Source organism: Dipodomys spectabilis, unplaced genomic scaffold, assembly GCF_019054845.1.
Source record: "Dipodomys spectabilis isolate Male_0828 unplaced genomic scaffold, ASM1905484v1 ptg000365l, whole genome shotgun sequence".
In the NCBI taxonomy this organism is placed as follows: domain Eukaryota; kingdom Metazoa; phylum Chordata; class Mammalia; order Rodentia; family Heteromyidae; genus Dipodomys; species Dipodomys spectabilis.
The window spans coordinates 32324-319759 of NW_024871042.1; the positions used below are offsets into that span (position 1 = coordinate 32324).

Consider the following 287436-nt stretch of genomic DNA (forward strand, 5'->3'; position numbering starts at 1 on the left):
TCCAGTAGAGCAGAGACTCAGCAGTGCCCCCAGGGAAGCACATTTTGGCTTATGGAACACGGCCCTATTAGCCCTCATTTCTCAGGTACTTGTTTTTGGCTCTAAACAACCAGGCTGAATTGCATTCTGCTTCCAAATTCAAAAGCCAAAGAGATTCAGCAAAGCATGCCTAGACCAAAGGACAAATGAATAAACAAACAAAAAAAAGCATCGACGTTCTTTCTCTGCATTTCTTCTTGCCGGCCCAGTTCCATTGCTTGTGGGCAGCTGGATGGGGCCCGGCAGTATGATTCCTGCTTTCCTTGGTAGCAAAGTTCTCCTCATTTAAAGATGGCCCACACACCTCATGAGACGTGGGACTCAATTTCAGGCATTTGAGAATCACACTTTACCTCTTTACTGGTCCACAATGCTTTCTTTCAACTGTAATCCCAATTTCCAAACATCTGCTCTGGGCTCCCAACAGATGCTTGTAAGGCTCTCAACCAATGGAATCCCTTCCTGCAGAATGCAGATGGGGAAGGATTCTCAAGCCTGTCTGACAGCCCCATTTCCAAGCTCTCCCATTGGTACGTCCTGCCCACCTTGCCTCTACACACTTCTACATTCTCTCCTTACACTCAATTGATACATTGTATGACACCAACAAGAATCCCATACTAAATCTGAGAAGTGTGACTTAGAGAAAGCCAGGGAGTGACTTTGGTCCTGCCTTTGAGGCTCTGGCGATCAGATCCTGGGATGATCTGACATTTAGAGTATCTGTGACATACACACATGCACATACGCACGCACTCATGCACACACACTCTCTTTCTCTCTTACACACACATCCTTCTACCAAGATTGAACTTTTTCAATACATTTAAGATCAGACTTTTCAGATCCTGGTAAAAGGGGGAAATTAATTTAATGAAACGAAGGTGAAGGGAAGAGAAAGGCAGATTGAAAGGAGAAACGAGGAATCTTCATAGAAAGAGAGAGAGACAGAGATCTATAATCAGCTTTGAAACCAGCATTTGCAAAAAAAAAAAAAAAAAGAAGTATCTACACCCAGATTATTTTGGAATAATCTCTTTAAGATCTCCTAGCTAGACTTGGTAATATTCAATTTCCTGTGTGAGGGTTGAGCCGCCTGACACCCAATTCTTCAGCATCCTTTGCCTTCTTCCTGACCTCAGAACCTTGTATTCATATCCCAGATGGCCTTTTGACCTCTATCATGAGTGCACTCTGCAAACAGTTCACTCTACAACCAGTTCCTTCAAGTAGATGGAATGCTTGATGGTGGTACTCTGCCCAGATATTGGCCCGATGGCCTCCAAGAGTTATTTTTCTTGGGGCAAAGATTCTGATGAGTTCTACTTCCATGCACTGTGCTGAGCTCTTCCTTATGCAGGTAAGCACATTTTGTTTGACCACCCTCATCTACTTCTAGCCCACTTCCCCAACTCACACATGCTTACACTTGCATGGCTAGAAACATTAACCTGCCCTGATTCTACCTGAAAATGAGTGAATGTCCATTCTTTCTTTCTCTCATTCTTTCTTTCATTCTTTCTCTTCTTCTTTCCTTTCTTTTCCTTTTTCTTTCTTTCCCTTTTTCCTTCCTTTCTCTCTCTCCTTCCTTCCTTTTTCTTTCTTCCTTTCTCTCTTCTTCTTTCTTCCTTCTGTCCTTCCTTCCTCTCTCTTTTCTTTCTCTCTCTTTCTTATTTTATGTCAGCACTAGGGCTTGAACTCAGAGTCTCATGATATTGCCTAGCTTTCTAATCCCACCTGGCAGTCTACTACTTGAGCCATATCTCCACTTCTTTATTTTTTTTCTAGTTAATTAGAAATAAGAGTCTCTCAGTTTTGTGCAGGCTTTGAACTGTGATCCTCCTGTCTCAGCCTTCTGAGTAGCTAGGATTATAGGCATGCACCATCAGCACCCAACTTTTCTTTTTTAATTATAAAAGAATGGAGCCAAATTATAGAGAACAAAGAGCTAAAAAAGCAATCATTCCCAGTCCGCCCACTCTTGCCCAGTTATTTTTATTTCTCTTTCACCCTTATTTGCATGCATACTGATATGTTTAAAAGTAGCAGAAATTAGAACGTAGGGAATTTTGTTGGCTGACATTTTTCTTTACCACAGCTGTGCTTTCTGACCCATAAGGTATTCTGGTGCTGCAGTCCACTAATGTCTGGGAAGGGTTACATGGGAACAGAAGGTGCCAGCCAGGGAGCAAGATGATGACGCAGCAACTCCGTGGGGAGCCTAAGTATCCCCAGCTAATACAGGCAGCCAGGAAAATTCAGGTGTCTCCCAGAGCTGAATAATCTTACATGTGTCCAATGCTACCCAGAGTCAGGGCTCGGGCTCTGCTCCCTGGCAGGTATTTATTTTACCGAGGTGGAGGCCGGTCTTAAGTGATGTAAGGCCGGTGCCTCACAGAACAGAGTCAGCAGTGTCTCTGGAGGATGGGCACTGGCACTGGGTTCAGAGCAGACAGAACACTGGGGGCTTGTCCGTTGAGCCAACTCCATGCTGATGATGGGGGCTTCCCCAAACCCAGTGGGCTTTCCTCGGCCAGCTTGAGGTTTCAGAAGGGCTACAGGATGTTGAGAAGCACCCAGGGGACTGATCTCCACTGCTGTCACAGCTTCCTCTCTGGCAGTTTCTTCCTGTGAAAACACGCAGCTCCCCCTACCAAACCATAAAACAAACGCATGAAGACAGGATTGTTTGGACAACACCCTGGCTAAGAGAAAGCTTGGAGGTGGCTTGAGGGCTCTTGCCCATTTGACAGGAGCTTTGCTTCCAAACACAAATATTAACCTTGGCAATCTGGCTGTCTCCTGCTTCATGACTTAGACCGTGCTTTTTGGGGTCATGTTTAAGTTGGGGAAGAAAGAGGTGGAGAAAAATACAAAGATACAAAGTCTCCTGGAACAAAGCGAGCTTTTGATCGCTGGACAGCACTGAACTAGTACTAGTGTTTCAAAATAACACTGGTTAAAGCCTATGTTTCTTTGAATCTCTTGGGTGGAAGGGATTGTGTAGGTAAATCCCAGCAAACTTTCCTCCTGGGATCCTCAAGCTAGCAATATGAAAATGAAAATATGAATACCTAGTAGGACCCTGGTTTCCCATGTCTGTAATCCTAGCTACTCAAGAGGTTGAGATCTGAGGATTGTGACACAAAGCCAGCCCAGGAAAACACATCCTAGAGACCCTTATCTGTAATTAACAAGCAATATGCCAGAAATGAAGTGTGGCTTAATTGGTGGAGTACAGCTTTGGGCAAAAACGATCAACAGAGAGCATGAGGCTCTGAGCTCTAGCCCCAATACTGGCAAACAAAGAAAAAGAGAGAGAGAAGGAAGGAAGGAAGGAAGGAAGGGGGAGGGAGGAAGAAGAGGAAGGGAATGTGGGAGGGAAGGGGAGACAGGGAGGGAAAGAGAGAAACAAAAGGAGAAAAGCAAAGAAAAAAAAACAAAGTTGACAACTCTATTCTTGGCAAGACTCATCAAAGCTCTCAAGTAGCCACTAAACCCCATGATTCAAGACTGAAGGCCTCAGGAATCAGCTTCAGAGAGCTGGAAGATCTTTTCTGCCCCCCAGCCTTCCCCTGATGAGCCCCCATCCAAGGAGCATCCAGAAGAAGACACAAGTCCTGTCCACAGCATAACATCAGTGGTAATGCCCTTCCAGAATTCTGGGAGCTAAGTACATATGGGGATGGATGCAGGGGACCTCAGAGTCTCGGATGCTCAGGGCAGCAAAATTCACATCAGCACTGAGCTTTTGAAACTGGGAGCCCTGGACTTCAACAGTCATCTGTGTTTAGACAAGCCAGAGGTAAAAAACATAAAGTAAAAGTGTGGTACATCTGTTAAGTCACTCCTCTGTGAGTTCTGCCATGGTTATCTTGCTTTCTCAAGCTCCAGCTAGGTGAGGCTCCTTGACAAAGCAGCCTTTCAATACACACCATGTGAACCAACCACTCATCTTCCGGTAACTCACCTGTAGACAGTCATCAGGGCTACCTGTCGCAAATAAATAAACAAGCAAATTAAATTATACTTTCAATAATCTACTGTGAAAAGTATCGAGGTGATGACTAAAAAAAAGGGTTACAGAATATGCAGCATAATATAAAACTCTGCACCTTATGATATAGCATCCACATGAAATAGTCATGTGTTTTGATGGGGTTGATTCACAGAAAAGAGTTCCTTGTGGGGGGGAGGCCCTTCATGCCCACCCCCTTCCACAACTCATGAAATGGGCTTCTTCCAGCTCTTTGACACTCTGAGTGACAGTGAGGAAGAAATGCCCACTGATAAAACCAACCCTCCAACCTATATAGAGTGGTCTATCTTAGCTGGTCATGTTGGAACACCAATAGATAGGAATTATTCTCCTTCAAAACCTAAGACAGAATTTCCCCCTTGCCCAACCTCTCAGACCCATTCCTGCAAGGCCATAACCTCTTTCCCTGCCAAGGGTACAACCGCGCCTCTCCTGTTTCCAGCTTCTTAGATTGCCTGAGGTGAGGGAAACTAGCCAGGCTCCACCTGAGCCCAGTTGCTCAACCTGAGCAGTTAGCAAAGTTGCTAAATTGTATCTCCTTTGCCTTGAACTTTCCTGCGTCATCTAACCTCCTGAAGGAATGAAATGAAGTTAGAATTCAATCAACAAACCCTTCCTTAAATGCAGAGTTAATACAGGTGTGTTTCTGAGAGCCCTTTGCTCCACCTCATCCCAGGAAACATTTGTCAATGTCTGGAGTTATTTTTGGTTGTCCCCACAGAAGCGGGGAGTGAGGAGAAAGTTATTCCTGGCATTGGGTGGGAAGGAACAAGAGATGTTGGTAAATATGTACCCTACAATGCAAAGAGAGAGCCTCTACAGCAAAGATTTATCCAAGTCAAAACGTTTGGAGTAAATGACAATGTTGAAAGTTCCTGGTCATTGGGATATGTACTCAAGTATTAACAATCATTCATTTTCTACATGCTGTATCTCAAATTTTCCTACACGATCTGGACATGGAATTCTTAACAAGAAAAACAATAAAGGTTACTTTACATTTTAAGATGAAATAGGTGTAGCCTGACAAAAGTTAAAATGTAGCCAAATGTTATTGAACATTTATTGAGGAAGAAAATAATAAATGTTTTTTTATCTTCAGCTCCCAGAGAGACTGGATTTGGTAGAGTTCACTTACAGATGATTATTAGAAAAAGAAGCTTAGATCTGAGCACCAGTGGCTCATACATATAATTATAACTACTCGGGGGCTGAGATCTGAGGATTAGCAGGTCAAGCCAGCAGCCTGGGCAGGAAAGTTAATGAGACTCACCTTCAATTAACAAGCAAAAAACATCAACAATAAAAAAAAGCCAGAAGTGGAGTTGTTGATAAAGTGAAAAAACAGGAAAGAAGGAAGGAAGGGAAGGAAGGAAGGAAGGAAGGAAGGAAGGAAGGAAGGAAGGAAGGAAGGAAGGAAGGAAGGAAGGAAGGAAGGAAGGAAAGAGGGAGGGAACGAGGAGGGGGAGGGAGGGAGGGATGGAGGGAAGGAGGAAAGCTTATTAAGGCAAACTACTCCCTGGGATATAGTAGATTAAATGGGTGTGTGTGTGTGTGTGTGTGTGTGTGTGTGTGTGGTGTGCATGATCAAATGACATGAATTCTTACCTACAGACACTGCTATGGGGTAGTATAGTTCATGCCAGGGTGCATCTAGCTCTGGCTCCATAGATTTATTGTGGCTGGCCAGTCCTTACTAAAAGACACCCTTTGTCTTCAAAACTTCTGGACATGGCCCTTAACTTTTATTTTTGTCTCTGGGCACCTATGTTGTTTCATGTTTTGTTGTCAGATTGATGACATACAGCATGTGTGAAGTGAGCCAGTCCCTAGAGGAATATTTCCATCAGTTTCCTACTTATGCCTTCAGCCAGTTCTGGAGCCATAGCAGATCAAGTGCATCCTATGACAGCCAGCAGCTCTGACGTGCAAACCCCCTGTGTCCTGTTACCCCCCGTGTGTTGGTATTTTTGACAGTCCTCAATTAGAGCTGTATAGTTAACTTCAGCCTGTCATTTGTGTGGGCTAAGCTGTTTGGAAAATCCTTGAGGGATCCGCTGGAGGTGGGAGGACCAGGTTCCAATAAACAAATGATGGAACCTCAATGTCTGGAGGACACAAGCTGTGGTTTGGTTGCTGAGCCTTACGAGGGGCCAGAGAATGTCAGGCCTCCTCCTCCTTGGCTCCATGGGCTGTCACCTTGCCAGGATTGATGCTCTTTATTCTGCTCCTAGAAGACCCCCCAGGAGGGACTTTGAATGACAAGGGCCTTGGGATCTAGTTCCATTTTTATCAAGTAACTATCTGGAATGATTTACTTAGGGAAACTTATTCCCTGTCCTCTCTTCTCCTTCTCTTCCCTCTATTCTCTCTACCTTTGATGGACAGGAGGTTATAAATTGTTGAGAATATCTAGCAACATGATATTAAAATAGTTAATACTTCATAAGAATTGAGCTGTCAAAGTCTGTCACAAGACCATGGGAGGCTTTTGATAGGCAAGTCCTTGGAGGAGTAGGGGCATGTGAGGGAAAGCGTGATGATAATTTAAAAGGAGTTTGAATCAGAAAGATAGAAATGAAAAAAGAAAGGAACTGGAATATACAGCTTTGATTCACAAGACTGGAAACTTTGACCTGATTTTTTTTTTTTCAGGGCCCTTGAACTCTGGACCTGAGTGATGTCCTTGAGCTTTTTTTGTTTTTGTGTTTGTTTTTGTTTTGTTTTGCTCAAGGCCACCGCTCTACCACTGAGCCACAGCTCCACTTCTGGCTTTTTTGAGTATTTATTGGAGATAAGAGTCTCATGGAGTTTACTGCACAGGCTGGCTTCGAACCACATTCCTCAGATGTCAGCCTCCTGAGTAGCTAGGCATGAGCCTCCAGTACCCAGCTTCTCAGTTGATTTTTACCAACCAAATTCTGATAGTTGAAAAAAGCTTTGGTTCATGTTGAAATAACATGATTGTCTACATAAATAAAGAGAACAAAAATCAAGCTATAGACAGGGAGACTTACCTGTAAATCATGTATCTGGTAAATATAAAGAACTCTGAAAAAGCTCAATAGTTAGCAAGCAACCATTAGGTTATTTTATTCTTTAAAATAGGTGAAATATTAGAACAGGGATTTCACAAAGATATAAAGGTGACAACAAATAAGCAAGGTGCCAGTGGCTCACGCCTGTAATCCTAGCTTCTCAGGAGGCTGAGATCTGAGAATCACCATTCAAAGCCAACCTGGGCAGCAAAGTCCATAAGACTCTTATCTCCAATTAATCATGAAATAAGAATGGATTCCTATGAAAAAAGGGGCATCAGGTAGTAAAAATGCATAAAAATTTTAAAGGATATCCTATTTATTTGTTCCATTTTTCCCTCTTGGTTCTATTTCTAATTATTGATTATACAAACAACTTACAATTCCATAAGTCAGGTTGTAGGTAAGATGTACTTTGATCAATCTCACCCCTCCCATCATTCACTTCCATTTTCCCCTTCATCTAAAAGAAAATTATTTATTTTTAATCAGTAAAGATTTTGGGAAAACGAAGTAGATGAATCCTCTTGGAAAATAGAACAAATAGACTGAGGTGGTTTTTTTTTTTCCTTGAAAGGGTGATGACAGTCTTAGAGAAACCATATTGGAGTTTCAAGATCCAATCAATAGTTCTGCCAAAGATTGAAAGGAGAAGGAAAGAAATAAATTAAAGAAACAATAAAATAAAAATTCTGTAATTGGAGTGTAATCAAAATGGAAAACATCTACCAGGTGACAATCACTCTGATGCTCACTGACATGAAGAGAAGATTCTAAGAACGACCCAAAGGAGGGAGAAATGTCACAGGACTAGAAAGGGAATTTGTCACATGGCCCCTATGTTGAAAATGAACTATACAACTTGTAGTGGGGCCAGGAAGGAAAAACTGGGAGAGAATGGGGGAAGGGATGACACTGTTCAAAAAGAAATGTGCTCATTACCTGACTTACATAACTAACCCCTCTGTATAACACCTTTATGATAGCAATAAAAAACTTAATTAAAAAAAAGAAATGGGATTTGTAATGGACCAGCCATAATAACATGTGCTCAAGAACAACGAAGCAATTGAGTTATAAATAACTGTGAGGGAGAGAAGACATTTTCATTCCTTAAACTGAAAAATAATGGCCTCACGTGTGCTCTTTCTTAGGAAACTGCTCTAACACACTATCTGCAACAGCAGAAAATAAGCAGAGAAAGTAGAAGACATGAGAACCCAGGAAGGCAAGTCAGCGGTAGAAAAAGTTTAGGACAGTCCTAAAAATTGTATTGAAATAGAAGGAGACAAGCGTTGGCATAGAAAAAGAAAATGGAACAAATAAATGATCTGGTATGTTTGACTTTGGGGAAGACCTGATGAAAAATTTATGGTAAAGTAAGAGACTCTACAACTGAAAAACAACAAGAATATAAAACACAGCACAAAACTTAATCACATACACACACACACACAAAACTTAATCACATTTTTCTGTTTGATTCTGATGTAAATCATGTTTACCAATCATAATATGCATAGTAATAGTCCACTTAGATGAAAATTGTGATGGAAATAGGGGACAGAAAAAGGGGAAGAGATGTATTATGTCCTTATCTAACACAGAGTAGTCAACCCACAGGGTCTAAACTGGATAAGTTCAGAAAGAAGATAGATAAGCAAATGTAGAAAAAATATGAAAAACCGTTGAATCAGATGAAAAATGAGTGTTTGGCCATGAGGCTTGAAGGTAGGAAGAGTTAAGGTCCCTGGTACTTTAGGGGCATTTATTTCCGTTTTAAATTATGGCTAGATATTTTATTTTTAAAAAATAGAAAAGATAAGAAAGAGGAAAGTTAGTTAAAAGACACAGAGAAATTATGGTTGTTGGGCTATAGGTCAGAGAGCAAAGACTTGGTTGCTAAGGGGAGTCATAAATTGTGGCACAACCATCTTTCTAAAGGCTCCTCTACGCAGGCTACCCCAGACGATATGACGATATTACGCAAGGGAAGAGCAGGAAAACCATGCCCAAGCTCCACCCTCCCTTTTGGGAAATTCTTGGCTCCGTGCACAATACTGAGTCTTTGTTCTGTAGTGTTTGCAGGACTGTACCCTTTTTGGAGGTGAGATGTTTATTTTCCATGGCTCCAAAGTTTCCTACATCCCTACCAACCGTACAAAACGGCTCCGAGGAACAGCACGCACCTCAGCAGGCTTCCTCCAGCACTGCTGTTGAGACGCTTGGACCACTAATTAACGTGTAACATGATGGCCAGGGTTGGCCTTGGGTTGCTTTACCTACTGGCTCTGTCTTCCATCTCAGTCAGGTAAAGGGTTCACAATGAGGCTGGGAATCTGGTTGGTGAGGAAAATGTCAACTTAAGTTGGCTGCACATAACTGCCTCTGTGATTCTTTCTACGCTCCTTTCTCCTGAGTCCTCAATCCTGTTTATTTTGGTCAAGGATATTCCCCCTGAGCCCAGAGTCCTGTGGGGAATCTCAGTATTGGCAGCAAATGTGCACAGCTTGCTTGTAACTCAACCCCTACTGCCCCCTAATGGTCAGAGCTCCTTAGTCTTCTATGATACTAACATTCTGTGGGATTTCCCTTATTCATTATCAGTGGATTTAGGGCAAGAGAGTAAAGGTTTTGTCTAGTCAAAGAATCCCAATCAAATACTGAAGTAAGAGAACAACAACAAAAAAAAACAATAGAGACATATCACAATTTCATATCCTGCCAGGCACGATGGTGATGCATGACTGTAATTCCAGCACGTAGCGGTAAATCAAGAGTTCAGGGCTAGCCTGAGCGATACAGTGAGACCTTAACTCATACCAACCAACCAACCAACCAAAAAAAAATTCAGTGCTTATTTCGAGAATATTTGGCAAAGCTGTTACTATTTTATGTAAGCATTTTTATGTTATAAGCTCAGGAGATGATAACACAGCAGCAGATATCCTGGGCATATCTACAGTGTTCTCAGATTTAACAATGAACAATACGAACAGTTGTTGCAAAGCACAGTCAACTTCATTCAGTGTGCAAAGGTCAGAGAAGTAACCTGCCTTAACACACTGAGGGTTAGGAACTGGGTTTAGGGATTAAGGAGTTGCCTGCAGTTTAGTAACTATGAGAGATACACATATCAACATAACTGCACTGTTCGTTCTAGAAAGTTCTTACTCAGTCAATAGTCTCCATGTTTCTCCAGGAGTCCCCTGAAAACTCTATCCCCTCAAGCAACAGACTACTCACATAGTCCCCTGCATCAGGTAAGCAGCTGTTTCCCAGGTTACAGCTTCCTGCTTTTGAAACATGACATGCTCTAGAACTCTCCCTTTTTTATGGCCTTCACCGAAGATATTACATCATGAAATTTGCCCACTTGGACCCCCCCCACACCCAAAAGCCTGCCTTATACCATTCAAGATGGAGCCAAAACTCTCTGCATCTACCTTTGATCTCTTCTTTCTAAGAGACTAAGAGTCAAAGCAGTTTTCTTTCTTACAACCATAAGTACTAAGCTCAACGTTAATGGACCAATAAAATACTGCCTTGGTCTTTTTGGGAGAGTTGGCAATTGACAAATACACTGGTTTTCACTCTTTCTTGTGGATATCTTCAATTGGGTTGGCAGTCTTAGTCTCTTGTTCCCAGTTCTTTCATTTCTTTGTGCATGCACTGGAATGTTTTGGAATTGTGTATGACCCAGGGGATGGGTCTTGGTTCTTCATTCCATGAAGTGAGACACTAATCAATTCATCATACAAATACAAATGACTACAAATGGTGCTCAGACTTAGAAAAGAAGGATGTATAGTGGATGTATAGTGGAATACTGAATTTGCCTACCTGAGAAATCTTCAAAGGATTGAGCCATTAGGGTTAAGACAGGAAAAATCAGATAGGAGTGGATGGAGAATAGGAATCTCAGTACAAAGGCCTCTGTGGTAGGAACAAGGCTGGGGTAAGGAAATAACAGACCATTGTAAGGAGACTAGTTACAGGCTTTGGAGAGAATACGTCTCCAAGTTCCTAATTCCACATTTTAAAGATGATTTGCAAAAAAAAAAAAAAAAAAGAATACCTTAATTTAAAAAAAATACCATTTGCCTGGAGTCCATGTAAAACTATCTTTTCTTTGTAACAACAAAATGTAGTGGGAAGGCAGCCATAGTGGTACACACTGATCACTCTTAAGCACTCAGGAGGCAGAAACAGGGGTATCACAAGCTGGAGCTCAACCTGGGCTACACAGTAAGTTCAATTCAATGGGAGGCATTTCAGGCTGGTGATGGAGTGATGAATTATAATTATGTTTTAAGCAACTCAATAGTTGTGACATTTTTCAATGTAAGTCTATGATCAAGTAAGTATGTCTGCAAAACCAAACGTCTGTTACCAGGTAGCTTCTCTGTAAGAGATTTATGGACAAATGTCTCAAGTTCTTGTCTAATAATAGTAATAATAATAATAGTCCATGGTAATTAGAATTTATGATCTAGGCCAGGTGAGAAAAATACTAACCTATGTTTCCCTAGAATTCCTTGAATATAATTAATCATAGTCAAACACTGAACCAAAGTTTCCATATTCTTTAGGTACCAATTATACTTAGAACTTCCTATGGTATCAACTTCCTGAAAGATGTGTTAGGTAGATCTGAGTACCTATATTGTCAAGAGGAGGTGAGGCTATATGTACATAGTTGTCTCAGTTACCACATTGGGTCTCTAACTTCATGGATTTATATTCTAATATAGAAGACAGAAAAATAAGCAGGCAAATAAAAATAACAATACCAGAGAGTTGTGAATGCTATAATGACAAATGTGAAATGAAATGCAACAGAGGAGTTGGAATGTGTGTGAATTTTAGTTTGATATGTCATCAAAAACTGCACTGAGGTGGTGATGAGTGGGCATAGACATGGATGAGTGAGAGACGATGGCAGCGTCAGGCTAGAGAAATGGAATAAAAAGTGAAACAAAACCCAAAAGCAGGAACAAGCTTGGAATGTAAAGGGAGCATAGGAAAGGTCACTGTGGCTAGTTTAGAACCAATGAGAGAAAGGGATGAGTTTGGGGAAGTGGTGGGCATGGTCAAAACATCTGATTGCGAGCCCTAGGAAGGTACTAGCAGAGGGGAGCTGTAAAGATTTATAGCTCTCAAAGACCTTTATTCCTGTGGCAATGACCACCCTAGGATTAGGAAGAGAACAATGTGCTAAAATTGCAAGGCATTGATAGGTATGCTGAGAAAATACTAGGACTCAAGATAAATGTGTGGAAAGTAAAGGAGAGAACTCTAAGACAATATCTACCTGTTTTTACGCATCCTGGACAAGTGAAATAGCGAATTTTGTCAAAGAGCAGCCTGGGGATAGAGAATAGGGAGATTAAAAACCTAAGGGTTTGGGCTGGGAAGGTGGCTCAGTGGTAGAGTGCTTGCCTTGCATGCATGAGGCCCTGGGTTCGATTCCTTAGCACCACATAAGCAGAAAAGGCTGGAAGTGGTGCTGTGGCTCAAGTGGTAAAGCACTAGCCTTGAACTGAAGAGCTGAGGGATAGCACCCAGGCCCAGAGTTCAGGCCCCATGGCCAGAAAAAAAAATCTAAGGGTTCTCCTTGGAACATACTAATTTGAATTTGCATTATTGGGTATTTTAGTGGAGATAGCAAGTAGGTAATTTGGAATTTGAGTGATGTTCTGGTTGGAGATTAGGGAGACATGTTATGTAAAGCCACCATTTTTTGATAAAATCATCTACGGAAACAAGAAGGCTGACAACCAAGTCTTGAGACCACCAATGTTCAGAGTTCAAGGGGGAGAAATCCTCTGATTTCTGGATCATACTATAAAAAGAAGTAAATCCAGAAGCACAAGATGTCTGAGAATCCAAGTACTTTAAGTCTTACTATGACTTATTTATGTACTTCTATGGCCTCCCTGTAAACACTCATTTACTTCAGCCCAACAACTCATCACTCCTAGAACTACTGAAAAGATACATAATATGATTAAGTCTATGGGCCATAGCTCAACTTCCTTCCAGCCACCTATGTGGTTAATTTTTCCCGTCTGCCTAGGGAAAAACCTGGCAAAAACAAATCCCCTTCAAACGGGATTTGTTCTCTGGCCTTACAATATAAAACGTACCAGCATGTGTTTAATAGACATATTCTCCAGACAAAAGATGGAGAGGATTTTCCCTTAATTAGCTATACATACAAATCTAATTGGGATCAAGGAATAAAAACTCGGGCAGTGCATAAATTGGCCTTAGGAGCAGAAGTACCAAATGTTACCATCACCCAGCTCTTGCTAAGTCTAATCACTTAGTACCATTGAAAGACTCCTTTTATGGGGGCTTCCCCACAATCAATGAACTCATTTTATGTAAATATTTAGCCAGGCAATAAACTAGACAGCATATATTATTCAACATCAGCCTCAAAAGACCCTCCCGATTTATATACACAGCATTTTGGTAGAGCAATATATTTTACATGCATGACATGGTCAGCGATAAATATACCAGGGTAGGTCAAACCCTATTTGGTTCTCTGCTTTTAACTGTCCTGGGCGTTGTGTGTTTCTTTAATCACTTGGATGATTTAGATAAACAACATGTATTAGTCTTTGGAAGTATAACATGCCTTGAACTTTTTCCAGATATTCGTTGCCATTCATCATCGTAATAGTTGCTCTCCCTTGGCTATCATTAAGATTAGAAACGTCCTTGAACCATTTAATGATATTCCAGAAGACTGGACAGACTTTTCATGCCTTGATGAATTGCAATCACTCAGCTCAGACCAATGAAATTGGATATCCTTTAATGTGCCTCATGACTTTAAGGAGTTCGGGGAAAGCAGTACTCCAGCACCAACATGGCTTCATGGAATAATCATCCATTTGGGGGAAGATGCCTGGCTTATGTAACAGTTGATTAATGACTTAATATCCAATCTAATAGCTAACAGCAATGGATATCATTTCATTGTTCATATGTCAAAATAAGGCTTCATCTACAAATGTCCACTTACTAAAGATTTCATTAGGATTCTTAAACGAGGTATGAAATTATTTTTAAGCCTAAGTTGGAATGCAAAAGAATAAAATTCCTCCCAGAATATTGAGGTATAGATGATCAACTGATGAGAAGAAAAACAAGAAAACAAAATCAAAAACAAGGTTGTGCTGTAACTAGTTTTCTCTTTTATGGGGCCATGCACCGCCAAATGGTGACCATGGAAACTATGTGACCCTCATTTGTCTGTGTGACAGAAGCAGGCACACATAGCATTGCTTGTATCCCCAATCAATATGTATTTCTATTCCATAGATCCTAAAGCCACTGACAGTGCCCTGGTTTAGAGATAACTGATGATATTAGCATATTTAAATGATCCTTAAGTTCGTCCTCAAATTGTGATCTGAGACTAGAGTTAAGAATAATGCTTAGGTGGGAAAAACTGGGAGAGTGTCAGGGAAGGAGTGGCAACATTGTCCAAAAAGAAATGTACTCTTTATCTGACTTAGGTAACTGGAAATCCTCTGTACATCATCTTTTTTTTTATTGTGAAAATACTGTACAGAGGAGTTACAATTACATGGGCAAGATAACCAGTACATTTCTTATCAAGCATTGTAGCCTTCTCCTTTGTTTCCCCTTCCTATCCCTTCCCATCCTCCCCTCCTGTACATCATCTTTATAGTAACAATTTAAAAAAGTTTTTTAAAAAAGAATAAAGCTTAGCATATGTAGAGAAAGTATGGTGCTTAGAATCACGACTATATTAAAGTTCTATCTCTATCACTTGGTATTTTAAGCAAATTCCTTATGGAAACATCAGTTAGTTCCTTAACTGATCAATTTTTTTTATTGAATCTTACAATGTGCCAGGTGGTATTCTTGAGATATTTGCAAAACAAAAACCCACTATTCTATTCCACTGTAGACCATGTCTAATATAACAAGGTTCCTTCTTTCCACAATTGCTGTATGGGACAGTTGAGATACCAGTGCTTTTGGGGAATTTAAGCTCTAGCCCCTAGGAGGTGGGCATTGAAGGCCCAGGGGAATGTCACTCTGGCATGCAACAGACAGAACAGTCTCCTGCAGGCTGGGAGACACTCTCAGAGACCTACTATATTGGTGAGCTAATGATCCTTAGAAATGGGCAAGAGTACACAGAAAGTAGAAGGACTGAGGGCTATGGACACGGACTGTCAGTGAATGACACGCACATGCAAAGAAGGAACTCATGGCTATCCACATTCAATCAGTTACATGGTATCTTCTTGTCTCCCGGTCCACCAGGCCCAATAGTTACCAACTATATATCTTCTCATGAAACCTACAATGTATTTGTCAACCAAGTTTGGGTCTCTAGATAATTACACAGTTTAAAAACTAATGAGTTCACAGTTGGGACAGAAGAAACAGATTAGCCTCCTTGAGTAAGAGAGAATTCTCAGGCTACCAATAGATTTCACCTGTGCTGCGGGCTTTCCTGAGTCCCAAGTCAGTTCTTTTCCTCTAGAGACCCTGACTAACACAATATGTTACTCCGGATACAGATTTATATCTGTCACTTAATTTTTAGGTTTTCCATGCCTCATATCTTATTTTTTTATCTAGTCCTCTACTACTCTGTTTTGCCTTGAATATTTCTAGCACAACATTTAAATTATTTTTTAATGATTTTTAATTTTTTAAATATTTTACAAATAAAATATTTTAATACTTTATTTTTTATTATCATCTTAATTGTTGCTCTAGGACTTAGCATATCCCTTTCAGGTGGTCAAAATTTATTTCAGATTGAGAGTAACAAGAGATGTCACTATCTAGAAATAAGAGATGTTATTCCTATGCTCTTCCGTTTCTCTCCCTTTCTTTACTATAAGGCCATACATATAGCATTTATAGTTGCTGAAAACTTAACAACATCATTGTATAGTATAATTTTGTCTATTGACAGTGATATATATAAATATGAAAGATATAAGTCTATATAGATAAATCTACATATCTTTGTGCGAGATAGATGATAGATAGATAGATAGATAGATAGATAGATAGATAGATAGATAATCTTTTTGGATTATATTGCCTTCATACCTTATTTTACTTCTTTAACCATGGTTTCTTTTAATTCTTTGAATTGGTTCATAATGGATATTTTAAAGTGTTATATCTAGCACCTGGTCCCTCTAGGAGGCATTTTTCTATTACTTTTTTTTTCTTTCTGTGAATGGGTCACATCCTGTATCTTTTGCTGCCTTGTAATTTTGTCAAAAACTAGACATTTCAAGTGTTAAACTGCAGCAACTCTGGCTACTATCTCCCCCTTCTCTTTCTGGGGCTTTTTACTATGATTTGCTTGCTTATTTGCTTTGTAAATTGGGCGGGCTGTGTTAGTGACATCTATTTCTTCATAGTGTAAAGCCTTTGATGTGACTCTCTCACAGGATTCAGACTTGGCACTCATCTTAGAGTTAGAGTTCTTTTGGGAGAGATTTCATTATCTTTTCCCTAAACTATGTTTTAAGCTGTCCACCCTTTGGTTTTATATCCAGAAATTAGGCTTTGCTAATTATCATTAGTGCTTTATTATTTTGGACAATGCCCTGGGAAATGAATTGCTAAGGAGTATCACAGTAGAATTGGGCTGGTGTAGTTTTTAATTCCATTTCTAAGGCTTGTTCTGTTCTAAAAGGACTGTTTTTAAATATCTTTTTTCTGGTTGTCTCTGGAGAACACTCTAGCCTGTCTGTGGTTTAGCCTGTTGATCTTAATTAAGAGATGCTCTTTTTTTTTTTTTTTTTTGTAGATAGTGGTGGTTCTTGTTTTCAAGAATAATTTTAGAGTTAAACTTCTCCACATAGTTTCAAATTAAATTTCTTTCCTTTATCACGGGCTACATATCAGCAAACTAAGCCATGACTCTGAATGCAGGGCAGGGCAGTAGCCTCTGGTCTCTTTTCTTGCCTTTCTCATAATGGAACATCTGACCTCTTGTGAACTGAAGGTAGGTGTAAATTGGGACCCAGTTTTCTTGACCTGTCTCACCTGGGTACAATCTCTCATCTATGAGTATGAAATGAGTCGAGGAAAGTAATCTCCAACCTCTCAGATGCATGAGTGAATAAGTTAGCCTCTTCAACTGAGAGCTGAAGCCAGAAGCCTGCACCTCTTGTTGAGGTATAATTGAGAGCATAGAGGAAAAGGAGCCACATTTTCTTGGCCATACCTACCCAAAGCAAATCTATAAAACTGAGTGGAAAGATGGGGCCCATAGTCTAGCTGGGTTTTTTTGTCTGTGTTTGTGGTAATTCCAAGAAGTGCTGTCTTAGTTCCTGTGCTTTACATTTTACATTGCAAGCGTATGTCAACATTGTTCTTCAAAAATGTCTTGGCTACTTTTGTTCCTCAGTATTTCCATAGCTATTTTAGAATTTTAGAACTGATTGAGTTTTACAAAGATACTAGCATATATTAGGATTTCAACTGCAATGAATCAAAACTACTAAATTGAGAATTAGCATCTTTATAACTTTGAGTCTTCTGTTCTTTGGAACACCATATATATCTTTCATCTACTTAAGTTTCTTCAATTTCTCTTTGTAACTCGATAGCATTCTTGAACATCTTTCATTAAATTCCTAAGTATTTGATGATTTTAATGCTATTGTAGACAAACTGTCATGTAGAAAATGGGTGAGAGTAGAAATGGTAAATAGATTTTCTCTTGTGTGCCAGTAGTCATCAACTTGCATTGGCTGTCCATACATTGGTGAAACAATATTGTGAAACAAATCTTGGCTTTGTAGGAAATCTCCATATCTGATTGTTGAAGCCTTTCCTCAACTCAAGCATAGTCAAGGAGGTACCAGTGTTGTAGACCAGCTATTCTGTGTGTTTGTATGTGTGTGTGTGTGTGAGAGAGAGAGAGAGAGAGAGAGAGACAGACAGACAGACAGACAGACAGACAGACAGACAGACAGACAGACAGACAGTCAGACAGACAGGCAGACAGAGACAGAGAGACAGGGAGGGAGAGGATACTAGGGCTTGAACTCAGGGTCTGGGTGTTGTCCCTAAATTTGTTTGTTCAAGGCTAGCATTCTACCACTCAAGCCAAAGCTGCCCTTCCTGCTTTTGGGGGGCGGGGGGCTTAACTGGAGGTAAGAGTCTCGTGGACTTTCTGGCTTCAAATCACCATGCTCAGATCTCAGCCTCCTGAGTAGCAAGCAGCAGCGAGACCATTTTTTAAATTTTTTATTGTGATTAAGCGATTACATAAATTTCACAATTTTATAATATTGTGAGATAGTGATAGTTAAATTGTCATTATCGTGGTCTGTAAAGTTTGTGAATTCTATGAGCTTTGACAATACAGCTATTTCTTCCACATTGGGTGATATGTACATTTCTTTCCTTGTGCTTAGTGTCAGCTGTTCCCTCTTTCCCTCTCATTCCCTCCCTCCCATAACTGCCCTTGAGTTGCTTAGTTCGTTTTCATCAGTCTCTAGGGCAGCTGATGGGTCCCTCTGTTGTATGTTTTCCCTGGTTCCCTCTGTTTCTGTGTCCTCCTCCTAATTTCCCTCAGATGTGCACATACATTCCATATATATGGTCAGCAGCATGGGGTCATTTAGTAATGATACAACCAGATGAGTGGAAGTCCTTTGTTTCTTGAGTCCTGTTTACTTTGTCATATCTCCTTACATTTTGTATTTAACATCCATGTATCAGGGAGGACCATGTACCATTTATCTCTTTGCTCTTGGCTTACCTCACTCAAAATGTTTTTCTAGTTTGATCCACTTCCCTGTGAATGCCATTATGTTGTCCTTTCTAATGGCTGCATAATATTCCATTGGATACAGGTACCACATTTTTTGATCCATTCATCTGTAGTGGGGCATCTGGGTTGTTTCCATATCTTGGCTATTGTGAACCATGCTGCAATGAACTTGGAGGTGCATATGTCCTTGTATCCTGGTTCCTGTTGCTCAGGGTAGATGCTTAGGAGGGGTATGGCTGGGTCGTAGGGAAGGTCTATATTTAGCCTTCTGAAGTACCTCTAGACTGTTTTCCAAAGTGGTTATATTAGTGTACATTCCCACCAGCAGTGCAGTAGGGTTCCTCTTTCTCCACATCCCCTCCAGCATTTGTCGTTGGCTGAATTTAGGATGCAGGTCATTCTGACTGGGGTAAGGTGGTAACTCAGGGTTGTTTTTATTTGTATTTCCTTTATACCCAGGGATGGTGAACACTTCCTCATGTGTTTCTTTGCCATTTTTACCTCTTCTTCTGAGAAGTCTCTCTTTAGTTTGTTAGATTTGGGAGGGATTAGTTTCTTGAGTTACCTGTATATACTGGATATTAGGCCCTTGTCTGATATATTGCTGGTAAATATATATTTTTTCTGAATAGTTGGCTGTCTCTCTAGTTTGGTTGCTATGTCATTAGCTGTGCAGAGATTGTGACCCTGGGACTCTGTTCAGGAAGTTCCTGCCTGTGTCTATAAGTTCAAGTGTCTCTCCTACTCTGTCCTGCAGTAGTTTCAGAGATTCAGGTTTGATGTTAAGGTCTTTAATTCATTTGAGTTGATGTTGGTGCATGGTGACAGGCTGGGGTCCACTTTTAGTTTTCTGCAGTGGCCTCCCAGTTTTCCCAGCACCATAGTTAAAGAGGCTGTTGTTTCTTCCCCTGTATGTCTTTGGCTCCTTTGTCAAATATCAGCTGACTGTAAGTGTGTGGTTTTATTTCTGGATCTTCTAATCTATTCCATTGGTCTTTGGGTCTGTTTTTGTGCCATTACCAAGCTAGCTGTCTTGGTTATTATGGCTATATAGTAGAATTTGAAGTCCGGCATCGTGATCCCTCCCATGTTTTTGTTGCCTAGAATTTTTTTGGCTATTGTAAGGACCAAACTATTCTTAAGTAGGCATTAATGTAGCTACAAAAGGAAAACCCAATGGGTAGAAAAGGAAGGCAATTTTAAAGCACATACATGCAAGACTTTGTTAAGCTGAATTATGTTTTAAAGTGTAATGCAGCATATTTCTTATCTTTTCAAGGATTCAAGCAAAAACTGGATGGCCATCCCAGTAAATCCACAATTAAGGACTGATGTATAAGATGCATGGTTGATTTAGTAAAACTTAACAAGTATAAAGTCCTATGAACCAATTTCTTAATTCTATGAAAGAAAGAGGGGACATGAAATTCATTATTTTACAAAACCTATTAATAGGACTATACAGTGCAGGGGAGGGTTGTGTGCTATTAAAACTCTGCTAATATCAGGATATTTTAGAGCATTTCACATCCCCTCTCCAACATTTTTTAAAATACAATATATCAGTCAGGTGCTGGTGGCTCACACTTGTAAGACTAGTTACTCAAGAGGCTGAGATTTGAGGCTGAGGATTGTGGTTCAAAGCCAGTCCAGGTAGGAAAATCTTTGAGACTCTTACTTCCAATTGACAACTAGAAAACTGGAAGTGGTTCTATGGCTCTAAATGGTCATATGCTAGCCTTGAGCAAAAGAACTCAGGGACAGTGCCCAGGCTCTGAGTTCGAGTCTCACAATTGACAAAAAAAGGAAAAAGTCAAATGATCTTCATTGTTCTCTCTAGCTTTGTAGACCACCACCAAGAGCAGCAAAAGAATTGCAAGGAGAATGCCAAGCCCAGTTGAGAAACCGTGAGCAAGAAAATGTAGTTTATGTCACTAAGGTTGCAGTGACTTTTTATTCAGCTATAGATAGTGAAGGAGAGGGCCTTTCAGAAAGTTTTAGCCTGAGCATCCAAAATGAGTTATTAACCAAATAGAAGGACTTCATTAACAAGTTTTCGGAAAGCACTTGAAATCTTAGTAACTTGGACATGGAAAAAAAAGCCCCACACTTATTTTTCTCAATAAGTCCTTTATCTCGTAAGCCTTTTGGACTAAGAAAGACCATTTTGGAAGCAACTCTTTGGATGATCAACATACTAACGATAGCAGAGGTTAAAAGGAATAATTTCATTTCTTTTCTTTCCAGCTCTGCAGCTCTGTTGACCATTAGAGGAATCCCTTCCCATAGATCAAGGCAGGGAAACCCCAGCCTGATTTTCTGGCTCTTCACCATGTGGTTTCAAAGATTGGGCAACTGTGCCATGTCAAGGAGAAACCACTGAGTTCCCATTCCCCCTTGCTTTCCACAGCTGGTCACAGTGAACCACCTTGGGCTTGGCTGATTCTCTTCTGAATGCCAAATGTGCCGCTTTGGAGGGAAGCCCTGGCCAGCTGTAGATTTAATCCTTCCTGTGGCCATGTACTTTATAGAAAGAGCAGTGTGTGGGAAAAGAAATATAACTTGGTCAATTTGGCCACCATATGGTCTCTGATCAGATATCTCGGTTAGTACCTTGTGGACTTGAACCCAAATTAAGTGTTGGAGAAAAGCAGTGTGTTCCTTAAGCATTCTTAAGAGCCTAGAACAAATATTAATGGATTAATTTTACATTGCCAACCTTCACTTGGGCTGTTGATGAGAGTCCATTACATTTACCCATTCATACTTCCCTCTCCTCATTAATGGGCTCCTAGGAAAGGTTTAGAATGGAATGGAAGCAAAACAAAACTAACTGTATATTTGGGGTCATTCTTTCTGGGCTCAACCTTCTCTTGAACCAATGTTCCTGGGAGGGAGGAGTAGTTTCCACCCATATTACCTTTGGAGGGTCTCTTTCTCAGAACTAACCAACACAGCTTTTTGTCATTGTATCAATCCAGGGGCGTGAATCTAGGGCCTGGGAACTGTCCCTGAGTTGTTTTTGCTTAAGGCTAGCACTCTTAAGCTCTATCTCTTGAACTATACTTCTACTTCCAGTTTTTTGATGGTTAATTGGAGGTAAGAGTGTCACAGATTTTTCTGCCTGGGCTAGCTAGCTTGTTACTTAGGTCTCAGCTTTCTGAATAGCTAGGATTATACACATCAGCTCCTGGAACCCAGCTACAACTTTTTTTTTGGTCAGTCGTGGGCCTGAACTCTGGGCCTGGGTCCCTCAGCTCTTCAGCTCAAGGCTAGCGCTCTACCACTTGAGCCACAGTGTCACTTCCAGCCTTTTCTGCTTAGGTATTGCTAAGGAATCGAGCCCAGGGCCTCATACATGTGAGGCATGCACTCTACTACTGAGCCACCTTCCCAGCCACCTTCCCATCTACAACTTTTATTTACCTATGTTTTGAAGCAGTCTCACTATGAAGCTGGGCTGGTGCTGAATTGAACCATTCTCTTGCCTCTGCCTCCTGAGTTCCAGGAATACAGGCATGTGTCACCATGCTTGTCTACACTGTAATCTTAAGTGGGACAAGAATGAGATTCACAGCACAAAATACTCACAGATGTGAGTGTTCCTAGAATTTATGTCAGGATAAATTCTATGTGCTTAACTATATATATATATATATGAAAAATCTTGGAAGAGGTAGGCCTTACCTATAATTCTGGGTATTTAGGAAGTAGAGAATAGGAGGACCATGTTTTGCATCCTGCCTGGGCAAAAATTTATTCAGATCCCATCTTAACATGAAGGAGGTGGTGATATACATCTGTAATTCTATCTACATAGAAAGCATTATTCTTGCCAGGCACTGATGGCTCACACCTGTAACCTACCTACTCAAGAGGCTAAGATCTAAGGATCATGGTTTGAAGCCAGCCCAAGAAAGGAGGAAGAGGAGGAGGGAGGAAAAGAAGGTAAAGGAGGAAGAGTAGGAGGAGGAGGCATTATTTAGGAATATTATATTCCAAGTCCAGACCAGGCAAAAAGCACGAGACCCTATCTGAAAAATACCTAAAATCAAGACTGGTGTGTGTAACTCAGGTGGTATAGCACCTGCCTAGCAAGCAAGCATAAGACTCCAAATTCAAAACCTAGCCCTGTCAAAAAAAAAATCAAACAACAAACCAACTTTAGCATAAAATTATGCTAAGGACATCCAGGCCTGAAAGAGAGGGCATTCTAGAAATGGCCTGGTGAACATGGGAAACACTCATAGCATGGTACCCTAGCAACCAGTTTTGGTCTATTGAAAATTCTTAAAATATCAATATGCCTTTGGATAAATTCTTCCAACTGCTGTGAACGCAACTTAAGTTCATTTCCTCTTAAGACACCCAACAGTATGTGAAGTCCTTGTACTGCTCCCTTCATTGCTCATTTATCCACTACCTCCTCAGAAGTGTGCCCTGAGCCCACCAGTCTGGTCCCTGTTACCTGACTTAGTGGCATACTTCTCATACTTAAGTGGCACATCCAGAGGTTGCTTCTGAGAAGTGACTTTCTAGTACCTGTAGCCTGCTGTGCAAAGGGCCAGGGCAGCATTTCATACTTCCTGAAGTCATCAGGCAGAAGAGGAGATATTAATGATCCCTCGGCTGTTGAAAGAGTAAGGTCCAAGGGCAAGGACCCTGGTCTGCCAAGCTGGCTTTTACCCACAGTGGCTAAGCCCACACTACAGTACTTGCTGTACACACTTGAAAGCCCAGAAAGTACACAGTGACAGCATCCCTCAGTACTATCATACATTTCTACAAAATCTTTCAGATAAAAAGAGTCTGAATTGTACAAGAAGGCAGTGAATGAAATACTGTGTGAACATATAGATATGGACGCTTATCTAACTACGGGTTAGATAATCCCACAATTTCTGTGCTAAAAACACATAGAGAATTTATGCACAAAAGAGTCTGCAGATGAGGAAGGGCCCGTATGGATAGACATGCTGAAGGTAGAGAGTCTTGGCACAGGTGGCAAAGTGAGGTGGACAAAGCCTCAGGCAGGTCACTATGGTCCTCAGACATCACAGGTCCTTCAGGTATCTAGAGGAAACCTCATGCCCTGGCTCCTCACCAAGCCCCGGAGTTACCTCACTTCAAAGCAAGGTCACAGAGATGGTTTGGAGTCCAGACCTGGCTGAAGTCTACTCAAGAGACTCAAATATCCAAGGCTCAGCCCTTACGAAGAAATTGACTGTAGTTATACAAAGAATAAGAATGTAGTTGTATCTTCCTATACAGCTTCAGAGTCCAGGTGATAACTAGTCTGGGGAGAGAATATTTTCTGGTCTTTTTTTCTACCTTGTCTACTTTTGTATCAAATGAAGTAGATTTTATATTGTTATTGCCTCCTGGTTCCAGTATCTGATCCTTAAGGCCTAATCAGGTAATGCCGGAATTTATACTATATGTACATTACATTCTTGTTTCTATGATTCTGTATTTTCCTCCTGCCTTCACAATATCCCCTAATGTTCTGAAGTATTTTAACATTATACTCTATTTTTAAAGTATTAAAATTAGAAAATAGAGTCTTAACTGTTTTTAGAGGAGTGGTCCTCTTTAATATTATACTGACCAGTTCTTAAAAACTCTTCTTAAAAGGAGTCTTTAACAAGCTCAAAGTTTTAAATATGAGTGGGATAAAATCAAAAGGAGATGAAAGAAATGGCATTCCTGGTAGAACAGGTCAGATGATTTTCAGACTCTAAAGTGTCCTGATAGTTTTATATGATCCAGTCCAGTCCCTACATTCCCCCCCCCCCCCCCCCCGCCCAAATCCTGACAACAGGTAACAAAGCGATTGAAGCCAAAGACTCCCCACCAGCCAGCCCATCTCTTAGTAAGTTCTCAGCCTCATTAAGAATGAGAAACAGATACCACGGCACCAACCTGTCTACGAGAACACAGCGAGACAAATGTAATTGCCTGTAGGAGGAATATAAATCAGCAACTCTCAAATCATTCATATTTACACTCACTCCATTTTGGTTGTCTTTCCTTTATAATTTAGCCATACATCCATGTCAAGTGTATAATTTCATCTGGGGCTTTATCAGTCACCGCCCAGAGCCCTGATTATATGGTGCAGGGAAACTTCCTCCCCCTGAGCAAGTCTATCTTTAGTATCTTCTTGATAACCACTTCTTACATAAGAAATCAAAAGGAAAGTCTTGGTTTTCTTATGTGGCTCCAGAATTCCTAAATATAACATTTAGAAGCAATTTATCAACTGAAACCATTGAGCTTTCAGCTGCCACTAAAACATTTCAAAGCTCAGTGTTCCTGTTCCTTCCCTTTATTATTTCTATCAAATTGCAATGGAAATTTTAGGGATTTCCATATCGAGAATTCCATCGTGTGACAATTACAACTTGGATCCTGCTAGTGTCTACCATAGCTTCACATAGATAAGACAGCAAGATGTATAGCGCAAAGATTTTTGTAAGTACAGACTTTTTCAAAGAAAATAAAACACAAGTCTCCAATCTAGGGCTCAAAGATAATTTATTACTCTGAGAAGAGGAGTCACACACTATACCCAGTAATATGCTTCTTTTATTTTTTGTGCATTTATCTTAAAAATATATTTAAACAAGAAACAAAGATAATATGAATTTGACATAAACTTTGCTTTCTTATTTACAGTATTTCATTGTAAATAACATTCCATTATACACAAATTAAGGACTGTGCATTACCGTATGTTCTCTTTACACATTCTTTCATAATATAGTCCACATAGCTCAAAGCTATACAATATTTAAGCTTAGAAAAGCTGAGGAAAGTACAAACTTTATCAATAAGACTATTATTTTAAAAAGTTCTCACCTTAATTCTCTGCTAGATTGTTTCACTGAAACCATTCTTTGTTAAAGAAAAATGCCCCATTGAGGGATGGGAACATAGTTTAAGTCAACACAGGGTCCATTTAAACTGGCTGACAAATAAAAACACTTTATTACTTATTACTGCTATTAAATGGAGCACTAGCACTGTCAAGTCATTTAAACACATAGCTTTACTCTTCAATTTAGACACAATATCAATGACAGTCGGTACCTCTTTATAAAATACTTAAAAAAAATTCCTGTGACTTTAGTTTTACTTGTAAACAGTTAAAGCACACGTTGCTGTAAAGATGATTTGATCATTCCCAGTCTTAGGTTACACAATGAGGAGATTTTCTTCTTTGTTAAGGGAGAAGCAAGCACACACTATGGACACACATATACACGCACTCGCATCCCCCACCCCCATTTTTGCTCACCTGTCTAAAGCCCAAGTGTCACTAGGCGCTAACTATAGCAGCTCTTGTGTCCCGAGCAACACACAAGGTTGTGACTGGAATTATAAACAAAGAAGATAAAACATCCAACTTCAGTTAAAAACCCCAAAGGCTCGGGTTGTGAAACAGCTGTCAGACACTTCACTGTCAGCCTGAGGGGTCAGTTCACTGGGCTCTCCAGGCGGCAAACCCCACCTTCAATTGCAACCGACTGTCCGGCCACTGCGCCAGGAGGGAGTCTTGAAATGTGAGTCTGCAGAGAAGGAGAAAGGAGAGTGTCACAGCTGCCAGCAGTATCCTCCTCATGTGATAAAGGTGGAGCAAACCCTGGAGAAACAGGGCTATTTTGCTCCTGCATGTCCACAGTCCAGGATAATAGTAACTTTGAGATACCAAAAGATCTAGCTTAAGCTGCTCGGGGAAGATTCACTGAGCTGAACACAGCAGCAGCCCCTAGAGATGTGGAAGTGACCAAGAGAACCAAGACTGGCCACGCACCTCACACCTTTCAGTTATCTCCACAACACTACCGGTTTCCTAAAATCAAAGCGCTTATAAATCTTTGTCCTGTATGTGCTCAAAGCAAATGAATACTTAACTCATGTTAGTACCCAATTAATTCCTTACAGGACTGATCTAACTTACAAAAATGTAGGTAATTTAATACCCTATCGTAAATGAGGAAATGAGATAAACTAAAAATAAGAACTTACACAATAAGTAAAGACAGGAATGAGGCTAACACATATAGTGTGCATCCAGCAGACTATAGTGTCTTATTTTCCATGTGGACAAGATCAGGTAGGTTGTTCATGTGGTAAATAGAATCACAGCCACACCATTTCTCAGGTGAAAAGACCTCCTTACTGGCACTGAGGCCAGGAAGTTATTCCTATGGGTCTTCACAAAGAGGGTGCTGAATATGGTGGGTTAGTAAAGATGTCCAGTTTACAAGAAATGGTATAGGTCTGAGCATTACAATGTTGCTCACAGGAGGCCAAGGTTGGAGGCCCAACTGGAAAACAGTAGATGCTGTTTCACAGGGTCACAACATCCACCAGGAACTCTTTTTGTTTTCTATTTGTTTATTTGTTTGTTTGTTTGATCTGGCTTAATCTAAGGGTAGATAAATGTCAGAAGCTTCTAAGAACAGAGGGACTGCCTGGCCACTAGCTAATCCTCTCTAATCTGTTTCTCTAAACAAGTTTTTTGTTGTTGTTGTTTTTAAAGGACTGTACCCTAATGAGTTCAAATTCACAGTGTGAGATTGTTAGCTGCAGCTGGAGATTTGGCTACACAGATAGTGACTAAAGTATGTCCTCTGGGACATACTGTTTATGTACACAAAGAATCTCAACTGTTCTGGTTTGTATGACCAATTGTTTTGATGAATCAGGCAAACTAGTTTGTAATAGTAGATTCTTCTTGGATCTTTGCAAAGTATAGACTAACTAAAATTTCCATTATCCAGTGTAGTATGCTGTTACGCTAGAGATGGAGCTTTAGACTTCTCAGATGTAGATTGCTCCACAATGGTAGAATCTTATGGCCTTATAGCACTAGTTTTTTGTTTGTTTATTTTTGTTTTGTTTTTTCCTAAGCCACACATATCCTTGAGGTTAACCTTCCTGAAGAACTATAACTTGTAAACCAAATTGGCTATTCAAAGTTCAGATAATATCTCAAAACAAACAAGCAAACAAATACAATAAACAACTAAATGCAGTTAGCCTTAGGAATTCCTCAGTGACAATGTTAAAGGAAAAAAAAAAAAGAAATCTTGCTAGTACTTAGTATCTAATATAAATAGTAGCTGAGCTTTCCTATCATCCACCCACTTAATTTTGATAATGGTCTTGGGACTTGAACTCAGGACCTGGGTACTATCCCTGAGATTTTGTGCTCATGGCTAGCACTCTAACACTTGAGACATAGCTCCACTTCCAGCTTTTTGGTGGTTAACTGAAAATTAGAGTCTCACAGACTTTCTGCCCGGGCTCTCTTTAAATCACAATCCTCAGATCTTAGTCACATGAGTAGCTAGGATTATAGGCATGAGCCACTGGTACCCAGGCATTTAAAAATCTTTTAAGACAACCTTAGTGATATGTCTTCTGTAGTATTTAGGAGGACTACAAATATACAGCTTAATTTTGAAAGTCCAGAGCCTTTATTCAGTGGTTATATTTTAATCTTCTGTCTCTGCATGCCATCAGACTTCCACTTTTAGGAGATGTGCTTGTGTTCCTCCATAAAAGTCAAGGGAAGACTTTTTTAACTCATTATCCTACTTTGGTGGCCCCAGGAAAACAAATCTAGACAGACACATTCCAAAATTATCTCAGAAATAATTTGTTTACTAGTTTCACAATTCTGAGGGTTTGGTTCAAGAAAATTTGAAGCAAGATACTGCAGACATTTACAAATAGAACAAATGACAGGGGGAAAACATGTGGCAGTGGAGAGACTTATAAAACAGCATTTCAAAACAGAATGGAGGTGGCTCATCCACTAGTGGCTAAACACATGCCTGACCACCCAACGCTTTATGTCCAATTCTAAAGTTAATCCACACAGGCATCACCATGGTTGAGCATAGCCTACAGAACCAAAATGCCAGGGGTTCTTGGCTATTGTTTCTTCTGCCTGGAAAACCAGCTACAGTACACTTCCTAGCCTCCTTTGAAGCTAGGTATGGTCATATGACTGAAATTGGCTCAGTGGACTAAGGTGAAAAATACCATTTACCAGATAGATCTATGAAATCCTTCCTGTGCTTTCTGGTTATCTTGAGATGGGAAGAGTGTAGGACCCATGTCACCACTGTTACAATAGCCCTTTGCCAAAGAAAGCTCTCAATTTTGCATCCTATGTGAACTAGAAACTACATTTATATTGTATTTGAGCAATTATTGGTGGTTTTGCTTGTCATAGCAGCTGCTATTATCTTTAGCAATACTGGTTCAACTCAGGCCTCTGCACTTACTAGCTGTGTGAACACTGCTGGATAACTAACTTACCAGGCTCCCACGTCTATGGGTAAAGCAGTAGCACTAACCGTAAGACTGCAAAGAAAGTATGTCTCAATACATTTCTGTTTAAGCAAATTCAGAGCCACACTCCAAAACACTATGCAGTATAATCTCTATTACCGATTCTTGTATATCTCAGAAATGGGAAACTGTATTTTAGAAGTTTGTTGGCATGCAAATGTAGAATCAGATATTTTAATAAAAACTTAGCTACATGCCAAAAGGTAAGGTCAAAGATGACAGACAAAACTTTTAGGTCAGTATTTCTGATGCTGCTGTTTTGAGATTCTTTGTTTTTTTTGCGGGGGGGGGGGGGGGGGAAGGGTCCGTCCGGTGGTGGGCCTGAACTCTGGGCCTGGGCGCTGTCCCTCAGCTCTTCAGCTCAAGGCTAGCACTCTACCACTTGAGCCACAGCGCCACTTCCGGCTTTTTTTCCCCTGCTTATGTGGTGCTGAGGAATCGAACCCAGGGCCTCATGCATGCAAGGCAAGTGCTCTACCACTGAGCCACCTTCCCAGCCCGATGTTGCTGTTTTGCTACTGACAAAATCACTAGTAATTATTGAGTATTTGCTGTTCAGGGCCTTGTGTATACCAACTTGATTTGATTTCAAGACTCAATAATAACACACTTGGGTGATACAGAGAAACCAAAGCAGCAGAGGGCCGACAAATTGCCTTCTAATAGAAGAATGTTGAGGGAAGCAAAATAGTCATACATAAATAGAAAATCATTTACAGATCTGAAAACACAGATTTTTTTCGGGGGGGGGGGGGGAGGAGGAGACACATTTTAAATCATACTTGAGAAACCTCAAAGTGATGCAGAGTTAAAGCTGACAAACGCCCCCTAAGTTCCAAACTTCATTAATTGTTTGGACCTTAAATACCTCTTACTCCCCCCCTGTGCCCGCGTGCCCCCTACCATTCTAACAGGAGAGTGCACGCTCCTGTCAAAGCCACTGCCGAGCTGTGCTCACTGCAAACAGTTCTTCCGTTCTAACCTCAATGTTCCTCCCTTACTTTTCTCTTCCACGTCTTTACTCAGAAGCTACCTTCTCGGGAAGGGTATTCTGGCTGCCCACCTGAATGTCACTACCACCAGCCTTTCTGTATCACCTCTTCCTATACTCCTCAGCACGATTTCATCATCCGTCTACTTTGCTAAAGTATTTCATGCATTGTCTTTCTACCCTGCTGAACACAGGCTCTGTGACACAGGGCAGAGTTTGGTTCTGCTTGTTCATGAGTTTCTGTTCAACACTTTAAAGATAACTTGTTTGTAGCAGGAGCTCAATATGTATTTTTTTAACTGAATGGAGGGCACAACATGGCATGAAGAGAAAACTGAAAATTAGACATTTGCTAATTTTTCTCAATTTTATTGTTTTTATTACAGCTTGCAACTTTGCTATAAATTTTAAGAGGTTTGTATAAATTAAACAATAAATATGATATTGAAGTTGTGGACCTTAACTCTCAACATATTTTCCAAACCACTTACAAAACACAGAGAAAGCATTATCTCCCACTATCTACCCACATATGGTACATAAGTATACTCCAATAAATGCATTATCTTCTTCCAGAAAAAGACCACTGGAAGCATTGGCAATCTAAATAATAGTCATGCTGAGACTGTATTCATGGTGGATATCTTGTGCTGTACTGTATTAAAGAAATTTTGGCAAATTCAGCATTAGGAGAAATACAGGGGGAAAAAACAAACCTAGAGCAAGCTTGTCTGCCTGAGCAATTTCCCTCTGGAAAGCAGGAGTCTAGCCTAACAAGAAAAGAGAATGTTAAGCCCTATTTGTGGGTTATCATGTATTTTTTAAGAGACAGATGTACCTCGTCTCTACTATTTTCTCCTCTTCTTAATTTTGCTGTATTTTAATTTGCTAAATCCTAAATGAGTTAGTTTTCTTCATAAACTGACAACTGCATATAAACTTTCTAAATACAATGTGGAATGGGCATGTTTTATAGAATAAACACCAATTCAAGTCTGGGTTAAGCTTTCATTCTCTATTTATCACTGTGTCTCTTGAGCAATGTGAATTTGATTATGAGATCACACTACTGTCCAATACACCTTACATTCTTAGGTGATGAATTCTTATCTGAGGTGGTAATAGTGACTCTCAACATTGTTTTCCTGGCACAAATATGATAGACCTTGAGCAAGCAATTCCAGAGAGAAGGTCTGGCTAGCTTTTACTAGCATGTTTCTACTATGGGCTTTCTGTCTCTCTTTGTCTCTCTGTCTCTGTCCCTGTCTTTCTCTCTCTCAATGAACTGATTCACAGACACTGCCACCCGGCTCCATTTCCCAGAAGTTTTTGCCCATTGCTTTCAAGAGCTGCCTTTCAAGGAGACACAACTTATGAATATAAATATATTCTGAGCATTCTTTGTGTGTGGCATTAAACCTTGGAACGTAGTTAACTACTCTAAAAATAGTTTAGTCTTCAGACCTCATCCTGAAAGCAGATGTACTCTACTAGCTGACAACTTCATATGTATCTTCTTAATATGGATTTGAATAATGTATTTTATAGAATAAACATGTACTAGCTATAGTCCAGAAGATGGGTGATCACTTCTTTAGTCTATGTGATACTGAGAAGTGAAAAGTGAAGACTGGGAGAAAGCATTCCTACAGTACCCTCTTTTCACATCCTCAGATACAGGCTTCACTTTCATATACATTATATGAGTATTTACTTCTATTACATTATTGTCTCAAATTGAAAGTAATAACTAAGTCAGCAATCTGAAAACAATCTCCAAGTGCAACCTAACAAATCAGAAATATCAACCAAATGAGAAATTAATGCCATATGTTAGTAATGTTACTGTATATTAGTTCTACCTCGCTTTCCATATTTAAAGTGAATATGCCATGAAAGTTTCACAGGCAAATAGGGACAAAACACAAAGACGACATTATGATGCATTTCATTGTTACACTGAAACAGAACGACATAAGGGCAAAACGCTCTATTGTTCTCACATATAAATATCATGTCCAAAGAACCTTAAAATATGATTAAAATGCTGTCTGATGAGAACAGCATGTTGTTCCAGTCTCATGGCCACTTTGGTTTTTTCTTTCACCCTGCCTACTGACACCAGAGTTCAGTTACAAACAACATCAGACAAGAGTCCTCTCCTATTTTTAGCTCAAAAACCCCATGAGAGAACCCACATGAATGTGGTAAACCCTATAGTAACTATTACCCCGCCCCCAAAACCACTCTCATGGAGAATGGTTATGAATATTTCCCTTTGCTAAAGGTGATAAAAAGCTTTCTGCCATTTTGTAAATATTTACCCTGCATATATTCTGGGGGCAAGAGAAGAATGAAACACACATGGATCTTGCCCTGAGGCAATTATCACTTTGTAGGATACAGCGCCTAGTTCTCCTTGCAAAATCTTAATAAACTAAAAGTTCCTATATTTTCATCATCTTTTAGTTCCAATAATGCTTTTCCATGATGAAATCTCCTCAAAAATATCCTGCCAGGTAGAAAGTTATATACTATACCTACTTTGGAGGTTTTAAAAAAACAAGACCTAGAATGGTTATGTGGTTTGCTTATGGTCAGAGAGGAAGTGGAAAAACTGAGACGTGAATGAACACGTCTGGACTCTAATTTTAGGGCGCTCTTTACTCCCACAAAGCCCTGCCCTGAAGATGGATTCTAAATCTAGCTGTGTTCAGAGAAACACCTTTCACTATAGCAGGCTTCTGGAGAAGCAGATCTTTGGAGGACAACAGGGCTGCTTAGAAAAGCCACTGCCACAAAATTTAACAGCCAATTCTTCATGACTCTGAGACGAAGAGCCGGGTTTGTACCTCTACTTTGCTGCTAAACGACTGAATAGTCTCAGAACTGCATAGTCACTAAATCTCTTGGTGTCAACATTCTTACAAGTAATAATAAAGAAAACGGACTCAATTTTCAGAATCCTTTCTGGTTCTGACTTAACTCTAATTTTACATTAGAATGTCCCTGTACATGTTGTTTAAATAATTAAAAAATACCACATGTCTACATTTTTCTAGAATCCAGGTTTTAGATTTTTGTTGTTTTTGTCATGGGGCCTGATCTCTGGGCCTGGGCACTGTCCCTCAGCTCTTCAGCTCAAGGTTAACACTCTACCATTTGAGCTACAGTGCCACTCCTGGCTTTTTCTGCTTATGTAGTGCTGAGGAATTGAACCGAGGGCCTCATGCATGCAAGGTAAGTACTCTACCACTGGACTACCTTCCCAGCCCCAGGTTTTAGTTTTTCTATTAGCTCTTCTAGGAATTAGTTATAATTGGTCTCACCTTCTTAGATTCAACCTAAACCTTAAGAATGGTGTGCTAAAGGCAATCTGAGGCTCACCTACCAAGGCCCACTATTTCGGAGCCCAGGAGGCTGATTATTCCAGCTTTTGCTGGGGCCCTGTTCTTCCATCTCTACAGGAACAAAGCTTGTACCCTGATCTACCTTTTGGTATCTTAGGCAGGCAAAAGAAAAGTCAATAGGAATATTACACAAGCTATATGGAAATACAGAGCTGAAAATATATTGATAATGGTGTGTACTAAGATTGTGGAAACTCTTTATGCTGATCTTTAAAATATTATTTAAACCAGGAAACCTGGCTTATACCTGTAACCCTAATGATTTGGGAAGTAGAGACTGGTAGGATCACTATTGATAGATGTCATAATCAACCAATAAAAGTTAGGTGTGATGGTGCATAGTTGTTATTCTACCTATATAGGAGCATAAATAGGAGAATTATGGTCCAGGTTGGCCAATACTAAACCAAGACCTTATTCAAAAAATAAAGCAAAACTGGTTGCCAGTGGCTCATGACTGTAATCCTAGCTAATCAGAAGGCTGAGATCTGAGGGTTAAAGTTCAAAGCCAGCTGTGCAGAAAAATCCATGTGACTCTCAAAAGCCACATGTGGAGGTATGACTAAAAAAAAAAAGCCAGATGTGGAGGTATGACTCAAATGGCAGAAAAGCAAGCTTTCAGTGGAAAAGCAAAATAATACCAGCACACATGCGCTTACACACACACACACACACACACACACGGAGCAAAAGGGGCTAAGGAAACACAAAGCCCTGAGTTCAACACCTCTCCCCAAATACTTTAAGAGGAACAATGTTTTGAACTATGGAATTAAAAACGAATATGTCATTCCATGTATTAATTGTGCAAAAAAATCATATTATGCAATGTTAATAGTAGTTAATGTGGAATTCACTTAGGATTAAAACTAGACTACTCTTCTCCCCACCCTCAACCTTTTCCTAAATTTTCCTAATTATGTGGCAGAGTGGACTTAGTGTTTAACATAGCATCATAATCATAATTTCTTTTTTAAATGTTTATTGTAAAAATACTGAACAAAGGGGTTACAGTTACTCATAATTAATTTCTTAGTCTAATTTCTTTTCTTACTTTGCTACTGCTCTAGATCCATCTGGAGGGTGTGACTGTGTTCCTACTAAGAAAACAACGAGCATGGAAGTAAAATGTCCACACAGGACTCGGCAATGTCATCAGAGGAAGGTCACGCCTTGTGGGTTTCTGTATCCCATACTCACCCGGTTCTCCTGCAGCTCTCCGGCCACAACTTTTCAGTCCTTTGTTGGTTCCTTCTCATCTCCCTAATTTATAAGCATCATAGTTTCCAGTCTCTTTTATTCTGTTTGTACCCAATCCCTTTTTAATCTTATCCATGGTTTTGAGCCTTTAAGCTTTGAAATTTCTAAATAAACACCTCTAGTACAGTTACCCTCAACAACTAAGTAGGTAAGAAGTTTTGAGTTCTGGAGTTAAGATTTTATGATCTAAATCTTAGCAGTGTTAGGATAGCTGAGGCCTCAAATAAGTGACTTGGGATTCCAGACATTTTTTCAGGGGGTGGAGGGAGCGCTAAGAGGACCCTGTAGGTGGAGGTTCATTCAGTTGGACTCAATTCCTGTATAACTTCCTGCTGGGGGTTTCCCTTCAGGTCTGTAGGGGAGGCTCTGGGATATTGTTTCGTTGGTAAAAATAGTAGCTTCCTTTCCTATTAGTAGAGAACCTTGTATAGAGGTCTCAACACCCTGATGATTTGTAGTAGGTGAAAATTCAAAATGTCTGATAAAAGAGTTTCACTATAGCTTGAAAAGGGCATCTTGTAATTTGAAAAGAAATGAAAGGCTAATGTTTAATAACTATCATAAAAAATGAAACTTTGTAATGGACTATTTCCTGAGAATCTCAGTTGATATGTCAGTGAAGAATTTGGGAGGCATAGAAACAAAAAACACCAACATACTCTTTGAAGAAAGTTCTTGTCAAAAATCATCTGTTTCCTCACTTTTTGTTTTGTTTTGTTTTACTGAAACAGGGTCTCACTATGGAGACTAAACGGGTCTGCAACTCCTGATCTTCCTGTCTCAGCCTACTGAGAGCTGGGGTTATAGGCATTTGCCACCACACATATACTTATTTTTTTTTCTCAGTCCTGGGGCTGGAGCTCTGGGCCTGGGCCCTGTCCCTGAGCTTCTTTTTGCTTGAGTCTAGCATTCTACCACTTGAGCCACAGTGCCACTTCTGGCTTTTTCTGTTTATGTGGTACTGAGGAATCGAACCCAGGGTTTCATGCATGCCAGGCAAGCACTCTATCACTAAGCCACATTCCCAGTCCCAACTTCTTATTGTCTCCAATACCAAAGAACTGTTAGGGAAATGAGTTGTACGCGCAGTTCTTCTACTGAGTGTTGGAGGGTGTTCTGTGTGTGGGGAAGAGTGGGTTAAAGCATGGACAATGACCTTGTGGAAGTGCTGTCTAATTCTCTTCTTTAGTCCTCTCTTTTGAGAACTAATCAGGCATAGGAGCACACAAAGATTCAGACATCTGTGATCAAGAAATCTATACAACCCTGTTTAAGCCAGTTTATTCCCAAATGTCAAGAAATGCCTTCCTTTAATATCAACTGCAACTGGATATCTGACCCCCCCGCAAAAAATGTACAAAGACTTCCTGTTATTAGAATCCAAAACTAAACTTTGGTTTTCTTTGCTCGTTTTTCCTTACCCATCCAACCACCAAATGTTGGATTGTCCTAGAATTTAATAAGCTGTAGAAAAAATCTGAGAAGTGGTTTTTTTAAGGCATAAAGTTTTTTTTATTGCACTGGAAAATCGGATAAAATGTAACTCTGTAGCCCTATCTCCTCCAATTACCATTCCATTTTCTACTGCGATATATAGCAAAGTTCTTTGAAAAAGTTGCCTATATAGTTACCTCAGTTTCTTCATTTCCATTCTCTCTTTAAGCCTCTGACAGTTGGGTTTCCCTTAACTAATACCCATCTTACAGCGATGAGCAATGCCTTCCAAAGCAAAATCCTATGGTTCACAATCAGACTGAATTTCAAGAGGCTCTGCACAACTTCTGATATATTTGTTCACCCTTCTTGAAACACTTTTTTCCTTTGGTATTTAGAAATATTACATCTCCTTGGCCTCTTCTCTAATTTCTAAGAAGTCATGTTTATGACTTCTTAATCCTTTTGGCTGGTTCTCCAGTGGAAAATTATGTGAATTTTTCTTTGCTTCTGCTTATCTTCACTCCTGACTACCAAATACACACCTCCTGCCTCGAGGCAGGAGATGTATGTATTCTCTCCAGATACATACATCTAACTACCTATTGGACATGCTTATTTGATAGCTAGCAAGGTATTACAGAAATAATGTGTTTGAAGCCAGTATTTTTCTACTTCCCCTTGAGCCTTCCTTCTCGTCAATCAAGTAAATGGTAACTCTACTCTTTGGTTTAGGTGGAAATTGTAGGCACAATTATCTTTTCTACTTCCCCATATATCTCTCATTTTTCAGCAGATCCCATTGGTTTTGTCTTACAACACGGAAGCCAACCACTTCTCATGATCTGTGTGATGTGTAATCCACGTTATTATTATAAACCAAGTGATATAATACAAGATATTATTATCACTCTCCAAAGTGATGATGACCTACCCTACCTCATTCCTGTCAGCTGCGGGAAGAGACTTCACATTTAAGTCAGACCCTATGACTCCTTAGGCTTCCATGTCAAAGGAAAGGTGAAAACCTGACAAAGCTCTGGGTTACATAGCCTTGCTCTTACTGCTTAACTCTGACTGACTAAAACCAGCTTCCTCATTCTCCCTCCAAGACCAGCTAAATGGTCTTTGTACTTCCAGCTCCCTATGCCTAGAATATTCATACTTCACTTCTAGAAGTTTCACAAGACTTTTCTTTTTTATTTTATTTTATTTTTTTTAAATTTTATTTTATTTTATTTGAGAACGTACTGTACAGAGGGGTCACAATTACATGGGCAGGACAATGCATACATTTCCTACCAAGCATTGCAGCCTCCTCCTTTGTTCACCCTTCACCTCCCTTCCCAGCCTCCCCCTCTCCCCCCCACCCAATCATACCCTCCGTCCCTCCCCCCCACGCCGACATTGTAAAGCTGGTTTTGACATGACATTTTGTACTTCTCATTGTTGCAACAGGTCCACCTGAATCCTTAAATGACTTGTCTGTCCCCATCTCCTCCACATGTTATACTGACATCAAATATAGTGAAAGCGGGGGTTACACTGTGGGGGAGGGACATACAAAGCAACAAAGAAATAATCTTATAAATGCGTTAGAAACATATGCATGAAAGAAACAAAAACATTAAAATACATATTTGAGGGTTCGTTTTCCTAACATCACATTCTCTGACTTTTTCCGCTTCACTCATACCTATACTAGATATTGCAAATAAGGGAAACCATGGGATCTATGTTTCTTTGGGCCTGGCTTACTTCACTTAATATAATTTTTTCCAAGCCTTTCCATTTCCTAACAAATGGGGAAATGTCATTCTTTCTGATGGAGGCATAGAATTCCATTGTGTATATATACCACATTTTCTTGATCCATTCATCTACTGAGGGGCATCTGGGTTGGTTCCATGTCTTAGCTATGGTAAATAATGCTGCAATAAACATAGTTGTGCTGGTAGCTTTAGTGTGGTCTTTTTTGTAAACATTAGGGTAAATGCCCAAAAGTGGGATTGCTGGGTCATAGGGGAGTTCTATGTGAAGTCTTTTGAGGAACCTCCATACTGCTTTCCAAAGTGGTTGAACAAGTTTACATTCCCACCAACAATGAAGTAAGGTTCCTTTCTGTCCACATCCCCTCCAGCATCTGTTGTTGTTAGAGTTCTTGATTTTTGCTGTTCTAACTGGAGTGAGGTGATATCTCTATGTTGTTTTGATTTGCATTTCTTTTATGGCTAGGGATGTTGAACATTTCTTCATGTGTCTATTGGCCATCCTTCTTTCTTCTTCAGAGAAGCTTCTCTTTAAGTCTTTCGCCCACTTACTTATTGGGCAGTTGTTTCTTTGAGGATTTGTTGTTGGGTGGTTTAATTTTTTGAGTTCCAAGTATATTTTAGATATGAGACCCTTGTCCGTTGTATGGCTAGTAAAGATCTTCTCCCAATCCGTGGGCTTTCTATTGATCTTGCTAGCTATGTCATTTGCCCTGCAGAAGCTCTGCAACCTTATGCAATCCCATTTGTCCAACCTTTCTTTGATTTGTTGTGTTTCCAGGTCTCTATTCAGAAAATTTCGGCCTGAGCCAAGGAGACCTAGGGTTTCTCCTATTCCATCCTGTAATGTTTTCAGAGTGTCTGCTTTGAGTTCAAGGTCTTTGATCCATTTGGAGTTGATTCTGGTGCAGGGTGATATATAAGGATCTAGCTTTAGTTTTCTACATGTAGTTAACCAGTTTTGCCAGCACCATTTAATGAAGAGGCTGTCTGTCTTCCATTCTATTGTTTTAGCTCCCTTATCGAAGATTAGATGGCTATAGGTCTGTAGGTTCATTTCTGGGTTTTCAATTCTATTCCATTGGTCCTGAGGTCTGTTCTTATGCCAATACCAAGCTGTTTTGATTACTATGGCTTTATAATAGATTTTGAAATTTGGTATTGATATTCCTCCAGCAGTGTTCTTTCCGTTGAGGAGTGTTTTTGCTATTCGGGGTCTTTTATTGTTCCATATGAATTTTTGGATTGCCTCTTCTATTTCCTTGAAGAATGAGGGTGGAATTTTGACAGGTATTGCGTTGAATTTGTAGATAGCCTTGGGAAGTATTGCCATTTTCATGATGTTAATCTTTCCAATCCAGGAGCATGGGAGGTTTTGCCATTTTTTAAGTTCTGTGTTGATTTCCTTTTTCAAGATTTTAAAGTTTTCATCATAGAGGACCTTCACTTCTTTAGTTAAGTTAATTCCTAGGTATTTTATTTTTTGTAGGGCTATTACAAATGGAGTTGCTTTCCTAATTTCAGCCACACTTTTCTCATTGTTGGCATACAGAAAAGCCATTGATTTTTGGGGGTTAATTTTATAACCTGCTACTTTGCCAAAGTTTTGAATCAGCTTGAGTAATTTGGGAGTGAAGTCTATGGGATTCTTTAAATACAAGATCATGTCATCTGCAAAGAGGGAGAGTTTTATTTCTTCTTTCCCTATTTGGATCCCCTTTATGTCTGCATCTTGTCTTATTGCTGTAGCTAGGCATTCTAATACTAGATTGAAGAGAAGTGGAGAGAGTGGGCATCCTTGTCTTGTTCCTGAGTTAAGAGGAAATGGCTTTAGTTTTTCACCATTGAGTATAATGCTGGCTGTAGGTTTGTCATATACATCCTTTATTGTATTGAGGAATGTTCCATGGATTCCTAATTTTTCCAAAACCTTCATCATAAAGGGGTGTTGGATCTTGTCGAATGCTTTTTCTGCGTCTATTGAGATAACCATGTGGTTCTTATTCTTGCTCCTGTTGATGTGATGAATAATATTAATTGATTTGCGTATATTGAACCAGCTTTGCATCCCTGAAATGAATCCTGTTTGATCGTGGTGTATGATTTTTTGGATGAATTGTTGAAGTCGGTTGGCCAAAATTTTGTTGAGAAGTTTTGCATCAATGTTCATCAAAGAAATGGGTCTATAGTTCTCTTTCTTTGATGAGTCCCTGCCTGGTTTTGGGATGAGGGTTATGATGGCTTCATAGAATGTGTTCGGTAGTGAGCTTTCTCTTTCAATTTCATTGAAGAGTTGGAGGAGAATTGGTGTGAGCTCTGCTTTGAAGGCCTTGTAAAATTCCGCTGTAAAACCATCTGGTCCTGGACTTTTCTTAGCTGGGAGGTCTCCTATTGCTGTTTCTATTTCAATGCTTGATATGGGCCTGTTAAGATAGTTTAACTCATCTTGGTTTAGTTTTGGCATGTCAATATTTGCTAGGAAGAGGTCCATTTCTGTCAAGTTCTCAAACTTATTAGCATAAAGTTTTGAGAAGTATTCCCTTATAATGTTCTGAATCTTGGTTGTTTCCGTGGTGATGTTTCCATTCTCATCTCTGAGTTTATTAATTTGGGTGTGTTCTCTTCTTTTTCTGATAAGATTTGCTAAGGGTCTGTCAATTTTGTTAAGTTTTTCGAAGAACCAACTCTTTGTTTTGTTGATTCTTTCTATAGTTTTTTTGGATTCGAATTCATTTAATTCTGATTTAATTATGATTATTTCTTTCCGTCTACTGGATTGGGGTTTATCTTGCTGCTCTTTTTCAAGGAGGTTTAGATGTGTCATTAAATTGTTAGTTTCAGATCTCTCCAATTTGTTGATGTAGGAGCTCAGAGCTATAAACTTGCCTCTGAGTACTGCCTTTGCTGTGTCCCAGAGGAGCTGGTATTTTGTGTGTTCATTTTTGTTGAGTAGCATGAACATTTGAATTTCCTTTCTAATCTCTTCCATGACCCACTCATGATTCAGCAGTGTGTTGTTCAGCCTCCATGTGATACCGGACTTTCTTTGGTGGCTTTTGGTGTTGAGTTCTAATTTTATTCCCTTGTGGTCAGAGAGAATGCAAGGTATAACTTCAATGTTTCTGAATTTAGACAAGTTTGCTTTGTGGCCTAAAATGTGGTCTATTTTAGAAAACGTTCCATGTGCTGCTGAGAAACCGTGTATTCTGATGCTGCTGGGTGAAATGTTCGGTAGATGTCTGTTAAGTCTAGTTGATCTATGCAGCTGTTTAGATCTGCGGTTTCTCTTGATTTTTTGCCGAGTTGATCTATCTAGTGGGGAGAGTGGTGTGTTAAAATCCCCAACAATTAATGTCTTTGGATCTATATGGGATTTGAGGGAAAGTAGTGTTTCTTTGATAAATTTGGGTGCTCCATTGTTTGGCGAATAGATATTTAGAATTGTTAATATCCTCCTGAAGGAGAGATCCTTTAATTAGTATGTAGCGACCTTCTTTATCTCTTCTCACGAATTTTAATTTGACGTCTATTTTATCTGATATTAGGATTGCAACTCCCGCCTGTTTATGGGGGCCGTTTGCTTGGTAGATTTTGTTCCAGCCTTTAACATTGAAAATGTGTTTGTTTTTACGGGCAAGCTGTGACTCCTGCAGGCAGCAGATAGAAGGGTCCTGTTTTTTAATCCAACTAGACAGTCTATGTCACTTAATTGGAGAGTTCAGTCCGTTAACATTAAGAGATAGGACTGAGAGGTATTTGGGAGTTCCTGCCATGTTATCTACCTTCCTGGGGGCTGCGAAAACTGGGTTCTTCCTATGGTTCTTGGATTCTCAGTTTGGGTGCAGTTTCTTGGCCTTTGTTGCGGTCTTGTTGGTTTTCTATGTGTAGGACATCTTTAAGAATCTTTTGTAGGGCTGGTTTGGTGGAGATGTATTGTTTCAATTTTTCTTTGCTATGGAAGGTTTTTATTTGGCCTTCAGTTATGAAGGAGAGTTTAGCTGGGTACAGTATTCTTGGTTGATAGTTGTTTGTTTTTAGGGCATGGCATACATCATTCCAGGCTCTTCTTGCTTTGATTGTCTCTGCTGAGAAATCTGAGGTGATTCTAATTGGTTTCCCTTTATAGGTGATTACCCTTTTCTCCTTAACAGCTTTAAGGATCTTTTCCTTGTTCTGAGTTGATCCTGTGTAGATTATAATGTGGTGGTGGGATGTCCTATTCTGGTCTGGTCTATTTGGGGTTCTAAAGGCTTCTTGTATCTGGACAGGCCTATCTTTTTGCATGTTTGGGAAGTTCTCTGCTAGGATCCTGTCAAACAAATTTCCTAGACCATTAACTTCTGTTTCTAGGTGCTCCTCTACACCCATTATCCTTAGATTAGGCCTTCTGATGGTGTCTTCCAGGTGTTGGATAGATCTATCATATTTCTTGGACTTGTCTTGGATGGTTGTATGTTCTTTCTCTATAATATCTAGGCTGTCTTCAATCCCTGAGATTCGATCTTCTGCATGGTCTAACCTGCTGTCAAGACTCTCTACTTTGTTTTTTATCTCTTTCCCTTCTAGTTGGTCAGCTTTGATGGCTTCAAGTTCTTTGTTGAAGCTCTGTTTTAGGTCTTGTATGAATTTCTTTACTTCCTTAATTTGGTGTTCAGTGTTTGTTCTCAAATCACTTAGTTGATTGGTTATAGTTTCTTTGGGCTCCCATTCCTTCTGTTGGGTTCCATTCAGCATTCCCTTTGTGGTCTCCCTGACTTCCTTCAGCTCTTTGTTAATGGATTCCATGAATGCCTTTAGTGATCTTTGTGTGTTCTCTACCTGATCTCTCAATTCCTGTATTACTCTTTGATTAGCTTCCTCCCGTTTGTGGGATTCCTGCAGGTGTCTTGAGTGTTCTCAGCCTGCTCACGCCATTCCTCCCATTCTCTTTGAGTATTCTCAAGTTGTTCACGCAAATCCTGTATCAGTTTTTGAGTAGCTTCCTCACGCTTATGATATTCCTGTATAAACTTCTGGGATGCCTCCTCTCTCTCCCTATCACGCTCATACAGAGTCCTTTGTACGTTGTCAAACTTCTCATTTATCATGTTTGCCAGCAGTGTTTGTAGAGCTATTTGGGAACTCTCCTCTGGATTATTTATTATCTGTTCTAACCCCTGATTATCAAGATTGGGAATTGAGATACCCGAATTTGCCATTTTTCTTGTGTTTTTCTGGCTTACTCTGCCCATTTGAGATGAAGATAGCACCAGTTTTGTGCTAGAACACTATCTTAAGGCAACCATCAACCAAAGTTTGCATTTGTACAGTCAATAGTCTACAGATACAATCTAGTTCAACAGATACATCTATTCGACATCAAACAACTATATGTTAAAGGACTTCGAACCGCAGAGAAGAATTTGGAAAACCAGAAATTATTAGGGTTAGGGAGATATGTGGGTAAAAAATAGGAATAGATTGGTGTGGGGAGGCACAGGGAGAGTTAACTATGTCCTAATCCCAATGCAGGAAATAGGTTGGGTAGGATGCAAGTAGAGAGAGAGAGAAAAAGAAGAAAGGGAAAGGGGAATGAAAAGAGACCAGAAAAAAAATAGAAACGTAAAAATTAATGTTATTATAGAGATTAAAAGACCATCTATTTAGAGAGGAATGTGAATATGTTGAGACAAAGGGAGGGACATAGAGGAGATGTGAAAAACTTTAAAAAAATGCTTAAAATATTATATAGGTATAAAGAGGTAGTACTGCTATTAATGAATTTAAGTCTCAGAGGTTTTGAATTGAGTAATAAGTTTGTGGATTAAATGTGTACACAATGGGGGATAGGGTCTACTAGTTAACTACGGGTTTATCTGAGGATGTGCAGGACAAGAGTTAAGTCACATAAAGAAGAACAAAAGAGGAAAAGGTGGAAAGGATAGGAAAGTGAGAAGAAAAGATCAGAAGTTCAGTAGAGCTAGACAAAAAACAAAAAGATAATTAAGAATGAAAGAAAAAGAGAAAGAAGACAAAAAAAGAAAGGAAAACACACATTCACGTATTCCTAAAATAAAAATTATAAGAGGAGAAAAAAAAAAGTTACTGGAAAACAATTATTTTTTCAGAAGAGGCAAAAATTAAAGATTATTAAAAGTTTTAGAAAAGGAAAAAAAATTTTTATATATATAAGGTAACAAAAAACGAAAAAAAAAAACAAAACAAAAAAAAGAAAAAAAGAAAAGAAGAAGAAGAAAAAAAAAAAAGTTCTTTGATTTTTTTTTTTGGGGGGGGGGGGGTGGGAAGAGTCCTGTATCTCTCTTTTGTCTGTAACCAGAGTCTGGTTGGAGTCTCTGGTCGGCTTGAGGTCCTGTGGCTTGATTGGTTTCTAAAGTCAGTTTGTTGGAACAGGCAGAAAAATGCTCTGCTTTACCCAAGATTTTGAGATCCCCCTCCCAGGTTAGTTTACTGGGAGGGTGATCTGCTTTGAGAATCACAAAAGAGGGGGATGCAGTGCTGAGGCTAGGTTCTGGGTAGAGTTGAGGCCTTTCAACAAACAGTAGCTTTTCCCTGGGGCTATTTTGTGAAAAAACTCACAGCACCCAGCCTGGAGCCATTCTCAGGGTTTCTGTTTTTCAATTGATTGTGGTGGCTGCTAGAGGGAGGGGCAGCCTCTGGCTGGTTACCCGGTGAGGAGAGCCACTCCAATGGCTGGCGCCTGAGCTGGGTGACTTTTCCCTGGATGGAACTGAGTCTGTGAGGTCACTTCGCCGTTAAGTTCTTGTGACCTGCTAAATGACTCATTTTATTCCAAGGCCTGAGCTGGAGCTAGCCACTCCTCCGAGCTTTGTTGGTATCCAAGATGGAGATCACCGGTGCTGGGGGGGAGCGGTGGCCTTCCCTCCTCTGCTCCCTGAGAAAGAGTGAGGAAGTCGGGCTTCTACTCACGCCGAGTCTTGGATCCTGGGTCGTCTCTGGTCTGCAAAGTGCAGGATGAAGTTGTCCGCTCCTTGTCGGTTCTTGCTGGTGTTGAGTAGAATCCGCTCGTCTGGCTCCTTCGTCCCGGACTGTGTCTCAGGTATGGCCCCCGCGGCGGTGGTCGCTTCTGCGACCCTGCCGCCGCCGCAGCAGCTGCTGGCAGGCGCTCAGATGTGTCTGCTTGGCTTCCCCTCTCTTGACTAACTCTCTGTCCTGTGATGGCACACTTGGTGTGATTCTCTGGCTTGGGACTGTTCCCTGGAACTCTGAAACTGTTTTGTATGCAAGAGGTTGTTCAGATTCCAGCTTCTCCTCCGCCATCTTCCCGGAACCTCCGGATCTTGCTTTTTCACACAAGACTTTTCTTGACTATTGCCTTCTTTGTAAGATATCACATTATCCTAACTCCTTCTCCAACTTCACGTCTCCAGGCAGAATATGTGCTGTAACTTATCTTGGTTGCTATCTCTTCCACTAGCATGTAAGCTTATGGTTCTGGAATGTTTGTCTGTACTGTTCGTTAATATTTCCCCAGAAAAGTACCCGAATATCGAAGGTATTCAATACAATAGTGTTTATTTAAAAAATAATTACAAAAGAGATTCTTTGTTTTTTAAGTTGTACTTAATTGAGACTTTTTAATAGCAAAAATCTCATAAGGTGCATGCCTATACTCTCAGCACTGAGAGGCAGTGAATTGGAGGTCAACCCAGGCTACATAGCAAAATCTTGTCTAAAAACAAACAAACTGTAAAGTGAATAATGAAGGCTTCCTTCCCTGTCAGTCTTTTGTAACAACTGTAATAAAGCCCACATACTCTATTACTGGTCAGCTAAGGTTAAGAAAAAAATGCTGCTGGGCACCAGTGGCTTACACCTGTAATACTAGCTACTCAAGAGGTTGAGATCTGAGGATCATGGTTCAAAGTCAGGCCAGGAAGGAAAGTCCATAAGACTCTTATCTCCAATTAACCACCAAAAAATCAGAAGTGGCACTGTGTCTCAAAGTGGTAGAGCACAAGCCTTGGGCTGAAGAGCTCAGGGACAGCCCAGGCCCAGAGTTCAAGCCCATAGCCAACAACAACAGAGAAAGAAAAGAAAGAAAGAAGGAAGGAAAGAAAGAAAGAAAGAAAGAAAGAAAGAAAGAAAGAAAGAAAGAAAGAAAGAAAGAAAGAAAGAAAGAAAGAAAGAAAGAAAGAAAGAAAGAAAGAAGGAAGGAAGGAAGAAAGGAGAGAGAGAGAGAAGAAAGAGAGAAAGGAAGAGGGGGAGGGAGAAAGAGGGGGAAGAGAGAAAGATGAGGGAGGGAGAAAGAGAGAATGAAAGAAAAAAAGGAAGAAAGAGAAAGAGAGAAAGAAAAGAAAACAAAAGAAAAGAAAAATTTGCTGGGCACCAGTGACTCATGCCTATAATCCTAGCTACTCAGAAGGCTGACATGTGAGGATCAATGTACACACCTAGCTCAGACAAGAAAGTCTCTGAGACTCTTCTAGAAGTGGAGCTAAATACAGCTCAAGTGGTAGAGCACTAGCATGGAGCACAACAGAACCCAGGCACTGAATTCAAGCCCCAGGAGTGGCAAAAAAAAAAAAAAAAAAAAAGAGTATATTTTGTTATCTCTGTTGGTGAAATCTTATACATTTTATTTTCCCTCAGTATGGCCTACTGAATAAAAGTGTGAATTGATAAATTAAGAAACTTCTTTTTCTTTTTATTATCTTCAAGTACAACTGAGTTCCCATATCTTGATCAGTGTCATCCCTTTGAACATTCTCACTCTTCCTGTTACCGCCCCTTCCCTAACTCTTGTTAATTTTGTAGGATTTACATTGGATTCCTGACTGCATTCTTCCCTTATTTTCCTCTTCGTTTGTCTACCCTTTTCCCTTTGACCCCAGCCCCACCTCTTTTGAATACTGCTTCCTAGTATTCTATTTTGTTAACTTTGATTTTACCTTTTTAAAGAATTATACTATTTGGTGGCTGGAAAGGTGGCTCAGTGGTGGAGCGCTTGCCTTGCATGCATGAGGCCCTGGGTTCCATTCCTCAGCACCACATAAACAGAAAAAACTGGAAGTGGTGCTGTGGCTCAAGTGGTGAGTCGCTAGCCATGAGCTGAAGAGCTGAGGGACAGCGCCCAGGCCGAGTTCAGGCCCCACAACTGACCAATAAATAAATAAATAAATAAAATAAATTATATATATATATATATATATATACTACTTGAGATTTCCCTTAAAATAAATAAATAAATAAAATAAATTATATATATATATATATATACTACTTGAGATTTCCCTTAAATCTAATTTGCATACACTTGCTTACCACCCAACATATTGGTACATCAGATGTTATCTCTGTAAAGATTAGGCTTGCCAGTCTGATCATGGGCCTTTAGAAAGTTGTAGGAACTTAGGATTTTTTCTATTCAGGCTCTAGTGGGATTATTAATGGAATTATTTCTCTTTTTTTTTCTACTTGTTCCTCTTTCCTCCTGTTAACTAAAATAAGTCCTTGATAAAACCCTAAAAAATTGTTTGCTAGACCTTTCATTTCTGTCTTTAAAATACATATCATAAACACTTTTAATGGAATAGTATAGTTAGTCCATTCTGTCTGAAATTTAATATCCATAAGAACTAGCAATGGAAGAAATCAGAAAATTATTGGGTTTCTCATATTTAGAATAATATTATTTTTGCACTTTCCCGCTACTTTTTGATTTTTAAGTTAAGAAAAAGTGGTTTCTAAGAACTTTGAGTATGTCCAGACAGCAAAGTGTTAATATCATCTTCACCTAAATTGTTCCCTCCCACTCCTGCAACACTGCAGCAGACAGTACAGTCCAAACATGTAGAGTGCCGTGATGACAGCTCAAAAGCATAAAAGTAAATTGTCAGTACCTACCACTTATTGCATCCAGAAGTATTTGAAAGGAATGTAAATAGAGAGAATAGCTCAGCCATGGCCAAATGTCTCAATAAGTTAATACTAAAATGTTAAGTTTTCACCATTTTATAGTTACTGCTTTACATGCCATACATAAAAGTCATACATTGTAACGATCACAGAGGAATTTTAATCCTTAAGATTAAACAGAATGGCCAGGTGCCGGTGGCTCATGCCTGTAATCCTGGCTACTCAGGAGGCTGAGATCTGAGGATCAAGGTTCAAAGCCAGCCCGGGCAGAAAAATCCATGAGACTCTGATCTCCAATAAACCACTAGAAAACCATGAGTGGCGCTGTGGCTCAAGAGGTAGAGCGCTCTCCTTGAGCTGAAGAGTGCAGGGGCAGCGCTCTGGCCCAGAGTTCAAGCCCCAGGATGGACAAAAACAACAACAACAAAAAAGATTAAACAGAATGGCCCTCCAAAATGAAGACTTTAAAAAAGGACAGAAACTATTTTATGGATGAATGATGTAAAAACGAAAATGTGTTCTAGCAGACTTGTGTTAGACTGAAAATCTACAACACAGGTCAATCTCAAATGCTTACGAAGTAGGCCAGATATAGAACTGTCAAAGAAGTGCTCTAGCATCACCAAACAGAACAGCTACCATGTGGCTCCAACCAAGTGCTGCCACGGGGGGGGGGGGGGGGGGGGGTTGCTCACAGTATTCTGTTCTTATAGAAGGAAACAAATCAGGAGGAAAAACATTGCATTTTGTATAAAATTTAAAGTGTTAAAACCTTATATAAATTTTTGTATTTTTTTTTCTTAAAAGGTAACAAGCTGATTTTTTAAATCTCAAATCCAGAGGTTTCTAATAGGGAAAAATAATGAGGACAAAATCTTATATATCCTATTAAACTTTTTCCCTAAACTTCAACATGAGTCAATGAAAGAGGCATCTATCAAATGCCTACTCTGTGCCTAGTCTGTGCTGCCCTGTGTGACCACTGGTACTTCCGCACAATACTGTAAACTTCTTAGTAGCTTTCATTCCTGTCACTTATTTAATAGAAAAATCTAACACAAGTTATCGTAACAAAAAAATCAGTAAGGATCCTAAATATTTAGGAAGTTTTAGTATGAAACCAAATGATACAATCAAGATTCTAGCCTTTTTTTTTGGTGGAGAATTTTAAGAAAGAAACAAGGAAAGATTCCTCTCATCATTTGTCCATTGTTTTCCCCAAAAGCAAATATCATTATACAATTATTACTCATTCATACTTGCCTCATTTACATGACATGGTTATGGTTCTATGGGCAATTAGCAAAACAAAAGCCTGTATTTGCTTATAATGTTGAGTACCAGAAGATAACAAAGTGATACTAGCATTAAATTTATAGCTATGACTGGTAACTATTTAATTATGAAAAGATACAGAAATTAATAGTTTCATTATTTTCCTATTGATCCAAAAGCACAAAAATATTTACTTCCTTTGAACTAACATGAAAAAAATCTACAAGTTCAAGTAATAGAAGCTTATCTTTCTACAGAACTAACCATATACCCCAAGATTAATAGGAGATTTACTTGAATAAATATGGCTCACACCTCTGAAAAGATTTATGCTCTTGCCAAGAGGATGAATTCCCTCTTTGTGGTGATTCTATTTATTGCTTTGGAGCAATGTCAGATGAAACATTTTGGAGAAATTGATGGTGTAAGACTAATTAGGCAAAAATATAATTACCAACTGCACTAAGAATTCAGATGGAAGAAAATTCTTACAGCTTTTATTTCACATATTCAATTGCTGTAATCTCATATTTGTCTGAAGCTTCAAGAACATAGGAAAGAAACATAATTTTCTACATTTGAAATTCTGGTCAAACATAAAAAGTACAAACAAAATCAATGATCAGCCATGTTCTTTGTGGTCTGTAAGTATACTCACCAAATTTAGCTGTCTAGAATGTTTTTCTCATACATAACCTTTTTGGTAGCACCTAATCTGCCTGAGACTGTTTGTTTACTGCTAGGGATAAGAGGCCTTCCATTGTTGGGTAATATGAGGACTGCATTATCAAAAGCCTTTAAAATTCAACTTTGGTTAAGCCCAACTTGTGTATAAGTAGTTCTTGATAAATATAAAACAGAGTCCAATGTATCTATATGCACTAATAAATCCATATGGTCCAATAAGTCTGTTTACTGACTAACTGAATAGATTTATTAGAGGCCTATGGGGCCACTGTCTTGGAACTGAAGTCACTTTTTAAGGAATAGATGGTCAGTACACACCATAGGCCCTCCACTATCCATTGCTGAGTTGAACCAAGAAGATTGCCTCTCCTGGGTTCATTAAAGATAAACTTAATAGTAATTAATAAGAAATATTTTTCTCTCTTATCCTTAAGAGAAATATTGTCTAGCTAAGTGCGTTTAAAAAAATGTTATGGGCTAATCTGAAACTTCACTTAAAAAATCCAACTGCTGCTGGACGCCGGTGGCTCACGCCTATAATCCTAGCTACTTAGTAGTCTGAGATCTAAGGATCATGGTTCAAAGCCAGCCCAGGCAGCAAAGTCCATGACACTCTTTTTTTTTTTTTTTTTTTTTTGGGTCCGGTCATGGGGCCTGAACTCTGGGCCTGGGCGCTGTCCCTCAGCTCTTCAGCTCAAGGCTAGCGCTCTACCACTTGAGCCACAGCGCCACTTCCGGCTTTTTTCTTTTTGCTTATGTGGTGCTGAGGAATCGAACCCAGGGCCTCAGGCATGCAAGGCAAGCGCTCTACCACTGAGCCACCTTCCCAGCCCAGTCCATGACACTCTTATCTCCACTTAACCACCAGAAAACCAGATGTGGTTCTGTAGCTCAAGTAGTAGAGTGCTCACCTTGAGCTGAAGAGCTGAGGGACAGTGCCCAGGCCCTGAGTTCAAGCCCCACAACTGACAAAAAAAAAAAAAAAAAAGCCAACTGCTGAGCACTGGTGGCTCATACATGTCATTCTCACAAACCGGGAAGCCACGAGATCCCTTCTCAAACAGTAGCTGGGCACAACTGGCATACGCCTGTCCTGCTAGTTTTATGGGAAACAAAAATAAGCTGACTACAGCTCTGCACATGGGCAGAAAGTAAGACCCTATCTCAAAAACAGTCTGTGAAAAAGGTTGAAGGTTTGATTTAGTAGTAAAACACCTGCCTAGCAAGCTCAAGGTCCTAAGTTCAAACCCACAATGAAAAAATAAAAATTCAAGCAGGTTAGACCTCTCCTCTGCTCACCCATTTGAAAGGGCTCCACATTGGCCTGAACTTCACTGTTGGGAGCCAGATGTCTATTCTTGTTGCATCAACCCTTCTCTGTCCCATTTTTCTCTGCTCTGGGACCTCTGAATTTAATCGTGTCTTAAGTTTCATTCAAATCTACCATCTCTACCAGGGGAGGAACAGTGAGAATCCAAGAGGTACAGCTCAATTTAAATGGCACCCTTGGCACTACAATTGCACTGGAAATGGGCATGAGAAGCAGTGCTCTTTGATGGTCCTAAGTGATTTTCCAGAATGTCCACCTCCTTTACCACAATCCTTACCAAAATCAACTATGTAATATACTGTCTAATTCATACACCTTGCTTATCTAGTTAATTTTTAGAATACTAACAAAACATCAGTAGTATTCCTTCTTTAAAGATAAGGAAACTGATGCAGTCAGAATTATAACCTGCCATAGGTTATAAGACTAAGACTGAATAATTCCAATGTCCATTATACTAATCATTATACCACATTACCTTTGCATAAATGCTCTCATTAATCCTTTCTTCCCCAGACTTCCAAAAGTAGAACAATTTACGTATAGAAAATGCACAGATGTTAACTAAACTGATGACTTCAGACAGCTTGTATATCTATGAAACCAAATCCGAAATTTAAAATTTTTCTGTCTAGAACTCTTATCGTCCAAGACTTTCTTGAACATTTTCAGTTTCTATAACCATATTTGAGTTTTGCCAGGACTCCAAAAAGGGATAATTTATCAAGTATTCTTTTGTGTCTTTTGCTTGACATAATATGTTTCTTTTAAGTATAGAAGAGAACTTATTTAGCTCCTTGAGGCTGTACAGTTGGCATACAAAGATCTTATAAAAGTTTTATACACTATGATAAGTACTCAGGATTATTTATAATGCTTTAAGACGCTAAGCTTGAGAAAGTTAATGGTCATCAAAGCTTACAGGGTTGAGGATATAACTCATTGATAGAAGGCTTGCCCAGCATGTGTAAAGCTAAAGGCTACATCTCTTGTATTACACAAATACATGCACACATGCATACATACATACAGAAACAAAACTTATATAAACAAACACAATCAAAATGGTAAAACCAGAGAAAATATACTTTTTACACCTCTCAAGCATAAAGAACAGTAATAAGGCATTCATTCCTACTGTATATTCATTGTAACCTTTTACTATATTTTCTGAATGCAGGTTAAAATAACTTTTGTTATTTTTCTGAACTTATTACCAGAGTCTTCTGTTATATTTTACCTCAAAAGAAGGAAATATATATTAAGGCAGCTATATTATGATACTCTTATAATTGAAAGGGAAAATTAGAAAATTAAGAATATATGCTGAGGTTATGTTTCTCATTCAATTAAAAAAATTTCTCTGAAACAAATTCTGCCTGATAAAATCTTTCTATCTTATACAGAATAAGATATGAGAAACCCGTGCTAGCTTATTAGAAATTATATGTTTTCATAGCTCAGTACTGGTATTGCTTGACTATCAGAGCAAATTAATATAATATCATTTACAATATGTTTTAATTAAAGTGCATTGTAAGTCCACAATCAATTGGATAACTTGTGAAGAATTTGACCAAGAGCACATATTAGAAGATATAACTGTCCATTTATTTTATAAACAATATTAAATAATAGTTTCTTGTGGTTATTAAGTGTCCAATTCCTTATTTGCAATTTGGGGAGTATTTTAAAAGACAATGATTTGCTCTAACAGGATCCATAATACCATTGACTACTCTGAATAAGTCTTCTTTTTTTCTTGAGACACACATTCCTGTCTGTATTTCTGAGAAAAAGTTCTGATCATTTCTGCAGTGTCTGATAGGCTTGAACACATCAGCAAATTTGCAATTTTCTTTCCTTTAAGGATGCTGGATATGTCAGAACACTGAGATAGTAACTAAGCCTGCTGACCTCAGAGCTTCTGACACCCTGGAGAGCAGGGGTATCTCTTGTCGAGAACAGTGCTATGATTACAGTAGCTTTATGCTGAGCCATCAAAGTCTGTTAGGGTTAGTCCTCTAACTCTGATCTTTTTAAAGCTGATTTTTGTAATTCTAGGTCCTTTGAATTTCCAGATACATTTAAAAACCACCATGTTGGCTGCTTTTTTTTTAAGTGTTGGAATTTTGGTGGAGATTGCGTTCAATCTATGGATACATTTGGCAAGAATGGCTATCGTAACATTTTTAAGTTTTCTAATCCAAGAACATATCCCCCCTGCCTTTTTTTGCATTTCGCTCATCGAGCTTTTGTAGTTTTTCAGGGAACAAATCTTGTATATTATTTATTAGATTCATTCTGCATCACCTAAGAATAACCAGTTTTTATTTCCTTTCCAATTTTTATCTTTTCATCTCTTTTTTGTACTGGTTAGAAATTTTCAGTAAAACACTGAACAGGAGTTATGAAAGTGAACTTGCCTTTTGCCAGTTTTCAATGGTAGAAGAAAAAGGGTTTCAAGTCTCACTAATTACCATGACTTTGGGTAGATGCCCTTTATTAGGAAGTTCCTCAATTTCTGGTTATTTTGAGGATAATAAAAGTTCATTTAACCTGGTGTCGGTGGCACTGTAATCCTAGCAACTCAGGAGGCTGAGATCCAAGGATCCTAGTTCGAAGCCAGCCAGAGTAGGGAGATCTGTGAGACTCTTTATCTCCAATTAATCACCAGAAAACTAGAAGTGGAGTTGTGGTTTGAAGTGGTGGAACACTAGCCTTGAGCAGATAAAGCTCAGGTACAGCATCCAGGCCCTGAGTTCAAGACCCACAACTGACCAACAAAAAAGTTCATTTACTCATTATTCATTCAGGCACAGAAAGATTCATTCTCAGACTGATTCATTACTATGTAGCCAAGTCTGGCTTTGAACTACAATCCTCCCATCTAAGTGTTGTGGTTACAGGACTATGCTACCGTGTTCAACTTATTTTGATGTTTCTACCATAAATGGAATTTGAAATGATCATACAGTATCAAGATATACATAAGTATTTTCCTCTTAATTTGGTAACACAGTAGATTACACTGGTTGATATTTTTACTCCTTTATTGATATAATCCATGTACCATAAAATTCCCCATTTTAAATAAATGTTCAATTCAATGATTTGGAGTATGTTTGCAAAGCTGTATAACTTTCTAATTTCAGAACCTCACCACGTCAAAGAGAAACCCTACGCAATTAGCATACTCTCTGCCATACTCTCCGCATTTCAGCCCCTTACAACCACTAATCTATATTCTGTCTTAATGGATTTGTCAATTCTAGACATTTCATATAAATAGAACCATAGAAAATTTGACCCTCTATGTCTGGCTTCTCTCAATTTGCATAATGCTTTCAAGGTTCATACAGTATGTATGTATAAGTACTTCATTCCTTCTTATAGCTAAAAATATTCCGTTGTATGAAGCTATCACATTTTATCTATTCATCAGTTAATGGGCGTTTGAGTTTTTCCTAATTTTTACTATGAATAATACTGCTATAGACATCTGTATACAAGTTTCACATGGACATCTTTCTAATTTTCCTCCTCCTTCTTTCCTTCCTTCCTTTCTTTTTCTTTCTTTCCCTCCCTTCCTTCCCCTCTCCCTCCCTCCCTCCCTCTCCCTCTCTCTTTCTCTCTTTCTTTCTTTCTTTCTTTCTTTTGTCCTGGGGCTTAAACTCAGCACCTGGGCTCTGTTTCTGAGCCTCTCTGTGCTTAAGACTAGTGCTCTTCCACTTGAGCCACAGTGTCACTTCCAGCTTTTTCTGTTTATGTGGTTCTGAGGAACTGAACCTAAGGCTTCATGGATGCTAGGCAAGTACTCTACCACTAAGTTGCATTCCCAGCCCACAGTTGGGTAATATGGAAACTCTATTTAACTTTTTTAACTGCCATACTATTTTCCAAAATGATTACATAATTTTTAAATTCCTACCAACTATATGTAAAGATATCCATTCCTCTACATCCTTACTAATACCTACTATTATTCACACTTTTGACTACAGATATGTTGCTGGATTCAGAATTCTAAGTGTGATTTTTTTTGTCTTGTATTTTCCTAAAGAATATTGACGCTAAGTAGCTTTTCACATACTTGTTTTCTGCCTGTATATTTTCTTCAGCGAAATATGTGTTTAAATCTTTGTCCATTAAATCTCTTCTTACTATTATGTAAGAGTTTTTTTTCCCCCCAAATATACTCTCAACTGCTAATTACATGATTTGAAAATATTTTTTCTATTCTGTGGATTGTCTTTTACTTTCTTGATGGTTCTTCAAAGTAAAAAGGTTTTGACTTTGATGATGACTTTATTTATTCTATCCTTTGTTGTCTATGCTTCTGGAATCATATCTTAGAAGCCATTGCCTAATTCAAGGGAAATAACGGCATGAGCATGATCTGTCCGATTTTAGTACCTTCTCTCAAAGTATAGGGCAGGGCTTGACACACAGGACAAGAGATCATGACAAATAAATATTTGTCAAATGAATAAAAAATGCAAACAAAAAGCTGAATATCATTCCAGGAGATATACTGTGAGAGTGATAGTACTTAGATAATGAAAAGGCTTTACCTCTCTTGGAGCCAGCCAGAAAATAAGACTTCCTACTATACAAACAGTTCGTAAGTTATTATAAAAAGGTATTTGTTATTTGAATATTGTTTGGTCATTCCTATGAAAAGACTCAACATGAAAAACCAGAAAACAGTTTGGAGGAATGAAATTATCCAGGGCTAGGCTTGGTTATAAAACAAAGGTGAAATTTTTTTCCAATTGCATCATTTAAATGAAATTCTCAACCAAATTTGTCATAATACGCAAATGATATTATTTTCAAACTTTTTACTTGAAAATAATTCAAAATTACTCAATAGTTCAAGAAACATCTATATATCCTTTACCAAGGTTCACCAATTACAAACATTTTGCTCCATATACTTTATAATTTTCTATCTATCCATCCACATTTCTTTCTGAACTATTGAGAAGATATTTAATTCTAGATGCTTCGATGTTATTTCCTTTAAAATGGGGCTATTTCTCCATACACCACAGTATAGCTATTATCATCAGTAAATTTAGCAATGATGTTAACTTTTTTTAACCTTCCATATTCTATTTTTTAAAATTTACCCAATAATGTATTGCTAGCATTGTCCCGTTCCATACAGAAGTTAGTATAAGACAAGTTATGGCATTTTGTCATCACATCTTTTTATTATTGTTTAATCTAAGACATTCCTGCAGCTTTTATCTTCATGACATTTTTTTCTTCATACATGTTCCTCAGTTCCTATTTGACTGATGATTCAAGTTATGTACTTCTAGGTGGAATACTATACAAGCTGTGTACAGTATGTATGTTATGTCCTTCTCGGGTTTTCATACCCAGTAGCACATATTGTCCATCTGTCTCTCACTGGTGGCATTAACTTTGACCACACACTAGAGGTGTTGCCTGCTTTCTCCATTACATAGTTATTATTTTTACCACAACGACTAATAAATCTCTAGAGAAACACATTAAAACTATAAAATTGCCTGTTCCACCTCAAGGATTAATCTTTATAACAGTATTTTTACTGTTAGTATAAAAAGTGGCTTCTACATATAAAAGAAACCCAATTTTACTTATGGCTTTATATTTGAATAAGTTACATGCCAGCTTAAATATCTGTTTTATGAAAACAGTCCTCACATGCTGGGTATTTATGAAAAACTGTACATTACTTATATATGTGTCTTCTATCTGAGTAGGGTATGGGCAACATAGTTTTAAAAATCCAACAAGTATCAATGCCCTAATTTTGCTCTATAAAAAGTAATCTCTTTACTTTATGTTACAGATGGGGTTTAGAAGTTAAATGATGTAATTACATGAATATTCTTTTAAAAAAGTTAAAAAAAATTGAAAGAACCTACCTATATTCAAATTATATATAAATTCCAGTCACAGTGATTAATCATAACCCAGCCTTTGTTGAACAGCATGATTTTGAGGTGAGCTTTTCAATATCTTTAACTTGAATTAAGCACAACATAACTAGCTTATATAAAATGGTCAAATACTGAAATGGCTTTAGTTCCTGAGTTTGGCAATAAGGACAATTAAGGCAATTTCTAGAAAGAAGACAACAACATTAAACTAGTGTGTTGTTTTTGGTTTGGGTTTTATTTTGGGCTAGTCCTGGGGCTTAAACCCAGGGTTTTGGTGCTGTCTCTGAGATTTTTTTCCCCCTCAAAACTAGCACTCTACCACTTGAGCCACATCTCTACTTCTGGCTTTTTTGGTAGATAATTAGAAATGAGAGTCACATGCACATTCCTCTCTGGGGTTGGCCTCAAACCACAATCCTCATATCTCAGTCTCCTGAGTAGCAAGAATTACAGGCATGAGCCACCAATAACCCACTAAAATAGGTTTTAATTTTTTTAAGTCCTTTTAAAAAAGCTTCCTTACTCATTTTGCTCCCATGGCTCTCCATATTGGGAGAGATCATATTTCATAAGCCACTGATGATGCTGAATATGCAGCATACAAGAAAAGTTCACATAAGCTAAGGATCCGGGTACAGGGCCAGTGGGTAGGCCCAAGGCTTAATGCTGTAAAAGGAATACAAACTCTTCTATAGCCCTCTTTCTACTTTGAGCTCAGCTTCTCATCCATAACATTTTCTTCCTTGTAATACCATAAAATTTCAGCCTTTATGGCAAAAAAATTTCATTGTTTTCAATCCATAGAATGTAAAGCATAAGTGTTTTTTGTTTTTTTTTTTCCTGGAAAGAAGTGTAGTCAGAGGGTCCAAAACAAGAGGGGGGGGGGGGGGAGGGAGAATTAACTCTCTATAGAGAAGGATTAAAAACATACTTCACAAGTGAGGAAAGAGAGCTGTATCTGCTGGCCCAAGCAAGACTATCTATTAGTGGGAGAATTTACTAACAGTATGAACACCACATCCACCATATATCAAGTGATATAAATGGGAGGCCAAACATCTTCAGGCTAAGTCTGAGTCTCCACCTTCTTTATGACTTATGAAATAAAATTAAATGGTAAGGTGTCTGCCACAAGCCCTTAGCAGAAAAAAAAAAACAAAACTTCCATACAAAGGACTTTATTACGTAATGTACTCCAGTAGCCTGGCCTCAGTCCTTAAGCATACTGCATACATGTTCCTTTAAAAAAATATACACACACACACACACACACACACACACACACACACACACACACACACACACACACACACACACACACACACACACACACACACACACACACACATATGCAAAGTCTTAGGTGAGAATCAATAGATAAAATGCAAGAGGAACTTAAATCCTCACGCAGGATTCTTGTAGTTTATCAGCTTTTATAATTGGTAACTTTTGTTATTGAGAAGAAAAGAATGTTCTGAAGATACCATTTGAATCAACATTTCTTCATCCATTCGTTAAATCCGTACTGCTCAGGATAACAGCCACTATCCGCATAAATGAAGCTAAAATTCAGTTCTTTAGTCACACTAGTCACAATTACAGGTTCAATATTCTCATGTGGCATTGGCTACTCTCTTAGACAACACAGGTATAAAATACTTCAACCATCACAGAAAATTGTTAGTGCTTCTCTAAGCCATTAAATCACCTTTAAAATATGTAACTATAATTTCCCTTCCATAGATATTAAACAAAACAGTCTGAATTCTACTGTGAAAAAGGTTTACTAATACAAAGTGAACACTGTATCAGGAAAAGGCGAGACAGAGAGAAGTAGATTTCAGTAATATCTTCACAACTATAACCCGATTTTCTCTGGATACTCTCAGAAATCCTGTGAAGCCACTTGATTACTAGATAATAGTACAAATGTCTGTTTGGATGAGTATTATAAAACAATATGCCAGAAACTTCCATCATGCACTGCTTAATGACAGGGATACATTCTGAGCACTTCATTGTGAATTTCATCACCGAGTGAACATCATAGCTTAAAATGTCCACACGTCACAAGGCAATTTGAATCTTATGAGACCACTGTCACATGCATGCTTGGGTACTGACGAAAATGTGACACATTTCTAGTGTCTTTATCCCTTACTTATTAATTCATTCTGTTTGAAATGGTTTATATCAGAAGTTTCCTTATGTGATTTATAAACATATAAGGTAAATTAGTTCCTTAAAAAAAAGAAGCCGTCTCCCTTTACAGCTCTGCAACTGAGATGCTTTAATGCCAAGTTAATGTCATATGCTATTGCTATTTCTAAAATATTCATGAATAAGATCATGAGGCAAACATAAAAATAATATACAAATTAATGTTTATGCTTCTAGGATCAACCATCAAGAGTCCCAGGAGGCCAAGCAGCTTAAGGACTGCTGCACTGACACCTCTAGGGACCCATAGCACGCAGAGGCAAAGCCCTTGGCTCTGGCCATGAAGACACCCTGCTGGGAGCATGTCGGGTGAGACAACAGCCTTGGGCAGGTTGAAGCCGCAAGCACAGTCGGCCACCTTGCTTTCAAACATGCAGATACGCTTTCCTAGGGCCAATTTCAGACTGCCTCAGTTCCTTTTATCTATTCTAACACTAGTTAGAAATCATTTGCCTATCTACATCAGCTCATCTGTTCTGTTTTCCTTTGCTCTTCCCAATCTCATTTCCTCTATTCCAAGTATTCATGATGAAGAGCAAAATGTTGGGAAGGGGCGAAAGCAGGAGAAAATGAGGGAAGGGGTGACACTGTTCAAAAGAAAATGTACTCATTACCTTACTTACGTAACTGTAAACCCCTCTGTATATCACCTTTACAATAAAAAAAGAACAAAGTGAATGGAAAAATTTGTTTTGTTTACCTAATTTTTCTTGCTCTGTCCAAAGGGGTGGGGGTGGGAGGAAATCTGCTGCCTTTCTTTGGAATTGTTAACTGTGCTTAATCAGTTTATATAAAGACTATAAACCTACTGCCCATGGAGGAGATGAAAAAATTTTGTCCATAACAACTTAGCCTGTTAGAAGCTTATGCAATGGATAGAAGTTTTTCAGGTTATGACCCAGTTTTTCCCACTTACCTTGGCTTTCCCATCCTGGGCTGACATATATCCAACACACATGCTCTCTGTTGTGTGGCTCCACAGAAATTCCACTGCGTGGAAGAGAACACAAATAGGCACATTCAAATCACAGATGGAAAATAAATTTCTGCTTTTTAATAGAACAGTTAAAGATAGCTTATATTTAACATACTCAGTTCTTTACTTTCCATTTGCTCCTTCATAAATGTCAGGATGATTTAGTACTCAAAACTATGTATTGCCACTTACTGTGAAATGAAAAATGTATATCTTTCTTGTCAAAACTTACGATTATTACATGTAAAATAAATGTTCTCCTGTTTGAAACTTTTAACATTAAACACAGATATATACTACATTCATATATGCTGTACACATGATTTAGTAAATGTCATATTCCACAACATAGTTCATGTGTGTCTCCCCACACACACACTTAGTTGCTAAATGTCTTTCTCCGTGAAAAGAAATGAGGATTCTTTAGAGAAATGTTGATTTCAGAGTGGAACATAGAAAATATAAAATGAATCTGGACTATCTTGTGCCAGAGAGTTAGAAAATGTCCAAAGAATGAGAAGAACTTAACTCAAAGAACCATGGTCAGCATGAAGAGCTCCCACTGGCCAAATCTATTTATATCAAATCAATGAGAATAACAAATTATAACCACTGAACAAAATAAAAATCAAAGAAATTGGGCTGGGAAGATGGCTCAGTGGTAGAGCGCTTGCCTTGCATGCATGAGGCCCTGGGTTCGATTCCTCAGCACCACATATGCAAAAAGGAAAAAAGCCGGAAGTGGCACTGTAGCTCAAGTGGTAGAGCGCTAGCCTTGAACTGAAGAGCTGAAGGACAGTGCCCAGGCCCAGAGTTCAGGCCCCACGACTGGACCCAAAAAAAAAAATTAAAAAAAAAAAATCAAAGAAATTACATGAAGAAACAAGTGATAGAGAAGACTGGCTCTTCCTAATCAGTAAATACAGAATAAATAACAAAAAAAAACCTTAAAGTTGCTCAAATTAGTAAAGAAGAGTTGTAGAGGGATAGGCTTCTTTCAAAGTAACTTTAAAATTCCTGTGAAATATGAAGTGAGATAAGCTCACTATTGAAAAAACCCTGATACACTCCAATTTAAATAATCACCAATTAAGCCACAAACCCAAACTATGTGCCTTTTGATAAGACACCGTAAGACATGACACCATTTGTATGATGTTCTTACTAAAAATGAATAACCAAAATTGAATAAGGAAACATCAAACAACAGATTGCTATAACCATACTCTCAATAGCTTGTTTTGAACTCTTAAAATTTGTTGAAGTAATTTAAAAAAGAAGAAAAGTTGAGCCATAACACTAAGTGCAAAATGTCACCTATCCTGACATATATCCTGGGCTAGGATGGTGCAGGAGATTACAATGGGCATTGTTGCAAGAAGTGCTGGCATTTGAAAATGGTTATAGTGGTATATTAATGTTAAATAACATGATTTTGAAATGTAAACTGTGATCATTTAGAAGAATGGCCTTGTTCTTAAGAAATACACTGAAGGGCTGGGAAGGTGGCTCAGTGGTATAGCGCTTGCCTTGCATGCCTGAGGCCCTGGGTTCGATTCCTTAGCACCACATAAGCAAAAAGAAAAAAAAAAAAAAAAGCCAGAAGTGGCACTGTGGCTCAAGTGGTAGAGCACTAGTCTTGAGCTGAAGAGCTGAGGGACAGCGCCCAGGCCCAGAGTTTAGGCCCTGAGACCGGACCCAAAAAAAAAAAAAAAAAAAAAAAAAAGAAATACACTGAAGTATCATGAGGAAAAGAGTCTGATTTCTCTAACTTGTTTTGAAATAGTTCAAGGAAAACATATTTGTGTGTGTGTGTAAGAGGAACTAAAACAGCAAGGGAATCTAGAAAAAGCAATTATGAGGTCCCTTGTACCATTCTTTCAACATTCTTATAAATATCCAATTATATATAAACAACATGTTACAAAGAGACTAATTCATACACAAACATATATAAAATTGTCAATATCAAGTATGTAGCTACCAAAATTCTTCCTTAAAATTTGATGTAATTTTCCAACAAAAATTTCAGATGTCCTTGGTAGCAGGCTACATTTCTCAACATTAAGCTGCATCATCCCAGGTTATCCATCTGTTTATGACTCTGAGCTAACTATGCTTAAAAACAAGTGTCTGAGTTGAGACACAACTGTGGGACCAGAGGTCCCTAGATTCTGAAAGCTTTGCCAGACATATGGGAAAGAAAGAAGAACTGAGGGGCAAAATTGAGTTAGTCAAATACATGGCTCATTCCCTCACCATTAATTAATTATCAAACCTGCCAACCTGCTCGCAGATGCTTGGCCAAAGAACTCAGGGAAACAGCATCAGGCAATGAAACAAGTTCTCTCCACCAGATGTTTCTCCTTTCACACACATCTGCTTTGAACTTCAAAAAATCCTAAAGTTCTGAGAAAGGTTGGGATTCTGGGATATTTTAAATTGCCTAATAGAGCAAAGCCTCCCTTCTCACTGAAGTACCCATAGATCAGTAACATGGATTTTTTTTTTTAAATACAAAGTTAATACATTACTATAATTGTAACTAGTCATTTTGTTCCAAATATTATCACAACTATTCAGGAATCAGTAAAGATAGGTGATAAGCAAATAAACTAATCTGGAAATAAACAGAACTGGAAATAAAGCCCACATAATCATAAAAGTAGAGGATAAAAACACTATATTAAAAAAAAAAGGAAATTTCATTATTTTTAACTTTATTATTCTCCCCTAAAAATGTAGCCTTCTTTACAGAAAACAAAGTAAGGAGGTAGTTAGAAAATATAGCTATAAAATAAGATAAATAAGGGTTCATTGACTAAATTCATTAAATAATTTTTATATTGAAGAGTTTTCAAACCCAAAAATGAACCTACAGATCTATAGCCATCTAATCTTTGATAAGGGAGCTAAAAAAATAGAATGGAAGAAAGACAGTCCCTTCAGTAAATGGTGCTGGCAAAATTGGTTAACTACTTGAAGAAAACTAAAGCTAGATCCTTATATATCACCCTGTACCAGAATCAACTCCAAATGGATCAAAGACCTTGGAGTCAAAGCAGACATTCTGAAAACATTACAGGATGGAATAGGAGAAACCCTAGGTCTCCTTGGCACAGGCCGAAATTTTCTTAATAGAGACTCGGAAACACAAAAAATCAAAAAAGGTTGGACAAAGGGGATTGCATGAAATTGCAGAGCTTCTGCATGGCAAAGGACATAGCTAGCAAGATCAATAGAAAGCCCATGGATTGGGAGAAGATCTTCACTAGCCATACAACAGACAAGGGTCTCATATCTAAAATATACCTGGAACTCAAAAAATTAAATCCCACTACAACAAATCTTCAAAGAAACAACTGCCCAATAAATAAGTGGGCTAAAGACTTAAAGAGAAACTTCTCTGAAGTGGAAAGGATAGCCAATAGACACATGAAGAAATGCTCAACCTCTCTAGCCATAAAAGAAATGCAAATCAAAACAACATTGAGATACCACCTCACTCCAGTTAGAAAGGCAAAAATCAAGAACTCTAACAACAACAGATGCTGGAGGGGATGTGGACAGAAAGGAACCTTACTTCATTGTTGGTGGGAATGTAAACTTGTTCAACCACTTTGGAAAGCAGTATGGAGGTTCCTCAAAAGACTCCACATAGAGCTCCCCTATGACCCAGCAATCCCACTTTTGGGCATTTACTCAAATGTTTACAAACAAGACCACACTAAAGCTACCAGCATGACTATGTTTACTGCAGCCTTATTTACCATAGCTAAGATATGGAACCAACCCAGATGCCCCTCAGTAGATGAGTGGATCAAGAAAATGTGGTATATATACACAATGGAATTCTATGCCTCCATCAGAAAGAATGACATTGTCCCATTTGTTAGGAAATAGAAAGGCTTGGAAAAAATTATATTAACTGAAGTAAGCCAGGCCCAAAGAAACATAGGTCCCATGGTTTCCCTTATTTGCAATAACTAGTATATGTCTGAGTCAAGCAGAAAAGGTCAGTTAAGTTGATGTTAGGGAAATGAATCCTAAGATATGTATTCAAAGGTTTTTTTTTTCATGCGATTGTTTCTAACACATTTATAAGATTATTTCTTTGTTGCTTTGTATGTCCTTCCCCCACAGTATAACCTCTGCTTTTACTGTATTTGATGTTGTTATAATTTGTGGAAGGGAAGGGCAAAACAAATCATTTAAACAGGGATACAGGTGGATCCATTGCAACAATGAGACGTACAAGTTGTTATGTTGAAAATGAACTTTACAACTTTGGTGGGGGCGGGGGAGGAGGGTTGGGTAGGGGGTGGTGGGGATGGGATGGGAAGGGGAAACAAAGGAGGAGTCTACAATGCTTGATAAGAAATGTACTCATTATCTTGCCCATGTAATTGTAACCCCTCTGTACAATATTTTCACAATAAAAAATTAAAAAAAGTTTTCAAGTTTCTATACATAGAATTTGAAAGCACTTAAAGAAACTAACTTTATATCTAGACATTCATTCTATTTTCACAATTATTTGTCATTCCCATACCAAAAAAAGAATAATAACAATAGAATAGTTTTTCTATTATTTTAGTGCATGCATAATAAAAAGATAATTCCATAAGTTATTGCTTGGCAGAGCATGTCAGAAAAGCAGGAAGAAAAGGAACTTAACCTGAGGGCCAGGCATTCATTGTCTTCATGAATTCAGCAAAGCCCCCACATAGGGAAATGAAGGCTCAGAGAAGGGATAGAGCATAATTGAAGCTATTTTAGCAAGTACACAAACTAGAATGCAAGCTGAATTCTTTGATCTGCAAGCTTATGTACTTCATTGTTTTGTTATGAAGAAATTCAATCAATATAGTCAAAAACCAATCAAAACTAGTGTTCCATATTAAGAAAATCAAATTCCATATATACACTAAAGGACTACAACATATGAAACAGAAACACCAAACATAATTCTTAAAATATTTTAATATGTCTTTAAAAATTATAATACCACCCAGAAGTCATAAAATGCCAGAATTTATATATTTACACTGAAATGTATATACATGAATGATAAATTTGAAAGTATTTGCAATTCATACCATATTGTGCAAATTTTCACAGTATATAGATTTGCTACAAATCATGTAGAAAAAGACAAAAATCAAAGAAAAAACACAACCAAATATAATGTGAATAATTCTAAAACATATGAAAAGCTCTTCTACATCATTCATGATAAAGAAAGATAATCAGGACCACAAAATGCCATTATTGAACCACCAAAATTCAGATATAAATTATTTGAAAGAACACTGAATTAGGTGATGGTGAAAAAAAGAATAGTATTTATAATATGGGAATATGGCAGTTTATAAACTCAGTCTTGTAATTCCCAGTAGTTAGGTTTTGTAATGTTATGATGAACATTGAATTAGCAAATGGTGCACGAATTAATTGCTTTTAGGGCAGATAAAGAGATAGACTCTTGAGGGATTCTTATTATAAATAAACTTGTTTGTATGTGCCTTTGCTTACATAAACCTTATTTAGTATGTAATTTTTACAAGTAATTAATTTAATGTGTGTGTGTGCTGGTCCTGGGTCTTGAACTCAGGGCCTGGACACTGTTCCTGAGCTAGCAGCACTCTACTGCTTGAGCCAAATCTCCATTTCTGGCTTTTTCTTAGTAGTTTACTAGATAAGAGTCTTAGGGTTGTCACTGGAGACTCTGTTTTTGTTGCCCAGACTTTCCTGCCCAGGCTAGCTTTGAACTGCAATCCTTAGATCTCAGCCTCCTGAGTAGCTACAATTATAGTCACAAGCCACTGGTGCCTGGCAATGACATATTTCTTTAGAATAAAATACTAGTTCTAGTTAGGTCTAAAATATAAACATATATGAAAACACATACAGGACTATATGCATATAAACAAACTGATTGAAGCATGGTATACACATGGGTGAATTCCCATGGTTTAACTCCTCTGAACAAGTAACTGACCATTTAATTAAGTGAATACAAGGACAGTGAAACATTTTTGACTGCGAGGGGGAAGGGCTTATGAAGAGGGATCAGAGACAAATGGAGAGATAAATGGTAGGTGCATATAGTCACAATACTTAGTAAAGGCCTGTGAAAATGGAACCTGGTAACTTGAGGGGATAGGTGTAGTTAGGATAGATGAAGTGGAGGAAGAATGAAGGAAGTTCAAACTGTCGAACTAAAATCTCTTTGTACAACTACTTAAAGATAATAAAAGCAAATTATAAAAAAAAAGAAAAATAGAGACAGGATAGCTGTTAATAAGCATGTTCATTTTTTCTAGAAAAAATAAATCATTTCAATATTATTTCCAAAATACCTAAATATCTAAGCTGAATATCATTTCACAGTCTCTCCTTTTTAAAATATAGCATTTGACATTGAGCAAGATGCAAGACGCATTATATGCATAAGTTAATATGTTGCATCAAAACTTGTACAACTTCTTAAAGATATTAATTAGAAAAATAAAATATAAAATGAATAAAATATTGCCCATGTAATTGTAACCCCTCTGTATAGTATTTTCACAATAAAAATAATAAGAAAAAAATGAATAAAATAAAACACACTCAAGAATAAAAATAAATACTAGTAAAGAGGGACTTGGTATTTTCTTAACCTTAAGTGCCTGTAAGTTTTGTCTGTCTATTATAGGTTTTTTTTTTTTTTAAATTGTTGAACCTTTTCAAAAATCTACAAACTTAAGCTGCTTTCTAGTGTTTTCTATATCTTCTCTTACAAGTTCCTTCAGCACTTTCTGAAACAGTCTCACATACAGATTGGTAAATTCCTTATTCTTTTTTGAGGTGTGCCATATGGCTGATCTATTAACAATGAATTCACAGCCAGCAGCATGATAGCCCATGCTATCAAATAATTATATGAAGTTATTATTCTATAGATATTGTCATGTATATATACACACATATATGTATTGTATATGTCATAATTAAATATTAATTGAAGAAGCTTTAATTAGCAATAAAACTGAATTTCTTATTGGCAGGCATATATATAAATAACTAGTATGCTATACAACAGTCAAAAAGCAAATGAGGAATCTCTATACAAGTAATATAGAATCATCTGTACCAAGTAATTTCCAAACGTTTTTTGGAGCACTAGTCACAGTAAAATACACAATCCCAAACCTAAGTGAAGCAAAAGCCAGAGAAATTCTACACAATATATGTGTATATATATGATATATGTATTTATTTGTAACTGAAATTTCAACAAATATTGACCCTTTACTTGCACTGTATTGATCTATTCAAGAGAGTTCTTCGTAGTCTACTTGCTTCATTTAAAATATTCTGCTTGTGGGCTGGGAAGGTGGCTCAGTGGTAGAACCTTGCATGCATGAGGCCCTTGGTTCGATTCCTCAGCACCACATAAGCAAAAAGAAAAAAGCCAGAAGTGGCGCTGTGGTTCAAGTGGTAGAGCGCTAGCTTTGAGCTGAAGAACTGAGGGACAGTGCCCAGGCCCAGAGTTCAGGCCCCATAACCAGACCCTCCCAAAAAATAAAAATAAAATAAAAATTAAAAAAAAATTCTGCTTGTGACTAAGTCGACTTTAGAATTCATCATATAACATACAGTTTGAGAAAAACACAAATCAGCTTAAAAAAAAGATAATGTGGAAAATAACCAATAGGGACACCATTATTATTTCTGTGAAAAGCAAATGAAAGAGAACCACATATGAAAATGTTTATAAATACATGAGACCTCGCTGGAAGAATAGTAAGTGGAAACCATGGTTGCTACTGTAGAGAAAACTGGTTGGCTAAAGGATGTGTATGGAGCCAACCTCCTTTCTACCACAAATCTCTTCTGAAACTTCTAAACTTTGCTCTGTTTTTATGTATTTTATATATCAGAAATTCTGATTAGCCTGTTTAATCTGTATCATATATGAAGAATTAATTTCTACTCTGTTTCAATTAGGATGGTCTATAAACTATTAAAATTTGATGTAATAAGATGTTACCATATGCTTTTAATTGTTCTTCACGATATGAATTTCATCTAATGCTTTCAAAATGTTTCTTGTCTCATGACTATCTAAAACATAGCCAAATCTTATAAAGTGTGTGTATAAGTTCATAGCTCATTCATGCTGAGCACATGTGTAGGTCAAAGTCTTCTGTGCTCAAAAGCAATCCAACAAACAAAATAAAACTGTATCTGACAACTTCCCCAAATAAATTTTCCATTTGAAATAAAAAGTGCCAAAACAATCAAAATGAGTAGCAACATTTGTCTGTTCCAAAGGTGAAGTTTATCTCACAAAACCTTTCAAAATTAGTCATTTATCAGTTGGTCCTGATTTACAATAAAAACCCAGGAAAATAGTATAAAGTTTGTTCAAATATAGATACCTAAAGAAAAATTAATCTTTCATTTCTTCCTACATACAAGTCTATTGTGTGTTTCTTGGTTTGGGAGACTAATTGTTCCATAAAGGGCAAATTGTTCCATACAGTATTAAATTTTTATGTTAATGATACAGCAAATCTAGGAGATGCTACTTCATAGTGCTGGATTTTCCAGTATACAGTTACTGAAGATAGAAATGGTAAGTTCTAGCAACACAAGAGGAAATGAGTGGCCTAAAGGGAGAGACCTGTCCTGGGAAAGTGTTCTAACAGTCTTCAGTGTGGTCAGGTTTCCCAGTCATTCATCAATAACCATTTTCCTTTTTACAGAAGCAGTGAGTACGTACTTACTCATAAGAACCTTTTATTTATTTTAGAAGACCCAAGACCAGGAATTATAAGGTTACTAGAATATCCAGACATACAGACACTGAAAACTTCCCTTTGGAAAACAATAAGAGCACACCAAAATAAACTGAATAGGTTTAATATGTGCAAAATGGGCACAAGAACTTGACAAGATTCTTTTCCACCAAGTAAGTAACTTCTTAATACATTATGTCATACAAGTGGGATGTGAAAAAAGGTGACAGAAATGGGTTCATTGAGATGAAGTGCATGCATGCAAGCTCAAGAACAATAGGTTAAGAATATTCAGGGACAGAATAATTTGTATATAATCTTAGAAGCTAACCTCTAAGAAGGCATATTTAATGCTTTAATCTTTTAATACACATTCACTCTGGGAAGTACTGTTGAGAAGGGCTGTGCTTCCATCTTGATGGTGTTGTTATATGGAGTTGCCCTAAACCCCAACCTGCCCTAAACCCCAAGTCCTTATATGTCATTGTCACCACTTTCACTGGTTAATATTAAAACTGCAGGCCACCACTCCTGCGATGATATGCCTCTTGGGATACTTCTTTCTCTTTCAATATCATCCTGTTTAGATTAAGTTAAAGAAAGCAAAGTTTCCTTATCAGGTTGCAAACAATTTTTTTTTCTATTCAAATGACTGCTTCTTTGTAATCAGAAGCCCCCAACTACCTCTGGATTTTTGTTTTGTTTTTTGTTTTGTTTTGTATTTAAATATTGTCCTCCAATTGTTGCTAACGACCCCCAGCTGCACTGGCTCCCGAACCCATTTAAGAGCTCTCTGCTTGGCTTCACATCCCAGACTTTCTTGCAAGGCAAACAGAACTCTGAAATCAGAACCGTCTTGAGCTGGACAGTTGCCAAGTCAGCTGCTGCTCCTTTGTCTTTGGTCGAATGGCATACCCTAGGACATTGTGCACAGGGTTGGAGTCACTTCTTATTGAATAAAGAGAAATTAATGTTTAAAATAGGAAGAATAAGGGATTGTACAACGCACAGTCTCCTCCTATCTATGAAAAATCTTGCCAGAGGCTGTTAAGTTCTTTGAAACCCAGTAGGGGGTACATCTTTTGAAAAAGATGATATAAAAAATGCTTTATTAACTGTGCGGACATGGAGTCCTTAAGATTCATATAATGCATGTCGTTGTAGCCATGAAGTAACCAAGTTGCCATGCTTCCCTGAGGAACTTTCACCACCAATCTGTCTCAGTAGCACTGGGAATTGAGCTCTATAGAATCCTAGTTATGCTAAGCCAAGAAAATAATCATGCCCTCTTTCTGAGGCTTACTTGGATTTGCTCAAGACTTAATAAGGAGCTGATTGGAAAGGCAGGGATGTGGGCCAAATACAAGCCCTTAAAGACATTTGCATTCTCTTTCTATTTTATTATTTTATTGTGTTAGAAACTTCTGGAAACAGGAAGGTTCAAGATGGACATGGAACTTCTGTAGAGGATGAAAACCGTTCAGTAAAATAGGTTTTGTTATGCTGGGCATTGGTGGCTCAGGCCAATAATCCCAACTACTCAGGAGATTGAAATCTAAGGATAGTCATTCAAAGTCAGATAAGAAAGGAAAGTCTGTGAGACTCTCATCTCTAATTAACCACCAAAAAGGCAGAAGTAGAATTGTGGCTCAAGTAGTAATGTGCTAATCCTTAAGCCAAAACCAAAAAGGTCATACACAGTGCCTAGGCCTGAGTTCAATCCCAACACACACACACACATATACTCTTAAGCAAATGAAACCTGACTATAAAATTTGCCAAAATGTTTTCTGAGAGTTGTAGAAGTACTACTACAAGAATTATATAATCGCTAGAATTATATTTGTAAATCTTTATGTTTTATATTTCAGATGGAAAACTTTGTAGCCAAATACACTTTCATTAGATAACATTTTAGAGCTATATTTCTCAAGATGGAAAAAAATTAGTTTCTGCAGTTTTTATTTATTTCCAGTTTTTAAAGAGTGCTTCAGTGATATTTAAAGGAATACATGTTCTGTTATAAACAGATTCTGGCAAAAACTATTTCTGACGTTATCAATTTCAGAGCATTATCTTAATAGATAAATGCTATTCTAGGTGACTGAAAAGCTTAGCTATCATTTCTACCTTATTCACCTGGAATTTCTGTTACTTAATTTGGATATTTCTATCTGATCCTTAAATAAAAATTAGAATGCCAGCCTTTAAAATGCGACCTATTAAAATTGTAGTAAAGACGTAATGAGTATTACTGAGGCACTAAAGATGAGAGCTTCCTATCATGGAAGCTCATTGGACTCTTTGTAGAAGAAATTTTAAGTCTATTTTTCTGATAAATCAGTAACATCAGACAGATGTATAAGGCCTTTTCTCCACTACTGTCCTAAAAGCAAATTTCCCTTCTCTTTGCTGGTTCGTTTTATGACTGTGTGAGCTGGACAGTAATGCAAGTCTTCAGTGCTCTGGATGGCGTGTGCCACGTAATGGGCAGAAGCGACACTGCTGGTCCTGGGAAGGAGGCCTCTTTGAAGTGCATGTGTTTATGTGTGCTCGCCAAATTCTTAATACCAGTAAAACCAAAAGCAGTTGGAATTTGTAACTTACAGTAAAATGACCTTTTATCTTTTCAATGTTCCAGGAAGCATCAATTCAATCTAACATTTTTTTTATTTTTAAACCACATCAAGTTTTGATAATAGCAACAATAACAACAACAACAACAAAAAGAACTCAATGAAGAACTTTGTTCTGAAGGGAAGTAGCATCTCATTGAAATTCTAATTGATACTGAAGCACAGTTGATTTGATAGGATGTCTAAACTGACACAGGAATTTTAGGTAATTTATGAAGAGGCTGCAGAATTACTCATATAACAAAATTATATGATGTAAGATTTATATAAAGTTAAAATTAGGTAACACTACACAATGTGTCTGCTTGAGATACATAGAGGTGTGAAAAGATTTTGGGAAAACCAAGGCATAAACATGAAATAAAAGATGGGGAAAGAAAGTAGTAAGATCAGAGAGGCCCACATGGGGGCTTCAAAGATAGGAGTAATAGGCAAGTTCTTAGGCTAGGGGGTAGGTTCACAGGTGTTCATTTTATTATTATCCTTTATAACTTACAAACTTATTATGTCTTTCTTTTAAAAATATATGAAACATTTCGTAGTAAAAGATGAAAAAGGGGACAGAGGGGTAGCTGGGCAAATGGAAACAGTATCATACTCCAAACGTAATTATCAGCAATATAAACATATTCTCTGATAGAAAGAACTTGCTTATCCCCTGAATAAGGTGGGGTTAATTTAATGGCAAAGTAACAATTACCATGTGTGCTCTTCAGATACTCAGGCAGTGGGTGAACTGTGTGCCTAAAAATCGGTTTAGGATGAAAGACTCCAACATAGGTTTAGCCCAAAGGCCACTGGCTAAACACACAAACTTTTTTATTCCTAGGAGCCCATACACATCTATTGTGGATTGCTGAAGATTCTTCTCAGATAGATGGAACCTGCTTCTCACTGGCTCCTATACAATGCTAACTACTCCAAGGCAAGAAACCCTGAACTTCACAAGGTCGACCAAGCTCCATTCAGCACATTGTAGTAGAAAGAAGGAAATGTGCTCTCATAGGATGATTGGTCATTTATGCCATATATTTGCATATATTCTAATTACCTGTATCTAACCACAAGTTTTAAATGGCCATGCACTCACTGTTTCTACTGGAAGGCTTGATGTGCCTGTGCACATTACTTAACCATACTATATGTACAGCAGCCTCAAGAAACAACTTTTGTAGAGGCCTGCAGAACACATGTAATTAGACTTTAGCAGGTAAAAATATATTGCCTTTTTTGCCCTCTAAAAGCAGAGAGAAAATTAATTCTTTTCAGCTGTTTTATTCGGGAACAAGCATTTGTTCTGTGTTAAATCTGCGATTTGTAGGCTGAGCTTTGTCAGCATCTCAGGAACGGGGGAGTGGGAAGTGGTGGGATGAGTGTCACAAACATGTTCATGTCCAAACTGTCCTCATACCAGGCTGTTTGCAGAGGCTGCCCTCCACAAGCCATTTAAGTTATCTTGACATCTTATTCCCAGATATTCATCATCGAAATCCCCAACCCATGTTTTTGTTTCTTATGTATATGAGGATATTTTATGTAATGTTTTATTTTTTTCTGGAAGGTCAGTAAATTTTAAAAAATCTGCTGGATAATCAATAAGGAAACTCCATTTGACATTTATTCATTTATTCAAAAATACTGTGAGCCTACCATGGTATACAAAGTACAATAAGATACCGTCCCTGCCCTTAAATAGCTTAGAATCTTGTTGATTTTCAAAAGGAAGAATTTTGTAGTGCCAGGAAAGAAATTTCCAAGCCACTGGACTCAAAGCACCTGGGATCAAGTCCTCTCAAATAACTGGGTTTAGAAAAATACTAAGGGCTGCTGACCTGTGAAGAGGGGAAGACACTGCAATATCTTCCCAGGAGAGCCATGTGAGCTTTACAAGGATGTCAACAGCACATGTTACTAGGTCTCAAGGAAGAAGCAAATCCCTGGAAGAAAGGGCTTTCAGAGAATTCTAAGAAGATGAACCGTTGATTGGATCTTGACTGGACCTTTCCTTTTTTCTGGGGCGGTGGTGGGGAATCAGTTTCAGTATCTAGTCAGGCTGGGTGGGCCTTGAACTCAGAATCCTCCTGCAACAGCTTCCCTAGGACAGGGATTAAAGGTATGAACCACGAAGCCTGGTTTGATCAAGATTAGTTAAAAAACAAACAAACAAAAAAGGGTTATTGGTCCAGGAAAATGACCCTTTGGAAGATAGACTGTAGTGTGGTTGAACTTGGGATGTTAGGGATGAGTGAAGAAAATAAGGACTAATTGGAGTTAACACTGGAGGATGTTCTGGGGTCAGCTCAAGACAGAAGTTTTTCACCCTGTTAGTAGTACCCACCCATCCTGTAGGAAATTGACTATCAGGGCTAGACATGGTGTCCTCAGGGAAAACAAAAACAAAAACAAAAAACAAGAAACAACCCCATCAAACTGACCAGCAGGGCTAGACATATATGTATGTGTCCTCATGGGGAAAAAAAAATTATCTCTTATTTTACTTGAGAGTGGAATACTGATTACCAGAAGATAGTAAAGGAGTATGCATGGAAGACTGGGAAAAGTTGATCAACGGACATAATGCTACAGTTAGACTGCAGGAATAAATTTTAGTGTTATATATGTAACACAGTAGGGTGAAGGAAGTTAGTAATATGTATTGTATATTTCAAAATAATTAGAAAAGGTGATTTTTAATGTTTTTATCACAAAGAATAAAATTTTAAGGTGCGGATCTGCTAAATAATTACCCAAATTTGATCATCATACAAGGTAAAGCTAAGTTGAAACATCACATTGTACTCCATAAATATGTAGAATTCTTATGTATCAATCCAAAATAAAAGTAAGCTCAGCATAGTGGTTCATTTCTATAATCTTTGCACTGGAAAGATTGAGGCAAGAAGGTCCTGAGTGTGAAGTCCGTCTTGGCTCTATAGCAAAACTTTGTCTCCAAACAAACAAACAAACAAAAACCAAGGAAATATATGAGTTAAAAGGACACAGAGATGTGGAGAGCATGAGAATAGTAAGAGAATGTTTTGGTTTGTTTTGAATTCATTTTTTATTGTAAAAATACTGTACAGAGGGGTTAGTTTTACAAGCAAGGTAATGACTACATTTCCTATCAAGCATTGTTACCTCCTCCTTTGTTTTTCCCCTACCCTCCCCTCTCCTCCTCCACTCCCTGTCTAAATTGTAGAGTTCGTTTTTCAACATACTATCTTGTACATCTCATTGTTACAATGGGTCAACCTGTATCCCTATTTAAGCATTTTGTTTTTTTCCCTTCCCCTCCCCAAATTAGAAAAATGAACGCTTTTTTTAAATTTTAGAATATATTGAAAGTTATTCAACATTTACCCTACACATAAAATAAACTATCTGGATCCATGGAGTGGTGTGGTTCTTTTGGTCATTTTCTCATTTTTTGTCATGTCTGCTTCAGGGTCATTGTCTTCTTTCTTGCTTATAAGTGGTTTAGGACAGATGGTTACATCTTTGCCCAACTACTGCACCCAAGAGCGAGAACTTATCCCCCCTGTACGGGAGCCACCCATAGCTGTATGGGAAGTTGAGATAGGAAGAATCAAGATTTAAAGCCAGCCCAGGCAAAGAAGTTCACAAGACCCCTTCTCAATTTATAGCTGGGAATGGTGAAGTACACTTGTCAACCTACCTATGTGGCAAGCTAAGATCTGGAGAGTCCTGGTACTAGGCAAGCCTGGGCAAAAAAGCCTACAAGACTCCACCTCAATGGAAGAAATTGGGTATGGTAACACATGCCTATCCTCTCAGCTATGGTGGGAAGTGAAAACTAAGAGGACAGTGGTCCAGGCATGCATCTAGACAGGATGGGAGGCCCTATCACCAAACTAACTGATCAAAAGCCCTAAGCTTAAATGCCTATATGGGTGAAAAGTGAAATCATGTATTTAAGGTGCAAATAAAATTCAAATGTTATTTCAAATTAGCATAACTAACCAAGATCACATGGGAAAGGAGTAGGGTTTGGTGTGAACTATGATTTTTTTTTATTAGTAAGTTACTGAAAAAGAAGCAAAAACATGAGCACATTCTATGGAGTAACAATATTCCCCATGAAAATAACCACAACCAGAGTCTGACTTGGTGGCTCTGCAAATGGAGTAGCAAAGGTAACAATCATGTTGTATTTTCTACCATTATGCACTGCACTGTCTGGACTGGTTTCATTACCATATCCTGAACATGACTTTCTACAAGTGAAAAATCCATGGTCTTGGGAGCATCTGTAAGTTGACCCTAGCGATGATAGCCATGCTTTAGTAGATAACCTTCACATACATCAATTCTTCTAGTTAACTTTGACAACTGTCAAGATTTCAGTTATATGATAAGTTAGCACTGTATACCTAGTACTTCTTTTTGAGATAAAGAGGAAGAATCCATTTATGAATCACTAGCTTGGTAATAAAAACTGCTTAACATGAGCTAAATTTTCCACAACTTATCCTTAGATATGCAGTTATTCTCTGCCACCACAAATAAAAAGACAACCAAAAGGCCCTTACGATTTTCAGCATTAACTCAAGTGCGCAAGAGTAAAGGCCTAATACAGAACTGGGACACTACTTTATATAAGTAATACGTGAACCAGGTTCCCTAATTCCCTCCTCCTAAATATTAAGTGTTATTTTGAGTATTTGTGGTTAATCTCTGTGTATATTTACAAACAATACCCTATTACCTAACTGTAGAAGAATAGTCAAAAGATTCAACAATGATTAAGATAGCATATCAGATTTTTGCTACTGAGACATCCTTGACATAATTTAAGGGAGAAAGGATTGATATTGGCAAAGAGTTCCAAAGATTTTAGTCTACCTCTTTATGAGGTAGAGAGGTCATAGCAAGGCAGTGAAGTTCACATCATAGTGGTCACAAAGCAGAGACAAAAAGAGAAAAAGAAACCTGCACTCGTGGGTTTTGTCTTTTTTATCCTTTTTATTCTATCCTGACTCCAGTTTATAGGATGGTGATTCCCACATTCAGGTGGGGTAATTCTTGCTGGAAATGCTCTCAAAGACACTTCCAGAAGTATGCTTATCTCCTAGATGCATATCAACTTAACCAAGTTAAGATAAATCAATTTTATCAAGATAACCAATTTAATAAAGATAAATTATTACATATACCAAAGAAACAATCCATAATTTGTCTTGACAAAAGTTGGTCCTTACACATACATTTTTGAGCAACTTGAGTACCAAGTATGGAGTAGAAAAAGAAACACTATGATAAAAGGAAAAATGATAGGACTGATGTCAGAGTCTAGGTGGAGAAAAAGGCCTTATATAAAAGCATACGTCATTTTTGTAGAAAAGAATGAAGAGATTTTATTTTCAAAAAATCTTCACATTTTATAGGAAAACACTTTTTTATATGCATAGAAACACAATCTTCTATTTTATGAATTCATTGAACAGGAAAGGATTTGTACTAAAGAAATTAACAATAACCATACAATATAGATCAGCCACCACCCACATTTATAGGAATGGTTGAACCACCACAGGCTCTGTGACTGATCTACACTGTTAGTATATATATATTTTTTTAAATCAGAAGAACTGATTCATACTTAATGCTATATCCATACAGTGGGATACTAAATAATAACAAACTAATTGTTGCTATATGTAACATGGACAGGATTACTTTTCAATGAAGACCCAACACAAACAGTACATGTTCTATGGTTCCATGTATATAATATGTGAAACAAGGCAGAATTAACCATGGTGTTAGAAGTCAGCATAATGGTAAACTCTGGAGTGTGTAGATACTAGTAGGGGTGACACAGGGGGCTTCAGAGCTGCAGAAAAATACTATCCTTTTAATCTAGGTCCTGGTTGCATGGTGTGGGTCTACTTTATTGCAATTCAGCATAAAGTTACAATTATACTTCTCTGAATATATGCATGCTTCAATTAAAAAGTTAATTTAACCAAGCATAGAGGGCCCCTGCTAGCTAGCCCCTGCACTACCCTAACACAGATTTTTAAGGTCCTCTGCACAGATAAATTAGAACAAGGCAACTCACAGGCAGTGGCAACTCCACAAGTCTATGTCTTGGCAGTGGAGATTTGCTGGTTCTATCTCCACCAGTGTGCTTGGAGAGACACAAAACCACACATCTGGAAGGACATCTGCAAATCTGCAAAACCTACTTTTTTTGCCCCTCCCTCATGCACAGCTTTATGAGGCAGGCAGGGCAAATGTCCTTATTTTACAGATGAGGAAGCGGCACGGAACAGTAAGAGTGATGCGTGAAGGCGTCACACTAATATGCCATAGAGCCAGGACTGGCTTCTAAGCCAGTAGCTCTTTGCATGGTCCTTATTCCTTTTGGGAAGAGAAACAGGAAGAAGCTTCTTTCTATTTTTCTGGGTACAGTGTTAAAAGTCACCTGAAATGCTCTATGAAATAAGGTAGAGGATCAGTACTGGAAGTTACTAAAGGTCCTCAATTCTAAGCTCATTTGAAAAATATACTCCAAGCATGTACTTCAAAATAGACCATCTTTGCAAGTTTACCTATTGAAAATGATCAGTAAAATAGAAATGCTTGACATCAATCTGGCTTTTCCACAACTTAAAAATTATGATGTAAGTTTTCTGGTCTGAAAAAGGAAAGAAAAGAGTCAGGTACTGGCTCATACTTGTAATCCTAGCTACTCAGAAAGCTGAGATCTGAGGATTGTGGTGTGGATCCAGCTTGAGCAGGAAAGGCTGTGAGACTATGTCCAAGCAACTACTCAGAAGATGATGGAAGTGGCACTGTGGCTCAAGTGGTAGAGCACTAGCCTTGAACACAGAGAGACACAGGGACAGAACCCAGGCCTTGAGTTCAAATCCCAGGACCAACATGGAAAAATGAAATTAAAATAAACAAGAAAAGAAAAATACATTATGTCTGTGTCCAACTTACCTAGAAGCGTCTGCTTATTCTGAGAGGAGTCGGGCTCTGCAGAACATCTGCATGACCGGAGGACAATTACTCCGCCAAGCACTCCATCTTCACTGGCAAGGAAAGGTGAACCTGCACACAAGGGACTCACAGTTATTTTTTTTTTAGTGAATTTTACTTTTTTAATTTTAAATTTTCATTTGATCACTAGAACAAATATATTTATACACATACATATATACATACATCATGAAAAAGATCTTAAAAGATGCACATATTATGGCATGCTCGTATTTCATATAAACTTGATGGCAAAGGCAGGCTTACGCCTGAACAGAGGCCATTTGGCAAAGATAGTGCCAGATGCTGCCAAGATGCCATGAGTAGGGGATGTAGTATATTGTACTGTATTCCGAATGGAACTGGAAACACTACTAGATTAAAGGACCAAATGCAACTCCACAAAAATAAATGCTCAACAACTCTCTTTGATCAGCTCTTAGGGACCTCTCCCCAGGCTCTACTTGTTGTCAGGGACACACAACCAAAAAAGCTTTGATTTACTACCTTAAAATCAATTTTAAACAATAAGCCACAAACTTTATTACAAACATTTAAAAATGCTCCTGATGGCTTACACAAATAAGGGTGAAACTGTATTTCTATTATGAGTCTGGTGGTTAGAAGCAGCCTGCCTCCTTGAGATCTCACACTAACTGAACCACTGTGAGCATTTCAAGAACATTACACTTTGAAATCCCTCATTTTTCTTCCCCAAGGACATCTTCTTCAAACATCTGGCCTCGCAAGTGAGCACGTGGAGAACAAATGCAAAGTTAACCCAAGAACTATCAAAGAAAGTAGTAAAAATAAAAACTGGATTGGGGGGGAGAGCTTCTGGTTAAACTTAGTAGATTAAATACGCGCATTTATCTCCACTCGCTCCACAAATTCCAGCAAATTGATAAGAAAGGAAGCATGACACCAAATTGTAAAGGAAAAAGCAGGCAAGAAAATAACTGATTTTTTTGGAAGATGGGAAAAAGAACCTAGCAATTGTTCGTGTAGCAGTCCTTTGAAAGCTGAAACCTACTTGTCCACGGGGTGAGGGACCGTGGAGTGGGCAATGACAGGAGCAGCCTCCATCTAGTTTTTCCATAAGACTGAAAAGGATTGGACGTTAGAGGATTCAATCTCCTCTGCAGGCAGGAGTACAGGAGAGGGATGAATGAAGACAGCTGCTTGAAAGCATCCAAAAGAATCTTCTAGACCAGGTCTTAGCAAACTAGGGCCTGCTAAGAATTCTTTTAAGCATTTTAAATTGTGGGGTTGTTATTTTTTTTAAAGGAAGAACAGGAAAGAGCAGGAGGAGGAGGAGGATAATATTGGGACAGAAGGAAGCATGCTAATCTTTATCCTTTGACCCTACTTTGTTGACCTCCCAAACTAGAGCCCAGGATTCTTGCTAGAATGAAATTACTCCTTCCTAAGATTGGAGGATCCAAGGCAGTTATTCTTTAAAAAAAAAAAAAAAAAAGCTTAACAAGACTTGAGACTTAGGGGCATTAGGCTCAACTCAGAACAAACGAACAAAAAAAAGGGGTAGACTTTGAAAACAGGACTAAAATATTTAAATAATGATACTCAGCTTCTAGGACATGAGATACCAGGATGAGATATTCTGAATAGAAGACTGGATTGTTCCTTTGCTGCAACCCAACAAACACAGGAATAACTTACGTAAGAAACACTGAAAAAGTAACTTGCCCATACCCTATGGCTTTCAGATGAAAATAAGAGGTATTTAAGTCTTTAGCCCACTTATCAATTGGGCAGTTGTTTCTTTAAGGATTTGTTATTGGGGGATTTAATTTTTTGAGCTCTAAGTATATTTTAGATATGACACCCTTGTCTATTTTATGGCTAGTGAAGATCTTCTCCCAGTCTGTGGGCTTTCTATTGATCTTGCTAGCTATGTCCTTTGCCATGTAGAAGCTCTGCAGTTTCATGCAATCCCATTTGTCCAACCTTTCTTTGATTTGTTGTATTTCTGGGTCTCTATTCAGAAAATTTTGCCCTGTGCTAAGGAGCCCTCGAGTTTCTTCCTGTAATATTTTCAGGGTGTCTGCTTTTATTTCGAGGTCTTTGATCCATTTGGAGTTGATTCTGGTGCAGGGTGATAAATACAGATCTAGCTTTAGTTTTCTACAGGTACAAAGTGGTTTTTTCTTTCTTGCTATTGTTTTTAATGAACTTACAATGCACTATGTGATTCTTTTGTTTCTTTTATACGTTCTTCCCCCAGGGTATAACCTCTGTTTTCACTGTATCTGATTCCAGTGTCGTGCATCTTGTATATACATTTTTATAATTTGGAGAGGGGAAAAGATATAATAAAATGCTTAAATAAGGATACAGGTTGACCCATTGTAACAATGAGATGTACAAGACACTATGTTGAAAACGAGCTTTACAATTTCTGGGGGTATAGGGTGGGGGAGGAGGAGTTGGGAAGGTGGTGAGGGAAGGGATGGTAGGGTAAAAACAAAGGAGGTAACAATGCTGGATAGAAAATGTACTCATTACCCCACTCATGAATCTGTAATCCCTCTATACAGTATTTTTACAATAAAAAATATATATGGAAAAATATTATAAAAAAGTAATAGGTGTAATCATGAAAATGAGGTGAACAGAAAGAAGAAAAGCAAAAGAAGGAGAAGGAGGAGAATAGAGGAAAAGGAGGAGGAGGAGGAGGAGGAGGAGGAAAGTGAGAGATCTGGGAATGTTGCTTAGAAGTGTTTACTTAGCCCTGAGACCAGTCCTCTTCTCTTAGAGACAGAGAGAGATGAGAGCTGAAAGAGAGAAAGAGAGAATGAAGAGCCGCTAAATGAGTGAAAATAGAAAATATAAGAAAATTAAAACAGGCTAGATGTTCCAATGAGTTTCAGGAAGAGAAAGTAGAAGTGAAATGTAAATATTTTCAAAGAAATCATTCAAAAATATTTCCAACAAGTGAAGGATGCACACTTAAAATGAAAGGATCCATCAACCTCCTAGCAAGCTAATGAACAAAGAGACCTATGAAGATTTCATGGTGAACAAGAGGAAAAGAAAAGAAAGAAAGATATCACTGTAAATCTATGCTATTAGAATGTCACTGTAAACTTTAAAATATTGAGGAGGGCTGGGAAGGTGGCTCAGTGGTAGAGCGCTTGCCTTGCATGCATGAGGCCCTGGGTTCAATTCCTCAGCACCACATAAACAAGAAGAAAAAAGCCAGAAGTGGCGCTGTGGCGCAAGGGGTAGAGCGCTAGCCTTGAGCTGAAGAGCTGAGGGACAGCGCCTAGGCCCAGAGCTCAAGCCCCACGACCGGACCAAAAAAAAAAAATAAATAAAATAAAATAAAATAAAATATTGAGGAAAAAAAAGGTCTAAAAATTTCCAAAAGAGGAAAAAAAAGATTACATGGAAAATAAGAGACTCATTGGATTTCTCAACACAACTATAGGGATACAGGTTGACCCTTGCAACAATGAGATGTACAAGATGCTATGTTGAAAAAATGAACTTTACAATTTAGGTGGGCGGGTGAGTGTAGTTGAGGAGGTGGGAGGGAAGGGATGGTAGGGGGAAAACAAAGGAGGAGGCAACAATGCTTGATAAGAAATGTACTCATTACCTTGCTCATGTATCTATAACTCCTTTGTAAAGTATTTTCACAATAAAAAGAAAAAAGAAAGCCAACGTCCTCCACTCAATGCATTCATTCCAACTTGTACAGTGAGGAGTACCTGGTTCTAGACACACAAATAAGAGACAACTGGATATTTTTTTTAAAAGAATACCTCATAAATCATATGCTGTCTTCAAAATTTTAGGCAAAAGTATTTCCAACATCGAATTCTATATTTAGCCAAAATGTCAATCAATCATACAGAAGAATAAAGTACAAAATCTTCAGGAGTTTACTTCTCAGTCATCCTTTCTCAGAGAGCTAACAGAATAAAAGAAGCTTGACAAAATTAAGTAAATGATGAAGAAAATGATACTGGAAACATGATTCAAAACAAACAAATGAGAAAAAAAAAAAGGATTCTCAGGTGGCACAGAACTATAGATCAAAGAGTCCAAATTGGAGCAGAAAGCCAGAGATGGCTAGGAAAGCTGTTTCCAAGGAGAGGAAAAAACAAATTGACAAAATACATGTTGTATTTGAATGAGGAAACATTTCAGATTTCTGAAGGAGGTTTGGAAAATGAAAGAGGGATTAGTATGAACCACAACGGCCATATGGGAATGGAAGAGAACTAAATTCTAATTTTTTCTAGTGTGAACATATTTAATATTTAAATAATATCTAATATTTAAAATAATTAAAAGTCGTATGCTGAATTATGGATGTAACTTCCAGAAGAAACAGCTAAGAATTAAAAGTGGTGAAATACTAGCCTCAGGGATAAGGAAATAGAGAGGTTCGCAGATAAATTAGTATTTATTTTTGTTTTGTTTGAGACAAAAATACATTGTTGTTGTTGTTTGTTTTGTTTTTGGGACAGATTTTCTCACTGTGTATGCCAAGCTAGTTTTGAACTCATGACCCATCGAGCTCAGCCTCCTAAGTGCTGAGATTAGAGGTGTGAACTACCATGCTCAGCTGAAACTATTTGTTTTTGTAAGCCAGAGTGTTTATTGTGTTTAAACCTTTGCTTTGGGAAAAAATGAAATTTAAACTAAAACTGGGGTGAATTTTTAATTGCCTTTCCAAAAATTTTTAATATTAATTAGTTGTACAAAGTGTTACAGTTCTATCAGTAATGAGTACAATGCTTCTTAGACAATGCCATCCCTTTCCTACATTTTCTCCCTCCCATCTCTGCCCACAGCTGTACAGTTCATTTATTACCTAGTGTATATTGACTACCATGACTGCTTTGGTTTACCCTCCCTCCCTCCATTCCTGTGCTCTCTTTTTGTCCCCTCCTAAAAAGACAACAACAACAAAAAGCAATAACACTAACAATAATACCACCATCAATAAAACCCCTTAACCTTCTGAATCTACAGAGAAGGGGGTAAGAGACAAGAAGCTCACAGAAAAAAAAAAATCCTGCACCAGGCCTTGGCCCCATGTTTTTGGTGCAATTTCCAGAGCCACTCTGACATGAAGTATTTTATTATGATTTCACAGAGAAAGAACCTGAGTTTCATAGAGGATAAATGACTCTTAAAATCTTCTGCTGCTTCTTTCTCTATGACTCAGTACTTCAAACCATGTCAAATCCTGTCAGTTCCCCAAGAGTCTGCAATCGGGGCAGCCTTTCCACTTCTTCACTTTCACTGCCAAGATCCTGAGTGAACTCACTGTTTGCCAACACAGCAGTGGGTTTCCCTGTAGCCTTCCTGATCCAGCCACCCAACTCTCTGTTAATTAATCCAAATAATGGGAACCAAGGATCAGGAATCATCTATCTCTCTTGGGGATACAGCATTGAACAACATAGATTTCTGCATAAATCTTGTCGGGCAGGTTGGGAGATAAGAAAATCTAACCAGACAGTAAGAAGTGCTGAGAAGAAAATGAATCTGAATCACGGTACTGGTACACATTTAGTATGTTTCAGATTTTTGTTCCTTTGTGTTTCATTCGGTTTTGTTTTACTATTACAGGCAATACTACTATTAACATCTAGATCTATTTATCTTTCATACATTTATTAATATTTCCATAGGATATATTTGAAAAATAGTTAATGAACCAATTGGCATTCAAGTTATTTGCTACAGATCTCTAAACTGTCCTCTAAGTATTTTTACACTTACAAGACGCAGTTTGAGAATATGCATTTCTCTATAACTACATCAAGACAGTATTTGCAAACCCTTTATTACTAATCTGATTAAAAAAATGGTCCCACTGTTATGTCAATTTACATTTATTTCGTTATAAACAAAGTTAAACATCTACACTGTAGTTTAGATCTTTTTGTCTGTTTTTTTTTTTTTTTGTCTTCTTTTTTTTGTCCCAGTATTGAGGCTTAAATTCAGATCTTTATGCTTGCAACTCAGCTTTTTTGCTCCTGGCTAGTGCTCTACCACCTCAGTCATACCTACAGTTCAGATTTTCTGCTGACTGCGATGGAGCCTCCTGAACTTTTCCACTAAGCTGGCTTGAATTACAGTCCTCAGATACCAGCTTTCTGATCAGCTAGAGTTACAGGGGTGAGTCTCTACTGTCTAGATGTGGTTTGTATCTTCAATGTACCCCAAATACTCAAATGTTGAAGGCAAGTCCTCTTGCTTGATTTCTGTCATATTAATCAAATACAATCCATATTAAGATTTTTGGTATCCATTTCTTAAATGGCTTCTTGAGTTTTTATTACGAATACCCTATATTCCATCTATTAAGGCAATAAACTGTTGGCCTTCTGTGTCACATCATAGTTTGTTAACTATCTTGGCTTTATGTATGAATTCTTTTTATTTCATAATAAGTTAAAAAAAATAGTAAAGGAAGTTTTTGTTTTTGTTGTTTTGGGGTTTTTTTGGGGTCCAGTCGTAGGCCTGAACTCTGGGCCTGGGTGCTGTCCCTCAGCTCTTCAGCTCAAGGCTAGCGCTCTACCACTTGAGCCACAGCGCCACTTCCAGCTTTTTTTTTCCTGCTTATGTGGTGCTGAGGAATCGAACCCAGGGCCTCATACATTCAAGGCAAGCACTCTACCACTGAGCCACCTTCCCAGCCCCAGTAAAGGAAGTTTTAATACTTATACAGTTGGCTTATCAATACTTTTCCTTTAAGGCTTCTATGAGTTTTATTATGGAAATTATGAATATAATTTGCTCATTTTCTATTACCTGTTTTCTCCCCTAAATTGTCAATCAATTGTATAACATAAACTATGTTAAATTCATCTCCTTACACACTGCTTTAAAAAAAATGGTCCTTTTAAAAATTATTCTTACTTACAGATAAGATACTGAGGCACAAAGAGTATGGATGAGTCACCCAGGGTCACTAAGCTAGGTTTAACTGTCTTAAAATAAATTTTATCACATACTCAACTTTTGTAAGTATTTGAACTGTTCCAATAATAAAACTATTCCCATACAGATACTGAACTAATTCTTACAACTGTACAGTATTCTCTTTGACTGATCTAGTTTCTTCTCATCGTTTTTTCATTGTTTGAAGTAGTCTTTGCTATTTTCTTTTTTCTTCCTTCTTCTGGGACTGGGACTCAAATTCACTATTGGATGCTTCACATTCCTTGGCAAGTGCCCTACCACTTCCACCATGTCTCCAACCACTACTACTCTCATGGGATTTTTCTTTCCTCTTCTTTTTCCAGTCCTGGGGCATGAACTCAGGGCCTGGACACCGTCCCTGAGCTTCTTTTGCTCAAGGCTAGTGCTCTACCACCTGAGCCACAGCACCACTTCTGGCTTTTTCTGTTTATGTGGTACTGAGGAAATGAACCTAGGGCTTCATGCATGTTAGGCAAGCACTCTACCACTGATCCAAATTACCAGACCTCAAGGAATTTTAAAAATAGGATTCTTTAATATTCTTAACTCCCACCCTCACTGGAATTATTATATGGATAATATTAAATTAATTATGATTTTGCTCGAGTCAGGATGCCATGGTTAAAATTTTCCTAGGAAAATCTTAAGATAATCATTTATATACTTGACCTTAAAAAAGGCTGAGGCCACATGATTTTCAGACAAAGTAATATGACATGGCCCTCCTAAAATAAAGCAAGAGAGCACTCTTCAAAATAATTTAAAAGGCTCATTTGTGCTTTTGATTATTAGTGTAAAATTTTCTTTTCTCATACTCAGTGCTTAGTCTTCTGACCAACCTTATCTTGTTTATCACCATCTAAAATATTTCTAAAACAAGAAATTCAAGCTCAACAATCTTCTGCAAATAGAGCAAAAACAATCAAAACAAAAACCTACAGGTTCCAAGGCAGGTTGGAGGGCAAGATGTCTGTAAGGTGAAAGCAGACCAATTGCAAAAATTTTAAGTCAACTATTCATAAATAAGTGAAAGTTTGTTGATTCATGGTTTGAAACATAGAAAGCATAAAAATATTTTTGAGGGGATGGAAGTTCATAGACATATAGTTACAAATGCATATTACCAATGCTTGAGCTCACAACTCTAAATCATAAAATGCTGCAATTTTTGTACTGTGAATTTAATGACACTGGGTAAAACCTGAGTGCCTAACAGAAGCATTGATTGACGCAAGCAAACAGGTATACAGAAGGCTAGAATTCAACTAGACAGTGTATCAACACAATGATATATGGGATTTGTATTTCATTTGATTTTGATTGTATTTTGCTATGTATCCCATTCTCAGTGAAGTCATTGACTATCTTTAACACCTACTCTATGCTCAACATTCTGCCAAGCAATGTGGACACAAATATTCATATATAACACATGCATATATACTTAAATATACTATACGATACTATAAATGTGTGTGTCTCTATCCAACCCCAGAACAGTATATGGCACATAGTAGGTAATCAAAGAATACTTGTTACATATAAAAAGCACAATAGTAGGCTGTGTGTTAAATATTGAAGGCCTTGAGAAGAACTATACTAACTTAATTAGGGCCCACAGTGAAGGTAAGAAGCCAAATCTGCCCCTGGACAAAAAACTGAATATGGACAGACATGATGGTGCTAAGTAACACTATAATAAACATTTATGGTTCTTATTATTTAGATAGCTGAACCTTGAGGGAGGTCACAAAGAAGAATTCACAATGCTTGCAATGTAACAAGTACTCAATTTCTGCTCCACTGTCCCTGACTCAGGCTGAAAGACTGTCCGACCAGAGACTAGAGGGACGCATGATGTCCCTGAACCAAACAGTAAAGAAGAAACATGTGGCCCTGAGAACATGAGATAGTTTTTGTCAAATCAAGAATCTGTAGGGCTGGGAAGGTGGCTCAGTGGTAGAGCGCTTGCCTTGCATGAATGAGGCCCTGGGTTCGATTCCTCAGCTCCACATAAGCAGAAAGAAAAAAAGCCGGAAGTGGAGCTGTGGCTCAAGTGGTAGAATGCTAGCCTTGAGCTGAAGAGCTGAGGGACAGCGCCCAGGCCCAGAGTTCAGGCTCCACGACCGACAAAAAGAAAAGAATTTGAGAAGTAATGAGTGAATCCAAAAAGAAAGTGGATAGGAACAAGATCCTGGAGAGCAAAGGGACAATGCTGTTGAGAATAACTACAGCTATTAAGGAGGAAAAGCTCAGAGAAAGACAAATCAAATTGAAAGAAATAAAAAAGATCACAACAGTTTAGAATATGATAATTTGTTGAAATGAAAATAGCAGAGGAAACTGAGAAGTCTTATTGGAAAAGAGGAGGAGGAATGAGATGACTGCTTAAAAAGCTAACAATTGGTGACTCAGAAGGTCAAGAAGGTGGTACCATACCCCAGATCTTCTATGATCATGTTACCAGGAAGGTAAGTTTCTTTTTTAAATTATATTTTTATCTTGAAATAGTTGTACAAAAGGGTTGCCATTGATAAAATCATTTATAAGAATAACCTATCTTCAGAATGAGTCCCAACATTTTTTAGAAAGTTCAAGTAAATTTCACCTAGCAAACTCACAGTGAGAGGACTTGTACTGTACGAGTTTCTTTTCCACCGCAAGTTCAAATATAAAACTTGCTTACTAAAAAAGGGCTATACTGAAAAAGGGGAAACCAAAAAAAAGTGGGACATAACCTAGAAGTGTGTGTAGACAGCTTCATTATTTTTCTTTTATTTATGTATTAGCTATTCATCAAGTACTATTAATTATGTACCTAACACCTTTATGGATGTTGGAATTACATCAGTATCTCAGTCAACAAGATATACAAGATCCCTGTTCCAAGGGAGGCTGAGAACCTATCGTTTGAATTTTCACCAAAAGATGAGGAAGAAAGATCAAGAGAACAGTCCAGAATAAGAAAATAGCACATGCAAAGATCCTGAGGCGTGAAATAACCTGGGACTTTGGAAAGGCAAAAAGATGAGAGAGACCAACAAAATGAGCAAGACTTTCTGGTAGGAAGTGAGAAGTCAGGCAACCATCATAGCTAAGACCTTGAATTACTGCCTTCTTCGCAGTAGAGAGCCATCAAGAGGTTAAGGAAATGTAGTTTATATTTTAAAAACAAAATCTTTGGAGAAAGAATTTGAAAAGGCTGTTCTGCGGAGAGTAGAATGGGTTATGAATTACTGCCAAAAGGCAGACTATGTGATCATTTAAGCGAGAGCTCCTCAGTGATTGGACCCAGTAAGACATGCCAGCCAATGGGCTGAAGGGACAGTTTTCCTCTCATAGTGCTAAACACATACTGCAGTAAATGTGTAAAAAAGTAAATGTGGGACAAGAAAGTCAACTGGACTCCAAAGCTAGGTACCATACCGAGGTTGCTGCTCTCCAACAGGAGGCCCACATGCTCACTGTAATATATGAAAGGGATTGCTGACCTCAACTTGTCATTTGGACCAGGTTATTTTTACGTCCTCGCATCTTTACATAATATCAGTGCTGTATCCTGAGGACAGCTGTCAAGAGAATTCTGGGCATAGCAAGGTCAACTGTTTCCGTGACATTCCTTCTCTGTTTGGAGGCTCTAAATTCCTTCCCCTTGTCAGCCCATCAGAGCTTTGTGTATCTCTGGAATTCTCCCCTTGTCTTAATTCCACAAAAGACCTTAATTGTTAACCTTAGGGCACTGGGCAGGATCTATTTTTTGGCTTCTCATTTTTTACTAAATAAAGTCCTAAACTTTTTTTCTACCTTTGTTGTGGAATTTTAGCTGCCCTGTTTGATTTAATTGCATATTTTAACCTTGTGTGCATGCCTAGAAGCCTTAGGCGGTGGAAAACCTTTTACTATGTCTAATAAAGAAAATGAACACAACTGTGGAATTCAACCATAAATGTCCTCATAAGACTAGCTGATAGAGAAAAATGAGAGCCACTCATTTTTAAGTTTCTAAAAACATTCAAAAATGTTAGATGAGCAAAACAATATAATTTGTAGAACATTGAGAAAGATCTCAGGAGGCTGAGCTCTGAGGATTGCAATTCAAAGCCAGGTATGGCAAGAAAGTCCATGAAATTCTTATCTACAACAAACTACCCTAAAAAAAGCCAGAAGTAGAGCCCTGGCTCAAATGGTAGAGCACTAGCCTTGAGCAAACGAAGCTCAAGGGATAAGTGCACAAGCTCTGAGTTCAAGCTCCAGGACTGGCACAAAAATAAACAAACATAAAATGGCATACCACTTTTGTTTTTTTTCAGATGGCATATCACTTTTGTTTTTATGTTTTCTCCTTTTCCTATCTCAAATCCAGATGGTAGGAGCCATATACTAAAGCTGGCAGAGTAGGAGGACAGAGAGAGGAGCAAGCCAGATTATCTAAGACCCTGAGGAGCTGCTATAAAGAAACTCTGGATGTCTTATTTCAAAAGGAAAAATAAGTCTCAAGTCATTACAAATGGCTTTTAAAGAGAGGTCTAAAGAAGAGCAGTTAAGCATTATACACAGTGTTTAAAGAAACAAAATGAATCAAAGACAAAACTAAACTTGCTAAAATAGATAACAGTTATTTGCTGTGAATAAAATGTTTTATGCACATTTAAGATTTGAAGACAGAAATGAATAGAAAAGCCCAATTTGAGTTACAGAATGAAAGATACAGCATGCTATTGCATACAAAGCAGACACCATGTAAATTAAAATGAGCCTCATTCCAAAGAATGATCATTTCCGAGACTCAGATGGAATTCTGGGGATTTCATGTAGTAGCAGTCATGGTTAGCTTCACACTGTTGACACTTTCCTATGTCAGTCCCAATGCTGACAACCCCAGCAAAGAGAAATCATTGCTCATCTAGTTCTAGCAGAGAAATCCAAGGGAGTATGCTGAATTGCCTGATGTCAGTAACATGGTGACTTTTGAAGAAACTGTGCCATGGCCAGAAGGATGACTATTCTGTCTGGCCCAGACCTGGTCACATGCTCATCCCCATGACATGAAGGATTAGAACAATGCCACCTGAATGGCAGTCTGAATGGTTTCTCCCAGTTATGAAGGGCTTTGATATTAGAAAGCATGGGGATAAAGCAGATACATATACACACAGATTTACCATGAATCTTGAGTATTCTAGGAATTAGGAGACACAGGTTGTAGGCTTAGGTCCTGACTACCAAGGCACAGGTCACTAGGCTGATATGTGACCCTTGGCTCTGAGTTTTCCAAACATTAACAAAAGGAGATTAAGTGTTAAAAAAAGAATTGAAGTAATATACTTGAAAAGTCTCTGAAAAGTATGAAGTGATTTACAATGGTGTATGATTACTCTAATATATAAATAGATTTAATTTATACAAAAGGCAGAGCTTCTTTGATGCTCTATAATTCAAATCTGAAAACCTATAATTCAAATCTGCCAAACCGGTAACTGAAATCGTAAAAACATCAATTACTATGATAAGAACCTTAAAGACCAAAGGTCTTGATCGTCATAGGCAATGAAGACAGTGTGACTTTGATATAATGATGTTCTAAGACTATGAATAGATTCATGTTCTCAAAAGTTACTTGTCATCCATACTTATGAAGTGCCCTATTAAAATGTAATTTTCTCGGGCTGGGAAGGTGGCTCAGTGGTAGAGTGCTTGCCTTGCATGCATGAGGCCCTGAGTTCGATTCCTCAGCACCACATAAGCAAAAAGAAAAAAGCCGGAAGTGACGCTGTGGCTCAAGTGGTAGAGCACTAGCCTTGAGCTGAAGAGCTGAGGGACAGCGCCCAGGCCCAGAGTTCAGGTCCCACGACCGGACCCAAAAAAACACACACACATAAAAAAAATGTAATTTTCTTACAAAATGCATTTGTGAGTTACACTTTCTACATGTTTATTTTCTATGATTTTTCCTCTAAATTTGTTTCCATTTACTTAATGACCTAGGTTAAAATTTAAATTAATTTTGAGGGATCACAAACCAGTCCTAGATTCAGCTTTATGAGATGGATGGTAAACAGTTTTACTGAACACTACACTAAAGTCACATGATTTTCTATTTTTATTGTGTATTTTTCAATTAAGAAAGTCAATTTCCCTAAAGGCTACCATCAGCCTAGAGTACAAAAGCATCCTAGATTCAAATGTGGACCCTAAGAAATAAACCTAAAAGCTATATTTACGTGGGTATGTGTCTATGTGTGCATGTAAAAGGCAAAAATTCATATGTATGTAAGTTTAACCTCATTGATTCAATGAGAATCTCTAGATCAGCATTGTTAACCAAGCGTTTTTCTGTTAAGATGAAGAGCTCACAAGATCTTGCCTTAGCTTACCTCTAAACACAGTCTTCCAATTTCAAGCTGCCGAGTAGCTGGGATTCGAAGTGTGAGTCACTGCATGTGGCATATATTTAGAAATTAGTTACCAAAATTGAGAATTATTAGTTGATAGGATTTAAGCCCAGGTGGGCCACAGACAAATGAAACTGTGAACACGGGATAAGACTGATGGGCTGTGTTAGCATTAATTCTTCATTTGTGATATGATAGTCCTGTAGGATGTTAAGTAGGGGAAAACTTAGTAATTGGTGCATAAGTCTCCTTTATCATTTTTTACAACATGTATATCTATAGACTTTATCTCTTGTCTTAGAGAGGAGGGTACAGGAAGTGTGATACAGGGGTGTAGCATGTATAAGGCCATAAAGTATGACTTCAACTAAAAAAAAACTAAAATATGCTCATGAAACCACTATTACTTTTTCAAGTCAAAAGTCCCTTGGTTTTATAAAAATTCAAATTATCAGGAAAATTGAAGTAGTACACAATGAAAATATATACTTTTCACCTGGATTCTGAAATCATCTTGTTGCATTTGGGTTTACTCATAAATTATATAGAGGACATAATCCAGGGATAAGGACACCCTCTCATATAAAATACAATATTATCATATCTATACCTACCAAAGTAATCATCTACCAAATTATCATCTAATCTATCAAAATTTCTTCAATTGTATTAAAAGTGCTTTTAAAGGCCATTTTCTCCTTTTAAAGACTTTTTATTGTAGTTATTAATGCATATTAAATATACAAATTAATGAGTTTACTGTAATGTTTCCACATGTATAAATATGCTATAAATGGTATAGCTTGTGAATTTGTTATTCAATAAATTCTGACACTGTGGAAAGAAACAATCATGTCCATCTATGTTTGTGACATAGCTCTCTTACAATATGTTGACTTCATTTTCTGCAGATAAATACCCACGAGTGATAAAGTTGATCATACAATAGTTATATTTTTAGTTTACTTGAGGAACCTCTATATTGTTTTCTATAATAGATGTACTGACTTCCTTTCCTACCAGCAGTGTACAAGGTTCCTTTTCCTCCATATCTTTGCCAGCATTATTTTAGTAATTTTGACTAGGGTGAAAGGCATCTCAATGTCATTTTGATGTGTAATCGTTAAACATATTGAGCATTTTTTCCTATTTACTGGCCATTTGTAATTCTTATTTTGAGAATTGTCTATACAGATAATCAATTATTTTGTTTGCTTATTTTGTTTTATTTCTAGTACTAAAATTTGAACTCCAGTTCAATTTTTGCTGGTTGTTTTGGAAATAGAGTCTCAAGGAATTTTCTGCTCAGGCTGCCCTTTAACCTAGACCTTCCAAATCTCATCCTCTTGAGTAACTAGGATTACAGATGTGAACCCCTGTTGCCAGACATTTTGCACAATTTGATTGGATTTTTTTTAGCATTAAATATACTTTATATACTCTAACAATTAATCCTTTGTCAGAAGAATAACTGGAACAGATTTTTTTTTCTAACTCTCTAAATTATTTTTTCTCTCTGTTGATTGTTTCCTTTGCTGTAGCTAAAACTTTCGGTTAATTCAATTTGTCAATTCTAACTTTTGTTTCCTGGACTACTAGAGTACTGTTTAGGAAATCATTGCCTATGCCCATAACTTGGAGAATTTCCTTAGTATTCTCTTTAAATAGGCTCAAAGTTTTGAGTCATACATTAAGGAATATGATCCATTTTCTCAATTGATTTTTGTACAAGGTAACAAATATGGGTTTAGTTTCAATTCTCTATATGAATGTACAGTTTTGCCAGGACCATCTGTTACATAGGCTTTTATTTAAAGTGTCATTGTTTCAACATCAATCAAATACAATCAACTAAATGAATTTAATTTTCACCTATAGCATTTTTATTGGCTTTCAGTCAAATTGGTATTTGAGTTGGATTCCTTAAGTATAGATTTCTTCTTGTTTTTTTAAATAGTACTGGGGTTTTGAAGTCAGGACCACTTGCTAGGCTGACACTCATTCACTGAGCCATGCTTCTAGCTCTTATTAAATACAAGTTATTATACTTATAAAAATACTCAATGTTTTGACATGTGACATCTAAATATTACAGGATAATGGAATCTTTGGAACATAGTATTTCATAATAAATGGAAAGAAGATATAAGGATTCTTTAACCCTAAAAATAATCCTTAAAATACAAATATATACACAAGCACACACTTGAAAAACATGGCAAAAATTTTCAAATGCAATTACAGAAATGCTAATTACAAATTCACATGATCCTGTTATTACTCACCTTAATGTTGTAAATACAAATATTATTACTCAAAACAAGTCAAGAAAGTATTCTGAATTATTAGCCAATTTGAAAATCAATCCAGAAGTGATTAACATGCCAGAAATTCATCAAATGTTTGAGCACAAGAAGCACTCCACATAAGCTGCCAACTATTAATAATAATGAATGATCTGGAGTTAAACACATTTATAAAAGGTTAAGAATAATGCTGTTTACATACACCCATTCTTCCCATATGAATGTGTGGTTTCGAAAGGGCCAAAAATCATACTTACTCTCAAATATATGATGGCTTTCAAATTAGATTATAATAAGAGGAAGCAACTTTATAATCATAAAAATAATTCTAAATTCTATGGCAGTTATTGTAACAATTAAAAGTTTGTTTATTTGCCCAATCCATCAGGTACAGTATAGGTCTTATTCAAATTCAGTCAAAGCATTATACAGCTCAGCCTTCAGCTTTATATGACTTAATTTCCTTTCCTTCTTTTTTTTTTTTTTTCTTAGACCTTTTGGCTACCCAGGTTCAGCATCTCTGTTCCCAAAATCCTAAATCTGAAATGTTTTGAAACTTTGTTTCAGATTCTAAAGCACTTCAGATTTTGGATTTTCAGACTGAGTATATTCAAGTGATAAAATCTATGCTAATATTCTAATTAAGTCCCTTTCCTTCTTGCAACATTATAATTATGTGCTTTGTGTTTACTCTGACTAATATTAGCAGTTCACTCCCAAATGAAAGAAACAGACAAAAAAAATCTTTTTGATCCCTAATTAATGCCCTTTGCAGAAAAATAATAATTACTAATATGAAAACATTTATTTTCATTTTCTCTGCATGAATAAAATTAATTCCTTATACAGTTTTAATTACATTCTAATGTGTTTTAACACAAAACTCTTAACAAAATTCCTATTTTGACAAGTTCCTCAATGAAGTTCATGGCTCCCAAATTCAGCTACTTTTGAAATTAAATAGACCAGCAATAAAACTGGTGCTTTTTAAAGTACCATGAGGTATTTATAGAACTTTGCATTTGTTTTTCTTCATTAGTACTGTGCTTATTGCTTCCCAGATACATATTACCAAATTATTTCTAGTTATCAAAATCTGATGTTGATTTTAAATGATTTTTAGGGTTTCGTTCCCAAAAACTCTGGGTGAGAGAGTGAACACTGGTGCTGCTGATACAGCCATCTTCTGCTACTCAAAAAGTTCCAAGTGTCCCAAATATATGGGATTTAAAGGCTCTGGAAGGGTAGGGTTCTTGTGTAAACAGGAAACCCCAGCTACAGGGAGAAAACTGTTTTGACAGCACAAAACCCTGTGAAGTTATTCTCCAACTGCAGACTGCCCATTTCCATTCATTCTAATAAGCCTATCTTGTTAGTCTGCTGTTGAACAACCCCATTGGTAATTTAATACAATCACAAAGGCTTTTCTTTCATTTATAAGAAGAAGAAAACAAGATAACTGAACTGCTCAGTACAGGCTGACTCAGTTTTACCCGAAAATAAAATACATCAACCATGTCAATGAGAGTAATTTGTCATCTTCTTGGCAATTGTGATGATTCTATTTTTTTGTACTCAACATGCACTGAAAAATCATATTTAAGTGTTGCTCAACTTAACAAGCAGATCAAGTATTATTTTCAAATGAAAATTGCTGGACTCAAAAATGTGACTTTTAATCATCTATTCTAGTCAAAGAGAAAAAAGTTCTTAAATTTTTACTACTTTTACTTCTACTATTACCTAATCAGCCTTTTTTATAGCCTTTTGGTTTTCCATGCACAGGTTTTATTTTTGTTTTCTTTTTTGCAACTTATTGTAAATATGACATATGATATTTCTTAGGTCTTAAAAAAGCATCCCATTTTAGAAAATACCTCAGAAGTCACCACACTTCCTAACATAGTCAAAAGAAATTTGATTCTGTCATGAGCTTCCTAACAAACATTCTGCTTTCTTTTGTTTTAGTACAAGTCCAGGGGCATGAATTAAGGGCTGTCCCTAAACTTTTTGCCCACAGCTAATTCTCTACCACTTGAGCCAACTTCTGGTTTTTTGATGGTTAACTGGAGTTGAGTCTCAAGGACTTTCCTGTATGGACTGCTTCCAACTATGATCCTCAGTTCTCAGCCTGAGTAGTCAGGATTACAGGCAGAGCCACTGGGTGCCCCACCTTAACAAATCTTCTGAAAGGCCCTAAGACATGCACATTTCAAAATAACTGTCATCTCTGAAGAAGCTTATCATATTGTCTTTTTTCCTTCCCTGTTCCATTTACTCAGTTAAATGTATTTTAAGTTATGAAACTTCTACACACTTAAAAATATTCTGGAAGATTCTATACACTCACCCAGTTAGACCAAAAGAGGATACTCACAAGAAAAACACAAAGGCACAATACCTACATGCCTCTTGATATTTATATAAAATTATATATATATGTATATATATATATATATGTATATATATATATATATATATATAAACAGACTCTAAAATATAGGAACAAGTGATCTTTTAAAGAAATTTTAAAGATTTACTTTTTGATGATTCTGTCTTCTTTTCTTTGTGTATGGTGTATTTGAGTATATATTTTTATAAGGGTAGGGATGAGTACAGAACTTGAGGGAAAATATATTTACTTTATATTTTCTATCTTGTGATCATAACATAATACCATTTTGATAGTATGGATAAAACTCCTTATTTCAACAGTTGCTTTCTCATGGAAGTTCTCCCAGATGGATGTTTTACTTTTCTGATTATGCTTTACTTTATGCCTTTCTATATGAGAAATTATTTAAGATTTTCATTGAAAATAGATTCTTTCAAAATTTTCATTCACTCTTACCACAAGTATAAAATTTGGTTGTGTTTGTTTGTTTGTAAAATGCCTTATTGCTTGGTCAGAGGCACCAAGCATGTCATCACTATAAAAAAGATATTTAGGATTACTTTTCTATTCTGTGCAGATGCTTACTACTGTAGTTTGTTTTTATTTTAGAATCTTTAAGGTAATTTTTACCATCAATAAAACATAAATAGCACTTCAACAAAAATCACCAAACAACAGAAAACTAGGCAAGTGTGTGAACTGGTGATTCAAGAAAAAATAGAAAAGGTCAATTAAAAATTTCCTCAACCTCAAGTATTAAAAAAAAGACAAAAGTAGAAAGCATTAGTTTCACTCATAATTTTATACATTTTAAAAATTGATAACCAATTAATAATATGATAAGGGTACTAATGGAAAACTAAATACCATACTAGCCAATGGATAATAAAAGCAGAGAGATGGAAATTCTAGGAACCAGAAAAAGATGCGAGAGCTTAGTCTACTGTGAGAGAAATAAAGAATGCCTTCATCAGTAGACTAGATATATTGCATTCCAATAGAAACATTCTAAACTGAAAAGCAAAAAAGAAAAAGAAAAAAAACAAAAACAAGATAAAAAAAACAAACACAAGTATTCAAAAATAGAAACAAAACTGAAGATCCTAAAATTGTGCTACAACTACAAAAGATGCAACATATATATTTTAAAAAAGAAAGTAGAAAACAGAAGAAAATTTTAAAGCTAAGAATTTACACAAAATTAATGTTAGATGTCAAACTATAAAAGTAGCAAAATAAAAGAACACGAGACAGGATAAATTCCAGAAACTATACGTGGCTATGTTATATCTAAACTGCACAAAATAAAAGATGAAAAACATATTGAAGGAAGTCAGAGGAAGAAAATGACTTACCTTCAGAAGAATAAAGAAATACATTATATCTGATTTCCCCTTACTTATCATGCAAGCAATAAAGTGAAGTAAAATAATGAAAGGATTGAGAGAAAAAAAAAAGAACCCTTAGGATTCTGTATCTTGCAGAGGTATTCTTCAAAACAAAAAGAGATAAGCCAGGGATGATAACACGTACCTTTATTCCCAGCACTCAGGAGGCTAAGCAAACCAACCAGAGCTATACAGTGAGGCTCTGTCTTAAACACACACACACACACACACACACACACACACACACACACACACACACACACACACACACACACAGAGAGAGAGAGAGAGAGAGAGAGAGAGAGAATGAGAGAGAGAGAGAGAGAGAGAGAGAGAGAGAGAGAAAAGAAAAAATCTTCTTTGCAACTATAAATGAAGGGTATTTGTTTCCATTATACATGACACAAGAAAAGTTAAAAGAAGGAAATTTACATAGGCTAAAAGAACTCAAACCTAATGTCCCTCCCCTGGGTATAAGCCCTGTTTTCACTGTAGTTGATTCTGGTGCCCTGCATCTTGTATATACGTTTTTCTAATTTGGGGAGGGGAAGGGAAAAAACAAACTGCTTAAATTGAGATACAGGTTGACCCACTGTAACCATGAGATGTACAAGACACTATGTTGAAAATGAACTTTATAACTTTGATGGTGGGGGTGGAGGGGGGGGAGAAGGGGGTGATAGTTGGGGAGGTGGAGAAGGAAGGTATGGTAGGGGAAAGACAAAGGATGAGGCAACAATGCTCGATAGGAAATGTACTCGTTACCTTACTCATGTAACTGTACCCCTTCTGTACAGTATTTTTTTTCTGTACAGTATTTTTATAATAAAAATGTATTTTAAAAAAGAACTCAAACCTAGATAAAAACTGAAGGAGAATTTTTAAAGGAATAAGTAAATATAATTTTATTGTTAACATTCTTAATTCACCTGACAGACAGCAACTTGTTGAAAATAATAATTGTAACAATGGATTTGGTTATATATCCTTATACACAAGTGAAATAAAAAATCATGAATAATTCAAAGGATAGAGGGGAAGAATTAGAAATATTTTGTTACTATAGACTATATGCACTGATTGTGAAGTAGTTTAGTTTTATCTTTTAAATGGCGCTAGACTGACTGTAAATATAAATTCCAAAGTCAAAGGAAAAACAACAAAAACTAATAAAAGAATTATATACTAAGATTGAAGAGAAATGAAATTTAAAAAACAAGACTATAAAGAAACAATTATTCATGCATAGTAAAATGCTATAGATAAAAATCATACACAACTTTAATCTCTCTCAGTAGAGGACAGAACATTATAGACCCATGGAATACTAAGATATAGAAATATATAGAAATATGTATAGCTATGTATCAATAGACAAACATCAATGTTAATAATGGAATGAGATTCAGATGAATGGAAATGGGATAATTAACTCCAATATTATTCAGTTATTTATACATATGTAGATTTAATGAAAATATCTAGATTTATTATATACAATTTTTTCCAATAACTTTTTAAACTTTTTATTTTATTGTAAAGATGCTGTACAGAGGGGTTACATTTACATGAGTAAGGTACATTTCTCATTGAACATTATTACCCACTCCATTGTTGTTCTCCCACTATCCCTTCCCTCCCCGAACTCCTCCCCCAGCCCAACAAAGTTGTGAAGTTCATTTCTGATATAGTGTCCTGTGAATATCATTGTTGTAATGGGTCATCTTTTGTACTTCTTTCAGCATTTTGTTATTTCCCTTCCCTTCCCCCAATCAGATAAATGCATATACAAGATGGAGGGTACCAGAATCAAAGACAGAGATAGCTAGGGATAAACCAATAGAAAAGAAAAATGAAATAAATTAAGAAAGAACTAGACATAATACATTGGTGACATCAAGGTTGACAACTAAACAAAACAAAACAAAAACAAAAACAAAAAAGACCTGTTGTTTCCATGTCTTGGAGTTCATTTCAATTAGCATCATTTTGTATGGTCAGATGTTCATAGCTCTTGAGCTATTATGATTCTGTCAGGACTAACCTAGGTGTCTACTAATTATTACAAATGAGGGAAACCATAGAAGCTATGTTTCTTTGGGTCTGGCTTACTTCACTTAATATTTTTTCCAAGTCTTTCCATTTCCTCCATTTCCTTACAAAAGGGGCGAAGTCATTCTTTCTGATAGAAGCATAAAATTCCATTGTGTAAATATACCACATTTTCTTGATCCATTCATCTATTGAAGGACATCTGTGTTGGTTCCATATCTTAGCTATGATAAATAATGCTGCAATGAACATAGTTGTGCTGGTAGCTTTAGTGTGGCTTAGTCTGAGATCATTTGGATAAATGCCCAGGAGTGGGATTGTTGGATCATAGGCGAGTTCTATGTTTAGTCATTTGAGGAACCTCCATTCTGCCTTCCAGAGTGGTTGAACCAACTTACCTTCCCACCAACAGTGTAGTAGTGTTCCCTTTTGGCCACATCCATGCCAGCATCTGTTATTATTTGTTTTCTTGATAATGGCCATTCTAACTGGGGTGAAGTAAAATCTCAATATGGTTTTGATTTGCATTTTTTGTATGGCCAGCGACGCTGAGTATTTCTTCATGTGTCTATTGGCCATTCTTATTTCCTCTCCAGAGAAGTCTCTTTTTAATTCTTTAGCCCACTTACTAGTGGGGTGGTTTTTTCTCTGGGGATTTGTTATTGGGAGGGTTAATTTTTTGAGCTCTAGTTATATGAGACCCTTGTCTGTTGTATAGCGAGTGAAGATCTTCTCCCAGTCTGCAGGCTTTCTATTTATCTTGCTAGCTATGTCCTTTGCCATGCAGAAGCTCTGCAATTTCATGCAATCCCATTTGTCCAACCTTTCTTTGATGTGTTGTGTTTCTGGGTCTTTATTTAGGATGTTTCAGCCTGTGCTAAGGAACCCTACCATATCCCCTGTAATATCTTCCTGTAATATTTTCAGGGTCTCTGCTTTTACCTTGAGGCTTTGATCCATTTGTGTTGATTTTGATACAGGGTAATATATAAGGATCTAACTTCAATTTTCTACATGTGTGTAGTCAATTCTGCCAACACCATTTATTGAAGAGACTGTCTTTTTTCCATCTGATAATTTTGATTCCCTTTTTGAAGATTAGGTGGCCACAGGTCTGTGGGACCATGTCTGGGTCTTCAATTCTATTGGTCCTCTTGCCTGTTCATGTGCCGATACCAAGCTGTTTTTATAACTACAGCTTGACAACAAAGTTTGAAGTTTTGATATTGATATTCCTACAGCACTGTTCTTCCTGTTTCTGCTATTTGGGATCTTCTATTGTTCCATATGAATTTTTGGATTGTTTCTTCTATTTCACACTTTTTAAATGGAAACAAAAAAGAAAGACCACTATACTTTGCACAAAACCAACAAAGTGGTTTCTAGCTTTCTTTAATCAACCAAATCACTTCAGATAGGAACTTGAAATCACTATTAAGAGTTTTACTTTTAATTTCAATTAATGACTGGTTTGGTTTATAAAGGTACTTTTAGAAGTAGCTTAGCTTGTCCTATGAACAAATCCAATGATCAAATAACTTTCTGGACTTAAGGAAGTTTAGAGACATACAGAGCTTCTCTTTCATTTTAAATATGAGGAAAATGAGAACAAAGAAACTTGTCTGTTTTAGTCAGAAAATTAATTACACTCCTAGTTCAGACCTCTAGGAAGTTCAATTTATCTCATTCCAAGTATTTTGTAAATATCATCTGTGCTTCTCAAGTGATTTTGGCAGCTTTTCATTTTCCAATCCCATTTCCAAATTATCTGATTAGAAAGTATTTCTTATTTATGTACTGGATCCAGTAAGAAAAATTTAGCATGGTCAAGGAATTTAGAACTTTCTCTTATCTAGTATTTGTTATCTTTAAAAAAAAAAAACAGCTTAAGTAACTTTCTATCCACAATGAGCCAGACACTGATATTGAGAGTGAAACCTAGCTATCTTAACACCTAGGAGACTGCTCTATATTTTATAATCATTTTACAGAATGAATACCCACTGACTAGCAAGATGACTTCGAGTAAGTCATTACATTTTTGTAAAATTTCCTGCCTCTCATCGTGAGTCTGAATTTTTTTTAATTGTTATTGTAAAGATGATGTACAGAGGGGTTACAGTTACAAAAGTCAGGTAGTGAGTACATTTCTTTTTGAACTGTGTAAACTTTTTCCTTGCTTTCCTCCAGTTTTTCCCTCCTGACACCCCCTACATGTTGTACAGTTCATTTTCAACATAGTGTTTAGTGAGAATCACTGCTGCATTTGTTCATCCTTTGTCCTACTATTTCTGAGCCCTCCTTGCCCTCCCCAAAACAGGTAAGCTTACATACAAGACAAAAGTTACAGAAAACAAAAACAGCAACAAAGTACGAAAAAATAGCAAAAAAAACCCTCTGTTTCCATTTTTTGGAGTTGATTTTAATAAACATCATTTTTTATGATCAAATGCACATACCAATTGAGCTTTTGGGATCCTCTCCTAAGAATATCCTCCTTTAGTCTCATTGTGTGAATGTCTAGAATCCTCTATAATTTATCATGTCTACATATATTTTTTGTCCTTTACCATCCAGCATGCTTACTTGTAGATTTATAGGCTCATGACACCTATGTTTCTTTGGGTCTGGTTTACTTGGACTAGATAATGGATCCCAGAGGTAAGGAACACTACAGTTCAACCCTATGAGCAGTTTTTTAAAGCTATACAAAACAAGCATCAGAAAAGAATGAAACAAACCACCCTATTATCCAGCAATTCCACTCCTGGCATTTACCCAAAAGATCACAAACAAGGAAACAGCAAAGCCATCAGCACAATTATGTTCATTGCAGCACTATTCACTACAGTCAACGTATGGAATCAGCCATGATGACCCTCATTGGATGACTGGATTAAGCAAATGTGGTATACTGGCACAATGAAATTTTACTCATCTGTTTGAAAGAATGATATTGTACCATTTGTAAAGGAATGAAAAGATCTGGAAAAATTATGTTAAGCAAAGTAAGTAGGCCTAGAGAGACAAAGAAGGCATGTTTTCCCTCATATGTAAAAACAAGACTTAGCTTATAAACTTGTAAGTAAATATGCTGGGTGGTATGCAGGTGTATACAAATGTATTAACTGAAATATTACAGATTCAAGTGAGATCTCAAATAGTATAATTTCTTATAAAAGCAAAAGTAAAGTTCAGCACAATAAAACACCGAGAAGCTGGTACTAGAAGGTGCAGTCAAGAGAAAAAGGGAGAGAAGAAGAGGGAGAGAATGCAGACAAGAATCTAATGAATATCCTACAAAATTAAGAAGAGTAAGGGAAGGGGCTGGGAAGGTAGCTCAGTGGTAGAGTGCTTGCCTTGCATGCATGAGGCCCTGGGTTTGATTCCTCAGTACCACATAAGCAGAAAAGGCCGGAAGTGGCGCTGTGGCTCAAATGGTAGAGTGCTAGCCTTGAGCTGAAGAGATGAGGGACAGCGCCCAAGCCCAGAGTTCAGGCCCCATGACCAGCAAAACAAAAACAAAAACAAAAAAGAAGAATAAGGGAAGGAGTGGGTAGGGGAGGGATGGGTAAAAATGTTGAATGGAGTGACATGGATCAAGATATATAGTATTCATAAGCTGCTTTGATAAATGTCAACTCTTTTGAACAACTACTTAAAGATAATAAAAGAAAAAAATTGAAAAGAATGAAATACAGGAATTCCTTAGGCAGATAAAACTAGCTAGTGACTCTAAGATTTTAGATTTAGGAACATTGTTCAAGTGGTAGAGCACCTGTCTAGCAAAGGCAAGGTCCTGAGTTCAAATTACAGTACTGAAAAAAAATTCAGTTAGGTTCCTCAAATCATCCACAATGAACATAAAATTACCAGATGCCAAAATTGCACACTCATTATAGGATTTCTAAGAAATTAATTTTTCATGAACCTTTTGTTTTCAACACTTAATGTGCTGACAATACTTTTACCAGACATATATGACTAAATAACAAGTCATATACATCACATATGTGACTAAGGCCAGAAGATGATTTTCCTTAAAACAACATTCAACAATGATAATAGTTAAAAACAAAAGAACAATAAAGTCTAAGTCTGATTCAGATAGATTTGAGCATATAATAGCATGAATGTAGTCAACTTTTCTAAAAAAAATCATCATTGGTAGCCCTTAAATCCTGTTCATGTGTATTCCTCAGCCCATATTTTACAATCAAGCAGCACTTACAAACACACATCATTAATATAATTATTCAGATCATTTAGAGAAAACTTAGGTCTACTCTGTACCCTTCATAACTTCAGGATAAAGGAAACTCCTGTACAAAGTTTTTTCACATTAAATTTATCTGATGTTTTTCCTTGAGATAAATCAATACATAAATGTAATATTTTCCAGTCTATAATCTGTCTTTCCAATCTCTGTACCCTAAAAACTATATATTTTCAAATAGGGCATGTGTTTCTGAATCTAAGAAGAGATTCAGGTCTTATCTCTACCCCATCAGTGTATGCTGATCTCATTGAACTAAGCTTTATTCTTTGACATTCTCAATGGACTTCTATAAATTGTAGACTGAGACAGCTCTCCAGTGAAATGTGTTTTTAGGTCTAAATTTCCATAAAGTCAACAGTTTGAAAAAAAGATTTGCCCATCTAGGTCCCCACGAGTATCCTAAAAACAAGGTTGGGAAAGGAGTCTGTCTGGAGATCAGGAGGACAGGAGCAAAAGATTGGTCTATGTCCTTCTTTTCCAAGCTGGTTGGAGGTAGAAATAAAAAAGGAGACAACCATAATCCTTGCTGGCTTTAGAGAACATGAGAACAGAAATGATTTGTATCCCATTTCTCAGATAAGGTATAAAGAAATAGAAATGCGGATAGGTAAGTCTACCATTTCTGTGCATTCTGACCAGCAAGATACTCTAGGGGTTAGAGGATATAGGTCAAGAGAGACACATGGAAAACCTAGTTCATGATGATTACAACTCAGTTAAAACGGTGCATATTTGGAAGGATGTCATGTACTTACTGATAAACTTGTTTTGCATAGTCTCCAACAGAGCTTGGTGAGCATCTTCAGCTTGTAAAGCATGTGAACATTCTCTAGCCAGTATGGTGCGCACTAGATGCTCTCCACATCCTAGAAGTCCAAGGAAACCAACAACAGTTGAGGGAAAGCAATATTGAACACTGCTGCCTCATTAGTACTAAAATACCCTATATAACACTGAAAAATAGCAGAACAACCCAGTGAGAGATGAAGTGGCCTCTATGAGCCAATCTGGTTAAATTTAGTAATGAGATCCAGTAGAAAATTTTAAAACGTTTAACTGTCTAACCTCAAAAAAGAAATCATGGGACTAAAAGGAAACTCTCTTCATAGGAATAATTTACATTAATATTGTAGTGCTGATTCTGCACTTAGGAATGTACAAATGTACTAACGCATTCCCATTCCTGAGTGACTGCAAATGACCCATTTTCATATTTCTTTATGTGTTTGCATTCCATTGACCTTAGTCTCCCAGTCAGTAAATGGCCATCTGTGGCCATCAGTCATTTTCAATATTACATCCCACCTGTCTAGGAGAAGGGAGAGAGGCAGGCAGCAGCTAGGAGTAGCCTAACTCTTTCCTGTCCTATTTTTCATCACAATACCATCTCATATTAACACCTGTAAACTAACAAAATATCACTTACTCTCTTACAGTGATGTCCATACCTTACAGATATAAGTACTCTATGCAATTTTAAAAAGAGCATACTCTACCCTGATATGCACTTGGATCACTGGAGAATACTAACTAAGGAGAAGCTTAAAAACAACATGAAAGACTAAAGGACACTGCCTAGAATTCTAATACTACCTGCAAAGGTACAGACAAAGAAGATATAATTTACAAACTAAGATTCTCTAATAAAATATTTGTGAAGAGCCTTCTTTTCTTCTAGAAATACAAAATTTTAAAAGCCTACATTGAAAAAAACACTATAGGAAAAAGACTTTCAAAAAATAAAATGGCATATCACATGGAATCAAATTCACTACTTAAAATGTCAGTGTCATCTCACCAAGACAAGAGCAGTGGATGTACAAGATCTCCATCAAAATTCCTTTCATGTAAAATAGTTGACTATTAAAAATAACTCCTGCCTAAAATACTACTTACTTATCTGTAAACTAAACCCTCCATTAATTTATAAAACAAGTAAAGGGAACCAAACAATCTAAGCATCCAAGGAGCCTAAAAAGGAAGTATGTCTAACTCTTATCAAAAAATATCACAGCAAAAGAAAGAATTGTCTCCAGGAACTACTCAGATCCCAAATAGGATAGGGACAATGTAGCCTTTTCCCAAGTCATTGATCTTGTACATGTTCTTTGCAATCAAAATGTGGATTAAGAATGCTAAACAAAACAGCCTCTTTTAAATAGTGGCTAATACTTTCTGACAGTGCTGGGGAATCTAACCCAGAGCCACATGCTAGCACTCTACCACTAAGCTATACTTCCAGCCCCCTTCACATTTTTAAGTTTATAAGATTAAAAGAAACACAAATTGATATGATGCCTACATAATCTATTTAGATAGTACTATGTGATTTACAGTATTAGGCACTAATAACAAATCTCCCCATGAGATATAATCTGTAATTGTTAAGTAGCAATAGTACTTTTCATTTTTTTGCTTCATATATAACCTACTCCTCCCCTCTTCTATTTATTTCCTTCCTTGTATATGCATGCACATATATGGTTATATATTATACATACATATACAATACATACTCACTGCTAGAAATATGAACAGTTCACAAAAATGTGAGCATTCTGGCTGAGGGGTATGGCTCAACTAGTAGAATGCCTGCCTAGCAAGCAAAAGACCCTGAGTTCACAAAGGAGGAGGCTACAGTGCTTGATAAGAAATGTACTCATGATCTTGCTCATGTAATTGTAACCGCTCTGTACAGTATTTTCACAATAAAAAAAAAGAAAAAATTGTCAAAAAAAAGACCCTGAGTTCAAACCTAAACACTACCACACAAAAAAAGTGATTTTTTTAAGTCACCTGACATTCTGCCAGAAAAAAACAGCCCTGTGTTTTTAATAGTGTAAATACAAATAGCCTTTAAAAGTTAAGTGTGAATATCTCCACACACTAGGTGAAGCTCTAATATGTAATTTAATATTTAACTTCCACAGTAAGATTATAGCAATTTTGATTTTGTCCATTTTTGCAATATTATTTTTATAAACAAGAAAAATATGACAATAAGTAGCAAAAATAGTTTGACTTTATGTATGAACATTATTAAGTTCATGAAACTCCATAAAATTTAATTCCCTTTGCGTATACACATTTGATGTTGAACACTGAAATGGTATACTTTAGAACAATAATAATTGTTAGGAAATTGACATACCATAAAGTAAACGAATGTTCACAAAGGTTATATATACATGCTTCAAGTCAAAGAGCTAAACCACATGAAGTTATTATTACACCAAAAATATACAATGAATGTCAGGAAGACTTATCCCTCTGTTGTTCTATGGAACTATGCCGATTGATTTTTATTAAGGAACTCTTAAAATTATGTATGTTCTCTGATATATATTACCTTTAACATAAGGACTATAATCCCCAAAGCTTGTTTCCTACAGGTTCCAATCAAATAAAATCTGTCTTTTGTGGTTTTGCCAACAAAATTCTAAGGTTGCTTAGAATATGCTGCCATCAAGTCAAAGTGTATCTCAAAGGCATCCAGGTCCGTGCAGTAAGTCCTTCACTGCATTCTCTTTTTGCTCTTACTATATAAAGTAAGAATGTGTGTGATCTTAGATCTTAGCAAAACATGTAGATTGCACATAATAAAAACTTGACAACAAATCTAGAACAAAAAGTTCTAAAAGAACTTAGAAAGCTAGTTACTTACTTACCATGACTAAAAATGCCAAATAGGAGAAAATGAATAACAGGAATGTAAAACTGGTCTGATCACTAGCGGGAGGGGAGAGGGACAACTGATCGGTGAAGAAGGGTGAATATAATCAAAACACTTTATATACTTATGCAAAAATGGAACAATAACATTTGTTGACATTGGATTGGGAAGGGTGGGGGGACAAGAGAGAGAGACAGGAGTGGGTCGCATCGAGGTACATTGTATGCACATATAGACATGTCAAAATGAAACCCCTGGACCACCCACCTTGGGTGGGGGAAATGAATTATAAATGGCCTGACACATATAGCAAATTCATGCCTTACGCTTTTCAAAGCATTAGTCATGTTTAGAGGATGCTATGTTTAAAACTAATAAAGGGCCAGGCACTGTGGTACAAACTAGAAATCCCAGCAACTCAGCGGGTACAGATCTGAAGGATCATACTTCAAGACCAATCCAAACTAAAAGTAAGCAAGACCTCACCTCAACAAAGAGGTGGCACACAACCTGTAACCCCAGTTAGTCTTCAAGTATAGATATAAGGACTGTAGTTTGAGGCTGATGAGCAAAAAAAAAGTATCCTAGCTGAAAGAATAACTAAAGTAACAGGAATAACATGTATAGTTCAAATGTTAGAGCCCTTCAAGCATGAATCTTTGAGTTCAAATTTCAGTATTACCAAAAAAGAAAAAAAAAAACTCTCAAGAATTTCTCTATTCTTCCCATAGGAACTTCTGATGGGAACTGCATAGCAAGATTACCAAACAGTTTATGAAAGGAAATGTTCTGTTATAGAACTAGCCCAGGTACTATATGAGGGAGAAACTAACACAATTAGAATAAAATATAATCTGTAATAATTATTCATCTGTAGAAGTTATAATCTACTGATTGATTTAGGTAACAAACATCAGTGACTGCTAATATTATAAAAAGATAAAATCAAGTGTTATATGTTTTTGATTAAACTAAACTTATATATTCTTGTCCTTTACCAAAAGAATTGTATTTGGATCTCATCAATCTTCTAAATTCTTTGATCAATTTCCAGAAATACAGAGCATCAAAAACACCTACAGTCAACACTATACTTAATGATGAGAGACTGAATTGTTTTTCCCTAAAATCAGAACAAGGCAATGATGTCTGTTTACATCACTTCTCTTCAGCAGTGTACAGATGTTCAAACCATTGCAGCAAAGCAAGATAAAGAAATGAAAGAAAGATAAAGAAAGAAAATCACAAAAGACAAAAGAAAAACCTCCCTGTTTATAGATAACTGTCTATGTAGATTATCCCTGGGAATCAACTACTAACTACTAGAGATATGTCTCTACATTCTTCCTATCCTATTCTTCCTGTCCTTTCTCTAGGACAAAGATAGTCTGTACATACCTGCCTGATACTTAACCAGTCTCCAAAATGTGGTTCTACTTGTCATTTCTTCCCCTACCCCTGAATGTAGCAAGCAAGTATCAGATTTTCCTGCAGCTCAAGAGAGAGCATTGTAATATATACTAGTGTAAAAATAATGATAAGGAGCCCTAAAGGGTAACATGAGAATGTCCAATGCACTAATAAGCTCTTTGGAAGAGAGAGGAAAAGTGCCCCTAGAGAAACATGGCCATCCTGTGACCAAGTGATATACACATGAACGTGAAGGCTTCTCTGCTAAGGAAGACCGACAGAAAAGAAAACCTGCGTACCAGACAGCATTACTGAGTAGCCTAACTAGTCCCAGTCTCCTTTGCTAAGAGAATTCTTTATAAGAAAATTCTTACCATGCCTAAGACAAAATTATCACTGAATAATTGTTGAGCAGACAGGCCAGTAGCATTAAGTACTGTGCTGTGGTGCCACCAGTATCTTGATTCATTTTCAGAACTTTTTTTCTTTCCAAACTGAAACTTTCCATCCATTAAACACTAGTTTCTCATTTCCCTCTTCCCCATCCCTGACAGCCCACATTCTTAGTCTCTATGAATTTGACTACTTTAGCTAGGTATTTAATATAAGGAATTATGTAATATTTGTCCTTTGAGTTTGGTTTATTTAATTTAGTGCTATTTGTCTTCAGAGCTTATCCATGATGCAACATGTATGTCCAAATTTTCTTCTTTTTTAAGGCTGAATATTTCATGGTAGGTAGAAAACATGCACACTTTATCCATTCATCTGTCAGTAGATATTTAGGGACAAATGCACTTATAGAGTGCTTAGCTGATGAAAAATAAATAGCTCAGAAAACTTTACACTACATGAAGATGACTAAATACTTTGCCAAACTGAAACATGCATCTCTGTGTTGTTACAAATGTAATTTCTGATATGCTCATATGGATGTATTTAGCAGATACTATTTGCAACAACACATCAAAAAGATTACTTGGTCTGAGAACATGTATATAGTTTTTAGAGTCGGGAACCCCATATTTAATTACTTTTAACAATTGTATTTCTTTTTAATTCATTTGTTTTAACGGGGAATAACTTTGTTAAAAGTACTTTTTGTTGTCTAAAAGAGGAACTTACAAATTTAGAGTCTTTTATCCATCTAAAGAATGACTTCTTCAAGAGTCACTTCTTAAGGGAGGTCATCTTTGGAACATCTGTTTATGGGTTTGCTCAGAACCCAGAAAACAAGTTGGCAAAACTCTAAGGAAAGTAAATGACTTACTAGAGTATCTCTGTTTCCTCCTCATCTAACAATAACATCATTTTACTAGTGACTATATGGATGCATATTACAAAATCTTCTATGTCTTCAACAAAAAAATAAATCTGAGGTTCCTGAGCTAAGCTTCAGAAATAGAATTAACAAATAGCATGGCTTTTATACTCTATTTTGTTCAATTCACTCATTGATTCTCTCTTTCTTCCTCTCTCTCTCTCTCTCTCTCTCTCTCTCTCTCTCTCTCTCTCTCTCTCTCTCTCTCACACACACACACACACATACACCTTTAAGGTAGTGCTTAGCACTTATTTATTCCCTTTTAATTTACCCAATTTCTTTTATTTCAGAGCTGAGGAACAAAGGTGCTCTTGCGTTGAGCTAAATCTCCAACCCCCAGATTTCTTTTAATAAATAGGTAACTTATTTTCAACAGGTTTACTGCTCACTGTGAGTATAGCACTTAGGCATTCACAATACTTTGTTTAAGACAATAATGGGTAGAGCAGGGTCTCCCATACTGGACTTGGTCCCATTCCCTTGTCTGTATGTAGACTGTGTAAGATGATAAGAGTGAACTAAACAACTACTACAGGGTTTTATTCCACTTGGTCTTCAAAACAAAGTCAGTTCTCTGCTTCAGTTCTAATGACAGAGCCCTCAAATTAAAATAAATAGTAATATATTGGTATATCATATTTTCTTTCCAAAACATACAACATAATAAACTAAAAATCATTTACAAAACTGATGGAAAAACATAAAAATCTAGCATTTGTGTGTGTGTGTGCTTGTGCATGTGTGTGTGCATGAGTGTGTGTGTGTGTGTGTGTGTGTGTGTGTGTGTGTGTGTGTGTGTACTGGCCCTTGAACTCAGAGCATCTCAATCTCAGTCAGCAATGAGCATTGCTGGAGCTTAGCCTCTTGAGCTACACCTCCAGTTCCAAGTGTATGTCTGCCTGAGCCAGTTTCAAACCACGATCCTTAGATCTCAGCCTCCTGAGTAGCTCAGATTACAAGTATGAGCAATTGGCACCCAGCGACATTTATCATTGATTATTTTCAATTGTATGTATCCTTATCTTATATGTATGTGTGTGTGTGTGTGTGTATGTATATATATATATATATATATATATTTATATTTATATACACAGCAGCAGTGGTGATATTTTTGTTTTTCTACATATTGAAGGTTTAGTTTAGGGCCTCAGGATTGTTAGGCAAGTGCTCTACCACTTGAGCCATGCCCCTAGTATAGCAGAATTGGTGGTACAAGTCATATTATTACAAAAGGAAAGTTTTAAACTCCTTTAAATTTTCCATGAACTATTTTTTTTTACTTTTTCACATTTTCCATATTTTAATGTAGTGTTGAAATAACTAAGAACAAATGACATTACAGTTTTTAGGAATAACTCATAGTCTCACAGATCTTTCTCTCCCATAGCAGCCTTTATGTCTTCTATAAACCATTATAACCTCAATTCTAATTCACAGAACCCTAGAGGGAGGGAAAAGTGAAGTTGCACAAATAGGAAAGATATAGCCCACATTCCTAGGTGGCCTGCACATAAGAGTACAGGAACAGCAGCAACAAAAGCTCACATTCAGTTAGTACAACTGGCACACCACACATCTCCAAGGATTACTGATGATTTTGAAGTATTTATGTCATCTTATAAATGCTGCCATTCACTCTCACTGTGGCTAGTGGGCATCTGAAAAAATCTTTCAACACATCTCCTGTTAGAAGTCCATGGGGACAGATAAGTAATGAGAAAAGGGCTTTCCAAATTTAAAAGGAAACATTTGGTACTTCAGTTTCCAGTATTGCAACATCTCTTTTTCAACAAAGGAATTTATTACACAGTACGTCACCTTTTCCCTGTTGGAGGATTTACTGCCAATTTTGGAGTTGGGTTACTTCTGGTTTTCAAGCCTGTCTTGTGAAATTAAAGAGAGGGCTGCCTTAAAAGTGATAGAACACACATGATTTCAGTCTTCATAGTGTCCCCATGGTTATCAAACCTGGAACCTATTACGTACAAGAGGAAAACATACAGAGTTTTATAAAGAGATGGAATAAGTGGTGAAGATGTCTAATCGAGTCAAGCCCAAAGGTTACTGCTCACCAAGCCACATTCAGTGTTTCTCAAGGACCTATTCCTAAAGATGAATCTTAGAACCATACTACTTCAACCAGGACATAAGACCATCTTCACAAATTTACTGTAAAGCCACAGAGAGAGGAACCATAGGATTACAGAATCTGAAATGAGTCATTTAGAATCTATATTCCTTGTCTTCTTTACTTCAAAAATCAGACAACTTAGCTTAAATGGCTTTAAATGCCTCACAAGACAAAATGCTTATTCTTGGAAGTACTATTAGAACTCTAATAACTTTCTGGTTAAAATTTAAAGTCTTGCAATGGACAGATCACTTAGAGAAAACTCTTCTTAAACATTGTTAATTAATACAAAAGTACATTTGGATTAAATTTAGTCATAGAGAACTAAATTTTTAAAGGAAAAAAGAAAAAAAAGTCATTGACTGAAAGTCATTGACTGACTCACCATTAATTGTTCAACTACTGTATATCTAGTGCTCTCATGAATATCTCAGTAAAGTTTTACAATTATCGTGTGAAAGTTACTATCATACCTGATTAGCATGACTCCAATTAATTATTCCACAAACCAGTTGTTGTTTCATGAATAAAGGGATTAGAAACTAAGAAAGCCTTTAAAGTCTGAATTTATGTTCAAGATTAGATTAAGAATTATCTCGATAAGTGGGTCAATAAGTTTTGACAGTTACACTTAGATTGTTGAAAACCCTCACTTTTAACCACAAAGTTCTAAAAAATAGTGCTTTACCGACTATATTCACAAGTAGTAGCATTAAAAATTTGAGATTTTTAAGCCAGGCACTAGTTGCTCATGCCTATTATCCTAGCTAATCAGGAGGCTGAGATCTGATCATCACTGTTAGAAGCAAGCAGGGGCAGGAAAGTCTGTTAGACCCTTATCTCCAACTAACTACCATAAAAGTCAGAAGCAGAGCTCTGGTTCAAGTGGTAACAAGCTACCCTTGAGCACAAATAGCCTGGAACAGCACCCAGGCACTGAGTGCAAGCCCCAGGACTGATAATAAGCTGGGCATGGTAGGGACAACTGTAATACAAACACCAAGGAAACAGGCAGGAGGATTTTGAGTTTGATGCCTCTTAGGTTACACAGAAAGACCCTATAACAAAAGTAAAAAATAAAAATAAAAATAGATTTTGTTTTATCACAAAGCCATAGTGTGATTTCATTAACTCCAAAAAAATCTAAAATCCAATTATAAACAGCTGCATATATATATATATATAATATAGTATAATATAAAATAAATACTTCACTGTACATATTGACTATATGTAGGGCATAAAACTCCACAAACTCATACTATACCATAAGTTTAACCTACAACTACTAAGCCAGTCAAATGTATTAAACATTTAATTAACAATTTTTAATGGCTTAAAATTCAAAAGTGATTTACAGAAGTAATTTGAATGGCCAGGGCCTCTTTAAAAACTGAATAAGGAAATTTGAGCTGATGTTATTTCTCAATAAATTCATCTGTACAAAAAAAGGCGTTATAAATCATTTCATCAGTTTGAAAGCTGTACTCAAAAGTTTAAAAACAACATTCAGTGCTTAGAAGCCACACCAAGCACAAGAGAAAAAAATTCTTAAATCTGCTCACCAGCCTTTGATTATTTATCCCTTTCTCTATTCAACACCAAATCTAGAGTAGTTTAGTGTAGGGAAAGATACAAGTATTCTAAAGGAAGAAGGCAAAATGAAAATTACATTAATTTATGTAGCTCAAAGTAGAATTTTAAAAAATACTAATATAGAAGTAATGCATAATTTCTCTTGCCACCAACTAGCAAACAAATATATAAACAAATAAGGTAAGAAATGGGAAAAATAGGTTAGCTGCCTGAAATTAGTTTTATAGCAAAAGGCAAAACTGTTTAATTTTTGTTTAACTGTTTTTGATACCTGTTAAAGAGAAAGAAGGATGATTTGGAAATCTGATCAGTTCTGAGTCACCAAGAGAAGTCTAAGACAACTTGCACTGCCTAAAACCAAAGAAACTATCAAATATAGATATATTAAACATAATGGGGGCTTCACTGATTAAAAAAAAGTGGGGAGGGGGATAATTTTGCCAACCAAAGAATAATTCCAAACCCCTAAAAATGCAGCCCATGTTTCCCAATTGATGCATGGGACTTCCACTTCTATTTAGGGTGGAGAAATATACAACAGTCACTCCAGGCCTAATAATAAGAGCAAGCAAGAATAAGTTACAAAACTACAGTTTAAAAAAGAAACAAAGAAAGAAAGAAACAAACTAGTGAGAGATAGAAATAGAAAGAAACCAGTTCAAGACCGTCCAGCAAAAGTTAGAAAGACTATACTACTAAAAAAAAAAAAAAAAAAAAGAGCTAGACATAATGGTTTATGTCTGTAATCCCAGCTAGGTGGGAGGAAGTCCAAGGCCAGTTCTAGGATGAAAAATAAATAAAATTTAAAAGACTGAGGTATGGCTCAAATCGTAGATCGCTTACCTATCAAATGCAAGGCCTTGAGTTCAAACCACATTACTGCAAAAAATAAAAAGTAAAAGTAATAGAGATTAAGATGTGTAATTCCCCCAAAGAGGAAGTATTATCTAGGAGAAAAAAACACAGTAGTAGAACAAGAACTGGCATGCCTTAAATGGGAACAAAGAGGAGCTCACTGAACTTTGTCAAATTTTAAGTGACTACGTGAGGACTTGCATGAATTAGAACAAAGAGAAGTTTCATTCACTGAGCAAATTGGAAACCATTCAACAACCCTGTCCTATAGGTCTTCACTAAGAGTTCCAAAACATACAGCGTGGAAAAGAGGTAAAAACATCCATGCCCTCAGGGATACAGGTCCTTGCCCATAGGAAAAGCAAGAGGAAGTCTGGGGTTGGAAACAAAACAGGAGAGTTAAAAAACCTTCGGCAGGCTATCAGGAGGCACAACTCTGTCACCAAAGTACAAGGCACCAGGAAGCAGATAATGGGAAAGGAAGGCTAAGAGAAATCCTTCACAAGCAAATTGGGTCTTTCCTATTGCAACAGTATCATCAAAATGCAAAGGCACAGCAAAAAGACAAGATCTCACAGGTAGATGAGAATTTAACATCTCTCCAGTAACTCAGTTAGATGCAAGCCTGGATATAAAGGCAGAAAGAGACAGAGATAGAGACAGAGAGAAGTTGCCCCATAGCTCCAAAATCTAACCACTGTTTGGAGTTTTGCTTGTGTTCAAAACCCAAGCTCTGTTAAAATGTTAAGTCCTCACATTCCCATGAAAACATTTCAAACCAGGAATGCATCTGCTATTGGAATAACTGAGTCCCAACTCAACCACAAAAGATATTGATTTAGTAAGTCACATTACACATTACAAGAAGGAGTTTGCCTTTTTCCTACAAGCATAATAAAATAATAGCAAAATATTAATAAAGAAGAAAAACCAAACACTAAATTATTTGATTATACCATAGGAATGTTGGAAAGGAAGAACAATAAAATGAACAAAGACAAAACAAAAATAACCAATAGAAAAGGGGGCTTAGTGGTATGGCACAAATGGTAGAGAACCTGCCAAGCAAGTACAAAGTCCTCAGTTCAATCCCCAGTATTACAGAAGAAAAAGAAGAGCTAGGTGCCAGTGGCTCAAAACTGCAATTCTAGCAACTCAGGAGGGTGAAATATGAGGATAGCAGTTTAGAGCCAGCCTAGGCAGGAAAGTCTAGGAGTGGAGCTGTGGCTCAAAGTGGTAGAGTGCTAACCTTGAGCAAAAGAGCTCAGGGAAGGTGCCCAGGCCTTGGGTTCAAGCTCCATGGGAACAACAAAAATGAAGAAGAAGGAGGAGGAAGAGGAGGAGGAGGAGGAGGAGAGAGGGAGGAGGAGTTGGGGAGGAGGGGGGAGGGGGAGGAGGAGGGGAGGGGAGAGGGGTGATGGAGAGATGGGAGGGAGGAGGAAGAGGGGGAGGGGGAGAAGGGGGGAGGAGGGGAGGAGGAGGGGGGAGGGAGAGGAGGAAGAGGGGGAGGAGGGGGAGGAAGAGAAGAGGAGGGGAAAGAGGAAGAGGAGGAGCTGGAAGGGGAGGAGGAGGGGAAGAGGAAGGGGAGGAGGAGAAAAGGAAGACATTCATCTTATTCATATACTGTCTAAAAAATTCTGAAATATTAAGAGCATATATAACTGAGTATGAAGAGATAAAAGAAGATATTTTGTACAAATAATAACAAAAGAAGAGTAGTTAGACAACAATATTGTAAAGGAATTTAAGAAAAATAAAACGGGGGCTGGGAAGGTGGTTCATTGGTAGAGTGCTTGCCTTGCATGCATGAGGCCCTGGGTTCAATTCCCCAGTACCAAATAAGCAAAAAGAAAAAAAGCCGGAAGTGGTGCTGTGGCTCAAGTGGTAGAGTGCTAGCCTTGAGCTGAAGTGCTGAGGGACAGAACCCAGGCCCAGAGTTCAGGCCCCACGACCGGACCCCCCCCCCCAAAAAAAGAAAAAGAAAACAATGAATGAAAGGTTGTTAAATATTGATAAAATTATCAATTCAATACAGGATATAACAAGTATAAATACATATACACCAAAAAATTATTCAAAAACATTAACAGACTTCATAAAAATATACAAGAATCTTCTTTGCACACTCACATAAAAGAATATTATACAAAAATAATAATAGGATGAAAATAAGAAAACTTGAATATATACAAGAACTAAACAATATGGTTCTGAACAAAGAATAAATTAAGAGAACACTTGAAAAATCTCTTGACAAATACAAGTTTTATAGGATGCAGTAAAAGTAGTTGCAAGCTGGATACAGCCACTCACCCCTACAAAGGAATTATAGTCAAGGGAAGATCATGGCTCAAGTCAATCACAGGAAAACAAAACAAAATCTTATCTGAAAGACAACTAAAGCATAAAGGGCTGGTAGCATGGCCCAAATGGTAGAGTAGCATGATAGAAAACACAAGGTCCTGAATTCAAGTCCCAGTAACATTTAAAAACTATACAGATATCTAAAAAAGAAGTTAACAGAAATAAATATGGCCCTGAACAACAAAATACACAAAAAGCTCAAGTAAACAACTTAATTCAACACTTAAAGAAACTAAGCCCAAAGTCCATAGAAAGAATGAATAAAGATTATAGGCATGCATTACCAAGCACAGTGATAAGGGTTCCTAAAATATATAATAAGAAAAAAAATCTGTTCAATAAATGAGTCTAGGAAAATTGGATATGCACATAGGAATAAAATTGAATGTTTATACCAAACCAATCAATAAACAAACTCAGAAGTGAGTTTGGAAGAAATGGATGAATTTCTAGCAAACATTGACATGCCCAAAATAAACCAAGATGACTTAAACCAACTTAACAGACCCATATCAAGCATCGAAATAGAAAGAACAATAAGAGACCTCCCATCCAAGGAAAGCCCAGGACCAGATGGATGAATTCTACAAGGTCTTCAAAGCAGAACTGACACCAATACTACTCCAACTTTTCAATGAAATTGAAAAAGAAAGTTCACTACCAAACTCTTTCTATGAAGCAACCACAGCCCTCATCCCAAAACCAGCCAGGGACTCATCAAAGAAAGAGAACTATAGACCTATTTCTTTGACAAATATCAATGCAAAACTTCTTAACAAAATTTTGGCCAATCGACTTAAACAACTCACCAAAAAAATCATACACCATAATCAAACAGGATTCATTTTAGGGATGCAAAGCTAGTTCAATATATGCAAAACAATATAATTCATCATGTCAACAAGAGAAAGGATAAGAACCACATGATTATCTCAATAGATGCCAAAAAAGCATTTGACAATTTCAATGCCCTTTTATGATGAAGGCTCTGGAAAAACTAGGAATCTATGGAACATTCCTCAATATAATAAAGGCTGTGTATGACAAACCTACAGCCAGCATTATACTTAATGGTGAAAAGCTAAAGCCATTTCCTCTAAACTCACGAATGAGACAAGGATGTGCACTCTCTACACTTCTCTTCAATTTAGTATTAGAATGCCTAGCTATGATAAGACGATGCAAACATAAAGGGGATCTGAATAGGGAAAGAATTAAAACTATCTGGGCTGGGAAGGTAGCTCAGTGGTAGAGCACTTGCCTTGCATGCTTGAGGCCCTGGGTTCGATTCCTCAGCACCATATAAGTAAAAAGCCGGAAGTGGCGCTGTGGCTCAAGTGGTAGAGTGCTAGCCTTGAGCTGAAGAGCTGAAGGGACAGCACCCAGGCCCAGAGTTCAGGCCCCACGACTGGACCCAAAAAAAAAAAAAAAAGAATTAAAACTATCCTCTTTGCAAATGATATGATCTTGTATTTAAAGAACTCCATGGACTCTACTCCCAAGTTACTTGAACTGATCTGAAACTTTGGCAAACTAGCAGGGTATAAAATTAACCCTCAAAAATCAATGGCTTTTCTGTATGCGAACAATGAGAAAAGCATGGCTGAAATCAGGAAAGCAACTCCTTTTGTAATATCACCATAAAAAATAAAATACCTAGGAGTTAACTAAAGAAGTGAAGGATCTCTATGATGAAAACTTTAAAAGCCTGAAAAAGGAAATTAAAACCGACTAAGGAAGTGGAAAAACCTCCCATACTCCTGGATTGAGAGGATTAACATCGTAAAAATGGCAATACTGCAAAGGCTATCTATAAATCCAATGAGATACCTATCAATATCCCAACCTCATTCATCAATGAAATAGAAGAAGGAATCCAAAAATTCATATGGAACAATAAAAGACCTGAATAGCAAAAACTATCCTTAGCAGAAAGAACAGCAGTAGAGGAATATCAATACCAAACTTCAAACTGTACTACAAAGCCATAGTAATCAAAACAGCTTGGTACTGACACAAGAACAGACATGAGGATCAATGCAATAGAACTGAAAACCGAGAAATGAACCCACAAACCTACAGCCACCTAATCTTTGATAAGGGAGCTAAAAAAAATAGAATGGAAGAAAGATAGCCTCTTCAGTAAATGGTGCTGGAAAAATTGGTTAGACACCTGTAGAAAACTAAAGCTAGATCCTTGTATATCACCCTGCACCACAAGCAACTCCAAATGGATCAAAGACCTCAAAGTCAAAATAGACACCCTGAAAACATTTCAGAAAGGAATAGGAGAAACTCTAGGGCTCCTTGGCACAGGTCAAAATTTTCTTAATAAAGACTCAGAAACACAACAAATCAAAGAAAGGTTGGACAAATGGGATTGCATGACACTGCAGAGCTTCTGCATGGCAAAGGACATAGCTAGCAAGAACAATAGAAAGCCCATGGATTGGGAGAAGATCTTCACTAGCCATACGACGAACAAGGGTCTCATATCTTTTTTTTTTTTTTTTTTTGCATCCGGTCCTGGGCCCTGAACTCTGACCCTGGGCACTGTCCCTCAGCTCTTCGGCTCAAGGCTAGCACTCTACTACTTGAGCCACAGCGCCACTTCCAGCTTTTTTCTTTCTGCTTATGTGGTGCTGAGGAATCAAGCCCAGGGTTTCAGGTATGCAAGGCAAGTGCTCTACCACTGAGCCACCTTCCCAGCCCCAAGGGTCTCATATCTAAAATATATTTAGAACTCAAAAAATTAACTCCAACAACAAATCCTCAAAGAAACAACTGCCTGATAAATAAGTGGGCTAAAGACTTAAAGAGAAACTTCTCTGAAGAGGAAATGAGAATGGCCAATAGACACAAGAAGAAATGCTCAACTTCTCTAGCCATAAAAGAAATGCAAATCAAAACAACATTGAGATTCCACCTCAACCCAGTTAGAATGGCTATTATCAAGAAATCTAACAACAGATGCTGGAGGGGATGTGGCCAGAAGGGACCCCTACTGCATTGTTGGTGCGAGTGTAAACTTGTTCAACCACTTTGGAGAGCAGTATGGAGGTTCCTCAAAAGACTCCACATAGAGCTCCCCTATGACCTAGCAATCCCACTTTTGGGCATTTACCCAAATGATCACAAAGAAGGCCATACTAAAGCTACCAGCACAACTATGTTTATCACAGCATTATTCACCATAGCTAAGATATGGAACCAACCCAGATACCCCTCAGTAGATGAATGGATCAAGAAAAAAAAAATACACACACACACACACACACATATATGCACACACACACGTTTACACACACACACACACACACACACACACACAATGGAATTTTATACCGCTGTCAGAAAGAATGACACTGCCCCACTTGTTAGGAAAGGTAAAGACTTGGAAAAAATTATATTAAGTGAAGTAAGCCAGGCCCAAAGAAACATAAGTCCCATGGTTTCCCTTATTTGCAATAACTAGTATATGTCAGAAAAGGTCAAGAACTATGTACATATGACCATATAAGATGATGCTACGTGAAATGAACCCAAAATAGGGACACAGGAGGTTCTATCTTTCTTGCTGTTCTTTTTAATGTATTTATAATGTACTAGGTAATTTTTTTGTTTCTTTTGTCTGTTCTTCCCCCATGGTATAACCCCTGTTTTCACTGTTTTTGATTCCAATACCCTGAATCTTGCATATACATTTTTCTAATTTGGGGAGGGGAAGAGAAATAACAAAATGCTGAAATAAGGATACAGGTTGACCTATTGTAACAATGAGATGTACAAGACACTACGTTGAAAATGAATTTTACGGGCTGGGAAGGTGGCTCAGTGATAGAGCGCTTGCCTTGCATGCCTGAGGCCCTGGGTTCGATTCCTCAGCACCACATAACAAAAAGAAACAAGCCGGAAGTGGTACTGTGGCTTAAGTGGTAGAGTGCTAGCCTTGAGCAGAAGAGCTGAGGGACAGCGCCCAGACCCAGAGTTCAGGCCCCACGACCGGACCCAAAAAAAAAAAAAAAAGAAAGAAAGAAAATGAACTTTACAACTTCGGGGGATGGGAGGGAGTAGTTTTTGGGGAGAGAGGGAGGGAAGAGATGGCAGGGGAAAAACAAAGGAAGGGGTAACAATGCTCCATAGGAGATGTACTCAACTTACTTATGTAACTGTAACCCCTTTGTACAGTATCTTTACAATAAAAATATATACATACTAAAAAATAAGTGAGTCAAGGAAAACTGGATATGCACATAAGAATAAAATTGAATGTTTGTACCATATACAAAAACAATTCAAGGATTTAAAAATCAATTTAAATGTTAAAGTATCTAAAATATCTAAAATAAAACTCTTAGAATAACAGAATCAAAATTGGTCTTAGAAATTATCTTTTCTGACTATGAAAAAAGCACAGGCAAAACAAACAAAAATAGGAAGTTGGAACATTAAAACATTTCTACAAACAAAGGAGTCCACTGAATGAGAGAAAATATTTGCAAACCACTTATCTAACAAAAATGTAATGCTCAAAATACAAAAGAAACTCAGAAAATTCAGTACCCCAAATTCTAACCTGACTTTAAAATTAGCAAAAAAATCTGAAGAGGGCATTATTCCAAAGAAGATGGTCTAGTAGGAATATAAAACAAATGATCAGTATCACTAATAACTAGTGAAATGCAAATCAAAACTAAAACGAGGTATTACATCAAAAGTTTTAAAGTATTGGTGAGAGGGTACAGAAAAGGGAATCCATTTGAACTGCTGATTCAAATGTAAATTGATACAACCAATGGAAAATGGTTCAGAGCTTCTTCAAAGAGTCAAAAACCACAGTTATATGAGGTATAGATAGAGAGACAGAAATATAGACATAAATATAATGAATGACATATTACCTAAAGGACCTATCTACACTTTCAGGTTCAATACAGCTTATTCAGAGTAGCCAAAAAAATGAAAATAATTAAGTGTCTAACAATAGATGAGGGGATAAAGAAAGTGATGTATGTGTTTGAAATATATTTTTCCTGATAGAGTTAGATAGAAATATTACTAAAACTTTAAAAATATCCAAATGACTACAAACCAGGCTACACTAAAGCCACCAGCACAACCATGCTCATTGTAGCATTGTTTACCATAGCTAAGATATGAAATCAACCCAGATACCTCTCAACAAACAAATGGGTCAAGAAAATGTGATATAGATACACAATTGGATTTTCTATGCTTCCATCAGAAAGAATGACATTGCTCCATTTGTAGGAAAATGGAAAGACTTGGAAAAAATTATACTAAGCTTTGATGCTATTCTTAAGGTATTTTATTATATTTTATAAATCATAACTTACATATATGAGATAGATGTTTTCATATGTATCTAATGGCATAAATTAAAAATCCAATCATGTTTTACTTAAAAACAAGTATATACATTCCAAGAAATGTGTCATTAGTCAATTTTATTATTCTTAATCCAAAACCAAGAACTCAATGACCAGTCTAAGGGAAATAATCTATACAACAGAATTTTATGTAACGGTTTTAAAGGAATAAAGCTATTAGCTTTATCACTAATGTAGGATATACTAAATTTATGAGTTAGATCAGTAATACTTAGGCTAACACTCCATAACTAAGCATTTATAAAATTTTGGAATTATGTATGCATTTATGCAGGCAATTGTATTCACATATACTTTTTATAGGAAGAAAACCCATAGCATTTAGGTTCTTAAAGAGAGAATGGTGGGGGCTCGGAAGGTGGCTCAGTGGTAGAGCACTTGCCTCACATTCATGGGGCCCTGGTTTCGATTCCTCAGCACTGCATAAGCAGAAAAAACAACAGAAGTGGTGCTGTGGCTTAAGTGGTAGAGTGCTAGCCTTGAGCTGAAGAGCTGAGGGACAGAGCCCAGGCCCAGAATTCAGGCCCCACAACTGATGAGAGAGAGAGAGAAAGAGAGAGAGAGAGAGAGAGAGAGAGAGAGAGAGAGAGAGAGAGAGAGAGAGAATGGTGATCCAAAAATAATAATTACTATGTTAGCTAGTCTCTAAAGATAGCTCCCAATAAAACAAACTTCTTGTTTTCCACCTTATGTGATCTCTTCCTACACAGCATGTGTACTGAGTAATTTACTCTAAGAAACATAATGCCAATCTTAGGCCTGAGCCCTATAAAGGTCTAACATGTTTCACTTTTTGTACTGTCAAGAATCTTGAACTACCACAGAAGAAATACCCTTATCATGCAAGAAGGGGAAGGGACCACATTAGACAATGAGAATTCCTGATATTCCTTCTGACACATCCTGTCATATCAACTCACAAAGATGCCAGTCAACAGAGTGAAATGTCATAGACATTTAATGTGACATCCATAGTCACATTAGAATCCCCAAGAACAACCAGCAAAAAACAACAACAACAACAAAAACTCCATATCAGGCCCAATTAAAGCCCATTATCATGTAAAGTAAGAACATGGATATTGTGTGAAGTCATAGAAGTTTGGAGAGTGATAATAGGTAACCAAACAGTCATCTGGGTAATCTCTGTTCTCGCATGTATGCACACATACATACAAGCACATGCACACATACATGCACACTATACTGATACTATTTTATATTATACTTACACTGAACAAAAACAACTATTTAGAGTAGGCATGGTAGGTAGCTCAGGCCTGTAATCCCAGGATGTGGGAGGCTGAGACAGAGGAGAGGGATCATGAGTTCAAGACTAGCTGGGTTAAATAGCAAAACCCTGTCCCCAAAACAAACAAATGAACTTTCATTTCATATATTAAATTTATATAGGTCCTTTTTATTATATAAAGTAAGATACATATGATCCATATAGGTTTGCACTTAGAATTAAGAGTTGTAAAGTGGAATGAGGACACTCAAAGAACTTTTTATTTTAAATATTACAGTTATTACTCATGCAAAATACCTTCTTTCTTCTGGCCAAATAAATGAATAACATCACATTGAAAGAAACAAGCAAAGCTCAAAAAAATAAGACATAGAAGCTGGACATAAATGACATACATACATAATCATAGACATGAACGTATGGAGATAAATCTGTATACTACATATAAATATATATATATATATATATATATATATATACATGAACAAACACAGAACATGAGTCTAACTAGAAGATTACTTAGAAGAAGGTGAAGGGAAAAGAAAAGGAGTATAAATAAATTTGAGATACATGACAAGTATATGCAAAAGTAGCATGAAGAACCACAATGAACGCTGTTGATAAACAGGGGGTTAGAAGGGAGAAAAAGTTGGGAGGTACTAGTGAGAAAGATTTGGGCTTAACAAGGGTGAAAGACATTGAATATGGCTGAAACTGACTGTTAGCATGTGTGAAAAATAGAATAATACCAAAAAAAAAGTTGTTTGAGGCTAAGGAGAAAGATATTTTTTACTTTACTAATGACACAGCATTGTATTGTGTTATATTAGCCTAATCACAATAATGTTTACTGAATAGAAATACTTTTTGCTTATTAATTTCCACATTAATCTTGCAAATGATACTCAAGTAGAAAACAAATTCAAATAGATCTAAGAATCTTGCCCCAGAACCAAAAAGGCAAAGCAGAACATAAACAATATGAAAAAAGCCAGATACCATTTCATCTTTTCAATTTAAGTGAAATGAAGATATAAACAAACTTTGTGGTGGCATTTTTTTAATCTACTGTATTTGATTTTTCAAAATAAAAACATCCATTTTCCACAGTCAGCTCTGTTACTCAAAAAGGCAAGAGCCATGGCTTTGGTAAGAACAGATTTACTTGACAACTATATGTATTTTTTAACTCTCTGAATACCTAGCTAATGATATTTCTAGTTTGTTTTTTAATTTAAAATTAGCCTTTTTTCTTCTTTCTCACATTTCTCTACCATCAGCAAGTTTTTTATATTTTCTTAGGCACTACTTGGCCTTTTTGAACCTCAGATTTCTCATTTAAAAGTGAGGATCATTACATGCAAATCACTTACCAAAGGACCTGACCTTTGCAAACACTAAGTTGCTTGTTATTAGCATCCTTCTTATGGATAACAAAATGATACTAAGGATCAAGGTTCCTAGGATCATGATATCTACCTACACAACAGTTTTCCTATCCTCTTTCCTAATAGAACTTGTATTTTATTTTATTCTATTGCCCTCACCCACCTGCCTATAGGCAGGCAGGTCCAGGGCTTATCACTGGTTCATAGGTAACACCACAACCCTTGGTCAGTATTAGCTCAAGAACAGGTATACAATAGTATTCAGTTAATGAATTATGAGGAGTGGGCTGGGAGTGGGGCTTAGTGGTAGAATGCTGCCCTAGCATACATGAAGCCCTGGGTTCAATTCCTCAGTACCACATAAACAGAAAAAGGGGCACTGTGTCTTAAGTGATAGAGTGCTAGCCTCGAACAAAAGAAGCTCAGCGACAGTGCCCAGGCCCTGAATCCAAGCCCCAGGACTAGCAAAAAAAAAAAAAAAAAAAAAAAAAAAAAAAAGCACAGACTGAAATATGAAGAGAAACATTACCAGCAGATTTGAGGAAAGTGTTCCTCACTCCTAGAAAAAGGTTATATAGGCACATACCTTCAATCTAAGCATTTGGAAGGCTGGGGCAGAAAGTCTCAAGTTCTAAGCCAACCCTAGATACCCAGCAAGATCCTGTCTCAAAATAGCAGAAAGAGAAGTGCAAGGAAGGAGAGGAAGGGAAAAGGAGGAGGAGAAATGAAAGGAGAGGAAGAGAAGAAGAGAGGAAAGACAAGTAGGGAGAATAGGAAGAGAGAAGATAGAAGAAGGAATGGAAGGAGAGTAGAGAAGAGGGCGGGGGAGGGGGGGCGAAAAGAGCTACAAAAGAGATTTGGATGAATCTTCTGGCAATACAATACTCAGCTATCCTGAGAAAGTGGCCAAAAAGTGAGGATAATAGAGCAAGAACTAGAAAGGAGGCAGAAGGAGGTTCCTGGTGTCATCGAAGCAGCACTGGGCCCAAATCACCTAGGAGCCTCTGAACACCCTTCGATTTGTAAAACCTTAGACGTGAAGCCAATTTCTTTTTTTTTATTTTTAATTTTTTTATTTGAAAATGTTTAAAAAAAAAAAAACAGAGGGGTTATAGTTACGTAAGTCAGGCAAAGAGTGTATTTCCTTTTGGACAATATTACCGCTTCCCTTGTTCTCTCATTTTTACTTTCTGTTATATGCAACCCAAAGCATGCAATGATAGATGTTCCTCAACTTAAAGCAGGATTGCAGTCAAATAAACCCATTAAAAATGAGTTGAAAATGAATTTATCACATCCACTGAGCATATTATAGTTTAGCAGTACGGTCCACTGAAGACATCACTGTGTATTCTGGTGACCATGTTGCTAATTGAGAGCTTGCTACCATTGCAAGCACCTCAAAAGAGTATCCCACCACATACCAGTAGCTCAGAGAAATACCAAAATTCAACAGAAAAAAAAATTAAACATTTACACTCTAGTTTTTGACCTGTATCACACTTGGACAGCACTGTATAGGTGAAAGATGGTAGACCGAACCATCTTTTAACCCAGGGACCCTCTGTAGAATAGTAGAGGAAGTAGTAGGTTTTACCAAAGCTGAGCCAAACAAAACTTAACCCTTTTCTTTTTTTTCTTTTTTTTTTTTGGGGGGGGGGGGTCCGGTCGTGGGGCCTGAACTCTGGGCCTGGGCGCTGTCCCTCAGCTCTTCAGCTCAAGGCTAGTGCTCTACCACTTGAGCCACAGCGCCACTTCCGGCTTTTTTCTTTAATTGCTTATGTGGTGCTGAGGAATCGAACCCAGGGCCTCAAGCATGCAAGGCAAGCTCTCTACCACTGAGCCACCTTCCCAGCCCTTAACCCTTTTCAAAATGAAAGTCTCTAGCATGATTACCTAAAACTCTGAAACAAATAGGAACATGAGCTTTGACTTTTCAATACAAAACAAACCATTTGCCAGTCAGAATCTGTTTGACAGTGCCTCCAAACAAAGAAAAGGTTCTTGAGTTCAACTCAACAGGCATTTATTAAGTGCTTCCTGTGCCTTTAACCCATCAAACTTATCCTCAAGAATCTCCCCAGCTTTGTAGAAAAGCAATGGCATAGTGGCCATGAAGCATCCCATGACACCAACTGATTTCAGTTGGAATAAATTTATGGCGCTGAGCATGGGAAGAAAGGATGAAAAAAGCATGTGAGTTAGGAAAGACATCAATGGGAAGAGGGAGAAGAAGGAAGGAAAGTTAAGAGAGGGGAAAAGAAATGAGCTGCAGAAAAAGAAGATATTTGAATCTAATTGAAAGGATAAAAAAAGCTTCATCAGATAGATGGAGGGAAGGGATCCTAAACAGAAGCAAAAAAAGAGATACTTGCACTTATGATGCAACAGCAATAGATAAAGAAAGTGAATGATGGTAATGAAAGCTTCCTATTCCTAAATGTTTCCCAGACTTGTAGATTAAAATAAAATCTACCTATACAATTTGCACAGTCAGTTGCTGGAAACTGTCTGTGAACTTGATAATGTAGGCAGGGTTTAGCCTACAAATGTTATTCTACAGAAAGCTCAGAAAGCTTAATACAGACCCAGACAGATGATTCTGATGAGAATAACTACAAAGTAGCTGCTCCTAATGTGTAAAATGAAATCAAAGTAACTAAGACAAATCAAATGAGAATGTTAAACAATTATATGAAAAAAAAGTTTGAGAATATTGTATTTCTACAACCCATTTATTTTTAGCAAGAGAAACAAAGCATGTAACAGGTAAAGCAGGGGCACATCTAAACTTTAAGGGTAAGAAAAAACACAAATGAAACAAATGATCAGGAAACCTTAAATCCTTACTTAAAATCTTTATTATCGTTTGACCTGAATTTTAGTAGCTATCTTAGCTAGACTGATTATAAAAAGTTCCAGCTGAAGACATGGCTCAGCAGTAGAGTGCTAGCTTAGCAAACATGAGATCCTGAATTCAAAATGCCAGTTCTGAGGAGAAGAAAATCAGAGTACATTTCACTTCTCTGTTACTACAGCAGGCCTGTAATTCAGTGAATGCCTCTATTTCCTGGAGGACACATGAAGTTCTTGATTTCAAGGCCAACCTCAGCGACAGAGAAACTCTGTCTCAAAATAACAAACAAAAAACAAAAACAGACAAACCAAAACTTTTGTATCTGCAGAACTCTTAGAAACTGAAAACCCAAACCAAAATTTTATGTCTGAAAAACCATGCTGAAAATGTTCAGGAAAAACTTTTAGAGGAACTGAAGACCTACACTTTGAGTATCTAAGAGCTAAAGCCTCAAATTCCCAAGACATCAATTTTTCATAACAGTTTGCCAACATCAGACATACCACCAACCTTCAAAAAGTGATGAGTTATACCATGTACAACTTTTATAGCAATAAATTTTCAATTTACAAAACTCAAAGTCAATACATTGTGCCTCATAATCATTTAAGTTGGCAAGACTTTACATAAAAATTTAAAGTAAAGCATTGGAAATATTTGATTTATGTTACACAGCACTATGGAATTTAAACATTTGTATGCTCAATCAAACTCTACTTCTGGTCAATTCACTCACTGATTAGCTTACATATAACTTCCTAACAAATACTTGCCCAAATGTAATATGAAAATCTTTAAAGAATTATCTTCATATTTTTTAAAGAAAATCTCAAGTCAAGTAAATTTCCTAAATAGAAAAGAACCACCAAAACAGAATAATATCCCAACATGACCTTGTGCTATAAAAGGCATGAGTTGTATTGAGTGAATTCTGCCTCTAACAAGAACCTTCTACAGAGAGAACCAAGAAGGCAAAGCCACCAAGGCCTTCAGTCCAGTAAGAGCCACGAAGCAGCGTGTCAGAAAGAAATTGTTTTTCTGCTCCTTTTGATGGGTTATGCTTTCAAGTCAGGAAATTAGAAACAGGTGTGCCAGAGGGCACACACATCCTCGCTCCACACTGAAAAACAGGCGTTTTCAATTTTCAAACATGAAAGGGACTCCTGTTGAATGAAAGAAGAAATGAAAATCCAGCTCTGTTTCTGCGAACCATATGAAGGGAGCTTAGAAAGTCTTTGACAAGTTGCTTGCCTTACTCCTTCTCCAACTGACAGCAGGTAGTACTTGACAATAGGAAGGAAAAGGCATTCTTTTAAGTGAGAACAATCAAAGGGAGAAATACATGAGGGATCGCATCATTGGAAGTTTAACTCATCGCTTGATCTTATTACTCTTTTTTTTCCCACCATTTCTTTACCTCATGTTTTCAAATTAGAAGTCTGTTCTTTCACAAAACAACAACAAAGCAATGCAAACTAAGTATCTAGTGCAAACACACACACACACACACAAACACGTCTGAAAAAATGCAAACTTCAAAAGAACCTTTGGGCTCCACTTGATCCGCTATCCTCAGAGCAAGTCTTACCTTCCCTGTATGATGTCCTGAGCACTGCTGGAACGCAGGACGATGGAGACATTTCAGTGAGTACATGCCGGGCGCTGGTGGCTCATGCCTATAATCCTAGCTACTCAGGAGGCTGATCTGGGGATCACGGTTCAAAGCCAGCCTGGGCAGGATGAGCAATGCTAACCTTAAAGACATTAGTGTGGATGGAATTGGTAGGGAAGGCAGGAAGCGAATGTACTTAAGGCTATAACAATGCTTGTCATCAGGTTCACTGAGGTGCCTACAAGTGACTCTGGGAGGCACACTACAAGGTTCCCCAGAGGAACAGATGCAGCAGAGCATTAAAGCCTAGCAAACCTATCCATATAGGCAGTACTTAAACGTATTTCTGCACTGACAAGAAACTCCATATATCATCAAGTAAGGTCACAGCTTTTGAGCCTTTTAGGACTGAGTCTATGTTATTACTTCTCTTCTAGCATATACAGAATTGCACAGAATAAAAATCACTACAGCCAGGCACCATTGGCTTATGCCTGGAATCCTAGCTACTCAGGAGGCTGAGATGGGAGGATTGCAGTTCAAAGCCAGCCCAGGCAGGAAAGTCCTTGAGATTCTTATCTTCAATTAACCACCAGAAAACCAGAAGTGGCCCTGTGACTCAACTGGTAGAGCACTCACCTTGAGCTGAAGAGCTCAGGGACAGCACACAGGCCCAGAGTTCAAGCCCCATGACCACCAACAACAACAATAACAAAATCATTACAACAACTGCTGCTTTATTACATGAAAGCAATTAAAAGTCACTTTTCCAAGGAATAAAATACCTGTTAATTTATACATGAAAGTATATCCTGTGTTTTAAATTTTAATTCAGAAGAATATTTAAAACATCCACTCACCTGTATGTAAAAAACAAAACTTAACATGAATTAAACAGTATTCCCACTTCTCTTTCATGGCAAAAATCCACCGAAATATTACTGCTATCACAAGACAGCAGAATTATTTTCTGAATTATCGCCAATGAGCATACATTATGTCACAATCAGAAAAAAAAGCCAATTTATTTAAAACTTTTAAGACATTATAAGAAAAGCTGTCATATTTAACTGGTTTCTTAGGAAATGATCTGGCATAATTTAGAATTCTGCTTTACTATGATCTACCAGTGACTTTAGTAACACTAAAAAAAAAAAAAAAAAAGGCAATAAGCCAGACACTCATGGCTCATGCCTGTGATCCAAGCTACTCAGGAGGCTGAGATCTAAAGATTGTGGTTTGAAGCCAGTTTGGGCAGGAAAATCTGTGAGATTCTTATATCCAATTAACCACTAAAAAGCCAAAGTAGAAAAAATTATATTAAGTGAAGTAAGCCAGACCCAAAGAAGCACAGGTCCATGGTTTCCCTTATTTGCAATAACTAGTATACATCTAGGACAAGCAGAAAAGGTCAAAAGCTACACACATATGACCATATAAGGTGATGCTAAGTGAAAGGAACCCCAAGATAGGGACACAAGTGGTTTTATCTTTCTAGCTGTTCTTTTTAATGTACTTATAATGTACTGTGTGATTTTTTTTGTTTCTTTTATACGTTCTTCCTCCATGGTATAACCCCTGTTTTCACTGTATTTTAATCCAGTGCCCTGCATCTTATATATACATTTTTCTAATTTGGAGAGTGGAAGGGAAATAACTAAATGCTGAAACAAGGATACAGGCTGACCCATTGTAACAATGAGATGTACAAGACACTGTTGAAAACGAACTTTACAACTTGAGGGGGGAGGGAGGAGTTGGGGAAGTGGGGAGGGAAGGTATGGTAGGGGAAAAACAAAGGAGGGGGTAACAATGCTCATAGGAAATGGACTCATTACCTTACTCATGTAACTGTAATCCCTCTGTACAATATCTTTACAAAAAAAAATTTTTAAAGGTAGAGCTATGGCTCAAGTGGTAGAGCGCTATCCTTGAGCAAAATATGATCAGGTCACCCAGGCTCTGAGTTCAAGGCTCAAGATTACCACACAGACACAGACACAGACACAGACACAGACACATAGACACAGACACAGACACACACACACACACACACACACACACACACACACACACACAAACACACACACACACACAAGAAGTATTATATTAAAAGTACAACAGGTGTCAAGTCTCAGAACAGAATTACCAACCCAAATCATGATTTTAATTCTTGGAAGTATGCTAGGAATTTATATACTCTATTATTGTAAATAAATTATATTCTCCCCATCCCCAATATCAAAACAGTCCAAAGGGCCAAGTTCTTTTAAGATGATGATATTTACAAATGTTAGTGTTTCTTCTATGCTCACATCTAAAAGTCACAATTCACCAAAGGATTCTCATGGCTTTATTCCCAAGACTACTACATATAAGGCCTCAAATTATTTCAACTTAAGTAGCTAGTCCTTGTACCAAGTACTGTAAGAATCTTGCTGAACGTAACAAGCTTTAAAAAGTTTATCATTTCACACAGACAAGAAGCTTCTGAAAAGCATAAGTGTCAGCCCTATAGTGAGAAACATCACTGCCTCAATACAGTGGATTAAAGAAGTACAGGCTGAAAGGTCTGGATTCTACCAGTATAATTGATCTGTTTGTTTAATTGCTTGGCCAGTGTTGCTTCTTACTAGAAGAATCACTGCTCTTCATTGCAAAACAACTTCAGAGATGAAACATCTATCTTCATGTATCTTCCAAAAGTAGGAATGTTTCCCTACTGAAAAGAATATCTACTTCATACAAGGAAAACTTTGATTATTCAAAGCCTTCTAGAGGCCACCATCCAAGATGCCAAATTAAGCTCCAAAGATCTCTCCCTTACCCATCTTCCTCAGGCATTCTCTGCTCAGGACAGAATACATGACTTCCTTTTAGATAGGCTTGGCCTATCTCACTCTACCATGATGTATTTGGCAGAAAGAAAATAATGATAAAAGAAAAATACTCAGGGGATGGTTACACATACCTATAATCCCAGCACTTGGGAATTACAGGCAGAATCACAAGTTTAAGGGAAGCTTGGAATACAGTTATATTTCCAGGCCAGAATGGGTTACACAGTGAAATCTTGTCTCAGAGAGAGACAGAGACAGAGAGAGAGAGAGACTGTTAAAGGATACACTATGGAAACAAAATATGGAGCGAGGATAAGAAGAATTAGATAATTATATATTTTAGTCAAGGAAGATCTCCATGATCTCCTCTCCATAAGAAGACAAGCCAAGTGAACAAAGAACTGATAGCTGAGGGTTGAATTCCTAAGGATGGAGATCTGAGGGACAGGAAACAACTCAAGCAAAGGTCCTAAAATGGAAATATTCATGGTGTGCTTAAAGTACATAGCAAGACAGCCAAGGTAGCTGAAACTGAGTGGCCAAGGGAAGATATGCAAAAGGACCAACTTGAGAGGAAGGTGGGACATATTTAAAATAAAGCCTTATATACTCTTCTTAAAAACTTGGCTCATCCCTTGAATTATATGGGAAGCAAGTGGACAATTCAAAGTAGCAAACACATGACTTGAGTAAGGTTAAACGTCAATTTTGAGAACTGAAATTAGTAAACGCAAAAATAAGCAAGTGACTAGGAGGCTACAGCAACAATCTAGAGACCATGGATCTTTTAGAAGCAGGGGAGAAAGAGACTAGCTTCATTCTAGAAGGAAGGGAAATGGAAAGCTAGAAGGAAGACTAAAATGATTGAACAGAGTTCTAAGCATAAGTGGGCTTTAATTCACCAGATATGTCTGTTATAAATGCAATACAAATGAGGGGGAAATTACTGTACTGAAAAGGAGGGGGATGAGGAAGAGGAGGCGGTAGCTAGCAGCAGTGGCGGCAGCAGCGGCAGCAATATGAATTTTTTGCCTGACTCTCCCCAACCCTTGAAGAGCAGAAGCCCTGTGGAACTTGTATCCATCTCAGCAGCAGTTTCCTAGTAGGCCATAAGACTATTTCAGGGTTTTGGGGTTTTTTTGTTTGTTTGTTTTTTTGGTGGTACTAGGGCTTGAACTCAGAACCTCATACTTGTTAGGCCAGCCCTCTACTGCTTTACCACTTGAGCCACACCCCTATCCCTTTTTGCTTTCATTTATTCTCTAAATAGGATCTTGTGCTTTTTTGTCCAAGGCACTTAGACCATAATTCTCCAACATTTACTTCCTAGTAGCTGGGGACCACAGACATAAACCACCACAACTAGGCTTGTTTTTTGAGACAGGGTCTTACTAACTCTTTGCCTCCTTCTATTGGAGGATAGGATATAGACTCCCAAATGGTTAAGATTACAGAAATAACCTACCACACTCAGTCTAACTTTTCCATCTCTTAAAATCTCATTCACTTTCAAAGTTATTCCAGGCAAATCATTGCCACAATTCTCCACACAGCTCTCGTTTCTAGTCCTGCCCAGAGCTAAGACCTAGAAAAGCAAACAACCTAGAAAATCAGCAAGTGCTGAGCTTCAACTAGAAACCAAGTAGCAGACATTTCTTCCCTCCAGATTCCTTTGGGAAGATTCTACATCTCCTAATATCTAGTTGTTATCACTGCCTTCTGGACCCAGTGTTTCTCTTTAAGAGGAAAAGAAAAACAGCACAGACAAGTCACAGAAGACCAACATTAAAGTCAAGCAGAGCATAAACTGAATCTTCTGCTTTTTTTTCTCTTTCTGACCTTCTAATCCTTCATCTGTTCCTCCTTTCCATAGCTAGAGACAGATCACAAAATGTATCTTACATTTCACATCTCATGTGTTACTAAAAAATTGTGTGTGATTGGCAAATTGAATCATATTTACAATGCTATATAAAGAAACTCCATGGTGAATAACCTTTTGCAAAAAGTAAACATCCTTTTAGAAGAGGCTGAAGCCATGTATATAGTTCTTAAGTGTCATTTACATATGATGCTCTTCCATCTGCAAAGCTCTTTACCAGGCACTCACAAGACATCCCAGCCTTTCTTTTTTTCTTTTTTTTGGGGGGTGGGTCTGGTCATGGGGCCTGAACTCTGGGCCTGGGCACTGTCCATCAGCTCTTCAGCTCAAGGCTACCGCTCTACCACTTGAGCCACAGCGCCACTTCTGGCTTTTTTTCTTTTTGTTTATGTGGTGCTGAGGAATCAAACCCAGGGCCTCAGGCATGCAAGGCAAGCGCTCTACCATCGAGCCACCTTCCCAGCCCCATCTCAGCCTTTCTTTTCCCAAGAGATTGCTGTAAGAGGACCCAAAAGAAATTATTTATTTTTAAAAAGAAGCTTCGAATAAAACCATCTTCCAGTTTAACCAATTCTAAAACATATTTTTGTCATATTTAAAAAGTTTCTGAAATCAGAATGTATACTAGTATGATGATGTCCTCCTATGCAATCCTATAAGCTATGGTGGCAATAAAGTACCATTGTCTCTAGATGCAAGCTATTCAGATTTGTTGTCCTCTTCAGTTATATGAATGACAGAACTACACGTGTTGAGTTTACAGCTATTTAGAATGTGTTTAAAGGGGGGCTGGGAAGGTGGCTCAGTGGTAGACTGCTTTATGCATGAGGCCCTGGGTTCGATTCCTCAGCACCACATAAGCAAAAAGAAAAAAGCAGGAAATGGCGCTGTGGCTCAAGTGGTAGAGCACTAGCCTTGAGCTGAAGAGCTGAGAGACAGCGCCCAGGTCCAGAATTCAGGCCCCACGACCGGACCCAAAAAAAGAATGTGTTTAAAGGGTTGCAATATGATACAGAATTCAAATGAAAAGTGATTTCACATAAAAGAAGGCATGGAAGCAGCAATAAGGTCTGATCTCATTATTAGTGAAACAACTACTTCTCACTAGAACAACATCCCCACTTCTACAGGTTCTTGTAAAATAACAACCATGTGTTAAGTAATGAGAAAACAGCACAACATACTTCATTAGACAGAGCCTTCCTTTTCTTGTTTTTTTTTTTTATTGTGAAAATACTGTACACAGGAGTTACAATTACATGGGCAAGATAACGAGTACATTTCTTAGCAAGCATTGTTGCCTCCTCTTTGTTTCCCCTTCCCATCCCTTCCCATACTCCCCCTACATCCCCCCACATGATCTTCCCTCCCCCACCCCCAGCCAAAGTGGTAAAGTTCATTTTTTGATATAACGACTTATACATCTCCTTGCAATGGGTCCCCTGTATCCCTATTTAAACAATTTGTTTTTTCCCTTCCCCTCCACAAATTACACCAACATCAAATACAGTGAAAGCAGGGGTTATACCGTGAGGGAGGGATATACAAAGCAACATAGAAATCATTTTATAAATGTTAGAAACAATTGCATGAAAGAAAAAAAAAACATTTGAATACTTATCTTGGGGTTCATTCCCCTAACATCAACTTATCTGACCTTTTCTGCTTGACTCAGACATATACTAGTTATTGCAAATAAGGGAAACCATGGGACCTATGTTTCTTTGGGCCTGGCTTACTTCACTTAATACAATTTTTTCCAAGTCTTTCCACTTCCTAACAAATGGGGCAATGTCATTCTTTCTGATGGTGGCATAGAATTCCATTGTATATCAGAGCCTTCCTTTTCATTAGTATTATTTTCAAAAAGTATATTCTATAAAAGTGGCTTAGATTCAATAGGACACACAAAGTATGAAGCCTCTATACTGGGCCAACAACTATACGAAGTGTCTACCATCTATCAACTCTTTGCATTTGCATGGCAATGATGGATGCTAGTAGGTAGTATTCTTTTTGTACAAATGTCCACCTGCCCAGGTCCCATAGCTAATGAGTCTGAGTAAGCAACAAGGTGTTTATTCTGCTCCCTATCTAGCTAGGCAAATTCCCATGATGCCAGAACATTTTGTCAAGAGTTTACAAGATCGGCTCCTGCTACTCCACCCCTCACTCATTTCTTCTCATTCAGTGATGAGAACAAGATGCTGGAGTTTATCCCTTAGGCTAAAGACCAAATCGCCCGTCTGGCCTTGGGAAAGCCCTATCCTGACCATAACTAACCATCTTCTCTCTGCTTTTCAATTATCACCTTCCAAGATATATAAACCCAAAATGCAGGCCAGGTCTCTGGATTTTCTGCAATAGCCAAAGGCACAAATCTTCTTTATTTTGGAGAAACAATTGCAAAATCCTTTGTTCCACCTTTCTTATGACTTGGTCACCCAACTCAGCATGTGTTTCTATTGTCAGCGCCAAAAGAAACAAGAGTGGAACACACACACAAATCCTACATACATGAAAGGAACCAAAGACCTTTATCTTCCTCAGGTCATGGTGGTTCATCCTTTAACAGGGGACAGCTGCAACATGACAAGTTGATTATCCAAGTTCAAAGGCTACTCAATGGGATGAACTTGAGATAAATGACACAGGTGGGGCAAAAGACTAAATATCTAACAAGAAGAGGAAAAAAGCTTTAATTCCACAATTTTTGCTTTACTAGCCCACTACATTCTACTCAATAGAATAAAAGTCATGAAATACATTGTTAGTCCAATTTTTGTATCATCAAACTGTGTTGGGCTAGGAATAGACAATGCCAAGGAGACTGAATTTCTTTTTTAGGATGACATGTCTAGTAGGTTCAGTTTCAAATAGAATACAAACACATTAACATAAACATAAAACATAATAGCATCTTAAGATTCTTAGGAGAAAGGGGGTGAGCAATGGTAGCAAGCCCTAAGTACCACCAATACTACCACAATATCAAAAAATTACCAGTTTGAGAGTTCACTTTGTTTGTGTACTACAATTTTCCATAGACAGAGGACTATTGTGTGCACAGGCTAATTCAGAAACATTATATACCAAGATTCTTATGTGCCATCAATATTAAATTAAAATTTAACCCTTTACTAGATTTTGTTTACCTTTATAAAAAATTAAAAGACACTGTCTTGTCAGCGATATTATAATGGTTTCAACTGCACATTAATTCATGTTTACATTTCATCTCAAAGGCCAGTGGCTCAAAATCATATTTCTACACTCAAGTAAGAAAAGGAGCTGGGTCAGACAGCAGCCACCATAGGCATACAAGGAAACACAGGTCTGAAATAATAGGACAGGGTGAGTAGAACTAGAAAGAAGCAACAACTATGACAATGGCGCCAAGATTTCAAACAAAGAATAGGAAAGTAAGGGGCAATAAAAGAGCCTGGAAAGCACCAGGAAAGGTGACACAGCGTATAGAAATGAAGAAGCTGACTGTGTATTTAATGCCTATAAGGGCAAGTCCAAGAAATCAGAAGAGATTTGCATGTACTTCAGGAGAAAAGTCCAGAGTAAACACAGATGTAGCTGATACCCCAAGAGAGAGTAGTTAAATCATGAAAACACTAAATCACCAAGAGAAAGCATACAAGGAGATGAAGAGAATCTATCAGAGGCGCAAACCTGAGATTGTAATCAATAAGAGGACACAGGAAGTGGAGTATATATAGAAGGCAAAGATGCAATATCCTATAGGCAACACCTCCATAAACGATCACAGAATCAGTAAGCAGAAGTAGCTTGCTGGAATGGATGATTTATTATCTTGGAGAAGAAATCAATATGGTAAAAAATTAAAGAGAGTAAGAAGAAGGCAGATAGACAGACAGACAGATAAATAGATGGATAGACAGACAGATAGATAAGATAGACAGACAGACAGACAGACAGACAGACAGACAGATAGATATGTGCATTCTTCTAATAAATCTTGAAGATATTAGGGAAAAAGGAATAAAACTGTAACTTGCTGGATAACAGTATCACAACACAAAGAAAGAGAAAAGAGGGCTGGGAAGGTGGCTCAGTGGTAGAGCACTTGCCTTGCATGCATGAGGCCCTGGGTTCGATTCCTCAGCACCACATAAGCAGAAAGAAAAAAAAAAAGGTCGGAAGTGGTGCTATGGCTCAAGTGGTAAAGCACTCGCCTTGAGCTGAAGAGCTGAGGGACAATGCCCAGGTCCAGAGTTCAGGCCCCACAACCAGACCCAAAACAAAGAAAGAGAAAAGACTTCAAGCATATTAGGTACATGCATTATAAAAATCTGGAAATAAATGATCATTCTGTCAGTCTCCCCATGCTCTCATTCTCTCTCTTTCACATACACAAACATCCACTTTCACTCTTTCTCTAAATGATAATCACTTTTCTAATATAGATTCAAAAAGAAGATTTATATTTCACTAAAAGTTCAATTCCAGGAGTTGAAATCATAACTATACATTTTGAAATATACCATAAACTTTTGTCAACATTTTACCCAAAAGATTATCTGCTAATTTTGAAGCTTTTATAGCTCTTGTGATCTAAGTTTGACACTATCACAGGTCATTTGAGAAAAATATACATATACAAAAGGAAATTAAGCATGGTTAACTCTAGGGATGGACTGAAAATATCTGTATTTACACTATGGTACTAAACAATCCTTAAAACTCTAATTCTAAAGATTTTTTATATGCATCAATGTTCTTGAATATCCAATGATTGGTCTATGCTTTGTATTCCCCTAAAATGTTGCTTTTAATCATTAAATGGCTGGCAGATTTGTAGTTATAAAAAAATGGTTATGAAAGCAGCAAATACCTGAGGTACTCACAGCTGTGGAGTAGGGATTATGAGCTCCAGTATTTTCAGCCCAGCAGCCACATCCATAAAGAGCAGCCTAAGAAAAAGAATATAGGTATGTATACTATTGCAGAAATAGTAGATGTAATTATGATCTAAATATTCTCAGGAAAAAGTTCTCAACTTTCAATAGAAGACAAATGTCATATCCATTTAGTAAAGCCCGATTTACTAATGATGTATAGCAAGATGATAATGTCAGAAGTTGTGTAAGAACTACTCAAACAATGGTTTCAACACTCTTGACATTGTTTTCTTCTACTTTGAGATAAACAATATTTACTCTGCTATGTCATAGGACATCTAACTTATTCTTCCTAGCTGTAACATTGTTCACTGTGCAACCATCCAAAATCTCCCTCCCTCTGTTCTTTTCAGTCTCTGGTAATCCCATAGTATATACAAATCAAAACATTACACTATACCTCATAAATATCACAATTAAAGAAAATAGAAAATTAGTTTAAATAAATAAGTAAATAAATATTTTCAACCATTCAACTAAGTTTTTTTTAGTCTATCAGCAGTAGTTTGTTTTTTTTTCTTTCCTTGAAAAACCTCTTCTTTTTTGTAATGTCTCTGTTGGTGATTCTTCTGGCACTTGAAATCAACATGCTAGCCTTAAAATAGTGGTTCTCTAACTAGATGTGTGTTGAATTTCTTAGGAAACTTTCTAGTAAGAACCCTGTTTCCTAAGATTCTCATTCAGTGCTGGCAGAGGACTGGGAGGACTAGGATGCAGGCAGTGCTCCTAATCACCTCTAGAAAACCTCGCTTCAGGAGATCTTTTCATTGCCTCACTTAGCCAAATACAACAGGAAGAGCCAACACTCTGTACCTATGGGCCCAGTATATATTTGCCACCATGCTAGAGTCTATCGGATGAGAAGGAGGAAAAAAAGGTCTCTTCAAGCTAATCATTTTATTAAGTGGTGGAATATACTTGTGTGTCTGAAACCACTAAGATCACAATAAGCTACTATGGCTAATATAAAAGATTATGACCATCATGCCTATTTGTTTCCAATCAAAACTTCTTGTCTTGGAGAGAAGGGAATCCTAACTAGTAACTTCACCACTCCAAAATTAGAAGCAGTTTGAAAAATCCTTGCCTAAGTGTCATAGAGAAACATGGAAAGGCATAAGCAAGACTTCATTACCACTTGGTTAATAAAAATGAGAAACTGGGGGGCTGGGAAGGTGACTCAGTGGTACAGCGCTATCCTTGCATGCATGAGGCCCTGGGTTCGATTCCTCAGCACCACATAAGCAAAAAGAAAAAAAGCCGAAGTGGTGCTGTGGCTCAAGTGGTAGAGCGCTAGCCTTGAACTGAAGAGCTGAGGGACAGCGCCCAGGCCCAGAGTTCAGGCCCCAGGACTGGATCCAAAAAAAAAAAAAATGAGAAACTGGGGGGAAAAAAAAAACTAAATTCAATCTGTTGAGAATGATGAAAGGAATGACACTGATCGAGTCACATTGTATTCATAAACTGCTTTGTTATATGGCATTTCCTTTGTACAACTACTCCTAAGATAATAAAAAAAAAGTTAAGAAAAGAAATGGCTAAATGAGGTCTGACTGATAAATACATGGAATTCATAGCCAAGATATTCCCATAAGATATTTTTGAGGAGTTCACTTCTGAGGGCAGGAGAATACATTATTACTAAGTTGGCTAAATGCGGTCTGACTGATAAATACATGGAATTCATAGCCAAGATATTCCCATAAGATATTTTGAGTTCACTTCTGAGGGCGGGAGAATACATTATTACTAAGTTGGGAATATATTACATAAATTCTGTGGGGCAGAGGAACATATTACAAAGATTAGAAACAGCAACCACATAAGATTTCAGCTTTCTATGATACTCTATTTATTTTTTGTCTATCATGGGGCTTGAACTCTGGGCCTGAGTGCTGTCCCTCAGCTCTTCAGCTCAAGGCTAACACTCTACCACTTGAGCTATAGCGCCACTTCCGGTTTTCTGGTGGTTTATTGGAGATAAGAGTTTCACAGATGTTCCTGCCTGGGCTGGCTTTGAACCACAAGGACCTTAGGACTTACTGCCTCAGGAAAGGCAGGAAAGAAGGAAGGAAGGAAGGAAGGAAGGAAGGAAGGAAGGAAGGAAGGAAGGAAGGCAGGCAGGCAGGAAGGAAGCAAGCAAGGAAGGAAGGAAGGAGGGAGGGAGGGAGGAAGAAAGACACACACACACACACACACACACACACACACACACACGTATTATGGTGCACACCTGTGGTACTAGCTATGCAGAAGATGGAAGGTAAGATGGAAGCCAGACCAGGCAAAACGAAGACTCAATCTGAAAACCCTAAAAACTAAAAACGTGAGGAAACACGACTCCAGTAGTAGAGAGCTTGACTAGCAAGTTTAGGCCTTGAGTTTAATTTTCAGTATTTCCAAAAAGAAAAGACTATCCTGTAACATATACCTTAGTTTTGTGTCCTAATACTGCTGGTACTGGTAGAAACTAAAAGCCCTTCAGAAGTGACTCAACACTAAAACTGGCAGACTTAGATGATCAGCCATTAAGTAGTACTCTGGGGACAGATGTCAAGTCAACTAGTGTCAAAGAACTTACAATCTTAGTGGAAGAGCCTCTCTCAGACATCTGTATATCATCTTCTCCATTCTCTACAAAACCTTGATCAAGAAAACACACACACACACACACACACACACACACACACACACACACACACACACACACACACACACACACACACACGAATATCATAAAGCCAGAGGAAGTCCTCTTCCTAGGAAGAACATTGATGCTTATCATTTGTGTACTCTGTCTTCCTTTATGACATTCTCTTTTAATTTCATGACCTACACTTGTCTTCTTTCGGAAATTGGTTAGGATAAGATAGTCATAGTAAGATAAAACAAAGAATCGGAGCTTAGTCTCTCTTAACCACATCTTTGGGTAAAATAGAGCAACTTTAAGCAGGCTTTTAAAATAATATTAGAAGCTTCTTTCTTTTGGCAGTTAAATTTTATTAAAGGAAATATCCAGTAGCAAAAGGAGCTTACACAAATGATATTTCTTAAACTTTCTCTGGGCCATTGTTTCCTTTTTTATAAAATGAGGATAATAAAAATACCCATCTAGGGTACTGTCATAGGACCACTTAACTAATTGCTCCTGATGCATACAGCAAATGCTTAATAAACCACAGGGCCAAATGTTATGATTATTAACTATGACATGTAGTGAAACACATTGTGTCATTTTATTTTGATAGGTTGGTAAAGTAGCTAGGGTCCTCATTTTACATTTGTGAAGTAAATATTCAAAGTAAGGGGAATAGTAAGTAGGAAGATGGGATTAGAATAAAGGTTATCCTGAATCTACAGCTCACACACCTAATCAATGAAGTCAACTGCATGTTTTCATATCGGTAGAATGAAGGTTGAATGGGGAAAAAACACAGTAATTCCCCTTTAGTGTACTAGCTGTAAATTTTGTAATAATAAGCCAAAAAGCCATTAAATTCTAATTCAAATTAGCATTTAGCCATCTGTACTACTACTGCATTTCTAAAGTAGGGTAATATGTTAAAAATTTCAAATAGTGGGGCTGAGAAGGTGGCTCAGTGGTAGAGCGCTTGCCTTGCATGCATGAGGCCCTGGGTTCGATTCCTCAGCACCACATAAGCAGGGGAAAAAAAAAAGCCGGAAGTGGTGCTATGGCTTAAGCCGTAGAGCACTAGCCTTGAGCTGAAGAGCTAAGGGACAGTGCCAGGCCCAGAGTTCAGACCCCACGACCGGACCCCAAAAAAAAAAAAAAAAAAAAAAATTTCAAATAGTTCATTTTAAAAGTACATTGAAAAGTAGCTCAATTTGGTATACTTTAAAAAGCAATTAGCCTTTGAAATTTTTCTTTTGTATTTTGCTTTATTTTTTTCTCATTGACAAAAACTGCTCTCTACCTCTCAACAGATCTTTCATACTTGCAGGTTTATTATGTCTTCTTTACCCAGTAATATGATCTAAGTAAGCAAATCTACTTTTTTGTAAGTACTTTGACGTCTCTCCTCCATACCCTTTCTTTATATGTATATATATATATATGTATATATATATATAATATACATACATATAAATATATATACACACACATACCCTTTCCTGATTTTTCAGCTCTACAAGTTGTATAAATGGAGCAAATCAACACATAAATTTACTGAAGTACTTTTTTCCAGGACAGCACCGTGTGTGGTAGCAGAGTAACCTCAAGACTGTTAGATGTTATACCTTACTAACACAGTCCAAAACTATTGTTGCTATTTTGCTAACCAAACAAACAGTGAAAAAGTCATAGAATAACAATATAATGAAGGCAATTTTCCTGGCTTTTCCCTCTCCTTCTCCACCTGAGCATCCAAATCTGATATACCAAGCCTGATTTTCTTATTCCAGACTTGACAAATGCACAGGGATTTATAATATGGAAAAACACCATGGCCAGAAAACGGGCTTTTACAATGAGTTCAAGAATTTCCTATATAAGAGGTAAAGAATAGTACAAAATTAGTTACTCTTCCTTTTGGCTTCTCCCTGATACAAGACTATAATTGTCTTGTCCACCTAAAGGGCAAATCAGGGAACATCACTGGGGGCTTCCATGAATCATTCAATGTTTCAAGTCTTGGCTAACTACCAAGACCAAAGCAACTGAGATATCAACTTTTATTCGAATGACCATGACACAAAGCATTACAAGTTATACACCATGTATATGGCAAGATCCAAATACTGAGGGTTTATTTTCAACAAGAAAATACTTGTAGCTTCTTTAAAAGACTCTGTGAGAATGTCCAATTAAATTATTTATTCACTGAGCAAATATGTATTAAACCTACAGGTATGCCAAGTTGCTACATACTCAGGACACAGTGCATCAAATGTGTATTACTGCACTCTTGCCACATACCTAAATATTGGAGAGAGGAAGGTAGATTGAAGATGATATTCAAGAGAACAGGTAATAAGCAATTTCAAATAAATTAGACACTCACTGGTATTCTTGAGTGTGTTGACGATCTGAAATCCTAGTTATTCTAAAAAAAACATCTAAAATACTTCATCAGAGCAGGATATAGAGTATTAAATGTTACTGTTGTTTGAATGGAGAAAATAGAAAGTGTAACTCTAAAATCATTTTCCTTCCTTAAAAAGCAAGCATAATTCTAGCAGAGGACCACAATAGCTCAATAGCTGTGCACATATAACCTTATAAAATGATGGTAATCAAAATGAACTAGAAGATATGTTAACAACACGTTTGTTTTGGTTATTGTTTTGTTTGTCATTTCAGTGTATTGTATGCAATTATCTATTTTTTCTTCCTTTTGTCTACCTCCTGTTGTCTGTTTTTTTATTTTGGTACCCTCTATCTTGTATATAAGTTTATCTGAGTCAGGGATGGGTAGGGGAATCACAGAAATAGTGAGATAAAGACAAAGGGAGAACCAGTACAGCAGTGACGCTCGCAAGCACTATGCTGGAAATAAACTTCACAACTTGCGGGGGAGGGGAGTCAAGGAGAAGGGAAAGTGGGAGAAAACAAGGGAGGGAGAAACAATGTTCAGCAAGAATTATACTCATTTCCTTATTTATGTAACTGTAACCCCTCTATACATCATCTTTACAACAATAAATAAATAAATAAATAAAGCAGTAATATTGACAGGCCGTCTTTGTCCTAGAAAGAGATATTTACAAAAAAATTTACAGGGGCTGGGAAGGTGGCTCAGTGGTAGAGCGCTTGCCTTGCATGCCTGAGGCCCTGGATTTGATTCCTCAGCACCACATAAACAAAAAGAAAAAAAGCCAGAAGTGGCACTGTGGCTCCAGTGGTAGAGCGGTAGCCTTGAGCTGAAGAGCTGAGGGACAGTGCCCAGGACCAGAGTTCAGGCTCCACCACTGGACCCCCAAAAAAAAAAAATTAGAAATCAAAAAAATACTAAATGTCTAGTCTTTAGCTTGTTGAAAATAGTAAAACTAGGATTACTTGTTGATCATTAAGAATCCTATCACTATAAAATTTTTAATTTAAGAAAGAATTCTGAAACCATATTTGGTTTATTTTTACTAGATAAATAATAATGGTGTTAGCCTGCATTGGTTTGCAGCCTTCATTGACTACAGGTTCATGTCTGTAATCCTAGCTACTCAGGAGGCTGAGATCTGAAGATCTCAGTTCAAAGCCAGCCTTGGCAGGAAGGTCCTTGTGACTGTTATCTATAATTAACCAGCAAAAAGTCAAAGTGAAGCTGTTGTTCAAGTAGTAGAACTATAGACCTAAGCAAAAAAGCTCAAGGACAGCACGCAGGCCCTGAGTTTAAACCCTAGCTCCACTTTCTCCCTCTCCCCACCCCCACATACACACATACAAAATCATTTTTCCCCCATATGGAAAAAAAAATCTGTAAGTAACTTAAAACCTGTGAGCTAGCATAGAAAACTTCATATTTAATTTTGAAATAAATGCTCACTTAAAAATCCACAATTCAGGAAGTGGTGCTGTGGCTCAAGCGGTAAAGTGCTCGCCTGGAGCTGAAGAGCGCAGGGACAGCACCCAAGCCCAGAGTTCAAGCTCCACGACCGACCAAAAAAAATAAATAAATAAACATACACTTTAAGTACAAGTTGCCATGTCGAAAACAAACTTTACAACTTTGGTGGGGGGGGGGATTGGGTGGGGGGAGGAAGGGAGGCTGGGAAGGGATGGGAAGGGTAAACAAAGGAGGAGGCTACAATGCTTGATAAGAAATGTACTCACTATCTTGCTTATGTAATTGTAACTCCTCTGTACAGTATTTTCACAATAAAAAAAAAAATCCACAATTCAGGGGCTGGGAAGGTGGCTCAGTGGTAGAGCGCTTGCCTTGCATGCATTAGGCCCTGGGTTCGATTCCTCAGCACCACATAAGCAAAAAGAAAAAAAGCTGGAAGTGGTGCTGTGGCTCAAGTGGTAGAGCGCTAGCCTTGAGCTGAAGAGCTGAGGGACAGCGCCCAGGCCCAGAGTTCAGGCCCCACGACCGGACCCAAAAAAAAAAAAAAATCCACAATTCAATGACACAACTTCCCCAACCAGTTAAAACAAAAATAAAGAATTAAAATCTACAACTACTTACCTGTCCCACTCTCCCTGGATGTTTCAAGGCTAATCCTCCACTGGAGACTGCAGCAGCAACGTTCCCTTCATGGTCCACAACTACAGCACCCACTGTGTCCAAAGTGCCTGCATCATTTTCCTATAGAGCAAAAGGGCCATGAATGTTCACCAGGCCTGATCTAAGACAATTGGGAATGACTGTGCAGGGTTTTTCAATACAATTATAACACAACAGCTGAGTGTATTTTTAAATGCAATACTGAACAATATACTAAAATTTTCTGTTCTCAAGTTGCCATTTTAATCCTGTGTAAGACAAAAAACTTTCCCTAGAAAAATCCTGAACACAGGGTGAACCATTGTTTTACTCTAATAATATTTTCTTGTTTTCCTCTAGTAAGAGTAACATGCCTTTTAAAAGAAAAAAAATGTTAATACAAATTACAGTACAGCAGGAATTGTGATTGGAAAAGTATAAAAGAAAAGATCTGTGGCATAAATAAGCCAAAAAATATATCCTACAGTATACAATCTTCAGTGAGTAATATATTTAGCAGAATCAGAGATTGTGATTTACAATCTTGTAGTATACCACACTATCATTTTCTCTCACAATTCCTTGATTGTGTGTCACTTTATAGGATATTCCTTTCTTTGCTGTATTATTAATAAGCTTGCCAACTGTATGACTGAAAACTGTCTGTCGTGAGAGGCATCCTAATGCCTTTGCACCTTGTGTCAGGTCTTATGTGTTAAGACATTTTATTTTTAGTGACTATACATAGCTGTTCCTTACTGTAAAAGTTTCTGAATCACATAAGCCAAGCAGGCAAACTACTGTATGAAAATCAAAGTTAACAGAAGGAGGGGAAAATATTTAATGACAATATACCCTTATACTTAAAAAGAGTAATGGGTTAGTGTAGGTCTTTAAGTTCACAATAGTCATGAGTATTTACAGACGCAGGCAAGTGCTTTTCAAGCCATGCCTTGGAAGCCCAGGCCTCAACCTTACTCCCACTCCACGCTGCATGAAAGAATCAGGGGCAATCCCATGTTCAACAAGAGTAGCTTCCCTCCACTGTGGCTTAGGTTTCATACTACTGAAAACTTCACTTGTACTGACTTTACTTCTTAGCATGGCCCCAGAACTATGAGCTCTTGGGGTCATCTAAATTGAGTGATGTAAAAGGGAGTTCTTAAAAATGAGGAACAGAATACAAACAAGACTTCTCCTTAAAACCACTTGGGGAAAAAAAAACATCAGAGATCAAATATGTCCTAAGAAATTTTACATTGAGTTTATTAGGAGAAGGTAATTACACCTATACACTAATATTTTTTGCTCTGAATTCTAACACCTTTTAAATATACTGAAACACTATGACAGTATTAACTTTGATTAAAAAAAAAAAAAAAGTAAATGACTAAAAGGAGTGTTGGTATTTCTAACCTCTCTTTTATCCATGCTGGGGGAATCTCTTACCAAGGGATCTACATGGTTATATCCCAGAACATCATTGTTCTACTCATGGCAAAAGCCTAACTTCCAAGCTCCTATCCTGACCATAAATTCCCCGAGGAATGGGGTCTCCACTGTGTATCACTCTGCATACAGCGGTTATTCTGGACACACTGATAATTGATTAAGATGATATGTACGTACTCGTGGTTCCAAAACAAGTTACTGAATAAAGTAATGCAAGAGCTATGACTCTCCAGTTTCAGAACCAGTCTTCTGCTTCCTTTTCTCAAAAGTGATTTTATGTAACTCTTGGGGCTGACACAAGAAAAACGCTAACAATAATCAGTTGTTTTCATTCATGTTGGATAAAGCAGTGCATCTTTGTTGGTAGCTAAAATTAAGAATCAAAGTAAAGGGTGGTACAAAGAACAACCCCACCAGGCATAAGCCTGTAATCCCAGCTACAAAAGAGCAGAAGTAGGATCAAGATCCAAGCCTGCCCCAGGCAAAAGTGAGAGGCACTATCTGGAAAACAGAAGCAAAAAGGGCTGGAGGTACAGCTCAAGTAGTACAGGACTTGCCTGGAGAGTCTAATCCTTAGTATAAACAACAACAGCAACAACAAATAAAGGACTAGGAACCAAAGACTTTAATCCTAGCCTTTAATCATAACTAGTCAGGAGGCTGAAATCTGAGAATCCTGTTTCCAAACTAGCCTGGGCAAGAAAATCAGAGATTTTTATCTCTTAACCATCAAAGAGCCAGAAGTGGAGCTGTGGCTCAAATGATTGTGCACTAGCATTAAGTGAAAAAGTTTAGGGACAGCACCCCATCCCTGAGTTTAAGCCCCAAGACTGGCGCGCGCGCGCGCGCGCGCGCGCACACACACACACACACACACACACACACACACACACACACACACACAAACACACACACACACACACACACACACACACACACACACACACACACACACACACACAAATGGAATGTTAAGGATTTTTCTGCCAAGGTTAGCTTTGAACCAAGATCCTTCAGGTCTCAGCCTCCTGAGTAGTTAGTTTTAAAGGCGTGAGTTACACCAGTGGCTTGGCTTCATGTTTGTTTTTTTGAAACAAACAACTTCCATACAAATAAACTCTGAATTTCTCTCAGCTAAAAAAAAAAAGATTTTTTTTCAAAAAGGATTATTTTTTGGAAAATCATGATTTTACTGAGGATATATACCAACACATTGTCCCCTTATTCTTTGTTTTAAAGTTCTGGAAAACTTTTATATAACTTTTTCCCCAGCCCAGGTACAGAGGAATGTAAAATTATTATCTTTCTCTGTCCTGATAAGGACAATTGTTTTTGAAGAATAATCAAATTACAGCTTCCCTACTGTATCCACGGACCTTTGAAGGAAAGTCACTTTTTTAAATCAATAAATTAAAAAATTGTGTTTTATATAAATGTGTTTATATTTGTATATGTATATTCTACATCTTCACTCAGTGCTTTAATATCAGGACACATTGTAGGATGGTAAAATCAATAATACATGTATTACTAAAGACAATAAGTTTTTTTCCTAAAGACAGAACTCAAGTCCTCATGAATGTAAAGTAATCCCTCTACTAAGTTAACAGTCCCTAAAATCACCTATTTAAGAATATTCTTACTGATTCTTTTCTTTATAAACTGAAATTACTAATCCTACTCAAGCATTCCACAAAACAAAATTTTTAAAGAAGTGATACATAATACCTGTACAATACATATATATTATCTGTAAAATAATTCCCCCTAGTATTTTGATCAAGATGTTGTGGTATGACATTTATGTCTAGCTAAACTACTATAAAAAGATGCAAAATTAATGTCAATCTAAATGGATTGGAAACTGATGGATTTACTCTAACACAGTTTAAAAAATAAAAAATCATACAGAAAATAGAGAACTCTGTTCCAAATTAAGGTATATATTCCTAAGGGTCTGCAACACCTGCAAAAATCAGAATTACTTCATAAATATTCAAGAATTAGTTCATAGACTCCACACACTGCAAAGCAAATTTAAGGATGATGAAGTAATATTTAAACATTTTTATGAAGTGCAGATAAATTGAGTGAAAGACAAACACTGGTATTTGTGCCATAATAATTTTACAGAGTTCATTTGAACAGGAATGAAAACTTAGGTTAAAAACTACACAATGACTGTTACTATATAGAGCCACTATTATACTCTTGCACTCCATAAATACTTGAAAATACATGCACCATACAGATACACATGTACCTATTGTCCTAGACTGAAACATGGTATTCATATTAACTGTGATAAAACTCTGACTAAAAAGAAACTATATAAACTATAGCTTCCTTCAGAATAGGCATGTTTGTATGAAATTGGCAAACAGTACAAATATGGAAAACAAAATTTTCTCAATGTAACTAAGCACTTGATAGTCAATTTTATATTTCTCTGCTGTAAACAGGAGATGACTAATAGTTATTATAATAATAATAAAAGTAAGAACATATAAACTACTTTAAAAGGAACAAATCAGCCAGGTGCTGGTGGCTCACACCTATAATCCTAGTTACTCAGGAGGCTGAGCTCTGAGAATCTCAGTTTCAATCCAGCTCTGGCAGGAATGTAGACTCTTATCTCCAATTTACCCCGAAAAACAAACAAACAAAAATGGGAAGTGGAGCTTTGACTCAGTGGTAGAGTGCTAGTCTTAAGCTTAAAAACCAAGTGTCAGTGCACACACCCTAAGTTTAAGCCCCGAGACTGATGAAGAAAAAGAAAAGAAAGGAAAGGAAAGGAAAGGGAAAAGGAAAAGGAAAAGGAAAAGGAAAGGAAAGGAAAGGAAAGAAGGAAAGAAAGAAAGAAAGAAAGGAAAGAAAGAAAGAAAGAGAAAGGAAGGAAGGAAGGAAGGAAGGAAGGAAGGCTGAAAAGAAAAGAACAAAGGAAGGAAGGAAAGAAATCAAAGAAAGAAAGAAAAAAAGGAAGAAAGACAAACAGGAAAGAAAGAGGAAAGAAGGAAGGAAGGAAAAATCTCTTGAAACAAAGATACTTCCCATCAGAAAGTATACCTTTTACCTACTCCCTAACTCTGAAATAAGTCAAGACACCATGTAGCAATCACTTATCTCATTAACATAGCCTTTCCTTTGTACAGAATTATTCCAGTATCAAGTAGCTAAATACAGGAATAAACCTTGTAAATATAAGAGCACATGCTGCAATTGGGAGTCTCATTGGATTATGCTAATAAAATAATAAAGATGGAAATAACACTTTTAATAAAAGCTATACCACGCTCTTATACTACACTTTTATTAAGTGTAAGAAATGGATGGACAAAGGGTGAACAATTGCAGCAATGGTACTCACTAGACACTATGCTGAAAATAAACTATTCAACTTGTGGGTGGGGATGAGAGGGAAAAATTGGGAGAAAACAAAGGAAGGGGTGATAGGTGACATTGTCCAAAAAGAAATGTACTCATTACCTGACTTATGAAACCATAACCCCTCTGTATAACACCTTTATAATAACAATAAAAAAACAGCAATGTAACTAGCATAACCTTCTAAATGTCTAATAGAAAAAGCAGATGACTTTTGCCCTATATGGTAGCACAACAATGCCCCCCTAAAGCTTTTTCTTCTTTCAGTATCTAAAAATACTCAAAGGACATAGTAATATTCCATGCACTTTCCCCCTGGAGCTAGGGGTTCTAGCCCAAGGTTTGATTCCTAGCACCAAAAGAAAAGAAGAAAATCATCCTTTGCTGACTAAAACTTAAACAATGATTCTTGTAAACATGGTCAACATGTCTATTAGTTTTTTATTTTGTTTTGTTTCTTTGTTTGTAATGGTCCGCAGGCCTGAGCTCAGAGACTGGGAGCAGTCCCTGAGCTTTTTTTTTCTCAAGGCTAGCACTCTACCACCTGAGCCACAGCTCCACCTCTAACTTTTTACTGGTTAACTGGAGATAAGAATCACATGCACTTTCTGGCTGGACTGGCTTCAAACTGAGATCTTTAGATCTCAGCCTCGAGGATCACAGGCATGAGCCAGTGGCACCCAGTTTAACATGTCTATTCTTAAAACAGGCAAGTGGCGCTGTGGCTCAAGGGGTAGAGCGCTCTACCCCTTGAGCGGAAGACACAGGGACATGGCCCAAGCCCAGAGTTCAAACCCCATGACCGACAAAAAAAAAAAAAAAAAAAAAAAGAGTCTTAAAACAGTCATCTGTGGTTGCTGTTAGTGTTGTTTAACAGAAATGCTTTGGTCAGGCACTGACTCATGCCTTTCATCCCAGTTACTCAGGGAGGTGGAGACTGGGTGGATAGTGCTTCTAGGCCAACCCAGGCAAAAAGTTAGCAAGACTTTCATCTCCACGAATAAGCCAGGGCTGAAATTACAGCTACTCAGGAGGCAGAGGCAAGGAGGATTCACAATCCTCGCTAGCCGGGGCAAAAAGTTTGATATCCTGTCTGAAAAATAAGCTGAAGTAAAAAGGCCTGGAGGAATGGCTTAAGTGGTACAGCTAAAGCCTAGCAAGCACAGGTCCTGAGTTCAAATAACAGTAACTCCAATTGGAGGGAAAAAAAGTATGCCTTTACAGTACTACAGACATTCCAAACATTTAAAATGAAGAATAAAATTTATGAAAATCTGTATTTATATCTTAAATTGCTCAACAAAAGTTAGAAATTTTCAGTGTTATATTTAAGGTAGACAAGGGGATTTCATATAATTAAAATTCTAACTTTTATACCATTTATATCATATGAAAGTTCCACAGGAACAATTACAAACACTTAAAGATGCCCACGAACAATGTTTTCCAAGTGGTAAATGTCTATCCATTGTTCTCAAATTTGCAACATTAGAGGTAGAAAGGAAAATGATCTCAATCCTGGTTTTTAAAACAATCTCTCAAATAAAGAATTGGTGATTTTTGTCTTCAAAATGGAACAATTTCAGAGCCTCAGTACATGGACAGTGAGATAAGGAAAAGATAACAAAATAATAAAAATCACAAAAGTTTTATGTAGCTTTAAATTATTCTTACTCATGTACTGCTTAATTAATTATTATGTGTCTTGTCAATCATATTAACCACTGAGTAAAGAAAACAAATGTAAGATATAGCAGAGTTGAAAAAGTCAAGGATTTAAAAATTTCTGTCACGTTCCTTAGCATGACAAGAATTAGATCATTAAATTACATTCATCCTATTAAAATGCTTATACAATACATATCAAAGACTCCAGAATGCAGTTTTGAAATTCAATGATAGATATATGCATTATGTCTTCCTATTTGGCTAAGATAAATGTTAATGTCAGTTATCTAATTTTTTTTTTTTTTTGGTCAGTTGTGGGGACTGAACTCTAGGCCTGGGTGCTGTCCCTGAGCTCTTCAGCTCAAGGTGAGCACTCTACCACTTGAGCCACAGCACCACTTCTGATTTTCTGGCAGTTAATTGGAGATGAGTCTCAAGGACTTTCCTTGTGTGGGCTGGCTGTGAACTGCGATCCTCAGATCTCTGATTAGCTAAGATTACAGGCGTGCACCACTGGCGCATGCCTATAGTTATCTATTAGTTATCTAATAAAACCAACATTTGAGAAGTCTACATGGAATATAAAACTAGCCATCCTCCAACAACTAAAGATAAATTTATACATATGTATGTATACATGTATATACACGTATGTTTTATATACTATGATATATCCATATATATAACATAACTTTAAGAAATCAGAATAGGTAATATTAGTTTCTGATAAGAAAGTATTTGTTCAATTAATTAAATTCAATAGACAATATTTTTCATCACTAAAATCTCAGCAAAAGCTTTGTCCCTCTTGTCCATTCCCCTAGTCCTTGCCCGAGATCTCCCCAGTAATAGCAGAAATTGCCATCTTGTACTCCATCATAGACAAATGTCACATCCAAACTCGTAATCCCCAACATACACACATACATACACAATATTAAAATTCCACCCATCCTCAACTCCTGCAGCCTGAGATAACTCCAAGAAAGTTTTCCTGAAATACTTATACATACCAGGAGGTTTTTGTGCCCTTAAACTCCTAGAACATGATGTTCTTCCCATACCAAGATCACATTAACTTGTTCTAAAATCTTTTGTGGCTTATCTTGCCCCTCATGCATCAGAAAACAACAAATAACAAATATCATGAAATTAATGTTTTACTGGAATCCCACCGGCATCTCTAACATCAGATCCTCTGAAACAGCATCTTGCTCAATTGGTACACATGGTCTAAACTTAGCATACCTGAAGCAATTTTCCTGCTATGAAATCCTTGGCTGGTCTCCATAATATGCAAACTGAAGTCCAGATTAACTTCTCACAATGAAAGAGTGGTCTTTATTTCAGAAAGTGTTGTGTGTCCTTTGGTCTATAAACTTCTGTGGCACTAACCATTAAACATTAAGGCGCTCACTTTATCTACAAAGAAATTATGTCTGAGTTTGGTCACACATTCTACATTCAGTGTGTTATTTGGTAATACTCGTTTACCACCTTCTATCTACTGAGGTTATTTGTCAGTGGATTGGACTCTTCTAATTTCTGACTAATTCTGCTTTCTTAAACTCCAAGTTTTCTTGATGTCCTAAAGGACATCAAGTAATGTTCATAAGTAAGTAATATTTATTCTGTAACTTTAATTTTGTGTTCTCCACTACAGTCAGTCATCACCATCTGGGAAATACATGAAATACATGAGAGAAGGAGAGAACCAAGTTTGTTTGGAATTTTAATTCATAGAGACATGTGTATCATACTACTTCATGACAGAGATAGCATGACAAAGCTACCAACATACTAATAGGACATAAATTCAATACCTGGCCAAATCTTTAAAACACATAAATAAACAAGCTAAGACTTTGCTAATTAAATAAACAGCAACAACTCTCTTTATAAGAGCAGGCAACCTTTTTCAATTTAGTTGTCCAATTTAGCTCTTTCCAGGAACACCTGGCCATGGTCTGGACCTCTGGTCTTTCTTTCATTTTACGGCATACATTTACCTTCCCTGGATAAAATTACACTTTTTCTTTTAAATGCCAGAGCTCTGCTGGCCTTTGAACTATGTCTTAAAGCAGTGGGGAATAACAGATAAAGGACTAGAAGGTAACAGGACAATCTGGATTTTATTCCCACCAATGAAACACCGTGACAATTAGGATGGGTCACTTAACCTAACATGAATTGGACCCTACCCTCTCCGTATAGAAGAGTATTATTTGATACTAATTTAATAGTATATTAAAAAGATGCTTTACTTGATACGAAGTTTTTTAATATTTTTCTATTTGGTCATGAGCCATACATACAAAATTGTGAATTGCCATTCAAAATCATACATATTTAACAAATAAATAAAGATAAGCATATTTGGAAGCAAAAAGGAAACAAAAATGCCTATGGACTCTTTCTTATTTTTGTGCCTCAACAGATTAAATCTTATTAGAGCCAGTGATATTGGTTCATGACTGTAATACCAACACTCAAGAGGTTGAGAAATGAAGACCTTTAAAACCACATTTGACTATATAATAAGACTCCATCTCAGAAAAAGAGAAAATCTTACTGGAAAGTAAAGATGAATCAAAAAACTGAAGTAACAGAAAAGGAGTTAAGTAGATTCTAGGATACAAGTAATATATATTTTAAAAAATCTAATGTCATTCAAATTCAGAGATACATAAACTTAAAAGCCTGCATTAATGCAAATAGCCACCAGGATAGGCCCCATTCACATAGATTTCAAAACATACTTCTTATTCCTAAGTACAGTTAGTACAAATAAAATTAGCAAGATGGTCAGAGAGCACTCTGGCTATTGACTTAATTTCTCTATAGGGAATTTTAGTTTGCTACATTCTGTGGACAGTTTAATCTTATCAACTGACATTTCCCCATGGAGAATTACAAAAAGCCAGAGTTGAGTTTGAAGAGCAAAGTGTAGTTTTATGTGCTATATATATTGTTTTCTAATACCTTAAAATAGATCATATACTGCCAGTAAGTCTTAGTCTTCTCCTAGCCACCTCTTTCCTGCAGAAATCCTGTGGTGCAACCAAGCTCATCCATTTACAGGCCTCTGAACCTAAATCTTTCATCTTCTCTCCCCAGCTTAAATTCCTCCCTTTCCATGAACCCTGCCAAGAGAAACACAGCAAAACTAAGAGTGGCTTCTTTATCCAGTTCATTCTTGTTGCTCTCTTCAATAGTCTTACTATTTTAGTATAGTCTTACTATTTTAGTATATATCAAATGGCACTGTTTCCTTTCATTGTTTGACTGTACTGAGCCCAATACATAAAAGGTAGGGCCTAAATGCCATATGTTTTATTATTCCCAAAACCTTATTTATATTGTTTGGGTTTTTATGTGTATGTATAAGTTCTGGGGCTTGAACTCAGGGCCTGGGCACTGACCTGGACTATTTTTGCTCAAGGCTAGCATTCTACCACTTGTGCCACAGCTCTACTTCTAGCTTTTCTAGTTAATAAGAAATAAGAGTCTCATGAACTTTCCTGCCTGGACTGACTTTGAACCGCGATCCTCAGATCTCAGCCTCCTGAGTGCAATTATATAGGATTATAAAGGCATGCTAACAGTACCCACCTTTATACAAAGCTTTAAAAAAATAACCAATAATGATTTGCTGATGAGAATGTTAGGGGCAGGGGTTAAAAAATAAGAGGTATTGAATGAGGAAAGCTGAAGGTTGCATGAGGCCAGAACCTCTAGTGAAAACAGCACTCAAAGCTTATGTGTAGTTCTCAAGGTGATTTGCTGGTGAATTGCATATACCTGAGAGCAATAAAATAATAATAATAATAATAATAATAACTCTTCCTTGCCAAACATTCTTGCTCACAGCTGAAATCCTAGCTACTCAGGAGGCTGAGATCTGAGGCTTGTGATTTGAAGCCAGCTTGACAGGAAAATCCATGAGCCTCTTACCTCCAGAAGTGGAATTGTACCTTAAGTGGTAGAGTGGTAGCCTTGAGCAAAAACTCAGGGACAGCATGCAGGCCCTGAGTTCAAGCCCCCAGATCAGCACAAAAAGGAAAAACAAAAAACAAAAAAGCACTTCTCCCTTCGGCTAATAATTGGAAAACACTTACACATTCTAACACTTCTTCACAGAAAAGGTGACAATGCTTTAAAAATTAAAGATGTTCTCAACACTGCTTTAAAAAAAAAAAATCAAAAGGCAATCATAAACTTGTGAGTTGTGCTGATAATCAAGCTTGCCCAATTACAAGGAAATTTACATTTCCATTGTACAGTATCACTGTTGCTCCTTTGAAAACCATACATCCAAAATAACCATATGCTAGAAAATGGGGAGGAATTCTCATCCCCTTGGAAAAGATAGTCTAGATGTACCTTTGTAAAACAGGCACATTTACCTGCATAATATGAGTTTCTTGGTCAAGTTTCAGTAGATGAGCATGCCCCCTTGTGGGCACTTCCTGACTCATGTTTACAGATTGGTCAATCAAGAGTGTGATCAGACATTCATTTCCCTCATTTACTTATTATTATATGTTACCTTTAATAATACTGAAAAAAGTAATAGTTTTTAAAGCATTGCAGATAATAAACTCCATTTTCCACAAATAATGGTGATTATTCAGCTGAATAAGCACCAATGTATCAGCATGCAAGAGACTACAAGTTTAATCAGTTTTTACAAGGGGAGCCTACACTGGGATCCAAGATAGCAAAGCTATCTTGACCCTCTTCAACTCTGTGAGTCCTAAGGAGTCACTGGGTATTGTTACTCACAGGCTCAGAATCTACAGGAATAGGTGGCTAGAATACAGAGCAGAAGCCATCCTGTCGTAGTCCTCTCTTACTGCAGGCAGCTCCAAATGAGGGTGGTGGCTCCTCAGGGCTTCATGGTATGTAGTCTGCACAGTTCCCCCACCCTCCACACCAGTTTCTATCTTTTACCTCATCTGTGGTTGCATACTTTGGTAAACTCAGAACTCATTGCTGGAACAAGGAAATATACAAGTGAAAAACAGTGGTAGAGGGCCTTTAAAAGATAACCAGATAATACAATAAGAAATGACAAGCACAGACCCTAAGAAAGTAGATAACATGGCAGTAACTACACACTTCTTAGTTCTAACTCTCAGTATTAATGGACTTAACTCTCCAGTTAAATGACATAGACTGATTAGTTGGATCAAAAAGCAAGATCCAGGGATGAGAAGGTAGCTCAGTGGTAGAATGCTTGCCTTGTATGCATAAGGCCCTATGGTTCGATTCCTCAGCACCACATAAATAGAAAAAGCAGGAAGTGGTGCTGTGGCTCAAGTGGTAGAGTGCTAGCCTTGAGCTGAAGAGCTGAGGGACAGTGTCCAGGCCCAGAGTTCAGATCCATGACCAACCAAAAAAAAAAAAACAAAAAACCAGGATCCATCTATCTACTATCTTCAAGAGACACATCTTGCCCACAAAAACAAACATTCTGAAAGTAAAAGGCTATAATAAAATTTATTAAGCAAATGGCCCCCATAAACAGGCCAGATTTGCAATGCTAATACCCAATAAAATGCAATTTAAATTAAAATGAGTAAGAAGAGACAAAGAAAGACATTACATACACGAGACATAACAATTCTAAATATCTATACACTAAATGCTGAAGCAACCAACTTAATTAAACAAATCCCACTTACCCTAAAAACACAAATAGACTCAAACACATTGATGATGGTTACTTTAGCACATCACTGTCACCTTTGGATAGATCAACAAAGCAAAACTTCAACAGAGAACCCTCAGAACTAAACAAGTGCATAGACCAACTAGACTTAACAGACATCTACAGAACATTTCACCAAGCAGCATCAGAATATATATTCTTCTCAGCAGTGGATAGAACAGTCTCCAAAAAAGATCACATTTTAGGCCACAAATCTGTACAAATTCAGAAATATTTAAATTATTCCCTGTATTCTGTCACACCACAACAGAATAAAATTAGAGCTCAACACCAAAACCCACCATAGAAAATTCTCTAACTCATGGAGACTGAACAATACATTATTGAATGATCGTTGGGTCACTGAAGAGAGCAGAATGAAAATTCAAATGCTTATGAAATTTAAAAAAATGAATGCACAAAATACCAACTCCTCTGGGACACAGCAAAGGCAGTACTCAGAGGAAAATTTATAGTTCTGAGTGCCGACACCAACAAATTGGAGAAATCTCAAATCAACAATTTAATGATGCACCTTAAGCTGTTGAAACAGAGGAAAAAGCCAAACCCCAAACATAGAAAAAGAATAATCAAAATTAAATCAGAAATAAATGAATTAAAGAAAAAGAAAAAAAAATAGAATCAACAAAGAGTTGGTTCCTTGAAAAAATTAACAAAATTGACAGACCCTTAGCAAATCTGACCAAAAAAAGAAGACAACACACACAAATAAGTAAAATTAGAGACAAGAACCAGAACATCACAACTGAAACAAGCAAGATCCAAAACATTATAAGGGAATAGTTTGAAAACTTTTATGCAACAGATTGGAGAATCTGGAATAAAGCGGAGAATTCCAAGCAAATATTGATATACCCAAACTAAACTAAAAAGATTTAAATCAACTAAATAGACCCATATCAAGTAATGAAAGTAATATCAAGTAATCAAGCAATAAAAGACCTCCCATCCAAGAAAAGTCCAGGAACAGATAAATTCACAGCCAAATTCTATAAGGCCTTCTAAGGAGGATTTACTCAGATACTCATCAAATGCTTCAATGAAATTGAAAGGGAAAGATCACTACCAAACTCATTCTATGAAGCCAACTTAATCCTCATCCCAAAACCAGATACGGACCCATCAAAGAAAAAGAACCATAGGCCCATCTCTTGAGGAACATCAGTGCAAAACTTCTTGATAAATCCTGGCCAACCAAATTCAACAACTAACCAAAAAAAAAAAATCATAAACTATGATCAAAAGGGATTCATTCCAGGGATGTAAAGATGGTTTAATATGGGCTGGGAAGGTGGCTCAGTGGTAGAGCGCTTGCCTTCCATGCATGAGGCCCTGGGTTCGATTCCTCAGCACCACATAAGCAAAAAAGAAAAAAGCCGGAAGTGGCGCTGTGGCTCAAGTAGTAGATCACTAGCCTTGAGCTGAAGGGCTGAGGGACAGCGCCCAGGCCCAGAGTTCAGGCCCCACGACCGGACCCAAAAAAAGAAAGGAAGGAAGGAAGGAAGGAAGGAAGGAAGGAAGGAAGGAAGGAAGGAAGGAAGGAAGGAAGGAAGGAAGGAAGGAAGGAAGGAAGGAAGGAAGGAAGGAAGGAAGGAAGGAAGGAAAGACGATTTAATAAGTTCAAGTCAATTAATGTAATCCAACACATCAACAGGAGCAAGAACAAGAACCACATGATGATCTCAATAGATGTAGAAAAAGCATTTGACAAGCTCCAACACCCCTTTGTGATAAAAGCTCTAGAGAAGCTAGGAATCCATGGAATATTCCTCAATATAATAAAGGCTGTTATGACAAACCTACAGCTAGTATACTCACTGGTGGAAAGTTAAAACCATTTTCCTCTAAAATGAGGAACAAGAGAGATTTCTACTCTCTGCACTCCTCTTCAACATACTACTGGAATTCCTAGCTAGAGCAATAAGGCAAGAGGCAAACATAAAGGGGATCCAATAGGGAAAGAAGAAATAAAACTACCCCTCTTTTCAGATGACATGATCCTGTATTTAAAGAACCCATTGATTCCTCACCCAAGTTATTTGAGCTGATCTGGAACTTTGGCAAAGTAGCAAGGCCCAAAATTAACTCACAAAAATCAGTGGTTTTTTTGTATGCCAACAATGAGAAGAGTGAAGCTGAAATCAGAAAAGCAACTCCTTTTTTAATAGCCTCAAAAAAAAGACAAAACCCACCTAGGAATTAACCAAGGATGTGAAGGAACTCTACGATGAAAACTTTAAAACACTGAAAAAGGAAATTAAAGCAGAGTTAAGGAAATGGAAAAACATCCCATAGTCCTGGATTGGAAGAATTAACATTGTGAAAATTGCAATATTGCTCAAAGCTATCTACAAATTCAATGTAATATACATCAAAATCCCAACAACATTCTTCAATGATATAGAAGAAGCAATCCTAAAATTCATATGAAATGATAAAAGACCCCAAATAGCAGAAACAATCCTTAGCAGGAAGAACAGTGCTCTAGGAAAATCAATCAGTACCAAGCTTCAAACTCTATTACAAAGTGGTAGTAATAAAAACAGCTTGGTTCTAACACAAGAATAAGCCAGAAGACCAATGGAAAAGAAGACCCAGATATGAAGCCACATACTTATATCCACCTACTATTTGATAAGGAACCCAAAAACCCAGGATGGAAGAAAAACAGCCTCTTCAACAAATGGTGCCAAAAGAATTGGCTATACATGGCAGAAAATTAAATTTAGATCCTTATATATCACCTTGCAACAGAATCAAATGGATCAAAGACCTGTAAGACCAGAGACCCTGAAAATATTACAGGAAGGGACAGGGGAAACACTAAGGTTTGTGGGCACAGATTGAAACTTCCTAAGTAAAGATCCAGAAACAACAAATCAAAGAAAGACTAAATCAATGGGATTGCATGAAAATGAAAAGTTTCTGCATGGCAAAGGACATAGCAAGATAAATAGAAAGCCCATAGAATGGGAGATCTTTACTAGCTATGCAGCAGATAAAGGCCCTATATTTAAAATATACTCAGAGCTCAAAAAATTAAACCTCCCAAAAACAAATCTTCAAAGAAACAACAACCCAATTAAAATGGGCTAAAGACTTGAAAAGAGACTTCTCTGACGAAGAATAAGAATGGCCAACATGAAGAAATGTTCAACATCTCTGGCCATAAAGAAATGCACATCCAAACAACACTGAGATTCAACCTCACTAGAGTTAGAATGGTCATGATCAAGAAAACTAATAATAACAGATGTTGACAGGGATGTGGCCAAAAGGGAACACTACTTGTAAATGTAAACTTGTTCAACCACTCTGGAAAGCAGTATGGAGGTTCCTCAAAAGACCAAACATAGAGCTCCCCTATGACCCAGGAATTGCACTTCTGAGAATCTATCCAATTGACAAAAAACCAGACTACACTAAAGCCACCAGCATGAACATGTTCACTGCAGCATTGTTTACTATAGCCAAGATATGGAATCAACCCACCTAACCTTCAGTGGACGAAAGGATCAAAAAAATGTAGTATATATACACACAATGGAATTCTATGCTTCCATCAGAAAGAATGACATTGCCCCATTTGTAAGGAAGGGGAAAGACTTGGAAATAATTATACTAAGTAAAGTAAACCAAAGAAACATAGGCTGCATGGTTTTTCTCATTTGTAATAACTAGAATGTGCCTATAAGTCTACAAGTAAACCCAATGGATAGTAAAAGACAAACAATTACACCTGGACAAGATTAATTAAACAGCACTCTAAACATTCACACAGTGTGAACAAAGGAGGATATTCTTCGGGAAAGATTGCAAGGGTTCAATGGCTATGTGTATGTGCATATATATATATATATATATATATATATATATAAAATGATGCTTATCAAAATGAACTCAAAGAAAAGGAAGTAAGACATTTTTTAGTATGTTTGCAGTTCTTTTTATTTTCTTTCTTTTCTTCTTTCCTTTATTCTCTTCTGCCACTATTTTTTTAATCTTTTTTTCTTTCTTTTTTAATTGTGAAAATACCATACAGAGGGGTTACAATTACATGGGCAAGGTAATGAGTACATTTCTTATCAAGCATTATTGCCTCCTCTTTAGTTTGTCCTTCCCAACCCTTCCCATCCTTTCCCATCCGCCCCCCCCCCCAAAGTTGTAAAGTTCGTTTTTTGGACATAAGGACTTGTACATCTCATTGTTGCAATGGTTCCACCTGTATCCCTATTTAAACCATTTGTTTTTTCCCTTCCTCTCCACAAAGTATACCAACATCAAATACAGTGAAAACAGGGGTTATATCGCGGGGGAGTGACATACAAAGCAACAAAGAAATCATCTTATAAATATGTTAGAAACAATCTCAAGAAAGAAAAACATTTGAATCCTTTTTTCTTATTACAAGTTTATCTGATTTGGACAAACTTTGGGACAAGGAGTGAACCAATTCAGCAGTGAAACCCACTAGACACTATGTTGCAAATAAACTATACAACTTTGGGGGGAAGGAAGACAGGAAGGGAAAAATTGGGAGAGAATGGGGGAGGGGATGACACTGTTCAAAAAGAAATGTACTCATTACCTGACTCATGTAACTGTAACCCCTCTGTACATCATCTTTACAATAAAATTTAAAAAGTGGTAGAGAAAGTTGTGGGGGTAAAATCCATTTTAGGCTAGTTAATAGTTTCTTATACCCAATTAGTTTCTTATACCCAATCCTACCTCCTATAATATCCCTCTATTTTTTTTAAACTAAATTTAGTCAATGCTGAATTTTCAACAGTTACTAGTATCTATTCAAAATCTTGGCTGATTAGAGAAGCAATGATGGAACAAACAAGGCTTGACGTCTTAGGTTTTCCTTCAACCTAACTAAGGACTGGTTCTTATAATATAAAAACATTTTTGTAATTGATACCTCTGTGTGTTTGTATACATATACCCACACATTTGTTTTCAACATGTTGGGTTTTTCTGCTGGTCTTAACAGCTGCACGTGTTTTAATATTACCATGTCTATGAAAAGTCAGCCTGGGTCATTAGTGCATGGTAGTGCATGGTAGTGTGTGTGTGTGTGTGTGTGTGTGTGTGTGTGTGTGTGTGTGTGTGTGTGTGTGTGTGTGTGTGTGTGTGTGAATTTGTGGAGCTTGAACTCTGGACCTGAGTGCTGTCCTTGATCTCAGCCTGGGTCATTAGTGCATGGTAGTGCATGGTAGTGTGTGTGTGTGTGTGTGTGTGTGTGTGTGTGTGTGTGTGTGTGTGTGTGTGTGTGTGTGTGTGTGAATTTGTGGAGCTTGAACTCTGGACCTGAGTGCTGTCCTTGATCTCTTTAGCTTAAGGCTAGTGCTCTACCACTTTGAGTCACAGTGCCACTTCCAGTTTTCTGGTGGCTAATTGTAGATAAGATTCTCATGGAGCTGGGTGTAGGTGGCTCATGCCTGTAATCCTAGCTACTCAGGAGGCTGAGATATGAGGATTGCAGTTCAAAGCCATCCCAAGCAGGAAAGTCCGTGAGATTTTTATCTCCAATTAACCACCATAAAACCAGAAGTGGTGCTGTGACTCAAGTGGTAAAGCACTCTCCTTGAACTGAAGAGCTCAAGGACAGCCCAGGCTCAGAGTTCAAGCCCCACAACCGACAAAAAGACAAAAAGGAGTCTCATGGACTTTACTGCCTGGGTTGGCTTTGAATCTTGATCCTCATATCTCAGCCTCCAGAGCAGCTAGGGTTACAGGTGTAAGCTATGGGTGCCCAGAGGAAATACCTTATATAATCATATGAAGACATATTTTAAAATTCTGATTTAGAATCTGATATTAATTCTTAACATCATGGCCTGAATCAATTCCCAAACAGAAATATTTCTGTAGTCTCAATGAAATTACTTTCCCTGGAAGTATTTTCTACAAGAAAAGGTACACTCTAGTGATTTGTACATTACATGTAAGATGAGCTGGGGCTATTTCAATGATAATTTTTTAAACGTTATATCCCTGCATCAATACTGTCAAATGCTAAAAATTAATGGGTGCTTTATGCTAAAAATGAGGAAAGAGTTATTAGCTGACAATACTTGATGCCATCTCATAACAAGCACTCTGGAAAATCACAGGTTATTTTCATTATAAAATAAAACCAGTTAAGATGTCCTAGCACTGACTTTCTGTCTCAATTTTATCTATAACTTTAAGATTTTATAAACTTAAGGTCAATCTTTACAAAAGACTTGTTGAAAAACTCCAACCAACTAGTTATTGAGTCATTATAAAAACTTAGAAAGTTTTCCTGCAACAGGTGGAAAAAAATCCTGCAATTGTTCAGCCATCAAGGGATGAAAGAGTGGGGCTTAGACACTGTTGAATCGATACAAAATACAGCAAACCAAACATTTGAAGACATAGTGAAAAGAAATTTGATCATCAGATTCCATAATCTTCATGAATGCATTAAGTAGTAATAGATTTAATTAAGTTGTTGGCCTACCTAATTGAATTAAATGTAAAGTTTATAAGCTTGCCTAGTAATCAAAATAGTCATATATGAAGTTAATATTACTTTAACCTGTAATTCAAAGAAATTATTTCAAACAGAAAATAATCACTTCACTGAAAGAATTTTCCATTTTATGGGGGAAAAAATGTCATATACACCTCCTTCTGTAAAAGAGAAATGAAAGAAGTTTCCTCCTTCTGTTTACTAGTATACCCACATACCATCCATCTTCTTAAGAAACACAGACACAAGATAAAGCAAAGTAATTTCTCAAAAAAAGTAATGACTTCTTTCCCTGCACACATAGGCACAGGCATGTACACAAGTACAAATGGAACAATCTGACCAAAGCATGTTGTTTTTGTGCATTTATTTTCTTTGATCTTAACCTACCTCTCACCCAAAAAATACAGTGATTTAGTATGATACAGTTAAGCGTTTACATAATAATTTCAAGATGGTGGATAAAAGGGGGAAATGTTACCCACAATATACTTCAAAAGAATAGAATATATTTATATGAAGCGCACAAAGCAAGGCCCAACATTTCCTTTCTGAAACATGTGGCCAATTTGATGTCCCAATGTGGTGGCTAAAGAACGCAAAATTAAAAGTTGTAGCATCTCTTTAGAGTGGTTTTGAACACATAAAATAATATAAAAGCACCAAAATCACTGCAAATTTTTCTAAATTGCTTATTAGAAATTGAAGAATGAAAAAATTTTACACAATGGAAACGATCTGATTAGCTTTCATTTCACTATCCTAAGTACTGTTTTATTGAAAAACCAATGAAATCAATTGAAAACTTAAATTACTTCATAAAAATGGAGAAAAAAATAACTATGTATACTGAATTGGCAAGTCAGTTATTAAAAAAAAAAGATGGAAACTATTTAAGCAATATGCTTGTGAAAAAATAGAGAAGAAAAAAAAAAGCTTGAAACATCAAAAATGTTGAGATCAAATACTACCCCCAACCTCTTTTAATACTCTAAGAATAAAAATATTTTCCAGTCATATGCAAAGCTGGATGTTTAAAATTGATATTTTTAACATCTAGATTATGATGTGTATTGAGTCAGTTTGTTTTCTAAATGTGACCGTCTCCTATTTTTTTGTTGTTGTTGTTGGCCATGGGTGCTGTCCCTATACCCTTGCTCGAGGTTAGTGCTCCACCATTTTGAGCCATAGCCCCACTTCCGGTTTTCTGGTGGTTAAATGTAGATAAAGAGTCTCATGGACTTTCCTGCCCAGGCCGGCTTTGAACCACAATCTGCAGATTTCAGCCTCATCTTGAGTAGCTAGAATTACAGGTTTAAGACACTAGCACCAGGCCAACAGTCTCTTCTTTTACCAGTGAACTCTCAGTCATAAAGCAATTCAGGCAGGAACAGCAATTTGCCAATGAGTTAATTACAAAGGAAGCTTCCTCCTCCAAAAATGATAAAAGTCAATAGTAGGACAACTATTCTTCTCTTTATCTGACAGAACAAAGCAAAAACTAAATTTAAAACAAGTAACCATTTTCTCACACTTACCACAAGAACTAAAGTTATTGGGTTTGTGGCTCAAGTGGTAGAATGCCTGCCTCACAAGTGACATCAAACCCCAGTACCACCAGAATTTTCTTTTATTAAAGAAAGTGAGGCTGCATATGTTAAATTATTCACTAATTTAAAAGAATAAATTGGTTATGGCACTAACTCTTGATCTCACTTCTCTATCACCAAACCATTGACAATACTTCTCAATACTTTTCCCTGATCAACCTACAGAGAAAATGTGCCTATCTAGATCAACTATCTCCAGGGGCCAATCTAGTGACCACTCCTCTATCCACTTAACTATCTTCTCAGCAGCATCTGGTACAAACAATGCTTCTCTCAGAAGGACTCTTTATTTAGCTTCCTAGAAAGTTTTTCTAATTGTGCCTCTGCCTTACTTGCTGCTCCTTGTTTTTTCTTTGTTGGTCTCTTTACTCAACCTCTTTCCAAAAAAGTTTTAAAATCTGTGAGATACAGAAATATTTCTTTGCACAAACATCCTAAAGTGATGTCACAAAAACATATAAAAATTACACAGTAGTTTTATTCATAATAACAAAAAGCTGAAAATAACCAAATCATCAACAGAACAAGGGATAAATACATCACAGTATTTATATTAGTAAATGTTATTTAGTGATTAAAAATAAGCTAATGATACAATGTCTCAAAAACATTTTGTGAAAGAAGGCAGCTAGAAAAGAGTACATTCTACATTAGAGAGGAATACAAAACATCTGTGGTGATAAAGACTGGGTGGCGAATGTCTGCACAAAGAGGTTAGGAACTAACTGGAGGAAGTATCAAAGATCTGAAAATATTCTATATTTATATAAGAGTTTGGATTACATGGTTATACACATTTATGAAAACTGACAAGAATGTTCACTGTATGTATTCTTTATTACTTTTTATTTTCTAGTCTGAATCTTTTGTTGTTATTGTTGTTGGTTTGGTTTGGTTTTGGGGGGGTTTTTTTTGGGGGGGGGGATGGGGAAGGGATCATGGGGTTTGAACTCTGGGCCTGGGCACTATCCCTGAGCTCTTCAGCTCAAGGCAAGCACTCTACGTCTTGAGCCACAGTACCACTTCCGGTTTTCTGGTGGTTAGTTGGAGATAAGAGTCTCCTGGACTTTCTTGCCTGGGCTGGCTTTGAATCATGAGCCTCAGATCTCAACCTCTTGAGTGGCTAGGATTACAGGTGTGAGCCACCAGCGCCTGGTTAGTCTGAATCTTTTGATCTTCTGCCTCAGCCTCCTGGTGCTGGAATTATATGTGTGCACCACAATGACCAGTTTATCGCATTTTATTCTTGGCAGTACTAGAATTTGAACTTAAGGCTTCACCCTTGCTTAGATGCCCTGCCACTTGAGCCATACCACAGGTCTTTTTTTCTGTGCTGTTGGTTTTTTGATTTTTTTTTTTTTTTTTTTTTTTTTTGGAGAAGTTCTTACATTTTGCCTGAGTCAGCTAGACCATGCTCCTAGTTACACCTCCAAATAGCTGAGATAACAGGTGTGTGTCACCACTATACTCATCTTATTAGTTAAAATGAAGGACTTAGTAACTATTTTTTTTTCTTTTTGCTTAGGCTAATCTCATACTGCCATTTTTCTAATATTTACTTCTGAGTAGTGTAGATTACAGGTATGAGCCACCATTCTCAGGCTCATCATTTTTTAAAAGTCAAAAGTTTTAAATTTTTTCACCCAAGTATCAGGATACAGAAACAGACCCACACTACTATCTACTTTCATCAAGATCCACATATTAAGTTGTTTATTTGCTTTCTACATGCCTACTCTTGTACAGCAGAAAAATTAAAAAGATTTGGACCAAACTGTTTGATAAATTATAACATGAGCCAACATAACAAGAAAATATCTCACTATGAGAGATCATCAAAATTATAAAAGAAAGCATAGACTACAATGGAATATAAGAACCATTGTAGAAGAAATCATCAATACACTATATTAGTGAAATATTAAGGTGTATCAATAAAATGTGGTCAGAAAAATCTCAAAACATAGGCTAAAGAAGAAGTTTTCAACTTCTTTTTAACTTCAAAAGCATCTTAAGGAATACCATACATGGACTCATAATGGCACACTGACATATAAAGGGCAAACAAACAATGCAGCAGAAAAAGGAACAGTGATACATATCATAAAGAATCTATATGAGGAACCATGCTTACAACCCTGTAATCATAGTTACCCAGGAGTCTGAGCTCTAAGGATTGTGGCTCAAAGCCAGCCCAAGCAGGAAAGTCAGTAAGACTCTTATCTCCAATTACAACAAAAAAGTTAGAACTGGAGCTGTGGCTCTCATGGTAGAATGTTAGCGATAAGCACAAAAAGCTCAGGGACAGCACTCCAGTTGAGCTGAGACCCACATAAAAAACAAACAAACAAAAAATAATCTATGACTCCATGTATATTTCCTTATACTTACACTCTATCCAAAACAGCTATGTTAAGAATCACTGTCTAGAACTGCAAAGACTAAACCAGTAGCCAAAGCCAAATGTAGCTACTGAGAAAGAAAAATGAAGCAAGAGGAAATGAGAAGCTGAATTTCAAGTTTAATTGAATTAATTTGAAAATATTCAAGTATTGTTTTAGTTTTAGTATATTTTTAGTATGCTTAGAATCTATTTTTTCAACAGTTAATTTTTATGAAATATAAATGAAGATCAAAAAATATATCCAATAAAAAATCTATCATTATAATTTAATGTAAAAAAGTCAAGTGGGTTTAAAGCTTAATAACAAAAAATATAAAACACTATCAATTTTTCAGCTGACTATATTTCAAAGTATATTTTGTATTCACTGATTTAAATAAAATACAGCATCATTAATGTGGTGCTAGGGTCATGACTCAATAGCTCTGACTTCAAACTCCACTATCACCCACCAAAAATAACAAATAGACAGATAAACTTACTTTTTTTGCAATGTAGTTACTGAAAAGCTCAAAAAATACATGGGACAGGTGTCATTTTTCTACCAAATAAGTACTGTTCTAAAACTTCTATATCTAAATGTGGTTTACAATATCATTATTATACATTAATATTGCAAATAACTCCTGACCTTTTCGCTTGATTGTCTTCTTTTCTTTAGTTGAATGAAATCTGTTTCCACCTTTTCTGCCAGTTCTAGTTTCCTCTTGTTCCTTTTAAATGCAGCTAAACTGAATCCTGAAAAAGAAACATTAACAATAACATTTGAGAATCTGAGGGGCAATAAAGTAAATAAAATATCAAGAAAATCCTTCCCAGACAAAATCCATAAGGAAACTGCACTAAGGGTTTTCTAAAGTCCTTTCAATGTGCCCACACAGAGTAAGGAATAACAATAATGTAAGGATTTTTAAAAATCCAGAAAAAGGGCTGGGAAGGTGGCTCAGTGGTAGAGCGCTTGCCTTGCATGCATGAGGCCCTGGGTTCCATTCCTCAGTACCACATAAGCAAAAAGAAAAAAAGCCGGAAGTGGCGCTGTGGCTCAAGTGGTAGAGCGCTAGCCTTGAGCTGAAGAGCTGAGGGACAGCGCCCAGGTCCAGAGTTCAGGCCCCACGACCGGACCCAAAAAAAAAAAAAAAAATCCAGAAAAAACACAACTGAGCTGGGAAAATGGCTCGGCGATAGAGTGCTTGCCTTGCATGCATGAGGCCTTGGGTTCTATTCCTCAGCAACACATAAGCAGAAAAAGCCAGAAGTTGCACTGTGGCTCAAGTGGTAGAGAGCTACCCTTGAGCTGAAGAACTGAGGGACAGCAACCAGGCCCAAAGTTCAGGCCCCATGACTGACAAAAAAAAAAAAAAAAAAAACCTGAGACAAATGTTCCTAATGAAAGGCACCTGCTTATTTAATTCACCTCCAATTCTGGTTTCATAGGTCTCTATGCATAGGGACAAAGATGAAATCTGGGAGAAATGTAGCATTAAAAAAAAATTAGATGGTACTGTAGCTCAAGTGGTAGAGTGTGCGCCTTGAGCTGAAGAGCTGAGGGACAGAGCCTAAGCCCAGAGTTCAGGCCCCAAAACCAACAAAAACAAAAACATAACTATGTTATATTGTCATTTTGTTATTTTATTTCACTATTTATTTCTCTATTTTAACTAACTATAAGGATATGAAACATCCCTTTGTTTTTTAAAAAATAATAGCGATTATCCACAAAAACACAATGGAATCTCAAAAGTTGGTATGTTAAAGGGAAAACAAACCACTAAATACAATGAAACAACAAAAATATGTTTCAGCCTCACCTCATTTTAAGATGCAAGGATTAAAAATAAATCAAAACTAAGGGCATTCAGCCAGGTGTCAGAAGCACACACCTGTAACCCTTGTTATTAAGAAGGCTGAGCATCGCGATTCAAAGTCAGCTTGGGAAGGAAAGTCCACAGACCCTTATCTCCAACCTCTATCAAAAAAACAGAAGTGGAGCTTTGACTCAAGTTGTTGAGAATTAGCCTTAAGCAAAAAAGTAAAGAATAGTACCTGGGCCCTGAGATATATGTGTAAAGAAAATTTCATATTATCTGTGCAACTTGAAAAATAGTGATTTCACTGTGTCAGTGCTTAAGGTCTCCACTTACAATTTCAAATACTCCTTGAAACACACACACACCTTAACTCACTAGGACCTCAAAGTATTCTCATATTTTAATCACCATAGTTTTAAAAGAAATACTTGTAAAACACTTCAGAAACTACTAAGAAAAAAATCCAACCAGATATCAGAAAGTATATTCCAATCTGCAAAAACCTCGTAATAAAACATAAAACATGAAAAATAAAGGGAAAGTATTTAAAATATAACTAAGGAGGAAACTGATAAAACGATGAGGAAGATGTGAAGACAACGCAAACAGGCTTCCAAATTCACTATACAAATTTGTTTTATGTTATTATACCTATAAAACATTATTATTGCAGATAAGATGCTTATTATATAACTCTGCTATAATTATAGACTATTATTTCTATTAATTATATGTATTTAGCAAACATTTCAAAACTTGATTTATGAATTTTAACAGCCACTTAGACCCAGCTAATTACAAATTAGAATGTACCACTAATGTTTAGTTTTCTTATAATAGCAGACTGTTTTTCAGAACAATTCTCTCGCTACTTAGGAAGCTAAGAGCTGAGGATCATGGTTATACACCAGCCCAGACAGCAAAGTCCTCTTATCACCAGTTAACCACCAGAAAGCCAAAAATGACACTGTGGTTCAAAATGCTAGAGTGCTAGTCTTGACGGAAAAAGCTCAGGGATGGCACCCAGGCCCTGAGTTCAAGCCCTAAGACCAAAAAACAGAAAATACAACTTTTAAAGCACTAAAGATCTAATGTATACCTTTAAAGCATTGAAAACCTTAACATAATGTACTCAGCTAAATGCTGGAAGATAAGCCAAGAAGTAGAGCTACTGAGGCTCTGCACATCTGCCAACACTAGCATCCTGTGTTTCATTAAATACTAAGAGAAAATATAAGTCTAGGGCAGAGTAAAGGTAGAAAGATTTATAGGAGATCATTTCCACAATAATCTAGAATTTTAAAGGGCTAATATTCTCACAGAAAGAGTAACAGAGCTAAATGAGTATCTGTCCCTTCACCTCAATAGCTACTACATGCAAGCAAAATTTCTCCAAATCATAACAGAGTTTGAGAGGAGGAGGATAAAAAGGGCAATGAGAAGAATTAAAGAGGACTGAGCAGAAAGAAGTATTTCTGAGAAAAGTTTCCTCCAACGGAGCCACTGCTTGGACTTGAAAACATATACACAGTAAAGTTCCAAGAGGAAGAGAGAACAAAAAAGAAGAGTGAATTTGAATAAATAATAGCAGAAAATTTGCAAAACAAGATGAAAATCATAAATATAAGCATAGAAGAGACTCGACAAACTCCAAGTAGAAAAACCTAAGAGACATACCTTATGGCACATTATAATCAGCCTTCAAAGCACTTTGACAACCATCCGCCTGCATTGTGCTTGCGGCAATGCCATTAACATATAACCATCATGGAACCTGATGGTCTACACTCTCAGAATCATAAATGTCAACTACTTAGAACTGAATCTACACCACCACTGGTACTTGACTCAGCATGGCCTCAGAACGTATCTCTCCATACCTATGACATGGCATACTGGGGTCACTGCAATCCAAACTCACCTCCAAGAAGCCTGAATTCATAAATTCCCAGTAGCCTTACCTCAACAAACTCCTACTGTTAAACCAAGGGCTCACTTGTTGTCATTGCTTAAACTGATTACTGCCCAACAAATCATAAGAAAGTTGTATTTCTATCATATTCAGAAGCAAAGCTAAACTACCTACACAATTGCTGCTCTACAACCATCTAAACAACGTCATTCATGATGTAAACTGCTCTAGAATTTCACTAAATGCATAAAAACTCAGGAAAGTGGAACACTGAAAAGGAACACAATAATTTTCCAGTAACAGCCCTAATTAAAGGAAGTCTGTGAATTCCAAAGTATCTTAAGTAGTCTTGGTGAGGTTGACTCTTACTATATTATAGGAGGAATACGTTCTGGTGGTCTCTGGCATAGCAGGATGAATATAACTAACAATAATTAGTATAGATCTTCAAGTAGAAAGGAGAACTCTGAGTGGGCTCACCATTACATACTAATTAGCCTTATTAGATCATCACCTAATATAAATATGAATCAAAATATCATATTCAGCACAACTATGTTCACTGCAGCATTATTTACCATAGCTAAGATATGGAACCAACCCAGATCCCCCACAGTAGATGAATGGAACAAAAAAATGTGGTATATATACACAATGGAATTCTGTGCTTCCATCAGAATGGCATTGCCCCATTTGTAAGGAAATGAAAGACTTGGAAAAATTCATATGAAGTAAGCCAGAAACATAAGCTCCATAGTTTCTCTCATTTGTAATAATTAGTATATGTCTACTCCTAGCAGAGGATCACAATAGCTCAACAACTATATACATATAAAATGATAGTAATCAAAATAAACTCCAAGATATGGAAACAAGAAGATTTTTCTTTGTTGTTGCTGTTTTTAATGTACTGTGTGAAATTATTTTTTTTCTTTTGTTTTGTTTTTTTTCCTCCCTTTGGTTTATCCCTTGTTGTCACTGTTTTTGATTTTGTTACCCTGTGTCTTGTATATACACTTATCTGATTTGGAGAAGGGAAGGCAAACTATAAAATGGTGAGACAAAAGACCAAGGGTGAACCAATGCAACACTGATACTCACAAGACACTATGTTGGAAATGAACTTTACAACTTGCAGGGGTGGGGAGCGAGTTGGAGAGAGGGAAAGTAGGGAAAAAAACAAGGGAGGGGATAAAAATGTTCGACAAGAAATGTACTCATTAACTTACGTATGTAACTGTAACTCCTCTGTACATTACCTTTACAATAAAATTAAATTTTTTAAATCATTATGTTTAATGGCAGGCAGTACTTAGAAAACTATATTGTTTAATTTCAAAAACTAGTGCGTAAATGTAAATGGAAGGCAATGTAAAAAATTCATTAAACTTCATATATATATATACATAAATGTCCATTCAAACTATTTAAGTGATAAATATGTTCAAATAATCTTCTCATATAATAGGTACTTGCTTATTTAAATAGTCATTGTGTAAATATAATACTTTCTATTGCATTATATGATATACACAATAGTATTTTATTATTGTATTATTTGTATTATATTTGGTAATAACATGCATTTGTAGAGCACATGTTCCATCTCATGGTATGAAGCAACAGTAAGACTAGGCTACATGTTGATAATAATCACAAAATATAAAAAAAAGAAAACTTTTAAAGGAAAGTAAAAACAATTTAAAGGTGAACAAATAATGGTAGATTTCCTGGATGCTAGATTTGCCAGGTACTGGTGGCTCACACCTGTAATCCTAGCCACTCAAGAGGCTGAGTTTTTTGTTTTGTTTTGTTTTTATTGTGAAAATACCATACAGAGGATTTATAATTACATGGGCAAGGTAGAGTCTAAGATTTGAGGCTCATGGTTCAATCTGGGCAGGAAAGTCCATGAAATTTTTATCTCCTATTAACCAACAGAAAGTCAGAAGTGAAGCTGTGGCTAAAAGTGGAAGAGTGCTAGCCTTGAGCAGAAACGATCAGGGACAGTGACCAGACCCTGAGTTCAAGCCCCACAACCGACCAAAAAAAGAAGTGATAGATTTAACAGAGAAAGAAAAGAAATACACTAAGTATACTAAGAACAACATTCATGTACTTTCCCTAAAAGATACTCCTCATACTACAAAATGCACAGAAGAGAGCTCAAGTAGGATGCTAAAGATGTTCTAGCATGAGATAAGGAATTTGGAATATAAAAGCAGCTAGATTGCTTCCTGAAGCAATCTTGGAGATGTATAAGCTACAAAATCTATCTAAACATTCTTCAAATCCTAGATCTGTAGAGAAATCCTGATCATAGAGACTAAAAGAGTCCATAGAGATAAGTAAGAAAAACAGCACCTGAAAAGCTGGTAGACATTTTGGTCTACTATATAAAAATCATAGGATAGGAGCTGGGAAGGTGGCTCAGCAGTAGAGTGCTTGCCTTGTATGCATGAGGCCCTGGGTTCGATTCCTCAGCACCACATAAGCAGAAAAAACTGGAAGTGGCGCTGTGGTTCCAGTGGTAGAGCGCTAGCCTTGAGCTGAAGAGCTGAGGGACAGCGCCAAGGACCCATGACCAACAACAAAAAAAAAAATCATAGGATAAAGTTTGAATCTTCCAGTGAAAACCTAGAAATCCCCAATTTCAGCAAGATAGGATGAAACCCTATGACTAAGAGAAAAGTATATATGCCTCCTTTAACAAAACCTCAAAACAAGCTGTAACAAAAAAGATGATCTGCAAATAATTTAATTATATGCTATAACAAATCTCAATATTCTTCAAAGAAAAATAAATACATAACCTCAAAGGCATTATCATCTACAACACTGTAGTTTGTGGTCTAAAAAATTATATACAGCACACAGCAAAACAAGAAACTGTGATACAGAATTTTAAAATAAGAAAAACAAATGTTTAAATGTGTATAATGGGTAAGGTATGGGGAATTTTAAGGTAACATGAAAACTGTAAGAAAAGAAAAAGGAAAACAGAATCAAAAACACAAATGCTATATTTTGTGTGGGAGACAGAGACCTTGAATTCAGGGCCTGGGTGCTATCCTTGAGCTATTTTACTCAAAGCTAACACTCTTAACACTTGAGCCACAGCTCCACTACAAAGCTTTTGTTAGATAATTGGAGATAAGAATGGACTTTCCGACTTTCCCACCTAGACTGGCTTCAACCTTCAATCTTTAGCCTCCTGAATAGCTAGGACCACAGGCCAGATAAAATGCAATGGTTTTAAGACATTTACAAAGGATTAATACTACGCTTTTAAGATGTTTACACAAAATTAATATATTGGACACAAGAAGAAAAGGTGGGTAAATTTGAAGAAAATTCAACAAAAATTATACAAACAAAGTGAGATGGTTAACTTGATTGGGCCATGGGGTATCCAGATATTAGTTAAACATTAGAACTGTTGCAGTGAGTGTTTCTTAAACAAGATTGCATGTTACAAAAGCATATTACTTTCCCCAACAGAGTTGTGCCTGTCAGTAAAGGAAAAAGTTTTCCTGCCTAAATGACTTTAAACTAAAACATCTACTTTTCCCTGCTTTCACACAGAAACATCAGCTTTTCCTAAATATTGGGGATGTCTGTCTTCAGGATGAGATTATAGGTGACTCTGCTCTGTCTCCAGCTTGCTGAATGACCTTACAGATCTTGAGATTCATCAATCTCCATAATTTTATCAATCAGTTCTTTATGATTCATTTATTTTCTTTAAACAGTTTTTATATGAGATGACAAAAACTGAAGATGTGAAAATGGATAGTGGTTGCATAACACTGTGAATACACTTCATACAAATGAATGACACACTTTAAAATGTCTAAGATGGTAAAAGTTATGTTAGATATTTTATGTTTTTAAAAATGGCAGAAAAAATGTTCTAACCGAGAAAAATCTACCCCTGTAGAATTCTATATCCAGCAAAAACGTTATCTTAAAACTAGACGCAAAATAACCTGGGCATTGTTAACATATACCTATCATCCTAGCAACTGAGGAGACTGAGACTTCAAGGGCCACAGTTCAAAGCCCACTCAAGAAGAAAAGTCTGTCAGACTCCATGTCCATAGCTCACATGGTAGAACATCATCTGAGAGCAAGTAAGGCTCTGCTTATAAACCAGGTTTCAACACAAAAGAAAAGAAAAGAAGGGGCTGGGAAGGTGGCTCAGTGGTAGAGTGCTTGCTTTGCATGCATGAGGCCTTAGGTTTGATTCCTCAACACCATAAAGTAGAAAAGGCTGGAAGTGGCACTGTGGCTCAAGTGGTAGAGCACTAGCCTTGGGCTGAAGAGATGAGGGACAGTGCCTAGGCCCAGAGTTCAGGCCCCACAACCAACAAAAGAAAAGAAAAGAAAGAGAGAGAGAGAAAGAAAGAAAAAAAGCAGGCAAAATGAGGCACTTTTTCAGAGAATGACAAGGAAGAGCCTGTGAGAACACAAACCTACACTATGAGAACTGTTAAAGGAAATTGGAAATTTCAGACCAAAAGCAATGGTATTGTCATCAGATTTTTCAGTAATGGGAATGTTCTGCATCAGAAATACAAATCTGAATGAAGGAATAAAATATCAAGTATAAATGAATGAAATGTAAAAAAATTCTATGAAAAATCTTGCAAGCCTGACCAACTTATTTAGGATAAATTTCAGGACATTCTAAAATATTTTGGAGTTCTTAACTGAAAAGTCTGTACATTATACTCCCTCCAAAAGATAATCTAGTATAAAATATATCACTAACCAAAATACAAACTAATTTTTATTGAAGATTAGATAAGTGGCCTAACATAGGCATTTCCTTTTATATTCCTTTCATCTATGTAATAGTTGTAATTTTTCATTTCAATTTCCTAAAAGGTTATTACACCATTTGTTTTTGCAAAAAGCAGATTTATATATCACTTCAAATACCTTATTTATTCAGGGAACAAGTCTTTTTGATTGGTTAACTCATAAGATTATCTATATTATGTCTGTTAATTAAAAAAAATGAATCATTAAAAATATCTTTGTCGCTGGGCACCAGCTGCTCATGCCTATAATCCTAGCTGCTCAGAAGGCTATGATCTAAGGATCATGTGTAGCCCAGCAGCCCTGGCAAGAAAGTCTGTGAATCTCCAATTAACCACCAGAAAACTGGAAGTGGTGCTGTGTTTCAAAGTGGTAAAGTTCTAGCCTTGAATAAAAGAGCTCAGGAGCAGCACCACCCAGACCCTGAGTTCAAGCCCAATGGGGGAAAAAAGTCACTCTGTAAAATCTAGTCATAACCATCATACATCTTTTATATAAATGCTCTAAAGGAATTGAGAATAAATATATGAGTTTATCTCCATAACCTAATAAAACCCTGCCAAAAAGAAATTAAGAGGAAAAAAGATTCATATGTAGAGAATGCAAACTTAGGATGATACTAATGATAAGAGCAATATAAGCACAATCTTAGAAAATAAAATAATGAATTGATAAATAGTAATTAATTAAGCAGAAAAGAAATGAACCCTACTATCTGTTATACAAAATACCACAAATTCCTGCCAAATAAACCTAAAACTTGTTTGAAAGAGATGACATCTTGTAGCTCTGAAAATGAGAGTGGACTTAAAAAAAGACAATCTTGTAGAAACTATGAATGAGGAATATCTATGCCCAATCCTCAATTCATGCTTGCAGGAGAAAAAAAAAAATGAAGTTTAATCTAGAGAATGGATCAGGCCAAAATTTAGTTAATATCAGGCAATCACTGATGACAGGTATTAGGTGCTCTACTGAAAAGAGAAGTTTACATAAAAGTCTGAAAAAGAAATATAAGGAGCTAAATGTGTAATACAGAAGAGAGGGCTTACTAGCATGCAAGAGGGAGAGAGAAAAGGAAGGAACAAAGGAAAGGAAGATTAGTTTTCCACCTATTTTGCTTCTTATGTCAATAGAATAATGGCTATTACCCAGCCAGAGATGGGCAGCCGGATAGACAGAAAATTTTAAGTGGAGAAACACACCTAAGAGAGTCCTCCAACAGAAAAACACATAGAGTTCACAGAAAGCTTGACAATGGCTTTTAAGTGCCTTACTTATAAATATGAAAACATATGGCCACTAGATTGTGAAGAAAATTTGTCAATGTACATTAGAGTCCACAAGAAAATAAAAAGAATGCAGAATCAGCAGGTGAGAACAAACAACAAAGCACAGTACCTAATAAAAATAAGTAAAAATACTGTGCTCTTGACTTATGAATTGTATGCTAAACTAGGTGGCTGATGGCTGACGCTTGTAATCCTAGCAACTCAGGAGGCTAAGATCTGAGCATCACAGTTCAAAGCCAGCCTAGACAGAAAAGTCTGTGAGACTTTTATTTCCAATTAACCACCAGAAACCCAGAAGTGACACTGTAGCTCAAAGTGGTAGAGTGCAAGGCTTGAGCAAAAAGAGCTCAGGAACAATGCCAGGCCTAGAGTCCAAACAAAATTTGTATGCATGTGTGTGCACATACACGTACATCTCAGAGCACATGCTGGTACTAGGGTTTGAACTTAGGCACTCCTGCTCTTCCTTGGCCTTTGCTCAGGCTGACACTTGACCATTTGAGCCACAAGACACTTCCCAGGATGCCAGCTTAAAAAAAAGATAACCAGTGATGGAGCTCCAGAAATTAAATATTTTAAAACCAAATTTAAATATTTGTGAAAATAATAGCAATTAGAAAAACAAAATATGGAGAACAAAATTACTTCCCAAACCTTGCTTTATTTCCCCCAAACTAAAGCACATGATTTTCCAAAAAAAAAAGAGTACCAGCATAAAGAATGAAAAGAAAGAAAAAAAAAAAAGCACAGGAAGATAATTCATGCAATAAGCAAAACATAGGAATTAAGAGCTTCCTTCCAGAGACAAAGTACACAAGAACTGAGAGCCTTGCAAAACTGGAAAGAGAAGACTTTCTTCAAAAACTTAAGGGAAAACGATTTCCAGTCTCATGTGTAACAAATAGGGAATAAAACAAGAAAGAGAAACACACAAGCTCCATGAAACCAAGAATATGATACTGGAGAGAGGCAAAGGGAATCCCCAAGGTAAAAGTCAAGTCCAGGGATGACAGCTAAGCCACAGACCTAGTAAGGGTGGACGGAGGCTGGGAGGAGGGGGAGGAGGTGCTTGGAGGGGGGGGGCCTGGAAGATAGCTTGATACTTTTTTTGCCTGATGCATAAAATGCACTAGAAACATTTTAGGGCAGAAATAGTAATAGGACTGAGAATTTATAATACTCTTTTACACACACACACACACACACACACACACACACACACACACACTTCTTTCCAACTCCCCTATGTTGCAATATTCAGCTACAATATTTGTGGGACCAATGAAATAAAATCATGGCTTATATCTTTTAATATAGCTTGGTTTCTTAGATTTAATGATTCACTCTTCCATTTGATTAAGGTAGACTCAAATTACTCTGGTAATAAACTTTCACTTAAAAAGCAGTAAGTAGGCCAGGTGTCAGTGGGTCACATCTGTAATGTAGCTAATCAAGAGGCTGAGATCTGAGGATGGTGTGAACCACCTGCCAATCTGGGCAGGAAAGTCTGTAGGACTCCTATCTCCAATTAAGCACCAGAAAAGCCAGATATGGCTCTGTGGCTCTAGTTGTAGAGCACTGGCCTTGAGCAAAAACGCTCCGGGACAGCGCCCTGACCCCATGTTCAAGTCTTACAACAAACAAACAAAAAAAAAAAAAGTCAAATGATCTTTATTGTTCTATCAAGCTTTGTAGACCACCAACAAGAGCAGCAGAAAAATTACTAGAAGAATGCCAAGACCAGTTTAGAAAATTATGAGCAATCAAATGTCATTTATGCCACTTAAGCTACAGATACTGAAGGTAAGGGTCTGGCAGGAAAAAAAAGAAAGAAAGAAAACACCACCAAAAATTCCAACAAAATAAAATGTTTCCATTTCCTGGAATCAGTTTTGATAGATAATATTTTAGATGTTCAGAGGAGAAATAATATTTTAAATGTTCAGAGGAGTTACATCTTTTTTTAAAAAAATCATTAAATTTAATCATTATCAGACATGAGTCTTGACAAGAATTTATAGTTACTTTGTAACATTTCATTATAAAAATTTATGATGATTTACCAAAAATCCTCAAGATATTTATACGTGTTTGTTTGTTTTGGCCAATATTAGGGTTTGAATTCAGGGTTCCACATCTGCTCAGCTTGCTTCCTTGGCAAGCTATTTACCACTTGAGCCGTACCCCCAATCCTGCTTCTGGCTGGTCATTTTGGAGATGAACACTTGGACTTCAGTCCAGTCTAGCCTCAGACCATGATTCTCTGGATCTCACCAGGATTATAAACTTGAGTTACTGTCCTGGCTTGGGATTACTTATTCTTAATAATGTTCATTGATTTCACAATAAAAAGAATATATATATATATATATAAAATAATGTTCATTGAGCATTCTTCTACATAAATTGTCATCTATATCTTCAATAGCAGGTTACTAGAAGCAGAACAAATTTAAAGATTTTGACATATTCTGTTGTGCAGATAGTAAAGTCTCTGCCGAGTTACATTTATTTAAACCTACAAAGTACTATGTTCATATCACTACATATCATCCATAGTAGCAAAGTATATTTAGCCCTTTCACAAGTTAAAATGGAACAAGTTTAATAATACTTCTATAAAGGAATAAAAAGCAACAAAAGACTCAAGACTATAAATGTAGCTTAAAAATTATGTAACTTTGGATATATCTTTTAACTATAAAAATTTCAACATAGAAGCATTCTTTTTTAAATATTGTATTATATGGGCCATAACAGATACAACATAAGAATTTCAAGTGTGTATTTCATAGAGCTTAATGTCTGAAGTTTTTACTCACTGGTGGTCATGATGTTAGGAGGGCAAGAGGGAATCCCGTGATCCACTGCCCATCTGTAGGCACCTTCTCCAACTAAAAAGCTAACAACAGAAATAATTATTCTTTTAAAAATGAACAGGGTCACCTTCTACATAGTCAGTAAAGTAATACAAGTAAGATCATATAGCATCTGAAAGAAATCTTACATATAGATATAAATCTAGAGTTAGCTCAAAATAAGATGGCTACATGCTCAGATTTTATTTGAAATTTTCCTTATAATATTTGTCGAATAAAATTTGGAAAAAAAAAATACAATAGAAAGTAAAAATAGTTGACCTCCCAGAGGAATATGTCAAGATTTATCTTACATCAATAGGATTCTGAATTTATTTCACAAGATCTATTTAATCAGGGTGAGGCTAAGGTAAAGTGAACTGCTTCAAACACAGAGTTCTTGCTGAATAGAATAGCTGGATCCATTCAAAGTAAGATGTACATATATCAATATGTATGCGTGCTCCAACACAAGAATATATGCTTATATTTTTAAGCTTCAGTGTAACAAGAATATATGCATAACCCTCTGAGTCATTTTTACTATTGTGAATAAGTACTATGGTATATATATCAAAAGCAAAGTTAAAGCCCTAAACTAGAAGTTTTAATATAACAATATGGCATGCTATGAAACACTCATTTTTCATAAGGGATAATTAACAACCTGTTTCCTAAGTAACTTGAAGCACATATTAATGGTAAGCAGTGATTATAATAATCAATCATTAATCTTCTTCCATTGCCAGCTACTTAAAAAGATTTCAGCCAGCTAGTAATGGATTCCTTGAATTTGTGCCTGCTTGTGAGTTTTTACTATTTTTGTTTCTGTTATTCTAATCATTCAAACACTAAAAACTCAAGAGTAATGCATATTAAGTATCTTATGATCTAACTATCAATAAGACCAGTAACAAACTGGCAAAATAAAAATATAGGCAGACATTCAGAAATATAATGGTTCCAATGAGAAACAAAACGTTTAGTTCCAATAATTTGTGTTTTTAATAAACATAAATGTAGGAACAGAAAAAGCATTGAAAAAGTAGAGTAGAGAAAGCCTGTTGGCTTAGCTGGACACAAGTGTCTCACGCCTATGATCCTAGCTACTCAGGAGCCTGAGTTCTGAGGATCCTGGTTCAAAGCCAGCCTGAACAACAAAGTCCATAAGACTCTTATCTCCAATTAACCACCTAAAAAGCCAGAAGTGAAGCTGTGGCTCAATTAGTAGACCACCAGCCTTAAGTGAAAAAGCTCAGGGACAGCATTCAGGACCTAAATTCAAGCCTGCCCTAGGACTGGCACACACATGCGCACACACGCGTGCACACACACACACACACACGCACACGCACAGAGAGAGAGAGAGAGAAAGAGAGAGAGAATAAATAACTTTATTTCTGCAAGCCTCAATTAAAAAAAAAACTCTAAAATATTCTGAAAATAGAAAAGTTTTTACTAGCTAGAGGCATGGCTCATGTGATAGAATACTTGTCCAGAAAGTACAAGGCCCTAAGTTCAAACCACAGTATTGCTCCTCAAAACAATTTCTTAATTATATATGTTATCTACTACAAAAAAATAAATCAATAAAAATGGAAGGAAAAACTGGAAGAGAGCGAAGGAAGGAGTGACATTGTCCGAAAAGAACTGTACCTGACCTATTATAATTGCAACCCCTTTGTACATATACTTATAATAACAATAAAAAAAATTTAGAAAAAAAAAATCTACCATATAAAATCCTAATGTTCCTAAAATAGGAACATGTAGATCTGAGTTGTTCTGGTAGCATTGTTAGTCATTTGTTCTTCTAGGAAAAAACTTGATTAAAAAAATAAACTTCTCTTAATGTGAAGATGTAAAAGATGCCAAAAAAGTAGACTCAATGATCAAGATAAAAGAGTTTGAAGCTCCATCTTTCTTATAGTCTCAGCATTGATTAGTCATTTAAATGTAATCCTCATATCTGGAATCTGACATTTTACCTAATATTCTCTTTTATTTTTTCCTCACTTCATCATTCATAAATATAATTCTAAATAAAATTAATTTTATACAATCTAACTATGAAATTTTTTAAATATTTTAGGCTTTCACAGAAAGGCAAATATTTGGATGTCATTTAAGTATATTATAAGCACACTAAATGTACGATCTTTTCTTACTACAAAAAATATTGTCGGAGTAGGATCTCAAGATGGCGACGGGGCAGTAGGGAAACGCCACAGCTCTCTCCAACCAAAAAGAGAGTTCGAGTTCCAACCTTTAATCTCCCCAAGAGACCGACAACAACAAAAAGACGAACACTCAGAGAAAAACCAGAGGTGGAAAATAACAAAAAAAGAAAGAGAGGAAAAGAAGAATTTCAGAACAGAGAAGAGCGAAGACCCCTCCCCCAACCTTTACTGGCCGCGCGGCAGTGCGCCAAGCCGCTGGCCAGCCGGCCCCGCGGGGGCTGCCGGAGCCACAGAGACACAGGGGGCTGCTTGCAGATCACCAGGTACCGGATTGCAGAACAGCGGATCGCCAGGAACAGAGAAACCTACCAGCCGGGAGTCTCCAGGAGGATCCCACCCCACCCATCACTCTCCACCGGAGCGGAGAGGCTCCATCCCGCCAAAGCCGCCCGGCACCAGCAGCGCCACAAAGGGACCTGTCGCGATCGCAACGACCCGGCGGGGGGCCGCCCAACCCAGCCCGCAACCACCCCAACTGAACTCGGACTGCAACAACAACTGACGGACTGCAACAACAACTGACGACCTACAGGGTGAGTACCCATCAGGGGACAGGGAATCCATCAAGGGAGACCAGAGCTGGAGGGAATCCCCAGACCCTGACCTAGACTCCCTACCCCAACACCCGGACCACAGGACCCACTAAAACTGGGAACTGTTCGAGAGCCCCACCAGTCGGTGGAGCACACTCTGCTGGCCAGGCCAGAGCAAGAGCGCCCCGGGAAGGGAGCTTAAATGCTCAAGCCAGGAACAGTGCCCCTGGGTCAAGACTACCAACAGTAGAAGAAATTTGAACTGTGTCCTCCAGGCTGCATAACCAAGGTGGTATACACATTAGCACAGGCCTAACGAGCGCGCTCCAGGCTGGGGCCGGAACCAGGCCAGGGGACCGGCGCCTGAACAAAGCAAAAAGGGTCAGAAGTGGGGCTGTGGCTCAAATGGTAGGGTGCCAGCCCTGAGCTGAAGAGCTGAGGGACAGCACCCAAACCTAGAGTTCAAGCCCACAACCAGCCCAAAACAAACAAAAACACATCAGGAGCCCATAGCAGACTCCAGTATTTGGGAGAGTGCATCCAGAGCATCTGATCTTCCCAAGAGCACCCGCAGGAGCAAACACAAGCAGTCTAGGCTGCTCAACCCTTCCAAAGGCGGGAATTGCTACAGCAGAGAGCTGAGAATCCTAAGTGAATAGCAGCTGGAAATAGGCTCCCAACAGAATCCAGATCAGACACAGACTCTCTCTACCAATAGAGAATCAGCAACCAAGCAAAGACAGACACACCAAAACAAGATTGAAGAGCAGTCTCCTGAACCCCCATGCGAAAATCACAGAGAAAAATCACAAGGTTTACCACTACCCAGGACAGCAAGCTCACCTCAAAAGCCAGCAGCCACGCAGGGGAGAGCCCCAGTGGGAGCAAAGCAGGAATGGAAGACAAAAACTACATCCAAGGGTTGCTGGAGGCAATGACTCAAGAAATAAAGCGAGAAATGGATCAGAAATTGAAAGAGCACAAGGATGAACTATCAAAAGATATACAGGATATCAAACAAAAATTGGATGCAAAAATAGAAGCTGCACAAACCTCAGTAAGAAGTGAGATAAACGCCAAATTAGAGGTAATGCATACTGATATCACCTCATTGAGAGGTGAGATCAGTACTCTGAGAACCAACATTGAATCCATAAAGGGATCCATTTCCATCATGCAAACCACAATAGAAGCCACGGTCAACAGAGTGAATGAAATGGAAGGTAGAGTGTCAGATACAGAAGACAGAATACACCAACTGGACCAAAAAGTGACAGATATGGAAAAATCACTCAAATTAAACCAAAGGGAAATTCAAGAGCAAGCAGATAATGCTAAAAAATTTAACCTTCGCATAATCGGAGTGGACGAAGGTGAGGAATTCCAGAGCAAGGGAATGCAACACCTATTTAACAAGATAGTCAATGAAAATTTTCCCCACCTCAAAAACGACCATCTTAACTACATCACAAAAGCTTATCGAACACCCAACAAGCAAGATCCCAGGAGAAACACTTCTAGGCACATAATAGTAACAATGATGGATCTGAATAATAAGGAAACAATCCTGCATGCAGCAAAAATGAAGAAGGAGCTATACTACAACGGGAAAAAAATTAGAATCACTGCAGATCTCTCCACACAAACAATGAATGCAAGAAAAGCCTGGGAAAGCACCATACGAGCCCTGAGAGCCAATAACTGCCAACCCAGACTGATATACCCGGCAAAGCTAGCATTCACATTCGATGGAGAACTGAAAACTTTTAATAGCAAAGAAAAACTAAATGAATACATAAACATTAAGCCAGCATTACAAAGAATTCTAAGAGGGGGGACACAACCTGAAGAAAGCAACCAGGAACTGGGACCTGCCCCAAACAGGCATTACTCAAAGTCTAACTGAGCAAGCACAGGAGGAAAGGAAAGAAGAAAAACTTAGGAAAACGGAATGGCAAGGACAACAATGCATCTCTCTATACTTTCTCTTAATATAAATGGGCTGAATTCGCCAATTAAAAGAAAACGAACTGAGGACTGGATCAGAAAACAAGACCCATCCATCTGTTGCCTTCAGGAGACCCACCTCTCAGCCAAACATACAAACAAACTCAGAGTGAAGGGGTGGAAAAGGATCTACCAATCAAATTCCCCCAATAAGAAAGCAGGTGTAGCTATCCTGATATCTGACAAAATAAACTTTTCATTAAAATCAGTACAGAAAGACAAGGACGGACATTACATATTAATAAAGGGAACAATCCAAGAGGAGGATATAACCATCATCAACTTATATGCCCCAAATATCGGTGCACCCAGATATGTTAAACAAATGCTCTCAAACTTACAGAATAAAATAGATCCCAATACGATAATACTAGGAGACTTTAACACGCCACTCTCACCAAAGGACAGGTCTACCAACCAGAGGATTGGCAAAGAAGCTACCGAATTAAGTGAGGCCATACTTCAAGCGGAATTAACTGACATCTACCGAGTATTTCACCCTAAAACAACACAGTACACATTCTTCTCAGCAGCTCATGGAACTTTCTCCAAAATAGACCATATCATAGTTCATTCAAGGAACTTAAGCAAATACAAAGGGATCGACATAATCCCCTGTATCCTATCTGACCACAGTGGAATCAAGCTAGCTCTCAATAACAAAGCATACCGCAGAAATTTCTCTAATACATGGAAATTGAACAGCACACTCCTTAACAAGGCCTGGGTAACAGAAGAGATCAGAGAAGAAATAAAGCATTTCCTAGAACTCAATGAAAATGAAAACACCTCACAAAGAAACTTGTGGGACACAGCAAAAGCAGTCCTGAGGGGCAAATTTATTGCCCTCAGTGCCCACATCAAGAGAATGGAGACAGACCAAGTAAATAATCTCATGTTGCAACTAAAACAGCTAGAAAAACAAGAAAAAATGGGACCTAAAGCTACTAGACGAAGCCAGATAACCAAATTGAGAGCAGAGATTAACCAATTAGAAAATCAGAAAACCATAACCAAAATAAACCAAACAAAAAGCTGGTTCTTTGAAAAAATAAACAAAATTGATGGCCCGTTGGCAAGATTAATTAAAAAAAGAAGAGAGGAAACCCATATTAATAGGATTAGGGATGCCACGGGAAACATCACAACACGTACCCAAGATATCCAAACAATTCTAACAGACTACTTTCAAAAGCTATACTCTCTAAAGGAAGAAAATCTGGCGGAAATGGATGCATTTTTAGAGAAATACAAGTTACCCAAACTGAGCAAAGAAGAAGTTAACCAATTAAATAAGCCAATATCCTATAATGAGATACAGGAAGCTATCAAAAGTCTTCCAACAAAAAAAAGCCCAGGACCAGATGGATTCACAGCAGAATTCTATAAGACCTTTAAAGAAGAACTAATACCCATACTCCTCAAGCTCTTCAGAGAAACAGAGAAGGAGGGAGCTATCCCAAACTCATTCTACGAAGCCAATATCACACTCATCCCCAAACCAGGCAAAGACCCAACCAAAAAGGAGAATTACAGGCCAATCTCCTTGATGAACACAGATGCAAAGATCCTTAACAAGATTCTAGCTAACAGAATCCAGAAACACATAAAAAAAATAATACACTATGATCAGGTAGGCTTCATCCCAGAGACACAGGGATGGTTTAACATACGTAAGTCAATAAATGTAATCCAGCATATCAACAGAGCCAAGGTCAAGAATCACATGATTATCGCCACAGATGCAGAAAAGGCCTTTGATAAAATTCAACATTCATTCATGCTAAAAGCTCTGGAGAAAATAGGAATAGAAGGAACATTTCTAAAAACAATAAAAGCCATTTATGACAGACCAATAGCCAATATTATACTTAATGGGGAAAAGCTACAACCAATCCTCCTAAAAACAGGAACAAGGCAAGGATGTCCACTGTCTCCACTCCTCTTCAACATAGTCCTAGAACCCTTAGCCAGGGCAATAAGGCAAGAAAAAGACATTAAAGGGATCCGCATAGGGAAAGAAGAAGTGAAACTATCCCTTTTTGCAGACGACATGATACTATACCTCCACGATCCCAAAAACTCCATCCCCAAACTTTTAGAAATCATAAGTCACTTCGGCAAAATAGCAGGATACAAAATAAACCCACAAAAATCAGTTGCCTTCCTATACACTGATAACGCACAGGAAGAGAGGGAAATAAAGGGAGCAACCCCATTCACAATAACCTCCCAAAAAATAAAATATTTAGGAATTAACCTAACCAAAGATGTAAAAGAACTATTTAATGAGAACTATAAAAAGTTAAAGAAAGAAATTGCAGAAGACACTAGGAAATGGAAAGACCTCCCATGCTCCTGGATAGGCCGACTTAATATAGTAAAGATGGTGATACTTCCAAAATTAATATACAAATTCAATGCAATTCCTATTAAAATCCCAATGACGTACATCACTGAAATACAGAAAACAGTCCAAAAATTTATATGGAACAACAAAAGACCTAGAATAGCCAAAACAATTCTAGGGGATAAAGACAATATGGGAGGGCTATCCATGCCGAACTTCAAACTCTACTACAGAGCTATAATCACAAAGACAGCATGGTACTGGCACAAAAACAGACCCGAAGACCAATGGAACAGAATAGAAGATCCAGATATAAATCCACAGGCCTACAGCCAGCTGATATTCGACAAAGGAGCCAAAGACATACAATGGAAGAAACACAGCCTCTTCAACCGCTGGTGCTGGGAAAACTGGGCAGCCACATGCAGAAAACTAAAAGTGGACCCCAGCCTATCACCATGCACCAACATCAACTCAAAATGGATTAAAGACCTTAACATTAAACCTGAATCTCTGAAACTACTGCAGGACAGAGTAGGAGAGACACTTGAACTAATAGGCACAGGAAGGAACTTCCTGAACAGAGTCCCAGGGTCACAACAAGTTGGAGAGAGACTCGACAAATGGGACTACCTTAAAATAAAAAGCTTCTGCACAGCTAAATCTATCGCAACTAAGCTAGAAAGACAACCAACTAATTGGGAAAAAATATTTACCAGCAATATATCAGACAAGGGGTTAACATCCTGTATATACAGGGAACTCAAGAAACTAATCCCTCCCAAACCTAACAAACCAATTACTAAATGGGCAAGGGAACTAAAGAGGGACTTCTCAAATGAAGAAATAAAAATGGCAAAGAAACACATGAGGAAATGTTCATCATCCCTGGTGGTGAAGGAAATGCAAATAAAGACAACCCTGAGATACCACCTTACCCCAGTCAGAATGTCCCACATCCACAAATCAGCCAACGACAAATGCTGGAGGGGATGTGGAGAAAGAGGAACCCTATTACACTGCTGGTGGGAATGTACACTTATACAACCACTTTGGAAAGCAGTCTGGAGGGTCCTTAGAAAGCTAAAGATTGACCTCCCTTACGACCCAGTCATACCACTTCTAGGCATCTACCCTGAACAACAGGAACCAATATACAAGGACACGTGCACCTCCATGTTTATTGCAGCACTGTTCGCAATAGCTAGGATATGGAAACAACCTAGGTGCCCCACCACAGATGAATGGATCCAAAAATTGTGGTATCTATACACAATGGAATATTATGCAGCCATTAGAAATGACAAAATAATGGCATTTGCAGGGAAATGGATGGAGCTAGAAGGAATCATGTTGAGCGAGGTAAGCCAAGAACGAAGAGACAAACGGTACATGGTCTCCCTCATAAGTGGATGCTAAATCCAAAAGGTTAGTGATACGACAAAACTAACAGGACTTAAGAAACAAAGAACTCCCGCTCATCTGGTTGAACCACTACTAAATATCCTCATGCTGCTGATCACAAATATGGTATATAACATGTGAACACTGTTATATATTACAGACTGTGGTAGACAATTTGCTCCAGGGAAGTTAGAATGAACTTGTGACTTTGAAATTATGTAATCATTTAATCACAATCAAAAAAAAAAAAAAAAAAAAAAAAGAACCTCGGGGAAGGGAGGGAGGGAGGGGATGGTAGGGGGAAAACAATGGAGGGGGTAACAATGTTCAAGAGGAAGTGTACTCATAACCTCACTCATGTAACTGTGACCCTCTGTATAGTAGCTTTACAATAAAAAAAAAAAAAAAAAAAAAAAAAAAAAAAAAAATATTGTCTAAAATTGTCTAACAGTTATCAACACAAAATGTCATATAACTTTTAATATCATTTTAGCACACATTGTTGCTAAAAATTATACTAAAAATCATTTTTTAAAAACCACTTTCTCCAAAACTAAATTCAATACCAACTTAAAATTTTCTCAAGCCTTCTACTGACTCTTCAAAGAGAAATCTTTTTTCAGTTTATGAGTACTATGGATCTTGAACAATATCACTATTTTCATCATTCTCACCATCCTTCAATAATAATGGCAATCTTTTTCCTCAAACTCATAAAATTTCATGTCATGACTACTCTTTACCAGAAATCTAAAAGCTCGCAAATTGATCTGATTCTCATCCTCTCCCTAGTTCATCTTGTATTCTTCTGCCTCTGTGGTACTTCATTCTAACCTCTTAGAAAATCATTCCAAGAAGCTCTTGCTGTAAGGGGGTCGAAATAATCTCATGAGGGAGAGGGGATGAATAAATCTTAAGCTAGGACAATGCCTAAAGCACAACAAATATTAAGTAAACATTTTTCAAGATAATAGATGTTTATTTAACAAAATACTTCACATTTCCTACATTAAAGGACAGTATTTTCCTTGTGTTATTTTTATCTTAAATTTTACATTAAATTAGGTCTAACATGTTTTAAGCAAATCAACAAAATTCTGCTAAGACCAACCCTGAAGTGGCATAACAAACTCTTGAGAACTGGGAATGTGGCTCAGTGGTAGAGTGCTTGCCTAGCATGTGTGAAGCCCTGGGTTTGATTCCTCATTACCACATAAACAGAAAAGGCCAGAAGAGGCTCTAAGACTCAAGTGTTAGAGTGCTAGCCTTGAGTAAGAAGCTCAGGAGCAGTTCCCAGGCCCTGAGTTCAAGCCCTAGGACTAGCAAAAGAAAAACAAAAAATCTCTTGAATACTGCTGCAAGTGCCTGCAAAGCAAAACACATGGAACAGGCTATTTGGATAAAAGTAGGAGTGTGCATTATGGACAACCCATTTTCAAAGAACCGTGTTTCTGTATCACTATAAATGTGCAATTTAGTGATTCAATATATCTCCAGAATTCTCAGGGACTCCATCATTAAAGTGTATTACATGTAGAAGAAAATAACAATATTTTTAATTTAAAAACTAATTCCTATTAATTTCTTATCTCAATAAAATTTTTAAAAGACAAATTAGGCTATGATTATTTAAAGCTTACAGCCATATAAGACATAACTAATAAAGTTTGTGATGCACTTGCAATATATGAAGTGTAACATTAAATAATAAAAACTCTTACTATTATTCCTTATTTCACTAAATTCCTCTAATTCCTTGTACAGAAATTTTCCAAAAAAATGTCTCAACTAGCTTATTGGTTAGGAGTAACTTCTACCTCAGGATGGCTTCTCTGCTTCTTGAGTATCTGGGATTACAACTGTGAGCCACTGCACCCAGCCTTTGTTTGTTTGCTTGCCTCTTTCTTTCTTTGTTTTTCAACTATCATAGTTATATAGCAAACTTCCAAGTATGTGAGAAATTTTGACTTCTGAACATCATGGAGTAATAGAACCAATGAGAAAAACAACAAAGAAAATATATACTTTTTAAAAAGCAGTTTTAGGCATTAGACATCAGAGGACAGTCATCTTTGAGAAAAGGAAACAATATAAATCTTGCTTTACTGAAATCATAGGGTTCATTACTAAGAAAGTTTCTAGATCATTCCACAGGATCCCAGCAGTGTCTGGGTTGGCCAAACCTGGGCAATCAGAGAAGCCACAGTGACCAGAATTCACAGGAATAAGTACCAGAGAAAAGAGAGCTGCTTAGAAAGAGGACCCGAGAGATATGCACAGAGAACTCTTCTACTCTTCAGTTAAGTAGAGTTCAGAACATACATAAAAGAAAATCATCCAAAACAAATAACTTGACAGTTCTAAAGAAAATAGCCCCCATGTTCAAATAGAACCAGGAGTTATCAAAATAAAGAGTTCTGGAAGCTAGAAAAAAAAATCTTCCTTCCAGTTGCATTACCTCACTAACCTCATGTGACAAAATTTAAAGCAAGTTCAGAAAGATCCCAACTGTTTTAAATAACAGCCATATCTAGTTCAAGAACACAGGCATTACAATAAAAACTATACAGTATTCCAAAAGGTAAAATATACCATATCTGAAATGTAATAAAAATTACTAAGCACACAAAAATCAGAAAAATGAAATATACAATGAGTAAATCAGCCAGAACATCCTAGAAATAACAATCATTATAAAATGGTAAGCAATTATTTTTGTGTTTCATTTCCATTCTTGCAGTACTAGGAATCGAGCCCAGGCCTTCTACATGTTTGGTAAGACCTCTACAACTGAGCTATATCTGCAGCCCTAAAATTAAAAAAATAAATTAAAAATTAAAAAAAAGTTGTAACTTCACTCATAAGCTGGCAGATTAGCCATATTTAAAAATATATATGGAAGCCTTTTTTAAAAGATAAGTAAGCCTTTTTATTTATTTAGTCAGTCACTTTTGGTGACACTGGGGTTTGAACTCAGGGACTTGTGCTTGCCTACACAATCATGCTACCATACTGAGCCACACCTCCAGTTTGAAGCACACTTTTTAAAAAATGCAAACCAAACTTCTGGAAATAAAGACAAAATGTCAGAAATAAAAAATAAACTGGATATGATTTGCAAGTGACTATAGATATTGCAGAAAAATAATTAGTTAAAATTTAAACCATAGCAATAGAAACTTCAAAATGAAACAAAAGGAATTTAAAAAGCAAACAAATCATCAGTGATCTGTAGAACTACTACAAGATGTTCCTTAACTTATAATGGGGTTATATCCTGATAAAATCGCAGTAATTGAGGATAGCCTATCCCTCCCTTTCCTCTCCATCTCTGTCTTATGCAACCTCTCCCCCATCACACTTCCAATGTGAGGACACAGCAAGAAGGCAGCCATCTGCAAGACAAGAAAAAAAGCCCTTACCAGAAACCAAATAGGCTAGAACTTCCCAACCTCTAGGTCTGTGAGACATAAATGTCTACTGTTAAAACCACTCAACATAAGGTATTCTATCATGGCAGCTGGAGCAAATTTATATTAATATTAACCCATGTTATATGCAAATGTACTCTATTTTTAATGCCATAAGGTATCTAATAAGATGACTAGAAAGTAATTTATTTAACGTTTCATTCATGGATATTTAGGTGCTTACAGTTTCATAATCTACAAGCAATATTTTATACTACATATCTGTACTTTTCAGTATTTTTCCAAAGGATGAAGCAAGAATTTAATCAAATATTTCCCACTATATAGTCCACTGTCTCAGTGCAATTTACTTATCATGCTTTTCCCTAAAACTAGTTTGAGATGACATTATTACTATCGATCAAATTTTCTTATATTTAGAAAACTTATGGTCTTGCAATTCTATCCTAGAGATCTCTTATTTTTAGTGAGATAAAGGACAGCATTGTTAATTACTAGTGCCAAATAACAGGTTCAACAAGATTATTTACAATGTTCAATGTGCTTTTATTCTGAGAAATGTCTCAAATGAATTACTTCAGTTGGACTCCAACATGTAAGATACTTTTAAAATTTAGCAGTAACATAATCCCAATTAGGCAACCAGCAACAGCAAAATCTTCTCAAGAATCAAATACAGAGCTAAAACTTAACTCTGACCTCCTAGGCTTTAATCCACAAGATTCTATTCCATCTGGAAGTTTATCAAATGTACAAAATGTTCCAAGATCACAGAAGAAAGTATGTCTTATTCTCAAAGGCATGCTACTGCTGGCACATACCCAACAGCCATAGTCTTCTGTGGATTGAACAACTTTCAAACACTGCATGCACCAAAGACCAAAGACACAAGAAAAGTCAAGATGAGCAAAGTGGTTACCAGGGAGGAATTCTTCCAGCTGAAAGCTTGCCCTTCTGTCCTTCACACAACAGTCTGTTTGCAACTGAGACTGGGTTCTTGATTCCTAGAAATAAATTGTCAGAAAAAAGAAATCAAAAAATACCTTCAAATTTTCTTTTTTTTTTTTGGGTCCGGTCATGGGGCCTGAACTCTGGGCCTGGGCGCTGTCCCTCAGCTCTTCAGCTCAAGGCTAGCGCTCTACCACTTGAGCCACAGCGCCACTTCCGGCTTTTTTCTTTTTTGCTTATGTGGTGCTGAGGAATCGAACCCAGGGCCTCAAGCATGCAAGGCAAGCACTCTACCACTGAGCCACCTTCCAGCCCCCTTCAAATTTTCATTCAAAAAAACAAATTTAAAACCTCTTAGAAATGTTTTCACTTTCAAAGTATATGAATGTCTAGTAGCCTCCAGAAAAGAATATGTGTGTATGTTCATTTTGCCCCATGTTACAGCAGCAAAAATTGAGTTTTAAATGCTATTTTTAATGCCACTAGGTATCTAATAAAATGACTAGAAAGCAATTTATTTAACCATTCATTCATGGATATTTAGGTGCTGACAGTTTTATAGTCTACAAGCAGTATTTTATACTACATATCCTTACTTTTCAGTATTTTTCCAAAGGATGAGGCAAGAATTTAATCAAATATTTCCTACTATATACACTGCCTCACAACACAATTTCCTTAATATATCGTGCTTTTCCCTAAAACTAATTTGAGGTGACGTTATTACTATCGATCAAATTTTCTTATTTATAGAAAACTTAATGGTCTTGTAATTCTATCCTAGAGATCTTTTATTTTTAGTTAGATAAAGGAGAAAGCATTGTCAATTATTAGTGCCAAATAACAGGTTCAACAAGATTATTTACAATTTATTTAAATTAAAATTAATTAATCTTCAAAAGGATTTCTATCACACATGACAAACTTATTCAATGGGGAAAAAGGGACAACTTTGGAAGAAAAATTAAGAGGTCTTAACCTAGTGTAGTAGCACACATAGCAGTCACAGCAGTTAGAATGTTGAAGCAGAAAGATCATGAGTTCTAGGACAGCCTAGGCAACATACTGCATTCTAGACCAACGTGAGTTATGAAGCAAGACCATGTCTCAATTTTTTTAAAAAGAAAAACAAAAAACAAAACACCATTTTTTATTCAAAACTACTAATAACTAAAAGTGTAGCCTGGGTACAAAAAAGACAAATATACCAATGGAACAGAATAAAATTAAAGTGTGTATTTAGATGTTTATTATTTATATGTAATATAAATAGGATAAGAATAGACTACACAAAAGACAGAAAAATAGAGTATAATGTATAGGAGTTAGTCTATGTTGTAACTATACTAGCCATCACTTTAATCCTTTTCTTTTTTATTATTTTTTTTTATTGTGAAAATACTGTACAGAGGAGTTACAATTACATGGGCAAGATAATGAGTACATTTCTTATCAAGCATTGTAGCCTCCTCCTTTGTGTCCCCTTCCCATCCTTTCCCATCCTCCCTCCACCCCCCCCAACCCAATCCTCCCCCACCCACCAAAGTTGTAAAGTTCGTTTTTTCACATAACAACTAGTACATCTCATTGTTGCAATGGGTCCACCAGTAGTTTAATCCTTTTCAACTGCAAATTCTGCCTTTGTCACTTGATCTGCAAAGATGCATACAATCCCCATTTTTTAAAAAAAAATTTTATTTTTTTATTGTGAAAATACCGTACAGAGGGGTTACAATTACATGGGCAAGATAATGAATACATTTCTTATCAAGCATTGTAGCCTCCTCCTTTGTTTCCCCTTCCCATCTCTTCCCAGCCTCCCCCCCACACACACACCAAAGTTGTAAAGTTCGTTTTCGACATGACAACTTGTACTTCTCATTGTTGCAACGGGTCTACCTGTATCCTTATTTAAACAACTTGTTTTTCCCCTTACCCTCCACAAATTATACTGACATCAAGTACAGTGAAAGCAGGTACAATCCCCTTTTTTATCTTTTGTGGAGGATATGAGAATGGAGGCCAGGGTCTTACTATAGAGCCCAGGCTGACCTTGAACTCACAACCCTGCCTCAACCTCCTCAGTACTGGGATTACAGGTGTACACTACAAGTCTCAGTAATAAATTATTTCCTTTGCCAGGTGGCACAATGGTAAATTTGTCAGTAGAGGGCACTGGAGATACACTGTAGTAGGAAATGTAGCTGACTAGACAGGTTTCTGTAGAGTACAGTTTCGTCTCATTTGTCCTACCTGGTAATCTCTCTCCACTGTTAAGTGCCTAGAGGGTGCAGCTTTTTCTAGGATTCAGCAACCACATATTTTGTTCAGGTCATGATTGAGGATATGTACCTTATCATTGATCTTAATACCCTTGGTCCAACAGATCACATATAAAGTGTTCCATGATGATAGATATAAGCCAAAAACTGAATCTTCATTCTATACAAACAAGGTTTGTACAGTGCTTGTCTTGCATGCATAAGGCCCTGGGTTCAATTCCTCAGAACCACATAAACAGAAAAATCTGGAAGTGGCACTATGGCTCAAGTGGTAGAGCCCTACCCTTAAGCTGAAGAGCTGAGGAACAGAGCACAGGCCCAGAGTTCAGGCCCCATAGCTGACAAAAAACAAAAAACAAAAAAAACAAGGTTTACTTCATGCTGTCTAGATCTCTTCTGTGCCTACCTACCAGCACAAATGCACCCACGTACCACAGGATTAGTCCTGAACATAACTAATCTTGACCAGTACTAGCCTGGATAATCCAGGTTTTCTGCCACATAGTGGACTGCAACAACCCCTATTCTATAAGGTCTAAATCCAGTTCCAAATCTATCTTTCTTTGGGTATTCTCCCTCTGTTCTAGGACACAAGAGGCTGAGGTCTGAGGATAATAGTTTAACATCAGCTCTAGCACACTGATCCATGAGACGAATTTCCAATTAACTGGCAAAAAGTAAAAGCTAGAGGTGTGGCTCAAGTGGTAGTGTACCAGCCATGAGCAAAAAAAATGCCTAGCAAGAGCTAAGGCCTGAGTTCAAGCTCCCCAGCATGCAAAACAAACAAAAACAATAAATAAATCCTGTTTGTTTCATGTGCTTATTTGTACAATGCTAATAAAAGTACTGACTTCATAAGGTGACTACCAGTTAGCAGGCTGGAGTACTTTTGCTCTACCTGGACAAAATTGCGAGTCAGCAAGTGGAAACTCTTCTGTTGTTGGCAGTCTTGAGCCCTTGAGCACTCAAGTTCTAGAGGCTGCAATGGCAGACCTAGGGCCTTGCAGCTTAATGCACTACTGCTTTATGCTTTAGAAGGCACAGACTTATAGCTTGAGGGACACAGGTTGGAAGTTCATTGCTCTAGACTTTAAACAGCACTAGACCACAACATATTACAAACTTACTTTCAGCAGTAAAGAGAAGCAGTAGCACATAGTGACTGCTAGTGTTATAGCTCCTGAACAGGCCTTATATGTTGGGACTCTCAGATCCTACTACTACAGCTACAGCTCTCAGCTTGAAGGTTTCTCAGACGTTTGGCCCTTATGACTTGGCAGCTCTCTGGAAGGCTCCTTGTGATCACATTCCAGTTTTTCTGTACAACCCACTTTCATTCTTCAGCTTTGGCTGTATACCCTCTCTTTCTTCTTCTCTCTACTTCCCTTATAGTGGTCTCTGCTCTTAGTCATTTCTGCCTTGGTCACTCTCTGAAGCTCTTCCTTGTTACTGGTTTTGTTGCCATTGCTACTGCATCCAACACTGCTATGACTCCACTGCAGCTTCTGCCATCTGCTCTTCCTGCTACCAGCTCAGCCCACTCTACCAATGACAAAGATCAGAAGAAGACAAGAAAAAAAAAACCTATTCAAGAAAAGCCTTTAATTTGGCCAGCTGTTACAACTCAGTGGACAGACAGCACAGAAAGGTATCACCCAGCTGATTCAGAAAGTGAACAGAACCTGCTATTATAACCACAAAGTGGGATGTAGCAAGGGTGTATGCACCAATCTCAGGCCTGGAGGGGGCCAATAGGAGAAGTGATCCCTCTCTGGCCTAAGGGAAAGAAAATGGCTTGTAATAGCAAAAAAGGGTCTGGCTTCCACTGTCCAATGATATGAAATGCCTCCTGGAGCCTAATTGTGCATCAGCAGCAAGTAGCCATAGTTGCTATGTAGCTTCTGCAAGGAATCCATGAATTGTTCAAAAGAAACATGCTGGCTTAAGGGCAATCCAGATAGATGCTTGGTGGACAGTTCTCCACACAAGGTTATCAGGACTTCAGACAAGGGCCATACAACTATCAACTAGGGAGTCAAATTACCTTGGCCCCCAATATTTTAGTTTACTTAAAGAAAAAATAAATACTAAAAGGGACGCCACAATAAAAGATCATCATTAATATTAGTAGTGACCTAACAGCACTTAATAATGCTCTACTAACAACCAAATACTTGGGAAAAAATGGGCTGTTTCTTCTGACTCCTAGGTATATGTTTTCTATTTCAGTATCCTTTGTATTGTATAAAATATATACACATCCTAGGAATATATTTGTAGATAGACAGATAAGATACATTGATACATAGATATCTGTATACAACTGTATAAATATATACACATTTTTAAAAATTCATGAAGATGGCACATTTAACACTGTGGTGTACTTCACATACATTTAAGTGAATTATAAAACTTAGATAATTTTTTTATGTATAGTTGTGGGAAAAATATCCAACATATCCTATTTTAAAAAGCCAGTGGCTCAAGCCATTAATCCTAGCCCTCAAGGGGCTAAGATCTGAGCAGGGAACTCCATGAAACTGATCTCTATCTAATCAGTAAAACCAGAAGTGGAGCTGTGACTCAAGTAGTAGAGCATTAGCCTTGAGCAAAAAAAGCTCAGGACAGAGCCTAGGACCTGAGTTCAAACACTAATAGCAAAAAAATAAAAATTAAGTTTCATAGTAATATAGTTATTTTATAATTATCATATTCACAAAATAAAACTATATTCCTATTTGCTAGCAAGAGCAATAGAAAGCCTATGGATTGGGAGAAGATCTTCACTAGCCATACAACGGACAAGGGTCTCATATCTAAAATATATTTGGAACTTAAAAAATTAAATCCCCCAACAACAAATCCTCAAAGAAACACCTGCCCAATAAATAAGTGGGCAAAGGACTTAAAGAGAAACTTCTCTGAAGAAGAAAGAAGGATGGCCAATAGACACATAAAGAAATGCTCAACCTCCCTAGCCATAAAAGAAATGCAAATCAAAACAACATTGAGATACCACCTCACCCCAGTTAGAATGGCTAAAATCAAGAACTCTAATAACAACAGATGCTGGAGGAGATGTGGACAGAAGAGAACCTTACTGCATTGTTGGTGGGAGTGTAAACTTGTTCAACCACTGTGGAAAGTAGTATGGAGGTTCCTCAAAAGACTCCCTATGACCCAGCAATCCCACTTTTGGGCGTTTACCCTAATGTTCACAAACAAGACCACACTAAAGCTACCAGCACAACTATGTTTATTGAAGCATTATTTACCACAGCTAAGATATGGAACCAACCCAGATGCCCCTCAGTAGATGAATGATCAAGAAAATGTGGTATATATACACAATGGAATTCTATGCCTCCATCAGAAAGAATGACATTGCCCATTTGTTAGGAAATGGAAAGACTTGGAAAAAATTACATTAAGTGAAGTAAGCCAAGCCCAAAGAAACATAGGTCCCATGGTTTCCCTTATTTGCAATATCTAGTATATATATGAGTCAAGCAGAAAAGGTCAGATAAGGTGATGTTAGGAAAATGAACCCTAAGATATGTATTTAAATGTTTTTTTTCTTTCATGCATTTGTTTCTAAAGCATTTATAAGATTATTTCTTTGTTGCTTTGTATGTCCTTCCCCCACAGTATAACCCCTGCTTTCACTGTATTTGAAGTCGGTATAATTTGTGGAAGAGAAGGGGAAAAACAAGTCGTTTAAATAAGGATACAGGTGGACCCGTTGCAACAATGAGAAGTACAAGTTGTCATGTTGAAAATGAACTTTACAACTTTGGTGGGGGGGTGGGGAGGATTGGGTGGTGGGGTGGGGGGAGGCTGGGAAGGGATGGGAAGGGTAAACAAAGGAGGAGGCTACAATGCTTGATAAGAAATGTACTCACGATCTTGCCCATGTAATTGTAACTCCTCTGTACAGTATTTTCACAATAAAAAAAAAAAAAGCAAAGATTTAGAAGATCAAAGGTAAATTTCATTCATAACATCTGGAAATTGTTAATAAAAGTGTTTATATATTTTGAATTGCAAAGTTAATAGGATATTCTAAATCAAATGGTGGCTTGAAATGTGGCATAGTGGTAGAGTGCTTGCCTGGCATGCATGCCCTGTTTTCGATTCCTCAGTACCATAAACACAGAAAAAGCCAGAGTAACACTGTGGCTCAAGTGGTAGAGTGCTAGCCTTGAATAAAAGAAGCTCGGGGACGGTGTCCAGGCCCCGAGTTCAAGGCTCAGGACTGGCAAATAACTAAATCAAATGTTAAATGTCTCAAATCTCTTGAAGGGATAAAGGAAATGAATCTAATTCTAATAAAACTTAGACATAAGTTTTGTTGTTGCTTTTCTTGTTGTTGTTTCATAGTGCTAGAAATCAAACCCAATGCCTCATCCATGTTAAGTACTCTACTAACAGAGCTACATCTCCAGCCTTTGCTGTTTCCTATAAAATTATTCAGTCAAGTTTTGTATTTCAAATGCAATAAAAATTTTGTTTTCAAAACTACTTCCAACAAGAATGATTTAAAAGCCTGAACTAAGTCTTTAGAAAGTGTGAATAAGATATTATAATGCCCACATACCACTCAGTGCTCCAACTGCTCCAAAATTTAAAGATTTTCCATCCATAATGCTGGCATCACATTCAATTTCCCCTAAAAGATTTAAATTAGATCCCATTCCTGCATTTGTAAAAGGAGAATCCTAAAAGATAAAAACAAAAATTAAATATCATTAGGCTTTAAGTCAGAGCTAATATTAATGCTTCATAAACTCTTCTAAAACCTAGGTGAGAAGTATTTCCAATTCATTGTATGATGCCAGTACTACTTGATAACAAGACAAAAATAACATGAAAAAAAGAAATCTAGAGACAAATATACCTTGTAAATATCAACACAAAATCACCAAGGAAAACTAACAAACCAAGTCCAGCATATTATAAAAAGAATTTCTATCATGAACCAGAGGGATGCCAGGAAAGTAAGTTTAGTTTAATATTTGAATAATCAATTGATGTAATATCCCACGTTAATAAAAGACAAGACAAGCTACAAAAATTCGAGAGCTAAGATTCTGATGGATGGTGAAAGTGGTGATGTGTTTCTCATCACTTCTATTTACATACAAACACACACACACACACACACACACACACACACACTTGTGAAACAACTAGGCAAAGACATAAAAAGCAGCTAGATTAGAAAGAACTGAAATCACTATCTGAAAATGACATAGTCTTGTATACTCAAAAGGAGGACCTTCAGGACTCTATTACAAAACTATTAATGTACTAATATGTTAAGTATGGTTATAGGATACACGATCAATATAAAAAAATAATTACATTTGTATATATTACAATGAAAAAAATTCAAAAATGAAATTAAGAAAATAATCCACTTATCTCAGGAGGTAGAAACAGAAGGGCTACAGTTCAAAGTAAGTCAGGACAAAAAAAAAAAAAAAATTAGCAAGACCCTGTCTCAAAAAACAGCTCAATAGGGTGGCACATGTCTGTAACCGCAAGCACTCAGAAGGTAGAGAATTGCCAGCAAAACACAGACCCTATCTGAAAACTAAATTACAAAGCCAGAGAGGATTTGGGAAAGACTCAAGTGGTGGACTGTATTCCCAGCAAGAACAAAGCCATTAGTTCCAACAAAAAGTGGGGGTAGGGCCAATCTACTAATAACATCCAAAACAATAAAATATCTTAACAAATGAAAATGTGGGACTGGGGGTGTAGCTCAAGTAGTAGAAAACCCACTGTGAACAAGTAAGCTGAGTGAGATTGTGAGTCACTGAGTTCAACTCCTAGAACAGGGGAGAGGGAGAAGAATTAAAGATGTGCTGCCCACAGCAAACTCTGACAGTGACTCACACTTGCAGTCCTAGCTACTCAAGAGGCTGAGAGCAGAGGATTATCATTGGAAGCCATCCTGAACAGGAGAGTCCACAAGACTCTCTCAAATTAACCAGGAAAATGCCATACTGGTGATGGAATTCAAGTTGTAGAGTAACAGCTGTAAATGAGAAAACAGAACAAAAGTGCAAGATCTGGAGTTCAAACCACAGTACTGGAACCCAAAAAAGAAAAGGAAAAGAAAAAAGAAAGATGAGAGAGACTTAGACACTGAAAAAATATAAAAATATTTCCAAAATTATGTTTTTAAAGGAAAGGACATCTCATGCAAATGGATCAGAAGACTTAATAATGTTACAATAGCAATAATTTCCTAAATTGATCTCATTCAATACAATCCTTTATCATATTTAGTTGCCATTTTTGGCAGAAGATAACAAACTAGTCCTAACATTTATATGGCAATGCACCAAAACCAGAATGCCAAAACAATCTTGAAAAGAATTAGAAAATTCACATTCAGGGCTGGGAAGGTAGCTCAGTGGTACAGCGCTTGCCTTGCGTGCATGAGGCCCTGGATTCGATTCCTCAGCACCACATAAGCAAAAAAGAAAAATACTGGAAGTGGCGCTGTGGCTCAAGTGGTAAAGCGCTAGCCTTTAGCTGAAGAGCTGAGGGGCAGCGCCCAGGCCCAGAGTTCAGGACCCACGACACCGAACCCAAAAAAAAACAAAAAAGAAAATTCACATTCATAGGTTTACAATTTACAGTTACCAAAAAAAAAAAAAAGAAAATTCACATTCATAAGGTTTACAACTTACAGTTACCAATCATTTCCAAAGAGGAAAAACCTTACATATATTTTCAATTAATAAAGGATGTCAAAACAATTAAGTGAGGATAGCCTTTTCAATAAATAGTTCTGAGACAACTGGCTAGCCATAAGAAAATGAAGTTGGACTTTTTTTTTTTTTTTGTCAGTCACGGGGCTTGAACTCTGGGCTTGGGCACTGTCTCTGAGCTCTTCAGCTCAAGGCAAGCACTCTACAAAAATTTTACTCAAATTTTACTTGAAGTGGATCAAAGGCCTAAATATAAAAGCTAAAACTAAAATTTTTAGAGAAAATATAAGGGCAAATATGCACTACCTTGAATTAGACAATTGTTTCTAATATTTGACATTAAAAGTAACCAAAGGAGCGGGGCGCTGGTGGCTGACACCTGTAATCCTAGCTACTCAGGAGGCTGAGATCTAAGGATCGAGATTCAAAGCCAGCCCCGGCAGGAAAGTCTATGAAGATGCCTATCTCCAATAAACCACTCGAAAACCAGTAGTGGTGCTGTGGCTCAAGTGGTAGAGGGCTCGCCTTGAGCCCAAGAGTGCAGGGACAGCGCCCAAGCCCAGAGTTCAAGCCCCACAACCAACAAAAAAAAAAAAAAAGTAACCAAAGGAAAAGAACCTAGATAAACTGGACATATTCAGAATTTAAAACTTTTGTGTTTTAAAGGACACTAAAATTACCCCAAAGCATGAGGTTAAAACTGAAAATCATATAAATGATGAGGGGCTTGTATTCAGAATATAAAAAAAAAAAAACTTCCTACAACTCTAAAATTAAAGGATACAATTTGAAAATGAGTAAATTATATAAATAAACATTGCTCCAAAGAAGATATATAAATAACTAGCAAACACATGAAAAGATGCTCAAAGTCATTTGTCATCAGAGAAAGGCAAATCAAACCCACAATGAAATACTACTTCACACCCACAGGATGGCTATAATTAGATAGATAATAACACATGCTGGCAATGATATGGAAAAATTAAAAACCCCACGCACTGCTGAGAGGAATGTCAAATGGTGCAGCAAGTTTGGAAAACATCTGGCAGGTCTTCAAAAAGTTAAACATAGAGTTACCATTTGACCCAACAATTCAACTTGTATACCCAAGGAAAACGAAAACATATGTCTACATAAAACATGTATATGAATATTTAAAGTAGCATCATTCATCAATACCAAAAAAGTAAAAAAAGATTCAATGTCCATCAACTGACAAAACAGACAAAATGTGCTATAGCCATACAACAGAGTACTAATAGTGATAAAAATATGAAAAAAAAACTTTGAAAGAAGATATTACGGTAAATAAGTCAGACACAGAAGACATTGCACTAGAGTACTTCATTACATTTTTAAAAATCCAGGAAAAACAAATCCATAAAGCATATTAGGGGTTGCAAGGACAAGGAGAGAGGAAGAATGGAGAATAACCGCTAATATATATGTTTCATTTTGGCGTCTAGAAAGCAAACTAAAATTAGACAATAATGATGTTTGTAGAACATTGTAATCTAGTACACTGTTAAGCTAAAGATTACCAAATACTCAAAATCATCAACAAACTTCATTACCGCCCCAGAATTCTGCCATATCCCAGAAAAGTGGGCCATGACATTGGCAGAATTTAAAATATGTACATACAACTTAAGCAAAAGTGTCAGGGATTAAAGACTAGCACTTAAGACCATGGGGCAAAAATAAGAAAAAAATGTACAATTAAAATGAAAGTAAATAATTGAAAATAATTCAAGAGGAATTGCCTAACTATGAAATGGAAAGGATTAACAATAGGTTTCTGGGAAGACAGAAAATGAAAGCGTCTACTAAGAGCTCTGTCAAGAGCTGGGCACTGGTGGCTCACGCCTGTAATCCTACCTACTCAGGAGGCTGAAATCTGAGGATTGAGGTTCCAAGATACCCTGGGCAGGAAAGCCCATGAGACTCTTATCTCCAATAAACTACTGAGAAAAAGCCAGCAGTAAGCTGTGGCTCAATTAGTAGAGCGCTGGCCATGTGCAAAAAAAGCTCAGGGACAGTGTCCAGGCCCAGAGTTCAAGCCCCAGGCCTGGCAGAAAAAGAAATAGAAAAAGAAAAAGAATACTGTCAAGCTGGGTTGAACTATAATCTCCCATAACCACCTACGTTTCCTCTTAGTAATTTTCCACTCAATGACCTCCATCCTGCTTCTTGATTGCAAATGTCTACCTGATTGTTCAATATGTAGTCAACCACAATCTCTGTCCTTTGCTGCAAAATTGTTTATCATTGGTCACTAAATCCACAGCATTAGTGCCCCCCTTAAATAAAGTCTGAGGTTTCACAAGTGTCATGAACTTTTTTAAAGTACTAGTCTTTAGGAAAATGCAAATAAAAACCACCAGATACTGTACAACCAATAAAATAAAATTAAAGAGACTGGCAATAACAAGTATTGGCAAAAAATGTGGAACAACTTCTTACGTGGTCAGTAAGAATGTAAATGGAAAACAGTTTAGCAATTTTTGTTAAAGTTAAGCACGAACTTACCATATAGCCAACAATTCTTTGTGTGTGTGTGTGTGTGTGTGTGTGTGTGTGTGTGTGTGCGCGCGCGCACGCCCACGCACACGTACACGAACATTCTCACCCACTTTTTTGCTTAAGGTTTATGGTCTATCACTTGAGCTATAGCTCCACTTCTGGCTTTTTGGGTGCTTAACTGGAGATTAAAAGTCTCACAAAATGTTTTGCCTAAGCTGGATTCAAACCACAATTCTGAGATCTCAGCCTCCTGAATAGGATTACAAATTTGAGTCACCAATGCCTAGCATCAGTTCTCTTCTTTATATATTCAAAAGAAATGAAGGCTCATATCTGCATAAAAACTTGATGTAAATGTTCATATCAGTTTATTCATAATGGCATAAAACTAAAAATAACCCAAATGTCCATCAACTACTAAATGAATAAACAAATTGTTATGTGTCAAAACTCATCAAATGGTTAAATTTCAGTTTGACATTGGATTTTTTTTTTTTGAGAAGTAAATGATAGCTCCATATTAGCACTTGGGAGACTGAGGCAAAACCAACAGGAGTTTGATATACAATGCTGGACTACATTGTAAGACCTGTCTCAAAAAAATTCAGAAAATCAGCAAATTTAAAATTATATGTACATTATAAGAAAAAAAGAGCGTGTAAGTATATGTCAAGTAATAGGTATACTGCTTTCTTGACAGTTTCATGTAAGTAACATCATATTCAGTAGTAACCAATGATGCTTTCAAAGTCTGTCAGGCCCTGTTACTTCCCTGTTCAAAACCTTTCCATGGTTTTTCCACCAAAACTAAAATCCAAAATCCTAATTTTCAAGGATCACAAGGCCTTATAAAATGCAATCCCTCCTTCCTCTTACAACCTGCAATCTTCTACTTTTCTCCTTTTCTGAACATGAGCCAGAACCGCAGTTCCCTGAGCATAAAAAGTATGACCCCCACCTCAGGACCTTTGTTATAGTTGTTCATTCAGTCCTTTGAAATAATTAAGATTAGTAGGTGATTCAATGAGGGAAGAAGACCATTAAGACCATATGCCAGTAAAACCTGTGTGCCAGTAGATTATGACTATGACTGTAATTCTAGCTGCTCAGAAAGGCTCTGATCTGAGATCAAAGCCAGAAGCTCAAGTAGGAAAGTCTGTGAGACTCTTATTTTCAATTAACCACACATATACACACAAAGCCAGAAGTGGAGGTATGGCTCAAGTGGTAGAGTGACAACGTTGAGCAAAAGAGCTAAGAGACATGGCACTGAGTTCAAGATCCAGAATCTGCACAAAAAAATTAAAAGTGTAAATATATATGTACATCATGTCTAAATAATCAATAGCCTCTGGTGACAATTATTATAAGAAAAAACGAAGTAGAATAAAAGCTAGATAAGTACTTCTTCTTTTGACTAAGATGTCCCCCAGTATCTTCACATAGCTCCTTTATTTCAATCATTTCTGCTATGATAACTTCTAATCAGAGGATTCTCACTGCTTTAACTAGAATAGCATTTTCCCAGCATTCCTCAATTATTTCCTTTGTCTTACTTTTTCACTCTTCTTAATAGTATAATTTTTGTTTGTATAATTCTTCTTACATGAATGAGCCTTATATATTATCTTTGTAAGTACTATATCCCAGTGACTAAAGCAATACTTAGCACATGGTAGGTACTCAATAAACATTTGCAGAATGGATATCCATCAATTACAATTAGATATAAACAGAATAACTGATTGTTATCAACTAGAATCCCTTAAGCAAGCTTATGTGTTCTAATTCTTTTTTTTTCTTTTTTTTGGTCAGTCGTGGGGCTTGAACTCTGGGCCTGGACGCTGTTCCTCAGCACTTCAGCTGAAGATGAGCACTCTACCACAATGGCCACAGTGCCACTTCCAGTATTCTGGTGATTTATTGGAGATAAGAGTCTCACTGTCTTTCCTGCCCCGGCTGGCTTTAACAGTGATCCACAGATCTCAGCCTCCTGAGTAGCTAGGATTGCAGGCGTGAGCAACCAGCACCCAGCTGGTGTGTTCTATTTTCACAGAGCATTCCTAAAGAAAAATGCCAGGAAAATGTAATGGAATGTTGAGACACTTTTCTTGACTTAAACAAGAGAAACATTTCTTGATTTTAACTACTATACTTTAGATACTGGATGAAAGTTATAAGGAAACAGCACCATTTTTAAAAACTTTTATGTAAGTGTAAAAGTAGATCAGAATAAAACATTAATTTAAGAAAGAGAAAAATGAAATAAACTCAGGCAAGAGTAAAGATTAAAAGCAAAGTCTAATTTAAGCTTACTTGTAACCTTTAAAGGAAGCAATGCTTTTAGAAAGTGAGATCCTTCTAAAGGAAGGGGTGGCAAGGCTAAGAGGCAAGTCAGGAGCTACTGATACTGACCCACCCTGACATGGAAGCTCTGTTCTTTAATGAAATTTGGGAACACCATGCAAAGGCAAAGATCTACAAAACATTACTCTTTCACTATAAACCAAAACCTGTATTAGCCATTTTAATTTCCTTTGCTGAAAGCATAAAATAAAACAAGAACTGCTAGCAAGGCTATAGGGTACTGTAACTCTTAGGACTTATTATGTAACTTGCATTAACAGCTCAAACAGACGCAAACAATTAGTTTGGAAATGCTGGACAAAAACTCAACTGGCACACTATAAAGTCATTTTAGATATGATGATTTATGTTTTTCTACTTTCTCATCTTCCTTTAAAAAGTAGACATTAACAGGAAATTTACTTTGTGACTCCAGTGCAAGTTCAACAAACCTATCACTAGATGAATGAAATACTGAATGCTTGACAATACCTATTCAAAACTAAGTATACTATCAAAATTATTTTAATCAATGCCTCCATGAACAGATAGCTTTATTTATGCTAAAGTGATGAGAAAGGAGAATAACTTCTGAAACTAATTTTCTTAAATTATTTCCAGTGAGAGAAATAGGGGTAGGCTGGGGATATAGCACAATAGTAGAGCTATTACATGTACAAGAACCTAAGTTCAATCTCTAGCAACACAAGTTTAAAAAAAAAAAAAAAAAGAGGAATAAAAACATTATATTGGGGCTAGGAACGTGACTCAGTGGTAGAGTGCTTGCCTTGCATGCATGAGGCCCTGGGTTTGATTCCTCAGCACCACATAAGCAGAAAAAGCCAGAAGTGGTGCTGTGGCTCAAGTGGTAGACAGCTAGCCTTGAGCTGAAGAGCTGAGGGACAGTGTCCAGGCCTAGAGTTCAGGCCCACAACCAACAAAACAAACAAACAAAAAATATGTTTACTCCAGATCATTACAGCTCTTTTCAACTTAATACCAGAAAAATACAATATATCTATCTTAACTAACACTATCTCTCCTAAGAATTATCCATTCCTTGCTATTTCACCATCAAGTTTCACTGTTTATAAGATGAATGGAGGCCAATAAAATTGAATTGGTAACCCAAAAATTATTTGAGGATTTTTAGCAGCAAATTAGGTTCAAATTTTCAAGAACTAAACGGTTGAAAGATTTCCAATTTGGATTCCTTTGAGATGGCAGAGGTTAAGATTCATTCATTCAACAAATATTTATTGGGTACTTATGTGCCGAGCAATACTTTTCTAATTCAGGCTTTGTAGACCACACAGTCAATGCTTAAACTACTCAACTCTGCCACTGTGGCATAAGGGCAGCCAGAAAAAATATACAAATGAATAACCATGGCTGTGTTCCAATAAAACTTCATTTTGTAAACTGAAATTAGAATTTCATATAATATTCTGATGGCATGAAATATTAGGACTCTTGATTTTGTTTCAATCATTTAAAAATCCGAAAACCATTAGGAATTTACAGGCCATTCAAAAACAAGCAGAACTGTTTGACTTTCTGGCCAGTTTGTCAAGACTTTTTTTTTTTTAACTCTTGGGGCTACAACAGTAAAGGAAACAGAAGAATATCCTTGCCTGCATGTAATCTCAATTCCAGCTTCAGGCAATAAGAAATTAAGTACAGGAGCTCAAGCGGTACTTTAATGGAAGAGCATAGGCTCAGTATGCTCAAGGCCCTAGATTCAATCCACAAAAGCAAAAAAAAGAAGAGAGAAAGAAAAAGAGAGAGAGAGAGAGAAAGGAAGGAAGGAAGGAAGGAAGGAGGGAAGGAAGGAAGGAAGGAAGGAAGGAAGGAAGGAAGGAAGGAAGGAAGGGAGGGAGGGAGGGAGGGAGGGAGGGAGGGAGGGAGGGAGGGAGGGAGCGAGTAAGCAAGCAAGCAAGCAAGCAAGCAAGCAAGCAAGCTAAGGAAAGAAGGAAGGATGGAAGGAAGGAAGGAAGAAAGGAAGGAAAGAGAAACAGAAAGAAAGAAAGAAAGAAGGAAGAAAGAAAGCTAAGGAAAGAAGGAAAGAAGGAACGAAGGAAGGAAGGAAGGAAGGAAGGAAGGACAGAAAGAAATTAAGAAAGAAAAAGAAAGAAAGAAAAGAAAGAAAGAAAGAAAGAAAGAAAGAAAGAAAGAAAGAAAGAAAGAAAGAAAGAAAGAAAGAAAGAAAGAAAGAAAGAAAGAAAGAAAGAAAGAAAGAAAGAAAGAAAGAAAGAAAGAAAGAAAGGAAAAAAAGACAGCCATTGGTATCCAAGATTGGTTTTAAGAGACTCCTGTGCTCACTTGCTCTCTCCCTTTCTCTCTTTCTGTCTTTGTCTCTGTCTCTCTCCTCTCCCTTCTTTCTCCTGTCATCTGTCTCCTTTCTCTCACATTCTCTCTCAGAGAGACAGACAGACAGACAGGCCAAAATCTATGTATGCTCAATAACTTATACAAAGTGGCATAAAGGTTAGGGATGTAGCTCAGTGGTTAAAAAAAAAAAAAAAAAAACATGCCAGCATGCATGGGAACTGGGTTCAATCCCCAGTATTTTTTTAAGAGTGTGAACAGCCAGTGATACATATTTGTCAGGTATGGGGACATACATTTATAATCCCACCACTCAGAGGCTGAGGATCGTAATTTTTGAGGCCAGCCTGGGCTACATCCCACATTCCAAATTAGCCTGTGAGATTCTGTTACAAAAAGAAATGAACAAAAAAACTTTTTTAATAAAATGACATAGCATTTGAACATAACCCATACACCTCAATCTATACTCCTCCAATCATCTCTAGAATGCTTATAATACATAATTTGAATGCTCTGCAAAAAGTTGCTACACTGTATCATTTAGGAAATGACAAGAATCAAATCATATATCTTCAGTACAGACCCAATTGTTTTTGGAATATTTTTATTGTTTGGTTGGATTCAAAGATGCAGAACACATGGGTACAGAGACTGACTATATTGGGTGGCTTAGTAGACAGTAGTAAATACAATGTTCAAAAGTATAATAGGATAGGAAATAGGTTATGGTCAGAAGGCTATAAAAGGGAGACTAAAAGACTATTGGGCTATTCATAATTTATTTTTTCTTTTGTTTTCTGCATAAATTTGGACTTACCCAAGTGTATTAATACTCTAGTATCCCTGGCACATTAAAAAAAAAAAAAAACTCCTTCAGCTTTCAATAATCCAATTTTTTAAATGGGCAAAAGACTGAAAAAAGGTATATAATTGCCAGTGGGCCATTTTTTCTATATCATTGTCACTGGAGAAATAAAAATCAAAACCATAATGAGGTTCCACTCCTTTCCACAAAGATAACTATAATGGCAAAAAAGAAAAGAAAAGAACAAGTTTGGTAAGCATATAGAAAAATTATAATATCTGCATATTATTGATCAGAAAGCAAAATGGCTTGTTTGATTGCTGTGGTTAAGAGTTTGGTGGTTCCACTAAAAGTTAATAAATATGTAATCGCATATGTTCCAGAAATTCTAATAGGTATACACCCAAAAGAGATGAAAACAAGAACTCGAATGTCTATGCAGGAATGTTAACAAAACAGTATTCATTACAACAAAAAGGAGGAAAAAGCCCAATGTCCACCAATGGATAAATGGATAAAAGCATTATTTTATATATATGAACAATACCAAACATGCCTCCAAAAATTTAAAAAAGAAGAAATCAAGTACTGATACACTGCGACATGAATGGGCCTCAAAAACATTACATTGAGTGAAAAGGGTTACATAAAATTAGGTATGAGGGGTCTGGGAGGCTAGCTCAGTGGTAGAATGCTTGCCTTGCATGCTCTGGGTTCGATTCCTCAGCACCAGATAAACAGAAAAAGCCAGAAGTGGCGCTGTGGCTCAAGTGGTAGAGTGCTAGCCTTGAGCTGAAGAGCCGAGGAACAACATCCAGGCCAAGAGTGCAAGCCCCACAACCGACAAAAAAAAATTAGGTATGATTCTACCTGGCACCAATGGCTCACATCTGTAATCCAAGCTACTCAGGGGGCTGAACTCTGAGGACCAAGGCTAGAAGCCAGCCCTGGCAGGAAAGTCTAGTTAATCACCAGAAAAGCTGAAAGTGGATTTCAGCTCCTGTGGTAAAGTGCTAGCCTTGAGGGAAAAAAAAAAAAAGCTCAGAGATAGTGCTCAGATCTTGTTTCCATGTCCCAGGACAGGCACCAAAAGAAAATAACAACAAGAAGAAGGCATGATTCTATTTGTATAAAGTATCCAGAATAGATGCAGCCATAGAGACAGCAATCAGAGGACTGCCAGGAGACAGAAGAGGTCTGATAAATGACTGTTTATAGAAATGATGTTTCTTTGAGGAGATAAAAATATTTAGAACAAGAGGGCTGGGAAGGTGGCTCAGTGGTAGAGCGCTTGCCTTGCATGCCTGAGGCCCTGGGTTCGATTCCTCAGCACCATATAGCAAAAAGAAAAAAAGCCGGAAGTGGCGCTGTGGCTCAAGTGGTAGAGCGCTAGCCTTGAGCTGAAGAGCTGAGGGACAGCGCCCAGGCCCAGAGTTCAGGCCCCACGACCAGACCTCCCCCCCCCAAAAAAAAGAAAAAACAGGAAGTGGCGCTGTGGCTCAAGTGGTAGAGCGCTAGCCTTGAGCTGAAGAGCTGAGGGACAGTGCCCAGGCCCAGAGTTCAGGCCCTACGACCAGACCCAAAAAATTTAAAATAAGATAAAAAAATATTTAGAACAAGATAGAAAAAGTGGTTTCACATCTATAAACACTTTAGAACTATGAAATTACTCTATTTTAAATAATGCCATCCCCTATTGTAGCTGGGATGACAGATGTGCACCATCTCAACAAACTATGATTTGAGAAGTGAGTCTCATAAAGTCTTCCACCAGAGCCTTAAACCTCAATCCTCCCCGTTCTCAGCCTCACAATTAGCTTGGATTACAGAAATAGAGGTATGAGTTCCCTAACACTTTCTCTTTATAAACCTAATTGCTTCAGGCATTTCATTATAGTTATTAAACTAATAAATACAGTAATCAACTAAATAGCTACTTAAGCATCTACACAGGAATCACAATTAGAGGACCCGGGACTTGCCTATATGTTGCCTCTCCCAGTGTGCCTATTCACCATTTCTCTGCACTGCTTCTAGGATATGAGAGATGGACTTGAAAGGGTATAAGCCTACCAAGTGTACTGTCCTTTGCTCAGTTCTGAATAGGAATTCAACTAAAGCAAGGTTAAAAACATAACAACACATTTGTATTTTTAGTAACTTTGTTTAATTGTGATAACCTTATTTTCCATTACTAAATAATTAGAGAATGTGGACAATGATAAAGAGCTGTACCATGGAACTCACAAGAGGTTTATAAATTCCTCCAAAATTCTAAAGAATAGAATTTTCTCTCAGAATTTGAATTAATGAAAATCATCATATCTGTTTGCCATAAAGGTACAAAAAACAAGGTCAGCAAGAAGCTGGACAGATCATCTAATTTAAGGTTCAGTTTCAAATGAACTTTAATATGTTTCTGCAGAATTAGCCAGAATATGTTTTTATTAGGCCCAAATGAAGTATCTTTCATTCATTAATAGTGAACCACAGGGCATACTTAAAATTCAGAGGTTCAATTATCTTAAAAAGAGTTCTTGCTGGAAGCCAGTGGCTCATGCCTATAATTCTAGCTACTCAGGAGGATGAGATTTGAGGATCACCGTTCAAATCCAGCCTGGGCAAAAAAGTCCTTGAGACTCTTATTTTCAATTAACTACTGGGAAACCAGAAGTGGTGCTGTGGCTCAAGTGGTAGAGCGCTAGCCTTGAGCTGAAGAGCTAAGGGACACCACCCAGGCCAAGTTCAAGCCCCATGACTAACCCTCCCCCCCCCCCCAAAAAAAAAGAGTTTTAAGGAAATTAAAAAAAAAACTTTCCATTTTCATTCTGTAGCTGCTCCTTATGACAGAAAGTATTCTTTCTTTTTTGGCATTCTCTCTTTTTTCCCCTTCCTCGGGACATATTTACAGATGCACCAGCTGCTTTGTACAGACATGCTAAAAGTTCTTACTGTGGTTGATCAAAGTTGGAATGCCTAAGGAAATTACTCAACTTAGACAGCTCAGAATTATATCTAGCCAAATAGTTACTGAGCTCCACTTTTAACATGTGTTAAAGTAATATTTTAGCTATCCTGGATTTAAGTTCAGAGAACATTTGTTTGTATCACACTCTGTGAACACTTCAGTCAAATACAGAATGTTGAATACCAAGGTTTAGTATCTGTGACAGTTTCCTTCTTTTTAACTGTCCCATTATACAAAAGACAACATATTTTATTCAAAGAAAAAAGAAAGAAGAGAAAATAAACTTTACACAACAGCATCTGTACTAGGAAAGCTGTTCTATGATCTTCTTAAAGAACCCAAGGTCTTTTGGAAATGTCAGAAAAGCTGGAACCAATGTTAGTATTTATTCATTAAAGCATTTGTTAATCTGGCATAAAATTTTCTGTCAAAAAAGAACTATATTTTTCTTAAAATATTTAATTAAAAAATCATTGCACACCTGTACTCACCTCTCTTCTATTACTAATCTGCCTAGTTTATGAATAACCATAGCATAATTAAGCAGAAAAATTACATCACAACAGCTTATTTTCACTTTTTTAATTGAAAGCCACAGAATTGCAGTGCAAAGATTTACTTGTCAAATATAACACAAATCTCTAAAATAAAATATTGGCTTCAAGAGACTTGCACATCTGAAATTGTTTTAAACTTTGTTTTAGTTGGATTCTTTATTATGTCCAGGAATAGGTTAACGTACATGGTACCTGAAATTGTCCTTTCCATATAAGCTACAATAGAAAAGACAAATATAGCTATTTTTTCCAGTATTGTCAATTTTGGCAGCCACTTACACTTCTCTTCAACCTAAATAATTAACCTTTTAACCATGTTGACAATAATATGAAATATCACTCAAAAAGAACTTACCAGACCAAAGAATTACAATAATTTAAACCATCCTTCCATCATGTGACATGGTCAGAATGAGGTTACTTTTAAGTCCTCTCTTGCCTATGCTTCTTTTTATTAAAAAGATTTCCAACCAACTAAAAAATGCTAACATCTGCACATATTCCAGGAAAGTGAAACATAAATGAGTTCCCACTCTGAATTTTCTGGGCAGCTTACTTATACTAAGGCATGTCATGGGTTGTCAGGAAATATGCATATCATGCAAAAAGCTATACCCTGGGTGAAAATTAGGACTGCCAGTAAATACTCCATGGCACTGCAAATGGGCAAAGAAGTTTTGTCATCTGAAATATCTAGAACTCAATACAAAGCTATTTTCTGTAGTGACATGAAATAATTATTCTAACACTTAGGTAAAGTCTGATGCATGCATCAAGTTAGACAGACAGACAGACAGACAGATAGATAGATAGCTAGAGTCACATACACACACAAATAATGGGGAAAATACAAGTAATGTTTTATTCTACTTTGAAACAAAATTGAGGGGAGGGGAAAGAAGGGGAAAGGAGAAATGGAGAGAGAAAAAGAAAGAGGAAAGGGGATGGGGAAGGGAAAAGAAGAGAGGAAGAGGGAGAGAGAAAGAGGGCAAGAATCAGGGCAAGGGCGAGTGTGAGGGAAGAGAGAGGGAATGGGAGAGGAGATAGTTTTTCAAACTAAACAACTTAGTATCAGACTTGTTAGCTTAGTTCCTTCATCACCAAAAGAAAATAAAAACAAAAACCATTTAAAAGGTAATTGTGAAAAAAAATGATGCTTCAAGTGATATGCATCCACATAAGCACACATGTATACATATACATACACACAGAGATAAAATAGTTTAAATACCACAACACTGTAAACTTTAAGACCTATACATTTCATTAAATGTTTTTTGTGTAATATCCCTATGAATATGGAACGAGAGATTATTTCACATTCAAGTCAAAACACGGGATTACCACCAACTCTCTCATACTACCATATGTTGCTTTAAATAGCTCAAAACTAAATTTCAAAATGAAGTATATTACTAAGAGTAATAAGTCTCAGAGAAAAACGAGGACTCATATACAAAGCTACATGCTCCTCAGAAGCTGCTAAGTTTGGTTTTAGAACAAATCTACCCAGACTTCACCCACATGAAACGTCTGACAGGTCCACACAGTGTATCCAGAAATGGCTGGAAAAGGCTGAAACAATCTTCATGTTCCCACCAGGATAAAATAAAGCATGACAAGCTCAGTAAGTGTTCTCACTTAGTCAAAGCTAATACAAGGCTTTGATGTAGTATAAAGTTAATAAAAATTAGTTCAATTTTCTTTTTCTTCCTTTGAAAAAAAAAAAAGGATGGGGTGGGGGAAATCACTGCTTTTCCCTTAAGCAGGTATTATGTGCTAAACAGCACATTTCATTTCTATGGTCTTAGAAAAGGAATAAATGTACCTAATGTGTAAACACAATCAGTAAGTTACAAGTTGCCCCTTAGAACTAAAGGCAAGAATCAGCATCACTACTCAAAAAAAAAAAAAAAAAAAAACAGGAAAAAAGAAAAAAGAAAAAAAAAGTGTGTTAAAAGAACGTAACTTACTTTTACTGTCCCAGGCTAACTGGGCTTTGTCTGGTGCTTCTTTGTCTGCACATGGCCACCCACAGCCTGTCTTCTAATTAAATCAATGCTCTAGCAGCAGAACAAGCAAACAAGTTGCCTCCCATCTGCGTACAGCTCTTCAGGATACATTTCCCTTGGTCAGAAGGTAGAAATTCTTGGGAGAGGTGATTTTCTCTGCCTCTTCACAAGAAGAACATGGATACTTGGCTGGATGCAACTCCATGAAGTGTAACTGTGTGTGTACACCTCAAAAAATAAAACAAAAAAAAATGCAGAGAAACATAAAGACTCCATAAACAGCTGCTATACACAGAAACACTGAAGTAACACTGGAAACACTACTAAACAGGCAAAATAGCGTCTCTGAAATGATATCAACTCAAAAACACACTCAAAAAAAAAAGAAAAGAAAAGAAAAAGAAAATGAGCATCTAAAGTAAAAACTTCATTTCATGCAATGAAAACATACTAAGTACTAATGGGGGGGGAGGGTAAATCTTGTACTTTACATACACAAATATAAGATTTCCCCCTCCCACATTACAAGAATAAACAATATGTCAATAGATGAGAAAACTGACACCTTCAAGTATGGTAGGTCTAAAATTAGACTTACCAGCCACATTATAGTTAATTGGCATTTAGTTATATGTGGGCTAAATGCATCAAGCTGTCTTTCTGATGAGTTCAGCCCTGAAATGGAGGGGATAGAAGGGGAAGAAGCAGTGGGGGGGGGGGGGGGGGGGGTGGAGGGCGGGGGGAGGATGGGAAGGGATGGGAAAGGATGGGAAGGGGAAACAAAGGAGGAGGCTACAATGCTTGATAAGAAATGTATTCATTATTTTGCCATATAATTGTAACCCCTCTGTACAGTATTTTCACTATAAAAAATAAATAAAAATTTTAAAAAAGGAGCAAGCAGTTGCTGAAATACTCAGCTATCTTGCACTTTCAAAAGGATGTTTTCTTTTTTTTTTTTTTTTTTTTTTCGGTTGTGGAGCCTGAACTCTGGGCCTGGGCGCTGTCCCTCAGCTCTTCAGCTCAAGGCTAGCGCTCTACCACTTGAGCCACAGCGCCACTTCCAGCTTTTTTCTTTTTGCTTATATGGTGCTGAGGAATCGAACCCAGGGCCTCGAGTATGCAAGGCAAGTGCTCTACCACTGAGCCACCTTTCCAGCCCCTCAAAAGGATGTTTTCTGCAAATAAAAATATGCAGGAAAATGGATTTGTTAACTTATTATTAAATTAAATTTAATATCCCAGCTCAACAAAAGTGACTTTAAAGCAAATGCCCTCCTTTTTTACAATAAAAATCAAACAGCTAAAGTGAGGCAGAGAACAGATTATGATGAAGCATCATTTCAGAGAAATGCCCCAGCAAGTTTGGCAAGGGAAAGGGGAAACATATTACCCCTTCTCCATATCCCTTGCCATCCTAGGTAGGCCCACATGCAAATAACAAACAACACCATCTTCATGACCACTAAGCATTTCAAGTACTACTAGGCCTTAGGTATTCTTCTCCATCCCCCTGAAGCACATAGAAAATGTTGGCCAGAGGATAAATCCCAGGGTAAGTGAGAGTGGCCAATTACTGCAGCTGAATAGAGGCCTGGGCTAGGATCCACCTGCTAAGACTACTCAACAATAGTTAACATTCTGAACATACTGCTTAAAGCAATGTATGCAGAGTAAAGCAAAAAATATAGCTATACAGACAAATGCATATAATTAGTATAGATAGTAATGATGTAAGGATGTAAAATTGTAAATACCTATTTTCTCTTTTTATAACGCAAAATACTAGCCATCTGGATAAGAAATTGCTTTCTAAAATATTTTCCTAGAGTTTTAGAAGCAATGAAAGTACTGGGTTATATAACAACTCAAAGACAATGGGCTTTTTTTTAGTAGAATGATATCAAAACCTGTGTTTAATGTAAGCTAGCCTAGGAACAAGAAAGCATTTGGACAATAAATCAGTTTTAACCTCTAGTTCCCATCTTTTCTGATCATTGGGTGCCGTAAAGATGGACCAAATTAACCAAAGAACTATTGGGGCCACTTAAAACACACATGTGCAACAAAATACTTTCAATTATTTCATTTTGTTTTGCTTTGGTGTTGCGGGGAGCGGGGGGAGGATGGCAATGTGATTGTTTGTTTGTGGTGCTAGAGCTCAAACTTAGGACCTCATACATGCTAAGCATATATTCTACCATCAATCAACATACCTAGATCAATAAAATATTTTTCACAAAGGAGCCGGTGCAATTTGCCTCTCACTATCCCTCACTATATAAAACTGAGAAGCAAGTCCTAATCACTATGCTTAATCCAGAGAATACTACCTACCATAACCAATTTCAAAATGAACTGCACAACATTTCTCAATGGTTATAAGACCTTCAAAATCTCTACAAGATTCATCAGTTTGTCACTCATATTCCATCTATTATTCCTCATTCAACCTTTTTAAGCCAGATCTTAGTACTTTTTTTTTAGAAAACCATTAATATGCAGAGAGCTTACTTATTTTAGGAGTTGTTAGTTTTCAATTCAAATCCATGAAACACACGTTCTACCTTAAGGACATTCCTAAGACGATGCTGGCATTATAACTCACACCTATAAGCTGTTCCTTCAAAGAAAAAATTCACACTGGAAGCTGTACCATGTGAAATGTGCTAAATAATGGTCTGGCATTTTTAATCCACTGTCCCTAATGGAACCAGCCAAGAAAACAACTGACTCCAAAATATACTATCCCAGTTACAAAGACCAAATTATTTCACAATATTAATCTTCTCTTTTGAAGAGAAGTTGTACTACCAAATGAATCAAATTCACTTCTCAAACATTCTAAAGGTAATCTAGAAAAAGACCATGGGACAAATTAGTTTAACAATAATCACCAAATATAACCTTTCCATTTCTTTCTGAAAATTCTCAAGACAAACTAAAATGACTTTGGAGTTATATTTCTATTTTCACACAGCAGAACACCTCTCATGTAGAAGTGACCACCTGGACTGGGAATGTAGTTTAGTGCTTGTCTAGCATGCATGAAACCCTGGTTTTGGATCCTGAGTACCACATAAACAGAAAAAGCCAGAAGTGGCGCTGTGGTTCAAGTGGTAGACTGCTAGCCTTGAACAAAAAGAAGTTCCGGGACAGTGCCCAAGCCCTGAGTTCAAGCCCCAGGCCTGGCCAAAAAAAGTGATCACCTTCCCTCTCAAAACCTTTATGTTGGAAAAGCTGGTCAAAATGATGGGTAATAAGCACCTACACAATCACTGCCCTTACTTTTTTTCTTCCTTCTTTCCTTCTTTCTTTCTTTTCTTTCTTTTTTCTTATTTGTTTATTTAGAAATAGGAAAAGTTTCTTTGAAAGTGAAAGAAAGTGGTAGAAACTAATCTGGAGACTAAAGAGGACTCCTCTCCCCCTGCTTTATTTAAAAAAAGAAAATACCCCCTCTGGTGTCCAAAAGTGGTAGTCTTAGGATGTAATACTTGTCTTTGTGGCAGTCTAGCAAACACAGGTTTTGATTTCTAAGCCCAAAACTGATATATTTAGGTGGCTTGAATTTGTTATATGGTAAAATTTCCTTTGGTTTAACTTTGCCTCTTCCTCTTCTACTTCATCAACTTGCTATCAGGGGCATTTTTCACTATTTTGAAAGAATAAATCACCATATTATAATAAAAAAAAATAATACAAGGCCAGATTTTCTAGACATTGCTAGACAGGACCATTTCAATTCAGAAATTTCTATCTAATTCAGTATCTGCCAAAGTAATATTACAACAGGCAGACAAGTTTAAATAATACCACTTTTTTAAAAAGTATATAAACCTACCTATAATCCTAGCACTCAGGAGGCTAAAGCAGAGGATAGCAAGTCCAGTCTGGGCTACACATGTAAGCTTCAGATCATCCTGGGCTACACCACAAGACCCCATCTCTAAAAACTGAAAAAGGGAATGTGAGTTCAAGGAAGAGTCTAGCAAGAGCAGAAATGACCCATTCTCCAAATAATAATAGAAATAATAATACAAAACAAATAAACCAATCTAAAAGATACCCTGACACTGGGCGCCAGTGGCTCACGTCTATAATCCTAGCTACTCAGGAGGCTTTGATCTGAGGATCATGGTTCAAAGCCAGCCTGGGCAGGAAAGTTTGTGAGACTCTTATCTCCAATTAACCACCAGAAAACTGGAGGTGGCGCTGTGGTTCAAGTGATAGTGCTCAGGCTCAGAGTTCAAGCTCCACAACACACACACACACACATACACACACACACCAATACCCTGAGATAGCTTTGATGGTTTATGCCTATAATTCTAGCACTCAGGAGGTAAGGCAGGAGGACTGTGAGTTCCATGCCAGCCAGAGCTACACAGACAGATTTTGTCTCAAAAAACAAGCCAGGTACTGATGACTCACACCTGTAATCTTAGCGACTCAGGAAGCTGAGACCTAAGAATTGTAGTTTGAAGCCTGCCTGGGCAGTAAAGTTTGTGAGACTCTTACCTCCAATTAGCCACCAAAAAAAGCTGGAAGTAAAGACATGGCTCAAGTGGTAGAATGATAGCCGTAAGCAAAAAAGCTAAGATATAGCACCTGGGCCCTGAGTTTAAACTCTAGTACCACCATGAAATAAATAAATATCTCAAAGTTAAACGGGAAGGTAAGATGACTGTCCTTATCTACACAATAATTAGGACAAAATTTACTAAATAAATGAACATACAATTCAGTCTGTTATGACCAAAAAAAAAAAAAAAGAATTTGTTTAATTCTTACCTAAATTTAATGAAATGGAGAACATACTATCTTAGTGCAGCATGCTACCATTATCTAAATGACTTATTCAGATCAAAAATAATATAACACGGGGCTGGGAAGGTGGCTCAGTGGTAGAGCACATGCCTTGCATGCCAGAGGCCCTGGGTTCAATTCCTCAGCACCACATAAGCAAAAAGAAAAAAGCCAGAAGTGGCGCTGTGGCTCAAGTGGTAGAGCGCTAGCCTTGAGCTAAAGAGCTGAGGGACAGCACCCAGGCCCAGAGTTCAGGCCCCATGACCAGACCCAAAAAAACAAAAAAATATATATATATAACACATTTAATTCATATCTACATTCTGAAAAGACACACAAAAAAATTCCACTTAGTCATGAGTAACTCATTATTCAAAAATGATTTTTTTGGGGGGGTAGTCAATCATGAGGCTTGAACTCTGGGCATGGGTGCTGTCCCTCAGCTCTTCAGCACACTACCACTTGAGCCACAGCATCACTTCCGGTTTTTTGGTGGTTAATTGGAGATAAGAGTCTCACAGACCTTCCTGCCCAAGCTGGCTTTGAACCACAATCCTCAAATCTCAGGCTCCTGAGTAGCTAGGATTACAAGCATGAGACACCAGCGCCCGCTCAAAATGAATTTTTAAGTATAAACAATCCCCTTAAAAGCAGGAAGAAAGTGGAATCAGATACGCCACCTAAGTATGACTGTGAAAACTAAAATTACAAAAACTTTTTTTTCAAACTTTCTTCAATTGTATTCATAGTCACCATTCAAGCACATTTTCCAGCTACTAACTACCCTTTTTTCCCCAAACCCATACTGACTCTATATAGAGGTAATCTCACGACATCACCTTCTGCACAAAGGAGAGTAACTTCCAACTAATAATTTAATCACACAAGATGAAGACCTTCTTGTGTGAGTGTTTTGTGTAAAGGTTAGGATTTGGCAGTGTATATATCAGCCTTCTTTGCTGTGTCACTTTTCTCCTTTCATCACAATTTACAATTAATCTTTGCCCTTATAAATTTTGTCATTAATATTGAACACAAACATACCTATCATTTCAAAATCACCCCATAACAGTAAAAAATGGTAGCAGTTATGGGGTGCTTACTTTATGCCACAAGGTATTTTAAGTGATTGGCATGTATTCATTATATACCAAATAATCAATTAACCTTCATAATTCCATGAAATAGGAACTGTTATTATCCTCATAAGAGAAACTGAGTCAAGGACAGGCTGATATACCCAGGGACATATGGCTGATGACTAGTATAAGATGATCAGTCACAGTGGGAGAGCACCACCATGTCAGATCCTCAGTGACCAAACTACAGTATAACTGATGTTCCCAGAAATGTTTACTTGCCTTAACTGCATTCACATGAAGTGTTACTAAGAAAGATTAAAATATATAAAGAAATGATCAAAAACACAGCTCCACAATTAAGCAATGGGGACTACACAGAAAGTATAGCTAGTATTTTTTTAGTCAACTTCTGCTCAATTTTCCAATGAGTTGACTAAATGCCCTGACAAGAAAGCCCAAAGGCCAACATTACAGTCAACTTGAAAGTATTTACTTTAACTCTCATCTTCTCTCTCAAACTCATCACTGTTCTGTCCTGTCTTAATGTTACTTCCCATGTAATTTTCTTCTCCAGAAAAAAAAAAAAAAAAAGTGTCCACAATAATGCTCTCAACTCTCACAAATCTATCTTGTTCAAGTTTGAGTCTTCAGAAGGCTTCAGCTCCTAAATAAACTCATCAAAGTTCCAAATTAAAAGAACATCATTTTTATAATATTTTTATAAGAGAACTTAAGACTCTCACTCTGAAATACAAAAAAAAAAAAAAAAATAGACAATCTCACAGCCTCTCTACTCAGTTCCTCAATGTCTGCTGCAAACGAGCAACATGCTGGGCCATCACACTGTGCCTCAATTGCTAGGCTAGTGGTTAAAGGTCCTTCCACTCTGATACAACTTCCAAGAATTTTCCTGCTGAAGATGCTGAGGAATTTTAAATATCCAGTCAGCTTTAACTTTTATATTCATGAATCTCACAAAAAATGAGAGAAGAAAAAAGAATCAAACAACATTTATATTACTCAGAAAAGTCCCCAATGAAAACAGGCTAAAACAATACTACTACCTTCTTAATAACTTTGTTAATATTGTTAGGAAACACTGGTTATATAATTTATGATTAACTAACTTATCAGTTTAATGCCATTTAAAAGTAAGAAGAATAAACTCATAAATATTATAAATAAAACATAAACAGAGAAAGGAAATACCTCAAGTTCCACCAGAGCTGCAGTCACTGCATCTGTTGCAAGAGCACCAGCCTGTAGTTTTTCAATTGCCTGTGAAACCAATGAGACAAATTATTCATTGGAAAACCGTAACTTTTGCTGGGTGCTAGTGGCTCAAGCCTGTAATCCTAGGTATTAGAGAGGCTGAGATCTGAGAATCACAGTTCAAAGCCAGGCAGTAAAGTCCATGAGACAAACTACTTAGAAAAAGAGTGAAGTAGAGCTGTGACTCAAGTGGTAGAGTACTAGCCTTGAACAAAAAAATGACAAGGACAGTGACCAGGCCTAGAACCAGCAAAAATAACAAACAAACATACTTTTCCATCACAGCCATATATTTCCCAAACATATTTAAAAAAAGAGAGATGTTTGGAGTTAATAAAAGTTAGTCAGCAATTCCATTCTGCACTTTAAGTCCTATACTGCTCAGGTTTAAAACAAATAATGTATATATGCAGGTTACTTCATGATATATCTCACTTAATATAACGCAAATTGAAAAAATGAATGAAATCTAGCTATTAAATACAATATACAAAGAATTTAATTAAGTAAAAAAACCCTCTACTCGCCAGGCACTGGTGGATCACGCCTGTAATCCTAGTTATTCAGGAGGCTAAGATCTGAGGATCACGGTTCAAAGCCAGCCTGAGCAGGAAAGTCTGTGAAACTCTTATCTCCAACAAACCACCAGAAAACCGGAATTGGCGCTGTAGCTCAAGTGGTAGAGAGCTACCCTTGAGCTGAATACCTGAGGGACAGCACTCAGGCCAAGAGTTCAAGCTCCAACCAAAAAACAAACAAACAAACCTCCACTCATCACAGTGCAATTCGAAGCAGATACAAAATTTTATGAATTTCCTTTGGTTAAAATATCTTCACAATTTATATTTTACATAGATAACTGAATCTCAGACAAGCTAGTATGTTCCCTACACACTTTTTCTACTCTCCTCACCCACATTTTAAAAAGCCAGTTCTCTGTGTGAGAGGCAATCCTCAAACAGAAGAAAACGTTTAGTGAAAGTATTGTTTATACTACAACCAATTTCATATTTAAATAATATTTCATATTATTTTGTTAAATAAACTATAGAAAGCAAAGGCCTATAATATTTACCTTACTTTCTTTGGGATAAATTATAAAAAGAGGCCAGGTACCAGTAGCTCACGCCTGTAATCCTAGCTACTCAGGAGGCTGAGATCTGAGGATCACAGTTCAAAGCAGCCTGGGCAGGAAAGGCCATGAGACTCTTATCTCCAATAAACCACTTGAAAACCAGAAGTGGTATTATGGCTCAAGCAGTAGAGCACTGGCCTTGAGCTGAAGAGTGCAGGGACAGCGCCCAAGCCCAGAGTTCAAGCCCCACAACCGACAAAAATTAAATTAAAAAAAAGAAATAGAAAGGAAACAGCAAATGTGAAAAATATAAAACCACTTAGAGGATATTTAGCTTTATTATCATAGGAAAATAATAATACAATCCTAATAACAAAATGTTCTTATTTATTTGTGGTATTCCAATCATAAGAAAAATCTTGGATCTGAAATAAAGTATAATTTTCCTTTTAAATAGTTTTATAAAAATCTAAATGAAAAGAAGCTAAAGAAACTCCTATTTATTTGACATGCAGTATTCAATTAACAATATATGCACATAAAAAGAAATGGAAGGTTTGCCAAGAAGGTTTGGGGATCAAAATAATGACAAAGTCTTCTAAGTCCATTCCTGCTTCCACATTAAGTATTTAACAATTTAGTAAAACCTCAAAAGCAAAGGGAAAAAAAAGCACAACTGAGTACAAGGGCAAAGCTAACTCAAGAATGACAATGAGTGTGGTTATGATACAAACTAGATGATGAAAAGCAGAAAGATAAAGTATTAGATAGTACTCATTTTAATTTTTTTCATTACTTTCTTTTCTCCTTTCATGGAAAGACATTGGCTGACTTCAAACAGTTTTTCCTATCCCCCTACAGAACTCAATGCCTTTACAAAGATTTTAAAAGATATGATTATGTGCCCACAATTCCAACAGCATAGACTTCGATGTGGGGAAGGAAAAGAAAGAGCTAACATCGTTTGGAGAATTAAAAACATAAAACACAGCAAGACAAGACTCCACAAAATAACTTTATTTTACAACCAAAGGCTGCTCTATAGCTGAAACCTTACATTTTTTAACTTCAATTCATTTAAATCATACACATTTTGTTCATACCTTCTGACAAGCTCGCTTGCATACATGTTTATATTCCTTGGCTTTCGATTCAGAATGATAACCTGCACCTGTAGTAAAAAGGTTAAAACCAAATATTAAACAAGAATCCTTAATATGCCTAAACAGTAATCTGTGTGTGTGCACATGTGTATGTGTGTGTACATGTGTGCACATGTGTGAACTGGGACTGGAACTCAGGGCTGTGAGCTCACACTCAGCTTTCTGCCCACAACTGACATTCTACCACTTGAGTGATGCCTCCAGTTCCAGCTTTTTGCTGGTTAAATGGAGAGATTTGACTGCCTGAGCTAGCTTCAAACAGAATCCTCAGAGCTCAGTCTTCTGAGTAGCTATGATTATAGGTACAGGCCACTGTCACCCAGCTCTAAACAATAATCTTGTTCCTCAAGAGAATTATAAGTGTTCATAGTGCCAATATTTACTAGCTCTAGTCATGCTTCTCTAGGAAGTATGACCCTGCATTAGAGAGAGAGAAAGAGAGAAACCATAGAGTTTAGACTCTGAATATAGGAAAATGAAAATGGGCAGAGAATAAAGAACCTGCTAAGAATTAGGTACAGTTGCACTGCTCTGAAATTCAAGACTCTTCAAAGATGGAGGGCCCAGATGTCAAACTTTACTGTGTGCTTCTTTATGGTTCTCTCAAACAGAGATTATAGGCAGATGTAAGATTGTTAGGCAGTTGCTTAAGGAGTTACTTAAGGGTTTCTCAGCTTCGCTTTTAGTTGGCACTCAAAGCAGCAACGTGGCTGAACTAATCATTTAAGTCAATCTCTCTGATCTTAAGGTCCCTATTTACAGTACTAAGAACACATGCCAGAGTAAAATATCTCACTCCAAAACATACTTTTTTAAGCACATTTCTAGATGACAATTCAGAGGGACTTCAAACAGAAAGTGTAGCTCTGTAGATACTATTTGTATTACTGAAATAGGCAGGATTCCTCTGAAGACTCCTTATTTATCTCTTCTAGATCATATCAAAACCTACCTACCACAGTTGTTGCAGCCTTCTGATGACTGTTACCTCAGGGACTTTCTCTCCCCAACATTTGTTCAAATTTTTTTCTTTCTTTTGTGCTCTAATAACCTGTCCCCATCCCTGCCCCAGGAGCCTCAAGCTCCTAAATCCCTCTGTAGTTCAAAAGGTTACTACAGTTTCAACTATCTAGCCTATTTTGGGTGTCATCATTACATTACGGCTGCAGTGCAAATTATCAAGCTAACAAATCTATTACATATTTTTACCTGCTTACTTAATATCAGCTCATTTCATAGAATTATTGAATCTCCAGAGGTAAGAGGAAATTTTAAATTTTCAAGTTAACAAATCTATTTGTTTTTTCCTGTTTACTTATTATGAGCTCATTTCATAGAATTACTGAATCTTCAGAGGTAAGAGAAAAACTTTTAAATCCCCACAAAAATGAATTAGCTCAAAAATTGTGTAAGATGACTCTAAGATGACCATATTCTAATATGAGGCCAATGAACACTTTTCAAAAGCATTATTCTAAACAACATAAACCAGTTTAAAAATTACTTTGGACTGGGTGCTGGTGACTCACACCTGTAATCATAGCTACTCAGGAGGCTGAGACTTGAAGATTGCAGTTTGAAGCCAGCCCAGGTAAGAAAGTCTGTCAGACTCTTCCAATAAACTACTCAGAAAAGGCCAGAAATGGTGCTGTGGCTCAAAATGGTAGAGTACTAGCCTTGAGCACAAAGAGGCTCAGAGACAGTGCAGCTCAGGCTCTGAGTTCAAGACCCAGAACCAGCAAAAAAAAAAAAGGAAAGAAAAAGAAAAAAATTACTTTAGTTTTAACACCAATAATCTAAATACATCCATCTGTTATATGGAGTCAAAGTAAATAATAGAGGAAGAAAGAGAAAACAACACAGTGATTGTCATTATATAAATTTTGCCAATTGTAACTGGCAAAATTGGTTAAACACCTGTAGAAAACTAAAGCTAGATTCTTGTATATCACCCTGACCAGAATCAACTCCAAATGGATCAAAGACCTCAAGTCAAAGTAGACACCCTGAAAACATTATAGGAAGGAATATGAGAAATTATAGGGTGCCTTGGCGCAGGTCAAAATTTTCTTAATGAAGACCCAGAAACACAACCAATCAAAGAAAGGTTGGACAAATGGGAGAAAGGACATAGCTAGCAAGATCAACAGAAAGCCCATGGATTGGGAGAACATCTTCACTATCATACAACAGACAAGGGTCTCATATCTAAAATATACTTAGAGCTCAAAAAATTAAATCCCCCAACAACAAATCCTCAAAGAAACAACTGCCTGATTAATAAGTGGGCTAAAGACTTAAAGAGAGACTTCTCTGAAGAGGAAATAAGAATGGCCAATAGACACATGAAGAATGCTCAACTTCTCTAGCCATAAAAGGAATGAAAATCACAACATTGAGATTCCACCTCACCCCAGTTAGAATGGCTATAATCAAGAACTCTAGTAATAATCGATGCTGGAGGGGATGTGGCCAAAAGGGAACCTTACTGCATTGTTGGTGAGAGTGTAAACTTGTTCAATCACTTTGGAAAGCAGTATGGAGGTCCCTCAGAAGACTCCATATAGAGCTCCCCTATGACCCAGCAATCTCACTTTTGGTTACCCAAACAATCACAAACAAGGCCATACTAAAGCTACCAGCACAACCACATTTATCTCAGAATTTTAACCATAGCTAAGATATGGAACCAACCCAGATGCCCCTCAATAGATGAATTGATCAAGAAAGGATGATATATATATATATATATATATATATATACACATATACATATATATATATATACACATATACATATATATATATACACATATACATATATATATACATACATACACAATGGAATTCTATGCCTCCATCAAAAAGAATGACATCGCCCCCATTTGTTAGGAAATGAAAAGACTTGGAAAAAATTATATTAAGTGAAGTAAGCCAGGCCTAAAGAAACATAGGTCTCATGGTTTCCCTTATTTGCAATAACTAGTATATGTCTAGCACAAGCAGAAAGGTCAAAAGCTATGAACATATGACCATATAAAATGATGTTCAGGAAATGAACCCCAAGGTAGGGACACAGAAGTTTTATCTTTGTTGCTGCTATTTTTAATGTACTTATAATGTACTCTGTGATTTTTTTGTTTCTTTTGTATGTTCTTCCCCAATGGTATAACTCCTGTTTTCATTGTATTTGATTCTAGTGCCCTTGTATATACATTGTTCTAATTTGGGGAGCGGAAGGGAAATAACAAAATGCTGAAATAAGGTTGACTCATTGTAACAATGAGATGTACAAGACACTATGTTGAAAATGAACTTTACAGCTTTTGGGGGCTAGAGGGAGGGAGAAGTTGGGGAGGTAGAGAGGGAAGGGATGGTAGGGGAAAAACAAAGGAGGGGTAACAATGTTCCATAGGAAATGTACTCATTACCTTACACATGTAACTGTAACCCCACAATAAACAATATTTTTAATTAAAAATAAAAAAATAATAAAGAAGAATTGTCATTATAAGATCTTCCAACTTGCTGGGAACATGGCTCAGTGGTAGAGTGCTTGCCTTGCATGCATGAGGCCCTGGGTTCAATTCCTCAGCATCACATAAGCAAAAAGAAAAAAGCCGGAAGTGGCACTGTGGCTCAAGTGGTAGAGCGCTAGCCTTGAGCTGAAGAGCTGAGGGACAGTGTCCAGGCCCAGAGTTCAAGCCCCACGACCGGACCCAAGAAAAAAAAAAAAAGATCTTCCAACTAAAGAGATAGGGAGGGTACCTCACCAGCTTAATATGAAACAAATTCCTCAGTTTCGTGTTTGACCTGTCCGATGTGAAACTCAAATTCTCAGTGTACTTCAAAGCAGGAAAAAGAAAAATTACCATTAGGGCTTGCAATTCACCCTGAAGGTCTTACCTGCGTGCACCAGCACAAAGCCTCCTCGTTTCTCTTTATAGGACTGCTTTGTTTCCAATTCTTTGGCTGTTATCTTAACACCTGAAGGCTGAGATGATCTGGAAGGCAGTCCTTCTCCTGAACTCATCCCCTTCTCCATGGTCATTCTCCAAGATTATCATCTTCTATCAGGCAAAGCGCATACTTCTATCCAAACAGCAATTTCAGGAAAGGAATTAGCCTATAGAAAAACAGACAAAAATAGTATGGTTTCTTATCACCAGTATGAAAATTACTTACAAAAATTCATGTGAAGATTTTTAATCTGTTTTAGTTATTTAAATGGTGCAGAAAATATGAAAAGGTTAAAATTTAAATATACATCCAATGACAATACTTACATAAAGACCTGTAGACAAATGAACTTCTGTTAGAAAAAAAAAAGACCTAATATTAAGTCCAAAGATACTGTTTCTTAAATGCTGAAACAAGGACAAAGGATGACCCACTGCAACAACAATACGCACAAGACACTATGTCAGAAATAAACTTTACAACTTGCGGGGCCGGGGGCGGTGAGTGGAGGAAGAGATAGTGGGAGAAAACAAAGGAGTGGATAACAATGTTCAACAAGAAATGTACTCATTACTCATGTAACTGTGACCCCTCTGTATAGCATCTTTACCATAAAAAGAAATTTAAAAAATAAAAATAAATAAAAGATATTGTATATTTTTATCCACACTTAAACAGTCTTCCATATAAATTACATATCATTTTCTCTTCCTTCAAATCACTGTTAATAAGCTCTGGGACATTTTATAATAACAATTAATGCTAGCAACATCATCATGCTTTGATATAAAACTTATATTTCTGATTAATCAAATAAGGAAGAAAAACAATAAGATACATCTGTATGTGAAATTCTTAAGACAATCTTTATAAAATAGAACTAAGTCCTAACAAATGCATATGAAGAAGTCCTGGGTTCGATTCCTCAGCACCACATAAACAGAAAAGGCCAGAAGTGGCACTGTCTCTCAAGTGGTAGAGTGCTAGCCTTGAGCAAACAAGAAGCTCAGGTAGATGGGTGCCAGTGGCTCACTCCAGTAATCCTAGCTATTCAGGAGGCTGAGATCTGAGGAGCATGGTTCAACGCTAGCCCAGGGAGGAACGTCCAGGAGACTCTTATCTCCAATAAACCACTCAGAAAACCAAAGTGGCGCTATTGCTCAAGTGGTAGAGTGCTAACCTTGAGCTGAAGAGCTGAGGGACAGTGCCCCAGGCCCAGAGTTCAACCCCCAGGACTGGTAAAAAAAAAAAAATATATATATATATATATATATATATATTAAATGATAAGACACAAATTTAATGAAACAATTTGTAAGGAAATTATGTCACAAAGCTTCTTACTCTTCTCACTTGCATTACCACCTCACAACTTTCAGTCCTGGCTGGCTTAATAGCAATGACAGGAGAGCATATTGCAGTTCAGGAGAAAATTAATCATTTAAAAATCCACCAAGAAAGAAAGAAAGAAGGGAGGGAGGGAGGAAGGAAGGAAGGAAAGAAAAAGTGAAGTGATCAGATTCAAAGGGTTAAGTAAAAATGTGTATCATGGTTTGAATTGAAAAGAGGAGAGGGCAGGCATTGTAGCACGTATATGTAATTTCAGCACTGTAGAGACCTAGATACTACAAGGTTTGTTGAACTAGATAGTAAGATACTGTCAAGACAAAGAAGAAAAAAAGAAGGGAAAGGGGGGAAAAAGAAAGGAAGTAAACAAGGAAAAAGGAAGACCTACAGGAAGGAACGAAGGAAGGAAGGAAAGAAGGAAGGAAGGAAGGAAGGAAGGAAGGAAGGAAGGAAGGAAGGAAGGAAGGAAGGAAGGAAGGAAGGAAGGAAGGAAGGAAGGAAGGAAGGAAGGAAGGAAGGGAGGGAGGGAGGGAGGGAGGGAGGGAGGGAGGGAGGGAGAAATGGAGAGATGGAGAGAGGGAGGGAGGGAGGGAAGGAGGGAGGGAGGGAGGGAGGGAGGGAAAGAAAAGAAGTGAGGGCAGGGAGGTCAATTCTCTTTTTCAATATAAAATACCCTCTCTCCTTCCCCTCCTTTCCCGTGTGTGTGTGTGTGTGTGTGTGTGTGTGTGTGTGTGTGTGTGTGTGTGTCCTCTGTGTGTGTGTGTGTGTGTGTGTGTGTGTGTGTGTGTGTCCTGAACTCTTAGCCTGGGTGCTGTACCTCAGCTCTTCAGCTCAAGGCTAGTGCTCTACCACTTGAGCCACTTCTGGCTTTTTCTGCTTCTGTGGTGCATGCAAGGCAAATGCTCTACCACTGAGCCACCTTCCCAGCCCTAATCCCTTTTTATCTTATCGTAAAGGTGGTGGATGTACAGAGGGGTTATAGTTACATACATAAGGTACATTTCTTTTTGAACAGTGTGCCCCTCCCCTCATTTTCTCCCACTTTCCCCAAAGTGCCGTTTTCGAATTTACCAATTTATGCTGCCATTACAAGTTTATGATTGCTCTCATTTCATTGTTCCCTCTTACCTTGTTTCTCTCAGTTAAAAATCATATTTGAGGACTGGGAATGTGGCTTAGTGGTAGAGTGCTTGTCTAGCATGCATGAAGCCCTAGGTTCCATTCCTCAGTACCACATAAACAAGGCGCTAGCCTTGAGCAAAAGAAGCTCAAGGACAGTGCTCAGGCCCTGAGTTCAAGCCCCAGGACTGGCAAACAAAAAAAAATTATATATATATATATATATATATATATATATATATATATATATATATATATATATGTATGTATGTATGTATATATTTAAGCTGAGCAGGCACTAGTGGTTCACACTTGTAATCCTAGCTACTTAGAATACTAAGATATGAGGATTGCAGTTTGAAGCTATCCTAGGTGGAAGGTCTATGAGACTTTTATCTCGAATGAACTACCAAAAAAGCTATAAATGGAGCTATGGCTAAAGAATGCTGGTTTTGAGCACAAAAGCTTGGCAATAATGTCTAGGCCCTGTGTTCAAGCCCACACACTAATAATAATAATAATAATAATCATAGATTGTAGTTTTATTTTGAATCTCTTTGAGTGATGTTTAGCATCTTTTATTAAACTATTTTTTCTCTAACCTGTGTTTTATCTTTTAATTATTAACTATTAATTGTTTGTGTGTGTGCTAGCATAGAGGTTTGAACTGGGCCTTGCAATCTTGCTTGGCTTTTTGGCTAAAGGCTAGTATTTTACTACTTGTACCACACCTCTACTTGTACTAGTATTTTACTACTTGTACCACACCTCTACTTGTAGCTTTTTGCTGGTTAATTGAAGATTAGAGTCTCGATTTGTTTGTTGATCCTCAGATCTCAGCCTCTTGAGCAGCTGGGATTGCATGTGTTAGCCACCAATGAGTGGCTAACTCATTGCTGTGTTTAATCTTTTCATCATTTCTTGGCACTTTTTTATTTATTGACAAGTTAGACCTTCAATGAGTTTCTGATTAAACAAAATTGATGAAACTGATGTTTGAGTAGGTATTGCTTTATTTCCTCTATTTATTTTGGAGTATTGAGGTTTGAACTAATTGCCTGAACCATGCCTCCAGCTGTTTTACCTGTTTTGTTATTATTGTTGTTGGTATTGTTGTTGTTCTTACTGATTTACTAAGGACTGGACTCTGAGACTCATGCTTTGCTCAGCAGAGGCTGAGGCACATCTCCAGTACCTATGGCCCATTATTTTTTTGGATAGTATCTCACTTTTCCCCCCAGTAATGTGCCTGGGCTGCTATCTACCCTACCTAGGATAACAAGAACTTGTTGCCATGCCCAGCTCTCAGTTTAGAAGGGGTTTCGTCACCTTTTCTGCCTAGTCTGGCCAACTGTAATCCAATCTCACTCTTCCAAGTAGCTATGATTATAGATGCCACTGGTACCCATTCCTAATTGAATTCAAAACATTTCCTGTGTCAGGTGTCAGTGGCTCATGCCTATAATCCTAACTACTTGGAAGGCTGAGATCTGAGCATGGCGGTTCAAAGCCAGCCTGGGCAGGGAAGTCCATGAAACTCTTATCTCCAATTAACCACCAGAAAACCAGAACTGGTGATATGGCTCAAAGTGCTAGAGTGTTAGCCTTGATCAAAAAAAGCTCAAGGGCAGCTCCTAGCCACTGAACTCAAGCCCCACAACCATCCCATAATGAAAAAAAGAAAAAAAATCAGGCAAGTATGGTGGCACAAGCTTGTAATCTTAGCACTCCAGAGGTTGAGGAAGGAGGACTTTGAATTCAAGGCCAGCCTGAGCCACTTTGGGAGACCGTTTAAAAATCATTAAACATACAACAAAACCTAAAAAAAAAAAAAAAAAAAAAAGGAGAAATAGAAGGAGGAGGAGGAGGAGGAGGGGAGGGGAGGAGGAGGAGGAGGAGGAGGAGGAGGAAGAGGAGGAGGAAGAGGAGGAGGAGAAAAAAGAGCCTGATCTATATAAGAGTTTACTTTGAGAAAATTAAACATAATCATTATATGAACCAAGCTAGGCTTTGGTACACAGCTGGAACCCAAATACTCAGGAGGCTTACACAAGAAGATCTAGAGTTCAAGGCCAGCCTGTGTATACAGAGTCTTATAGGGTGAAATATATGTCACATAGGAGACCTTGTCTAAAAAAAATGTTTTAACTAAGTTAAATTAAGTTTAAACAAAGGGTGAACAAATGCAGCAGTGAATTATACAATTTGTGGGTGGGAACGGGAGGGAAAAGCTGAGAAAGAGAGCAAGGGAAGGAGTGACAGTATCCAAAAAGAACTGACTCATTCCCTGTCTTATGTACCTCTCTGTACATCACCTTTATAATAACAATAAAAATATATTTTATTTAAAAATAAACAAAATTATGTTTAAAATAAAAAGGGAAATAAAATAAAATAAATAAAAATTTACAAAGCATGTTAGTGTAGACATGCTAGTGTAATCCCAGAACTTAGGAGGCTAAAACAAGAGAATCTTCAGTTCAAGACCAATCTCATCTATGTAGTGAGAATCCATCTCAAAAAGCCAAACCAAAGAAATTATCATATTATCCAGAAAATTACATTTCTAGATAGACAAGCAGAAAACTGCAAATAAGTGTCAATACAAAAGTGTGTACCTTCGGCCAAGCTGAAAAAGCCAAATACCACTTGTTCTCATTCATTTGTGAAGCACACACCTAAAATGATGATGATAACAGTAAAGGCAATGGAATACAATGTAAAAGTAATACTGGCCAGGAAGAGCTAAGTGGGAGGGGAGGTAGGGGGGAAAAGAGAGAATAATGAGGGGTAAGAAGAATATCACATATATACATGAAGACCAAATAATACTACCAAATGCTGTTTGAAAAGGTGAGGATGGAAATAATGAAGAGAAATATGGTATAAGGAAGGAATTTGTTCAAAGTACACTTTGTGCATGTATAGACATATCACTATGAAACCATCTTATATGAGAGATGTATTCTAATTCAAAAATAATAAAAATATTTATAGCCAGATGTTTAGAAAAATTATTCAAAACAATCAAAAGGTGGAAACAATCCAAATATCCATCTAATAAAAGTGGACTTAAAAAATAAAAATGTGTCATACTCAGACAATGAAACATCAGTCAGCCATAAAAAGGAATGAAGTATCAATACATGTGTAAATGTGTAAATGAACACTGGAAACAATGAAACAAGCCAGATTAAAAAAGGCCACCTATTGTACAATCCCATTTATAGAAAACATCCAGAAGAGGTGAATTTAAAGACACAAGAAAATAAATGAATGGTTACTTAGGGATCAAGAAGAAATGGCAAGTAACTGATAGTAGGAGCAAAGTTTCCTTTTGTGGCAGCAATTCCTGAAAAGATATTTGTCAGGAACCTACAGATACATATTATGCATATCATCAAATACAATGCCCATATGACCAATGCTCTAAATACTGATTAGGGTGATGATGGCTGTCCATCTCTATGAATATAGAGTAAGAAAAAAAAAAGTCTTGTTTCCAACAAGTGGCATATTTTGCAAGATACTAAATCCATTGGCCTTTCTTAATCTTCTACTTGGAACCTTTAATTCCTAGGATCACCAGCTTTTCTTGGTAAGCATGTTTATCTATTACTCTAGTTCTTCATGATCTCTCTGACCCTACTCTCAAATGTCTCCTTCAGAAATTCAGTCAACTTGGCAACCTTCAAAATCATCCTATCAGCAAATCAGATGTTTCCCAAGTCTTTACCTTCAGGCTTGGGCTCTACACACTATTTTTCCCTCCTGGAGAACATCTTCCTCACTCTCAGTCTACCCAAAACAAGCTCACCCCAATGCCCCCAAAATCTTATTCCCATATTATACCTTGGATTTTAACTTCCTTTTTCTCCATTCTTGTTTAGCCCAAATTCCCTTAGCCTGTTGCAACAGCATCCTAACTTTTCTCCCCAAATCCAAGCTATCATAAAGCAACCAGCTACCAAAGACTGCCAAAATAAGTCTCATAAAACATAGCTCCAATCAAAACAAATACTACACCATGAGACATGAACAGACAATAAATAAAAGAGGAATCTGTGAAACAAGTATCCAATGTGAAACAAAGAGTATTCAAAGTATCTAGCTCCATATTGGTGCCATAAATGAATGCAACCACTTTGAAAAGGGTTTTGTAAGTAAGTAACAAGAGCCTTAAAGTGTATAATAGTGTATATATTATCTATCCAGAAATACTCAATGAATCAATGACACAAGTTAACAGTATCTTGGATACTTCTAAGAAAAATGGAGAAAGTGAGGAAAAGAATAAAAGGGCAGGCTGGGAATGTGGCTTCTGGTAGAGTCCTTGCCTAGCATGCATGAAGCCATGGGTTCCATTCATCAGTACCACATAAACAGAAAATGCTGGAAGTGGCCCTGTGGCTCCAGTGGTAGAGTGCTAGTTTGAGCAAAAGCTCTAGTGGTAGAGTGCTAGTTTGAGCAAAAGCTAGACCCTGGATTCAAGCCCCAGGACTGGCAAAAAAAAAAAAAAAAAAAAGAATAAAAGGGAATTCTATTTATCCTAATAACATTTGTATTTAAATTTCTATTACTAGGTACAATCTAATGAAAAAGACTATCTAAATTGGCCATTTCTAAGACCAAAGTGAATATTAATTAACAATTAACTGGATCATCAAGGCTAGGAAGCTCATAATAAACCAGTTTACTCTAGGAACCTCGAAGGCATTAAGGTAAGTTCTAAATCTTGGATGTCCTGTCTTTTCAATGATTCTTTGTTTGCACATGCACATTCTTTTTTTTAACATTTAGGAAAGGCCATGTGTCTTAAAAGTAGGGTACTTTTTTTTTTCTCCTCATTCTAGTTTTGTGTAGTCTTTCACGAGTTGATAGAAGGAACACATACAATCCTTCCATCTTACCAAGGAAGTATTTGTACAGAAAAGCTATCCCTTAAGCTGCTGCAACAGATGGCTCAAAAAAGATCTATGTTGTGGCTCTCTTTTTCAGTATTTCTGTATTTCCCAGATATGCTCCAAGAACCTCTGCTTTGTGTGTGTGTGTGTGTGTGTGTGTGTGTGTGTGTGTGTGTGTGTGTGTGTGTGTGTGTGTGTATGTGATGTGAGGAGCATTATTTAGAAATGATTAAACTCTTCAGTGTATAAGTAAAAATTATGCGAAGATCTGAGTCACATGGTCGACCAATAGACGTTCCTTCCTCTCCCAAGCAGAAGGCAAGTCAAGTGGAACCACTTCCTTCCGGAAACATGATGCCCTCAAATGCCAGAGCACCCCCCAGCTGTCCCTCACCCCTCCTCCACCCTGCACCCCAGCTTCAGCTTTACACACACACACGCACACACACACACTCACACACTTCCCAGCTGCTTCACCTCCCGTCCTTTTCCTCTTCCTCGCCAGTCACTGCTCATCAAGCCCAGCGGGACTGTCACCAGGCCGCTAGGACCGACACGCTGGGGTGTCTGGGCACCCCCCTGCTCACCCCCACCAAGACACTCAGGACTGGCTGGGGTGTGTCCTCTCCGATCTCCACGAACCTCAGGGACACCCTCCTCTCCTCCCCGCCCCCCCCGCCCCGGGACATGTTCCTGCGCCCCAGCGACTGCAAATCGGGTGGCAGCACGGCGGCCACGCAGCCCTCCGAGGCCTCCACGCCGGAGACCCGGCAAGGAAGAAGGGGGAGAGGGGTGGCACGGGCCCCACGCGCGACCAGGGGCATCCTAGACTGGGGAGAGCTTCCTGCGCGCTGGCCCCTGGCGACCCGGGAGAGGATGTCCCAGCCAGCCCGAGGGGCGCAGAGATCGCGGCGTGGCCGCGGCGGCGGTGCCGACAGCGTGAGGAAGAGAGGACACTCACCCGCGTCAGCCCCGAGCACACACGGCACCGGAAGTAGTCACCCGCCCGTTGCCAGGGTGAGGAAGCGGGCGTGACGCGATGCGCTTCGATTGGCCGGGGCGAGCCCCACGTGGCCGGAAGCGGGCTGCTGTGATGCAGCCCTCGGGACCCGTCACGGTTCAGCCCGGCCCGCACAGGTGTGCTCGCCTTGACTCTTTCGTGGGAGGGGCGAGGGCGGGGTGGGGGGGGGGGGGAATGCTGGCGGTTGTTCTATCTGTTTTTGTGTGGAGGTCTTCTCTGTAGTTTGTATTCGAGTGTTTTTAGCTGGGAAGGCGCCATCAACCTGTCTCTTCACACACACACTCCACCCCGCCATCCCCGCCGCCCGGGATAGCCGGCTGGCTGGGCGGGCCTGCACCTGATCCCAGGGCATGGCTGACGAGCCTGTTGTATGAAATGAGCAACTGTAAAGGATACATCGTCGGTGGATGTGCTATTTGCGTGCTTTCGGCAGTCCTCTGTCTCCTAACTGTAAGGAACACTAGGTTCCTGCCTGACACCTATGAAAGAGGAGGGAGGAGGGAGTCAGCCAGGCGCCAGGGAGGAGGGAAAGCATGTCCGTCCAAGATGAGCAGCATTTCAAATCTCTCTCCCTAACCCTTCTGTCTATGGAGTAACACACACACCCACTACATTTAATATCCTCTATCTTTTCCATGTGTAATCATCTGTAGTATATTCTTTTCCCTTTATTTCAGGATGTCTTCATTTCCCTTCATTCTTATCTAGATAGCCACCAAGTCCACAAGAACAGAAAGGTGATTGTTGGCCCTCCATGCGGCCGGGGGAGAGATCTGGGAAAGAGGGGCAGCTGGCCTAGGGTAGGGGCGGGGGAATCCAGATGTGACCTCTTCCAGGTATGCCAGGTGCCTAGGTAACTCAGGTACTGGGCAGAGACTTGGCTGCGAGGAGGATGGAGTCTGCTCGCCATCCAGGAGCGGACCTTACAGTGCTCCCACAGAAATTCCCACTTAGAATTTACTGAAAATTTTCTTTATGTTTAAGTTTTCTATGTGTAGATAAAATCACACTTATGATACTATGTATAAGAAGCACTTGCTAAGTGTGTCTTCTAGCCGTGGGAAGGTCCCACTTAGAATTCAAATATGGAAGACACTAAATTAAAATATATATATGAATTTTGTATTTTTTCGACTGTTGGTACCCTGAATACATATTTAATAATTTTTATATAGTGCAATATTTTAATATTTTTCTCCATAAGAAAAAAGAGGGTAAAAAAGCTATGAAATTTATTTTAAATTTTAGAATCGAGATATGTAGGATTATTTATTTTACTTTAGTCGGTCGTGGGGCTTGCACTCTGGGCTTGGGCCCTGTCCCTGTGCTCTTCAGCTCAAGGCTAGCGCTCTACCACTTGAGCCATAACGCCACTTCCGGTTTTCTGATGGTTTATTGGAGATAAGAGTCTCACAGACTTTCCTGCCCGGGCTGGCTTTGAACCAAGATCCTGAGAACTTAGCCCCCTGAGTAGCTAGGATGAGAAGTATGAGCCACCTGCATCAGACCTTAGGTTCTCCTTTTACCCTTCCTTGCTTGTCAAAACTTTCAAAACCAAAGCTACATGCTATACATTTATTGTTATATTGTTACATTCATTCCACTTGTAGGTAACAAAATCCCTTGAAGATACTGTTATTGAGCTATCGCTACTAGGTAACAAGTTTCCTTTTCTCACAATTTAATGGTAGGAATAAAACAAAGACCTAAAAGCCAGAAGTTACATAATAAATGATAGGCACTCAGGCGAATTACTGTGTTTTTTTATACAAGTTACATTTATGATAATTGTAACATTGCTTCTTTAACTTTTCTGGTCTCAGGACACACCTTTAATAATTTGTGTTTTATATGTATTTATTATTTTTGTGGCATTGGAGATGCAATCCTGGGCTTATATAGGCTACATATGAGCTTTACCATGGAGCTACAACCCCGGAAGTGGTGCTGTGGCCCAAATGGTAGAGTGCTAGCCTTTAGCTGAAGAGCTGAGGGACCGCGCCCAGGCCCAGAGTTCAGGCCCCATGACCGGACCCAAAAAAAAAGAAAAAAAGTTTCAAGGCCACTAAAAATTCCCATATAACCTTCAATTTATTCTTTGTTAATTGTACATTTGCTTTTTTTTCTCTTAAAATAGGTAGCCATTTCAATGTTTATTATAGCTATCCCTTATACATTCTTCAGATATATTTGCAAAGGAAAAGGATATTCTTACAAATGAGCACTACATACTCACCCAAATCAGGTATTTTAACATTGATCTACTGCTCCCCCCCCCCTTTTTTTTTTTCTTTTATTGGTCATGGGGCTTGAACTCTTGGCCTGGGCACTGTCACTGAGCTCTACCACTTGAGCTGCAGCACCACTTCTAGTTTTCTGGTGGTTATTTGGAGATAAGAGTCTCACAGACTTCCCTGCCCAAGCTGGCTTTGAACCATGATCTCAGATCTCAGCCTCCTGAGTAGCTAGGATTACAGGCCTGAGCCACCAGCGCCTGGCTGCTCTTTTTAATATTCAGTCCCTATGGAAACCATATCATGCATTTCAATATTTTTGTGTGTGTGTGTGAGTTGTGGGGCCTGAACTCTGGGCCTGGGTGCTATCCCTCAGCTCTTCAGCTCAAGGATAGCACTCTACCACTTGAGCCACAGGGCCACTTTCGGCTTTTCCTGCTTCTATGGTGCAGAGGAATCGAACCCAGGGCCTCATGCATGCAAGGCAAGCACTCTACCACTGAGCCACTTTCCCAGCCCTCAATTTTTTTTTTTTTGGTCCGGTCGTGGGACCTGAAATCTGGGCCTACGCACTCAGCTCTTCAGCTCAAGGCTAGCACTCTACTACTTGAGCCACAGTGCCACTTCCGGCTTTTTTTTTCTGCTTATGTGGTACTGAGGAATCTAACCCAGGGCCTCAAGCACGCAAGGCAAGTGCTCTACCACTGAGCCACTTTCCCAGCCCTCGATAATTTTTTTATATCATATTATCTCCCATCTAGGAACCAGAATCATAAATTACATTTGGTTATCATGAAAAACACTAGTGTGAGCTAATTCTTTTTTCTCATTCAAACTACTTTAAATAATCCTACGTGCCAGGCATCAGTGGCTCACACCTGCAATCCTAGCTACTCAGGAGGCTGTCTCCAATAAACCACTCAGAAAACCAGAAGTGGCACTGTGGCTCAAGTGGTAGAGCACTAGCCTTGAGCTGAAGAGCTCAGGGACAGTGCCCAGGCCCAGAGTTCAAGCCTCACAACTGACAAAAAAGAAAAAGAAGCAAACAGATGAAAATGGCTTATGGAATCAAAAGTAAAACTCTCAGAAAAGATAAGAGTCAGAAGTCAAGGGTGGTAGTGCATGTATATAGCCATAGCCTCAACTTCTCAGGAGGCAAAGCCACACAGGCAACATTAATGAGACACCAACTCAAAAACAAAATACAAATAAAAGAGCTAGGAGCATGGATCAAGTGATAGAAGTTTTGTCTGGGATGCATGAAGCACTGTGTTCAATAAGATGAATGAACAAGATTTCTGAAGCCCAACCATAGAATGAATCAACTCCAGTGTGTTTCTAGTACTTGTCTCTCTGCTCAGAAATCAAATTCCAGGGTGAAGACCTTTTGCAACATAAATTATATCATGAATTTATTCAAAAGAAAACAAGAACTTTGAATTTATAATCCCAGTGCAACTGATAAAATGAGGTAGGTAATTGAGAAATTGGTCCCAAGAGGAGGGACATGGATACTAGGCTGCAAAACTACCAAGTACACATTTTTTCAGAATGGATTGACTGCCTAAATTAGAGCTCCAGCCATCTTTACAGTTTTCTTAATATCTACCTATGGTGTGTTGTCTATTTCTGCAAATTCAGTACACTTTCAGAAAACATTAAATATATTCTTTGGTCCAGGTACAGTTTCTCATGCCTATAATCCCAGCTATTTGGGCAGTGGATCCTGTTTTGAGGCCAACCCAGGCAAAAAGTTAATGAGTCTATCTCAACCAATATGCCAAGTGTAGTTGTTCATGTCTGTACTCTCAGCTACAAAGAAGGATGATGGTCTACATAACTAGGCTGATGGTCCGAGGCAAATTGCAAAGCCCTATCTTAAAAACAGCTAAAGCTAAAGGTGCAGATTCTATAAATCAAGTGGTAGAAGTCTTGCCTAGGAAGTGCCAGGCCCTAAGTTCAAAACACCAATACTGCCAGTGTATAAATATGTATCCCTAGTTCAGAATTATATAGTATATAGCTAATAATATTTCATCTTTTATAAGATTTACAAGGAAGAGTGCAAAGAAAGTAGGAAAAAAAATCTAGCTTTTATTCTAATGTTTCTATTAATTTTGAGGATGATCTTAAAGGGTAATAATTTGTATATTAACCTGGGTTTTTTTCTTTTGTTTTGTTTTTGTGCCAGTCTTAGGAATTGAATGCAGTGCCTGGGAGCTGTCCCTGAGCATTTCTGCTCAAAGCTAGTACTCTACCACTTGAGCTACAGCTCCACTCCCAGTTTGGTGTTTTTTGTTGTTGTTGTTGTTTTGTTTCATTTTGGTTTGGGTGGTGCATTGGAGATAACAGTCTCATGGACTTTCCTGATGGACTGGCTTTGAACTGCAATCCTTAGATCTCAACCTCCCATGTACCTTGAATTACAGGAATGAGCCATAGAGTCCACCAGATTAAACTGTTTTTAATCCTTTGATTATGGAAATTTTTGGAGAAAGTAGAGAGTATTCTAATGGAACTCTATGTTCTAAATGCCAGCTCATCTGTAGTTTATCTGGTCTTACTCCCACCTCACACACTCTGTTAGCAGAAGCTTCTGGTACCCAGATCACATCCTGGCTGACTTTGGTCTGGAGCCTGGCAGGCTGTTCCAGCTTGCACCGTCAGCTTTCCTGGCTTTCTGGTTCTTGGCCCAGAGCCATGTTCAAACACAGTGGCTTACTCAGCCTTGGTGCCTAAACACAGCTCAGAAGCCTTTGGACATTAACATTTCCTCCAAATGTTTCTCTGTCCGTCAGACTCATTCTAAAAGACAACTGTAAAGTTCTGAGTTCTCTGGGTATTGAGTCCTGAATAATCAGTGCAGCATCTTTCCATTGGATTTGCCTTCCTCCTTGCCTTCTTCTTCCTAACTTCTAACATTTGTTTCCTAAAGCCCACCTCCTCCCAAAATTTCCTTACACCAAAATTCCTGTCTCAAGGTCTGCAACGGGGTGGCCTAAACTAAAATTAGCATCTTTTATCCAGCCACAGCTTTTGGTTACCATCAAAGTTGAATATTCATTTATATGAAGCTCATTGCATAGACAGAACTCAGGACATTTTTCAAGATGCTGGTTGATAGAACTGACTGTTATAGTAACTCTGGGAGCATGCTTGTTCCTCTTTTCTATAAAAATGACTACATTCCTAAGAATATCCTCCTTTGATCTCACTGTGTGAATTGTTGAGCTGTTTAATTAATCATGCCCAAGTGTAATTTCTTTTGTATTTTACTATCCATTGAGTTTGCTTGTAGATTTATAGGCACATTCTAGTTATTACAAATGAGGGAAGCCATGCAACCTATGCTTCTTTGGGTCTGGCTTATTTCACTTAATGCAATTTTTCCCAAGTCTTTCTATTTACTTACAAATAGGGCAATGTCATTCTTTCTAATGGAAACATAAAATTCCATTGTGTGTGTGTGTGTGTGTGTGTGTGTGTGTGTATGTGTGTGTATCACATTTTCTTGATCCATTCATCCACTGATATGAATATGATCGTATAAAATGGTGCTTACTGAAGTGAACTCCAAGAATTGGAAATAAGAGGGTATTATTATTATTATTATTATTGCATTGTTTGTGATTCTTTTTTTTTTTTTGGTCGGTCGTGGGGTCTGAACTCGACCTGGGCACTGTCTCTCAGCTCTTCAGCTGTCGACTAGTGCTCTACCACTTGAGCCTCAGTGCCACTTCCGGCTTTTTCTGCTTATGTGGTGCTGAGGAATTGGACCCAGGGTCTCATGCATGCAAGGCAAGCACTCTACACTGAGCCACCTTCCCAGCCCTGTGGTTCTTTTTTCCTTCTGTTTTTTCCCCCTTCTGTCACTTTTTTTTTTATTTCTGTATCTTTTGTCTTGTGTGTAAGTTTATCTGATTTGGGGAGTGGAAGGGAAGCACAGAAATGATGGGACAAAGGGTGAACTAACTCAGCAGTGATAGTCACTAGATACTATGCTTGAAATGAATTATACAACTTGTGGAGTAGGGTGCTCAAGAGGAAAAAAACAGGGAGAAAATGAGGGAGGGGTGACACTGTTCAAGAAGAATTGTACTCATTATCTACCTTATATAACTGTAACCCCTCTGTAGAAAAAAAGGCTTTTGTCCTGGGGCTAGGGGTATTGCTCAATGTAAAGTGCTGACCTTGTATATGAGAACCCTGAGATTTATTCTCAGCACTGTAAGAAAAAAAAGGGGGGTGAGAATAAGGGAGGTAAGGAAGGAAGAAGGAAAGGCCATTCATACATTAAAACCTCAACTTAAGTCCTATCCACAACACTGCCTCACCCTGTTTATACATACACTTTTTGGAGTGTTGAACCCAACCAATAGGGAAGCAAAGGAACAAATATGTCTCCTTATTGATTTCCTTTTAACCCCAAAGCCTTTACAAGTTATCACTTACCAAGGTAGGTTCAACCTAAATGGCTCATATCTTTCCTCCCCACTTTTTCTTTGTAATGCTTTTACAATATAAACTAACTCAATCAAAGCTCATAATTGAGAGGGGAAGGTTGTGGAAGAGAAATAGACTTTGGGCAGGTGGGACTATCTGGAAGAGGGTTGCTGGGGGAAGGATAAAGAAGACTGGATACTGTTCAACTAGACTATGAAAACAGAACAAGGAAACCTGTTAGTGATGCTGTTTCTTTTAAGTGTTATCATAAAGATAATTATATCATAAGGGAATTATACTTATATAAATCAGATAATGAGTATGTTTCTTTTTAGACAATGTCACCTCTTCCCTCACTCTTTCCCAGGGATGCTATTTCTTAGAAGAAAGAGAATGCGATAGAGGGGGTGAAATTGATAGGAATACAGTATAAATGTGTGAAGATAAAACAATGAAAACCACCCATAAGTGACATAAGCCAATTAAGAAAAAAAAACCCTCTTAGTTCTAGTCCAGTGGATATCTTTCCAATTGCCATCTATCCTTCCTATGACAGTTTGTGGAAGCTTGACCTCAGACCTAGACCTTTTTTCTGGTTATTATTTATCATGATTTAATAAACCCTCTTACATCAGAGAGTTTGGTTTTAGCTGGGCACAGGTAGCTCATGCCTGTAATCCTAGCTACTCAAGAAGCTGAGATCTGAGGATCATGGTTGAAAACCAGCTTGGGCAGAAAAGTCCCTGTGAGACTCTTATCTCCAATTAACCAATTAACCTCAAAAATGGGTAGTGGCACTGTAGCTCAAAGTGGTAGAGTGCTAGCCTTGAGCAGAAGAGCTCAGGGACAGCACCCTGGCCCTGAATTCAAGCCCCACAACTGACACACAAAAAACAGAAGTTTTAGTTTAATATTGCTTAACTTAAAAAGGAGGAAAGGATGGGCTGGGAAGGTGGCTCAGTGGTAGAGTGCTTGCCTTGCATGCCAGAGGCCCTGGGTTCGATTCCTCAGCACCACATAAGCAAAACGAAAAAAGCCGGAAGTGGCGCTGTGGCTCAAATGGTAGAGCACTAGCCTTGAGCTGAAGAGCTGAGGGACAGCGCCCAGGCCAAGAGTTCAGGCTCCACAACCGGACCCAAAAAAAAAAAAAAAAAGGAGGAAAGGAAAAAACAGAAGAGAGAGGAGGGAAGAAGGGCAGAAGGGAGAGAGGAGAAGGAGATAGAGGAAATTTTTCTTTCTGATAAGTTTTCACTACAAAATTGAATGGTGCTTTAGGAGAAGAACATAACTTCCACTTACCCAATCTGAATGCCAAACTTTATTTCCCAACCTTGCGTACCCTTAAGGATATAAGTTGGTTGCTGTCAGCACCTTAACACCTAGGAGCACACCCAGGCCCCCACAAACCTGGAACCCAGAGATCAGAGGACAGCAGTATCATTGCCTAGTGTCTCTAATGTGAAACCGATGCCCCCAGCTGTCTTCAGACATCAGCCAGCTCACCGAAGGTTTTCAGCCCTGGTTCCTTCTGTAAAGATCCAGCTGTATAAACAACCTTTTTATTTCCAAGCTGAACTCTAGGAGCAGCCAGCAGATCTGTCTTCCTTTCTATTCCAAGGTTTAACTCATTAGAATAATAATTAAACAAAGGTGGATTTTTTTTTCCTTCTCTTCCTTTCCTTGGTAATTTTTAGCTTCTATTTTCTCTTTTTATTTTTAATATATATTTTTATTGTAAAGATACTGTACATGGGGGTTACAGTTACATGAGTAAGAAAATGAGTACATTTCCTATCCAGCATTGTTACCCCTTCCTTTGTTTTCCCCCTACCACCCATTTCCTCCCCTGCCAAAGTTGTAAAGTTCATAGTGTCATGTACATCTCATTGTTACAATGGGCCAACCTGTATCATTATTTCTTTTGTTTGTTTGTTTGTTTTTGGGTTTTTTTATTGTGAAAATACTGTACGGAGGAGTTACAATTACATGGGCAAGATAATGAGTACATTTCTTATCAAGCATTGTAGCCTTCTCCTTTGTTTCCCCTTCCCATCCTCCCTCCACCCCCCCACCCAATCCTCCCTGCCCCTCTCCTCCCCCCCCACCAAAGTTGTGAAGTTCGTTTTCGACATAACGACTTGTACATCTCATTGTTGCAGTGCTCCACCTGTATCCCTATTTAAATGATTTGTTTTTCTCCTTCCCCTCCACAAATTATACCAAATACAGTGAAAGCAGGGGTTATACTGTGGAGGCGGGACATACAAAGCAACAAAGAAATAATCTTATAAATGTGTTAGAAACAATCGCATGAAAGAAAAAAAAAGTGGCGCTGTGGCTCATGTGGTAGAGCGCTCACCTTGAGCTGAATAGTTGAGGGACAGCGCCCAGGCCCAGAGTTCAAGCCCCACAACTGACCATCCTCCCCCCCCCCAAAAAAAAGAAAAAGTTAGACTCTGTATCATTATTTCAAATTAGCTTCTACTTTCTACTTTCTTTGCCATCAAGATGCCTTTGGTAATATCACCTGATAACTCACCTTGAGAGCTGGGGGCAAAAGGAATCTATTTGAAACAGGAACACTTTGGGTAGGGTTGGTACGTCTGGATGTCTGAGTTTCTTGGTGACTCATTTTTCTTGACCAATAAAATGAAGAAGTACATTTAGATGATCTTAATGAACCTTCCTGTAACTAGTATTTTAAGTATTTTTAACTCATGGATTTTATACATATTTTCCTTCAACAAATATTTTCTATGGATAGCACTTATGACCTGGTCAGTACTAGAACATTCCTTGGAGAGCCTTAACTGTAGAAGGCATCTGTCTAATGGTACACAACATTGGCTTCTATTTTTTTTCCTGGTAACAACTTTCTCTTGGACCATTGTAATCAATCCCATTTCCATTTTATGTGTCTTTTATGGGTCTTCCAGTCGGAGCACCCTCATAGCCCAGCTTCGGTATAAGCAGATGATCTCAGCCTAACTTATCACATACCAAAACCTGGACTAGATATCTTGCCTCATACCAGGACAATTTAGATTGTTCTTTGAAATCTTATGCAAGAGGTTTTAGAAAGAGAGTTCTCTTTTACATATAAGGTTACTAAGTTGGTTAAAAAAAATACCTAAAACCATTGCTTTATCCTGTTTTGGGGGGGAAGTCCATGTGAAGTTGGAAAAGCTAAGAAAAAGACATAAAAATAAAAAACAAGATGGGAAGAAATTTCAAATAGCCTCTACCTTCCCAGTGTCCTAGTTATGTATGCCACTCTCTCTCTCCTACTTTAAGAAGTTACCTGTCTATAACTTTTAATCAAGTTCTTGATTCATAAATAAACCACTTTTTTAAGTATAAGGGAATTGATTCTCCCTGCATGTGAAATTTGCCCAAAGTTGCATATTTAGCCAGCAGCAGAGCTGGGACCCAGTGATAGAATTCCTAACTAGTTCCAGTATTGTCATGCTTCTTCTAATTTCACGCTGTGGAACATTTTTCAAAAAGACAGGCAACTTAAAAGTTAAAAAGGAAAGGGCTGGGAAGGTGGCTCAGTGGTGGAATGCTTGTCTTGCATGCATGAAGCCCTGGATTCGATTCCTCAGCACCACATAAGCAGAAAAAGCCAGAAGTGGCATTGTGGCTCAAGTGGTAAAACTAGCCTTGAGCTGAAGTGCTGAGGGACAGTGCCCAGGCCCAGAGTTCAAGCCCCAAGACTGACAAAAAAAAGTTAAAAAAAAAAAAAAAGCAAACACGGTTTTAGTCAATCTTGTGTTGCTATTAAAGAATACTTCATACTGGGTAATTCATAGTGAGCAAAAGATATATTTAGGTCACAATAGTAGAGCCTAAGAAGTCCAAGATCAAGGGGCCACATCTAGCAAGGACCTTCTTATTGGGTCATCCATAGCAAAAGAGCAGAGATGTTCATCAACACACAGATAAAGGACGAGGGAGGGGATCTATTCCTACAATGACTAAATCATTCTCAGAATAACAGCATTGAGACAGTCACCATGGTCTAGTGCCAGTGGCTCATGCTTGTAATTCTAGCTACTCAGGAAGCTGAGATCTGAGGATCTTGGTTCAGAGCCATCCAGGGAAGGAAAGCCTATGAGACTCTTATCTTCAGTTAACCACCAAAAATCCAGAAGTACAGCTTGTGACTCAAGTGATAGAGCAATAGCCTTGAGCAAAAAAAGTCTCAGACACAGTGCCCAGGTCTAGTTCAAGCACTACGACTGGCATAAAGTACAATAAAATAAAAATGGTTGTCATGACCTAATCACTCTAAGGGGTCTTCCTTTCAGCAGTGTTTCTTGAATTACTCGTTGTTGAATTACTAGTAAATGAACTTTGCAGGACAAATTTCAACTACCACTCACTTTGTCACATATCTATCCATTTAAGCACTCTTTTCAGTCATAAACCTAGTTTCTTAAAGTAAATTATGACCAGATCTCCTCTGTTACACTATACCTCCTCAGCCTTCATAGGCTTAGTGGTATGTGGGTAAAGAAAGCCTAGGTAGGCACAGCCGTCCTTCATGATATGGAATATAGTCAGAAATAGAAACAGAAGTGGGAAATCTTTTCTAAATGATGTTGATAAGCTTACAGGAAGCCCACTGTGATAAGTTAAACAAGTGGGTGAGATCATTTTTGTTAGTCATGAGGGTTAGGAAGAAAATAAATCAGAGTGATGCCATGGAGTATATATGTATATCAGTAAAAGCATAAGTATGAGATCAGGACAGAGGTGGTCTCATTAAAAAAAAGTGACTTTTGAATTATATCTCAATGGAGAAAAGCATCAGTAGTAGGAGCTGATTCTAGTCAAAGAAAAAGCAAATACAAAGGCCACAGAAGCTTTTAGTAAAAGAAAGATACTTAGCAAAGTATCTTCCATCTTCTCTTCCTCATCAAGATCAACATCACCATCATCAATAGTCTCGTTACGGTGGGAAGAACTTAATGAATATTTCATAATCAGTCATTGAAGTCTCCAGGTGAATTCAGTTATTATATCTCACTTGTAACTCTGTGGGCCAAATGATAAACTCAGTAATCCTGCCAATTTCTCTCTGGACAAAGATAAACAGCTCTGAGAGTAGTTTGGATACACAGAAGCCCATAGGTCTACAGAAACAAGTTGGTCCCAAATAAGAACATGTTGTTCTTTTGCAAATTTTGTTAGTCCAAAGAACTGGCTCAGGTTACATCCCAAACAACTCATGATTTCTTAAGCTTCTCTTTTCACATCATAATTGGAGGCTGTTGGCCAAAAAAATGTTAGTTTATCTTGTGTAAATGGTTTAAATATGTGTTTTAGCATTAAAATGATCCAAAACCAACACTTTGCATTGCTTTCAAGTGCCTTTTTGACCTTCCCTCAGTGGAAACCAGATTAACTTAAAGCTTTATGAGTGAAATGTCTTAATCTTCTGAGAGACTATTTTGCCCTCACTGGTTCCAAGATCATGAAATAGGCCTCTTCTTTTACTTTCAGTTGCAATATTTGTTCAGAAATGTACTAAAGAGCATATGCTTCAAGTTTTATTTTTATGTTTTTTTTCACCATGCTATGAATAATGTCCAAAAGTCAATATTAAACCAAATTAATACCATAACAGATCAAGGGTATGTTTGGATCTAGTCTGTGGTCACTGTATTTTTTTCTAGTCCACTTCTACAAGTATAGTTGAATTGGGCTATGAAAGCCCGAACTATTCCTAGAAGCAACTAAATGAAATGTTTAACAGCAGAAATAATATATAATATGATTATATAAAGCCATATTTATCACTGGAAAACAATTATTTCTCAGGAGCAAAGTCACATTTATTAAAAAATAAATGTATCTCAAGTTCAAGGATGTCTCAGAAGTCTCAAAATATTTACTTTGGCCAATAGAAACATTGATATATGTCCAGGTTTTGGGACTCATACCTGTAATACTACCTAGACAAAAAGTTGAGATCACAATTCAAAAACAGCCAGAGAAGACAAGTCTCTGAGACTCTTATATCCAATTAACCCCCAAAAAGCCAAAAGTAGAGCTGTGGTTCAAGTGGTAGAGTGCTAGCCTTGAGCAAAAAGCTAGTGTTTAGGTCCTGAGTTCAAGCCTCATTACCAACACACGCTTAAGAAATCATTGATTTGCTTTTTTACAGTAGCAGTTCTACATTTGTAGAAACTACTGTCAGGACTCCAGCGATTCCTCTGGGCCCCTATGAGCATTTCTGTGTTTGTGTTCTTGTTATGGTAACTAATTCCTGAGATAAATCAACTTTAGAGAAAAAAGAAAGGAACTGTTGGTCTTGGCTTTTGGTTCAGAGGTTTCAGTTCATGTCCAATTATACTCATTGCTTTAGACCTGTTGTGAAACAATACATCATGGCATGGCAGGAACACACACCGGAGGAAACCATTCCCCTCGTGGCTAGATGCGAAAGAAAAGGAAACACCAGGGTCTCGCAATCCCCTTCCAGGGCACATCCCTAAGGAACTACCTTCTTTCACTAAGCCTCTCCTCCTGGAGGTGCTACCGCAACAGCACTACAAGCTGGGGACCAAACCTCGGATACATGGGCCCTGGAGAGACATTTAAGATCCAAACTGCAGTAATTTCTATGTCCTTCCCTTGGCTTCTGTATTTTTGTTTTTCAACAAAAAACACATGATTCTTGTCAGAAACCATTATGGGGCTTCCAGAGCCATTTTCCCCTCTTTTCTAAAAACTGGAAGCATCTAGCAGTTCACAGCCCTCTAGTATGGCCTTAGCTAATCTGTGACAAACGTGTTTTCAGCTCTCTACTCTCGAGAAGGTGAAACTTGGAAGCATAAGTTAGACTATAGGGCATCTCTATGAGATCTATCAAAGGCAGTGATACTGACTGAAACTGCTGTCTTGCTGGTCTTGCTCTTCCCTGTGCTGTTTCCCATCCACTGACTGGTTTTTCCTTAAGTCCTTTTTTTTTTTTTAACTCAGTGCCTTGGAACTTCTGCTGGGCTTTTCACTCAAAGTTAGTGCTCTACCACTTTAAGCCACAGTGCCACTTCCAGTTTCCTGCTGGTTAATTTAAGTCTCTTATGGATTTTAATGTCCAGGCTAGCTTTGAACCACCATCCTCAGACCTCTGCCTTCTTCTTTTGGTCCAGTCGTGGGGCCTGAACTCTGGGCCTGGGAGCTGTCCCTCAGCTCTTCGACTCAAGGCTAGCACTCTACCACTTGAGCCACAACACCACTTCCAGCTTTTTTTTTTCTGCTTATATGGTGCTGAGGAATCAAACCCAGGGCCTCAAGCATTCAAGGCAAGCCCTCTACCACTGAGCCACATTCCCAGCCCTGCCTTCTTGATAGCTAGGATTATAGGTCTAAACCACTGGCACTTAGCTCCTTAAGTCCTTTTTTTTTTTTTAGCATATTACTTACACACAATTTGACCAACCAGGAGAAAGTATTATCAATGACAATCGTGTGAATTCCTGTGTTCATTTGTGTTCATCCAGACATTATTAGTCAATACACATGGAAGCTAGAAACATAAATTTCAATTAGAACCAATGAAAGTAAGCCAGTAGGAAAATTTTCCTGGGTTCAACAGAATTCCCTGAGAAATTTGCACATTATTGGTTGGTAATATTTTCTGTTTGTTTTCATTATTTATCTGTAAAGCTTGTTGGTAAAAAAATGAGAAATACAAAACTGTAAGTTTTTTTTATTTTCATGAAGAAATCCTAAACAGTAAAAGCATCTCCATTCCTATTCTACTTTGAATCCCTGAACCCATAGCCATTCACTGAATGTCAGCCAGCAAAACTGTCTAGCTTCTAATCAGTAGGTGGTTTCTGTTTAGTGCACCCCTGGGTAAGCAGCACTTAGCTCAAACAAGCATGAAGTGAGTCTTCTAGAATCTCTTTCTTTGAAAAAGCAAAATAGTATCTATATATGGTCAGCAAAGCAATGATCTCCCAAAGATTCCCATGTCCTAATCATTAGAACCTATAAGCATGTCATTTTACAAAGCTGTGCAGTCAGCTTTCCATCACTATAACAAATATCTTAGATAATCATCCCATAAAGAGGAAAGCTTGATTTTGACCCACAGTGGGTTTTGTTTTGTTTTGTTTTGCAAGTCCTGGAGCTTGAACTCAGGGACTAAGCACTGTCTCTGAGCTTTTTTTGCTCAAAGCTGGTGCTCTACCACTTGAACTATAGTACTATTTCTGGCTTTTTCTGTTTATGTGGTACTGAGGAACCAAACCCAGGGCTTCATGCATGCTAGGGAAGCACTCTACCACTAAGCCACATTTAGGTTTCAGTCCATAATTGGTTAGCATTGGTGTTTTTAGGCCTGTGATGAGTCAGCACATCATGGCAGGGGCATGTGGTAGAACAAAACTACTTTATTCAGCCAGGTGCCAGTGGCTCACATCTGTAAATCCTAGCTACTCAGGAAGCTGAGATCTGAGGATCATGGTTCAAAGCCAGTGCTGGGCAGAAAAGTCCCAGTGAGACTCTTAATTCCAATTAACCACTCAAAAACTGGAAGTGGGGCTGTGGCTCAAGTGGTAGAACACTAGCCTTGAGCACAAAGAGGATCAGGGACAGCACTCAGGCACAACTGACAAAAACAAACAAAAAACAGAAGTATAGTGGTGGCTCAAAATGATAGAAGGCCCTTAGTTCAAGCCCACAACCAACAACAACAACAAAAACTATTTATTTACATGGTACAACATACAGGAAAAGGAAGAAGCTGGTGTTTTACTGTCTTCTTTGAGTGCATGTCCCCAGTGCCTAAAGACCACTCGCTATACAACCCACAACCCACCCCTTGCCCATAAGTTCCATTACTTCCCAATAGTACCAGAGGCACAAGCCTTTTCCAAACACTTTTCAGGGAATGCTTAAGATACAAATTATAGCAATGGCCAAAGGTAATTAAAGTTATGAGTGAAATTAAGGCCACTAATTAGATGATCTTAGATAGATTTTCCTAAATAGCTGAGGCAAACACAATGTAAACAGAAGGGTCCTTAAATATGAAGAAAAGAAATACCAGTTTCAGAGTAATGGGATATGAGGAAGGCTTAAATGGCTATTCTGTCTCTAAACATGGAAGCGCTCATGAGCGAAGGAATGAAATCAGCCTCCAGAAGTTAGAAAAGATGAGGAAATAGACTCTCCTCTCTAGCCACCAAAAAAGACTCTACAAACAAATGGAGCCCTGACAACATCTTAATTATAATTCAACGTTATCCATAGCCATTAAGTTCATTGCAATTTGTTACAACAACAATGGGAAAATAACTGATCTGATATTCTATCCACTGTTGAGGTTCATTGATTTACCTGAAGAAATTCTAAATCTCACGTGTTACTGGCAGAGCTATTTGTTATTAACTCATTCCTGCCTTTCTATTTGGCTGTCACCAAGGTCTTGTGTATTTAACCTCTATGCCAATCAAAGTTTCAAGAGCCCTTTACTTCCTTCTGGTACCAGTATGAAATAGTCACCCATAATAGTGAATATATTCAAGTCTAATAGCATTAGTTCCTCTTGCAAGTGACACTTTGGTGTGTTTGGCTTCCTTCTGGGCTTCTCCTTCCATTTTTATATTCTGTTGAATTTGAGACTTCGAAGATATGATGTTCACTTCCTTTTTTTTTTTTTTTTTGCCTGTCCTGGCGCTTGAACTCAGGACCTCAGCACTCTCCTTGAGCTTCTTTTACTCAAGGCTGGCACTCTACCACTTGAGCCACAGCACTACTTCCAACATTTTCTGTTTATATGGAACTCAGGGCTTCATGCATGCTAGACAAGCACTCTACTACTAAGCCACATTCCCAGCCCTGAAGATAGATTTTCAGTGGTGATAGCAATGAAAAATGAAATCCAGATGAGCTTATCACAACTGGAGGAAATTTACCAATGCATCTGGACAAGACACATTAAGATCAAAGCCACAGAGTGATGACATCACTATCACCAAGGCCTCCAACATCTCCACATGCATTTACTCATGTGCTAACTTATTCATTTGTTCATTTGATTTAACATTAACAAGTACTTGTTGAGTGTTGGTTGTGTGCCAGGACTGCACTAGTTGCCAGGATTCATCTGTAACAAAGATCTCTGTTCTTGTGTAACATACTCTGGCTAGAGGAGGCAGATGATAAACTAGGTAGGTGCTACGTTTTGAATGTGTATATCCCTTCATATTTCATGTTAGAACTTAACCCCAAGGTTGAGTGTTAAAGAGATGGGTGTCTTTTTAGCAAGTGATTAAGTCACGAAGTCTCTGCCCAAGGGAATGGAATTGATACACATCCAGAAGAGATTTTAGAGAACTCCCTGGCCCTTTGGTCTTTTTGCCTTCTGTCTTTTATCATGGAAGGATGATGTAACAAAACACCCTTTGGAAGCAGAGACAGCCCTCAGCAGACCCTGAACCCACCAGTACCTTGACTTTGGACTTCCCAGCCCCCAGAATTGTGAAAAACAAATTTCCTATACATTTCCCAATCTTGGGTATTTTGTTATAGCAATAGGAATAGACTAAGACCATAGGTAGATAATGCAATAGGTTGAAGATGATAGTGCAATAAGGTGAAAAGAGCAAGATATATGAAAAGGAATAGGAATGCAACAAGTTGTAACATATTTATTGACAAGAGATGTCTCATTTTAAAAGTGGCATTTTAATGTTATGTCATTCATAGAAAAATGAATGGACCCAGAACAAATCATGTTAAATGAGGTAAGACAAACTCAGTGATAGAGTGCTATCCTTGAGCGAAAAAGTGCAGAGACAGTGCCCAGGCGCTGAATTCAAGCCCCACAACAACAACAAAAAAAGAAACTGGAAAAAAAGAAAAGAAAAGAAATGTACTTTTTTTTTTTTTTTTTGCCAGTTCTGGGGCTTGAACTTGGGGCCTGGGTACTGGCTTTGAGCTTCTTTTGCTCAAGGCTAGCACTCTACTATTTGAGCCGCAGTGCCACTTCCAGCTTTTTCTGCTTATACAGTACTGAGGAATTGAACCCAGCGTTTCATGAATGCTATGCAAGCACTCTACCACTAAGCCACATTACCAGCCCCTTTAACTGACTTACATAACTGTAACTCCTCTGTATATCACCTTTATAATGCCAATTTAAAATTTTAATATATAAATGAAGTAACATTTCAGGAAAGACTTCTTTTGAAAAAGTCAAGGAATGAAATTATGTCAGATAGCAAAAGTCAGCAGCCCAATGGCCATGAGGCATGAGCAAGACTAGAGGGTTCAAAGAGAGAAAGGTTGGCATAACTGGGGTAAGATCTAGAGAAGAAGGACAACAGGTAAGCTAGAGAGGCAACTGAGGGGAGAACTTTGAGTTTGATATATGATTTTTTAAAATTACGTTTTAAATGCATCGTCCTAACCGATGATCATCTATTATAGAGGAGTGACGAAAAGAGTAAAGGGCATCATTCAGTCTAGTTGAGCGCTGATGGTGCGAGGGTATAATTGACTGATTAGAAGTGATCAGATTCTGGTTACATTCTGACGCTAAAGCCAACATGATTTACTGAGAGACTGGACATGTGCACTGTCGTAAACAAAATTATGAAAAATAACTACATGTTCGTCAGCCCTGGAGATTGGAAAAGTGCCATTTTTAAAGATTTTTTTTTACATTTTTATTATTTAAAACTAGATGTACAGAGAGGTTTCATTTTCACATCTCCAGACATGCATACAATGTTCCTTGATCAGACTCATTCCCTTCGTCACTCTCCCTCATTGCTTAACTCTTTCCTAAACAAATCTCTACAAGCGTCTTTGTTCCATTTTCACACATGTACATAAAGAATTCTAACCATATTTTCTCTCCTTCACCGAAGCATTCATCCTCTCCACTTTCACTAGGGTAAACCCCCAACCTGCTATACATTTCTGTCATTTGTTGTATATGCTAATTATATATAATTTATATATATATCCTTTATATATCATACATCCTTTATTATGTTGATGTAATTTCCTTCTACTTTTCATTTCATCAAAATCTTTATCATAAAAATATGTTGAATTTTGCCAAAGATTTTCTCATCACACAAGTCTTGTCTTTGATTCTGTTTATGTACTGTATTAGATTGATTGTGTCCCAGATGGAACCTGCATTTCTAATATACTTTTAGGTAGTGTTGACATTGCTGGTTTAGAGATCACACTATGGGAACCATTTGTATATAAGAAAGGGGAGTACTAGCTTTAAACAGCACTTCATCCCTTATTGAAGTACAGAGCAACCCATGAGTATTTATTTTGGAAAGATATAGTGGAGATGACAAAAACATATAACAAAGTCCCCATATTTGGATACACAACTCATCAAGAACTTGGCAGTGCTTCTGATAAGAAGTCACTGAGGAGAAGTCTGATTTTGCAGGCACCCTACATTCACCTCTTATTAACTGGGCCATTTTTCTGATGTCCAGCCAAGTAGGAAAGCTTGGTTTCCATAATCACTCCCTTTACATGCCTGGAGCGCCTCAGTGGTCTCTCCTGGCTGAGCCTTGGCCACAGCTTTCTTGGAAGTCCCACGTATATGACACCCCAGGACTACTCTTTCCAGGGCCTTTTCCCTAACATCACAAAAGAGCCTGACTGAATATAACAGGGTTGTTTTGCCAGCCAGCATTTGGAGTTGTGATTAGTTGAGCCAAAAACCCCAAGAAGCCTGAGCCTCACATTTTGTTGTTGTTGTTATTTTTATGGTGATGTTCATCTCTTTCCAGTCACTGGCAATCTATCTTTCCAAAAACTTTTCTCTTTTCTTCCTCATTGAGGACATGGGTACAGCAATATATACTAAGGATACAGTAGCAACAATAATAGATAGATAGATAGATACATACATACATAGATGTTTAGAGCTTAAAAGCCTTTTCATAGTCAATTTATCATATCCACTGTTTACATGGGGAAACTGAAGCTCAAAGAAAGTAAGCAATTTGACTTGCTATACCAAACCTGGTGTAACCAGGACCCAGAGTCTTTGGATACAAATTTCCAGGTCCTTTCTGAATTACAAATCCGTGTTGTCATATGCTGCTCAGAACAGATCTTCCAAGTCCTTCTGCCTTTTTTTTTTTTAGCATGTGTTGAACACATTAAGGGTAAGTATCCTTTCCTTCTCTGTGCATATATTAATACAGCACTCTTAAGGAATGTTTTTGTACCTTATCTCTTTTAGATTTTGCCCCATTTCTGTACTTTACTAATGGATTCTGGGTTATATGAGCTGGATTCCTACATGTACTTTGAAAGAATGACTAGAGGAGGGTGAACTCTATGATTTTATTTTCTAAAGTATACTTTCTTTAGAAGATTTGAGGTTTAGAGAAAATCAGAATCTTGCAAATAGATAAAAAAAAATAGAGAGAGGGTTCCAATACACCTCTTCTTTCTCTCACATAGTTTTTCATATCATTTTCATCTTTTTCTAATGAACTAAACTTGATTCATTCTTATAAAAGCCATAGCTTAGTTAGAATTCACTGTGTTGCAATTTTATGGGTTTGTGCAATATATAATAATGCACCATTCATGTAACACAACATGTGGCATTTTCTCTGACATTTTAGGTCATCTGAGACCCCTTATTCAATACTCCCTCCTACTTTCCTAACCCTGCCAACCATTGATCTTTTTACTATCCTTATACTATCCTTATATCCTTATATTCTTTCAGAATGTTACAAGCTTGAAATCATAGTTTATAGTCTCTTAAAATTGACTTCTTCCATTTACTAACATACATTTAATTTTTCTTCCCTGTCTTTTCATGAAGATAGCTTATGTATTATCATTGCTGCCGAGTATTTTATGCATGGATGTACAATTTGTTTATTCACCTACAGGAGGATATCTTGGTTGTTTCTAAGTTTCTGCTCACTTTAAATATTGTTACAATAAATATCTATATACAGGTTTCTGGTGTGGTGTGGTGTGTGTGTGTGTGTGTGTGTGTGTGTATGTATGTGTGTGCGTGCGCATGTGCGCATGCGCACTAGTCCTGAGACTTAAATTCAGGTCCTAGGCACAGTCCCTATGTTTTTCTACTCAAGACTGGTGCTTTACCACTGAGCCACAGCTCCATATCTGACTTTGTGGTGTTTAATTACATAAGAATCTCATGGACTTTCTTTCTTTTTTTTTCTTTTTTTTTATTGTGAAAATACTGTACAGAGGGGTTACAATTACATGGGCAAGATAATGAGTACATTTCTTTTTTTTTTTATTGTGAAAATACTGTACAGAGGGGTTACAATTACATGGGCAAGATAATGAGTACATTTCTTATTAAGTATTGTAGCCTCCTCTTTTGTTTCCCCTTTCCATCCCTTCCCATCCTCCCCCCTCCAGCCCCCCCCAATTCTCCCCACTACCCCCCCCCAGTATTATTGATGAGTTTTGATGAGTTTTTGTTTCATTTTGTTTTGTTTGGTCGGTCATGGTTTTTTTTGTGTTGTTTTTTTTTTTTGGGGGGGGGGTCTGGTCATGGGGCCTGAACTCTGGGCCTGAGCGCTGTCCCTCAGCTCTTCAGCTCAAGGCTAGCGCTCTACCACTTGAGCCACAGCGCCACTTCCAGCTTTTTTCTTTTTGCTTATGTGGTGCTAAGGAATCGAACCCAGGGCCTCAGGCATGCAAGGCAAGCACTCTACCATGAGCCAACTTCCCAGCCCGGTCTCATGGACTTTCTTACCTGGGCTCGCTTTGAACCACAATTCTTAGATCTCAACCTTTTGAATGGCTAAGATTAGAGATATGAGCCACCAATGCCCAACCTTTGCAAATTTTGTATGCACTTAAGTTTGGACCACGTCTGGGTAAACAAAAAGGAATGTGATTGCTAGATCATAGGGTGATACTTAGTTCTGTGAAAACTGTCAAACTCATTTCCAAAATGGCTGTACCACTTTGCATTCCCATCAACACTGAGATTTTCTTTGCTGCTTTGACATTCGTGTCGGTATTTGTTGTTTTTAGTATTTCAATTTCAGCCATACGAGATATGTACTGGTAGCTCACTATTTTAATTTGTAATTCCTTAATAGCATATGATGTTGAATCCTTTTGTATTTCCAATGTTCATTCCCCTTATTCTAAAGTCCTGCAAAAAATGAAATATCCTCTACCAAGCTATCCTAAGCTAGTCTTTATTCTAGCTATGCTAAATTTGCTGCATGTGATATGGATAAACAATTTCTGTCATCCAGAATGGCATAGTTTACCACATCAGAATAATAACCTATTTCATGGTCTTTAGAGAGAGTTTTACTGACAAAAGATAACATCTTTAGCTCCAATTTACCAAAAAGAAGACTCCTGTAATTTACTCTCTCCCTTCCTCCCTCCCTCCCAGCCTTCTTTCTTTTTCTTCCTTCTTTCCTTCTTTTCCTCTGACTGTTTCTCTTGTGGTCTATTGGCTTCTGATGGAAAAAGAAAAGAAAAGAAAAAAAGGCATTTCCAGACTTCTTCTGTTCAAACATCTTGTTCCTTCTAGAAAGATAATGCTTTACTGTAGGTCTAAAGGAAGAAAGATTTTTTTTTTTACCCAAGATTATGAGTCTGGTTAACACTTTATTGATAGAACTGGATTCTCTTATATAAATGTTTAGTAAATATTTCAGTGAAGAAAGAAGCTCACTGGTCTCCAGAGATTTTAGTCTTAGAAATAAATTTTATTTTCTTAAATAATTGCTTCTCAGATGAGCCATTTGTACTGGACAGGATTCTTGGTTGCCAATAACAGAAATGGACTGTGGCTATCTAATGCAGAAAAGAAATTAGTCAGAAATTAGATGACTGCTCACAGATTTGATTGGAAGGATGGAAAATGGGCAACAACCAAAGAAGTTGACGCTTGCAAAATTGCAACCAAAATTTTTATTGACAGAAGAGCTTTGTTATGTTACTCCCATTGGATAATCTTTGCCACCACAAAGAAAATTAACTCAAGCTGGGCGCTGGTGGTTCATGCTTGTAATCATAGCTATTCAGGAGACTGAGGTCTGAGAATTGTGGTTTGAAGCCAGCCTGGGAAGACAAATCCCAAAAGTCTCGTATCTCCAATTAACCAGCAAAAAGCCAGATGTGAGGCTGTGGCTCAAGTGGGAGAGTGCCAGTCTAGAACAAATAAAAGCCAAGCCAAATATGAGCTCTAGGCTCTGAGTTCAAATCCCAGTACCAGCACCAAAAATAAATAAAGGAAGGAAGAAAGAGGAGAAGGAGGAGGAAGAGGAAGTGGAAGAGGAGAAAAGAAAATTTTCTAATCCATTTTAACCTGTAACACTTTCTCTAGATTTGCGCTGCTGAGGAGAAACTGTATTTTAATGGTCATGTCCTATTATGTGAGTTGTTGCTATTGGTTAAGGAGTGATTAGCCAGAACTTACCTCCCTACAGAAATTTTTAAAGATAAAATATTGTGAAAAAAGTGTTCAAGCTAGGTGCCATAATGGCTCATGCCTGTAATCCTAGCTACTCAGGAGGCTGAGATCTGAGGATCGTGGTTCAAAGCCAGCGCAGGCAGAAAAGTCCCCATGAGACTCTTACCTCCAATTAACCACTCTAAAACTGGCAATGTAGCTGTGGCTCAAAGCAGTAGAGCACTAGCCTTGAGTAAAAGAGCTCAGGGATAGCACCCAGATCCTAAGTTCAAGCCTTATGACTGACCAAAAAAATAAAAATAAATAAAACCAGGCGCTGGTGGCTCAGGCCTGTAATGCTAGCTACTCAGGAGGCTGGGTTGAGGATCCTGGTTCAAAGCCGGAAAGTCCATGAGACTTTTATCTCCAATTAACCACCAGAAAACCAGAAGTGGTTCTGTGGCTCAAGAGGTAGAGTGCTAACCTTGAACTGAAAAGCTTAGGGACAGCACCCAGGCCAAGACTTCAAGCCCCATAAAAGGACAAAAAAAAAAACAAAAAACTGTTCAATACTCAGTACTTAAAAACAAAAGGTCCCCATGTATCAGTCTGTGGTAATGCCATGTAACAGAATAAACAGATGTCATTAAGATTTATTCTTCCTGAACTTAATTCTGTAGGAAGTTCTTAGATCTTAGGTCTGAGGAAGTTCTACTGTAGGTTGGAATTGGCAGGGCTTGGCTCTAGACTAGAGGTTAAGTTCAGGACTACTCCACAGATACCTTCATTCTACTCCACAGATATGCCAGCTCCATAGGGCACAGTCATTGGGGGTGGCAAAGGCACAAGAGGCCAAAGTCAAACCACAAGATAATTTTAAAATTTTGCTTATGTAACACCTGCTAACATTTCATTGTTCAAGGCAAGTTACATGACCAAACTCAAAACACTGAGATGGAGTGTATGTCTCCTCTGCTGATTACTTTAGACCTAACTTGCTCTTCTTTTTCTAATTTCCTAAGGTTAAAGCTGAGATGAGGGCTGGGAAGGTGGCTCAGTAGTATAGTAGAGTGCTTGCCTTGCATGCATGTGGCCCTGGGTTCCATTCCTTAGCACCACATAAGCAGAAAAAGCCAGAAGTGGCGCTGTGGCTCAAGTGGTAGAGTGCTAGCCTTGATCTGAAGAGCTCAGGGACAGCGCCCAGGCCCAGAGTTCAGGCCCCATGATGGACAATTCAAAAAAAGCTGAGATGAGTGATTTTAAATTATTTCTTTGCTAATATATTTATTTACTATTTGCTATGTTACTTTCCTCTAAGTTCTACTTTCACTGTATCACACATATTTTTATACATTGCATTTTCATTTTAATTTACTTTAAAATATTTTGTTAAAAATTTCTTGAAGTTTATCCCTAGTCTTGTGTTCTTTTATTTTTGTCAATCGTGGAGCTTGAACTCAGAGCCTGGGCACTGTCCCTGAGCTCTTCAGATCAAGGCCAGCACTCTACCACTTGAGCCACAGCACCACTTCTGGTTTTCTGGTGGTTAGTTGGAGATAAGAGTTTCAAGGACTTTCCTGCCAGAGCTGGCTTTGAACCATGATCCTCAGATCTCAGCCTCCTGAGTGGCTAGAATTACAGGCCTGAGTCATCGGTGCCCGGCTTTGTCTTGTGTTGTTTAGAAGTGTGTTGTTTAATCTTCAAGTATGTTTTTGCAATTTCTTGCTAGCTTTGTGTTATTGATTTCTGGTTTAATTATATTGTGGTTTGAGAATAGTTATGTGGTTTCTATTCTTTTTAATTTGTTTAGATGTATTTTGTGGCTTACAATGGGAATCTGTCTTCGTGGGTATTTCATTTGAACTTAAGTAGAATGTATAATTTTCTATTGTTGGATAAAGTAACCTCTAGATGTCAACTATATCCAGGTGACTGATATTTAACTATGTCTTTATTGATTGCTTTTTCTGCTGGATCTATCTATTACTGGCAGAGGGGTGTTGAAGTCTTCAACTATAATTATGGTTTCATCTATTTCTTTGATATCTTATCAGCTTTTGCTTCACACATTTGATTAATATTAGATAAGTACACATTACAAATTATAGTATCTCTTTAGCATATTACCTTTTATCCATGTGCAGTATTTGTTTCTTTTGAAATAAAACATAATAATCTTCCTATATTCGCCTCCCTAGTTCTGAGACTATATGTGTACACTAACTTGCCTATCATTAGTCATACTTTTCTTAAATAGTTTTTAATGTTTACCCTAGTGTTTGCAAAATATATTTATAACTAATCCAAATAACATTTTACTGTTTCACAAGTAATACAAGTGCTTTATAATAATAAAATATTCATAATTCTTCCCTCCCATCCCTTACAACAGTGTGTCATACCATGTACTTATACATTATCAAATAGATTCCTGCCAAAAAAAATGTTATTTGGAACAAACTGTTATAAGAAAAGAAGCCAGGGGCCAGTGCCTCCTGCATGTCACCCTGACTACTCAAGAGGCTGAGATGTGAGCTTTGAAGTTTAAAGCCAGCCCCAGCAAGAAAGTCCTTGAGACTCTTATCTCCAATTACCCTCCAAAAAAAGTGGAACTGTGGCTCAAGTTGTAGGGTGCTAGCCAAGAGCTCAGAAAGCTCAGGACCAGTGCCCACACCTAGAGTTCAAGCCCCAGAACCAGCACCACCACCAACAAAAAAAAAAGCAAGAGAGAAGAGAGACCATGTTCCAATGGCTCATTCCTTTAGTCCTAGATCCTGGCAATACTGAGATCAGGAAGACAACAGTTCTGAATCAACAAGGGGAAAAAGAAAAAAGAATAAATCATGAAACTCCAACTAAACAGAAAAGGCTGGACATAATGTTAGCTGCAGAAATAAGGTCACAGTCTAGGCCAGCCTGGGCTAAAAGCAAGACCCTATCTCAAAAATAAACAGAGCAAAAAGGGATATAGGTATGATTCAAGCAGTAAAAAATTTGCTTAAAAATCTTAAGTTCAAACCTTAGTACCACAAAAGAAAAGAAAACAAAACAAAGTAAAAAGAAAGAGTAAGAAGCGCTAGAGGTGTTGCTTATCTAGGAAATGCAAACCCTTGATTTCAAACCCCAGAACCACCAGAAAGAAGGAAGGAATAATAGAAGGAATTAATAGAAGGAAGGAAGGAGGGAGGGAAGGAGGAAAGAAGGAAGGAAGGAAGGAAAGGGAGGAAGGAAGGAAGGAAGGGAGGAAGGAAGGAAGGAAGGAAGGACGGAAGGAAGGAAGGAAATATGGAAGGAAGGAGGAAAGGAAGGAAGGAAAGAAGGGAGGCAGGGAGGGAAGGAAGGAAGGAAAGAAGTAGCTAATATGAATAAGAAAAATGTCCAAGATCCTGTGTCTCAGGCCTATAATCCTAGCTACTTAGGAAGCTGAGATCTGAAGACCACAGTTCTAAAGCCAGCCCAGGAAAGAAAGTCTGTGAGACTTTTACCTCTAATTAACCATCAAAAAACTGAAAGTAGAGGTGTAGCTCAAGTGGTAGAGTGCTAGACTTGAGCACAAACCCACAGGAAAAGGGCCTTACACTCAGACACAGACACACAGACATACACACATACACACACACACACACACACACACAAACACACACACAAATGCAAGAGCAAGTTTCCAAGAAAATATGTATAAGAGAACAGTTCTACTTGTAGATAGAAGGGAAGTATATAAATGCAGAAAGGGAAGAAAGTATAAATACTGAAAGGCAGCTGTTGTGTCCTGTGACTCCTTGAGTCATAATTGTTCCAGGCCTCCAGAATAACTCAGTCTCTAAGAATAGACACTCTCTTAAGATGAAGACTTATTTTTGCACTCCAAGGTAAGGGATGAGGAAAATGTCTTTCTTCACCAAGGCTGGCTTCCCACACTGGAGTAGTTGCTGCCTCACAAATCCCTATACTTGGATTCAAACTTGCTGTGTATGAAGTCTGACTGTACGACAGTCTGTTTTGCCTTGTAATGGAGTCCTCAAATTCCCCCTACCGCAATCGGGGAGCCAGGGACCAACTTAGAACTCAATACTTTTCTTCTGCTAGATGTGTTGCCCTATAGTTTTCTGCTTCTGTGCAGCTTCCTTTGTGGGTTATTTTGGTTCTCTTCATTTCTTTCTCTCTTTAGAATCCAGTCACGTGTGTGTCACCAGATTCTTGTCATTCATGGAGGGAAAATGATGACAGGTTCTTCTAATCTGTCCCTCCCTTGCCCAACTGCTTCCCTCCTTTGCTTCTTTTCTTCCCCCCTTGCTTCTGTTCCTTAGATAGAGCCAAAGCATTCATGCATGATAGGCACATGATCTGCCATTGAGCTATACCCTGAGATTCTGATCTCATTTATCTAAGACTTGTTCACCTTTTTTATTGATTCAAATTTTGAACTGTTGTTACAATGATGTGGTGTGTTCTTTACATGACAGACCATTACCCAAATATCGTCATCTGTTTTACTTAGAGACTTTGGAAAGTCACTCCATTAAAGTCTCAACATATAAATCCTGTTATGAGCAAGGAATTGGAAACAATAATCCAATCATCTCAGATTCCCCAGTGTATTAAAGAAGGATAAAGGAGATTGGTAGGTGGAGTATGGACATAAGCAAGAGTTGTGACCATGATGGAAATTCACATTGGCCTACAAGAGAACGGCTAAAGTAATATTTTTTAATGATTTCACCAAATCCTTAGTAGGACTTATAGCTGGAGCTGGAAGATCTAGAAAACCTCAAAGGAGGAACACTTTTGGTGCTACTTGTAGGATCAACATCCTACTCCTGAGAATCTCACAGTATGAAACTCCACATTTAATTTTGCAAAGAACTGGGAGCAAAGGAGTTTATGATTATGGACTTAAGAATACATGATAAGGCAAAAGGAGAGAAAAGAAAGAATGAGAAGGCCAAAGAGAAGAAATTTGAAAAATTTGCAGATATTAGAAAAAGGTGGCCAGAAATGATCTATTAAACACATGGTGGTCTGCTCCTTATATAAAATTCAACATATGGTACACAAAACTTTAACCCTTCTCCTGCATACTGTGAGACTGATATTCTCAATCACAGTTAACACCTCATTCTAGGATAGGAAGTCCTCTAAACAAGCTTGCAAATTAAGGCTTTTGATTGAGCTCACTTCCCAGAATTTAGACCTGACCTCCTTTTTCCAATTGCAGAATATGAATCATCAACAGAGTGAACAATTCTGAAGCATAAAACTTAATATGGTTCTTTATACTGGGAGAATGAAATAAATATACTGGGAAGTACTTTTCTGATTCATTTCAGAGTAATCTTCTTGTTAACACAGTGGGAAAGTAATTAGATTTCCTCTGAAAGAGAGTAGAACATATCTCCCACATCACAAAAAACAAAACAAAACAAATCAATGGATTCCAGGGCCAGGAGCTACTGCAAATGTTCTTGTTTTTTAAAGAGAATTTGTTCTGATCTCACTTCCAAAGGACTTAGCATGTATGCCTGAGATTTATTTTCCATTTTCTAATTAAAAATTCCTTGTCAGCAGTATTTATCATTATTATTTTGGTGAGTGAATCATCCTTCCCCCCCCCCCAACAAATCTATTTTCCAGGCTCACCCATCTAACTGTTGGCTTAGACTGCACTTGTGAGCGCCAAGACAACCCTCCCAGATGAGTCTCTTCTGCATTTCTCTGTCCGTTTCTTTTGCTATCCAATCTGAGACTAAAGTTTCATTTGAACAGTTGCCTTCTTTTTATATTTTGCTGGATTGACATCTGTCTTAATCTCAAACCAAACTGTTTTCTCCATTCTACCAAGACAAGGTCAGATACATTTAATAAGACAGCATGAAAAAAATTGTTCTGCCTGCAGCTTGGTATCTTTCTGCATAGAACTGTGAATTTAAAATCTTGCAAGACAATGGATAACCAAGGTAAGTTTGGGAGACCCACACTCTCTCAGAAATTTGTGAAACAGGATGACAAGAAATATCTTAATCAATATACTAGCCAAGAGACACTTCAAATATATATATATACTTTCCTCACATTTTGATGGTGTTGAGATTTGAACACCGGATATCTCACTCTTCCTTACTAGGTGAGTACTCTCCCACTGAGCCATGTTTCCAGTCTTATATTCTATTTTGAAACCCAAAATTTTCAACTCTCTATTTTAAATAAACTCAAAATTGCAAACATTGTAAAAAATAGTGTGCTTGTATATTCTTCATGTAGCTTTCCCAAAGATTATCACCTCATAAAACCCAAAGATTAGTTATCAAACTCAAGAAATTAAGGTGATTCAACCTTCTTCACTAAAATTTCACTGGCCATCCCACTAACTTTTTTTGAGGTCCAAGGTCACATACTATATTCGGTTTTCATATTTCCTTGGCCTCATTTAACTTGGGACAATCACTTAATTCTCATTTATTTTTCATGACCTTGACACTTAAATGGTCAGTTATTTGAAGTCATTTATTTGTAGAGGATCTCTTAATTCGTGAAATTTATTTTTCCCCACCCCCACTTTGGCAGTATCAGGACTTGAACACAAGGCCTGAGTGCTTGTCCCTTAGCTCTTACTTCAGACTTTTGGGTGGCTAATTGGAGATAGGAGTCTTATGGCTTTGAATCACAATCATTAGAATTCAGTCTCCTGAGCAGCTGAGATTGTAGATGTGAGCCAAGAGAGTCAAATCTGGGGAATCTGTTATTAAAAGTCTTTAACCTCAGGAAACTTATTAAGGTTCTCCATTTGGGACATCTGTATGTTAGGGATGGACATGACGAAATTATGTCAGATAAATATTTTTTCCACAGTTTAAGAACATCCTGAAAAAAGTAATAAAACCTCATGCATGTAATCTCATGGTGCCTGTATGGTTGAGCCTGAAACCCGTAATTTTCTTTTTTTTTTTTTAAAATTTTATTTTATTTTATTTGAGAACATACTGTACAGAGGGGTTACAATTACATGGGCAGGATAATGCATACATTTCTTACCAAGCATTGCAGCCTCCTCCTTTGTTTACCCTTCACCTCCCTTCTCAGCCTCCCCCCTCCCCCCCACCCAATCCTTCCTCCCCTCCCCCCCCAACACCGACATTGTAAAGCTGGTTTTGACATGACATTTTGTACTTCTCATTGTTGCAACAGGTCCACCTGAATCCTTAAACGACTTGTTTGTCCCCGTCTCCTCCACATGTTATACTGACATCAAATATAGTGAAAGCAGGGGTTACACTGTGGGGGAGGGACATACAAAGCAACAAAGAAATAATCTTATAAATGCGTTAGAAACACATGCATGAAAGAAACAAAAACATAAAAATACATATTTGAGGGTTCATTTTCCTAACATCACATTATCTGACTTTTTCCGCTTGACTCATACCTATACTAGATATTGCAAATAAGGGAAACCATGGGACCTATGTTTCTTTGGGCCTGGCTTACTTCACTTAATATAATTTTTTCCAAGCCTTTCCATTTCCTAACAAATGGGGAAATGTCATTCTTTCTGATGGAGGCATAGAATTCCATTGTGTATATATACCACATTTTCTTGATCCATTCATCTACTGAGGGGCATCTGGGTTGGTTCCATATCTTAGCTATGGTAAATAATGCTGCAATAAACATAGTTGTGCTGGTAGCTTTAGTGTGGTCTTTTTTGTAAACATTAGGGTAAATGCCCAAAAGTGGGATTGCTGGGTCATAGGGGAGTTCTATGTGAAGTCTTTTGAGGAACCTCCATACTGCTTTCCAAAGTGGTTGAACAAGTTTACATTCCCACCAACAATGAAGTAAGGTTCCTTTCTGTCCACATCCCCTCCAGCATCTGTTGTTGTTAGAGTTCTTGATTTTTGCTGTTCTAACTGGAGTGAGGTGATATCTCAATGTTGTTTTGATTTGCATTTCTTTTATGCTAGGGATGTTGAACATTTCTTCATGTGTCTATTGGCCATCCTTCTTTCTTCTTCAGAGAAGCTTCTCTTTAAGTCTTTCGCCCACTTACTTATTGGGCAGTTGTTTCTTTGAGGATTTGTTGTTGGGTGGTTTAATTTTTTGAGTTCCAAGTATATTTTAGATATGAGACCCTTGTCCGTTGTATGGCTAGTAAAGATCTTCTCCCAATCCGTGGGCTTTCTATTGATCTTGCTAGCTATGTCATTTGCCCTGCAGAAGTTCTGCAACCTTATGCAATCCCATTTGTCCAACCTTTCTTTGATTTGTTGTGTTTCCGGGTCTCTATTCAGAAAATTTCGGCCTGAGCCAAGGAGACCCAGGGTTTCTCCTATTCCATCCTGTAATGTTTTCAGAGTGTCTGCTTTGAGTTCAAGGTCTTTGATCCATTTGGAGTTGATTCTGGTGCAGGGTGATATATAAGGATCTAGCTTTAGTTTTCTACATGTAGTTAACCAGTTCTGCCAGCACCATTTACTGAAGAGGCTGTCTGTCTTCCATTCTATTGTTTTAGCTCCCTTATCGAAGATTAGATGGCTATAGGTCTGTAGGTTCATTTCTGGGTTTTCAATTCTATTCCATTGGTCCTGAGGTCTGTTCTTATGCCAATACCAAGCTGTTTTGATTACTATGGCTTTATAGTAGAGTTTGAAATTTTGAAACCCGTAATTTTCAAAGAAGCAATCAAACAGAATGCAAATAATTATTTTGTAAAAAAAAAAACACACACATAAAAATAAACACTGGTTTAACTTTAGGCAATGCTGACCAATAGCCTCAAGCCTTTCTATATTCACTTGATCTGCTAAAGTGGTTCCATTCCAAGATGGTCTCTCTCGGTGGCATGAGGTGGCTGCCAATAACAACCAAGATGGCACATACTCTCATGGAAGCTGTATGCCCTTCAGTTCCACTGAGTAAACTTACAAAGGGATGATGGAGAATTAGGGTTTGCAGATTTAAAAGAAGAAGGTGGTGGAGTGGAGGGGAGGGAGAGGGAGGGAAGTCTTAAAGACATGCAGGCTCAGACTCCTTCCTTTGATAGAATATGCCAAGAAAATGTCAGTTCCTTGTTCAAGGTCACACAGCTACTTTTAGTGGCAGAGCTGAGACTAGAAAGGCTTGGCTTCCAAACCTGCATTTTTTCAAACACCCCAAATGTACAATTCTACTCTGATGTTATTCTCTTTGTTTTTCCTTCTGTTAAATTTTTGGAAATAAATTGTAGCTGAGGAGATCAAATTTCAAGTCTCCTGCATTTCAATATCTGACCTATGGAACAATTTGTAGACAGAGGAAGGAGAGAGAGGACAAAATTTCATTCCAGGATTCCGGAGTTTTCCTGCCCAGAAACTCTCAATAGTTCAATCCACTGGCTGCCATCTATGCTTCCAAGGCCTGAAACAAAGTCTTTTGGCTCTAAGGTCTATAAATTACATTCATCTTGTATTAATTCCTAAAGGCCTTTTCATAAACACTGAACTATGTAATAAAAGAGGAAGAGGAAAATCAACTTTCAAAGTAAAAGGAAGAAACATCTACCAACTGTGTGAAATGCGAGGAGCCCTCTACTGGGAAAGAGATCCTCAGCGCTGCTAGGGGATATAGAGTGACTCTTGGGAGAGCTGTGTACACAAGGACCAGCATTTGGCAAAACTGGGAAGGAAGCGATGCAGTCTTTGATCTCCCAGTCTCCGTCATCTATGATCTTTCCACAGCCACCACTGTCTTACTCCTAGTTCTCAATCTCTTCACCTCTGTTGAACTGGCAAAGATATGTCAAGTTGGGAGTTTGCAGATTGGAAGATATTCCATGGAGTCATTTATGCCATAGGGATTGCTTCAACTAGAAAAAGCTGTCTCATTCAAGGTCATCTTCTGCTTGGATGTGGGTTTTTTTCCTACCCTAATTTTTTTTTTTTTTTGTTAGAAGTCCAGTTCCCACTGTGATAATGTTGGGTAATGTTAGGACCATTTAAGAGATGGGATGTCATGGGAGTTAGTTTACTGGAGATTGCTACCTTTGGAAAGAGTAAACCAAGCCTCCTGGGATCCTCAGTTCCCAGCAGAGGAAATGTTATAAATCTGAGCATGGCCCTCTCCAGGTTTGCATTCTAACTTTCTGACTCACGATGGCAGTCTTTCATTCTTACATGTTTTTACCTGGTCCTGAACTTTCAGCTCCCCAAAACTCTGAGCTAAATAGATAGATTTTTCTTTATAAAGCACGAGGCTTTGTGTGCTTTTTGATAACAATGTGAAACAAATTCATGAACCTTTCTCAGGATAGCCCACATCCAATGACCAATCAATGCTAGAGAACAAAGGAAGGAAGGAAGGAGGGAAGGAAAGAAGGAAGGAAGGAAGAAAAGAGGAAGGGAGGGAGGGAGGGACACTAAGGGCGTAGCTCAGTGGTACAACACAAGGTAGTATGTGCACGACAATGGGTCAGTGGGTTCTGTCCTTATCCTATATAACCCACACATACACATACACAAGAGTGAGGGAGAGAGGAAATAATCAAAGAAACATGAAACTTTAGCAATTGAAGAATATGGGTAAAGAGCATATGGAAATTCTTCTATGGCTGCCTTGCCATAAGATGGAGATTGTTTCCAAATTAAAAATAAAGAAGTAAATCAGCGAGGAGTGGTATTGCAAATACACTTGCAATTTCAATACTTGGAAGCTAAGACAGGTGGATAATGATTTTGAGGCTAGCCTGGGCTATGAGTGAGACTTGTCAAAAGAGAAAGAGGAAAAAAGAGAATGAGAGGGAATGAGAGAGAGAGAATAAAAATGTTTTGTTTAAATTTTTTTGGGGGGTCCGGTCGTGGGACCTGAACTCTGGGCCTGGGCGCTGTCCCTCAGCTCTTCAGCTCAAGGCTAGCGCTCTACTACTTGAGCCACAGTGCCACTTCTGGCTTTTTTCTTTTTGTTTATGTGGTGCTGAGGAATCAAACCCAGGGCCTCATGCATGCAAGGCAAGCGCTCTACCACTGAGCCACCTTCCCAGCCCTGTTTAAATTTTTATTGAAGAGGGATTCACAAACTTAAAATTAACCATTTCAAAGTGGATATTTCAGTGGCATGTAGTATTTTAACAATGTTAGCTTCCTCCATTTCTATCTAGTTCCAAATTTATATAAGCCCTGAAGGAAACCTTACTAAGCAGTTCCATTCATTTTCTTACCTTCTCAAATCTGTGTCATAGAGACTGACACATACTTGTAGATTTGGTATTTCATATAAATAAAAATTATTCAGTATCTTTACTTTTTTGGTTTAGCTTAGTCTGTTTTCAAGGTTCATTTATGTTGTGACATATATCAGTACTACTGGTGTGTGTGTGTGTGTGTGTGTGTGTGTGTGTGTGTCAGGGGGCGGGCCGTGGGGCTTGAACTCAGGGCCTGGTCACTGCCTCTGAGTTCTTTTGCTCAAGGCCAGCACTCTACCACTTTGAGCCACTTCTTTGAGTGTCACTCTATTTTTTTGGTGGTTAATTGGAGATAAGAGTCACAGACTTTCCTGCCCAGGCTGGCTTCAAACCATGCTCCTCAGATCTCAGCCTCCTGAGTAGCAGGCAGTTAACCTAGTACTACTATTTATAGCCAAAAATATTCCGTTATATGGTTATACAAGTTTATCTATTTATGTGTTGATACATATCCAATGGTTTCCATTTTAGTTATTGGAATAATGCTACTATAAATATAGGTGTACATGTATTCGAACACATGAACTCATGGTGTTTGTTAATGTCTTTTGATAATCTAAGATATATGTGTGTGTGTGTATTTACTCCTGAAATATACTCAAGCTTACATGTCTAAATACACAAGTAGAGATTGTCATGCTTAAGCTCAGTTGGACTGAGTTTTTCTCAAATTGCAAGAAGCCCGACTACTACAAAAATTTTTAAATATATTTCAAATTGTGGTCTTTGGAATCTATGGGGGAAAAATCTTCTCATTTAGAATACCTTTTTGAAATAAGACCAAATAAAATTTTCTGAAGTTCAAAGCTCTTCTGTCCCCAAGGAAACTTGGAACGAATAAGAATTTGAAACATTTCTGAACTAGAAGAATGAGCTCAGCTAAGAGAGAACATTCCTGAACTGTGTCTACAGCCACAACGGGATAATCATAATACAGTCATGAACCAGAAGCTTTTTTGTGGGTGCCAGAATTAAAGGAAACAGCACTTTCATTTGAAATTATTTTAACTTTACCATTAGATCTTTTCTCAATCAGCAGGTAATCATTTTTTAGCAACTCATCTGAACAGAAGTCCCCAACTACTCATGCTGTTTTTTTATTTCTTCCTTCAGCATTTACTTCCTGTCATCTATCTTTCATCTCTTGTGGTCATAGGAATTTTAATATTTTCTTTTCAAAAGCTTCTAGGAATTGCCTTTGGTTTACTTAGCAAAATCCTGCACCACACACACTTCTTCAAAAGACATTGCTTCTTATTTCTGTTTGAAGAAAAACCAAGAAATAAGAGAATTTGTCTACTGACAACCAGTCTTTTACTCACACACACAAAAAGTCATGCTAGGAACTGGTGGCTATAATTCTAACTACTAAGGCGGCTGAGATCTGAGGATCACAGTTTAAAGTCTGTGAGACTTTAATTTCTCCAGAAAACCAGAAGTGGTGGTATGGCTCCAAGTGGTAGAGAGCTAGTTATGAGCAAAAATGGTCAGGTACAGTGCCCAGGCCCTAAAACTCAAAAAACAAAACAAAAAAAATTCATCACCTTAATTTCATTTAATCTTACTTACCTAGTTAGTAAGGAAACAAATTTAATATAATATCTCTTCAGCTTTCCTCCATGTAACTGGTCAGTAATGGAATTTATATCCTTTTCTGCCTTTAATCTTTGCAATCTTTTATTTTTTGTGGACCAGAAAATTATTTCCTCCAGAAATGTGATGTTTGGGTTAAGACATTCTATTCAAATCTTAAACTGGGGTGAGTTTAGGAACTGTCAGTCATTTTGGGAACCAATTTTGTCTAGTTGGTCACTGAACATGATCTAAACAGTAAAAGGAGAGGAGCAGACAAGGAAGAAGGGGGAAAAGGGAAACAGAAAGAGAGAGATAAATAAGAGAGAGCAAAGCAGGGTGCCAGTGGCTCACGCCTGTAATCCTAGCTACTCAGGAGACTGACATCTGAGGATTGCAGTTCAAAGCCAGCCCAGGCAAGAAAGTGAAGTTCTTATCTCCAATTAACCACCAGTAAACCAGAAGTGGCGCTGTTGCTCAAGTGGTAGAGCGCTCCTCTTGAGCTTTAGAGCTCAGGAACATCACCCAGGTCCAGAGTTCAAGCAGGAGGGGGGGGGGGGGAGGAGGAGGAGGAGGGGGAGGAGGAGGAGGAGGAGGAGGGGGAGGAGGAGGAGGAGGAGGAGGAGGTTCAAATTTCCCACCATATATGAGTAGCATGTGACCTTGAATGGACTTACATAGGTTTCATGCCAGTCTTGGTGTCAGTCACATGATCATGGAGTTGAGGAATGTGATAGATTATGTTGAGTGGACAAGATCACTGGGTCATCCCCAGAGTTAGAAATACAATTATAGCCTCTTTATCTACCTATGTCTCCAAGAAGAAATGTTGAACTATTGGTAAGAAAAGTTTATACTGAGAAGGGAACCAATGCTTACTTATCATTATTGTCTTCCAGTGTCACCAGACACCCTCATAACTGAAGCAGGATAGGTTAGGGAAAGAGCCAGGAATTAAGCATCACTATTTAAATCTTGAGAAAAACTTTTGGTGAAATGACTCATTTGATCACAGAAATGCTTTCAAAGGAAAAAAATACAGAAATCTATACAACAATGACTCAGATAGATAGATAGATAGATAGATAGATAGATAGATAGATAGATAGATAGATAGATAGATAGATAGATAGATAGAAAGAAAATAACATATCTAGGCTTATGTCTCCAGGCCAAGCTGATAATATCAAATAATGTAACAGTGAAATGCTTCTTACTGGATGTTTAATAGAACACCCTGACTATTTCCATATCTTTTAGAATATGTCTTTATTTTCCTTTTGCTTTGCTAGACAAATTTTGTCAGTCTCTCATTATACCTTAAATCATGGTCTGACATTCTTTTCTGCATTGAAAAGACAAGGACTTATGGGGGTCAGGAGGAACCTCCTCAGACTGTCTCCAATGGACTATATCTTAATATCCTCTTTTATTTAAACATCTGGTACTTAGAGCTAAAGAGTATTGACTAAGATATCCCATTAGAATAGTGAAAAAAATATCAGTGTGAAAGTCTCAGGGAGAAGTTGACACGGCGGGTGTGTATGCCTTGTACACACAGTTTATATAAAAGAACAGAAACAGTTCAAATTGCTGGTGACACTACCTACCATTCTGCTCACCATCTGAGATGGCAGATGGCAGCAGCTCTTCTCTCAGTGCAATCTTTGTTCAGCCAAGTCTTTGTTCTTGCCAACTATATGATTCTAGTTCACATTTCATATAGCAGCCTCTGTCACTGGTATTCAACAAAAGGAGCAGAAGTGGTTGGAGGAAGAGCTGGCCAAGCAGGCCTCACCAAGTATGTCATTCCTAATGCAGCATGTTTCTGGAAAACTTCAAAGATAACTTTCCAGGAATGTTTTTTTTTTTTTCAAAAGAAATTTGAGGGTAGTTTTGTTGATAAGGTAAGATTCTATCAAATTTAGACAGACAACTATCACCACCACTACCCCCAAGAAGCTAAGAAAGCTGATTAGTGGAATCATTACTATGTCCATGCATTAACAGTTTTTATGCATTGACCAATTGTTAATGTAAATATTTGCACATAGAGCTTGTAAGATAAGTATGATGTGATAAATGGCTATGTTTAGAGAAATAATCTTGAATGTTGTTTGGGGGCATTCATGGTGGTTTAGTGAACACAGAGAGGAGCTGTAACATCTAATACCCTTCTGCTGTAAACTATTTGTACAGTAGGAGCTGTAACATCTAATACCCTTCTGCTGTAAACTATTTGTACAGTAGGAGCTGTAACATCTAATACCCTTCTGCTGTAAACTATTTGTACAGTCTTGGGAAAGTTACATAATGTTTCTGAACCTCAGGTTTCACCACTGGTAAAATGGGAGGAAAAATGCTTATCCTACGTGTTTTCAAAGTTATTTCACTATGTGGCCTGTGCTCTCTGAGGCAGCTTCTTGACATCTTTTAGGCCAGAATGAATGATATACAGAAGGAAAAAATATTCAAATGGAAAAATTTTTCAGTGCCTCCAGAGATGTTCAGTGGATCATTTATCCTGCCTATGTCCTCTTGGATGTTAAAATAAAAGCAAATACAAAAGTACAGCCCTCTCTAGAATGATATAGCAAAAAATATAGTAAATATGGTAAAACTTGCTTGTAGTGAATATGAATCTTACAATGTTCACTCAACTACAATGAAGTTTAGGGTGTTCCAGGCAAAGCTCAGTTTAGGTTATGGAATCACTGTTTCTTTACAATCTGCTTTACAATTTAAAAATTAAAAAGGTATATCTTCTCCACATTAGGCTAATTCTGTCTTTAGGTAGTCATGTGAGTCTCCCAAGAGTGTAATAGACACCAGGCATGCTGGCTCATGTCTGTATCCTAGTGCTTCATATACTAAGGCAGGAAGATCGCAAGTGTGTGGCCAGCCTTGTCTTCAAGAAAAAAAAATCCAAATCCCCAAAATAATAACTTCTCCCTCTTAAGGAATTGTTCCTCCTCCATTTCCATCATGCCAAGGGACATGGCTATTATATATACTTCTACTGACTCCAGCACACAGCAGAAACAAGACTATTTAGCCTAAACCATTTGAAATTGCCCTAAAGGTAGGTATTTAACTCTATACACTATTATTTAATATCTGAAGACTGTAGGAAATTAGATTACATGTACAGAACACAAAGAACTTAACTAAAAATTCAGTTTGAAGAGAAACTTTTGTTCCTAGAATGTCACAAAATTTTCTTGAGGAGGAAGTGGTGCTGTGGCTCAAGTGGTAGAGCACTCACCTTGAGTTGAAAAGCTGAGGGACAGCGCCCAGGCCCAGAGTTCAAGCCCCACGACCGACAAAAAAAAAAAAACAAAAAAAAAAAACTATAGAGCACTCAGAACCTCGGCGATTTAAAAAAAAATTTTCTTGAGGAAAGCTGTGTTTTCAGTAGATTCACATCCCAGGTTGGTAAAATTACCTGCAAAAGTCATTAATGACGGGTATCATTTGATGGTCTCAGGATGAAAAGGTGGGAAGGAACAGAAATATCCGCCAACTAACCTAAGAGGTATTTGTGTCAGGATCCTAGGGAGCCTCAGGATCTCAGTGGCAGGAAATAAAACCAGGAAGTCACTTCCTCTCCATCTCTGGATTTATTAGCTCACTTCTGCATTTTCTGTATGTCTGCTCACTCTCTTGTTTCTTGCCTGACTACTAGCTTGTTAGCCAGTATGTCATTGTCAGCTCTACATGATGGCTTTTGTCTATTATGGCTGTTAATTATTATGACAAAAATACTGAGATACCCAATGTAGAAGGAGCAAAGGTTTATTTTGGATCACAGCTTCAAAGGTTTCATTGCATAGTTTCTTGGTCTCATTGCTTTGGGGCTATGATGGCAAGGGAACATGTATGTGGTAGAGAAGGCTGTTCACCTCTTGGAGGCTGGAAAGCAAAGAAATGAAAAAGCCTAAATATTCCCTCTAACAACCTCCTAAAGTTTACACCGCCCTTCTAATAGTAACTTAGGTGAGCATGGCCTCTACTATATGGCCTTTAGAGGGCAATTTTTAAGATCTTAACCATAACAATGAGCTTCTAATCTAGCACAGATACTTTGTAGATAGCCAATACATACTAGTTTGCTTGGTAGGCAATAAAAATGAATTACTAACTGTCACTGGTAGATAGTCAATAAATACTAATTCTTTTTCTCTCCTTCAAAGAAGGAGGGCTGGGCACTGTTGGCTCTCATCTGTAATCTTAGCTACCCAGGAAGCTGAGATCTGATGATCGCATTTCAAAGCCAGTGTAGGCAGGAAAGTCCATGAGACTCTTATCTCCAATTAACCTTCCAAACACTGGCAGTGGATTTGTGGTTCAAGTGGTGGAGCTCTCATGGCCAACTCAACTACACTAGGCAGTTTGGGTTTCTGGGTTCACTGAAAGCCTGAAGAAAACATACAGAAGTGGTGGGTGAGATCTAAGGTTAACTGAAACTTACTAACAGGGGTAATGCATTGCTTTGTTTGTTTAGTTAATTATTTGTGCTGGTACTGGGAATTTAGCTGTAGGCCTGGAGGTCTCATTCAGCTTTTTCCTTTATAGCTGTTGCTCTGCCATGTGAGCCATGCCTCTAGTTCTGGCTTTTTGCTGGTTAAATTGGAGATGAAAGTCTCTCAGATTTGACTGCTTGGGCTGTCAGCCTCCTTGGGAGCTAGGATTATAGGTGTGAGCTATCAGCACCCATCTGCTTTGTGATTTTCCTATTTTTAGATGTATGACATGCCAGTCTCCATTTGTGCGCTTGTCCCAGTCCAGTGATGTGCTGGAGCCAGCTCATAAAGTTTGTGTGTGTGTGTGTGGCGGGGCAGGGGGTGGGGGGTGGGGGGGAGCAGTACTGGAACTCAGGGCCTCGTGCTCTTGCTTGGCTTTTTCATTCCTGGCTGGTCTTTCATTCCTGGCTGGCCATTCTTGGCTGTATCTACTTCTTTGCAAGTCAGTGACACCTGTTTATAGTTTGTTTTTTTGCCAGACCTAGGGCTTGAACTCAGGGCGTGGGCACTGTCTCTGAGGCTCTTTTGCTCAAGACTAGCACTCTACCACTTGAGCCACAGTGCCACTTCTGGCATTTTCTGTTTATGTGGTACTGAGGAATTTAACCCAGGGCTTCATGCATGCTAGACAAGCACTCTACCACTAAGCCACATTCCAACCCCTGGTTGTAGTTTAAAATCAGCATGACAGAAGGAATTACACCAGGGAAATTGTTGAGCACCACCAATCGGGACTTTTTTTCCCCTCCTGAATGGCTGTAATTTAATAACTTATCTGCACACACTGCCTAGGTTCCACAAGTGTTAGGAGCAGGCTCACTTACGATGACTTGGCTCCATAGGGCAGCTCACTGGAGCTCCTGGCCCTGTTTTCTCCCCAAAGCCCTCCAGCATTGGAGAGGTCACAGCCTCCTCTACTGCGGCTTATCTTTGCTGCACTGTCATTTTGCGGGTAATCTTTGCACTGCGCCATCCTCACTGAACACTCTGCGGTGATTTGCTTCCTGCGGGACCTTGGCTAATTGTTAGAAATGGCTCTGTATGTTGGGATGTCATGTAGGAATAAGGACACGAACTCAAAAGGAACTCGGCAAGGCAAAGTTTATTTCTGCAGAAGAGTACGCCATTGACCAAAAAATCTGGCAAGTAAGCCCACGGAGAAGCCAGGCGGCTCCCTTTTCAGCCCTAAGTCAGCAGGCCCTTGCTGCTCTGCTCAGATTGGTTGAGCTCAGGTTCACAATCTGGAAAAGGATGTGGTTTCATCAACAAATGTAACTAAAACTCAAGGAACTTCTAATAGGATGGCTTGATTAAATGAAGCAGGAGAAGGATGTACTAAAATGTAATCAACAAGGGCCAAACTACATGACCAAATCAAGAACTTTTCAGAAAGTCAATTCTCACAAAATTGACAGAAAGCAATCTCCTTTGCTTTGCTATGTTTTTCTCACACTAATACAAATTCAGCACTTACTCAACACTTTACCTGGAGATTTAATGAGCATCTCTGACTCCAGGGGAGCCTGGAACCTCCATTGTATCTACATCTGACAAAGCTATTTCATTTGCCATCTGACGTCCACCCACCCCGCCCTCCCCGTTTATTCATCTCTCCTTGCCAAAGATGTAGAAGAATAGCATCCATCCTGTGGCTTCAATACAAGAAGAAACGTCCAAAACAACTCTAAAAACCACCAGCGTATCCATTGCTTTGTTCTTTTAACACCTTAGTGTCTATGCATCAATGTGACATTTGGGATTATTTTTAGAAGTTCAAAATATGTAAGAGAAACAAAATGTCATAAGCCACTGGAAGTCATTCAAATATTTGAGAAGTTAAACAAACAGAAATCAGGCCAGATGCTGATAGTTCACACCTGTAATCCTACTTTGGAGGCTAAGACCTGAAGATCATGATTCAGAGACTGCCTGGGCAACCAAGTCTGTGAGGCTCTTGTCTCCAATTATCCACCAGAAAGCTTGAAAATCCACATCTGACTTAAGTGGTAGAGTGCTAGCCTTAAACAAAAATAGCTCAAGGACAGTGCACAGGCCCTAAGTTCAAGGTTCAGACTTGCGCCAAAAAAAATGAAAGGAGAGTCGCAGACCTAATCATTTCTGCTTATCTCATCTCTGAGTTATTTTAGAAGTCAGTCCTCGTGGTGTTTTCAACCTATCTTAAGACTGTTGCCTGTTGCTATAGCAAAAAATACTTAAGGCTTACTTTTTATTTTTGTGCTGGTCCTGGGGCTTGAACTCAGGTCTTAGGCACTGAGCTTCCTGAGTAGCTACAATTGCAAGCATGAACCACTGGCATCCAGCTGGGTATTTTATCTTACGACAAAGTTTTATTTAGTTCACAGTCTCAGAGGCCCACAGTCCAAGCTTGGGAAGCCCACTATGTTAGTCTCAGATGAAGTTCTCATGGAAGAGTCAGCACAAGAGTGCATACAGAAAAATTACATGAAAAGACAAGAACATGGTGACACATACCTGCATTATTCTCTCCCACTGGGTCCCTGCTCATAAAGTCTGTCACTTCTCCATACTGCCACACAGACCAAGCTTCCAACATTTGGGGAACAAGTCACATGCAAACTACAGCACAACTGTAGCCTTCTACCTCTTCATGTCTGACTTACACTTTTCATACTGATTCCTAATGATATTGATTTAGAACAACAGCACAGGGCTGCCACAGGTCTTGGCTCACTGTGTAGATCACTGATCTATCTGCCTCAGTGCCTCAGCTCTGCTGTTTGTTCATTTTGTTTTTTCTGGATTTACCCGTTTTCTTGAGTATCTCTGGTCATACTGCTGTCCTGAGTTAGTACTGATGATTAAATGCAGGTTTGGTGAGGTTTACTGAAGAGCAGGATGACATTTCTATCTTTACTATTCGTTTTGCTAATCACCAATGCTTTTCTTGCTTTACACATATACACAAAAGGGCATTTTCAGTTGTTGACACTAAGAAAAAAGAAAAAAAGGAAGAAAGAAGAGAGGTGGGAGATATGTTATTAATTTTCCTTTGCAACTTTATGTGGAAGCAAATGACAATTTCTAAGAATCTTTGAAGTCAATACACTACTAAAATTTGTCTTCTATTGTCTTCCCTTCTTCCTCTATTGCCTGGAACTCAAATGTAGTAGCTACAGCTCTAGCAGCCATTTTGGTTCCTTAAAACAAAAGCAAGACTCCATCTCCAGGAGAAGAAAGGAGGAAGAAAAACCAACCTACACCATCTTTTAGTTTTTCCAATTGTAACTAAAATGTCTTTCTAATTGTTAGTATAGTCTGATAATATGGACTTTTACTGATCACTTTAGCCTTTGCTCATTATAAAAACTTCTTGAAGCATACTTCAAAGTTACATTAACTTTTTGCTCCAAGATAAAATATATTGATAATTAAGATGGATTTTATTTTTTTTTCTGGTATGTTTAATGTACAGAGGGGTTAGTTATGTAAGTCAGGTAATGAGTATATTTCCTTTTGGACAGTGTCACCCCTTCCCTCACTCTCTCCCACTTTTTCCCTCCTGTCCCCACCCACAAGTTGTATAGTTCAAGTGTCTAGTGACACCACTATTGCATTTGTTTACCCTTTGTTCCTCCATTCCTGGAGGAACAAAGACATCCCAAAGACAGATAAACAAATGAACAAGACAAAAAGAAAACAAACATAAGAAAACCCCCTTGTTTCCATTTCCTGAAGTTCATTTTGATAAATATTATTTTGTATAGTCAGATGCAGTCATTGTGCCTTTGTGCTCCTCCCCTTCGTCTGTATGTGAGTGCCTAGAGTCCTATATAATTTATCATGCCTCCAGGAATTTTAGATATAGATTCCACATGTGAGAAAACATGCACTGTTTGTTTCTCTGAGCTCCCATTTGTTCTAGGTCCATCCATTCCCCTGCAAACAACATATTATTCTTTCTAATGGCTGTGTAAAATTCCATTGTGTATAGATTGCACAATTTTTGGGACCCACTCATCTAGTGTAGGGCATCTAAACTGTTTCCCTAACTTGGCTATTGTGGTTAGTGTAGCAATGAACATGGATGTGCAAGTGTCTTTATGATACCCTAGCTTGTGATGTCTGGGCATCTGCCCTGGAGTAGTATGGCTGGATTGTAGGGAAGATCCCATGTTCAGTTTTCCTGAGGATCCTCTGGACTGCTGTCCAAAATGGTTGTATTAGTTTACATTCCCATTAACAGTGCAATAGGGTTAGTTCCCCCTCCCCCTCATCCCGACCAATACTTGTTCAAATGACTGTAATTTTTAAAAGTTGACAGAAACAACTTGTAAGGCCCATGCAGGCATCTCTCCCAATTTTTCCTGACACAACAGAATCGGTCAGTCTATTTGTTTTGGCCCTGACTTACAGTGGAACAGTGAAGATTTTACCTCCTCATTTTGGCAAAACTTGGGTAATGTAGAACCTGCAGTTAAGGTTGGGCACAGACTCCCACTTTTACATTTTCTCATGTGCCTGATTCTTGCTTGCTTTTGGCAACTGCTCCTTTATAAACTTTTAGAGGAAGGTGATAATGTGAACCCAGAAATGCTGAAAATAGTTAATGACTCTAATGCCAGTAGTGCTTGTAGAACAAAGTGTCCCAGCTGCTTTTGAAGGGAGCTGGTCTCATTTCTCTTGACTCAGGTCCACATCCAAAAATCTGCGAATCTTACAATATTGAGCATACTATTCTAATTATTTCAAGTTGCAAAGAGTCTGACCACAAAGTAAGAGAAGAAACTTCCTTTAAGAATGAGAAGCCAATCCCTGGTGGCTCATACCTGTGATCCTAACTACTAAGGAGGCTGAGATCTGATGATCTTATCTCCAATTAAACACCAAAAATCTAGAAGTGGAGATGTAGCTCAAGTGGTAAAGTCTTGAGCAAAAAAGCTAAGGAACAGTGCCCAGGAGCTCAGGATGAGTGTGTAAGAAGAAATTATCAGAAAAGAGGCACAAAATAGGACAGGGTAGATTATAGCCAGGCACCGCTGTTATTTTGTTATTGTATTAAGAGACGTAGATAGGACAGTAAGTTGATAGGGGCTTAAACAGGACAGAATTTAACCTTTCTAACCCACAAGTTTTGAAAAAAGACAGCCCATGGCTGAAATGGTGGTTAAGCTCTACAAATCCCTCAGTGATCCAACTCCTTCCAATTTACTACTCCTTACTTTATCCCTGGTACTAAAATACTTTTGTTTTAAAGATCCAAGATGGCTGCTCAAGCTCTAGTTACTGCATTTAGATACACTTTACTAGAGTGCTGACAAAGATTTCTACAAGCTCCAAAACAGAATGAGTAAATTTTTATGAAAAACTTGATACTCAAGTAAATGGTTCTATTAAATATGGAAGATGGAGACAAAAAATACTAAAGAACAGCCACTATTTCATCTATACACAGTTCCCTGAGAACCATGTACACAAACGCTCTCCTGCTCTGATCTCTTCAATGATTTGTACTATGGCCTAATCCCCGATGTACAGAGTTTGTGTGTATATATGTGCACACCAGTAGCAGTGATAACTTAGCAATACCAGTTCTTTCTAAAGATATGATTCTGTTGGTTACTCTACATTTTTCTACCTAGTATAACAAGACATTTAAATGTATTTTTTATGCTTCTCCATTTAGAAACTGTTTATACTTCCTTATTATTCCTAGTTTTACATCTCTTAAAAATATGCTACATTGGTAAGACCGAATTTTTATTTATTTATTTATTTTGTCGGTCGTGGGGCTTGAACTCTGGGCTTGGGTGCTGTCCCTGCACTCTTCAGCTCAAGGTGAGTGCTCTACTGCTTGAGCCACAGTGCTACTTCCGGTTTTCTGGTGGTTTATTGGAGATAAGAGTTTCACGGACTTTCCTGCCTGGGCTGGCTTTGAACCGTGATCCTCAGATCTCAGCCTCTTCAGTAGCTAGGATTACAGGCGTGAGCCACAGGTGCCTGGCTAAGACTGAATTTTTATTATCAGTGTCAACTTTACTAGTAACTATAAACCTAGAAACATGTACTGCCTTTCAGAAGGGACTGTATTTGTAGCTTGTACCAATCTTTTTGGGTTTTATGTTTACTTGTGTATAGCACATCTAATTTTCCTGACCAAGTGGTCAATTAATAGTTCATAAAGTCTAGACCAGATGAGATCCAAGGGTGTTAAGGCCTGGAAGGTATATTTTAATTTTTAAAAAGAATTAACATTTTCTTGAGGGTTGATACCCTTTTAGAGCATTCTAAAAATCTGAAGGACAGGGGAAGGGAAAAAACAAATGGTTTAAATAGGGATACAGGTGGATCCATTGTAACAATGAGATGTACAAGTCGTTATGTGGAAAAACACACTTTACAACTTTGGTGGGGGTGGGAGGGATTGAGGAAAGAGCCAGGGGAGGATGGGAAGGGATGGAAAGGGGAAACAAAGGAGGAGGCTACAATGCTTGATAAGAAATGTACTCATTATCTTGCCCATGTACAGTATTTTGCCCTCTGTACAGTATTTTCACAAAAAAAAAAAATCTGAAAGACAGAATTGTTCTGCTGCTACAAACAGCAAGACCACTGCAGAGCTCATGAACATTTCAAGCACTGTAAGCCATACAAACTTGGAGCTGCTTTTTATGGAGTGGAGTCATCCTCAGTATCACATTTCAGGTATTTTTCCAGAGACTAGTTTACTCCAAGTTCATAAAATGAAACAAAGTAGTTCTATGCCAAATAGCACTTTGTGGTTTTATAAATTTCATAAATTAAATCCATAAACAAAACTACTAAAGATAAAACATGGCAAGAAAAAGTTTTTAGCTTCTGAGCTTTATAGATAGAAAAATAAATTATCTTGGTAGCTTTATAAATCTACATTATTTCTGGAGAAGTTAATGTATTACATGACATATTTTCTACAGAATTAAGAATAGGTGTTGCTCTAATTTTACATAGGTTGTAAAAACCAGTCTTCTTAA

General features: G+C 37.7%; 1 protein-coding gene across 5 annotated transcripts; it reads right to left on the reverse strand.

The window, feature by feature from the left end:
• Nucleotides 1-25445: 25445 nt before the first annotated feature.
• Tasp1 (taspase 1) lies at nt 25446-240021 on the reverse strand. 5 transcript variants are annotated; one of them, XM_042666493.1, is made up of 14 exons: nt 239978-240021; nt 231593-231812; nt 227627-227694; nt 225386-225454; nt 202616-202736; nt 195705-195789; nt 182785-182864; nt 170758-170864; nt 147352-147471; nt 140140-140218; nt 105433-105543; nt 78858-78968; nt 60404-60477; nt 25446-26496 (listed from the first exon to the last, which is right to left on the reverse strand). In XM_042666493.1, the coding sequence occupies exons 2-14, from the start codon at nt 231735-231737 to the stop codon at nt 26404-26406; spliced, it is 1263 nt and encodes a 420-aa protein (XP_042522427.1). In that variant the 5' UTR covers nt 231738-231812; nt 239978-240021; the 3' UTR covers nt 25446-26403. The 5 variants fall into 5 exon arrangements, with proteins under 5 accessions (XP_042522427.1, XP_042522429.1, XP_042522430.1 ...); XM_042666495.1 differs by lacking the exons at nt 227627-227694; nt 231593-231812; nt 239978-240021 and adding an exon at nt 218250-218516; XM_042666496.1 differs by lacking the exons at nt 25446-26496; nt 60404-60477; nt 78858-78968 and having other exon boundaries at nt 105439-105543; nt 140153-140218.
• Nucleotides 240022-287436: the final 47415 nt, after the last annotated feature.

What these genes read in the sequence shown, in the direction of transcription:
- Tasp1 (XM_042666493.1), bottom strand. Translation starts at nt 231,737, where the DNA reads ATGACCATGGAGAAGGGGATGAGTTCAGGAGAAGGACTGCCTTCCAGA. An exon ending in AGCAGTTGGAGCACTGAGTG is followed by an intron (nt 195,790 to 202,615) that starts GTATGTGGGCAT and finishes ATTTATTTCTAG; the next exon opens with GAATCAAGAACCCAGTCTCA. An exon ending in CACAGCTGTGAGTACCTCAG is followed by an intron (nt 105,544 to 140,139) that starts GTATTTGCTGCT and finishes TTGGACTTCTAG; the next exon opens with GATGTGGAGAGCATCTAGTG.